The following is a 288,358-nucleotide window of genomic DNA, read 5'->3' as shown; positions in this document are numbered from 1 at the left end:
TGAAGACAGCTGCCCCAATGCCTGCCAGAGGAAGAAGGGCTCTCAGCTTCAGCTGCTGCCTTTTTTTGGGTCTATGAGACTAACAGCAGAGAAAAGGGGCAGATGCTTTTTTTTCTAAAAGCAGTTGTGCTTCACATGTAAAGAACTATAAGGTTTGACATTGCAACCATTTATATTGCAATAATTTTCATATTAACAGGCAAGATTAAATGATTGGACAGAGATGGACTATGCAGTTAAATAAAGGTCTCAGTTCTATACCTGTAATGGCATTCCAGCTTGCAGGAAATGTATGTTGGCTTATCAAGTTCAATCTTTCAGTGATGAAATAAATGAAACTTCTAGGTCATTTCTACTTAAAATATTTTAAAAATTATTAAATATTTTGTTTGTAAATATTAATAATTAACTAGCTTAAAAAAGAACTCAGGATCTGAATTACTTGTGTTAAATTTGTAAAATGGAAAATAGTTCATAAAAATACAAACATCTGTAAAAATAACTATCAATTGAGTGAGTTCTTAATAATAAAGTCTGAGATACCTGGGTAGCTTCAAAATCCCTTTTTGAAGTTGCTAGGAAGACATAGGAAATTAATTATTTAAGAGTCACATTTATTAAAATAATATTAATAAAGTTCTTTAGAAAACTATCTCTTCTATGTTCAAATTCATTAATATATATTTATATACATGTATATGTGCATACATCTGTAGCTAAGAAAGAATATGAATATAAGTTTTTAAAATTATTATTTCCAAATGCTCAAGTCATTGCTTGAAGCTAGAAGGGACATAACTAAACTGACATGTTTAAAAAATAACATGCTATTATATTGGCATGTTAAAGTTATCATGTATAGCTTTGCAAAAGGTCAGACAGAACAATTAAAAAATTACAGCTGAAGAGTAAGTTAATTATCAGATTATTCCACCGGGATGCTAACAGTTTAGACTGGAATCTGTTTGGCATATGATATCCAGTAACTAACTGAAAAGATCTGATATAATTTCTTTCAAGTCAGAAATAGGCAACAAATTTAAATCTGCCTTAAGATTATTCACATGTGCTATAAAAGTATAGATTAATTGCCTAAGACATTTCTGGTGACACAAACTTTAAATATTGTATAACTAATGAATTAATGAACTGGAAATGAAAAAAAATGAAGATGTTCTCCTAGTCTTTTCATGAGCAGCCAGAATTGTTTGGGGCAAGAAATAACCTTACTGGATCACAGTTTGTCTTCATACATTTATAAACAATGAGAACCAGCCTTTCTGATCTTGTGCTATTTAGGAAGTGTCAAAATCCAAAGCTTTTGGTAACTTTCAATTTCCAAAGGCAAATTTTTTTATTAGAAGAGATATTCAGGAAAACACATGCCAGCGTACTTGCTCTTCTATTCCTCTTTCCTAGCATAGAAATATGCCAAGAAAAGGCAAAGTGGAGAAAGAGCACATGGCCGTTGTAATCCTGTCTTGTAATGAATCCAAAGAAATTGTGCATCTTTAAACTGCCCTTTAAAGTCTTTGAAAGTCAGTGGTGTCTTCAAGAACAAGAAGGTTGGAACAGACCTGAGTTTGCTCCTTTGAATCTTTCCCATTAACGTTTGCATATATAAAAGAGAAACTGTGATTAATTTCCAAGTGTTTAAGGCCAAATGAGGTCAGTTTTTCTAGTCCTCTGAACTGTGAAATAGGAGTGCATTAAGATCTCCTAAAGGTTGTAGGTAGACAAAAAAATCTTGATCTTCAGGATATTAAACTGTAGCTATAGTGAGAAAAGAGCAAAATCTAAGTACTGCCAGTAACCTAAGCCCGCTGGAGTCTTAGGAAACTATTTTTTAAGATAAACTCAAGTGGTCTTATTTTGGCAATTCTTATCATAAGCTCCAAAATGAAGAAAAAATTCTGCAGTCCCTACTAGTGTAAAGAAGGAGAAAAATCTTTTGAACATCTTGTGAATATGTTGATCCTGCTATAAGAAAAGTATCTAAGAAAGATTAAAGATGATTTTGTATTTTCCATCCAAACTTGTTCTGCTCAATACAGTATTCTCTCTATCCACAAAAGTTTGAGGCAAGTCAGAGAGGAGAACAGAAAATAAAAAACATTCATTCACTTTTGTTCCACAGGTAAAAACAAAAAAAATAATTCTTTAAAACTTTAGGAAAGATGCCTAATGCTCACACACACTAAATTCCAGAGAAGCTAGTCTAGTACTTTCTCCATACTGAGAGTAATGTAAGCAATCGCCCCTTTTACCTGGCCATCTGAAAGAAAAGGGTTAAAGGAGTTTTCTCTGGGTGAGACCTAGAATTTGCAGCTTTAAAAGATCATCAGGGAACATACAGTCCTACCCCATTCCCTAACAGTAATAATAGTCATCCTTTTTGGTTTATTCTTCCCTGAATCTGGGAAATAGCATACATGTAAAGTATGCTATGTTGTCATGGTGAGATGGAGTGTGTACCACACCAGTTCATGTTTTTTAACTACTTTCATTGATATCTTATTTCTAGGTTGCACTAAACTGAATATAACAACCAAATACCGCACTTTACATTATCTTTGTAAAATTGCAAATTGTTGCCTTATTGGGTAGCTTTGTACATACAGTAAGTTATAGAAGTATAGCTTTTCAAACTATAATTTGATAAGCCAAATAACTTGAAATGTATAAGTGTTTATTTTTCTTCCTATTAATTTCTTTGTGCAATCCCTTAGACGTCTTTCCAGTATACACATATCTTTTGTGAAATGTGATCCTCAAGCCTGGAATAATATTTTCATAGCAATGCTCTCAATACTACCAGCAGAGGCAGGATAGCTTTTCTATTTCTAATGGGTATTTCTTATTTATCCAGACCTTTTTAATGCATGCAGAGATCATGTAGAGATGATTATTCAGCATGACCTCCTAACTCTTTTTCTGAATCACTGCTCTATCATCTGGTAGATGCTCCAGATGTCCTTATGTTTGACTCTAGTTATTTTGGAATAATAATCATTAAGATATGCTGAATATTTTGCATATTTTTAAATTATTGGAGAAAAAATCATATGTATGCTACAGGTTACTATATAAGACAATGCATTGTTAAATGTATCTGACATGCTAAATATTTAGACTGTATAAATTGCAGATATTTCCCTTTTTAACAAGTTAATGTAATTTTTTTTTTTAATATATTCTGCATCAGGTGACAACAATTCAGTGTAGTGGTATCAATAAATTCATTGTTTTCAAAGTCATTTGTGAATATTGGAGATAATTCCACTGATGTCAATACAGTTAAACAAATTAAACAAAACCAAATGAAAATAATATTATGTTATGTCTCACTTGTATGAACTTTCACTTGCACTTTGAACACCCTGATTTTCTGTTTTCTGTTAATGTTATCAGCTTTATGTACCAATATAGCTCAGATCCCTGTAGGCATAACTGGAATGTCAGTTTATATAGAAATATATTTATTTTTCAAATTAATAACAAGGTAGAAATGGTTCTAAGCCACAGCTTTTTGATCTGGATCTCGAACATAAATTTTGAGGTTGACAGATTTTTTTAATTTGGTCTGTCATTAAGGTTGGGCAGCTGGACATCAAATTCCACTCTGGATCTGGGAGATGGGCTACCTACCCAAGACTTAGGACTGTTCTTCAGTGGAAATTGGAAGTCAGAGTTGATATAGGTCTGCCTTTTCCTTTGTATAATCAGTGGGCAGCAAAGTAGCCCTGGAGGTCTTGAAAGGAATATGTCTATACATTACTCACTTTAAACCTGCTGAGTGCTTTCAGTAAATTCGAGGAAAAACAAAACTTAATGTTCTTTTCATCTTCCTTCATTTGACACTTCACTTCTTTGGAGTAAAACTGGAAATAAAGTATGTTAAATGCACCTCTGCTGTCCTTGAGTAATCTTTATCTTCATACCTGTTTTCATTCATGTTGGACTACAAAATAAAAGTCACACGGGGACTTTGGCATTTCTAATGCATGGAGAAACAGTTATACGTTTTTAGAATTGCATGAGTTTTAGACATGTTAATCCCATGTTCTAGATACTTTCGAATTTCATGGCCATGTTTATAATAGTGCATAAAATGAAAAATAAAACTGAAATAAAGTTAACCCTTCTGAAAATGTTGAAAATTTGCATTTCAGGTAATATTCAGGAAAAGTTAAACGACAGTCCATCTTCTCCTTCTGTGACTTGGGACACATTATCTTATCAGGAGCCAGAAATTAAATATTTTCTATATGATGAGGCAAATGTAAAGCAAAATAATGCTATTAAACCTGAAAACTAGAAATGTGTTTATGTTAGAACATAAAGGACGGAATACTAAGTGGGACAGAAGGGAATAAGTAGCCTTTTGAGTTTAGGGAATAATGACTGCTCTTAGTATGGAAAACAATTTGGAATTGCAAGTGCAGAAGTTTCCCCATCCTCTCAGTTTCTTATACATATCTAAAAACCCAATAAAGATTGCATCTTACATTAAAAAATATTGTTTCAGATGAGCTATGTTCTAGCCACCAGTTCGAAATATCCCTAATGTTGTAGCTGTCTTTGGTCTTTTCTGTTCTCCTCTATTTCTTATAGCCATTTTACAGCCTTCAGTTCTTCAGCAGCCTTCCTGTTATGTGTCTTCAGCCTGTCACAAGGCACGAAAGATTTTTCTGTGGCTTGTTGAGTAAGCAGCAATAAACATTCTTCATACTGTGGTGAAATAAACATGACTGCCTGTGATTACAGTGGCTGTGCTTGAGCAAGACAGTCCTTTCTAGACCTATGCTCACATGAAGCCCAGAAGAATTTCTGTTAAGTAGAAAAAAAAAAGGTTCAGGAATAGATCTCCAGAATTGTTCCTTTCAGTGCTCTGTTTGTCAAGATATAAGAAATGCGTTTAAGTATTGGTTCCTCTCCTTTTCATATACTATTCTTCACAATCAGTCTTCTATGCTGAAAAAATATTTTTCTGAAACCTTGTCCTTTGAATTTTTCTATCAGTGGTCCCATCCACTTCAGCCACAAAACAAACGAGGTGAAAATAACAAAAAATACAGAATTCCATCTTGTCAGGCTGCATTCTCGAATATCTGACCTAAGCATTTGACATTTTTGTATATATTGACAGATCATTTTCATGGTTAAGTTTGTTCATACTGGTTTCATGTCATTCAGTAAAAGAACATCCAAACACCCTTTGTATGGACACAGATTTTAAATAATATAGGAGGAAGAAAGAAACACAGAAATATTATGAAAATTCAGAACACTTGATTCTTTAATTTACATAGCAATACATCTGTGCACCTGTTATGCAAATTATAGGGGGGGGAGGGGTGAAGTAATGTCTCCACCTAATTTAAAAACACTTTCAAGTATTTGCTTCAGACTTTCCCAAAGATCCCAAAAGATTTCTTCTGTCCGCTGCAACTATTTATTTGAACTCTCTGATACTTCCTAGCTCATCAGCCATTTCAGTGGAAAACCTTATCATATGCTATTTTCCCATTTAGTTTTCAGTTGTCAGACAGTAAAGAAATACAGCAAGTGGTGCTATGAGATGAATTCTGTTTTGCTCTTTTTCCTTTCCCTTTATGTAGAGGTATGAGCAAATATGTCAACAAAACAAAACCAAAAAATAGGGAAAAATGTTGCTGTGGAAATTGAAAAATGTACCATGAATACTTTTAATATTTTATTTTTTCATTTCATTAACTTCAGTATAATGCTGGTATGTTTTTGCTAATCGAGGCAACTGAAATTATCACACTTCAGAGTATGTCCTTTGCTCTGAAAGATTTGCTGTTACAAAATATCACATAGATAACAGTAAATGTACTTTGTAAGAAAAAAAGTGTGCTTTTTGTTATGACCAGTAAACTATTTAGGACTATGCATTGTGATTTTACATGGACTTTATATCAGATGAAAAGTTCACTGCATTTTAAACTTCTTTTTCTATATTATCCCCTGCCTTTCTTTTTTCCCTTCTTCCTTGCAGTACAAGGCATCCATTAAAATAACAAATCTATCTTCACAGGGAGAAAGCTATGACTGAAATTTTGCTAAATCATTCAGTGAGAATTTTGTCTAAGTAACTCCTCTAGCACCTTGTTAAACCTTGCTGAAGACCTTGCTAAAAAATTTTGCAAGTTAGTAGTATGTGAAGGGATAGTCATGCTTAGAATTAGGTATATGCTTTCATACTTTGTTCAAGAGGTAAATTTTAATTGTTGTATTTTTATTTCTGCAGCCTCATCTTTTTTATGTTTCTAGTAGTCATTCTTTTGGACTCATCTTTTGAATTAAATCATGTGTCTTCACTCATACTGACTGGTAATTGTCTATCTACTGCTTATGATTTTAAGTATTTTAGCGGCTAAAAATAATTGTGTGCATTTCATAAATTTGTCACTGCTTTTCAGCAGCGCAAGTGCATTTCAATTTGCTTCCTATGGAAGTGCTGAATTGTGAATCCTTTTCAAATTAAAGGCAATGTTCTATCATTCAGCCCATTCTACGGTGATAATTTCATCAATTTGACTTAATACAAATGTATTTGCATATAAAATGCCACAGGGCCTAGAGGCCTAATACAAACAATTAGTTCAGTGTTTTTATCTTCTGGTAGCACAGTCCTTCTGCATAACAAGCTATTTTGGCAACCTTATAGTTCAGTATGTGTTTTACAAGGGAGAAGGCTGTATTTCCTCTGTGGTTAAGCACTGAAAAAAGGTTTTTTGGATTTTGTCCACACCCTCAGCACTGCTGCCGTTGTTAATACTGCACATCCTGGGATAACCAACAGCAGCATGTCATTGACACTGCGGATGGCTTCCATTTAAATCTCTTCATTTGGATTTTATGAGACTGGAATTGAAAATGGAGAGTGGTTTAGGTTTAGGAGCATTAGTGTCTGGATTTTTAGCCACAGAACTGATATTAACTCTAATGGGAATGGTAAATCCCTTGCATTTTGTTACAAATACTCTTTAGTGATTTCCAGTGACTGCTACTCACATTTGATATCCTTTCACTCTGTTTTCAGATTAGTGAGGTTTGGGGTCTGACGTTGATATATAGACAGTGAATGAACACACTCTACAAACACTGAACATGCTCTGCTTCATCAGAGCTTTGAGGTGAATGCCAGCCCTGCTCCCAGAGTGTGCTCAGTAGAGTCAGATTCACGTGTCTATTCAGCGCATCCTTTATCTGACGACATGTGAGGGAGAGACTTTGACAGGTTTTGGAAGAGCAGATCACTTGACTGGTGCCATAAAGAAGCCACGAGGTCATAGAGGGGAAGGGAAAGCTTGGGCTGAAAACATGAGTGAGGGATACTAAACACTTACCTAGTGCTACACCGGTAGGAGCAGTGTCTACAGAAATGATTCTGCTGATTATATTCAGCTGACATCTGGATTCTGTTTTTAGCACAAAGAAACGTTTCTCGTGTGACCTTGGAAAAGACATCTCAGATAAAATTGTTGCCATATTGAAGCTGACTGTAAAACATCCATTCATTTCAGTGTGTTATACTGTGACTAAGGAGTGCTACAGCCTGCCTCGGTTAGCTTATATGCAGGACACATATAATTCTGGTGGGCAAGATAATGTTAGTATGGCACTAATGTGATATTATAAATGTTGACAAATAAAATAACTTTAGCTGGTGAGCAGAAGCTCACAGTGATTATGACGTTTTTGTTCATTTCATAATAGCTAACATTTCTCCAATACTCATCCCGCAATAGCCCCTCTATGAAGCCATTGTTACTACATTAAAATAATTGTCCGTAATCAAGCCATTTTGGCATGTGGAATAATGCAATCTGTATGTAAAATGCAGACTAATTAAAAACCATTTTGTACCTGTAAGGTTTGCTGAGTGGCATTTCCATAGTGGAGTTCTCCATGTTGTTGTAATCACAAATCATTATCTCTACCACTCCAGAGAGAGAACTAGCTGGCTGAGAAAGCCCACAGAGCTTCACGGCAAAAACCCCCAACTTGCTAAACTGCACAAAATCCTTGATAGAGAGAGGAGAGGGTAACAACAAAAAATGGATAAAAGGTTTAAAGGGATGGATATTATTAAAATAAATGGGTGAGCTTGATGGTGTCAGTGAAAAAAATGGCTATGCCTTTAATATAACTATGAAAAAGAGGGATAGCTGCCTTACAGCATCCCTATGGAGGCCCCCAGTGGTGTGCCCCTGATTCCTCAATTCCTTGTACCTCATACCAGTTCAGGGACTCCACAAAAGAAGTTGTTCCTTGGTGTATTAGGGTAGGTAGATATAGATAAGGTACAATGTTGAATAGTGTCTTTTAGAACTATACAAACAAAATAATATTTTACTTACTTTTCTTTGGAAAGACGTCAAAGGAGTAAATACAGTACTCTGTATCAGATTTCCCTACTGAAAGCAGCCCGGTAGTCTGCTTGTCTGCTTTTCTACATACAGCTCACAACGTTCTTTCTCTTTCTCTCTGCTTTGAAAAATTCATTCATTTTGTGAAAACCCACTGGAGAAAGCAGATTTTCATACAGTCAGAGCTGTTCAGCCAGACTGTGATTTCCACTAGATACAACAGTGTTAGCTCAAGAATAAAAGAGCACGATTTCCCAATTTGAGCAAGATATTCATAGAAATATAAGCAGACACAGCCATCAATCAAAATTTTGAATCCCTGAAAAATAAACCATGAGATAATTTGTGTCTTGGCCTTAATCCGGAGTTGGGGATTTGATTCCATTTCTGGTTTTGAAACATCATTTCTGACATTTTGACAGTGGCAGTAAGTCTCGCTGCTTCTGCTTCTGTGAAGCCTACTGCCTTTTTTCAATAACTACCCCCTGAAAAAAAAATTTAAAAATCAAATGACATAACTGAACAATCCATCTTCTTCCTTAGACATGAAATTTGTTTTTTAGGATGATACATAGTGATAATTAATCAGCCTTTTGTTTTTTCATCTGTTCCCACAAATAACCATGTAACATGTTCTCATAAAAAAAAGTAGCATTTTAGAATTAAGTAAGCAGAAAATTTTAAACAAAAGAATGAGAATATTATCCTGCCCACTGGACAGAACATCTGTGCACAATTTCTTTGGAAGGTCAAATGCTGAGTTAAATACTGTGAAGGACTGCTTATATCATGTTAGCTAGTTACATCTGCATCTAAATAAGTAGGTATAGTCAAATCTCATACTTTAACAAGTAGGTTGCGTATTAGGGTTGGGAAATAATTTTATAGGGGATATATACAACCAATGTCATCTACCCAGACTTGTGCAAAACATTTGACACTGTCCTGCACAACATCCTTGACTCCAAATTGGAGAGACATGGATTTGACTTATGGATCACTATGGATAAGGAACTGGCCAGGTGGCTGCACTGAAAGAGTCACGGCAAACGGCTTGATGCCCGACTGGAGATCAGTGACAAACAATGTTCCTCAGGGGTTGGTATTGGGACCAGCGCTATTTGACATCTTTGTTGGCGACGTGGATAGTGGCATCGAGTGCACCCTCAGCATGTTTCCCGATGACACAAAGCTGTGCAGTGTGATTGACATGCATCCCTTCCCTCCAGTGTGTTGACCATACCACAGAGCTGTGACACCAGTCCTTTAACAAATTGTTAATTTACCAAATTTGGCTGGCCCTTTCAAACCCCTTCCTTTTGAACAGAACTGATGAAAAAACTGCCTGTGCTCCAGAGTCCCTTACTGCTGCTCACAGCGCTCTGTAATCCTTCTTGATGCTCCTCAGTCTGCTCCTGGCTGTATCAGTGGTGCCCACATGAAATAACAGCAGCAGATAATAGTCAGTGAACTGTATGAGGCTTGGTATTCTCTCAGTGATAGCCCTAATACGAGCCTCTGGTAAGCAGCACACCTCTCTAGAGAGTGCATCAGATCAGCGGATGGGTGCCTCTGTACCTCTCAGAAAACAGTTGCCTACTACTATTACCTGTCACCTTTTCTTAGTTATGCTGATTGTTATATGGGGAGCAGATCAGGCTGCCTTGCTCAGCTCCAGTCTCTCCTGATGTGGCTGGTCTTTCCTCTTCAGTCTTCAAAGTGGTGAAGCAGTTCTGCAAGGGCACCTCAGGCTTTGCGGTAAGTTCCTCCTGTTGGTCCTTGCCGTTGCAAACTTCCACTCTTTTGCATTATTGGTCTCCCCTCCGTGTGTGACAGTGGGGGAGTTTTTGGCTGTTTGGCCACGGGCTCTGGGTCCACTGCAGACTGTGCTTGGAACTAGCTTTCTAAATCCTTCTCAGCCTCTCTGATGCTACACAGCCTTCTCACTGCCTCCTGAAGATCAGGCACCTGCTGCAGGAGCTCCTTTGCCTGGGCACACCTATTGCAGGTAAGTCTGCTGCTTGTCACTCCTCTAGGAGAAAAGTCCAGGCACTTCAGAAGCTCCATCTGGGTGGAGGCATCAGCCACCATGGGGGTAGATGGTGCAGACCCTTCAGCCGGAGTTTGCAGCCTTTGCTCTTGGATGAATGCTCACCATTCTACCTTGAGGGTCAGGTAGGATGAGTGCCCTTGGCCTGTGCAGACAGTGCCCAGTTGCTGGGTTATAGGTACTTCAAGCCTCTCCACCGGTGGAATGCCCCTCCTTTGAAGATGTGCCCTTCCTGCACGAACTGCCGTGTGAACTGCCATGTCAAGCCCAGGCTGATACGCCACGATCTGTTTGCCCTCTCTGTTTGTCGTGATCTTGGTTGCTGGTGCTCTCTAAGCTACTTTTAATAGTCTTGGGGGGGGTGGGGGGGGTGGGGGGGTTTGCGGTTGCTCTGGCAATGCCCAGGCCTCGTCAGTGACATCTACAAGAGCTGACAGTTCCTGGTGGGTCTCTCCACTGCCTTGGCATCTCCTTGCCTCAGGAAAACCCACTGTGTGCTGAGATCTGCTGCTCTGTTGCGGGCCAGGCTGGCTTAGGAGCAGCTCCCCTCAGTGGCTTGGGGGTATTGGCGATGTGTGCTTGCAGCCCAGAAAGACAATTGCATCCTGGGCTGAATCAAGAGAAGTGTGGCCAGCAGGGAGGTGATTCTCCCCCTCTGCTCTGCTCTGATGAGACCCCACCAGCAGTACGGTGTTCAGCTCTGGGCCCCCCAGCACAAGAAAGACATGGACCTGCTCAAGAGGGTCCAGAGGAGGGTCATGAAGATGATCAGGAGGCTGGAGCACCTCTCCTATGAGGACAGGCTGAGAGAGCTGGGGTTGTTCAGCCTGGAGAAGAGAAGGCTCCAGGGAGACCCTATAGCGGCCTTCTAGTACTTAAAGGGGATCCACAGGAAAGAAGGGGGAGGGACTCTTTACCAGTGAGTATAGTGATAGGATGAGGGGTAATGGTTTCAAGCTGAAAGAAGGGAGATTTAGATTAGATATTAGGAAGAAATTTGTCACTGCGAGGGTGGTGAGGCATGGGAACAGGTTGCCCAGAGAAGCTGTGGCTGCCCCCTCCCTGGAAGTGTTGAAGGCCAGGTTGGATGGGGCTTTGAGCAACGTGGTCCAGTGGAAGGTGTCCCTGACTATGGCAGGAGGTTGGAACTAGATGACCTTTAAAGTTGCATCCAACCCAAACCATTCTGTGATTCTGTGATATTTTTATTTGCTATTGTAGTTTCCAAATGAAATCAACACAGGCAAACAATATGAAATTTGGTTTATTTCCTCAGTAAACGTGTTTTCAGCTTTACCAGTTGACAGTCAATAGCTTGGTCAGTCTTAATATACGTTTAAAATCACCAGCTACACATTATTACTTCTACATGAATCAAAATAAAATTGCTTACTTTAATTTAAATATTACATATTTTTTCCAGTCTCTCAGCTTGGACATCAAACTGAAGAGTGCAAGGAGTATATAGATATTAGCAATGAGGGTGTATTCTCTGCTGCACTTGCTGAATTTTACTAAGACGGTGAATTAAAGGCACTTGTGGAAGCACCGATACCTGCTGAACGACTGTGAGGTACCATCAGTTAGTGCCAAAATCAACCTACCAAGTGGCGGGTCTGGCAGCATCACAGGGTGGGAACCCAGTGCTCTGCAGGGACCACATGAACACTCGTGCAAGCTGGATGGAGCACACATGGGAGGGTATGCTGTTTGCTGCTTTTGTGTAAGGAAGAACCTACTGTCCATTGCAAGGAGATCCTCCTTTGCAGAACTGCAGCTATAAAATACAGCTGCCTCTACAGTTTCCAAGAGCAGGTTAAACTCTAACAAAATTTTCTGGGATTTTTTTTTGTTGGTGGTGGGATTTTTTGTGGTGTTTGAGGGGTTGTTTCATTTTTTAGTCCAAAGCAGCTTTTTCAGTCTCATCAGTAGTTGTGAATATTTACTAGGACTTTCTAGGGGAAAAGAATAAGGGATGCTTTTGGGTTTTTTTAAACCAACACTTACATCTTAAAAATAACCTAGTAAAAATGAAATAAAGGTGTGAAACTGGGAGAAAACTGTTTTTCTACTTATTCTCAGTCATGAATATTTCCAACCCATCTTGAGCTTTTGTTATCATAGAGCAGTTGAAAACTTGGTTTACTCTATCACTGAAAAGAAAAGAGGTTTAAATGCACGAAATGCTTCCTGATTATTATGGTCATTCTCACTGCATTTAAGAGACACTTATGCTAGACACCTGTTCTATATTCAGTAAGCAAAGATAGCTCTGGAAGGCTATCCATCTATATCCTCAAATAATTTAATCAAGGAATACGAAATATGAGATGTGTACATCTCTGTGCCTGAAGAGGAAAAAAAGGCCAATGAGAAATTTTAAGGCTTTTGTGAAAACACAACTATCAGGCATCTTTCTGCAGTTACTGCTGTAGAAAGTCTACAAATGTAAATACTGGAAAAATGATCAGAACCAAACAGATGTTCTCTATTCAGCTGGCTATCAGTTTCTTGTTTGCAGCCTATCAGTGTGAGATCCCTGAAAGAAGATGACGTTATAAAACTGAAAATGACAACTTCATCTTTAAGAAATTGAGGACGAAGTATAATATGCTAGGATTGTCCTGGTATGAGCTAGAACAGAACTAATTCTGTACAGTGATTTTACTTTTCAGTTAAATCTCTTGTAAGTAGCTGCACTTTCTGAAATCAACAGCATGTTTGTCCAGACAGTATCTGCTTCTAGTAGTGACAATGTTTGATGTTTATAGTTAATACCAAGGAATGGTGTGCAGAAAGGCTCTTGCTTATACCTGCTCCTACAGCATCCAAGGTCACCGCTAAATCTTGTACTCCATGTTGAGGTGTCACAAGAAAAAGAGCTCGTAATGAAGTAAAACGTCACACCTGTGGAGGACCGAACGGGACAGGTGATGAAAAACTGACCAACTAAGTATTCCATTCCATATATGTCACACTCAGTATAAAGCTGAGGGATCACAAGGGTTAAGCTGTCTTCTTTGGTGGCTGACATCTGAGGAATACTCTGTTTTTCTGTCTGTGATCCTAATCCATGCATTCCTGAATCCAGTTCCCAAATCCAGCTCCTGAGTCTGGTTCCCATCTGCTGCCAAGTCCAGCCTGGGACTTCCCCAATGTCTGCCTTGCAGCGTGACTGGTGAAGTATTGTCATCAGGGTGGTGCGTTCAGTACTGGTTGTGTGTATAGCTGTATATATTGTATTATCTTCTTATTAGTATTATTATCTTTTCTTTCTATTGTTATGATTTCAGTAAAGCTGTTTTGGTTTTCCTTCCATAAGTCTCTCTCCCTTATTCTCTCTCTCTTCTGCTTCTGGAGAGGGAAAGAGGTTAATAGAATGCGTCTATCATTCATTAGTGGCCAGCCCAGGCTTAACCAGTAACATAGGATACGAGACTTTCACTGCTCTGAGACACGTGTACAGTTTAATTAATGAAATACTATTCATATATTACTATTTAAGATACATTATAAGCACATTATTTATACTGGTTTTTAATATATAATTTATGAAAGTGTGTATCAAGTTGTAACGGGTCTGCGTGGCAAGGTTTTGGTAGCAGGGGGGTTTACAGGGGTGGCTTCTGTATGAAGTTGCTAGAAGTTTCCCCTATGTCCGATACAGCCAATGATGGCTGGCTTTAAGACGGACCCACCGCTGGCCAAGGCCGAGCTCATCAGTGATGGTGGTAGCACCTCTGGGATAATGTACTTAAGGAAGGGAAAAAAGTTACTGTGCAGGAGCAATTGCAGCTGGAGAGAGGAGTGAGAGTATGTGAGAGAAATATCCTGCAGACACCAAGGTCAGTGCAGAAGGAGGGGGAGGAGATGCTCCAGGTGCCGGAGAAGCGATTCCCCTGCGGCCTGTGGTGAAGACCATGGTGAGGCAGGCTGACCCCCTGCAACCCGTGGGCGGGGGAGCAGATGACTGCCTACACCCCGTGGAGGGCCCCCATGCCGGAGTGGGTCGATACCTGAAGGAAGCTGCGACCCCGTGGGAAGCCTGCACCGGAGCAGGCTCCTGGCAGGACCTGTGGCCCCTGGAGAGAGACCATGCTGGAGCAGGTTTGCTGCCAGAGACCCCATGAGAGGGGCTCACGCTGGAGCAATCGGTTCCTGAAGGACTGCACCCCATGGAGGAGACCCACGTTGGAGCAGTTCATGAAGGACTGAACCCGTGGGAAGACTCACGCTGGAGAAGTCATGAAGGACTTTCTCCCGTGAGGGGGACCCCACATTGGAGCAGGGGAAACGTGTGAGGAATCCTCCCCCTGAGCAGGAAGGAGCGGCAGAAAACAACAGTGTGATGAACTGACCCCAACCCCCATCCCCTGTTTCTCCCCCTGTGCCGCTGTGGGAGAAAAGGAGGGAGGGGTGGGGGGAAGGTGTTTTAAGATTTGGTTTTATTTCTCATTACTCCTCTCTGAGTTAATTGGTAATAAATTACTCTTTTCTCAAGATGCCATATAATATGCAGGATGATGATCTGACAGTTAAGAAGTATGCCGAGATAAGTAGCAGTCCTACTGAAAGTTTTTGTATGATTTATTTTATAGGGTAAAAACTACCCTAATTACATATCCGAAAGCCATAGAAAATGCTTTGTTAGTGTTAGATATAGAGTTTGGGGTTTGGGAGATTTGAACTTTATTTTTTCCTCAAAGGAATAAATATCTATTTGAGTTTTTCCATGTTTGTTTTTTTTTTTCCCCAGTTGTTTATTTATTTATTTATTTATTTAGCCTCTGTAAATTATAGTTGAATTTTGCTCCATGGAATATAGGAGATAATAGTGCATACATAGCTTTTAAAAAGTTATTAATTTATATGATCATTAAAGCATAAAATTAAAGTTATAAAGAATAGCTTATCAAGGGCCACACTGCTCAGCTTAAGTACAGCACTCTCAAATCTTTCAAAAACTCTCCTTTAAACGTTTGCATTTAATTTCAGCTTTTCCTAGGCTGCTACTTGAATTGATTTTCTACACAGACCAGCTTCTTCAAAATATCCCTCACTTCTAAATCAAACACCAGATATTTTGCCTTAAGAGCTGCAGAATTGTAATATTTCATAATTGGATCAGAATCTCTCTTAATCCACTAAACAGATTTTAAAGACCAGTAGGCAGCCTGTGTCCCGTTATTGTTGTTTAAAGACTAATTCAAATGGAGGTGATTACTGCCATTTTTTGACATCATCAATGAAATATCAACTATCAAAATTTCAGAATGATAATTCATTGTGAAATTTAATTTCTATTTTCCAGTTACAAAAATTTTTCAGAACCTTAACTAATATTACTTTCCTTTCTAACTCCCTGATTGCTGTGTTATCCTGACTGCTTATTGTGATTTTTGTCTGTAGTTCACATATAGTTGTTAATTCCCTTTACAGTTCATTATAATTAAAAACGTATTTTTCCTTATGCAAATTATGACTACTAAGCAAGGAAAGGTTCTTTTGAAAATCTCATTCAAAATGGAGTAAATAAACCAACAAAATATCACTGTAAATCTGATTTTCAATATGTATATTCAGCTGTAGGAAGTAAGGTTTTTTAAGAAAATATATTTCAAGTTTTCTTACCACCTTTAAGGGTTAGTACAATTCAAAGAATAACAAGTACAAATTAAAAAGGATGTCCTCTTTGACAGTAATCTCTAGAGGTTACTTTCCTTTTCAGGTTAACACAGAGTAAAAAACTAATTTGTTTTAGCAATTGGGTAATTAATTTCAATTATTTGGCATATCAATAAATTGCTAAAATACTAGTGATTTTCAAAATACATACCAGACAGTGCAGAATCATATCTTCAAACAGAGAACTTTTTGCTATCATCCTGTGAAACATCTTCCAGTACTGCAGGACGCCATCTATTTGCAATTTTTCTTTTTCAGTTTAAATTTGTTAACTTTTCTGTGAATCTTTTGGATTTAAACCAATACACGTAAGAGTTAAAATGACTAGTCCTTCTCCACCCAACAATGCACATCTTATTTCTAAGATGACAAAAGACATTCTGGGAAGTAAAGTGTGTAAATACAACATTACATCTGTCAGTAACGTCCAATAAAATTACAGGCTGTTTCTTATGGAGACTCATGATGGAGAGACAGGAATAAAGAGGAATTTATATATAATAAGACAAATAAACATTTGGCATAGGACTGAATTAAAAATTTTCATGGAGGAAGATAGTGATTAAGCTTTACTATTTGCAAAAATGGGATTGCAAATCAGTTTGCAATCTATTGGTTCAGCGCTGCTGCCTTGAACCTTTGGAGCTTTAGGGCAAGGCAGATCACTGTCAGGATAGGGATATAAAAGGTAGGCAATGTGATGTGTTGGAAAATCCAAATTATTTCTATGATGTTGAGCTATCCAATCCAGAAACTGATCTATGGGTTGAGCGATGAGCTCCTAGGCTGATTGCAGATAAATTGCTGAGTTTACAATGTCAATGCTTTTTCTTTTCTCATAGTTTCATTTAAGTAATTCTCTATCTATTCAAGTATTTAAAATGGGAAGTCACTAAGTTTGAAGCTGTACCATTTCCTTCAAATCTAGCTCTTCTACTTTTGGTTCCTGATCCCACTTTTAATTCTAAAGGCTCAGCTCCAAGACTGCCTGTCTGTACTCTGCAAGGCATGAGCACCAGTGCAGAAATGAGTGTATCCCATATAGCTCTGTGGTCCGTTGAGCTGAGCCACAACAGGGAGGTAGCATACATTAGTTGTCACATAACAAAGCTGAACCAAAAAATGGAGAGACGAACCAAAACAGAAGACTTACTTAGGTCAGTAATACCTCCTACAGTCCTGCCACTCCCAGTTTTAGGAAACATTATTATAATTTGGTAATAACAACAATGTAGGGTACAATTAAAGCAATACATCTGCAACCTCATTATTTTAATTGTTATGCCATTAACTGTAAAATGTTGTATAGCATGCACAGGTGTGAAGGTGAATGAGGAGTAATTTTTGCTGAAGACTGTCACCGAGCAGCAAGTATGTTCATATACTGAAATGGAACAACAAAAATAGTCAGTGCAACAACTGCAGCTTTATTCTGTACCGTGTAATTGCACTACACAAAGCATTGTGGTGCACAGACTTGGTTTCACTGTATTTAGCATGCATTACTGTGCTGTGTTTTCAGACATATGCATACATTATACATACAGTGTGTGTGTTTGCCTTTGTACATATCAGCAAATAAGTCTAGATTTAGATTAACATATGTTTCTTTCTTTCTTTTTTAAAAGCCCTGGAAATACAATTTGGGTCTGGAGAATAAAATTATTTATTTATTTCTTGCACAGCTTTCACAGGTTTTACAGTTCTGTTTTGGCCTTAAGTAAAAGTAGCATCAGATCCTAAATCTAAATCCAAAATTTAGATTAGAATTAGAAAATAGTAAATAAATATTTTATAAAATGAAAGGAAACGAAAACGCTCAGTTTTGCTTCATTTTGTTAAACCAAAAAAACCCCAAACCCATAAAAATCTGCTTCTTTTGATTACTGAAGTCATTGAAGTGGATTCTGAATACTTAAGGTTACCAGACTTCTTTGTCATTTTGAGTAAGATTATAATATTTCTTTGGACAATTTTTTTTCAGTGTGTAAATACTTCTATAGAAAACAGCCATTTTATGTGTTTTATTTCTGTATTTTCTCAAGTGTTCTTTTTGGAGTTCACATTTTTCTGGCTTGGATTTTCTTTTCTAATTCTTTTTTTTTTTAAATCTATTTCCAATTTATGAGCATGAGAAGAATGAACAGTCAATGTAAATTTTTCCTTTTCTCGCAATCTTGAAAATGTCACACCTGGTACAAGCTACTGCAGAAAATTATAGTTTCCTACTTAAAAAACTTCCAAAAAATTGTTTTTATTCAATAAATTGAAAATCCTTAACAATGTGATTTTATCTTTGTTCAGGAATTTAGGAAATTCTTTTTTGTTTGTTTATTTTGTTTTGCTTTTGAACATGCAACACATACTGCTAAAGAAACTTGTACGGATACCTTACTCTTCATCTGTGTATTTAAAAGCTACTTGGCTTCATACAAGTGCTCTGCTGAAAACATTTGGTACATGCTTTCAATCAGACTGTTGAGAGATACAATGCCTCAAACTATTTTGAATAACTAGACTCGAAAAAAGACCCTAAGCCCCCTAAAAGTAGTTTACTAAGCAAGGACTCCCAAGCAAATTAATCCAGAATACTTACTGAGATGAGAATTTTATGGTTTCTGTCCACTGTAGAAGACATTCAAAAGACTGCTCTGAATTTGAGCATCTTCAGAGTAATACAAGCAGTTTTGAACAGCTTTGATGGTGCTAAGTGAATGGAAATGGCTCCAAAGGAAAGTTTTGCCAAGTCAAAATCAGGATTGGCACTTAGGTATAGTTGCCTTTAAGTTACCAGCACAAATATACTAAGACTTTCTACTTACTCATTGAGGCCCACAAGGTCTAACACAGTTCTGAGGAAACTAAAGATGAGCCTTCAATGAACAGGAAGAAAAATGTCTGCTTTATGAACATATTACATTGTTATGTGTTCAGATAAAAATGAAAATCCAGAATAATTCATGAACTTTTTTTTGGTATACTGTCATCACTCTTTCATTTATTAACTTCCACCCTTCAAAAAAAAAGAAAAAAAAAAAAAGACCTTAGTCATCACAAAGGGACCCTACAGAAATTGGAATAGTTTTCTATCATGTCATATAAGATCTGTCTTCCTTCTTTAATTTTGGTGCTAACATAGCAGCTGGATTAAACACATCAAGTAAATAAAGTAATTAATGTACTGGTGGATAAAGATCAGACTTTATCAGTGGAACAAATTGAGCTGATATTCAGAGGTGGGTGTTATGGGTATTAGCTGTGATCTTCAGTCAGATAAGTTTGACACCTTAATATATTTCTCTGTTTGGATGCTGAGAAAGCATGAAGTATACATAATGATAAGGATAAAACCAGCTTTTGGATATGTTCACTAAGTAAGTATGGTTCTATAGATATATGTTAGAGTATAATATAATATAATATAATATAAAAATAAATATATATTTACTGTTAAAAAATGGATCGCCTAGAAATAGTTACTTAGTGGTATAGTTATTTTTCAAGGAAAGATATGGTTTATTTAGATTTACATACTTAGCCACACCAATCTCAGATTTAGTACTGAAGATAAAATAATCCAATATGTAGATAGCAGTAGTGCACTATGAGAAAGACTGATAACAACATTGCCACTGGCTATTTCCTAATATTGTTTAGATTGAGGACTACACTGAAGAACGAGGGAAGGATACTGTGTTGTTAGAAGACAAAATCTCCTAATGCCCTAACAGAGGATCATCAGGAGGTTGCTGAACTTCACCTTTCCATTCAAATACAAAGCAAAAACCACCATGAGTTTGCAAGTTGAAAGTTCTTGAACTAAAATCAGAATCTTAGCCATGGCCCTAGATAGAATCTCTGTAGAAAATCTCAAATATTATGTTTATGCCACAAGCAAGAGTCCTGACTTCTGTTCCACAGACGGTAAGGATAATATGATGGTTTGAGATAGAGATTGGTAGGGGAGAATGGGGGAGAGTAGTGTTCACTCTTTTGGCGAGTTTCCAAGTCCCAGTAGCATTTACAGGTAAATTCAGCAAATAGTCCCTAGACGCCTACAAGTTTTCTATTGGGATCAGCGGCAAATTATCTTTGTCTGAGCAGTGTCTTGAATAAAAAAACCTTAAAGCCATTGCTTGTCATCATTCAAAGTTCAGATCACCTAGCAGAAACACTGGTGTGTTTTGTATCTGCCAGTACCAGCTGACATGAATGTATTACGTGTATATATCCAAAAATAGCTGTTAGGGTTTTATATTTACACTGAGTTTCCTCAAATTCCTGGCTGGAATTTTGAAAGCCAGCTTTATCCTGCAGGAGACTGATAGCTTTGCAAGGCAAAGCTGGTCTTTCAGTATATGTTGGTCTATGTATTGTGTATGTTGTAAGACATTAAACAGTCACAGTGTTTTTCCCTCCATTTTTGTGGAAAATTAAAGATTATGTAAGCCTGGTCCAACAGTGTCACATATCTGGCTAGAAAGTTTGTATTCCTTCCTATTTTTGTATTAATTCAATTAATCTCTGCATATTGGTGCCAAATAACTGCTAAGATTACACTAACAATGCCCTTATTTTTATTTACAATGCAGCAGGGCAGACGATGCAAAGGCTGATGGAGCCTGTCACTGTTGGGTGACATGGGTAAAGTTTTCAAGCAGTGGAAAAGGAGTATTTTTGGAATGGGATGCATCTGGTATGAAATAGAGTCATATCAGCCCCATGGACTCCAGTCTCAGAAAAAAAACAGAGATGGACAGTGATTCCTTTAGATGCAGTGAAATGAATTAATGAAGGTATCATAGAACCATAGAATCATGAAATCACCGAACAGCTTGTTTTGGAAGGGACTTTTAAAAGTCAACTAGCCCAACCACCCTGCACTGAGCAGGGACACCTGTAGCTAAATGAGGTTGCTTAAAGCCCTGTCCAGCCTGACCTTGAACATTTCAAGGGATGGAGTTTCTACCACCACTATGGGCAGCCTGTTCCTGTGTCTCACCACCTCCATTGTAAAAAATGTCTTCCTTATATCTAGTTTAAATTTACTTTCTTTTAGATGGAAACTGTTATTCCTTGTCCTATTGCAACAGGTCCTACTGAAAAGATCACTGCCGTCTTTCTAATAGGCCCCTGTTAAGCACCGGAAGGCCACTAGAAGGTCTCCCTGGAGCCTTGTCTTCTCCAGGCTGAACAACCCCAACTCTCTCAGCCTGTCCTCATAGGGGAGGTGCTCCAGCTCCCTGATCATCTTCGTGACTCTACTGTGGACTCACTCGAGCAACTCCATGTCTTTCTTGTACTGAGGACTGCAGAGCTGAACACAGTGCTCCAGGAGGGGTCTCAGAAGAGCAGAGTAGAAGGGGAGAATCACCTCCCTCAACGTGCTGGCCAAGCTTCTTTTGATGCAGCCCAGGATACAGTTGACCTTCTGGGCTATAAGCGCACAGTGCTGGCTCATGTCAAGCTTTTCATCCACCAGTACTCCCAACTCCTTCTGCTCTCAATCTCTTCATCCCCCAGCCTGTATTGATACTGGGGATTGCCCTGATCCAAGTGCAGGTCCTTGCATTCACCCTTCCTGAGGTTCACACAGGCCCACTTAAGGTTGTCTAGGTCCCTCTGGATGTCATCCTGTCCCTCAGGCATGTCAATGGAACTACTCAGCTTGTTGTCATCTGCAAACTTGCTGAGGGCACACTCGGTCCCACTGTTTATGTCATTGATTAAGATATTAAAAAGCAGTGGTCCCCGTACGGACCCCTTGTCACCGACTTCCATCTGGACATAGGGTCATTAGCCACTACCCTGTGGATGCAACCATCCAGCCAACTCCTTACCCACCGAACAGTCCATCCATCAAATCAATATCTCTCCAATTTAGAGAGAAGGATGTTGTGGGGAACCATATCAAAGGCCTTACAGAAGTCCAGATAGATGAGATCTGTAGCTCTTCCTTTCTTCACTGATGTAGTCACTCCATCATAGAAGGCCTCTAGGTTGGTCAGGCAGGACTTGCCCTTGGTGAAACCATGCTAGCTGTCCCGAATCACCACCCTGTCCTTCATGTGTCCTAGCAGAGCTTCTAGGAGGATCTGTTCCATGATCTTCCCAGGCACAGAGGTGATGTTGACAGGTCGGTAGTTCCAGGGAGTCCTCCTTTCTACCCTTTTTAAAAATCGGTGCAATGTTTCCCTTTTGTCAGTCACCAAGATCTTCACCTGACTGCCATGACTTTTCAAATATCATGGAGAGTGGCTTGGCAACTACATTAGCCATTTCCCTTAGAACTCTGGGATGCATCTCATCAGGTCCCATAGACTGTTGTATGTCCATGTTCCCCAAGTGGTCATGAACCTGATCTTCCCTTACATTTGCTCCCCCAGTCCCTGTTTTGTGACCCATCCCCTTGAGAGGTGTGGGAAGAGAGGCTACCAGTGAAGACCGAAGCAAAAAAGTTGGTGAGTACCTCAGCCTTCTCTTTGTCCATTGTTACCATCTTACCACTCTTCCTCATCAGGGGGGATCATCTTTCTTCAACCTTCCTTTTCTAGTTGACATACCTGTAGAAGGCCTTCTTATTATCCTTTGCATCCCTTTCCATGTTAGCTCCAGCCATGCCTTGGCCTTCCTGACCCCATCCCTATGCAACAAAATTAACATGGGAGCTGGATGCACAAAGGCCATGGCTTGGAAAACCATGCTCAGTAAAACACCAGAGGAATAATGCCATCCTTAGGTTATGTGGAAAAAGTTAGAGATATATCTGTGAAGCATTTACTACCTTATGAGCATGGCATCAGAAAAGCGTGGATTTCATGACCGTAAGAAGAGTGTCCTTACACAGGGAAAAGTGAAATTATGCAGAATTTTTAAGATCAAAGCAGCATTAAATTAGAAAGGATGAGCAATTACTGAACTGAGAAATTTTGATGATTTTTCGATGGGTGACTGCAGTCATCTGGACTGGAAAAATGAAAATGCGTACAAAAAAATTAGTATAGGTGATGTAAGGACACATGAATACTAGATACCTCCAAACGTGTAACGTCTGTCAACATGAGGAGGTGTCTCATCATACTTGCTTCCACAGAAAGAAATTTGCTTTAAGTTCTGTGTTACTTGCTGTTACATCTGCTAGAGGACCTGCTTTGCACTTTCCTTGTGCCTCTCTGAAGTCTTTAAAATAATCGCTTTAAAGTAATACAGTATGCCATCAAACTGCTCTTGATTATGACAACTTTTTCTCTTTTCTTTAGGTAGCATTCATTTTAATGTTTAGTTTTGGTTTATATCACTTGGTATTTTCTGCTGTTAAGTTCGGACATTTGCCTTTCACTGTTGTTTAGTTTTGATGTGGCTCTACTTAAGCACATCTGAGTGATCATTTACAGTTTTTAGTAAAACCCAAACCTTTGAATGCATGCTCCAAAATGGGAAAATAACTTTAATAAGTCCCTTATGACCAGAACTTCAGAAAATAACATTTGAATTACAAAAACTCATTTCAAGCCTTGCAGTTTTGCAGTATTTTACCCAAAGTAATGTGTTTTAACTCGTACAAAGCTGAAAAATGTCCCAAACAGACTTTTGAGAATTAATGGTGAAAGTGCAATCAGAACAGCTTTGAACAACTTAGCAATTATTGTATGAGTAAAAGTAACCATAGGACAGAGGCTTTCTTATCTTGCATTTACTTTATTGATAAATCCAGCTGCCAAAGAGCAACTGGAAAGAACAGGGAATAGTGTATCAGAATTATATCACTATAACTTAATGTTTCATTTTTTTGGAGAATCGCATTTACACACACACAACTTGAGTGGATTGTTGTCAGTAGCTATGCTACTAAACTGGACTATACCAAAAGAAATCTTTATTACTCGTGCTTCTTATTCTTTCTGTCCTTTACAGATTCTAAAGTGAAAGATAGATTGCTCTGCTCTTTTAAAATGTATTTATAGTGACTTTATTTTACATTTTTCTACATGTTATCTCAGTGCTATATCATCTAAATTGCACATATTTGTGAACGTGTGAAAATTATTATTAAAGCATAGAACATTTAAGACACAGGTTCTCTCGTTTCTTTCTAAAACTTTAATTTTGAGCTATCTTGTATCTCATATCTGTTTAATACTACCTGTATGCTTATCATTTGCCCAAAGCATTTATTTATCAGATAAATTTTTTCTAACATCCAGTATCTGAAATCCTAAGAGCCATCTTACAGCAAACTGAGCCTTATGCAGGATGCAAAAATATTTTTCTGCAAGAATAATATGTACTTACATAAGTTACGTGATTTGAGCATCCAGATGAATTTAATCACTTTATATGAAAAATGTGTTCATGCATAATACCCCTTAAGGCAAGCATTACCTAGTTCTTAGAATTAAAAAAAAAAAAAAAAAAAAAGGAAAACAGCAAGAAAGAAGATGAGTTAAAACTTTTGTAACAGCATATTAGAGCACAAGTTTGTGTGCATTCTTTACCAAACCAATACAATATTGTAAGGAACCAAATAACCGTGTGCAGTATGTGCATTCCAGTGACTATAAGAGAGTCTTATCTTAACAGTACACAGTAACTGGTGAGCATGCCTTTATCTCTCCCCCACCCCACCCCATGATCCTTGAATGAAGGTATCTTAAAGAAGCCATTGGAAAGACTCTTGCAAAGAGCTATTTTCCATCTTATAACTTCTGCTGCCTGATGCTGGCATCTAAGCATGGGCAGACGGGACAGCCTTTAGAAAAATTCAGTTAATGCAGGGGGAATAGAGTCATAGGATTGTACAAGGTACTTTAGTCAGCAGGATCAGGACAAGTAAGTGCAAATGTTGGAAAATATTTTGCAGTGAGAACATCTAAAGCAGATAGTCAAGAACCTTTCCAGGAAAGCTGAAGGGCTCCCTGGATCCTCTCATCCAATCCTCTTTGTGCACATACTGGGAATTGGGGCTATACTAAACACTGAGGTGAAGAGACTTAAAAAAATGAGTGGCTAAACTTAATACTGGGTCAGGTTCACTTTATTTATTGTGCTTTACTTTTAAGAACATTCAAGCATGCCTCTTTTCCATTCAACATCCCTGTCTGCCTTTGTATCTCCCTCTGTGAGAATTTCCATGAAGTAAGTTGAGAGGTACAGAAGGCTCCCCTTCTGACAGGAAAGCAGGGAATTGCAAAGCACCACACTGCAAACTGCTCAGAGCAAAGACCAGAAGGACAGACATCACTAATGCTACAGGTAAGGCTACTGCAGGCAAGTTAAATCCTTTTCATAATATCAGCTTGGCTGTAAAATGCGGACACGTTGAGTAGGGATACCTGTGAAGCAAAAGTCGAATTTCAGGAAAAGAACTCGCTTTCCTATGATTTAGGTTACAAGGCTACAGAGACAGAAGGCAGCACTGTGCTCACTGAATGAATCTGTTGCCTAATGTTGGCCAAAAATTGCTTTTAAATACATTTGTGTTTGAGCAAGAAGGTGTGTTCTAGAAAAATCATCAAGTCTTAATTTCCAAGATGCTTGTGATGGAAAATCTACCACATCTCAACAGTCTGCATTGAAATCAAGTTTGAATCTTTTGAGTTTTTCCAAGAAAAACAGTAATTGATAAGGAGCCAGTCTAAAAATCAAATAGTTTGGCAGGCAAAGCTCTTTTACCTGTACTGTGGAAATGATGAGTTCAAAGTCATTCTGTAAGCTGGGAAGAAACATGCAAAGTCTTTGTGCTTACATTGTTTGTCAGAATTGAAAGGGATATATAATTCTTTTCTGTAAATTACTTCTTTGAAAATGAGTGATTGTCTTGCTTAATTCCCTAAATGTTGCAGGAATCCAGAAATTTCCATGGACACAAGGATGAATGCCAAATATTAGATATGTATGGTAAAAAAATTAATCTGTTAAAAATTAATATGTTCTAACAATTAGCCATTCACAAATCTTTATTGCTGAGGGAGAAATTTTTTCCTTCCCTGATTAATGGGTTATATAAATATTTAAATATATCCTTTTTTTAGCAAGAATTGTACCTAATCTACTAAGATAATGCATCTTGTATGAATAAATATGTAGTTCCTCTTTTGAAATATTTTATAGTATTTCTGAATTGTGTGGTTATTCTGGATTTCGCTACATAAAATACTCTATATTGCACAGCTGCAATATTTCGTAGGTCTTAGACAGCTTCTTAAAATACATTGTATTCTTTCAAAAGGCTGGTATTTGATGATTGCTTTCCTGCTGCATCTTACCAACACAGTGCAATTCAGTCACTCTGATGTCAGGACTCTTCCAGTTTTCAAATGACATCTTTATTTTTCTTGAACAGCAAACATCACCATTACAGCCAGAACAGCCTTCTGACCAAAATGTTAGTCATATGTTTAGCATTTCAGACCTGGGGCCTGAGAGGTATTGATCCCAGTGATGGAGGGTCACCCAGCACTGTGCACCTCACTTGGCAGCTAGTTTTCAGAGCCTCTTGGGAAAACCAGAAGTAACCTGTTTTACTAGGCTACTGGAAGGTAATTTTACAGGAAGAGAGTTTTGATGCTTGGAGAATTCAATCATGCTGAGCCTTATGTCATGATTTTTGATCCCACAGTGCCAGTGGCAGGCGGAGGTCATCAGCAACAAAGCTCGCCATGGGAATAGAGGATCTGCATCTGCGTTCACCAACTCTAGTAACTCCATTAAAGTTGATACCATAAAATAACAAATCATCTGGCTGAATTTTTCTATTCATGAATGTTTTCTAGATTGCCTCAAGCTCTTTTCCTAATTCATTAGAGGGTATCATTATTTGATATCATCTCCGTGTAGTGAGGCACACCCTGAAAGGAGTGCAAGCCTGCCCTGCCTGTGCAGAGTTTTTTCTTCCACGTCAGGTTGGAAGGCACAGAGTTGAGGAAGATACTTAGAAAAATACTTATTTTGTGTACGTAAAGGGCTTTCTACATGTTAGTCAAGCTTCCTTTCCTTGAATAATAACTTTTTAAACAAAAAATAAAACACCTTCTACTTAAAAAAAATCCACTATAAAAATGGACTGAAAACTATATGGAAATTTGAAATGAACTACAATTTTATTGTCAAATCATGGACTTTCTGAAGTATGGCTGAGTAAGTCAATTAGCTCACTCTAAATCATTTGTTGTTCACAATATAGTATATATTTTTGTTTAAAGTATGTGGAACAGCTTATAGTTATATTGATATTTCTATAAATAAAGCCAAAAGGATTTTTTTTTTTTTTTTTTTTTTTGCAAAGCAAAGGCTGTTTTTGACATTAGATTGTTCCTCTTAGCAGTATATTGTAGCTGAAATGAGATAATTTGGCACTGTCAAAGAATGCCTTTGACTCCAAATACAGGACAAGGCATTTCGAAAGGACTTTTCTCTCTCTAATACAGTTAGGAAAAAATAAACATTGTTTGAACCTCCATTTTTAGCTGCTAAAAAGACTACTAACCCTTATAGAACTCAGTCAGTTTAAAACTATACTTGCTGGTAACAAACTACTGAATTTCATATAGTGTATGAAGGACATCTAGGGTACATTCGGAAGACTTTTTTCTTTTGATAACATGGCTTCCTGTGTTCCATACGAACCCATAAGCTTCGTGTTTCTTTTTACAAGCCCTGCTAAAGTCACAATTCCTGATACAGCTGTGCACATTCTAGCATCATCATAAGAATGTGAAGAATAAGTAGCCCTTGGTGAGACAGAAGGCCGGATCTCCTCTGCCATGGGATTAATGCAGAAGTGAAGTGGTCCAGGTTTCTATCCGATCAATGCAAAAAATCATCTGGAGGGAGTGACCTAGGTTACAGTGTAAAATGTGCCCAAAACAGTATTCTATTACCATCTTCAGGAGCTGTTGAGACCAGGCGGAGCAGTGCTCCCTGCCTCCCCCCTCTGGACTATCTTCTGTTAATGGGCACAACAATGCCTTATCGCCTGACCCATCGATAACTCGCTCCTGGACTATCTCCTGTTAATGGCCCATCAAGGAACTGCCTCACGACTCCCCATCCCATTGTGAGATGCTCCGCCCGGGGAGGGGGGGAAGGAGCCAAGCAGTCCATGCCAAATAAAAACGGAGATTTTGAACACCCTAGCAGCCTTCTTCCACTGGATTCCCAAAGGAGCTTTTCCCCCCACTGGAGTTCCAGAGGACAAGAGCTACCTACCTACCACTGGACCTTCGGAGGAAGACCAGACTCTTTTACCTGATTGCTGCTTCCACAGAACTACATCCATCACTTCAGGAGGACTGCAGCCAGCATCTTATCGGACTGCTACTGCCACCCTAACAGGGTGGCAGGTTGTATTCCTGACTCTGTCAGTGTAAACCAGTGGGTTGTTTGTTTTTCCCTGCCTTGTGTTATATATATATATATTAGTAAAGAACTGTTATTCCTATTCCCCATATCTTTGCCTGAAGGCCCGTTAATTTCAAAATTATAATAATTTGGAGGGAAGGGGGTTGCACTTTCCATTTCAAGGGAGGCTCCTGCCTTCCTCCACAGACACCTGTCTTTTCAAACCAAGACAGATTTTGGCGCCCAACGTGGGGCTCGAGGGCATCGAGAGATAAAAGGAATAACGGTTCTTGTGCGTTGGATATAGATTCCTTGTTAGGTGGCATCATGTGGGCTAGCTTATCCTGGTTTGTGTGGCATGTGGTGGTGGCTGTATTTCTCCCATTTGCAGGCCCTTATCTAAACATGGGTCCTATAACTAAGGCTACCGTGACTGTTATCCAGTTTGTTTTATGGATTAATAAGGTGAGGAATTCATGGCTTATTAACTTCCTCTGGAAGGCGGGCACATGGATTCGGAGCTATCACACACTAACTGTATGCTTTTGGAGTTACTTTAATAATGGCACCTACTGTGAGGAAATGACACCGGGAGAAACTTTCTCCCAACCCCTAACCCAGCTCTTTGGGTCTACTCCACCAGTTTTCGAAGGATTCATATCTTTCCTAAGTGCTAATGATATCATACAGTGGCTGGTGTTGCTGATAGTCCTGTTTTATTCAGTATTCAGAGATCAGGGGAGATTGGCTTGGATAACCACCCTGACTAGGAATGCTGCTCCAGAACCTGACCCTGCCTCACAGCTCACATCAGAAATGAACCACCCGGATTGGGTGAAGGAGATATGTGAGATGGACCAGATGCTGAAGGAGTGCATTCTCTCAGCTGCTGGGAATCCCTCCTCCTGCCTTGAAGAGGGAGAGTCTAATGGTGCAGCAGTAGAACCCACAGACGTTACAACCGTCCAGGTTCCAGCTGAAACGCAAGGGCAGTCAGAGCCAGCAGCAGTCGCCCCTGTGGAAACGAGGAAATCTAAGATGAAATCAGAGCGCTCGGTTAAGAAAGGAGGGCACTCAGAACCTGCAGGCGAGCCAGTGGTTGAGATAATCACCGAGTCCCTGACGTACGACAGTCTCCGTAATCTGCACAAAGACATCGTACGGCGGGGGCATGAGGCTTTTACAACCTGGTTACTTCGGGTCTGGGATCTTATGGGTACGGGTGTGCAACTGGATGGCAGTGAGGCAAGGAATTTGGGACCCTTGACTCAGGACTCAGGTGTCAATCTGGTATTTGTAAGGGAGCCAGGGACCCTTTCCCTCTGGGAGCGGCTTTTAATGAGTGTGAGAGAGAGGTTTGTCCACAGAGAGAGAATGCAGGAGCACCATCACAGAATGTGCTGGAAGACCCTTGAGGAAGGGATCCAGCAGCTGAGAGAAGTGGCAGTATTGGAGGTACCCTTTGGGAGGGATGGACAGCATGGTAATGACCCTGACAAAGTCAGGTGCACAGGTCAAATGTTGTGGAATCTGGCAAATCTAGGGCCATCTGAATATTCCACCTTCATTGCAATGATTAATGCAGATAACGACCGAGAGACAGTGGGTTCTGTCACGAGCAAGCTTAGAAATTTTGAAAGCATGATCAACGGCCCAGTGCAGGCTAACGTTTCTGCTGTGATTAAGAGCCTACAAGAGGAGATGAGGGAAATAAAGGAGGAGGTGAGGAGAAGCAGTTCCCATTTGGCACCAGTACAAGTCACAGGCCCCAAAGTTGGAGCCCAACGTCCCCCAGCTAGAGGGAGAGGGTACACCCCATGAGCTGAGCTATGGTACTTCCTGCGCGACCATGGGGAAGACATGGGAAGGTGGGATGGGAAACCCACTTCTGTCCTGGCAGCACGGGCGCGTCAACTCAAGGAGGGAAACACTGACCGGGGGAGTAACACGAAAGTGAAGGTAGCCTCAACCTCCCAGGACCGAGCTGCCAGATATTACAGAAGGGAGGATGATCTGACAGATCCCCTTGAAGGAACCTCTAGTATGTATGTCCAGGAAGGAAATGGTAACCAGTGCTAGAGGGGCCCTGCCTCTAGCCAGGGAGAGGCACAGGAAAACCGGATATTTTGGACGGTGTGGATCCGATGGCCTGGCACGTCAGAGCCACAAAAATACAACGCGTTAGTTGATACTGGTGCGCAGTGTACCCTAATGCCATCGGGACATGTGGGGGCAGAACCTGTTTCCATTGCCGGGGTAATGGGGGGATCGCAGCAATTGACTCTGTTGGAAGCAGAGGTGAGCCTTACTGGGAAGGAGTGGCAGAAACATCCGATTGTGACTGGCCCAGAGGCCCCGTATATTCTGGGCATAGACTTCCTCCGGAACGGCTATTACAAGGACCCAAAAGGTCTCAGGTGGGCATTTGGGATAGCTGCTGTGGAGGCAGAGAGCATTAGGCAATTGAACACCTTGCCCGGACTATCAGAAAACCCATCTGCAGTAGGACTCTTGAAGGTGGAAGAGCAACAAGTGCCAATTGCCACCTCGACAGTGCACCGCCGACAGTATCGGACGAATCGAGATGCCATGATCCCCATCTACAAAATGATCTGCGAGCTGGAGAGTCAAGGGGTGGTCAGCAAGACCCACTCACCCTTCAACAGCCCCATTTGGCCTGTGCGCAAGTCTGACGGAGAATGGAGATTGACTGTGGACTATCGTGGCTTGAATGAAGTGACTCCACCATTGAGTGCTGCCGTGCCGGACATGCTGGAACTCCAGTACGAGCTGGAGTCCAAGGCAGCAAAGTGGTATGCCACTATTGACATTGCCAATGCTTTTTTCTCCATTCCTCTGGCAGCAGAATGCAGGCCTCAGTTTGCCTTCACCTGGAGGGGTGTACAGTACACCTGGAACCGACTGCCCCAGGGGTGGAAGCACAGTCCCACCATCTGCCATGGACTGATCCAGGCTGCACTGGAAAAGGGTAAAGCTCCGGAACATCTGCAGTACATCGATGACATCATTGTGTGGGGGAACACGGCAAAGGAAGTATTTGAGAAAGGAGAGAAGATCATCCAGATTCTCCTGGAAGCTGGTTTTGCCATCAAGAAGAGCAAAGTCAAGGGACCTGCCCGAGAGATCCAGTTCCTGGGGGTAAAGTGGCAAGACAGACGGCGTCAGATCCCCACCGAGGTCATCAATAAGATCACTGCGATGTTTCCACCAACCAGCAAGAAGGAAACACTGGCTTTCCTAGGCGCCATAGGTTTTTGGAGAATGCACATTCCTGAGTACAGCCAGATTGTGAGCCCTCTGTACCTGGTTACCCGCAAGAAGAACGATTTCCACTGGGGCCCTGAACAGCAACAAGCTTTTGCCCAAATCAAGCGGGAGATCGCTCATGCGCTAGCCCTTGGCCCAGTCAGGACGGGACCAGAGGTGAGGAACGTACTCTACTCTGTGGCCGGGAACAATGGTTTGTCCTGAAGCCTTTGGCAGAAGGTGCCTGGAGAGACTCGTGGCCGACCACTGGGATTCTGGAGTCGAAGTTATAGAGGGTCTGAGGCCAACTACACTCCCACAGAGAAGGAAATCCTAGCAGCCTATGAAGGAGTCCAAGCCGCCTCGGAAGTGATTGGCACCGAAGCACAACTCCTCCTGGCACCCCTAATACCGGTGCTGGGGTGGATGTTTAAAGGAAAGGTTCCCTCCACCCACCATGCCACCGACGCCACATGGAGCAAATGGATTGCCCTCATCACACAGCGCGCCCGTATTGGAAACCCAAATCGCCCTGGGATTTTGGAGATAATTACGAACTGGCCGGAAGGTGAAGATTTTGGCCTCGCTGACGAAGAGGAGCAGGAACAAGTGACGCGGGCTGAAGAAGCTCCACCGTACAACCAACTACCAGCAGAGGAAACACGATATGCTCTTTTCACTGACGGTTCCTGTCGCATCGTAGGGATGAACCGGAAGTGGAAAGCAGCCGTATGGAGCCCCACATGACAGGTCGCACAAGCTACTGAAGGAGAAGGTGGATCAAGTCAACTTGCTGAACTCAAAGCTGTTCAACTGGCCCTGGACATTGCTGAAAGAGAGAAGTGGCCAAAGCTCTACCTTTATACTGATTCGTGGATGGTAGCCAACGCTCTGTGGGGCTGGCTGGAAAGGTGGAAAAAGGCCAACTGGCAGCGTAGGGGAAAACTAATCTGGGCTGCTGATGAGTGGAAAGATATTGCCACTCGGGTAAAGAAGCTACCTGTGAGGGTCCGTCATGTAGATGCTCATGTCCCCAGGAGTCGGGCTAGTGAAGAACATCGTAACAATGAACAGGTAGATCAGGCTGCAAAAATAGAGGTGTCCCAGATAGACTTAGATTGGCAACATAAAGGAGAGTTGTTCTTAGCTCGATGGGCCCGTGATGCCTCAGGCCATCAAGGCAGAGAGGCCACTTATAAATGGGCACGGGACCGAGAGGTGGATCTAACCATGAACAGTATCTCCCAGGTTATCCAAGACTGTGAGACCTGCGCTGCAATCAAGCAGGCCAAGCGGGTGAAGCCTCTGTGGTACGATGGTCGAAGTACAGGTATGGGGAAGCCTGACAAATTGACTACATCACTCTTCCCCAAACCCGTCAAGGCAAGCGCTACGTGCTGACCACGGTGGAAGCAACCACTGGGTGGCTGGAGACCTACCCTGTGCCTCATGCTACTGCCCGGAACACCATCTTGGGCCTGGAAAAGCAAGTTCTTTGGAGACATGGCACCCCTGAGAGAATCGAGTCAGACAACGGGACACATTTCAAGAACAGCCTCATAAGTACTTGGGCCAGAGAACACGGAATCGAATGGATATATCATATCCCTTATCATGCACCAGCTGCCGGGGAAGTTGAACGGTGCAACGGGCTACTTAAGACTACCCTAAAAGCACTTGGAGGGGGGGACTTTCAAAAATTGGGAACTGAACTTAGCAAAGGCCACCTGGATGGTCAATACCCGAGGGTCCATCAATCGAGCTGATCCTGCCCAGTCCGGACCCTTGCACACAGTGGACGGAGATAAAGTCCCTGTGGTACATACGAGAGGTATGTTAGGAAAGACTGTTTGGATTAATCCCACATCAGGCAAAGGCACACCCCTCCGTGGGGTTGTTTTTGCTCAAGGACCTGGTTACACTTGGTGGGTAATGCAGAAAAAAGGGGAAACCCGTTGTGTACCACAAGGAGACCTAATTTTAAGTGAGAACTCTGTGTAAGGTTTCATTGTGTATATATGTATCTGTAAGGGGGCATTGGGTTGGGTATGGTGTAGATGGTAATAGAATAAGGGGTGGATTATGTCCTGGGTTACAGTGTAAAATGTGCCAAAAGAAAAAAAAAAAATTCTATTACCATCTTCAGGAGCTGTTGAGACCAGGTGGGGCGGTGCTCCCTGCCTCCCCCCTCTGGACTATCTCCTGTTAATGGGCACAACAATGCCTTATCGCCTGACCCATCGGTAACTCGCTCCTGGGCTATCTCCTGTTAATGGCCCATCAAGGAACTGCCTCACGACTCCCCGTCCCATTGTGAGATGCTCCGCCCGGGGCGGGGGGGGAAGGAGCCAAGCAGTCCATGCCAAATAAAAACGGAGATTTTGAACACCCTAGCAGCCTTTCTTCCACTGGATTCCCAAAGGAGCTTTTCCCCCCACTGGAGTTCCAGAGGACAAGAGCTACCTACCTACCACTGGACCTTCGGAGGAAGACCAGACTCTTTTACCTGATTGCTGCTTCCACAGAACTACATCCATCACTTCAGGAGGACTGCAGCCAGCATCTTATCGGACTGCTACTGCCACCCTAACAGGGTGTCAGGTTGTATTCCTGACTCTGTCAGTGTAAACCAGTGGGTTGTTTGTTTTTCCCTGCCTTGTGTTATATATATATATATTAGTAAAGAACTGTTATTCCTATTCCCCATATCTTTGCCTGAAGGCCCGTTAATTTCAAAATTATAATAATTTGGAGGGAAGGGGGTTGCACTTTCCATTTCAAGGGAGGCTCCTGCCTTCCTCCACAGACACCTGTCTTTTCAAACCAAGACACAGAGTCAATATTTTGCAGGCACTGAACGGACCTTTCTGAATTGTTGCCTCTGGTGGCTCATCTACCTTTAGGAAACGGACCTCCATGCCTTAGGAAAAAGAGACACAGCGCTTCATAGTATAATAAATTCTGATGAATGTTACAACAGAAGATTCTGATGCTTTGTGCACTTGAAATTGTTTAATCTCTGGGGACTGCAAATTACAACCTTTGATCATTTCACATGGTTTCTCTTAAAAATGTTGATGTATCTTGCCTGCCTTGGCTCCAATGAATGCTGAGCTGGCTCACAGGGATTGTAAAGAGGGCCTCAACCTGCTTCTCCACAGAGCTGTACACATGTCCCAGCAAAGCAGCCCAGTAGTGACCCTACTTTAAATTCTCTCCTTGCAGAAGATATCTAGGAAGGACTGAATGTGGTGCTTCAGCCAAAGGCCCTGAAGAACACCTGTGCACCAGCAGGCAGTCGTATGTTCTCATCTAAGCTCTTGAAAGCAGAACGGTGACACGAAGCTAAATTTGTCCATTGGCACCACATGGTCTTTACTTTCAGTATTATCCTTCCTACAACTGAGAGTTGAGTCAAAGTGCTCTATTCTGGTCTGCAAAACTATTTTATCACTGTTTAAGTACCAGATTTCTGGAGCAACAAAATGTGTATGAAGCAAACACTTCAGCACAACCAACAAAAATAACTGACTTATTACTCACATGTAAATATTTGCACAATATTCAAATATATCATGCAAGTGTACCGTTCCAAAAGTCTGGTCCTAAAACTGTCCATAATTAAGGAAACTTGTCCCAAATGTTCTAATGTAATTTCCAGGCAACATAAATGCTAACTATATTGGGCAGCTTTCCCAGCCATGAAGAAGAAAGAAGAGTTTCTTCAGTGAGCCTTCATGATTCCTTAAGATTGATACCTTTCTCTCCTGGAGTCCAGAGTTCCCCTCTCTGCTCATCCCAGCTCGTGATCTTACTGTTGTTCACCTCAGCTGTGGAAGGGGAAACAGTTCCAAGAGCAGATATGTATTTCAGAAGTGACAGTGTTTACTTTTAACATACAGACTGGATTAGATATATCTGTTTTTCCCTGACTTCAGAAGCTCCTGCATCCTTAAAGATGTAAACATATGATCTGTACTGCTTTGTCCTTTCTTAGAATGGCTATGAGAAAAGACTTCAAATGAGAAGGGAAGATGGGAAGGAGAAGGGAAAGATGCATAGGAGTGAAGGATTTGGACCACAAATCCATGGTTGAGTGCATATGGTTCAGATGTTAGTTGCAGTTATGCAAGTTTTCTTTGACAATGATAGTGAGTGGATTGAGAGTAGCCCTGTGGAAAAGAACTTGGGGGAATCAGTGGGTGAAAAACCAAACACGAGTCAGCAGTGTGCGCTCGCAGCCCAGAAAGCCAATCACATCCTGGGCTGCATCAAAAGAAGTGTGGCCAGCAGGTCGAGGGAGGTGATTTTCCCTGTCTACTCTGCTCTGGTGAGACCCCACCTGCAGTACTGCATCCAGCTCTGGGACTCCCAGCATGAGAAAGACGTGGACCTGCTTGAGAGGGTCCAGAGGAGGGCCATGAAGATGGTCAGGGGGCTGGAGCACCTCCCTTATGAGGGCAGGCTGAGAGAGTTAGGGTTGTTCAGCCTGCAGAAAGGAGGGCTCTGGGGAGACTTTCTAGCAGCCTTCTAAACCTAAAGGGGCCCTACAGGAAAGATGGAGAGGGACTCTTTTTCAGGGAGTGTAGTGATAGGACGAGGGGTAACGGTTTCACACTGAAAGAGGAGAGATTTAGATTAGATACCAGGAAGAAGTTCTTCACTGTGAGGGTGGTGAGACACTGGAACAGGTTGCCCAGAGAAGCTGTGACTGCCCCCTCCCTGGCAGTGTTGAAGGCCAGGTTGGATGGGGCTCTGAGCAACCTGGTCTAGTGCCCCTCCCCATGGCAGGGGGGTTGGAACTAGATGATCTTTAAGGTCCCTTCCAACCCAAACCATTCTGTGATTCTATGATTTTTTGGAACAGAAAGACCTCTTTGGATTTACTAGAATAGAGTGATTTGACAGAATTAGTGGACATTAGTATGACATCATGAGCATTTTTGTTGTCTTTTCTTGTGTCCTATCTGCTGCTGAGTTCAACAGAGATATTTGGTTTAGAACAGTAAAGTCTACTTGACAGTATAACCATGATCTACTGCTATTGTTACTGTTTGAACTCAAGAAGTGCCTAATGGCTGTTGCATTTTTAGTGTCCTTGTTGTATTCTTTGCTGCACAAACATCCTGAAAGTCTTTATATTCTATGTAAGGATAACAGATGGCTATATAGGAATAAAAGATGAAATAAGCACAGAAAGAAAAGCAAACACAAGGTTGCAAATGTTATCAAATATACATTCTGACAGTAACATGAGGTTGTCCTTTTTGTCACTGTTTCTTCCATTGTCATACAGGAGTAAAAAAAAAATTGTTCTGTATTGGTAACAGGACTTTCTTCATTAATGCAGAATTCACGGTTATACAGTGATGGGTAGCAGCTGGTGGAAGAAAGAAAACTACAAACCACTGTAGAGTCAAAAGAAATGAGGAAGGGAACTAAGGCTTCATTAAGAGTCTTGTAGAGGAAGCCAAGTTGTTACATTAAAAGTTTAATTAATGTAAGAGCTCACGTATGCCTTATCTCATCAGCAAAGCAGAAATAACAGTTTTAAGAGACGAAATTGCTTATTTGTTTTTTTATCTTTAATTTTTTTTTGCCACTGTTTTTTTCTTCTTGTCCTAGCTGTATATGAGAATCACCAAATATGCTAGAAAACTTTAAGCAACAGGGAGTATCAGAATTGCTGCTTACTGCCTAAAATTCCAAACATAGCTTTACCTTTCTCTATATTCATGCCCCAGAATGGTCTAAACAGACCTAGTAATTACTTAAGAATATTAATCAAAGCATGTTTTTCTAAGCTTCGCTTTTTGCATTCTCAGTCTTCTCTAAAATTTTTCAGAACATTTTCTTGATGTGGGAAACCATCATTATTCTTCTTGTGCAATAGCATCACTAACACTGAAAAGAAGAGTGTGTGGAGTTTTTGGAGTTTTTAAAATAGCTTGACATGCCTATTTTTATTCAGGCTTTAGGATGGTTTCCAAGATTACCTTGTTAATACAGCAGGCTGGACTCCCCCTGAGTTGGCATAACTCTGTGCTTGGTTCTCTAAAGCCTTTCCTGACTTCAAATATCTTACTCTCTGCTAAAGACATTGTGTGTTTCCACATCGGTATTTGAAGCAGCATTGTTTTCTAAAAGCCTAAGATAATATTATCTAAAGATAATAGGATGTTTACGGTCTGCTTTTACGGATCCTCTCTATCATTCAGAATCAAGTTTGCATTTTTCAAACCTGAGATGTCCAAAGATAACAGATTGACCTGCAGACTGTACCCTGTGGTGTTTTGGGCTGGGTCATTTTTCAAAGTGTGCTTTTTCTGCGTGACGTACTATCCGAACAGATGTTCCACTGAAATTTGAATGACAGTCAGCTAGCTCAAAAAGAGCTAGGGAGCAGAGGTGAAGGGAATCAGGGGACAGAACGCAGGAATATGGATAGAAGTAAACGAAGAACAGAAAGGAAAAGGTTACACTAAAGTAGATATGGGTGAATAAGCATAGATATAAGCAAAGCATAAGAAGAAACAAGGTACAAAATACTGCAAAGAAGATAAGAAAGTCACAGAAAGTGAGGAAATTAGCAAAAAATAAACTAAAAAAAAAAGAGAAGGGAATGAAACATAAAAAGGCAGGGAAAAGACCCAACCATGTAAAACTGAGAATAGGACATTTAGCTTATAAATGTAACAAAAGCATAACTTATATCAGCTGTTTATTATTGTACCTCATGAAGAGATATTGAGTCTGAATTATATCTACTAGTTACATGGATATATATTGTAACTGAGATTTTACTAAACTTAATCCATATAAACCCAATTAAAACCAATACAAGATTCAGATGTATATTTCACTTAACTAATTCAAGATAAAATCACACTTTCTGTGTAAACAATTACGTCTGTCTGTCTACTCAGCAGAAAGACTGTATATTGAAATAACTGAGAAGATAGACAAAGCTATGGAGGGAACTGGAGCAAAAGACTGAACTTGGATAAAATAATAGCAAGCATGAACAAGAAATGAAGAACTATTTAAAGTAAAACATATTGCAGTGGTATTTCCCCAAGTAGCTTGAGACACTTAAATTTAAATTGGCAGAATTGTTGTGAAATAAATGCATACTCTCTACATGTAAATTCAATAAACTGAAAGTAAGTAAATATAGAGCCTTTAAGTAATTTACAGAAAAATGTACAAAGACTGAAGTTGTTAATCAATATTAATTCTAGAGAAAGGACTAATTAAGCTAACTCAATTTATTTTAAGACATAAGGCTTTGTCTAAATTATAGTTAGTTTCAAATTAGTCTTGAAACATTTATGAACCTTACTGTAAAACACAGGGTGCATATACCTATGGGGTTGGATATTATTTTTAGTAGAACAATACAGTTCTGATTGGAAGGAAATACATTTCCTCTTCTAAAACTTATTTATACCTTTTCTGGTCCAAAATATAAAATAATATTGAAATAGCTTCCACCAAATGAAGAAAACACAGGAAAGTATATTTCTCTGCCAGGAATTCACAGTGTCTGGATCTCACCTCTCATGTAACAAGAGAATACTTACCTTAGGGAAGCTAATTTTCCCTTGTTAAACTGAGCTATAATTGTGAAAGCCAAAAAAGTAAAATAAGTGAGACAGTTCCCACCAACTGAGGGAATTATAGAAAACCACATTGCCAGGATCACAGACACATGGAGGTTACAGGATTTTTCCCCCTGTTTCTTTTTTACAGCCAGTAACTTAACTAAAATAGTACCATTACTCAGTGATCCTAAGTAACTTTTTTTTTCAAATGGATTCTGGTAATCTAGAATGAACATCTTGATAACATGTCTTAAACTCTGTGTTGCAGGTGCATAGGAGACACACCAGGTGACCTGCCTTAAATATACTATTGATAGAAGACTGGATTATCTTTCTGTCTCTTTTAGCAAAGGGCTGTTTCTATTACTGTTAAATAGCCTTCCATAGGTTTCTCCAGCTCACAGTGTATCTTGTAGATTCTTGAGTTCTCCATTACAAGGCCATTAGACAGATTCAATAGATAGGTTGGTGATTTATGATAACACTCATTAAAAAAAAAAAAGCTAGAGTGAAGTGGGTAGGGTTTTATTGAAAGACTTTTTAGAATGACATAGAATATTACATTATTATTATATGTTGGGATTCCTATATATTAATCAAACTCATAATTGTATGCTCTAATTAGGGTGACCATAAGAATAAACCTGGCTTGATTTTTGGTTTTAAACCTAACTTGTTGCATTGGCCCAGGTTATTTCATCCTTCACTAAATATCTTATGAAAGACAGTGATGTATAGAATGATTAAAATGTGATACTAAAAGTTCTTAAGTGACTGAACCTGGACAGAACATTAGTGAATATATATAAACATCTAGTTCAATGAGAGATTTGTAAAGTATATCTTCTTTTAAATAGCAACTGGACTGTATGATCATAGTGATTTTACCAGCTATGACTTTCAGCTCTCTAAATGTTAATTATTTGAGAAAGACAGAATCATAAAATGTATTGGGCTGGAAGGGACCTCTAAAGGTCATCTATTCCAACGTCTCCAATAAGCAGAGGCATCTCTAACAAGATCAGGTTGCTCAGAGCCCCATCAAGCCTGATCATGAATGTCTCCAGGGACGGGGCTTCTACTGCCTCTCTGGGCAACCTGTTCCAGTGATCCACCACCCTCATATTAAAGAACTTTTTCCTAATGTCCAACCTAAATCTACCTTTTTCTAGCTTAAAACCGTTACCCCTCATCCAATCGCTACCAACCCCTGTGAACAGTTCTTCCCTTGCCTTCTTATAGGCCCCTTTCAGGTATTGGAAGGATGCTATAAGGTCTCCCCAGAGCCTTCTCCAGGCTGAACAACCCCAACTCTCTCAGCCTGTCCTCATAGGAGAAGTGACCCAGCCCTCTGATAATTTTTGTGGCCCTTCTCTGGACACAGTCCAACAGGTCCACGTCCTTCTTGTATTAAGGATTCCAGAGCTGGACACAGTACTCCAGGTGGGGTCCCATCAGAGCCAAGTAGAGGGGGAGAATCACCTCTTTTGATCTGCTGACCACATTTCTGCTGATACAGCCCAGGATACGATTTGCCTTCTGGGCTGTAATTGCGCATTGGTGGCTCATGTTCAGTGGAATGCAGGAATCAAGCAGTAAATTCGGGTACCTGTCTCAAAAGAAATCATGTGACTTAAAAATGATGTTACTAATAAATAAAGATTCTCTCTGGTTTTGAAAAGATGTAAAAATCTAGCAGTCCTACCATATTCCAAGCTAGTATTTACATACACATCACATATCCTCCTTCTGTGACAGCCATAATTTAAAACAAATTACAGAATTCTTCTTGTAAGGTGTTACCTTATGTTAGTAAAGCAGAAATCTTATTAATTAAATCTCAATTTAGGAGAAAGTAGCTAAAATCTGTAAAAGTATAAACTCCATGGCTGGTATTTACACAGATGCCAGAATTAAAAATAACTCTCTTCCAATTTAATTACTTTGGCTATTACTTTTTTAGACTTTCTGCATATTTCTAAACTGTCAACATCACAGCTAGACAACATAGATTGTAAGCCATGACCGTCAGATTTGGCAGTCAGTTCATCCATTCTGCTTTCCCTTGACTTTAACCTAATCCTGAGACTATCTCAGAGAACTACAAACTAATATTTCTAGTGAATTTGTTAATGAATCTGGTATCTTTTTTTATTAATTTGAAGAAATATGAGGAAAAAATATTATAATATTACATGCTTTGTTTGAATAATAACTTATTATTAGCAATCAACAATTACATTTAATAATTAATGTTCTTGAATTACAATGTTCTGTGTAATCAAACACATTCTGTTAAAAGTGTTCTAGCTACTTTTTCAGCTATTTATCGTGGCTTTTGGTTTAAAGACAGGAAATATTCAAACATGGGAGCTTGGGGGTTGTTTTTCAACTTTTTTTCTTATTAAACAGTATCTTAAAATTAAGTTTGGTCACTAGTGAGGCTTCTTCATTATATTTTTTTTCAGACTTGCTGAAGATCAAAGTATTAGGTACTACTAGATTTTCTAGCAATAAAATCTACTCTGCTATGCACATGCCTTTTAGCAATTCAGTTCAAAACATTGAATCAAAAGCCACAAATTGGTGTCAAAACTTTACATCTTATCATTCGCTTGTTAATAAACCCATCCAGACAGCAGGTGATAGTTTAAAAATTAATAATCCACTTTTTTTTTTCACTTAATAATTCATTTCATCCTCACTGTAGATCTCAGACAGTACTTAGGTTTTCTTGAAATGTAAAGAGGTGAAATAAAGAAAGGTTTTAAACTAACATGCCTAAGGCAAATACAGAGACTAAAGCATTGTTCTAGACCATAAGTTTCATAGAAACATAGAATCATGGAATAGTTTTTGTTAGAAGGGACATCAAAGATCACCTAGTTCCAACACCCCCTGCCATGGCAGGGACACCTCTCACTAGACCAGGTTGCTCAAGGTCCCATCCAACCTGGTCGTGAACACTTCCAGGGATGGAACATCTCACAACTTCCTTAGGCAACCCGTTCCCGGAAAGTGTTTCTGAAAACTCTCTTTTTCTAGTCTGATGTCAGGATGAGAGGAAGAGATAAAAGGAATATTATTTGCAACCTTTTAAATTTCTTTCTGGTGGGAGTTGGAACTACAGAAGTAGCTTACCTACCTGACTTTTACATGATTAAATGATGGTCAAGCAACATTCCTGATCAGGCGTTGTCTTGAACACTTCTTATGATTTCATGGCTTTTTATGGAGTTTCAGCAAAATATTCTGGACAGTGATGCTCTCAGAAACTAGTGCTTAACTGGACTTTAATTTTAAATTTGCTAGAGGCCTCCAGGCACAAAGCTAACTGTTGTAATGATCTTTTTGAAAATCAAGAGCAAGTCAAACTTGCCATTCAGACAAAGTCCAAGTAGTGACCAGAATTAACTTTATGGGACGAAAAAGAGAATTATAAATTAATTTGTTACGCTTACAGTTTCTCTTGACAAGTATCTTTCACAAATAGTAGCACTAAGCAAAGGGCTTATAAAAAAAGGAACTGATCCAAAGAAGGACACATTTTTGCTACTAATGAGAACTGAAGGCACCAGTTAATTCTACGAAACCATCACATGTTAAAAATTATCTTTTTAAGCACGAACAAAAAAGTGTTTCATAACAGTCTATTTAATATCACAATTTTCCTGTCCTCCTGATAGGATTTTCATTAAAGTTTAGGCTTACGTTCTCCTACATTTGTGCAGGGTAGAAGTGTTTTACACTGACCTTGTCAGTTTTCTGGAATTTGACTAGTTGGTTCTGTTACCTTTTTCTTCCACCACCCTGACAAAATTTAAAAAGGAGTAAAATTGCCAGCCTACTAAAATACAGAAGATCTAAAGGTTAATGCAGTACAGCAAGGGCATAATATATTGTACATGAAAAGTTTAATGTCTTATTCGCAGAACAAGAATTGTAACAAGGACAGAGAATGACAGAAAATTAATCAGTCTTTATGATAATGCTCATAATAAGAACAGAAACTGTTAATGAAAACATAATACTTTTGAAATGCACAGCTAAAATTGCAATCCAGAGCTCCTCCTTGAATTGTGAAAGAGTAGATAATGGGCATTCGAAATGGAAACCGGCAGGTGCAAAAGAAACCAAAACCAAGGACAAATTCAGTGCTTTGATAAATATTCATTATAAGTTACAAAACATTCTAAGAACCTGCCTTATATGGTAAACTGTGTTTTTTAAAGGAACTTATCCATTAGGTAGGTTTTGTTAATCATTAACGGAATCTCTGTGTCTTAAGCTGAAGAACCAAATAATAACCATTTTCAAGCAGAAAAATAGAACAAATGATAGAATTCTCTGTCATTGTTTCTAAATTTGCAGAAGCTAGTGTGAAGCCTATATGTAAAAAATGGTAAAAACATGACATTTTATGATATGAACAGAATGTTCGAATTGCTTCAAAAGGATCTTTTATGCTTGGTCAAAGTATTTAGTAGTAATCCCATCTCAAAATAATGATTGCTCTCTCTAACCTGAAGGCAGAATTCCAAAACTTATCTCATTCTTTCTTCTTCAGCCTTAGATCCTAAGTTGCCAGGTCTAAAACTGGACACTACTAACAACAGTGAGAGAAGGTTGTATCTTTTTCAACTCACTAATTGAACTGAACTTTCTGTAAAAGGAAGGAACTTATCTGTGCCTGAATTTGGTGGAAAACCACAGCTCCTATGAAAAAATTAGTCACTGGATTGGTTCAGCCAGTAAAAAACTTTGTTAAATACTTCCATGGTAACTGCATATGGCACTCTACTCCCAATGGAGTGGTAAAGCAATACTCCATTCAAGAGTGAACATTAATTTCAGATTGTGTTTTCTGAACATCACTATGCCACAGTCGTTTTAACTGTGGGCTCTCAGGCTCTTGCATTAAGTGACTGACAGTGTGAACAGTCTAATTGCTACCTGGCTGTAAAAGAAAAGAAAAAGTAAAAGGTTTATGTTACTGGATTATTTGTCTACATCTGCTTTCATGAACAGTCCAGTTGGTGATGAGGTTCTGACTTAGATTACTTATTTCACCCTGCCCCCACCCCCACCTCCCTAGCTTCAGGTGAATCTTAGTCATGTCCCATGGACTGAATGTCCATTGGCAACAGGGGTGCATCAGCTAGGCACTACAAACACATCTTCTAGTTTAATTTCATCAAAAAAGAGTCCAATTCATGCATTCCAAGGCCACTTTAATATGTTAATATTGTCCCAGTTCTATCTTCAGAATGGAACCCACAGTAGAACTAACTGGAATGGTCTTGTTACTCAACTTGTTCCCACTAATGGTAGTTGTTTAAAATTCAGTTTCTGTCTATCAGTTAATCTGATAATGGATGCAGCTGCTCTATGTCTATTTTAAAACGCTGACAATTTTGACAACTCAAGTGTTAAAAAGAAAGTAATGATTTTGATTTTTGCACAGTAGCATCTTAACAAATAGGACTAAGACAATTTTGAAATTAAGCTAGTTCAATCAAAAATAGCAAAAATCAGATAGTTTAATATATAAAATATTACATATTTCAATGGTAATTGAAGAGACATCTTTCTGATGAAGATTATGTGATGTGAGCATGTAAATACATCATAATTTTAATATAAAAAGAATTATCTAATTTTAAAGCTTTTTTTTTTTTTAAATAGTGCAATATGAACTAACAAGAATTTATCTAGCTTATGCAGAAAAAGTATTATCAGTTTTATCTACCTCTTTCCTGCACATAGTGAGAAAGGATCAAGATAAATATTAAGTGACCAGAGTTCTGATTCAAGTTTCTTTCAACCTGCTAGTCAGAGGGTTAAAGAATGTCCTTAAATAAGTAATGAAGAAGAACGATTGCTTTTTCACAGCTCTGTCCTTGAGTGGGAAAAGGATAGAATTATCAAAGTGGAAATAAGAAATCGGAACAAATGTAATTTCCTTGTCTTGCCTCTCAACTGCTTTGTAAAACTGCTTTAGTTGCCTTGAGAAAAGCAAGAAGATCCAAGCAATTAACTGTCCCTGAAAAACAAAGGAAGACAGAAGCTCTTGTTGTTGTGTAAAACTGAAGAAGCAAGTTCCTCTAAATTTACAGTTTCAAGCAACTATAGTTTAAATCTGTAAACAAGGCTGAATATCTCCCTTATCATATATGATTTTTAGTATTTAGCAGACAAATCTGATTTCTGGATTTAAGAGTATTAGGCTCTGCTGAAGACAACCAAATCATAAATTGTCTATTCAAAATAGCATGTACATAAACATTACTGTGTCTTTGTAAATGAGATTATGAAAGTTTATGTAACTTTATTTAATTGCCTATGTATCTTCTTTATACAGTTTTGTCAAAAAGTCTAGAGAGTTCCTAGAGTAACTTTGACTCTTTGTGGAAAGTCAACTTAAAAATTTCTTGTAGATTACCATGTCATTTTAGACAGAAAAGGGCCTGACATGCTAGGGTTGCCACTGCGTCACGGAGGAGAGAGAGCTTTCACTTAAATAATTTAAATTACTTGTCATGGAATCCTTATTTAGGATCCCGCTTGCTGTGGATTGAGTGGAATGCACCTCGCTCAGAAGAGGAAAGCAGCAATTTTTTTTTTGACGTAGAACAGTAATTTGACAAAGTTTAATGAATTTGATGAAATTTAGAGAACTTTAACAGAGATTTATCAAGGTTCATTTTTGAAAGATATTTTAAAAACTGATTTTAGTATGGATTTGTATAAAGCGCAACTTAAAGTCTGATGATAAGGTTCACTCTTATTACTTACTATATGAGAGAAATATAAAATGGTAAATTGCCTTGGGGTTGGGATAGAATGATTGTGAGAGAAATATATAGAGGAAAATAGACTTGGGGTTGGGCTGGAATGATTTTACACAGAGATTGGGAATGAAAGGCGTAAAGAAGGCCCTCCCATTGAGTCATGTGGTTCAGAGTGGACCTTTTTGTTCTCTAAATTTCTCAGAGAGTAGTCTAGGTGCATCTAGATCCACTCCTAGTCCCAGACTTGGTCAATGATTTATGACTGAGGGTTCGGGTACAGGGATTTCAGTGTAGTGATTTTAACAAAATATTGTAGGTCCTATATAACTTTAAGACAGCAGCAGAAACCGTAAGGCTAGGATGCGTCGTTATATAGCAGTGCTTAATTAGTCACTAATCAATAATTGGTTGTACTCAGTGCAGTGATTTAGATATGGATTTAACAAAGTTTCTAAACAAATCGCACATACACACACAGAGAGATATATAAATATGTAGTTATAGAAGCTAGCCTATGATTAAGATGTTTCCTTTCTGCAGATTATAATTATAGTGAATTACTCACATTTTCCCTTTGCCAGCTTTTACAAGTGGACTGCTTTTGCAGATGAGTGGTTTACCCTTCATCTGCCTTTACAAGCAAACTGTCTTCCCTTTCATCAGCCTTAATAGTGGATGGTCAAATCCTGGCCAGAGAGGCATCTCATCTCAGGGGGAGATGCCAAGACACAGCCCATTGCAATCCCGGAGAGCTCCAAAGGGCCTCACTTAAGATTGATATTTATAGGGTTGCAAGATGATTGACCTTCGCCAATATTTTTTTTCATTGTGGTCAACATTCTTGCCACAATCTTGGCACTCTTCAAAGTGGGCTATGATCCAGGCAGGTGGAGTTGTGGGTACATTTTTCCCAGGCTACAGGAATTTCAGGTGTGGTTAGGGAGTGCCTGATTGTTCCAACTCATTGTACTTGCACCTAGGACAGGAAGGTGCCTATTGCTTCAGCTCACTGCCTCATTAGGTGAGACCAGACTACCAGGTAGTCCCAGATCACTGCATTTTGTAATTAAACATGAATACAATGACTGGCGGCGACATCATGCTGCCCAGGGTGGGGTCTGCACCACCACACACTGGTATTTATTGACTCATGATATGGAAGATTGGCCATACAATGTAAACAACTCCTATAGTGGGAATAAACCACTGGTGTGATCCACGAACAAATAAGGATCACTTTTTAAGACTCTGTGGGTCTTCAATATGTTGGTCAAAAGCAAAAAACTGGTGAAGTATGTCTTCAAAGTTCTTGCAAGTTATATATCCAAAACTCAGCATTTGAGAAGGGAAAAGAGCTATAGTCCCTATATTGGATGAATAAGTTGAGGTATAAACACAGGAAGGGTTAAATTTGTATAAAATTTTATTTGAAGCACTGCTTCAGTGGTATTTTGCAGTCACTGCAGCTACCCACATACATTTTGACTAGTTTGGAAAATGAACCGTACAAAATTAAGATAAAGCCGATATTGAATGCTATCTGAAGGATATGACTTGGTTGTACACATGTGTTTCTTGACTTATTCTTTGAGTACCTGCATAGTGTTCACTTAAAAAAACTGAGAGTAGACAAGAGGGATCTTTAAAATGTTCTATGCCTGTTTTTTACATTTTAATAATACTGTCCACAGGTCCTGCATGTCTCTGGTTTCTGTTCACAGAGCTATTGGAAGAACTTCTGAAAGATGAATGACTCAAAACAGTCTGAAAGAGAGACTGGAGTTAGGCTCTGGATTGAACAGAAACCCTTTCCTCGAGTCCTCTGTTGCTTAAGTGACTGACTAGGCAGCAGGCTGGCTTTTGTGAATTCACAGACATCCCGTTCTGCCTGTGAAGGTTTTGTCACTCTCTTAGGACACCAGGATGCAAGATGTATAAAAGTTGCCCATTTGTGGACATAGTGTTTATATGTGCGAATAAGGAAACCTTCCTATAAAGATTTATAGGAAAAAAATATTTAAGAACCTCAGAGATCCACCATGAGGGCTTCAAATAGAAGCACGTTAGAGAAACCCATGATTACTTAGACCAATTAGTGCTGCTGAAGGCAAACAAACAAACAAACAAAACCTGGCAGAAGGCATATGTGCATACGTAAGTGTTTGTCAGTCAGGACTTCAATTACTCAGGGCAGAGTACATTACAACGAATAGTAGTGTAACTGCAAGATAAATGTAAATACAGACCAGTCTACAACCCCCTGTCTACTCCCCCACCCCTGAAACCCCTTCTTTCAGTTTCTTCAAACATTTATATTTTCCTCTGTTATTTTATGTTATTATTTCATTTGGACATTAATTCAGTGGACTATGCTCTATTTTCAAGCTGAAGTACTGTTTAGAACATAAAGTAGGAACAAAGCAAAACATTTTGCGCTTTACAGATCATTGAGGTTCACTGGACATTCATTTTGAATCTCCAATAGCCAGTCACAAAGCTGGCAAAAATTTAAAAGGAAATACAGCTTAATGAGATAGATATGAAAATAGATATAATTGATGTTAATGAGATTTGAGGATAACAGTTGATTTCTATCTTTTAAATGCACATTTTTAATGAAAATCGGTATAACTTTAAAATCAATTAGAAAAATGATTCACATAAAAATAAATGTTCTGTCTTTAAGAAGTAGAATGTATTGAAATTATTTGATCTTAAATTTTTAAGGTTTTTATTTTCAATTTCTCTTGTACCTTATGTAAAACTGTAACTGAAACTTTGTTAGCACAGTGAAGTTATATATGCATTATATGCCTTAATGTGACCAGAGAAGCAGAGTTTTGAGTTTCTGTAACAAGTGGAGTTCAAGTAGCAAAACATAAACTCCAGCAACAAATGGGTGACATATGCTTACCATTGTCAAGTTCTCTTTTCTTTGAGCTCTAAACAAAAATGTGAATTACTGGAATTTGTAATTGTATCTTGGATTTAATTAATCTCAATGACTTCTTTAGAATGTGTATGAAGTCAATTGGAGGCACTGAAAAAAAAAAGAAACCCCGTTGCTACTCTGAAGCTTCCCGCAGTTTCACCAAATGACACCCTTCTTTCCTTTCAAACAAACACGTCATGCCTTCTTAACTCCAGGCAGGATATTTCATTTTAACACTGTGGTCTAACAATGGAGCTTCTGCTGATCTTTCAGTGAAAAGACAATGTATAATGGAGACTTCCCAGGCTTCCAACACTTACATCATCAGCATGCTTACAGAATTAGAGTTCTTAATATATATTTTTTTTAAATTGGAATAATTTATTGATCTTGTGATCAATTAAAAGGAGTATTTTCTTATTTCCTTTCTATTATTTGTGATTTTTGAAACTCGATTTTGTGTGGCAAAATGAAACAGATTATACTGAGTTACAGTATATGTATCTGTAATGCAAAATTTTGCATTATGACAAAATTGAACAAGTACTGGAATGGAGAATGCCACAGTTCAATAGTAATTCATGCACTGAGTCAGTCTTTTACAGCGTATAGATTAATGACATAGTCTTGGAGAAAGTACTTTTCATTCTGAACTAAAGAGAAGTAATGGCAAAATGTAGTATCTTATTTGAAAGGAACTTTCACAAGAAAATGAAGGCTTCAGAGGCAATTAGAGGACACATAAATTCCAAAAATTCTGAGGGATAAAGAAAAAAAGGATCAGACAGAAGGGCAAGGATAATGAGGTCATCTAGTGTAACATCTTACTTGTTGAGGACTAATTGCAAAGTTTGATCAGGGTGTTCAGAGCCTTTGCCCATTTGGTACTGAGTATCTCCAAGGAGGGGCATGGAACAAACGCTCTGGGAACTTGGTCCAGGGCTTGACTTATGGTGCAGCTGCTCTGACAGGGACAGACTCTTTTCAGATGCAGAACTTGAAAATAAGAGGTGACAGTCACAAGTTGCAACAGGAAGAAGTCTGACTAGACATGAAAAAAAAAAAAGAATATGTATATTTCCCAGGTCAATCCTGTAGCTCATGGATACGATTTGGATGATGATCAGAAGCAAAATTTACTAGTGATGCTTGGGAGACTTAGACTTCTTCACAAATTTAAATTCATTACCTGGGCACAGTTGGAAATTAGTCTTCAATTAATCTCAGTGTCTATGGTTCTGTTATAGGACCAAAGACAGGAATATGCTGAGCTCTGGCTCAACAAACTCTGGCTTACAAGATATCTCTTCAACTCACTGCTGCACTTGATCCAAGGGATCAGCTCTTGACTGATTTAACACTATACAACAAATGGTGCATTATGTAATATTCCTCAGTGCATCTCAGCACTTTCACTGCATCGTGGAAATTCAAGCATTCCATTTCAGTTTGAACGTAATAAAAAAATTCTGAAAGAACAGAGAGACATTATCACCTGTCCCATCAAGAAATAAGAAAAAAATAGTAATTTTATTTTATAATATTATTGTATTTATTATAGTATTATGTATAGCAATTTAATCATTGTTATTTTAGAAATATTTCAACAAAATGTGTTAAATTCTGTACAGTCCTGACTTTATGCAAAACAAAAAGGAAATACTAAAGATCAATTTAATGGAATTACATGTTTTCTTTTGTGTGTGACATAAATGGCATGGAACAATCAAAAACTCATAATCTCTATTTCGTATTTAAGTGTCTATTCTAGATGTGAGGTAACTAGCTTCTTTAAAAGAACATAGGTAATAGTACTAAAACACTTTTGCTTCACACTAGAATGAAATGCTGTTAAACCTACATGCCTCTGCCAAACATAAGCAGGCTTTTTTTTGGTTTGTTTTTTGATTTTTTTCCTCCCCAATTATTCTGGCTATATTCTCCATCCTGCATGTTTTTTTCTGCTGCTGCTTTCATCTCCCACTTGTCTCTATCTTTTTGCACTATTCTTCATTCTGCCTGTTAAAATGATCACCATTTTAATAATCACTGTTGATACTGAAATATTATCTTTGGTATTTCCAGGCCATATAACACTGAGATTAATGGGATAAAGGTGAGCTGTTTGTTTAAAACTGTCTGTTATACATCATTCGTATTTGCAAGGGCCACAGGAATGATACTGCTAAAAAGTAAGATGTTTGGGGCAAACTGAACAGTCAACATAAATATATTTTTGGAATATATTTTTGTCACTTGCCTTAGGATTCATCCACCTGATGGCTCACTGAATCATAAACTGATAAACAACATCTGCAAAACAACAAAAATCTCAATCATTGACTGATTCTTTCTTAGAAACATTATTATCTCTATGTGTTTGAACCACCAACCAACCATCACAACCTGATAATGTATTACACATATTTTAGATTCTTTTCCATGCTCTTATTTTTTCACTGTTTTTGTCCAGAAATCAATTTAGGACTAAAATTTTCACATAAATAATCCATTGGACTAGTTATGAGAAGACTCTTTTCAGTATGTTGCTGAGCAGCCAGACGGTTTTCTACTTACAGTTCCTAGAATCTGCTAGAGTCCGGGCCCTAAAGATTAAATGTTACTTCAGACATTTACTTTCTGAAGTATTCTTTCTTATATTCCGCTCACCCAGTCAGTCTATACTCTTGTATCTATAAGGACTATGCATCTATAATTCCTTTCAAAAAGCTACGGTATTAATGCAATTTTTTTTCTGAATTTTGCAAAATTGTGGGCTGTGTTGTTTACGACCAGAAATGTTAAGTGCTGGTTTCTAGTAAAATTGGCCCTGGTGTGACAAGCTCCTTTTTCACAAATTACATTTTCCCAAGGTAACTGGTAATCTTTCATCTAAATTCTAGGGTAGACTTTGGGGGAACAAAGTAGCACAGGCATGTTTGTCATCGAAAAAACTTTTTGCTGTATATACATTTAAGTTCATAGTCATTTAACATTCTCAGAGAGAACTGACTCAATCTTAGCCACATTTCTCCTATTGACACTAATGGGAGCTGTGCAACTACTAAAGTTTACAACCCGTTAAATACCCAGAGGAAAATATAAAACACTTCTGCTTCCTACTGCTGTACCCCAATTCAATAAAATTTGCTGAACTTTTGCTGTGCTGATTTCAGTGGGAGTTTTGCCACTGATGTCAAAGTGGGATGAATTTTACTCAGCATATCAGTTACCTTTATAGCAACAGTTACTATGTTTTTTGGTAAGCTCTTCAGTTCCTCAGAAAGAAATGAACTGGACACACAGACTTTTGGGCCAGGTGGACCATGAGCTAACCCAGCTCTATGGAGACAAACTCAGCCTTGCTTCTTTGGCCAGAAAAGTTTGAGCATCAGCATGTGCTTACCTGTTTGATGGTGCAGTGAGTCCACTGCAGACATGGGTAAAAACAGAAGTGTCCATGGTCATACTGGACTGAAACACCCATTGCTTCCAGTGTGCTACTTTGTGGCTTCCAGTTACAGTCCCTGACAGGGAGTTGCTGTGCATTCCCTCTTAGAGGAAATGCCTCCTTTTATTGTCCTTCCTTTGTGGAGTGGTTACACCCCACAAATTGGCACAGTCTTGTTTTCATCCTAAATGTTCAGCAATGCTTGCGGATCAAAAGAAGATGCTCTTCTATATTTTCAAAGGGTTTTATTTTCATTTGCTTTTTCAGTATGTCTGTCACACTCTTTCCTGTGGCCCATTCAAAAGTATTTGTGTTCAGTTGGATGATAAGGGCAGCATGTTCTCATGCATGCCTGAGATTTTGTCTGTCAGTATTAGCAATAAGATCCTAACAAGTTGAAAGAATGGAACAATTATTTTTCCATCTTGACTTTACATGAAGGCAGCCAAGTAGAAAGGAGTTGAAGGAGGAGAGTTACTGTTATGGTTTATTCACCAGAAGGACATAAGCTGTTTTTGTTGGCATAGGTATATTGTAATTGAAGACCAGAAAAGAATTTCTTTTTAAATAATTATGAAGTCAAATTAAAGCCTCAGAAGAAGATACATTTTAGAGTAAGGAAGTAAACATTTGTAAAATAAAGATGACTGTTATATAAGATACAGTTTTAAATGCATATATTAACATAGTTTTGAACACAAAAACGTGTCTTTTATCATCTTTTCTCCTTTCAAAAGACAAGGCTTGTTAATCCATCAATACATAATGAAGTAAACGGAAAGAGTCAATTAAATTTTAGATTTCTTACATGACAGATAGCCTGCTCAAACATTGGCATAAAAGATTTCTGTCTTTTCCTTGACCAATTATAACAATAGCTCCTAAATCATTCTCTTGATTTCTCTTTATATACACTTGACTAATAAGTAACCAGTGAAATGCAGAGGTTAGAGATTAGATGAATCCTGAATGAAATGACAAAATCTACTGAAAAAATTTGTGGATTTCACACAGTACTATTTGATTATCCCGGAATACATGTAATGTTGATTGATTTTGGAGTAGGTGGAAACAGAAAGCAAGAGCTGCAAGTGCTAGAATAGCTCAGCAACTTTCCAATTTATATATTGATGTCACAGATAATTTACTAACCAAACTAGGCAGTGGTTTTTTGATGAATTATTGGGATCTTTTGACTCTTTTTCTCTAAGTGTTTCTTTTTAGATAGTATTAATTCCTATTTTTCTTCTGTGCTTTTTTCCTCGTAGCTCAAATATAAAATTTAGGTGAAACAGGCAGGAGAAGAGAACTTCGGAAATTGTTAGAAATATAATCCAGACACGTTTTAATTGCAGATTAGAAATAAGCATTAACATATTTTCTTCAATAACATCCATGATATTTGGTGCTCATGGTGACGAACATTTTTTGCAATCTGAAGCCACATTTCGAAAGATTTTTCCTAGAGGAAATCTGAGATTGCACTGGTTGTCTGCTAGGTCACAGTACTGGGAGCACACTCTGCCTTTCATAGCAGTGCCAGGGAAATGCAGGGAGAAAATCTGACAAGAAATCTTCCTGTTGCAGGCAAGTTTGTCAATTTTGTTTTTAAATAGGCCTGGTGATCCATGGAAAATATACGTATTATAACATTCACACTCTCCATCTGAGCTACAGTGAAATGTCAGCTGAAGAAAACTTTACAATATACCACATCCTCCAAACAAACACCAGACACTTCTTTTTTAATTTTTACTTTCAGCATTTTCTCCAAAGTAGAGAATCAGAGTGCCTCTGTGCCATTGGCCACTGCGGAGTTTAGGCGGGTTAAAGCTTAGTACTGGGCAGTGGTAGCTCCACAGTTTGCACGGCTCTCTGCCAGTTCAAGGCCATGAGCACAGAGAGACCAGGTCCAGGTCGGGTACAATTTCTCCCTCTGTCCCACACTAAAAGATGAGGAAAGTGTTGGGATGCCTAACACTTACAATCACATTACTGAAATCAGACATGGGGCCTGTAGGAAGGCAGCCCAAAGAGTACAATTTATTCTTCTTTTGGTTAAGGACAGCCCTGGGACTGTCCCTTTGAAAAAACTGAAGGTAAAGCAGAGCTTATGTATGCTTCAGTTATGGACTGCCCTTGTTATAGGCCTGTATGCATATTCTCTGACATAGAAATGCAACACGCTCCACTGTTGTTACAAAATGTAAAGTTAAACAAGACAGGTTTTTAAAATACTAGTCTCTTCTTTACAAAAGACATACTACGAGATCCCACAGTGCAGAGAAGTATAAATGTTCAAATGTATATAAGCCTTTGTACAAATGTAGGTATTTTTTCTCTGTGTAGCACCTTTAATCATCATGCAGTTACCGGCCAAGGCTGAAGGTAGTATTAATTGTTGCCTTTTGTTAGGTTCTTACTATTTCGGGCAGAAAGCAGGTTGATATTGTAATGTAGAGAACATATTTCAAACCTGTTCCTCTTCCATGACAGGCGGACAATAACAGACCAAATGTGATTTTCATTCACCCCAAGTGAATTCAGTGTAGTTAGCTAAAATTCAGTATCTAAATCACAATACACGAATAGTTTTATTTTAGTCTATTCTGCAATATGGAGTAATTTTGAATTATTCAAACATACTTGAATAAAGTAAAACCATCTTCAAATATGTGCTCTTTCTCAATCTAAAGATGCACTCATATACCTGTGTATCCTATATTTTCCTGTACTTTCCTATAAAAAATTGGTATGCGCAATTATATAGCATGGATTATGCGCAATTATGGGTACAGTTGGAATATATATACACGCACAAATACTACCTATATATATATATTTCCATAATCCCTATTTTTATTTTGTGCATGTATATGAGCGTGTATGACCACACCTATACACGTTCAGAAAGAATTTATCAATCTGTAAAACTATATGCACGCAAACGTTGTCTAATTGTAAAAAGACCTTTGTAATAATATGAAAACTGTCTAATTGCATTTCTTGAGCACTTTGGACCGTATTGCACTTTGCCATGGAGTACTGAAGTGGCAGGCTGGGATTGCCATTTAGATTTTGGGGCTAAGAATAAGTGTGGACTTAGCTTGTCGCTTACTATATTATCCTGAATCTCTTAAAACAGACAAATTCTGTAGTTTAGTCTTATATTTTAACACAATTTATGCAAGTGCATTCATATTGTTTTAAAACATGAAATAACAAAAAAAAATATATCTTTGTCTATTAATTTTTCACCTCTTGGAGACATATCCTGACACATCGCCCAACATCTTATATTTGTTTATACTTTTCTTTGTGTTGTTCCAGTTGGCATCATGGTTGAGAGTTTGCACGTGTGCAGAATGAAAATAAGAGAGCTCAGTTGAGGAAATAAGGCCCTCTCTGCAAATAATGAGAGATATAATCACTCCTTCCACATGTAGGAGCTAATTCAGAAATTTTGACTAAAACTCAGTGACAATTCTCTCCCTTCCATGGTGCCAAGGTCATGCAGCATTTCACAGAGGAATCACAGCTGAAGAAGCAGCTCCCTTGTCACTAAGTTGGTTTGGCTATCAGGAACAACATTAGAAACTGAACTCTCTCCTGAAAGTGCCTGTGCTTAGCCACTATCTCTGTTAGAGTCTGTATGGTCTGAATTTTTCACATACCTTTCATATTTTCCCTTTTAATATGTTCTACAGCTCAGAGATGTCTCATCCCCTCAGCCCACAGCTACAAGCTACTAGTCTGGAACCAGGATTAAATCTAAAAAATGTCAAATATAATGAAAAAGAGCAGAGGAGGAGACTGTGTGGCTTAGTGGAATGGAAATGGTTTATGAAGTCTTTTACCTCCAACTCAATGCTCTACATCTTCTGCAGTCAGTAGTCACTGCAATTTTTGAGCATTTGATAGTTGTTCAGTGACCTATGCTAAATAAGTTGTTAGTCTCAGCTGAGCTCCTTGTGACTAGTGTCCACATCACAGAAAAACATAGCATCTGACACTGAGAGAATTATACATCATCGTTGGTGATATTAGTAAAGAACTGAAAGGTCAGAGAATGATGGGAACTTATCCAAACGTAATTTATACATCCATTTCACTAGGATGTTATTAGCAATTGCTGAATATTATTGATGCTATTTTGACACCTTTTTCTGCTATTAACAAAGTACCTTAAAAAGACCCAGCAGCCATTTTACATTTAATAAAATCTGAGAACTATAAAAGATGGTGACAACTACTTATTTGTTTTCCTCTGACTGCCTATGTAGTCACAAAAAATACACAAAGATAGAGGTTGCCATCGTCCAGAATTTCTGCAGTCTAAAGTTCGATCTGTGTAAAATGATTTATACCATGAACATTAAAATATTTACCATCACTTACATTAAAATTATTTACACCTTTTACTTCAGATAATGATTAAACATTCTGAAATGTTTACTGACTCTACCTATTCCAACTTCATCCTTTAGAATCTAATAAAAATCAATGTTGTGAATAAGGAATAGATTCTTTAGCTTAAAAAGTTACACAGTCAAAGATTGCCTAAACAGGAGTTTAAAAGTTTTTCAGTTTTAAAAAGATCTGAAAAGACGTATTTCAGCAAAAAAGAAAATGTTTTCATCCCAGCTTTTACCAGGAAGTACTGGAAACGTCCCTTATTCTATAGAAATTCCGAGTTCATTTAGTTACTTTAAGGGATAGGATAGAAGACTGATATAAGTATAACAATTTTTTTACTGCTTTCGGAAACTTTCCAAATACCCAAAACATGCAAACATTACACATTTGTTTCTTTTTTTTTTTTCTGTATTAGTGCCAATACTTCTGTTTCTGCTCTTCTTCTCAGTCTTCTCCTTCCTTTTTTAGTAGCTCTCTTAAAATGTCAAAATTAATCACTTTCTAAGCTTTACAAACCAGTTAAGATTTACAAAGAAGTTCTTCTAATTCTCTGCCGCATGCCCAGGTAAATCTCTTTATTTACTCTGTAATTTTTAGAGGAAGTGTTTAACAAGTCTGTCGCACACAAACAGGAAACATTTTATCAGGCAGACAGGAGGGTACTTTCGTCAAAAGGATAATGGAAATAAATTTTTCACTCATATTTTAACAAAGAATGAATATACTGTGTGCATTCATCCACTTTAAAGTCTGTTTATTCAGTAATTGAAATAGATGTCTGGATGTTATGATAAGTCCAGAGGCCCTCTTAAGGAAATTAACCTTTAAATTGCAGTTCTATCATGTTTTGCTATCGTATCTAATGTGTCAAAGCAAGCAGGAAAATTAATCCAATTTTCTTATTTGTTGCCAGTTTCATTTTCATTCAGATTCTTTGTGAGAGATTCAGTTTTTGGTAGATGTGAAGTGCCTGAAAGTCAGGAAGCCAAAAGTACTGCAAACAACTGCAAAAGGATTTAATGTATGAATCATATAAAATTAAATATACCTTTTAAAGATGTATATTTATATATATATATTTACTGGGATATGTTATAATGTAAAAGGTGATAATATCAGCAAAAAAGTAAAGCATTGAGCTATATTAATATATCTCTAATATGTCTCCAGAGGAAAGGCTTTCATACTTTCCCAGGGTAAATAACTTCACAAACGCAGGCTATCAATTACACCTATAGAGACTATACTTTTAAAAAAATCTTCATGTCCCAAATAAAAAAAATAAATTCACAAACACTGATGAAATGCATCACATTTTTATCACACAAGATAGCTCAGGTAGTTGTCACTTCACAGTTTGCTAAAGCAACACTGATATGTGAGTTATGCATAATCCTGAGGTGGTCTATAAAAGTGATGCAGGTGGGTAGCAACATTTTTCAGAGGTGACATGCCACTTCAGAACTTAAAATCCAATCTTTTTTTTTATCCCACTTTTCTCTTTCCCTTTTTATTTTTCCTTTTTATATTTTCCTCCCTTCCCTCTTCCCTTCTGGTTTTCCTTCCTGTTACTCCCTTCTGCTTCCCTTGTCTTCACACATTCGACTCCTCGTTACACCAGAAGCTGTCAAAGGAGAATACCCCCCTCTGTCTTGCAACTCTTTCCTAAGATTAACAACCTCTACTGGTTTCTGGTGAATCTTTCAGCTACATTAAGTATTAACTCTTTGTGGGATTTCTTTGTTTTTATTTCTTTCCTTTCCTTTCTCTCCTTTTCCTCTTCTTTTTTTTTTTTTTCCTTGTCTGTAGAAGACCTGCAGAGTTGTATCTGCACCACTACAAATTTAATTATTTCTCTCATGTTTCATGATATTTTCTGCTCTATCGTTAAAAACAAAAAAGGTTTGACCCTAGAAGAAGTAGAAAAATAGAAAACATCTATCAAAGGATTAGCTCTGGTGGACCTAGCACCCTGAAGAATATTATACAGGTGAGTCCCAAGACTTGAAACAGCAAAGGAAACTCCTCTTGAAGAATGGTGTTATTGATGTGCTTTTTCTTTTCTTGATGATCTGCAGCTTTGTCTTGCTTGCAGATTGTGTTCTATTTTCTATTATAGAAAATATATATACTCTAGAATATATGTACACTAACGAGGTCCTTAAAAATATGAATCACTTGATCTGAAAAATCTGTGATTTACAGAGGACTCTGTTTACAAAGTGGAATAAGCAGGCTGAAGCACCACCAATCATAAATCCAGTTCATTCCCATACCAAAATAGAGGCAGGGCAAACTAGTGACTATACAAACTGAGTTAAAAGATCAGTTGTATCAGACTGTAATGCCAAAGCTGGCCTAGAACACAGAGTGGAATATGGAAACTAATGGCAGTTATTTACATCTATATTAATATCTTACCTACTTGTTGCTCTGCATTCTCTGAAAACTAAAGGAATCAAGGATAAGGGAAATAATTTTCCCAGAAGCCCATATGTTCACATTCATATGTGTGATATTTTTCAATCTAGTGAATGATCTTTTTAAAATGTATTATGCCATTGTCTTATGTGTTTCTTCACTCAAACTTATCATTTGTAGAAGAAATTTGGCTAACCTTCATGAAGCAGTGTTCAAGAATAAATTAATATGACAGCTTTAGAAATAATTCATGAAATGAAACAAAAACTTCCTTTTTGAAAGAAAAAGATGATCCACACTATAACAGTCTACTCACATTATTTTCTATTCCTTGTGCTTTTCACTGCCACATCCTTCCTTCTGTTCCCTTTATGCCATTGAAAAGTTCAGAGATTATCTCTGTATTGTGATCTGGAACATTCAAAGATAGTACATGATGCTTTACACGCAGGAAATGGAATATTACTGACAGGTCAGCAGAGCTAGCATTCAGCATCCAACTATCAGCAAAATAAACCAGAAAACCAGAGAATTCACGTTAAAGCAGTTTAACGTTGTAGCATCTACTCATCATGTAGAAACAGACTGTTGCATGTTTAGGTTGTTGTACATGCATCTAGTGCTCAAACTTCAAATGGTGTGTTTCAAGCTGGTGTATCAGAGCCACCAGTATTACAGTGCCTAAGAGAAGAAAAAAATTGAAATTCTAATTCAGTACTGGATAAACACTTCCGTGTGGCCTGACTCCAATATCAGCACTTCATTGTAATGGTAATGGCAGTTCTGGTGTTCATTCTAAAATCCTTAAATGTACTTAACAACCTGTTTATGCTTGGAGTGTAGTGAGTTTATGGGGACAGCCAAATGAAACAGATAAGTATATTATGTAAAACCGTATTCTGAAATGTTTATTCTAGCAGTTAGTATGCATCTGGAGTAAATTTGTAGACCATTATCCTCAGGTTGCATGCATTTTAAATAAAGAATATTTATTTTAATTTAGAAACAGACAATTATGTGGGAAATAGAAAGGTTTTGACAGCGCAACTGTAAAATGAGCATTGTCTGAAAAGGTATAGTCATCTTAAATTTATCGTTAATATTTCATGCATCTGAATTTCTCTCGCATGTAGGTTGTGTGTTGTTTCAGCCGTGGATCAGCAACTGCAGCTATTAAAGCTCTATATTCATTCGTATATTAAAACTTTGTTTAGCACAATGGTACCATTTCCCCCTTTATCCAACAAACCACTTTCTGTAATAAAATCAAGGAATCGGAGTCTGGCTTGTCCTGCACATGCATGTGTGTAGCAAGGCATCTATTTATCTTTTTGTAACCATGGGCACTTCCAAAATGTCTACCACCATTCCAATTGCAAATACTGCTTTTAAATGGCTATTCACTATTCAAGACACTGTCAGTCTGATTTTTCTAGCTGTGAAATAATTTTTACACAATTTATATTAATCTTTTGTAACCTCGTAAGGTAAATTACTTTTCTCTGCAAATGCTTTCTCTATACAACACATTTACTACATGTGGATTTCTGTGGCAGATATGAAAACTAGACTTTTCTTAATACCAGTTAAAATAATAAAAAATAGCTACACTTTTGCCAAAAGAATTTTGTAAAGAGATGCAAGGACAGGGACTGGTAATATTTGTAATACTCTTTTCCTAGATGAATCATTTTATTTGAGGAAAAGAAATTAAGTGTAATTACATTAGTTTCTTGAGACTTTTATATTCAAGCAGGAGATTTTATTAGTAAGTCAGAGACAAGACAGAGCTGTACCTTTCGACATGAGCAGCAGATTTGTTAAAAAACAACAGAAACATTCATAAGTACAAAGAAGCGAGTCTCCTTTTTCTCCCTGTCATCACATTCTGTCCACATCTTACTACTCCTGAAATTTATATATAGGACCGGATAGAATAAGTAAAAATTAACAATGTTTTAAAGCTAAGTTAGAATATTATGCTCTTTGAACACCGTTATAAAACAAAACCACTAACCTTTTGTCAATGTATCCTGTCCTGAAGAAAGTAGAAGGAAATTTATTGACTAGATTTTTTTTTCTAAAGGAAACAGATTTATGACCTTCAATAATGGCCCTGAGAAATCTGAAGGAATTATGGATGCAGGTATGTTACCTAGGGCATATATATTTCCATGGTAAATGCCATCAGGAAAACAACCATATGAACTAAACAAGCAGTAAGCAGAGAAAACCGTGAGAACACAACTTTCGCTTCACAACTTTGTTTCCCTGTCACAAGAAAACTGTTTCAGGGCAGAACTAAAACTGTTTCCAACACTCTCTCTCTGAAGAATGCAGCTTGATTTAATGGTACAGAAGCTGTGATTTTTACCCCTAAGGCACAAAACAGCTTTGATACACAAGAGAAAATATGAATGCTTAAGGGGCAGAACAGTAAGTTCCCTTTCATTAAGAAACTGTCATGCATATAATGTAAATCTCCTGTGGGTTTGCACACATCTTGTTCTCAATGGAGAAAAAGTGTGTAAGATTCTTTGAATGAGGAAAATAATCAGAAAATAGCATCTGAGGGCAATGGGTAGCAGATATGCCTCATCAGCAGCCATAAGTGACTAGACAGATCCAGAAATTTGTATCAGCCTGACTTTCCCTTCCAACTGCCAATATAAAACTGATATTACTAAGCACTCAATTCTACAATACTGGGGGGGAAAAAAAAAAAAAAAAACCCACAAAAAAAGACTTACACTCCTATGTATCTAACTATAGCTTGTATTTGGAAATAAACCTCAGATTTTGGTAAAGGTTGCTGTTGTTAAGATAGGATAGCACCTTGTGGGATTGAAAGTAACAGACTCACCCAAAGCTAAAAACAAAAAGTAAGCCCCCTCAAAACAAAAATGCTTTATGCACTTGACCCTGAAGCAGATTTTTTTTCAGTTTCAGGTGTACAAAATAGTTTCAATGGACAAATTTAGAAATTACACTAAAAATCAGTGTCTAACCTTAAGGAAAATCATAGGGTGGAATTTATGAGACTAAATCAACAAATTTTCACATATTTTTTTTTTTAAAGCCAGGAATTGTTATTTTGATAGTCTGATCTGATTAAATCATTTAAACTCAGGTCTTCTTTTTCAGCAACAACAAAAATATCTTAAAACCCTATGGTTTAGTGGGGGAGGGAGTCAGCTAAGCGTAAAAGTTTCAAAAAGGTCTGGGAGCAAAAACTCTTTAATGTTCAATGTTTTCCAAATGCCACAGATTTTAGAAAATATTTTATGAGCTTACAACATATGTTCAAATTTAGTGAATCCTTTTCTCCATGAATAATTCCCTTGTTGTTTTCCAGGGACCTTGAATTACAAAACATGCTGGTCTACCCAGGGAAGTACATGTTATGCAAACAATGAAGAATAGCAAGAAAGAAAACTTTGTATGCTGTTGTTGTTCTTTCCAGAAACACAAATAATCCCAGACTATTCACCAGTTACCTTAGAGATGAACTAGCGACTAAACCGTCAGGAAAATTAATCATTCTCTTGTAGGAAGAAAGTGCTGGGGGAAAATGTACTACAGTATCTGCAGTGGTGAGACAAGTCCCCTACCTGCTGCATTTAAAGAATATGAAACTCTTTTCTAGGTATTACTATGTTAGTGTAGGATGGGATGTTATCTTCGTAGAATAAGGCCAGGGAACAACTTCTGGCTTTACAGAGGAGACATTTACTGTGACTTATTCATACCAACCATCTATAGTGGGGCAACACCTAGCACTTAATCATGATTTCTTATGCAAACAAAAAAATACAGTCCCAAAGAACAAGGGAACATCGTGTTGGTCCAGAATATATTTGCCTGCCCTGATATAAAGGGAAGCTAGTTTGATTATGTGAGTCTCAGAAGAAAAAAAATGAATTGGCAATTTACCAGTGACAAAGAAAGCAAAACACCAGCAATGGATAAACTAAGCCTGGTGGAAATGACTGACATGAATCAACTGTTGCTCAGCAAGTACTTTTGTGACTTTAATCAAACACTAGGAAATGTAAAATCGAACTGGTCAAAAGTTATTTCTCTAGCTTTAATTTTCATGGAACTAACTTTGCATTCTTGAACGCAGGACACATCTGAGGCACAGAAGGCCTTAAGTCAAAATTGCAGATAAGTGTATTTGTGCTGTGATACAATATCAAAAAGAGTTATCTTTATGTCTTGGTTTGAAAAAGACAGGTGTCTGTGGAGGAAGGCAGGAGCCTCCCTTGAAATGGAAAGTGCAACCCCCTTCCCTCCAAATTATTATAATTTTGAAATTAACGGGCCTTCAGGCAAAGATATGGGGAATAGGAATAACAGTTCTTTACTAATATATATATATATATATAACACAAGGCAGGGAAAAACAAACAACCCACTGGTTTACACTGACAGAGTCAGGAATACAACCTGCCACCCTGTTAGGGTGGCAGTAGCAGTCCGATAAGATGCTGGCTGCAGTCCTCCTGAAGCGATGGATGTAGTTCTGTTGAAGCAGCGATCAGGTAAAAGAGTCTGGTCTTCCTCCGAAGGTCCAGTGGTAGGTAGGTAGCTCTTGTCCTCTGGAACTCCAGTGGGGGGAAAAGCTCCTCTGGGAATCCAGTGGAAGAAAGGCTGCTAGGGTGTTCAAAATCTCCGTTTTTATTTGGCATGGACTGCTTGGCTCCTTCCCCCCCCTCCCCGGGCGGAGCATCTCACAATGGGACGGGGAGTCGTGAGGCAGTTCCTTGATGGGCCATTAACAGGAGATAGCCCAGGAGCGAGTTATCGATGGGTCAGGCGATAAGGCATTGTTGTGCCCAGTAACAGGAGATAGTCCAGAGGGGGGAGGCAGGGAGCACCGCCCCACCTGGTCTCAACAGCTCCTGAAGATGGTAATAGAATATTTTTTTTTCCTTTTGGCACATTTTACACTGTAACCCAGGACACTTTATCTAGATTTTAGTGTCATTGGAATGAATTATGATTAAACTATAATTAAAAAATCAGCTTTCTATGATTTTTACTGCTGTTCCTACAGAATGCTACAGTTCCTAAGAATTTTTCCTGCAATGCTTATTCTCTATTTTGAATTACTGAGGGAAAACCCAATGATTTAAAATGAAAAAAACAGGCAGCCACTAGACTTACATTTTTCCTCCACTATAAAATGAATACACCCTTAAAAAGCCTCAAGTTGTTCACTGAGATAGGAGAACCACTTTAAAGAGTGTGATTGCTTGAGCCCTTGACTGCGTTTGTAATTTCTTGTGTGAGCTCTTCAACCTTCCTAAATTTTGAGGAACAGAGCTGCAACTTCAGCACCTGGCAATGGTGCTGCCCTTAGACTTAGCAAAAATAGGTGTTTGCTTGGCACAGTAGACAATGGGGAAGGCATCATGCACCTCCACCCCCTTATTTTTGTGATGCAGGAAGATCTAGAGTAGGTAATTTGAAAACCGACAGACATAGGTAGTAAGGAGATGGAAGGGATGTGTGGCCAAAGGGTTTCTTTAGGGCCTTGCATTTCCTTAGCGGCAGCTGTCTTCCTATCTTTCCCAATCGAAACAGAGTCACAGTCTGATTCCACACCTGATATCCAGCTTGGCACTTAGCCCAACTTGGCTTTTCTGTCTGTAAGGTGGAAATCTGGGTTCAGGGATAAGAGAAAGCAGGGTCATCTTCTGCGCAGTGTTGGGAAGGCATGTGGATTCAGGAAAGGGGCCTTGCAATGAGAGATCAGACCAGCTTAGCAAGAGGCATGTAAGGAGGTTATTGTACCTTCATTCTCTCAAAATACAGCCTGTGTCTCAGTGTTCAAAACCCCACTGCTTCTTTCCCCCCTCATCAAGCTTCAGGGTGTCATTGACTTCTCCTAGTCCCTCTCCCGATATCCTCAAACTATCTGACTCCTCTGAGTCTGCCTAGAGGTACTCTCCCATCTCAGATCACTTACTTTCAGAAAATTAATTTTTGCCATTCCATGGACACATCATTTTGTCTTGACTTCTAGGATAATGGAATTCAAATTTGGTTACTGCTGAGAAGCTTGAGGCCCTCTCTAGGTAGAAAATACCAAATGACACACAGCATTTGGCAGTGAAATGGAAAACTTATCAAAATACAACTAGCTCAAAAGGGGTAGGAATGCCACATGAGTGGAACTGGAAGTCATTACACAGGGAAGATGGGCCCTCTTCCTTGTCAGTATCAGAGCAGTTGAACATATGAGGAAAGAGTTTGTGAAAGTGAGCTGGAAGGCTGTGAGATGTGGTATCTTTGCCCAAGGAAGTCAATTTTGTGTAAGCTGATATTAGATCTTACTGACCATGGATCAGACCATAAACGTGGTAGCTGCATCTAAATATGTCTATCTGCACCTCTTTGGAGACCTGTTTCAATGCTCCATAAAAAAAAAAAATCAAAGGCATGCTGGACTTGAACTCTTGATAGCCTACTATTGTTACTATTATGAATGACTCTGATACCACTAAGTTGTATTGGTTGTCATCCACAAACTTTTCTTATCACACCTACCTAAGCTTTGTAAACCAGTCAGTGTCCCCATATTATGTCAGAGGAAACTGAGGCACAAAAGCTGGATCTCAGCTGGAGAGTTCACTTTATGGAAATGGTCTGTCAAGGTCAGAGTTTTAAGTTCAAAACATTGTACTGTTAAGCAAGCAGCATGTCTACACACATTCGTGTTCAAGTAGCTGAATCAAGATACAGCGAATAGGAACCAAAAGTCTGACTGAACATTAGCTATTGTCAACCCTACCCAGCTAAGTTTCTATGAAGTTCTGTAGGTAAACTCTCTTGTATTTTCTTATTTGCATATGTTATTGAATACATGTTGTGAATGTTTGTTCTGAATACATGTACTATATGTTCTGGAAACTAATCTCTCTTTCGTCTTAGACCACTATGAAACGTCAAGGACATGGTCTTGAAGCTAAGTGAGGATTCTGCCTATTCAATATGAACATGAAATAGGCCAATTTCTTTGTTGTTCTAGATTTTAAGAAAAAATGTACTAAAATAAGAATATAGTGTTCCAAATAAAACACTGTAAAACAAACTAATCTCTGAGTCTTTGGAAAACATTGTTTACAGTTCAGAACACAGAGAACATCCTGAAGTGACCATCCATCATTGCTCTGAATTGCTGGAGGAAGTAAAAATAAAATGAGAAAACAATCTAAGATTTTACATTAATTGCAACTTCAAGATGGTCTTACCACAATCAAAATAAGGCCAGTCTGATGGAATTTATAGATAGGTAGTATTGAAAACATATTTCAAGCCTCATTTTATGTCAAGGTACAAAAATCATATTTCAGATCAATGGTGTAATAAAATAGTACAAAGTAGCTGATGAAAGCTAATTTGGTTCCAACACAAGAATTCATCACGATAAACATATCTCTCATTTCCATGTATGTCATCCATTTTTAAAATGAATAAATCATTTAAATACAGATTTAACTGTTCCTACAAGTCATTACAGCGTTATGCACAGCACTGAAGAACTTAAACAATAATGCATTTTTCTGAATTCAGAATTATAAAAAATGGATTAGAAGGTTAAGTTATGCTCACATAGTAACTGTGCTCAAATGCAATTGACAACAAAACAACTGGTCTTTTCTGCGTGGCATTTCTATCTTCCACAGTCTTGTAGCAAACTAATAGATCCTGTGTTTTTATAGGAATGGATGAACGATTCAGATTAAAACCTACCCAGGTAAAAAAAAAATGCTGGAAACTGAGGGCAGAACATAGATATCTGTGAGCTGGATTGAACTGTAACTTGAACACTGAAGGCAAGGCTGAGACTTGTTGCATCCTAAGCACAGTTTGAGCCCTGCAAGGCATGGCAGGAATGTCGACTGCATGGCCCTTAATGAGAACCAACAAACACCCAGTGGAATGGGCTTAAAGATCTCGCCAAATCCCCCATGTGAAAACACGCCACGACTGTTGGACTGATCTCTTGATTTTTTAATTCCCCTTGTGATAAAGGGCTTGGAGGAGGGAGAAAGGTTTCTGGAGGAAAGGAGAGAGAGGGGGGCGGCGGGTGATGTTAAAAGGCTCCCATCATTTTCATTCTTGAGGGAAACCTAGGCAAAGTCAGAAGGATTGCAAGTCCCAGCAAACATAATCAAATTCTGATTTCAATACTAAGCTTTGAACAGCCTTGATAAGAGAGATGACTGGAGAGCCAGTGGTAAACTCACTTTATGGATTTTTATTTCAGAATTTTAATTCATTTACTCTAACAAACGTTGACCTTTTGTTTTATTCCATGTATTTTTAAGAGAAGCTCCTCAGAAAAGTCTCCAAATCCTCATTCAGAATTATACTAACTTTTAGTAATATTGTGACAGTGAATATAAAAGTGGAAACACTTTTCAGTGCGTTAACATAAATATTGAATAATTTGGCAACACACTAACTTTATTGAATTTATTTTTAATTTTGCAATGACTGCATTTTTAACTGTTTAACATGCTATTCTTATATTGGAATCATGAAGTCAGTTTAAGCATTATAAACAACACTGTAGACAGCATTCATCACTGCAAGAGCTAGTGGAAAAAATCCTACAATCTCTTTAGTTGTTATAATAGTGATGTTGATTTCCTGTTCACTATAAGGGTAATTAATGAAGAATTTGGCTGAACTGCACATACCAGGCAGCTAAGGTAATACTTTATGTACACATTTCACTACAGCATAACACACAATACAGGGCTTGTTTTCTTATTTTGTACTTTGAAAATCAATCAGGTCACCAGGCAACAAAAATATTGAGCTGTAACTATTAGTACTTTGCTGAAGCTGTGTGTAATTTCATTAATTCTTCTGCTAGTGCTGTCCGCCTGAGATACTGAAAATTTCATTACTGTCTCTGGATATATTTTATGCATAGCAAATGAACAATCAATTAAACATGATTTTTTTCTCATTCTTTTTGTCCCATTTGTCCCTAAACTTTATTAATGTTCTACATGACGCTCCCTCTTTGCTTCAGATTTTAAGTAATCATTGGTCTTTTAATAAAATTCACCTTTTCCTAGACTAAAAATACGCTGACAAATTAAAAAAGAGTGAATACTGTCGGCTATTCACATGGTATTCTGCATGACTTCAAGCTTTGTGATATGCTTAGAGATTTAGGAATGAAAGAATCTGGAATTCGTTTTGTTTCTCGTATCTGGTTGTACACTTATCAAAAGCATTTATTTAAAATGCTAAGACTGACTGACAATAGTAGAAACAAACCTTCAAAAGGGAGACTAGCAAAACCTTTGACTGACTCTAGTTAAGAGCTAATATGAATGACTTTGGGTCTTTCCTTCCACATAAGCTCAAATCTGAATTTCATCTCATGTAATGCATTTCCATTTCCGTTGTGGAGCAGCAGGGCTCCTCCTTACTCACACCCACCTCTTGTCACAGCAAGTGGCTCCAGCTGTAAAGGAGGGCTCCAGGAAGTATATTCTCTCCTTGCACATCTGCAGATTTCTTGATATGGTTAACAAGTACTTCACACTTCACCCTTCTACAATGAAATGCCAGAGATAGTAAAATACTGAGATTGGCTAATCTGGAAACCAGGACCCTCCACTTCAACAGCCTAATAGTCACTGTAATGTCATTCATATATTTATAAGTAGACTGAAAAAAGTGGATAGGAATACAGAGACAGGAAAACCCCATTCAGTATTCTGAACAGCTTTGTTTTTTTTTTTCCTTAAAAGTACACCATTAATAAGCAAAGCTGCCAATTAATTTCAGTATCTGTCACCAGCATGGATTTATGACAAACTAACCAGTCTCCAAAAGCATTCACCCACAGGATCTAATCAACCATCTTCTCAGAGATAGCAAAGAAAGCAAGGATGTACTAGGAAGCAAGGTCCACTCACGATGGACTTATAAACTACTAATAATTAGTTAGAAACACTTACCAATTATTTCAAAATACATCTGCTGGTGGCCAGAAGAAATCAAATATGTGCAATGCAGATGAGCCTGAATGGACTGTCTACCAGCAAAATTCACTCAAAGGATTGAAATAATAACTAAGGCTGTGACAATGTTTGAGTTCAATCATGCATATATATTTGCAGTACAATAAATATAAAATATGTACACCTAGAAGAGAAAGAAAGACATAAGTAAATCTTCTCACCATTAAACTCTTTCCATTTAACTTTGGACCTTGTCTGATGCATATTCTGGTCCAAGTTCCCTGGGCTGTGAAACCCTTGTCTTTGTGAGCTACTTTCCGTTATTGCCCCAGTTCTCATACTGTTTGGGATGGGTCAAATACAAAACATGCCTTGAATGAAAAAAAATTATAAAGTCAGAGCAGTTTTTCATTTTAGACCCCCTTAAATAGACAGGAAAAACACTGTATCAAGGTTCTTCAATATCATAAAGCAAAGTTGCTTTTAAGGAGTTCTTGCTGATAATATGGCTTTGCAAATACATATATACTGTCATTGTGCCAAAACTGGCAGCTCATTTAATTTTCAACTCTTCTCAAATGTAAATGCACACATTTACAAGCACATCTAAGTGGTCTGTGAACTATCTGTCCCACATCAAGCCACCCCACTTCACATAAAATTATCCCCTTTACTTGTAATAGAGTTATGTGTCTTGCCCAGCCATAGTGGAACTCCCTCTTTTCTTATCCCCCTTTCCATAATCTCACCTTTCCCTTGTCTGGGAAGAAAGTTTTGCCCAGGGCCAATGGAGCAGCTACTGCACTGCAAAGTAGGAAGGTTGAGACAATGTTTGGCGGAAGCACCCTGCTTCTCACTGCTACCCAATGAAGGCAGCAGAGGTACCTCTGCTAGGCAGCAAGCATTTTTGAAGAAGAAAGACTTTTTTCTTGGTGGAGGTATGAGGGACACAGTGTTGCAAGAGGCATTCAAAGCTCTGAATTGATGGTAGAGGAGGTACTTCTGGAACTATTTCAGTCTGCTACTTGCTCAGATTAATTTGTTTTTCCATGAAATAGTAGGTGCAGAAAATCTTTTAATACGTGTATGTTGTATCATGGTACCAGCTATTCTATCTATAAAATCTACAAAGAAGAAGTAATTTTCAGCCTTCAAACCAAATGTGTCATGAGGACTATTGTATCCCATGACTGTGATTGTCAAAAGAGATGTACATAATCCAGCAATTGTTTCACTTCCTAGTGCTTTTTTTAAATAAAGGTAACCTAATTTTGGGTCATGATTTTCTTTCAGAAATTAACTAGAGTTCTTCATGAGTTGCTGCTAAGTGCAATTTCCACCACCACTGTTGCTGCCACTACTTTCTGAAAAGCTCTTTGAATCACTGTTTAAAAAAGGAAAGGCAACATGTTTTCATCCTGTTCTGGTCTAATTTAAGGTAACATGAAACACTTTCTTGCAGTAGTAATTTGCTATTTAAGGAAAAGAGGAGGGGATAGTTTGTTTACTATATTTTACTTCTCTCCTGAAGCAAGGATATGCAGAAAATGTTACCTACATGAACACATTTCACATTTGAAGGAGAAGAGATGAAAAGTGAATTATGTTGGACAAGTAAAATGGTAGAAGTGGCATACTGCAACAGGAGAAGCCTGACAGCCAACAGCCCTACACTGCTCTGTTTGTTCCATATTGGTTAAAATATACAGCTGGTTGATGGGGTCAGAGAAAAGGAAGATTGTTCGTGTAGGTGATAAAAAGGGTAACAATTCCCCATCACAAGAAAATTAAGAGAACTAAGGAAATTTTGTTGTTCAGATCTGTGGATAGTGGAAAGGCAGATTTGGAACATTTAATCAGAAAGCTTAATGAAGTTAAAGATGTAAACTATTCCTCACATGTTCAAAATTCACACTAACTTCAATGGTAACTTCATATAAGCAAGGGATGCAAGCTAAGACATGAATTTACCAGTTAGGGTTGTAGCCAATTCACTACGTTATCTACAAACCTTTTTCCAAAAGATTATCATAAATTTGTTTAAATACAGAAAATTAGTGTGGATGTGTTAAGTGGAATCATTTTTTATTAGTAATAATCTGTTCATTTATTAAATTTTCTTAAAGATAATCAAAGCCTCTCCCCATTGTTCAAAAGCAATTCTGTGCAGAGGAAGATTGAAATTTTAAATGTAAGGAGGACATCTGAATAACAGAGGCACTGGGTGATATTATGTGCATATCTAAGATAAAAACAAACTGTACTTTGTGAACAAGGTAAAGGTCTAATAATAAAGGTGTAAACAAACTTTTTTTTGAAACATTCTGGTTGTAGACCAGTTGGCTGGGGCTTAGTACAATGCTGCTCCAGTGCAGAGCAACTTAAAATGCAAATATTTTGCATGAGCTTCTTCAGGATTCCCACAAGTAATGCGAGAGGCAGTCAAAATTGCAGCAGCTACAGCTGGGCCAGCAACATGTCACCTGCGAAAGCTAAAGCCTCTGTGGAGCTGACTGCTTCAGCCAGAGACTTTATGCTACTTGGTTAATGCTGAATGAACTGGTGAAGTCCAAAAACGGGCCCATAGCTGTGCTTGTTAATGTTTCCTGACACTTTTCATTATAAAATGCTGATTTTAGTTCTTTCCACTTTGCCATTTGGGCTCAAATGTTCCTTCGTGTCAGCTCAAAGGTGGTTGAAACATGTTAGAATGTCTTTTTTGCCAAAACAATCCAGTCATTTCTGAGAATGAGGCAAGAAGTATATGTTGTTTCACTCATGATATTAAAATCAAAAAGGAGGAGGGAGGAAGGAAGATGATAACGGAAGAAGTTATTTAAATAGTTAATATAATTTGAAACTGCAGACTGATATCTGGCAGCTGGGGATAACAATGTGGGATGAATATTGAAATTTGGCTTTTGTTGCCACTGCAAATTGTAAGATTTTGGAGAAAAAATCAGGCTTAGCAGAGAGTTCTTATGTGTTAAGCAGAGAATATTAGACAGGGAAGGAACGAAGGGGTTCCATTTATGGCTATGTAACATTTTTCTTGTATATGTAGCTCTGTGATATTTTAAAGCCAGAGGCACAAGAAGAGAAAGTAGGCAGAGTCTGTTGATCCCAGTATTATGAACACCTGTTCTAGCCATATAGGGGCAAAGGATGGAGCTGTGGGGAGTGGGTGCAGTGAGAAAGAGTATCAAAAGGATCAGGCACTGGGAGACGGGGACCTTACAATGTAAAAAGAGGAGAAATGTGGGATTTGTATTGGGGAACATGTCAGAGGAATTTAAGGATTAAAGATTGTAATTGATATGATGGAGAAAATGGGATTTAGATGAGAATCCAAGGCTTTGGAAAACAATAAGATCAGCAAGTAAAGTCTTTGAGGAATTGGCAGGATCTGTGACAACAAAAAAAAGTCTCCTTGAAGTTGGAAAGGATCCCAGCACTCTTGAACTGCTCCATTACTATGTTAGCTCAAGTTATCAGTAGTCTGTATAATGATTCAGTATTTCAATTGATAGATCTCAGTATTATTAATAAATGTATGGGACACTTTTCTGGTGATACATTGCAATTAGTCATGTTATAAATCCAAATTTAGTAATACTTGAGTAAAAATTGCTTGAACAGCTTTAACTGTGGAATCCCTGTGGGAATACACTAAGAAAAAAAATAATTGTGGAACAGTGTGCTGTTTTTCCTTTGGGAGGCATAAGTCATTCAGTACCTGAGAGGGGACGCTTCTGGAACTGAAACAAGGTTGTGAAATACAGATGATTGCTGTGGCCTGGATCCCCCATTTGCAGCAGAAATTGGAATATGTACAGTGATTGAGGCAAAGACTGTAGCAGGGAGGGGAAAAGAGTGTTTTAATGATTAATTCAGTCAATGCCACCTTGGAGAACAGAGTAAACCTCTGCTAGCTTTTCAGAGGTAACCACAAGCTATGTGCTTCCCGGTTTCCCATTGTCTGACTTGAAACTGTGGGCTGTTTTGCAGAAGTACTTTTGAACTCCCTCAGTGGCAGCTGAAGGTAATAGGAGAAGATATTTGAATTTAGCAGGAGCTGTACAATGCCGATTTTTGTAAAAAATGTGCCTTTTTTTTCTTAAACAAGGACAACTGAAACCTTGGTCTCTAAAGGAAACTCTCAGCTCATCAGTCCTTTTCCCGTTTGTGCTAGGTCTAGATGGGTTATTGGAGTCACATAATTTGTAACTGTGAAGAACTCAGAAGCTAATTTTATAGTCTGTAGGTTTTCTATAGTATGATTATCACAAAGAACAGTTTTCACACTCCATCTTCTTCCTACAAGGTGAAATACCTGAGGTGCTTTATTTTTAATTTTTAAACATGTCTGAATGTTCATGTATGTGGTTATTTGCTTTAAAGACAAGACCAAAGAGCGGAAAGTGGGGAGCTAGAGGTGATATTGCAGTCTTCGGGGTGTATACAGTCTTACACTGAGCTTAGGACACATCTGTCCCATCCAAAGAATTTTTTGTTCTCTACAGAGAATGTGCTCGATTTGAAGAAGTGATATTTCATGCCTTGTCCATACCCTCACCTAGAACTTCCTGAGGTACTTTACAGGTGCAGCATGTATGGTGGTGTGCATGAAGTCCAATCTCCCTTCTCTTTCTCTTCTGGCTAGACTGACATAGTTCTACAGCCATATGCTGTGTTTCTTTCCCATGTTAATTTGAGCACTGCAGAGGGAAGGAGATTTAGCTTGATACTGAAAAGAAACTAGACTTAGCTTAGCAGTCTACTCTCCTAAAGAGATGCACTGCAAAAGTCTATAAATTTGTCCCAAACACTACAGACTTTGAGGCCACACACAGAGCATTACTACAATTAAGCTACAACAGATAGAAGATGATTATTGCAGAACAGGGAAAAAACTAAACTGCTTGATCATGAGTTATATTTTACAGGACTCTTAAATTAAAAAAAAAAAAAAAGAAGAAATTGAGACAAAGTAACAAAGATCAATGGATGACTCTGGAAGCTGGTGCTAGAAGGAAACATTAGACAAGATTGTCATTCGGAAAATATTCCCTTGTTGGATTGATTTTTCTGTTGGTATATATTTTCTTCAGTTATGGCCAACATAAGTGATAACAGGATCATGAGATGAAAAAGCATTGAGAATGTTAGAGTAACTCATTTTAACATCCATAATTTGTTTTGATAGAGTTTTAATAGAGCTAAAAGGAAAAAAAAATGAATAAGGCAAATGAGAACGCAAATAACGGATAAAGGAACACTGGAGAGTAAATTAAAACGAGAAAAATATTATTCACCTCTAAAAAAACCCCAACAAAACAGTTACCGATTAATTAGTGATCACTAGAAATGAAAGCAGTTGTCAAATCGCTAAAAGTTAAAATTAAGTCTTTGCAACTAAACTATTTGATATCTCTATAAACAAGTGAAAAGCTTAAATTCCAGCATAACCAACACAGACAACATGAGGAATCTTACAGTATTGATGTATAGTGTCAGGCTGGATAGCAAAAGCATAATGAAAATACAGAGAAGAAGGAAACACAAGAGCCACATAAGCTCTTAAGAGCAGGCATGTTTTTTCACACAAATAAAGAGTAGGGCTGTGAAAGTAATGCTGCACCTTTAGAATGTGGTAACTTTAAAGATGTAAGCAGGAATAGCACAGATGAATTGTCACATTGATCTTTTAAAAAGATGGAAAAATTATTATATGTATTGGAGGGGAATGCGGAAAACAGTGAATGGGGTCCACTATAGAATTGCAAACTCATATTTGCATACAGAAATACATCTGGAAATACTATCGGAAACTCTGTCACTAGGAGTGCCTTTAACTTCCCAGATAAGTACTGCAGAACAAATGCTAAAAAGAAATGAAGGTTTATATGGTCTTGGGATCATTAACCAACAAACTAATATGCCAGATAGAATCATACTTTGTTATTGCAGACTATGTTTATTTGGCTTTGCTAAGTAACAAGCATGTGGCACAAAAACTAGCTGTAGAAAATAACCTTGGAAAGAATTATCATGAGATAATTCCCTTTAAATTAAATAGAAGGAAAACCACAAACTAGCCTTTAAAGCTTCTTATTCAAAGTGAAGACTTCAAAAAAACTTTTTTATTTAGTCAAGTTAAACAAGTTAGATTCTCATTTGCAGTTCACTATAGAAAGAACTTGAATATTAAAAAGAACCACAACCACAAAGGTGCAGAAACCATGTAGAACTAAAGCAAAATAAAGATGAGTGAATGTATAAATAACTAACTAATGACTGACAATAACCAAAAAAGGATGAAGAGCCTAGAGGAAATGAAAATGAAGCTGATTAGAAAATTATGGTTTAAAGTTTAGTACTTTTAGGATAAGGAAGACTTTTTCAAAGTCAAAATGAGCTAGATTAAAAAAATAAATAAAATTAAAAAAATTAATATACTTTTACTTCTATAAATAAAAGAGAACTGGGATGAAGTGAAACAGTGTATAGTGAAGATGGGATATGGATTAAGAAAGGTCCATGCATGGCCTTATGCTGACGTTCAATTTTCAGTGAGGTTACAGGGAAGATATGGCATACATATTACCATTTGATACGGAGAAAACACATTAAGTTCTTCTTCACGTATAAAAACTGAGAGGGATTGTCACTATCCCAGAATCGTGAGAGAACTGGCACAGTATTACAGGTAGAGGTATGAAATCCATCAAGTTTCAGGAAATGTCACACAACAAAAAAAAATATTAAATGTTACACATATTTAAGAAAGTAAAAGAGGATGATCCTTACAACTATGACTGTCAGGCTGGTTTGAGCTATATTTTACAACAGGAAAGAACCAAAGCACAGAGGTACAGAGAAAATGTGATAAAATGCAACCTGGGTTTGACAAGACAGATTGTGCCAGACTAACCTGATATCCTTCACTGAGGAGATAATTGCTTTTCTAGACAAGGGAAATAGGTCTAATCTAGATCTAATCTACTTGGAAGCTAGGAAAGCATTTGATGCTTAATGGGAAATTATTAGTTAAACTAGAGAAGATGATGATTAGGATAAGAACTTAGAAGTGGATAAATAAGAAGCTGAAGGATTAGTGGCAACAGTATGGCACAGTGGAGTTACAGTGAAATGTATGATCAGTTCTGAGGTTGATACTAGTATTTCCAGCTGTGATCTTGGCTTAAAAATGAGAAAATGATGATGAAATTTGCTAATGGGATGAGTCTGAGAAGCTTCATGAGTCCTCAAAGAAGAAATGATCTCAAGTACAAGAAGGTTAGAAATAGCATGTTGTATTTCCAGAGGAATTTCAGAGAGATCCAGAGTTCTAAAATGTCTGCACTGAACCTGTGAGGACTTGATGTTGGATTGACATGAATGTGTACATTTTATGTCTGTCACCCCCACCAACATTGATAAAATTGCACATATAGGTGACTAACTACACAGTAGCAGAAGTGTATGTTCGATGGCAGATAATGTCATAAAATAGCTCAGTAAAGACATTAGCAATTGCACTTCAGTCCAATTCAGTTTAAGTGTTTTCTGCTTTTTGTACTGTTGTTTTTACTGTATAACATTTCCTGCCTTGTTTTGTGCTTTTTGTACTGTAAGCAATAGTTTCCCTTTACTTTTTTAATATAGTTGAATTTGTAATTAAATAATTACACCCTTTCTTCAACCAAGAGGGCAAACCAGCAACTGCCTCAAAATCAGAAAATGGTAAGTGACCTGTAAGAAACATAACATTGTTCTAGCAAGAAAATGCAATGGCTACTCTTCCTCTTGAAATCTGATTTTATCACCATTTGTTTGGCAGTACGCAAAGCCTCTTGCTAGGAGGGAACCAGGATGCTGCTGTTCGTTTGAAACAGGAATATAATTCCACTCGAAGACACTTCACAATTCCAGGAGCCAGATGACTAGTTTCAACTGACCAGCTATTTATGCATCCTCTTTATTTTTATCCCAAATATAATTTTTATATGGTTTGTATTTCACTTTAATTTGTACATGAGATCAGTTTAAATAATTCATCTGCTTGCATCTGACCACTTTGTGTGTTTTCTTCTTGGTAGAAATAGTATTCTGTATACACTTCTGTTGACTGAGTGCTGATTTTGTATCAACAATACTGTCATTATAAAATCATAATCCATAATAAGTCATCTTGGGAAATAATGTTATGATTCATGACTAATTTAAATAAAATCAAGTTCACGATTGAACTGCCTATCATGTGTACATAAATATTTTATCTAAACAGGTGTTGCATTTATTTTGATACATCTTATAATTCAGAACCCCTAGAAATGGCATTGTCCTTTTGTTCCCAAAATGTTTTAAAAATTCGTATGTCTAGCTTCTAAAGATTTTGAATATTTCTGATCTCTTAATACTTACAGTTAACAGTGAAGAATTTAGCTATAAGTGTATGAATGAAACGACCGGTGAGTTTAAAATTAAAGGTGAGTTTGGATATATTACTACTGAACCATACGCTACTCTGACAAGTAGCATGTAGAAATCAATAGAGTTCATGAATTTAATTTGGTGTTGCGTAATGTGTATAAGCAACTGTAGTTCAAGTAACTTACCTTATATATATATTGTTTTAATATAGTGCAGCATTTTCAAATGAAGGACTACTTGCTGAATACTTTCAGGATGTCTAAACAGTATATAGATAGGTGTAGATAAAGATGTAGATGTACATATGGATATGGGTGACATGCATATAACCAAGGATATCACAGACTTTTTGCTGCAGATGATAGAAAAATTATAACATATCAGGTAATTTATGGATTGAATTATTTGTTCAGCACAGTGATTTAGTTCTCATTACAAATAAATTCCAAATATTTAAGGATATTTCTTTTTTAAAAAAATAAAAAACATTAAGCTGATTAGTTCTATGTTTGGTTTTTTTTTTTATGTACATCTCTCTTTTTAAATTACATAATACATTTCCTCAGCAAAATGGCCATTATAAATACAATCTAAAGTACATTTCTTTGACATAGAAGATAAGACACATGCTTTTAGATTCCTTGGAGCTTTAATGTAACTAACTGAGCCTTATAAACAGGTCACTCGTTTATATAAACTGTAGTAGTGAGTTCCAAAGCACCCTAGTAAAGCTAGATGCCCAGTTAATTTTAATGAGTATTAGACTTCCAGCTCCCTTAGGCAGCTTTCAAAATGTCAGCCTATAATTACAAAGAGCTTGGACCAAAGCCCATTGAATTTAATGGAAAGTCTCCCATTGATTTCAGTGAGCTTTTGGATCATTGACTTTACTCTTTGCACAAATATTTCTAAAGCATTTGGATAGTAAACACCACATACTTTAGAAACACTACATTGCAAAGAATATCTTCACTTTTTGGTATATTTGACTGTTTACAGAAAAAAAAAAAAGACCCTGGGAAGCTGTATAATTGCAGAAATATTATAAACTTTGGTGTGAAATAGAACACTAAAAAATAAATTAAAGCAAAAGAATTCCACTACCAGTCAGGACTGTTCCAGGGCTGATCAGGACTGTTTTACAGAATTATTTTAGCTGCAAAAAAACCCAAATGAACCAAACCAGAACCTTTTGCAAGGAATGGCTGATTTTGAGGAAAGTAACTGTTGGTAAGGAAGGTTTTTTAATGTTTTGAAATTGTAACAATAGTGTCTGTCAACATTTTCTAAGTAATAAATACTGGCTTTGGTTTATTCTACTTAGAACTTTAATCTAATTATAGAAGCACAGGTAATTCAAAGAATTCTTTTAAATTCTTGAAAGAAAACATTTTTTCTGACCCGAGAGAAAGACTTTTCTGGTCTTTCAGTCAACCAGAATGTGTAAAGTTTCAGCTTTGCACAGCAGAGGAAAAGTTTCCCTGCATACCATTCTTCAAAAGTTTAGCTGTATCTATTACTAAGCTATATTTTAAGAGCTTACAAGTCTACCTTTCATCCCTAGATATTCAGGTATCATTTTGCTACAGACACACTAAAAGCCTTAGGCACAAGTTGTTGGCAAAGTCACAGACAATACAAACAAAGGTGATTATACTGTGGAGCTCCTTGTGAGACAGCAATCCAAGCAGGTGGCTCAGCCCCAGGAACACAAAATGTGAGCATGACACCTGGTTTATCACCATGCTATAATAAAATGCTGGTAGCCAAATGCAGAGTCCCAAACAGGGAGTTCAAATGCAGGAGCAGAGAGGGTTTCACATAATTTTGGAAAAGAGGAAGGAGGAAAAAAGGAGGAGATGGAGTGAAAACACCACAAGCAATAGTTAAATACAGTTAATATAGAAGTGAACTGTAGAAGATGAGTCATAAATCTCACACAGTTGCTGAAAAGCACTCAGCTGGAAATTAGCTGATATTAGGAAACATAGTACTGTGCAGTGGAAGGGAGCTAAGGAGAGGCAATCTTCTGGTTCTTTCCCCTTGAAACTGGTCATTCTGAGATAGGTGATATATATAAAAAAAATGTAGCTCAGCCTTCTGATTGTCTGTGCCTTATATTTAGCTTATGCGGACATGTGCGCACACACACATACACACAGAGATAAAACTGCATCAAAATGAAATTATTGTGATGAGGCAAGTTAAGCTGTCAAACCTGGGAGATTTTACCAGGGACTCTCATTTAATACAGCCATAAGAGCCCCTGAAGCTATACTTCTACCCTATGCAAAATGAAATGTAGATCTGCTAAGAAACTGAAACTCTGGGCCGGAATCATATTGGGAAGAGAGAATAGAAGTCAGATATTAAAAAAAAAGAGATGAAAAAATGGAGAGGTGCATTAAATAGGATTTTAAGTGTTCTTAAGGTGCCACTGAATCGCAATGTGATCTTGACTGCTCAGAATGATTGGGACTAACCGAAGAATAAATATCAGTGTACTTATAATTCAAAGGACAAGGAGACACTACAGTCTTGCCATAGCAGTTTTTTCGTAAATGATGGAACTGTTTGAAAAAGATTGGATGAGGTATTTCCTTCAACCTGTGCCTAGCACGGTCCCTTTTTTATTTGTTTTATATGTAAAGCACCTTTACTGCAATACCCAATGAATGTTCCAAATTCTGTGAAATCTGAGATCAAAAGCTAGTGAAGATATGCTCCAAGATTTTGACAGTCCTCCACAGGTTTTGACTTGTTGCCATTAAGAAACAGAACCAAAAATAAGGAAATGATATTTTTTAGCTTTTTTATTGTTGAAAGTAATTTGAATTTGATTCACAGGACAAAAAAATGTTCCTTCAAGAAACTGAGAGAATCACCGTTTTGAAAGACCATCTCTCAAACCAAGCCAAACAAAAAGAAAACAAAATGGAAAACCCACATACTTCCCTCATATAAGGAAAGCATGAAGCAAACCAAACAAGAAGGGCTGCAACCCACATCACTGATAATTTTTAACAGTTCAGAGCAGTGATTGTCTTTCTGCTAGGCAGTCAGAAAATGATAAAGATGTTTTTTGTGTTTAGGACTTCTTGAAATTATCTCGGTACAAACAATGCATAGTAACAAGGAATTCAAAGGTAATGTTGAGTTAAAGGATGATTTGACGGAGGATAGCAGTTGGAAGATTTCACGGTCACTCAGTAATATACAATCTCATTGCAATCTTGGCGCTCCCTTGAGGAACAGCATTAGCATTTTAATCTGGATCAGGCTTGTGCTTTTGAAGTGAAGCTCTTTAATTCTTCCCACATTAGGCACTTTGCTGTGTGTTGTGGAGCAGTCTATGAGTGCAGGAACAGATAAAATTGAACCAAAAGCTTCTCCTCAGGTGCATGTACAATGAGTTCAAGCTGCAAGTGGGTGTTCAGTCATTGTGACCAGGAGACAGTCAGCTCAAACCCCACCAAAACACAGTCAACTCTATGACTGGTTCTTTGCACCAGATATTTCAGTCTTCAGACTAGCTCCTATTGTATCACTCCACTTGCTAGTGTGGGTACGGCCCTAGAAGTCCATTGGTACAACCGTTACCCTGATCAGCATAGAATACATATGTGTTATTGCATCGTTCTGTGTAAACTTCTGTGAAATACCCTTTTCTGTCATACAGAGGTGCTGGAGCTGGTTTTCATTTTAACGTTTTCACAATGTGTTCATAGTGGCTTCGCAGCAACAATAAAATAGCAAGAAATAGTAACCTGATCTTACATTGTTGCATTTTACTATTCATTTGAAACAAATCAACAGCAGATTAACACTGAACATTTAGTCAAGTCAAATACAAGTTCGTTGAATTTTCAGTATTTCTTTTATTTGATCATCTAAGTATGGGTCCTGTTGTTTGTATTTGCCAGCTGTAAAGCAAGAAAGTTGCTTTGTCTACACTTCATGTAAGTGTGTGTGTGTGTGTGTGAGTAAGAGTGAGATGAGTTTTCCAAATGATTATTTTAAATGTTTAGGCAAAGACAGGGAAACATCAAACTTGATCTTGGATTTCTTTTGTAGTGTCTTCGCTTCTGCTATTCAGTGAAGATTATTTTCCCCAAATACAGGAGATTTCTACCTAGTAAAATTATTAAGGAAAACAAGTATAAAACTACCATGATAGGTTCCAAAAGTTTCCATCTATTCACAATAAATCATAAGCAGACAAACGATGACAGTTTATTAGAGACTTTTCCCAGATAGAAAGCTGTGTATTCTCATAATTAAATCTACATCTACAGTAGTAGGCTGTTGATTTTGACATATTTTTGTTAAGAAAATCAAAACAGTATAAAATCAGATGTTCCAAACATCATAAACCGGTACTGTTCTATTTTTATTGAAAGGCTGTTTCAAAATTTATTGCAGATATTAATAATATAAATAAAATATGCAAATCAGTGATAAAATTTTCATTTACATAAAAATGTAACATCTAGTTACTTAAAAGATTTTTTTTTGCTCCAAATAATTCATTAGTTGGAATTGTTTTATTTTTATGCCAGGTCAGAATGAAATTATATATATGATGGAATGCTCTACAATGCAGAAATACCAGTTTCCTTCAGGCATGTATTTTAATTACTATCCATTTAAGAATGCATTGTTTTGAAATACTTACATGAGAAATTTCTTCTGTGCCACACTATTATTTAAGATTTATGTTTTGGCATATTAGTTCTAGATGCAAACTGGCAACTGACCATCATGGCTTCTGATAAATACATTTGTTCTAAATTTTTTTGTTCGTTTTGGTCATGGCCCAGAGAGTTAACTAGTGTATGTATCTTTTTGCACTGATTTTCATGGCACTATATTCCTTTCTACTCACTGAGGACCTACTCTGCCTAGATTAATGATTAATATTTAACGTTTCCATGAAATGGAAGTGGTTACACTGATATCTTATCCTGCAAGAAACAGACATAGGCTATGGACTAACAGTTTTCACTTTTGCAGTCATTGAAAAATCACAAGGTAATCAACAGATTCAACATCACATCTTTCTTTGCTCTTGACACAGATGTATAAAATCTAGTGGAATCACAATGTCCCACATATTAATTTTAATCTACCAATCTTATGAAGTGTTAGTTGCATTGATATTGTCATTGAAATCAAGTTATTCAGTTTATCCAGCTTTTTCTTTCCCCTCTCATTTATAGAGAGCCATGTATTCGTTTGGTCATGATCTTGCTCCTTATTTTATATGTCCTTCTCATATGTGATTCTGTTTTGGCTGTTCTTTGCTGACTTTTTCTGATTTTTTTTATACCTAACCTAGCCTTCATTTGTGTAAAGACACTCAGGATGGCTTTAAAATTGCACCACACATAACTTTAAGTAGCCTTATCTCTTCTCAGTTCCCTTTCCTAAGTTTAAGTACTGGTTCCACTTTGTGTCATTCAACTGTCCCTCACTGTGCAGGCTCCATTTACTCCAAAAGTTTCTCTCTAATACAAAAAGCTTAAATCGTTACTCCCTTACAATGATTTTCTTTCCCTTTGATATTAGGAACATGAAGAAAACACCATGGCAGTTCAACTTTCTTATCTCCTATCAAAAGGTTTATTATGTTGCTCTTCTGACCTGGTCTTTCTTCTGCTATTAGTAACTGTGTGTATATAATCACTATTTTCTTCCCAAGTACTCCCCAGAGGTTACCTAGGTGCCATAACTTGCTTCTAACAGGTGTATCGCTATATGCATAAGCCTCTATGCAGTCCTCACTGACATCTCAAGCTCAGCAATTCACATCTTTGTAGTCAGCCTTCTGGGCTGCCCTTTTCTGCCATCACAGACATTAAGATCTTGACATCTCTATCAGATAATATCACTTGTGATACTTGTTGTATATTATATATCACAAATACAACACTCTGTACGTATTGCAAAATGTATGCAGGGGGTTCATAAAAGCTAGCTGTGAACTTGTTGAGCAACATCATATTTAATAAGTGCAGTTGGAGATTTTGGTATGCATTTCAATACTCTGCTAGAGTGGACTTTGCTTTTTGTTTTTTTTTTTTGTTTGTTTGTTTTTTTTGCTTTTGATCTATCTCCATTATGAAATAATTTCCTTACTCAAATGTCAGTGGTTGTCATTTTTCAGAATTTAGATTATTTTGGTCTTCTCCAATCAGGCTGATTTTTTCTGGAAAATCTATTCCTGTTGTAACATAAAATGTTAAAACCATGCCTGAATATTTCAAATAAGAGGTGAATCTCCTTTTTCATTGTATTTACAGGTAACATAGTTCAATTGATTAATTATTACAATGCCTGCCCCCACACTTTCTAGGTAACATGCTGCCTTTAAACTCTAGGATGTAATTTTATCTTTTTAGACTTTAAAGCATGGATTTTTATCCTTCTGAAGAAAATTCTACATGCAAAAATTAGTGTTCTTATGTGGATTATGAGACATCACTATCCCTTATTCCTAAAATTCGTAATCTATTCCCAAGATAAGTAGACCGTATGTATTATTTCACCTTACTAATGTCAAACTAGCTAGAGTTCACTGTTTTTTCTTTCTTATAGGCCCCCTCAATTTACTAGGCCTTTGCCACAGTAATTTAATGTCTTTATTTAGCTGTCTATCAGTGCATATGAAAGGTTTTATTCTTTAACGATTCATGGTTTAGTAGTGGGCTTGGTAGTGTTAGGATAATGATTGGACTTGATGATCTTAAAAAGTTTTTTCCAACTGAAATGTTTCTATTATTCTATAAATGCGGATACAGTCATGTGCAACTTTGCGGGGGAAAGGACCACAATGTATGTAGATGTTTACTCTTAGTGTTCAGGGTCACAAAGGAAAAATATTCTTGATATGTCAGATTAAATATTGGTAACAAGTGAAAGAAAAATCTTTCTCCTCATTGCCATTTCACTAGTAGAAACTTTATGTCTACTCATGAAGTTACAATGGGGAATTTAGCCAGACCAACAGAATATAAAACAAAACCAGTACTGTAGTACAACAGAATACATCACCAAAACACCACCATGTTATGACTGAACAAATTACTGAACTATTCTTCAAATGCAATGTTTTATTTAGAACTGTTTTTTACTCTAGTTTTGTATATCAAATACACCTTACATCCTTTATTTGTTGATAACTATATCCTTAGTGTTATTATTTTTGAAAATACCACCTTCTATAAATATTTTCAGTACCAAATAGCACTAATTTTCCTGCTTCAGTAAGTTCCCTGTCCAAAATAATTGAAAAGCAATGACAATCAAGCTCCAAGGCATGACATCTGTTAACAACCTAGATTCTGCACCACTGATCTTCAAAGAGAGATGAAGGAGAGAAGTCATTCTAATAACACTATATGGTGACCATGATGGTAACAGATATAAGCCACATTTCGATGCTCTGTGCAAACCTAGTTTAATAGTCTTACTAAATCAGCTGTTCCATATAGTGAGAATAATGAAATTTCACCATGTAGTTTACAATTTTTCACATAGCATGTGATCTAAATGCTAATGAGGATCTACAGTTCCCCTTTCGCAAAAGAAAATCTGGGAAAACCAACCATTTTGTCCATCCCACATTTGGAACAAAAAGATGGTAACTTGGGAATGTGAGAAGACACCATGGACATCATTGCACTCCCACCTTCCAGTCATGCAACACTGGTGTGACATATTTCTTAAGGGAGTAACCTACGTTAATCTCACAATTCATAGATTTACTTTCAGTAAATCCAAATGACCTGGGATATATATGACTCTGGAGCAGTGAAGAGAAGTTAGGCATGACATTTATTTTTTCATCAGAGAAATCTGCTATATTGCTTGTTAAAATGGAGTTCTGCTTCAAAGCCTGCATAAATGCATCTGCTGAGCATATACCATTTAATAAAGCCAACTAATCTGGTAGTGGCAAATTAAGAAGTTCTACTTCTAGTAAGGCAGTCAGTCCTTCGGACAAAGTTTATTGCCTTGAGAACAGAGCAGAGGAACTGAATGTGCTCCTGTGCTCAGCTGCTTTGGAGACACTTCTCATATCTCATCTCAAAGGGGCAAGGAAGGCAGGTTTGTAATTAAGACACCAGCTTTTGCATTGAAGTTGTTCTGAGATTGTGTTGAGATGTGTGAGACATATGTTCCAGTTTGGTAATCCTTTTGAGCCTGACTGGTGTTTGGCAGTGGCAAAACTTGACATGGCAGCTGCCTGACCTTTGGGTCAGCTTAAGATTCACTGTGTCTGTATACAAAACCTTTAGGTTCAGCAATGCAACAATTACGTGTCCTATACTTGACTGGAACCAAAAGATTAAGTACCTCTGTACAATACCTCTGTACAAGGTACTGAGGAATGAAGAGAGCTATATTCAGTTCAGCAGAGAGGAAGAGAAGAGACAGTTTTCACTCCATAGGCTGCTGGAAGCCCCAGCATGTGTGAGAGCCAGACTCCTCATCCTGCTTAAGGCAGACACAGAGGATTAGACCACGAGACCCTCAAGACAATTAGCTAAACAACACAGTACTATCTGAGACCACTTGTGCACATGACCTAAAAGAGAAATGTAAATGCACTGGAAATTTTAAGGATGCTACCCTAACTGCCAGTATTGTGCATCACATTTTGAAAACTTACGTTGTGAGGGCAGAAGCTTTTACAAAACTCGTTTTAACCTATATCATTGAGTGGTGTCACTGATCAAAACTCAAAACTATAAAGCACCACTTTTAGTTGATAGGCTCTATTAACATTAGTGCTAAATTTCTCAGCATTCTCAGCTCAATCTCAATTGCACTTCCCTTGTCATTTTAAAGTCTGCAGTGTGTTGGGACCCAGATTTTCATCCACAATTTAATTTTACCTGTATTCACACTCCTAGGATGAAGTATGCTGTAGAAATTCACCTGGAAAATTGCTTCTAGATCACATTATTTCAGTCAGATGTCCCTCTCTGTAACACACTAAGACAATTCCTTGAAAAAAGCACTCTTCCCTAACTTAAATGAAGAGAGGGAGAGAATAATACTATAGAAATACGTCAGGAAGATTGAAGTGTGGTAAACAGCTTAAGATGGATTGAGAATCTGACTACATTCAACTTCTCTATTTGGAGGTATTAGGAGAAGGATTTCCACAACAGTGTAAGTTAACATTTCAAATTAATGGAGAGCTGTGGCTCATTGCAGTTCTTTTGAAAATCTCAACTACCTAAATTGAGCATTATTGAAACCTGAGATACATTCATATACTGTGTTTATTGCATTTTCTTCATATTATCAAATAGACTTTGTGGATAAAAATTATAAAAATCTTTAAAAAGGGCCCAACTTTAAAAATTGACTGTACTTTCTCAGTTTAAGAAATCAACTACTCAAAATGTCAATCTGAAGTACAAAACAGTTTGAAAGTGAACAGAAACACTCTGACAGCTCTTGATCATCTGTCAAAGATGCAGTTGGGTTGTGGAAGGATCATGCACATGCTTTGGATGCAGAAAAGATGGAATGAACTGTGGATAACACAAGTGTAGAGCTAGTCAGACTTTCGTAAGTCATGCATTGCTCTACATAGACATACTTAAAAATATTTTTAATGTCAGCTGAATCCAGAAGCTGACATTTTTCCAAAGCCTTATCTCCTGATAACTCCAGGTTCCTGGAATTTCTCTTCAGTTTCTCTACACCTGGACTTTAGGTGTACAGTATTTGCATTAGTTCTAGAGTGGAATTAGGTCTTACATGGAAGATTCTCATGAGGTGTCCTGATTCCAAGCTCTTTCTTTGAAAAGTCACCTGGAAATTTCTGACAGTGCCCTTCTCACATCTAGTAGTAACCTTATTGTCTGATTCATCTCAATTTCCCATTATCTTCAATAGGTATCAACATTTTTGCATGCATATTTTCCCTAGAGAAGTACGTAAATTTGAATTTAAATTAAAATGTCTTATATAAAAATTAAAAATTCAGAATACTAATTTTAACATCCTTTTACATGATCGCATTTCTTTTACAACATCTGGAAGGTAATGCTAGGTATTAGATGGGGGCCATCATGTCTTTTTAAACCCCTTAGAAAGAGAATCTTTAACCGGGAATCAAAAATAATGAAATAGCATACTATTTTCTGAATGGGGCTGGGGTAGAATGCAAATAGTCTAATATGCACTTTGTGCTTAAAAAGGCCAAGTGATAAATTCTTGAGAGAGTGAATTAAGGGTTAACAACGAAACTGCTTCTCATACTGTTGCTGAAAATATATCTGCTATCATCTGTAAATCAAATTCCTGTAGATAAACAGACTAATCTACTGATTTCAAAGAAAGTAGGATAAGCCCCAGGAATCTGAACAATCCAAATATGTATAACAGAAAGTTAATAAATAATGTAAGCTTTAGTATCTCCACTGTTGATTGCAGCTATGTGTCAGGTCCAGTGTTAAACAGAGGAAAAAACTCTCGGAGTACCCTGTAACCTGGAGCTTCCAGCCAATGATTTTTCCCAATAGGCTGGAAGTCCTGGGTCAGCCTATACGCATTACAGTATGGTAAATCCTGAGCATGTTGATTTAAAAGAGCTCTCTTATTTGGCACTCTCTTAGAGGTAATTTAAGATAAAAGGCCAGCTCTGCTTTCAATTATGTAACTGTAAATCAAAGGAGTCTCACAGCCCTGAGGTAGTCTTACAACATGAGCCAACTAATGTCAAAATCTTTGGATTTACTTTTTTATGTATCTGAGGAGCTTTTTTAAGGGCTAGAATAAATCAGTTTTCACAATAATGTAACAGATATTCTGTGGAATGCAGTTAACTGCCATTTCCCTCATTAAGAAATTTGTTGTTTAAGGAATGCCTGTTGACATAACAAGATTCCAGTTCAGTACAAAAAACATGACTTCAGTTTTATTTTCAGTTTGACTTTGATGGGAACAATCCCATGAATGAAGCATATGCTTAAGTGTCTTCCTGGGCTTCAGTTTTGGACAAAACTCATTAAAAGCAATTGGAACTTTTTTACTGAGGTGAAACAGATGAACCAAGATCCACTTATGACAACAAGCATTGTATCCATCAAGCAAAAGGTAGAGTTAGCATTTACTAAAACCACTCAAAAGTCAAATCTTCAAGTCAGCTGGCCACCTGCATTTTGAACTGGATATTAGGAAAAAGTTCTTCACTGAGAGGGTGGTCAAGCACCAGAACAAACTTCCCAGAGAAGTGGTTGTGACTCCAAGCCTCTCAGTGGTCAAGAAGGATTTGGACAACATTTTTAGATATTCAGTTTAACTTTTAGGTTGCCCTGTGTGGAGTCAGGAGTTAGACTCAAGGTTCTTCATAGATCCCTTCCAGCTCAGAATATTATATAATTCTATGAACTGATTTCCAAATGGTTAAAGAAATAGTAAGTTTTGCAAAGTTTAAGTCAGCTTCTTTGCTGATCACATATATATATGTTTGTTTTTTTTGTTTGTTTTTTTTTTTTAAAGATTAAACTCTTATTTCTGGTATTGTTTGTTGGTTGACACATCATATATCCAAAATTTTTGCCACGTTAATGCTCAGGTTTTTTGAATGTTGGTATTCCATAGCAAAGTGTCTGGTGTTTCAGAGTACAGGAAGACAGGTAGAAAATTAGAGTAGCCTTGGAGCATGGAGTCAGCGCGCTCTGATAGAAACTAGTATTTCTGTTGCTAAGATTAATGCAGAGGTTCTTTTATACTTTGGTTTGGATACTGATAAAGTGCCTGAGGCCTGGAAGATCTGACAATGAACGGAAAGAAAATACAGAATAAATACTTAACCAGATGGAATAGCATTTTATCATTTCGTCCTCACAGGAAAAGTCAGAGGCAGAATAAAACCCTGTCACTGGACAAACTGAGCACTGTATTTGTGTGTTCACAGTATAGTACTTACTGCTATAAACAGCAGCACAGGGACCACTTTTTTCATCTTGTTTCTTTCCATTTCAGTCAGACGGAAACTGGACCAGTTTTTGAGATAAATTCACTGAACAGAGAAAAATTTCAGACATACCAATCTTTGAAGTTCTTAGTCCTGGAATGTAGTTGCAGTGTTTATTTTGTGAATGTTATCTAAGGTCCAATAGCCTGTTATCTACCGGATCAAATATTGTTGGTATTTATTGTAGACTTCTTCCTCCCCAACTTACTGGACATGACTTTGTTCTTCTCACAAACGTGCTATTGTGTGATACCTGCTGAGTTGCTGCAGAGACTAGAGGTACTGCCCTGTTTCCATCTGCTTTCGCACAAACACTGATTTTTGCAAAATGGACTGCAGACTCCAGAATATGTAGTGCACAGGGAATTTTCAGATGTCTGTAGATGTACTCTATTCATTTTGTCAGAACCAGTAAAGCAATTAAAATCACCCTGAAATAAAAATCATACGAGAACAGATGGGCACCATTCATATTGTTTTCCTACTTATGAAGAAGTGTGGGAAAGCACTTAGCAAGCAATGAAAACTACGTTAAAAGGGATTTGAATAATGGTTATAAAATAAGTTTTCATATTTGCATGAGCTGAAATTCACACACTTGACAATTTACATTCAAAATACAAGCCATTTCCAGGATGTATGTGGCTCATGGAGAATAAACACAAATACACAGTAATCTGCAACTGGTATGATTTACAGTGGCAGCTTCTCATAGAAAATATCATCAGTCCACTGGGACTTTTGCCATTTTATTGCTCAGACTACTCTCATATCATATGACTTCTGTAAAAAGAAATAAGATTTTCTCCTGGGGACAAATATGCTAAGATGTTCACTTATTTAGTTTTATTGGCAGCGTATGTGTACATTTTGTCAATAGGAAAATGTTAGGTCTTTTTTTTTTTTTTTTTTTTAAGATAATGTTAAACTAGGCAGCATGTGTCATCTGCTGACAAGTTCTGCTTTTTCCTTCAGACTGATTTTTTACACCTAAGCCGATTCTTACCTGAATGAACATTTTTCCTAGAAACTTTTGTGTCCTGTTTTTTGCTAGCATAATTGTAGAAATATTCATGTTGCCTATACATAGCAACAAAAATAATGGAAATAGCATTTATTATTTGAAAGAGTGGTGACTTTCAATATCCAGGCTGCACTTAATGGAAAATTATTGAATTTACAAGATCTGTGGAGTTCCTTTAGTGTATAATTGGGCAAAGATGACTTGATACTACAGGCACTTGTGATTCTCAATCCCTAACCATAGAATGCTACCAGCCAGAAAATATTGATGTAATCCATCTGCTTGAATATACTGAAATAATTACAAGACATACATTTCTTATTTACTTTCTTTTTGGCTGTTACCTCTTTAATGGAATAAAGTACCTAACAGTTCTTTTTTATCCTTGGACAGCTGCAATTCTGGATTGTGTTACAAATATTTTTAATATCTGTGAATCTTAAAACCCTGCCTTCCTTTCATCTCCATTCACTTCTGTTTCATCCATGGCTTTATAGTGTAATGTTGCAATAATAAGTCTGCAGATTAACACTCATGCTTGTGAAGGGCATTATTGATCTCAGTGGTTCTACTTGCATAGGAACTTACCTACTGGGACATCATTATGAAACTAGTGCCTGAATAAATGTCACTAGTTATTAACTAGTCAATAGTGCACTAATGATATTTGTAGTTGTGATTAACTAGTTCTATTAACAGCTTCAAGAATTCCATGAGTCACATTTTACTATGAATTTCTGGTGAAATAATGATAACCTATGGGCCCTACAAATTATAACTATTTTATAGGTGTCCATTAAGAAATTATGGCATTAATCAAAGTGGCGGTCATTATCAGAGTCATAAAAATGACCCAAGATCATCACTGGTAAAGAACGCCACTCCTTGCCTGGTAACGTTGTACCTATACCTAACAAAATTCACTAGTGAATAGAAAGATATAAAACCAGTAGTGTTGTTAGAAATATTAATAAGCAGAATGCAGGTCAATAACATAGAATGCAGTGTTTCAGAGCCTGGGCAAACATTAGCTAATAAAGGCATGGGGTAAAATTAATTTGCAAATCTGGACCAAAGTTTGTTCTCAGTAATAGTAAACTCCAGAACAAAACCGAAAACCATTCTCCCTACTCTTAAAAAATTTGGTAAAATTCACAGTACTTAGTGAGAAGAGATACTAAAGGATTAGGGGTGCTTGTGATTTCTGTTCTTTTCTTGTTACATTGATGAACTGGCACCTTTTTATAGTTTATTTTTATATATGATTCACTTCTGGGTGTAAGAGGCAAGAGACACTTGGTAATGAAATGGGAAGTGTTTAAAAAAGCAAATCCCTGCTAGGCAGAAACTGCAGTGCAGTTTGAATGACAAAAAGTGTAACCAGAAATCAAAACATTCCTTAATTGTTTATTTATTATAGAAATGTTAATTGACTTGTGCCTTACATGGACTGTACAATAGGATAGGTTAATTGGACTGAGAAATGGCTAACTCTGAAGGTGCAAGCTCAGAATAACTAAAACTCCTGCGTCGTGTTAACAGAACTCTCCCATCGTTTGAGCTTGGAGGATATTGCTTTGCATTTTCTTTTCATTCTCTTTCTGTTAAATAATATGTGATTTCTACCATAAATGAAGAAGTCCAAGGACAGAGCTTTGGCTGACTACCGATATCATGTGAGACAGATTTTCATGTGGATTTGAATGCATTGTGGGAAATGAAAGGACTACATCAGTCTGAATGACTTACAGTGATCCTTTCAAAGTCTTATTTGCATCTGCCAGTACTAAACCAGACAGCAGGAGCCCTTAGTACTGCCAGGAAATAAAGTGGCCTCTAATTGCTTATATGTTGATTGCAAGCTTTTCAGAAACAAATCCATCACATAAAATATCTCCTAGGTCACTAAGCAGTGCAATGGTCACATGCCTACTTTTAAGAAGGGCAGCCAAAGAGAAAGATGAGGGCTTACAGGGGTGGCAAGGTAGGAAAAAAATAGTTTAAAATGTGGAATCTAATTCTCACTGATCCTTATTCACACCAAGGTGGCTTTACAGCACACCAGCAGCATAAAAAAGGATGAAGTAGGTGTAAATTACAGTTAAAACTACAGTATGGCAATACAGTAGTGTCAAAGCGCATAAAAGACCTTTATTGCAGGGAAGGATTTGATGACTGCTGTTCTTGTAGTTGTACCTGAGCAACCCTGAAACTATCTGCAGCAAAACAGAGCTCATGGTGTCTAACACCAGCCACTTACCAGGCAGCACTTTGCTAGCACTATTCGTAATAACTCACCTCCTCCTTGCTCTAGCAAGTTTGTTCAAAGCTAATACAAGTTGTACTGCACAAGGTCTAATCAAACTTTTCTCCCAAAGTAGGATTGTCCTCACTGTGCATGAAGACTAGGTCCATTAAGTGACAAAAAAAAGTTTGAGCTGGAGAGATCTGAAGAAGCAAACTTTCCACAAGACAGAATTCTATTCTAGTTGAACATAAATCATAAAATATCTTTGTTCTGGAAAGGACAGAGAGAAAAGTCAGATTTATATGTGGCTAAGAAAACTACATTTTCTCTTGGCACATTAAGACTACAACAAACCTATTGTGTTCATATATTTTTATTCCTTCTGCTACTGAAGGACACAGTTACATAGCATTTTCTGCATGAAACATCTGCTTCATTCTGTTAAATAACTCACTGTATTCCAGATTTCTTCTCAAAAGGCAAAACATTATGAGGAACCACTGTGTCCAGGGTGCACTTTTGTACCTAGTCATATTCCATCCACAAAACTATGAGCTCTACATCTGCTGATTTGATGTCCTGATTGTATTGAGAATAATCAGTTTCTCAGTTTTATTTTCATGTGTGTTACTGGGCTCAGACATGGAGATAGTGTTCATGTATTTTCATTTGCAACCTTTTGATCAAACCAGGTTTCTGGTAGGTGTACAGAGGTCTTTGTAGACCATGTTCTTCTCAGTGTAAATCATCTGATGATCATCCAAAGCTTATTATTATTTTATGCAAATAATGTCAAGAATACAAGCAAGAGAAAGTAATGCCCAGACTGCCTCTGAGCTCCTAACTCAGTAATAGCTGCTGATGTTACAGCTGTTTCTACAATTTTGTGAAAAATGGAGGATAAGTTACACTTCATTGTTTTCTACAGGCTAGCATTTCTCTTCTGCACTCATGTACAATCTTGCTTGATTGCCTTCTTCAGGTATGTTTATGGTATATTCATTTACTGAGTCAGTTTTTGACTTCCCATCCCTTCATTAACCAGATTACAAATTAGGTCTTTGTCATTAATTTGCTTTGGTAGAGAGGAGTGCTCTTCCTATGAAAATCAAAACATCGGAGAAAGGATGCTGTTTGACTACTGTTTTTCCAACACAGCATTGCAATCAGGCCATAATGTCTTCAATTTCAGAAACACAAATACTCTCTAGAGTCGGACCCTAAAAATAGACTCAGGTAATACTGGCAAACATAAGTATGTAGTATCAATAGCGAAGTTCAAGGACTTGTAGGTGGCTCCTCTTCTACTCAAGTTTCAAAGTTAGATAGAAGTAAACTATTTTTTCCCTGTGCATACTTGTGGTCACTGGGAGGCTTCAGTAGAAAGGCAGGTATTCTAAGTACATTTTCAGTGTAGCATCCAATTCCTTTCTGTTTGTACTAGTCAGTAAGACAAAGACTCCATTTACTATTCAGCATTGTAACAGCTACACATTTTTGTCTCTGCGGCTAGGAGGTGTGAGCTATTTATTTTCTCCAGAAGCCCCAGACATTCCATTAAAGAAGTAGTATAGATGTTGACTTCAAATCATAATGAACACACAGATACTGCACAAAGACATTTTTCTGTGTACATAGGTTTAATTCCAGGGGAAACTAATTGCTTCTATGTGAAAAGGTTAGCCAAAGGACTTATCTACGCTTGTGAAGGAGATACCATCCTGATAAAAAAAACCTACCGTGACAGGTTTTTTTTACATTATTACTATTTTTAGGGTTTTAATCATTCTGCAGTCAGATAGAAAACCTCTTTGATTCTTGGTTACATTTTTTTCCGTGTACCTGGATGTCTGTGAGGTACAACTTAGGAGTTCTGCTTAGACACTTCCAACCCATATTTCCTAGCATAGAGACATAACCTAGTGCAGGGAATGTCTCTCTTTCCTCATAGATATAAGAAAGGAGAAGAAAGAGGTACTTTCAAGGGAAAATTCTCAAGCACAGAATTTAAATTAAGGAAAAGCATTTTGTCAGTTTGCAAATGATGGTGGGGGCTTTTCCTGTTTATTTCATACCAGTACCTATTTCTGATTTAAACTGTGAAACGGTTTAGAAATAGTGGATTATATAAACCCAAGGTTAGTTACTACGTGTCTTTGAAATGCTGAAATTAGAAATGTTGAAGTAGAAATGTAACAGGTAGATATAAATCCTGGCTTTTAAAGCAGTAACTAGACACTACTCTTTTTGTGTGCTGTTGCAGAAACAAGATAATACTGCAGAGCTTAGAGAAGGCAAGAATTTGATGGCAAGAAGGTAACACTCCTTAAGCAGATATGCTCTTTTACTAGAGAACTCCACACTGTGCTTTGGCTTTCTGAAGTAGTTGCTTAAAGGTACCTGTGTGAGATTTCACTGGATTTACTATTTGTTTTAATGCAGTCAGCTATGGAATTGAATTATACATTTGCAACAAGAAACTTACTATTTGATACTTTGTTCCAGCGAACCTATGTGAATAATCTGCATGGAAAGACCCCAATTTCTGCTGTCACATCACTGTTCTGTTATTTTTCACATTGTGAAGCAGAAAGAAAAAGAGCAGAAGTAAATTCTGTGGTTTCTCCACACTGGTTACATTAATTAACACTTCACTGTTTGAACTATAGTGCACCCACACACATGCTCCCATGTCTCATTATTTTCATTATCTAGCATTCACTTAAGCTTCACAACATAGCCTACAAAGATTACAATGTTAATTTTTAAAAGAAACCCAAAGGCAAGTTTAATTTTAAACAGCATTAATTTTCATGGTGAAAGACTTCAGTGGCTTGACCTATGCAAGGATGTTGATATTAAATTTGCTATTTAATAAAGACTGATGAACAAATGGAGGGAAGTTTGTCAAAGAGGGTTTGTCAATTTTGTTTCCTTTCCTTGAAAGTTAATGACATTTGCTTCATAGACCATCCCTAATGATGCAAAGGAGATCTAGCATTGCACAAGTTGCTGCTGCTGTCTTAGTTCAGCAGTATTAGGCAATCATACAAGTGTGGCACCTTAGAAAGAGATGAGCAAGATTTACTGAACTAAAATACAAAGTTGGCAATTTGTTAAATAAAATGAAAGGATATCTATGTGAGATTTTTTTTTCTTTTTGGGGATGAGTCACACTTCAGGAAATGTTCCACATTCCGGTGGACCTCAACAGGAACAACATAGAAGGAAAGCACTCCATATCAGCTGAATGTGAAAGACCATAAAGGGTGTCAATGCCTCTCCTGTTCCAATCACAACAGCCCTAAAATACGTATTTTAGATTAAAATCACAATAATGAAAAAAACTTTGGCTTAATTCATTTTAGGCCTTTGACAAGATCAATGATACAAAGACTATGCTGAGGTAAGTTTGCTTTAGCTATGAAAAAAAAAAATCGACCATATTTAGATCATGTATCCAAAAACAAAAAAGAAGATTCTTTACTTGTTTGCTCTTACTCTGTATACCCCCAAATCAACCATTAGTGTGGAAAAAAAGGATAACTCTTCCAATGTGAACTTAATCCTAGACAGCTGAGAACTCGTAGGAAATTATTACGTTGAGTATATCCAGTTTTGGCCATAACTCCATAAAGAACACTTGCGAGTCTCTGATGCTCTCATATACAGACTAGAACCGTGTCTCTAGTGTCTCTTGGGACAGACTGAAAACTTATTTTGGAGCTCATTTGATTGATCTTCAATGAAACTACAATTCTGTCTGTTTGTACTATACATACCTACTTTTAGGTATATAAGATAAATATCATAGCAAGCCTTTGAATTGAGACTGTATCACAAAGTAAATGTTTCAGAAATAATCATATTAGTCCAGCTATTCTTTCAGGAGAGCCTGCTAAACACCATGTCTAGTCCTAGACTCATAAAAATAGATGTCAAGGTATTGCAAACACTCTAAGTGGCATTACAAGGTCATATTTCACCTCTTAAAAAATCATTTTCCCACAGACACATGACTGCAGTTTCACCAATGACAGTGGGAATTATTCACTGGTATCAGTGCCTGGAATGTGGCTCATTGCTAGCATAATATTTGCTTTCACATTGATTCCAAAAATGGAGGGAATATTGAAGTTTTTCCTATAAGGCTTTAGTCTATGAGGGTTGTCTATTTTTATTTAAATGAACATGGTTACTCTAATCATATAAACTGCTCCTGTAATGTCTATTTTTTATAATGTCTTTGAAGAGACAGTCACCTTAATTTTTCCCTAGTAAACTCAGAGGCCTCGTAAATAAGCTGCAAGATGACAGTTTCCTTTTTTAAGAACCTGTTTATAACTAGATCATCAAATCAGAATAATCTGAAATGACAGAAAAGTTGACCTTTTTTTTCCCACCCTTAATTATATTACTCAGTCCAGCCACTATATGATAACTAACTGTTCTCAGACCCTTCAAGAATGAAGATGTTCAAGTAATTAAAAAGAAAATAGACTAATTTCCCTCTGTTTAGACTGTTCTCATCCTACTGGAACCCCATACATTTTGTGAATGTGAGATAGCTATTGCACGTGAGCCTCAGATAGTGGCTATATGCTGGAAGTGTGGAAAGAGAGCAACAATTTAAGCTCTTGGGTGGCAGAGATAATAACCAGGCAGGTCATATACAATGTGCTACTATGGAGATAAAATGTCACAGGACTGTTGCACAGCTTCTGAATAATAGGACATTAAGGTATGCAGACACTTCACATAAAGAAAAATAAAAAGGAAGACAGATAGATGAAAGGAAGTTTAAAAATGGGAAATCAGACTTTTTTTCCTTCCTATATGAAAGGAAAGCTCCCTGATGCTGAGGTTATTCATTACATCAGGACAGAAGCAATTTGTTCAACTGTAGCTCAGGTAGTGTCAGCAGTTTTATTATAAATCCATTTCTAAGAGGTCTAAAGCCTGACTGTAATATTTTTTTCAGGCCTGAAACATTTCCTTGAAGGTACCTCCCTGAGCATCAAAAAATATCATAGACTTATGTGTAACTATTTCTCTCATTTTCAGGTTAAAAAAATAGTATTGGCTTTAATGATGGCACTTTGCAACATCTAGAGGGTTTCCTTCACTTATTCTTTTAAATTTGTTCCAGCTGAATGAACTGAAGTTTTTCCTTACTGGGTTGCCCAATGGCTTTATTTTTTCAAACATATTTAGAAGCCGTAAGGGGCAGCTGAGATATTCACTATCCAATCCTCCTGCTTTCCCCTCTCCCTCCTCTCCCCCACAATCTTAGGCTCTTGTAAGCAGGTGGGTTACAATGACTTTTTAACTCTCTGATGTGTGAGGCCACTCAGCTTCTGCTTGAAAAAAGCAGCAGAGTTTATTCCGGTAATAGCCTGTGGTTTCCTGAGGTTAATATTCAAAGTTGTGCTTGTAAAACTTTCAATGTATTTTGCCCTTTCTGACATGCCACTGAATCTAAAAGATAGCAGAGGCCGGTAGTAATAAGGTGAAATTTTATCTCCCCACATGTTAACATTTAGAGCCCTTAACAATTAATTATTTTTTTCTTTGACCATCTTTTTTGTCCCAGAAAAATGTATAATCCTGCACACCTAGAAAAGTTGACAGATATAATTCTTAACTTTGTATATTCCCCCTTTTTTTATTCTACAGCTTTTATCTAAATTTTCCCCAGACAAGTTTGTCATTTGAGTTTGTCTCACAAGCTTAAAGGAACAGACACAGTTTTAACATCCTATCAGGTAACTCTGTAGTCCATGGGTATCAGCAGGTAACTTGCTGTTTTTCAACTGAGGGAGATTTATTCATATATTCTATTTTCCATTGCTTTTCCTGAAAAGCAGTCGTAATATAGTACGCAATTTCACAGAACACTACCAAAATAATGCATCAGTGTAAGGACTAGGTCTTAAAAAGTTCTGTCAGCACAGCGGCCCAGTGGACTATGCTTTATCTTGTTATAGTTCCTGTGACAAGTGAGTCCTGCATTACAGTACCGCCAATCAAATTTTCCTACAGTACATTTTCTATTTCTTGTGATTTTTTTCCCTCTCTCTCATACTTTTGTCAGCTAACAGAAACTGAAATTACGTGCATTAATAGGACACATGATTTGGTGATGTTAAAAGTGTAGGTATTGCTTTCTGGAACTTTAAATTAAAAATTTTCCACTGCAATTGCTTTCAACAGATTATTACTGTAACTTATGTAACCGTTAAACAGATTTAAAATTAATTAGTTTCCAAGCAGCTCAGAAATTAATGTGGGATTTTTCAGTCAATGAAGTAAAATGGTACAAAAATATCATCTATTTAAGCAGATTCTAGCTAAAGTTATTTAAATTATAGAACCACTCAGTATCATTTGATGATATACTACAGCAGAACACTGTGCACACTTTCATAGAAATGTTAACATTAAAATAAGTTTCATCTCTACAAATAGCCCATGCAGAAATAATTGGTCATGAGCATCATTTCATACCATTGGACAGTACAGAATGGTAGAGGAAAAATTCAGATTATTTACCACAGGTCTTATATTTCAAATTAATAAGATGCATGTAATTTGTTCTCCTCTCTAAGAGCCACAAAACAGCAGCAAGCTGTACTATAACACCAAACGTACTAAGAGATAGTGAGTGTACTACAGTTATTGTCTGAATATGCTGACCCCAAACTACTTTTTCAATGAATTAGACTTCGCTTCTCTTTGTTTCAAACTCCCCGAGGCCCACACATCTTTCAAAAATTAATTTGTTTCCTTGCTTTGCAAACTGATTTTCTTCCAAAGGGTCATTAAAAAATGATGTTTTGCCTCCTTCTGCAGTTCATAAAAATCTTATTCTGTGCCTCAGAAGCATAGCAAAACTTGTGACTAATTAGGTCCCTCCTCCCTGTTTTTAATTGATGGCATTTTAAAACTAAACTCCGGAGGCACGAACTGTGTCAGTTGATGATGCATTGAAGGGTTTGGCTAGTGTGTGGATTACCTCCACTGCAACAAACTCCCTTAGCACTGCCAAGTACAGCATTAGAAAATTCCAGCGTGGGATCAGATTGGGATTCCTGATTTGTCCTTTCTGGGAGCTGAAGGCCAGGTGCCTTTTTTTGTTTGCTTGTTTTCATAAAAGACAGCTCTTATGAGTCGTTACAAAACCATGGCTGACATCCTTTTGTGATTTTCCAGATACTTTTAAAAAGCTATCCAGTTAATGGTAGAAAAGTGATGTAGTTACTTGGCAAAGTGAGTACACGTGCTCGTATGCATTTCAGAGAGGTAAAAATTATGCAGATTTCACTGAGTTTCACTTCCCTGATGAATGGTAAACCTGCTCCGTAGTCTCCATCCATGGAGGCACTTTCCCTTGGGGTTAGCTGTTTTTAGTACCAATCCTGGCATGAAACGCAGCTGAAGTGACTGTCTCTCACCTGCTTTGTTTATTGAATATTTGAAAAGCTGTGAATGTCAGGTGGTTTTGAAACATTATCTCAGGCTCAGGTTAAATGAACATGGTCTGGAATTCAAACTTAGCAGAGAGCACAAAGGAGTCTGATTGCTTCTACTCTGCATACAAATATTGCTCAGTGTGCAGAGGTTGGACTAGATTCACTGTGTCAGTTATTTCTGTCAGCAAGTCCCAGTGACAACTGTGTGCCTTGTTCCTTTAGGTCACCTCATATTTCCCCTTGGAAAAACTTCAACTCTTTTAGCTCCTTGCTCCAATTTCTGCTCAGAGACAGTTTTACTTGCTTTGACACATTCTCATGAAGCAAATAGCAAATATTGTTTTCCTTATTGGTGTGTTGGCTTGTTTTTTACAACAATGAGGCAGAAGGGGGACTAGTGATTGCTGATCATTATGCTTAGAGGAAGGGAAGCTGTGAGTGCTGCCAAATTGTTATCATGTTAGAATATTTTATCGCACTGGAACATTTTATGCTCTTATCCATGGCAAACTTTCCACTGTCATCCAAGTGCAATCCCAGTCTACTGAATACAGAGGAGCAACAATAATTTGCTGAAATACCTTTCAGATTACTCTCTTTCTCTTTTCTGTGACAGTCACTTCATTGTCTGATTTAATTATAGGAAAGGACATTTGTGTCTCTGTGCAATAGTGGCATTCATCTTTACAGTTGAATTACTTATTTTACTGTCTGATTTTTATTTTAATATTTTGTCAAAAATTCAACATGTGCCCAAGCTAGAGAAGAAGAAAAAATAATCCATGTCATCACCTGTTATCGTAAGTCAGAGGGACTACTGCAATTTATATTCCAACATACTCTGACTAATAGTAATCCAGACAACGGAAACACTCAATGGAAAGTCACTATCTCCATTTGTAGGAAGTCAGATACAAAATGCAAAAAATGGAAAAAAGGAAAAAAAAAGTAAAAGTACAGTTAAAGGAAATAATAATAATAAAAAAAAATAGCAGAACAAATAAACAGCTACCAAGCTGCAATATGCATAGACTCTTCTATGTCAAGTATGTTGTAAGTATTTCTGAAAGTATTAAATGCCATCTAAAAACCAACCAACCAACCAAACAAAATAAGAAAAAGAAAAGGAACAGCCAGTATCTTTGCTAGCTGCTCAGCATGTGAGAACAAGTGTTTGCTTTCTCCTGCCTCATGGCTCAGAAACCCTCAGGAGATCAGAGGGGTTCCTCTCAGTGACTCAGTACTTCCTGCCTGTGACAAAATCATTCCCTTCTTTCTCACTGTGTCCTGTCTGAATCTCACCCTTCTCCTAGGAATGGTAATATGACACGATGTATTTTCTCTGTATGCCCCAGCAGAACCATGCTTTCAGCTTTAAGCCAGGGTTCCTGTTTCTTGGTACTGTTGACGTGCTAAAGCACGTAAGAAACACTGGCTTCCTTACAGTTTAATACTTATTAGTCATATGGAAGTATCAGTAAAATAGTTGAAACTAGTTCACTCTCAATAAGCAATGAAACCTAAGTATAATCCATCAAACCTAAACGAAATGAACTGACTCTGATAAATGAGAAATATGGCTTACCTGAACTGGATGACATTTTCCTCACATTAGTTTTAAGGAAAAACTCTCTGAAATACAGAGAGGTTGCCATACGTATGCACAGTCATCTGTGTACACATATTTTACTGAACATTGTTCTATGCTGTTATTTAGCCTGTCTTGTTATTTTCTATTCTGCAATAAATCATGATAGTCCTGCTATCCTAGTGTTGAGAACCACCAACCACTGAAAATAATGAATTGGTTCCTCATAAATCATTAGTTTAGTTTACAGTACACAGGAATTATTTAAGAACACATTATTATCTCTATTTGCTTGTTGATTTTGAGGGGGTTTGCCCTTGTTCATGGGACTAGTTTTCAAATTTTTTTTTCCTACAAGAAAAGTTTAAACAGTCTTTTTAATGAAGGCCAAGATTTATGCATAATCACGTCTGTAGAAGCAAGGACTTTAAAAGGAATATCCTGAAACACATAACAATCACAATAGTTGGAACATTTCTATCCCTTATTTTCTGATAAAAATATTACAACACTGTAGAGAATACCTCTAAACAAGATCCTCTGCTTGCTTGGGCTGGTATTTTTTCCACATATTTAAGCCACATGAATCTGACTGTCACCAGTACTTAAGGCCCTTTTTAGACCTCTTGAGAAGTGTGTACAAGGGCCTAGATGTGAATAGAGATTTATTTTACGTCCAGTTTAATGTTTCTTTTCTCTGTCAAGATGAGATAAAGGGTTTAAAAGGGGAACTTCAGTTCCCAAAGAAGGAAATAAACTATTCTTAGCACTAACATTATCCTTTAGTTGCTTTAGTGGCTTGGGTAAAAGTGGAAAGGAATTTGTGGGACCTCCCTGCTGATTTTCCCATCCAGAGATGGTTGCCCTGAGTGGCTTTCTGTGATCATTGTTTTGTTGTTTGAGGGTTTTTTCTGTCTCCCAAAAGAAAAAAAATTGTCCAGATCTATCCAAATATAGCTGAGATTACTTTCCTTTTTCCTAGGAATCGCCACAGCTTCTTTGAATAGTTATTTATTTTATCAAATATGGATTAATTCTTGCTGTTTCTCAATAGTTTCTTATCTGTCATACCATTTTATAAATCATGTATCATAAGGTGCATATATTTTACGGATATCTTAAATGCCATATGTTCTTTCTTGTTTTTCACTTTTCTATTGGGACTAAAAAAACATGCATGTCACATTATAAGTGACAGACCTGACATTCAGGATGCTTCTTCTAAGTGTACATGCTTTCATTTTATTTACTTTTTTTGGTTTGATTCTATTTCTGGTTTTACCACAGAATAAGTAATTTATCTGGATTAAATACTTAATAGCTGTTAGTTTAAATTTACTGATAGTATCTAAAATATTTTAAGATATTAAGATGAAAGGATTTATAATTAATACATATTTTCTTTTAGTTTCAGTTTAGATTGACAGAAGTTACTACATCCAGTGGTGGAAAATTAGAATTAATTACAATTTTATCTTTTTTAATGTTAATATTTTCAGTTTCACAGGCTTACCTAAGTGTTTCAAACTGTATTTTCCATTCCATTTATAAATTTCTAAGTGCGGCAAAACAATGAAACACATCCCTTTTCTGGCTTTTGCAAGAGAGTTCAGAGCCCATGAAACTATGATGACTCCAGAGCTTCTTTCTCAAAGAGAGATGACAAATTGTGTTAATTATAACAAATGCCAGTTGTTGAAATGATTTATTGCAAGAACAATGATTGGTTGGTTATGCACTGTAGAGTGGAGGCCATGCAAGGCTGTTTCATCTGAACAGAAGCACTCTACTCACAGTCCCAGAAACAAAGTTAGCTATAATAGCTTTGTAGACTAATTGATACAGTAGTACAGGTAACTAATTAACATACTGCTCTTGTAAGCATCATATCTGTTTAGGTAAATTAAATGGGAATCAGAGTGACATGTGACTGTGACCATAAATTTTAAAGTTTTCAAGTTTTAAAAACATCTGCTTACTGTGCTTCATTCCAGAGCAAGTAAATGACATTTAATAAGTTACGCCCATTTTAACATACATATATTTATATATAATATATAAAAATGTACCCGAAAAAAATCAACAAACACCTATTTGATTTCTTTATTTTTTTTTATTAAGCTGAGGAATTTTTGCGAAGTGAAAAGAACTCCCTTGACAGGCTTTTAGATAGTATTAATTAGGTATTAATTTCCTTTTACTTGGAAAAGAGGAAAAGTTATTTGAAGTGTGTTTGAAGCTATTGTCTTTACTGTTGTTTGAGGTTAGTCTCATTTCCTTGAAGACAAAACATGATAAATTTACATAGAGAACAGCAAAAGAAAGAACTAGAATAACATAAAATGTTCTCTGTGCTGTTTTTTGGTTGTTTTTTTTTTTTTTTTTTTACTGACTTACTACACAGCCTTGCTGCTGAAGAAAAACAGAATCAAAGCGTTGTCAAAGCATGTCAACTGCTTGGAGGCCCAACACATTTGTACCAACATCAGACTTCCTAAATAATTGTTTTTAGCTGCCTTTTCAAACAGAATCAGAGAATGTTAGGGGTTGGAAGGGACCTCTGAAGATCATCTAGTCCAACAACCCCACCCCCACCCCGCCGCCCCGAAAGCAGATTCACCTACAGCAGGTTGCAAAGGATCACGTCCAGCCAGGTTTGGAATGTGTCCAGGGAAGGAGACTCCATAGCCTCCCTGGGCAGCCTATTCCAGTGCTCTGTCACCCTCAGAGTAAAGAAGTTTTTCTCCTCATGTTCAGGAGGAACTTCCTGTGCTCCAATTTGTGTCCATTGCCCCTTGTCCTGTCCCTGGGCACCACTGAAAATGCAAAAAAAAGTAAAAGGAAAGATGAGGAGTAAGGATGTAAGTAGACACAAATGTGTATTCATGCCAGAAGTTTTTTCTCAGAGAAGACGAGGAATCTTTCATTCGGTCTATTCAGAACACCTTGCAGAAGGTGGATGACAAATGCATTACAGCCAGGTAGATATTAGTGCCCCATGTGATTAAGGGCATGACAATTATAAGAAGGAACTCATTGCTTCAATTCACTTGTACTTCCAGTACCAATACCACATTATGAACTTCAAGCTGTAAGATGTTACCTGTCACTCAGATGTAAATTACAGCACCAGGTAATTCAGGTACACCTGAACATCAGGATCCAGGACATATGTGATGTCACAACGTATCCAGGTACTCCTCAAGAAAGGCATGGATTTTCTGCAGTTCCCGTATCAAATCACGCAATGTGGAAGTTTCAGGTAGATCTAAAATGTCATTAGATTCCTCTGTTTTGATACCTGAATGTCTCCCATAATTTCCATTCCTTCACGGGCATAAGTATCATATAGTCTTTCAGTTGGATTAATGGTAGTTTTACTTCAGCAGAGTCAGGTTTTCTCTCTCCATCTTTTTGCTGATTTCTATGAACAGCATTTTACAAGGTCAGTTGACTTTTCATTAAGAGTGTAAGCCTGTATATGACCTTCACTTGCAGGGTGTACTACTTTTAGCTACCAGTTTCATCCCTGGAACTGGCAACACAGGATCAAGATTTTTGTGAACTATTCTAAGAACTCAAAAAGAGAGAAACATGATGAATAAGCTAAGGATTTTGTTCACGGACTTCAATAAACTGAAGCTGATTAATCTCTCTACTGACAGAAATGAAAAGGTATAATTTGGCTGGTTTGGGCTGACATTAAACATGACTTCTACCCTTTTCTTAATCTTACAGAAATCTCTTCAAACACTGTTTTGGGAGAGGAAGTTAAGAGAGAAGAGCAGAATAAAGAGAAATCTATCTCATCTACGGCCTGAAAGGTAGAAAATTTGTTTTATTCTTATCAGTTGGGCCTTCTTTTCTTTGAGGATGTGGGAGTGGACAAAGAGGGGAGGGCAGACCCTTTTGGGTTACTAGATAATTTTTTACAGGTAATATTCATATGCTGTTGAAAATAGCTTAAGCAAAACAAGTTTTGACCTTAAAATTTCTTTTCCTAAATATATAATGAATATTGATGAGAATGAAAATGATCCTCATTTTTATAGGGCTCAAGATAATCTAGGGATATGATTTAGTTTTTCTTTTTTCCACAGTGCCAGGAAAAGTTGGAATAAAGAAGTAGCAAAAAAAATTCACTCCAACACTTGAATTCCCAGTTGCCCAGTTGCTTTAGATAGCCATTAGCATTTTGCAAAACTCACCTTCTGTGCTGAGATAATTTATTTCTTGTTAGGATGGTAACTCATACTAATTAAGATAAACTGTTTCTAATTAATTGAAACCTGACATTTGTAGATCGAATTCTAAATGTCTGCAAAGAGCATAGGAATCAGTCAGATAAATGTTATTGATTTTTCAAGTGTCTGATTTAAATTCCTGGATATGCATTAGTCATATGCATATTTATGTAGAAAGGTCTCAAAAATCCAGCAGTAAGAGAAAAAAACACTCACTAACCTTTAGTGTGGTTGAAAACTAGGGATTAGTGATACTACACCCACTAAAAAGGACTATAAGTTATGTAAACATGCTTGAGTAAGGCTCATTTTGAGTTGATGTTGGCTATTTATTTGACTGTATGAAAGAGTGAACAGCTACTGCCACATACAGAAAAGAGTCATAATGGATGGAGCTGATGTTGAAATACCTTCTTACCATCTCCCCTTTGACAATTTGAAGTTTTATGTGATATTTCCAGCTGAAGAACATATTTTGCGGTCTGCCAGAAAGGTCTATTTTAACACCATTTGATCCAAGTAATATCTCATTAGAGCTCTCTGTCACAGAATTAAGATTCCTAATCCTAATCCTTAAACCCTAATCCTTAAAATGAACACTGTTCAGGATGGGGATTGGTGATTAAATTTTCTGTTCAGAAAAAAAATGGCTAAACATTATTTACCTTGCACGTATCATTGTGACAACAAAAGGATGTTCATTCTTTCAAATCATACAGTTTTTTTCTTTCTTTCAAATCCTAATGTTTTTTCAAACGACGAGACAGCATAGTAGGGAAGGAGGGTGTCTTGCTCAGGGCTACTATTTTTCTCACAAGGTGAAGTAGAGACATGAGTTAATCAGTAGCATGCTTGTTAACTTACTCACTTTCAAAAGCAGGAAAATAAACAAGAAATGCTTAGCAACCAAAGTTGTACACAGTGAGACTGACTCACGAAAATCTATACCACAAACATAGTCCTCATTGTTTTTCTCCCACTATTAGTATTAGTATCCCATTGCAAGTTTTTTTCAGGAATGTCTGCAGCATTCCAATCCTGCTATCATAGATGAGTCTAGAAATACGCTTTATATGATCATACCTAGATGACAATTTGTAGGTTTAGTGATGGTCTGTTAACATAAAACACCTTACAGTGTCACTTAGCACCTCTTTAGCTGTATTTCTTGATACCTTTACTCCTAGCTGACCTGGTGAGTTAAAATCATCAAACTGTGTCAGCCTCTCCATAATTCATATTGAGAGGGCTAAGCAAACAAAAAGGCAGCCTCGATTTCCTTTTCTAAAGCGAAGAGTTAAGGAAAAGCATTTGCCTGCCTGTGACACAGTTCCCTCTTTGGGTGTGTCCTGAGGCACATACAAGCAGTTAAATCCACAGACGATATTTAAGGTTCTCTTTGAACTTGGACTCAAGTCTGTAAATGCCATTTCTCTGCTGCAGTGCTTTCTTTTATATCCTGTCAGCAGTCTACACCATCCCTAGAGAGTACTGAGGCTGCCAGACTGATCCTGCACACAACGACCTCACAAGTATGTTGTACGTTTGAGAATATCCACAGGCTTGCATGCCTCAAGCACAGGCAGATGCCCAGTGGCACTTCCCAGGGCCACAGGTCCTCCTTTGCCTTCCTCACTGTTACCCCTGTGTTTAGGTAGATGTGGAGGCAGACAATATGAAATTAAATTCCAAGAAGGGCCCTAGTTCCCACAGCACAAGGGAACATCACTATCACATAGTACTATGACTGAAAAATAATATACACCTTGGGGGTGGCTTCTGAGTGGGTTTCAAGTTGAGCGTAGGTGGGGAAGGCTTACTCATGAGTACAGTGATGATCTCAAGATCAGCCCTGGAATGAAACATTTTAGCTCGGTCTATTTCCTAAGAAATAATGGATTTGTTGATACAGTTCATGAATTAGTAGGAGCCTGTTCTTTTTGAAGAATAGACTTTGTGGGCTTGATGGAACCGCTGAGCCCTGATGTAACAAGAGGCACTTTCTCTCAGTCGCCTTTGTTACAGAGATTTCAGGAAAATATATAACCGTGATCTACTTTGTCCACTTCAAGTGAAGCTGAGCTTATGCTAGCACTTTGCTGAACTCAGTACATAACATATGGGTTTCTTCATTTTACTGTGCTCTAAACTGCTTCTTTTTCCAAGAATGTGCTGTAGGGTCACTCATTTGGCCTAAGTCAATTCAGCTCTTTCACTCCACAGAATAGTTTGTTTTCTTAAAGAGCCACAAAGAACTAGTTCTTTTAAAAGTTAGATAAGCATGAATGAAGAAGAGAAACTAAAGAAATCCTTGTTTGAGCACAGAATTACATATAGTGTTTTAAGCTGTTGCTACAAATAGATATGAGCTCAGTCATCCTGGTCCATTTATGATGGCTTTCAGAATTATACTCCTTTATGGCAGTAATCTAGTAACCCTTATGTGAACAAAGTCCCCCACAAATATTAATGGAAGATTGCCTGAATAGTGACTCCAGTATCTAAACACTTCTTTTGAACAGCAAAATCAAGTAAAATGCCAGAAAGACACACAATATATAGCGTTTCTCTAAATGCATGCCAGATAAATTAATAATCCAAAGTATATCTGAAGGCTTCTTACACTCAACTAGGAATCACAATTCAACCATGTGTACCTTAAGATATTCAGATACCAATTTACAAAGGAGATAAATAGGGACAGAACAAAAACTTTTATTATGCCAACATACAATTAATCATGAAATGAAGTCTTTCATAAAACAAGTACAAAACCAGTGCCCCAAGTCAAGTTCTACTGGAGAAATAAAAGAATGTCGGTAACATCTCATTCTGAATATATTCATAGAACAGAAGAGTTAATCTTTCTGGTAGTACTTAGGCACATTAAAAAAAAGAAACAAAAAAACCCCCTCAAAAATCAACTTTAGGCACATTAAAAAAAGAAACCAAAAACCCCCTCAAAAATCAATTTCCACACTTCTTTTTTCTGAACAAATAAAGTATTTCTTATGTGGTTAGTTTGTTTGTTCTTGGGTTTTTTTTAACTCAAGAGTGGAAATGATGGACTCAAAATGAAATGAAAGCCCATTAAAGCAGACTAATCCATTCAGGGATCAGTACAGGCATTCTGGAGTTTATTGTCATCATGGCAAAATGTGCACCCTGCTGAAGGTAAGACATTTATGTGAGAAACTGGAAAAATGAGAATCTAGAGCATATTTTTTGGAATCAGCTGTACATAAGATTCAGTCAGGCAGTCAGGAATGATCAGATGACTTCATGCAGGGGTGTAAGAGGTTGCATGCTTTCCATTACATCCTTGGGGCTCTTTTCAATGATGAGTAACTCCCGTTTTTGCAGATGGCAAAATAGTTGCTCTTCCTTTGGTGTTCAGGGTTTGACTAAAAAAAATACTACAAAAATACCAAATCAAAAGAGCAATTTGCAGAACTACAGCTAGACATTTTAAATTCTTAAGCACTCAGAGTATGCCTTTAGCTTAATAGTTCAAGAAACTGGAATGCATGTAGTCAGACCCAAGTACAGTTGCAATTTCTGCACTTAGAGGATGCAGCCTGAAAGCTCCCTTGGTGTTATTTGCTTCTAGAATGTCAAAAAGAGCAGTGACAGCAGAGGAAATTTGTGTTCCTCCTTTAGCCCTCGTGCCCTAGTCAGCCAAATATCTGTCTGCAGGTTAAAGAGGTAACTCGGATCTGTGGAGATGACAGAAGAGCAACAGTCCTGAGAGGACCTAAAGGGTTTTGTGACAAGTGTGGGAGACCCCAGTTTAGTTTGTTGTCACCAGTATAGATCAGTATCAGCCAAATCCTCAGTCTTCAGAATTTTTCTGTAATTTTGTTGTAATCCTAAAGTCCTCTTATTAATAGGTTTGTAAATGTAACACATGGTAAATGGCACATACAGCAGAAGTTGGAGCATTTAGTAAGCTAAATGTAGCAAAATCAATGTGCCAGTGATTGAAATATAGTAATGTAATTGTTTTTTAAAAAAAGATAATATAAGTCTATGGATTCAAAATTACTGTCGTATATTTCACCTTTAGCAGACTTTCAAATACAGGAACTCAATAATGATAAATCCATGTTTTAAGCCATTGTGTTAAACTTTTATTTGAAACAAGCATATATTTTTAAGTGATACTTTAAATCTACATAGCAAATATGAACCATACGAAAGACATAAATTCCTACTATTTTCTCTGGCTCAAAAGAATGTTTTCCTGCAGATGCACTAGCAGTGAAATAAGTAGTTGCTTAAAACAGGAACACGGAAGGACCATAGAATCCTGGTTAGTCTGAGAAATAATTGCTGTGAAAAAGTACTCCCTTTATTAGATAAGATCTAAATTATTTCTGCCAACTATGTTTTAACCTCCTCAAGATAAGGTGTAAATCGGTAAAAAGCAGATTTAAAATTATAACCCAAGCCTAAAGGGAACAAAGCAAATATTGAAGAACTTGATTTCTTGTTTCCTGGGGTATCATAATTAATTTTAATTTTACAAATTTCAACACTTCTTCTAAATATCAATTTTATTTCCAGTCTTTTTTGTTATCCAAATATTATGCAAATGTGGGTTTTACACAACATTTTACTACAGAGTAAAACACACATAATTGATAGCTCAGTTCTAAAATACTGAAATAAGTAGGTACCCCAAGTTTGTAGAGTGTATGATTTAAAACTCCATAAGCACCCATTTTATAAATGCTTTTCTACCTCAGAAGAGTACAAACTGCATTTGAGAGTTTGCAGTGCAACTACCACTCTTCCTCAGAAGATTACATTGATTTCTGACATATTCATAAGAATGTGCTAATAAAAACATGTACTATAGATATATTAATCCGGATGATATCTAATTATGAGGACTCTCAATAAAATTCTGTGTCATTATCAGGGCTTATTCCTCTTTAACAGATCTGTGGGAGATAAAACATTGTGGTGTTCACAGACTTGAAAATGACACAGGGTTCTTGAATTAGCTACGGTCACTTGGCATATCTTTAGAGGTGACTTGCTATTTTCAGTACTCAGGTGCCTGGCAGCAAACGGTGAACAAAAGCAAGCAGTGCCTAAAACATTTATCATTATAAAACAGTCCTGTGACAGCTTTTCCAAAGGTATACTTTTATAATGGAGAATCAAGGCAATAAATAAGAATCAAGGCAATAAAGAAAAATCAGAAGTAAAATCAGCAGACATTGAAGAAGAAGCAGAAACTTGCAGATACATGTTTATTATTTATTTAAAATTTAATTTTTAAGGTCGCTCTGTGAAAAATAGAATAAAAAGCACTTCAAGAAGGTATCCATTCAGTAGTACTTGTTTTCTCTAATAATCAGAGATGAAGTCTCTTTCAAAAAATGACTGTTTGGCCTGGTTTTCATAAATAAAGGTGATGGCTTAGTTCCAAGGAACACTTTCAGGCTTGTCTAGCAAAGAAGATTATCCTTCTAAACTTCTAGAGTTATGGGGATTTGGGGTATTCTTGTGAAGGGTTCTTATGTAAGTAGTCATGCTTTTGTCTTGCTAGAATTGCAATCTCCAGAAAGCTCTGTCAGGCACATTTCAGGGGGCAAAATGCGTGTAACCTTGATGTTATCAATTTCCATCGTAAAAGTAACAAGCATCAGTAGTAGGGAAGAATTAATTCGTCTGCTCCACTTCCATTCCTAGTGTAGGATTACTCACAACAAATCTGCCAGAAAAATCTCTTGCTCTGTGGGATGGTGCCTTAGAGAATAACAAGTAATAGTTTTATCTTTTACATCCTTTAGCTATACTGCAGCAGAAGCTAGACCTAAAAAATAAAAGGTATATGTATGGTGTACATATATATATATACGGGAAAGTAAGGGAACCTTTGGCAGGCTTCTGGGCAAAAATTTCAAGTGTTATCTCTAGGTCTTCAACTGTTTTGAATCATCAGTAACCTCTTATGCTATAGAACATTTTTCTATTTTGATCCAACTAAAATTTAATGTCCCAGCTGTACATACAAAGAAATTATATGCATGTGTGTATACTAAAACCACTGGTAGACTGTAAAATATACATTAATCCTTGTTTTTTCTGTAATTGGGTAAGTACTGTATTTTTTTTTCAGAGAGGAAAGTAATTCCTTTGAATACATGTTAAATGACAACGTCAACATTCTTTCCTCAAAGAAGACTGTTGTATATTTTTAAAACAACGTTTTTGCCTGAACTGGCCTCTTCCCGCACACAGTTTTAATTGGAAACAAAGAATGTAAAATCTAAATTATGTAGTTTACCTTTAAATCATTTATTATAAACCTGTTTTTCAACTGAGAAGACAATAATATCTTCATGATTGCTCTTATATAATTGTTTTTCTTTATTTTTAATATAATACACATAGCATGATAGCAGAAAGAAAAAACTGTGAGAGCCTATTAGTAGTTCTTATCACTCTTTTAGGGTAGATGAAGTCACATGTGTCTTTTGCCTAGTCATAATAAATCCAAAATGTGAAGTAATTCACCAGAACAGACCTGACTTTTATCTCCTTTTACTTAGTTCATCAGATTTTTATTGCACAAACAACAAAACCCAAACACAATTATCTTACATATTGTGTCCTGAAATTAAGCAATTATTTTCTAGAGTACTAATAATAACAGCCACCTCTACAGATCTTTTTCTCAATCATGTAGTGTTAAAGCTAGAAAGATCGACACAGACCACCTTGTACATGGCAAATATTGCAAATAAGATAGGGTGCTTAAATTTCCTTTCATCAAATTTAGCCTTTGGCAACAAGAAAAGAAAATTATAAAACTTTCTTAGACTAGAATTGCCAGTTTTCTAACAAATAGAACATTTTGTAACTGAAGATATTTGCAAACATGTACTATATAATATGGTAAACTCCTGGGACATTTATTCTGTTTGTGAGTAAATAAAGTAAGCAAATAATTATAATCAATAGCTTTATATTGGTTTCAGGACTATTCAGTTCTGTCAGAAATTTAAAATTGCAAGGCAAACTGGTACATTTTTCAGCCATACTCATTTGAAAGTGAGTTAAAGCCAAAACAGTTGATGTTTAACCATCAAATTGCCCTTGCTCTTTTCACCAATGTTACCTTCCAAAAAAAGATAAAGTGCTTACATATCCTGCTGAATACTCCATGAGTTTGCCTTAGAGTTTCTAATTGCTGAAATAACTGTTTAATCTAATAGAAATCCAATATAACATTAATCATTACAATGAATTCTACTGACAGATTAATTCAAATTGTAAAAGAAAAGTCACTGAACATCCTAGGTTTTCTTATGATGTCTGAGGTACTCTACTATACAGAAATAAAGGGTGAAAATGGTTCCAGGAGAAACAGCTAAAAGGATTTGTTAATCAGCACTAGTACCAGAAAAATTCTTCAGATGCCACCTTTACCAAAACAACCCAAACAGAGTTTACAAGCATCAAAGGTTTCTGTCTGCCAGACCTGAGAAATGTGTGTTTGAAGATATGTTATGATGTGTCCAGAGTGATGCTTTGTTAGCACACATGTCGATCACTAAAGAGGGTGTCCAGCGCTGTGTTGCACATGCTGAAAGAGGAACACTCTTCACAGAGAACAAAGATATTACGATACATACTGGATTGAAAGAGAAGGGCAACGAAGATGGTGAAGGGTCTGGATAACAAGTCTTATGAGGAGTGTCTGAGGGAACTGGAATTTTTTAGTCTGGAGTGAAGAGGCTGAGGGCAGACCTTATTGATCCCCTAGTTGTAAGTACCTGAAAGGAGGTTGTAGTGAGGTAGGTGTTGGTCTCTTCTCCCAAATAACTAGCGATAACATGAGAGAAAATTGCCTCAAGTTGTGCCAGGGGAGGTTTAGATTGGATATTAAGAAAAATGTCTTTACTGAAAGGGCAGTCAAGCATTAGAACAGGCTGCCCAGGGGAATGATGGAGTCGTCATCCCTGGAGGTGTTCTAAAACGTGCAGATGTGGCTTTTCAGGTTCAGTAGGCATGGTGCTGTTGAGTTGACAGCTGGACTTGATGATCTTAGAGGTCTTTTCCAACCTTAATGATTCTGTGACTCTATGAAATAACCATGATTTAAAGAATAATTCTGAAAATGTTTTAAGTATTCAAAGTCTGTGGATCAGTTATATTGATTTACTTTTTGTTCAAACTAAGACTAAAATTACCTAAATATGAGCTTCAGTTTGCTAGTTGTTTGCTAGTTTGGAAGTTTTCATTAAAACCTTAGGAATACTTTGACCAAGTTAACAAAACCCATATATATGTTACCTGTGAGCATGGTCGGTGTAAATGAGATGGTGTCAGAAACCAGGGTCTAGCTGGACACTCAGTACATTTTACAAAACACCGCTGACATTTCATTGGGAAACGTAATTATTTTTGTGCCTATATCACAAATGATTTTTCTAGCTTCTATTAGTTCATGAAACACCTGGCAAGCTCGTGATTTGATAATGATACTTCAATAAATTCTGTTCCTCAAGTGTCATTTTTTTTAGGGAGATGGTTGCAGGAGTTGGAAACAGCCAGCCTGAGTCTGGAGTGTGCTCAGAGCTTGCTGTCAATATGATTTAAAACTGAAGTAATCCTGCAAACTGACTTCAACTATGTATCCACAAAGTGTTAACAGTACTCTATTCATTGTAAATTAAACAGGTTTAACTTTATACTGAAACTACTTTAAATATAGACTGTTAGCAAAAGGCCTAAAAAGTATCAATGACACATTCACTTTCTTTGCGCGAATCTTATGTATCCATTTTCTGGGGAAAGGATTCTTTAAATTTATTTGCCTCAGCACTTCACTGGTACTTACCTGGTCTGTGCAATCTGGATTGTGGAACCACCCTGAGCAGGAATGGTGCCTGCCGGCAGTGCCTGTGCACGCCCCTCAAGAGAAACGAAATACTGTTCTGGCACAAAATTCCTGTGAATACACACATATTTATTTTCCTGAAACTCACCACCAGCTGAAGATCCTTTCTTTGCTCTTTGCTAAACTAAATGGAAAGCCTTCTCCCTTAAACTTAGAAGCTAGAAATTTTCACTTAAATTTCAATACTATCGTAGCACAATTTGAAATCAAACATTGAACTTATGTTTGAATATTTCTGTTCATTGAGTATTTTTGCATTTCTGTTTATGAAGATGACAGAAGGACAATATTTTGTCCAATTATTTCAGATATTACATGGATCTTTAGTTGTTATTACTTTTCACCTCTAGACCATTATAATTCTCTCTTGTGTGCCTGTGTGTAAATGAGCTCTTGCTCTCTCTATGGAATATGCATGTAAATAATATACGCATTATCTTCATTTTGCTGCAAATGTTTTGTGTCTATGACATTCTCACAAGACTGCAAGAGTTAACATACAACATCTTGTTGAACTTGTGGCAAGCATTACGAATGTTCATAACACAAGCCCATAATTAATGTACTGTTAATGTTTACGAAAAAATATCATCCCAATTGTCAGGTATAAAAAATAAATTTGAAAGTAGTGTTCAAACAAATAATGATACACAATCAAGGCTGGCAAAATGTGATCATAAAGTCAAAATTGGTTAAAGAAAAACATAAAATTTGTGTATGGATGTTAATAAATTCCCCTCCCCCCTTGTTATTTGTATGGCAAGAAACACTGATAAATATTATGGCACATTCATGGAAAAGTTCACACAAATAAGAGAGTTTAATAAAGAAATTCTTATTGCCTTTGACATACAGCTCTTCTAGTCAGGACTTGTATCTGCTATTGTTACTATTTGTGTGGCATGAGTTGTGCACTCAGCTCTAAACAGAACAGATATTTAGGTAGTTTACATATTGATAAATAATTAGGGCACTAAATTACGCCAACTACGTGTTTCCAAATAAATTCTATTAATTTCTTAGTTTGAATATTATTTTACTCAGAGTGAAAACCTTGACTTTTTTTTTCCAAAAAATACAGAACAATATTTTTTGGAGAAAATAGGATCTAACATGGCCAAGACCAAGAGTTCATTCCAGTTCCACACAAAAATTTTGTACCTAAGTGGATAATGCTTCTTGGAACTAAGAAGTAAATTTGTTTTTAAAAATGTTTTAATCTTTGCGAAGGTGACTGCAGAATCTGAAATTGTCTTGGGGTGCAAGTTACTTAGAATCACAGAAAAATTGGACTGTTAGTCACAGCTTAGATAGAGAGGTTATTAATATTCACCTAACGTGTGGCTGTTTCATTCTGATGGTCTTAAAATGTTATCTGTTCTACTACAATCAGTACACCTTTATCTGGAAGAAAACACAAGTTCATTCCTAAATTATGGGTCATCATTTAGGGTATATGGCCACTGCAAAAAAAGTTACAAAATTTCGTGTTAGATTAAAATTGGAACTTATTATATAGGGATTTCCTTTTTTGTATTATATTTATAAAGATAAATTCCAGTGAGCTTATTTACTCTGATACAACTTTCATTGCTGTAATGCATCCGATACAGCCTCCTGAAAGTTGTCAGTTTGACTGGATGCACAATTTCTTGAGATTACATAGAAACATCTGTAACAATTTCAGTAATGACTTGACAAAACCCCACATGATATTTTTGAGGCTGCAAATATGTGAGGTAAGAAAATCAAACATGAAATTTGAAATAAATGGAAATATATTATGAAGAATGGAATAATTCAGGTAATAGAATAGGTGCTGAAACTGTGTCATCTTCAAAAATTTCAGTATGTGTTCAAATATAATGCTAATTCACTTAATTTCTGTAGTCTGAGATTATGGTAACAGAAATTATTTCTGTCAAGTATTTGTTCACCAGCAGCCCAAATGAAACAAAATATTGATTTTCTTGCATTTCACAAATTTACGTCTGTGGACTCCACATATATCTGTTATAAAGTCAAGAACTGAAATGAATCTGAAGTTACGTTAACAAGAAGAAGGCACAGTTCAGTAATGTAGCTTTACTAAGTTTTGACACTGTGTACTTAGGGCTATAGAGTAGTTCTGCCTGTACCACAAACTGTTGAAGTTTCCTAAAGTAAAAAAGCTCCTGTTACTATGGATTTCTACAGTCAAAGTTCAACATCAGTCAGAAAAGAAACACAGAATGGGATTGCTTATGTGCTATGTAACGGCCTATATAAGCTGTTTCTTATTTGCTGTACTGGCAAGTCCATTGCTTTTTACAGCCAGAAACTGAGACATCCTCCCAGCAAAGTCTTCCTTGAAACCCTATATATCTATAGGAAAAGTCTTGGTTTTGGAGAACTGTTGTTCATTCACATGCTTCTCATTCCTTCTTTCAAAAAATTAATACAAATACAATACTGAAAATAATGGTAGAAAAAAAATTCTGGCTGTAATTCTGGTATACTAGCTCTAGATGAAAATGATTTTATTAGCATGACAAGCAAATAAACCTGATTTTAGGTAGTAGTATTGGCATAGTGTGCTCTGGCTCATCTATTTTAACATGAAAAGTAAACCTAACACGTAAGTAAAGAAAAGTAAACCTAACGGGTCAACCTCATATCTCATAATATATTTCCATTTCAACCTTTTTTTAAAAAGGTTTTCTGAAGTCTTGAGGACAGGAGTCTGTAGTTGCCAAAACGCACTCCCAATAGTATACACAAATGCAGATATAGTGATACATACATTAAATGCATCATCTTCTATTTGTAAGATATTCTATTATTTTGAGAAGTTAGGAAGAATTTTTACTGTGATGAAGATTCTATAGGAACCCTAACTCACTCACTAGCTCAAGCATATCGAACATTGTTTATTACTTCCCAGGTTTTCTGTCCTGGGACATTTTGGTGACAGCCAAGTCCTGCTGACTGCTACTGACTCTCCGAGTTGTTGGAGATGTAACTGTTCAATCACTGATTGTAACTAACTGCTGGAAAATCTTTCTTTCACACCTTTTCAGACACCATAGTTATTTAATTTTACTCAGCTATATAACTTAACTTGACACTGAATTTATCACACACTTTTCCTTACTCAGGGTGGCTGTAGAGAGCAACTGTGACATGCATTGGTGATTCAACAGCAAACAGGTCTAAAGGTTCAGTAGACAGGTCTAAAGGTTCAGTAGTTTGAACGAAAAAATGGGTTTATCAAGGTTTCAATAAGGTATCTAACACCCACAAGAAGTTATTAATTAAATCGGAGGAAATACCGATTTATTCAAATGGAAGGACATAAGACGCCTAAACAGCTAACAGGACAATTCAGTAACAGTTTTGGAGTGACAATTATCAGCTCATAGAGAGGTTTCTAGAGAAGTTCCTCCAAACTGATCTTAGGATCAGTTTTACATAGTATCTATGATCTTTCAACAGACAGAAAAAAATTTGTAGTGATGTTTCATAAGGATATAAGGTGTTGAAGGATCAAAAAATGTAAAAAAACCCCACTAGGTGATCTAAGGACTAGGATAAAAATATATTATTAAGTATTAAATACTTAACAAGAAATTTGGCTGTGAACAAATATTTTAAACAGCAAGATTAAAATGATCCTGTCATCGTAGGCAATTATAATATTACTGTCTTCCAAAAATATAATGAAACTGTAAGGAAAAAAATTAAAATTAGATACAGTAAAAAAATATTTGCAAATAATATCTCATGCTTAAATTAGGGAGAATTAGGGAAATGGTTTCTAGGCAATTAAGAAATTAAGCTCCAGAATAGCTTTCAAATTTCAGGCAGAAAGCTGTATTTGCAGATTAGCCAGGTTTGAAAAGGTTACCAATGTTATACTAAAAGTAGCAACCTCCAGTATTGGGAGCCTGGATTTAATTACTTAGGAGTTTCATTCTAGTTCCAGGTTCCCATGTATAGTGCCTGTAACAACTGTCCATGTGATTGGTATCAGTGAATCTCATGTGGTATTTACATATACACACGTATTCCACACACCCCCCACCCCGCCCCCATCAGCACCCCTTATTTTAATTATACTCCTGCTAAAAGTTTTTAAAGGGTATTTTTCTTACAGCCTGCACAGTTTTAAACATCTGTCAATTTAAAAGGAAGAAAACATCTGTTGAAGAGCATCCTATCTTTTGATCTTCAGCCCATTCAATGACAACATTGCCCTTTTCCCTTCATAGATCACGGATAGCTTTATTTCTACAGTCATACACATTCTTTGACCTGTGATAAAATTTGGTTTGGCAAATTACCCTGAGAGTGACAGTTCCTCAAACTACACTTTATATATCTGTGCGGGAAGCAGAGAATACACTGTCCAATTCTATATCCATGAACATTCTTGCTTCATTCATTATTTCTTTTATTTTTCTATATACTGTTGCACAAACGGAGTGCATTTTTCCATGTGAATTATCTTTCTGAGAAGAGTTTTCATTACTTTTATTTGAAGTCTTTTCTTATTTGTCTGAGGAATTACTTTCATTTTTCTGCGACAGTCTGTTTTCTTTTGCTTATTGTTAATATAATGTTCTTTTTTAACCTAAATATGACTAATTTGACCCATCTCTTGGCATTTGTCTTGTTTCACATTTTTGTAACAGCATGCTACTTTAGAAAATAAAACATTCAGTGCTCTATTTGTTTTCAAAAATAGGAAACATATTATTTTTCCAACTACGGAATTAGTAGCATGAAGTCTAGTTGGAGGCTAGTAACTAGCCATGTAGCCCAGGGGTCAATTCTGAATGCAATCCTGTTCAATGTCTTCATTAATGAGCTGGATGATGGGGTAGATCGTACCCTCAGCAAGTTTGCTAATGACGAAAAACTGGGAGGAGTGGCTGATGCATGAGAGGGTCATGCTGCCATCCAGAAGGATCTCATCAGGCTGGAGAAATGGACTGACAGGAACCTCATGAAGTTCGACAAATACAAAGTCCTGCATGCGGGGAGGAACAACCTCCTGCACCAGTTTATGCTAGGAGTCACTCAGTTGGAAAGTAGCTTAGCAGAAAAGGACCTGTGAAACCTGGCTCCCAGCGGTCCATATTGAACATGAGCCAGCTAAGTGCACTTGTGGTAAAAGTGGCTTATAATATCCTGTGCTGCGTATAGGAGTATTGTGTCCAGCTTAAGATTCCCCAGTAGAAGAAATATGGGCATACTGGAGAGTGTCCAACAAAGAGTCATGAAGGTGATTATGAGACTGGAGCATCTTTCCTACAAGGAAAAGCTGAGTGCTAGGGCCATTTAGCCTATACAAGAGAAGACTCAGGGGGGATCTCATCAATGTGTACAAATATGTGGGAAGATGTAAAGAAGGCAGAGCCAGCTCTTTTCAGTGGTACACAGAGACAGGACCAGAGGCAATGGGCACAAATGGAAACACAGGAGGTTCTGTCTAAAAATCAGGACTTTTTCACTGTGAGGATGACTGAGCACTGGCACAGGTTCCCAGAGAGGTTGTGGAGTGTCCATCCTTGGAGATATTGAAAAGTCACATGGACAAGATCCTGGGCAGCCTGCTCTACGTGGCCCTGCTCAAGCAGAGGGATTGGACCGTATGACTTCCACACGGCTCTTCCAATCTCAACCATTCTGTGACTCTGCGAATTAAAAGATGGCAAAATGGTGGTCATTACCTATGTATTTTCTAACAAAATTAACTTCTTAATGCTGCTCAGAGCAAAAATGGGGACTAGAAAATAATCGTCATCATCAATACCTTGGACAATGGGACCTAATTAACCTTCAACAAATTTATAGACAATACCTAACTGTGGGGAGCAATCAGCTGACTACAGGATAGAGCTGCCATTCAGAAGGACCTCAAAAACCTAGGGCGATGAACCGTGTGAAACCTTGTAAAATTCATATAAGAAAAATGCGAAGTATTGCATCAGGGATGGAACAACCCCATAAAGCAGACTGAGTTGGGAACTGACTGACTGTGGAGCACCTTTGCAGAAAAGGGTCTTGAGGTGTTGGAGGTAAACAAGCTGACCAAAGGTCAGCAGTGCGCTCTTATATTATAGCGGTAAAGTTGTATGTATTGTATCTATTAGCATGATAGCAAAATACTTGATTTCTTCCCATTTTGTTATGAATTAAAACATTGTTAACATGTCAGTGTTAGCACTGTCACACTGAAATCCAGGAAACTGTGCCAGTTCACATCATGCCCCAAGCCTGTCTGTGTTGAAGAGGCTTTTGGACAATGCTCTTAATAACATGTTTATGCTTTTGGTCAGCCCTGAAGTGGTCAGGAAGTTGGATTCAATGATCATTGCAGGTCCCTTCCAACTGAAATATTCTATATTCTATTCTATTCTATTCTACTCTACTCTACTCTATTCTATTCCATTCTATTTATTCTATTCCATTCCTTAGTCACTACTTTTTTTTTTTTTTTTTTGACTCACATGCTTCACAGGGTCTCCTGCTGCCACAATGAGTAGACCTTGACACATACTTACTTTTGCTGCAGTGACCTACAAGAATAAGTTTTCTTCCATTTCCAGAATTTCCTTTTGAAACTTCACTCCCTTGCTAGCCCAGCATTTTTCTTTTGTGCACATTTTGCACCAGCCCCTACAAAGTCACAAAACCACCTACCAGCTTTCTATTAGCAGTATACTAGATGGTGTCACTCCAGGAGAACGGAGCTCTGTGGTATGATTCCACTGACTATAAAGCCTAATTTTAATCCTTGATATCTCACATATCCAGGAAAAGGTAATTGGGGCAATGCGGGTAATATCTAATGACTCCTCAGGCTCTTATAAAACATCAGGACTATTCTAAGGCTGTTTGCATGCTAATTCCAATTCCTTGGTTTACAATTCAAAAGCTATTTTTTTCCTAATTTGTCGTTTGTTTTGCCTTATTGTTAGTTTAATTTCCACCTGCCACTCAGTACTTGGAAAAGGGGTGATATCTTTCTGAGGGGTCACATCAACACTCCAGTAATATTAAATAGGTCAATCTCATGCTCAGTTTAAATTGATGTAGCTTAGCAAAACAAAACAAAATTCTAATTGCCTAGAAGCAGGAGAAAAAACAGAGAATAAATCAGCCTTTACAGATTTAACTGTCCTAGCTCTACTAAACAGAAGTAATTTTTGAAGGTTAACACAGCTGACAAAAGTGATTAAGAAAACTACCTGACCTTATTGAAAAGGAAGCACAGGGCCCTTTATGTGTGCTGTAGTCATTACTTTATCTTTCAGTGTGTCAAAACCCTAAAAAACTACAGTACGTGTTATGATACGTCACTACTAATTAAGGGAAAGATAGTCTTACCTCCAGAGTGTTTTGAAAGAAGCAGAGCCATCATGGTTTCATGTAAGATGTTATGCTCATCAGACATAGGAAGGAGTGCAAAACATCTGCAGCAAATCATTTAAAAAATAATTGGGTTTAAAAAATTATCTCCTGGCTGCAGTTCCTGGGAAGAAATCACATGGTGTTTCACAAACAGAGGATTTGAATTTCTGATCAGGACGGGGCATAATTTTTTTGTACATGTATATCCAGTCAAAGTAAATTGATTTCTTCATTCTGGAAGAAAGAAATTATCTTTTCTGGAGAATTCAAATGGAATAGACAAGAAAATTAATTTTTATATTAGTGGTAATATATTGATCATTGTGATTTTTTACCTTTTTTAACCTGTTAATAACCGCTGTTGTCTTGTAATTTAGGTGTAGTAATTGTCTCTGATCTGAGGCCTAGAAGACCTGATTGTACAATCAGAATAATTACTTACAGTTTCACCTAAAATATTTTGATTACTTTACATTATTATTATAATCAATAGCTCACTTAAGAAAGAGTCTCTGTACCTACCGAGTGCAGTCTTCCCCAGTTCTCAGGGCTGGCTGTGTGCTTTATATTGGTATAAAGAGGAGAGAAATGGACATGGTGGTAGCACTTCTACAAGGATACATTTGTGACCATAAAATTATTAAATGATTCAGTGCCTCTAATTAACCAGTTGACCTGGAGAAGCTGTAAGATATCCATTGCCTGTACTCAAACAGAATAAACAACACGCAGTTATATTGACTGTCCTTGGAAATGTATATAATCGTAAAAATCTTCTCATTTCCATTTCGATTGGTTTAATTTAGCAAGACAGTTTTCACTGTTTGAGTTAAGTACGCTCTAGTACTTCTAGTAGAGAGACTATAATTGGCTGCAGAAAGTGATTAGGGTCATGTTTGTTGTTTATATAGTGTGGTCAAGTGATACTAATGTAAGCCATCTTTTATTTCTGCATTCCATGGTCTGATTCTTCATTATGGTACAGTGTTTTTTACTTTTATTTTATTGTTACAAATAGTTTTAAAAGAGAAATTTGGTTTTCTTCCTCAACATCCAAATTGTAGGGTCTAGACCCTTAAGTATATTTGGACATAACCTGCAATTATGGACACATTCAAATACAACTCTGTTATTGCAAGGGTTTTATTTCCCTCTGATTCCAGAATTTCTCCCTTACTTTCAGCATAATTTGAAATTCAGATCTAACAGGTAGGATGTCAGTGGAGGAACAGCACATTTTTAATGACCTTAGTATTCATTAGGAAATAAGACTTCAGTAATAAGAGTAAAATATCAAACATTTTGTTTATAAACATAAACTAATATGCCTCGACTTGAACCTGGAAGTTTTTGGACACTGTATTTCTATATCCATGTGATTTGTGATAACACTGCCAGGAAAAGTGCTGCTTAAAGGTAACTCAGGCATTTGTGTCTGAGATGTGATATCTTCGACCTTTGTAATATCTTAAGATATACATAGTAATTATATGACAACTATTCTTTTCAAATCATTTTGTTCAGACAGATTTTGCCGTTCTGAAGAACACTCAGTAAACAGAATATTCACAACTGAAGAATGCAAAAACATTTATTGACCAACACAGACACTAATTCACGAAGACCAGCAAACTGCTAAGCTAAGCATTAGTATGTTCACCATCCTTGATGAGTGTCTGCAGGCCAGGCAGCCAGAGTCGGGTGAGAAAGTTAGGGTCTCTGAACTCCTGTCTCTTGATTCCCCAACTTTTGCCTTGAGATTTTCGTTAAGTTTCACATCAGTATTTTTGTAAAATTGAGTCAAGGTCACAGAATCATGTGGCACCAAACTAGGGCATAAATTACAGACATCAGAGCCCTAGGGAGGAAAGATACCTAAAAATGGGACACCTCTGAACCAGTTTTCTGAAAGGAAGCTATTGCCAACTCTGGGATGACTGCAAATTATGGACGATTATGGAGAATATATTCTCCAATTAAAAAAATAGAAGACATAGTGGCAGAATTCTGTAAAAAATTCAAAAATATTTTTATGATGTTCTTAGTAGGATACTGTAGTGTAGTTTACAGGAAAAGTTTGAATGTATATTTAACATAGCTTCAGAAAATGGCAAACACAAGGATCCCAATTTAAAACTCTAGAAAACTAAAAATATTCATTTAAATGCTCACCTGTCTCCCAAACTAAATACATAAACATCATCGCAGGGAAAACACCAAAAATTATAGTGTTTCTTTGGGTTTCATTAAGATCTATCAATTCAGCTAATGGTGCATGAAGTCACAGAGATGGACACAAACCTCTAAATGAAAGTAAATGGGAAACTTGATTGTTGAAGGGCTGAGAAAAGACAACTGGTCAGCAGTTCTGGGACATGCTGGCTGATGATACCTTTTGCTTATTGGCTCTTAATGACTGATCTAAATTCCTTAAAACCTATTGAGGAATTTTGTTTAAAGAAAAATGAGGCTCTACAGCAACTATCCGGTTCTTTGACCAACTTAATTCCTTATTTTGGAATAGAAAAATAAATATTCTTACTTGTGTTCTGGACACTACTTTCCTTCGTCTTCAGTAACTGTTGGTAATTACTAGTCTGGACAGTTTCCTTTGCTTACTTGTCACTTCAATTCCAAACAAGCTGTTTTCCAGAATTATGAAGTACAAAATGAAGAAATGTTCTGGCCGTTACCCAGCTTACATATCAATGAAGTGAAAAACATGGAAGTTCTAAGGGCTTTTTGTACAAACTCTTCTGAGAACACTTTTTTTTTTTTCCCAATACTGAATTCCAACCTTGTAAAATTTACCCTTAAAATATTAAGTTTGTGTCCTTTGGATCAGACTTTATCTGTGTTCCTTATTCCTTAGAGCTGCCATACTTACAGGGAGAGGTAAGACATTTTTTAGACCAATAAGTATACAACTTCTTCTTACAATTTTTTCGTATTTATAGCCTAAAAATTAGTGAAAGTTCAGCACAGATCAACAAAGTGTTAGGACAGATTTTTGGAAAAAGATCTTCACGTGGCTTCATTTCTGAATACAGAGAGATATTCTGACACATTTCCTACTCTTTTGCAGTATCTTTTCCTCTAAAAAATGTATTTAAATAAGAATGTTACACTTGTACACTTCTGTTGAGTTGAAACAGAAATATAAAAGGGAACAATGGAACTTATTTTCCACATGGACACTAACACAGATTGTATGTTGAGATCTCTGTTCCTCCAGGACATGCCTTTCTGTCTTTCTCAATTCTACTGAAAGCATGGGATTCAGACTACCTAGTTAAATATGTCTAATATACAGAATCTCACCTGAGAACTAGGGTCCAGTTGTAGTCAAGCTCATGTTATAGGCAGTTCATCTGATATTTCTTAAACATTTCTTTTAAGATGGGATGACTTTCATCTAAGGTTTACCTAATTGTTTCCATTGCCTATCCAGAGAAACTGAAATGTCTAAGATATAAATACAAAAACTAAAGTAATATATATTTATATAAACTAAGATGTTTTTATATAAATCAATATAATGATATACCTTTTATATTCCTTTGATATGTTTCATTTCTCATCATATGTCCCTTATTTCACCTTTATTACAGAAATATTAGTCTGATATCTACAAAAACCTACTAGATACACAATATAGGGTATAATTTCCTCTCTCTTATTTCTAGTTTACAGAACTTTTTTGAAAAACTTTATACTCAGTAAGTTCCCAGTTCAGCAATGCTTTCTAAACTTATTACTTAGCACATGCTTAAGGGTAATGAACTCAATGCAGTTAACAATAATCATAGAATCATAGAATGATTTGGGTTGGAAGAACATCTAGTTCCAACCGCCCTGCCATGGCAGGGACACCTCCTACTAGACCAGGTTGCTCAAGGCTCCATCGAACCATTTCTTGAACACTTCCAGGGATTGATTATCCACAACTTACTTAGGTAACCTGTTCCAATAATAAATGGAATTATTCCAATAATAATCTTGAATAAGAATATTTAGTACACGACTATGTTTCCTGTTGACATGTGAGACTATATCATCACAATCACCTATTGATGGGAAATCATATAGGGATTTTAAGAGTTTCTGTTTCAGTAGTATGTTTTCTGGCTTGATTTTAAACTACTTAACACATTTTATCTATGCTTGTGCATAAAACACGTAGTAACAACAAAGAAAAAACCTGTCACCCAAGCATAAAATGTCATGACTACAACAAAAAAGCTAAACATTTTTCGTTACATATCTGTTTTTCCCAGAGTATGCAGAATCACATCTTAAGTTGATGCCATTACATTTCAGGAAATGAGCATATTATGAAGAAAAAGAACATAATTAAAAAGTGATTGGGTCTTGTAGAGAATTAAAATCCAACTTCCAGTTCAGATAGCACTAGAAGTTAGAAATAAAATTCATTTTCTCATGCTTCTGCAAAGTGTACTTTTATTACAGCTCAAGAGGTTGAGATAATAACGTCAGGGAAAATCTGGTAACTACAGGGTGTATTGAGTGATCTCTGCTTCAGTTTTAAATTTACTCCTGGTCATTTATGTTTACTGCTGCTTTCTGCCTGTGGACACATTGTACTTTTGTGGGTCTGTGCAACTCCAAAGTGGCTGGAATCAGATTAATGTATTAAGAAGTCCACTGCCATATAAGAAATTAATGTAAGTGACATGATGATAAATTGAGTTTCATTGTCTAAACTAATTGTTCTGAAAGGCTCTGCTATGATGAACTACTATCAGAAGTGTCTGGCTCATGAAACTGCAAGTTCTTGAAAAAAAGCATCATTCAAAATCATAATTACCATCTAAGATACATTGGAGTTTTATTAGTTGAATTAGATGATATATTAACTAAAAGTTTGCTTGTTATAAAAAGCATTTGCAAGACTATGAAAACCTTAGTTTTCCTTCTTGATCTATCTCTAGATTTCTTTCCTATCAACAAGTGATTTTATACACCATAGAATTTGCATGTTCACAATTTATAAGCAAGCAGATTAGCCCCTGATGAAGTGGGAATTGATGGTGCTGCACTCTGGCAATTACCATGACAGTGTTACTGAATATCTTTCACAGTGGCAAAGGAAAAAGGTTATTTGATTTGATCTGAGGAGCTGGCACCGTGCTTATTCACACAGTGTCACATTACAATTAAGTGGCACCTAGAATACTGGCTGATCACTGCTTTGATGTACTTTCTCTCCTTTATTCCTTTTCCTTTTGTCCTTGTCCTTCTTTTCTGTATTATTCCTATTGCCAATACAGAGCCACAAAAAAATCCTCCCCATCATATAGACTGTAAATGCATGTTTAGTAGCTCAGCTCTGTCTTTAAAATGGTGGAAGCACAGTGTTTCATCGTGGTTTTCTCCTCCCAAGAGATTCAGTAGAAGATTTGCCAAACTGGTAGATGTTTTAATTCTAATTCTATAGGAAACATATAATGTAATGAACTCTTGTTCAGAACAAGGATACGTTAAATTCCATAGCCTTCTCTGTTGTCCCTGTTGTTTCCAGGTTTTGAGCAAAGTTCAGGTATCTGTGAGCACACTGTAGTGCAGAGCACAGACTTTTGGCGTCGACATAGTAAGTGCATTAACTGTTTGCTACTCTGCAGTCTTTCTTTCTCTGCCTGCAGATATTACTATAAATACATGAGAAATATTTTCCAAACAAAATATATTTTTCTTACAAAAATTAATTTAAAAAAAATTTCAACATTAAACTGTGATTTGTTTTTGCAAGGTTATATGTTCTTCTGTGAACAACCATAGGGCTGTACGAGTATCAGTTTTTGTTTCATTACCACTAAGCTACTTACCGTACATATCATGAGGAGTTGCACATATCAAAGCAGATATTTTAAGAAACCAAATCATACATGTATATGCACACATGCATGTACATATACACACAGACAACAAATACACTTTTTCAGAAGATATCCCAAAATTGTGATGCTATCTTCTTCTCACAGGTGAAAATCAGATAAGTCACATTTTGTATGAACATGCTGTTTGATGTTCATTTTTGTATTTTAAGCATTAACAGTAAGGTTTTGTACGTGATGTTGGTCATTGAGTGAGTTTGAAAGCCTGTTCTCTAACGCTGTGCCTGAGTGAGCACAAATTAACTAGTGCCTGTTTCTAAGCAATTAATTCTCGTAAATAAATATAAATACTTGAACAGCCTCCTGAATACAAGTGCTATAACTACCTAAATACAAGTATGTACACATGCACTCCATCTGAACACCGAGGTACTTAGCTCTTGCTTAAGCTCCATCACAATTCATAAATCAACTGGAAAAGGACACCTAAATTCACGGTGGTAACAATCCAGTAGTCATGCTCAGACCATGAATAAGCTTTGAGTTTTCTTTGAGTCACAGCAGTTGCATTTGTTTTATTCAAAAACTTCTTGTGGAAAAATGAATCTGAGACCCAGATTCATTACTCTTCTTAGTACTAGAGGATTCAAAAACAAAAAAGAATGTAATATAAGCCAAAGACTAATCTGGGATGGGGATATGCTTCACTCAGCTGGGAAATAATCAAAGTTCTCTAAGGTGGCATATCAAACCATATGGCTTTTGCCATGGAAAATTTCTTTCTCTGGGTGACGCTGTACAGAAAGAAGGTTGCTGTGTTCTTAGGTAAAGTAGGCAAAAAGGTTCTTACACTTCAAAATCTTCTAAAGAACAAAAGGGAATACATTTTGTACACAGAGATAAGAATTTGTTGTTAGTCCGATTAATACTTTAACAGCTTAATAGTCCAGAATTTTCAATGCAGAAAAGCCTCATTAACAATACAACTAAAATTGTTATTCCCAAAACCACTTAGACACCCCCAGTATCTATCCCTCTTCTCTGATGTGGTGCTCACATCTAAGAAACGTCCCTTGGGATCTGAAAGTCGACACTTAGTCCTTCCTTGAGAAGAAAAGGGAGGAAAGAATGTTGTGATGAGCTGACAGTGCTCTGAACTTTCTGCTGAGAGGCATGAGTATTAGGTCAATGGTGGAGACTTCCTCGTCTTACTAGGAGAAATGTGATGCTGATGTAATGCTTTCTTTCTCTTTAATCTTGCGATCTGCTTGTGGTTATTTTTCTGTGTTCTTGACACACTTTACTTTCTTTAGTGGTTCCAGGTTGAAGTTTGAAAGTTTCCCCCAGCCTCCCCTAGTCCTGTTACCCCAAGGACTGTTGTTTGCTACACACTGGTTCCCTGGGGCTGTTGGGCCTTTACCACACAGGGTATTTCCAAGGCTCAGGCTAAAACAAGTCAGTCAGCAGACACTGACCACTACATGGTTGTTAAATCAAGCTACAAACAGCTCAAGCTGACATAACTGCAGACGAATCCTAAGACCCTGCACTGCCAGGTCAGTACAAAGCCTGGCTCCTTCTGGTAATGGCAAAAATCATGTGTATGGGGCTTAAGGATGAGGAAAAAGTGTTCAGTCATACACCTAGTGATATGCATCCATTCCCATACATGAGCATCTAAATGCTTTACAAAAAACAGTGACTTTGCTCCTACCATCTGGGAGATGGGCAGGAGATGTCAAAGTGTTCACTGACTCTGTTATATTATTCATTTTGGGATACTTGAAAATGAAAATCTAACTCTAACAGAGACAGGGAGGGTCAAGGTTTCTTAATTTATACCGGAGTGGATGCTAGCAACTTGAGGATAGGCCTCATTCTTTATTCAGGTTGTAGGTTAGTTCAGAATAGATTTGCAACACTAATTTCTGGAAAAGTAATTTTGAAAATATATGTTGAAAATATGTGTCAAAATAATGTAAAATATCTATTTAACACTCAGCAGATTCTTGAAAACCTTGAATTCAAGATGTTGAACAGAAAAAAATATTATTATGGGCAAAATATCTACATTCAGGATAACATGTTTTTGTCTGTATTTAGATAGTGCATGAATACAACTCCATTACATTGCCTTTTTGGTAGTCCGGAATAACTCACAACATGTTTGTTTTTACACTGAATATTCTGTTTTTCATTACATTCTTTTTTTCATTTCTAGGAAGTCTGGGAGATGGTGACACTTGCAATGTTCAGGAAGAAGCACTTCCATTCACAGAGTGATAATTCTCTTTTACCCATCTGGGTGCTACCATAATTTTATGAAGTTTCTAATTTAGTTTCATTCGCTTTCTTTTAAGATAACAAATTAAAGCTTTATTTCTGCTTTTAATTCTACCAAAGTAAAAGCAATAGAAGATAACTCCAGATCTCACAAAAATAAGAGCCTTTTTATAAACCAGATAATCTTCTCCGCTTGTCCCCCCCCCCCCCCCCCCGCCCCCCCGCCCCCTTGCCCCCCCGCTATTTTTATAGCTGCCAGTTATTTAAATCTGGAGTCCTTCCAAAACTGAGAGTCATAGGTGCATTATGCTAAATTCAGTTGCAGCACACATTTCATCTTACTTTTACCTATATCCTAAGCTCTGATTTGAGGAAGAACAAGAAGTTTAATTAAATATGTATAGAGACTCTCCTCTACAATGTCAGCCCAGGATGATGATAAATGTGAGTGGCTTGCCAGCAATATGGCTACTCCTTTAATCTCTCTCTATTTTTCATTTGCCAAGAGAAAAGTCCCTCAATCTAATGTTTATAGACATTGTGCTCGGTGTATATAGACATTTTATGTTTGAAAGGATTGAAATGGTAAGATAGATGATGAAGAAAATGTACCGAAACAATATCAACACAGAATAATACAAGATAAATTATGTTATTCTGCCCTACAAATGTAAAATTATACATATATGTGATGCAGATATAATGGATCTGTTCCCGCAATTGTATATTCTATTTTCTTGAGGAAAAGTGCCCACCAAAAGTAATGTTGAAATAAACAGGAAAGTCATCTTAAACCAAGTTTCAGAAGACAGTGCTTTCTCTATATTTATGAACTTGGAAGTATGGTTTTGGTTTGAAGTTTTTGTGTGCACACTGTTCATTTTATATTTTGTAGGGTCCTCAACAATCTCAGGGTTGGAGGCTCTTCACTCACTCTTCCTATTTTTGAAAATTTTAAAATTTCATAGTGTTTCAACTAAACGGTTCCCACATCTCAAATCAGAAGTAGGATTTCACTGGTTAAGCTATTCTACATATGACTCTGTGTGTCCATTGGAGACACACAGATGACTTGCTTGACTATAAAAACAAGACATAGGATGTGATGACCTAGATGGTCTTTTCCAACACCGTGTGTGCCACTGTAGGAATATTGAGTCTTTACCTTGAACAGTTTATAGTTAAATATATCAGTCAAACACAATCAACTTAACCATGTGGGTAGACCAGCTGAATCACTGACACACACACATGACAAATTTCCTCATTAGGATTAATTTGGCTGCTACTGTGCCATTCACAGGTGTATATTTACAGCATGTGTAATACCTGCCAGGGAAATGCCTAATATAAACCAAAATGCAGTAAGTGCAAGTGACAAACTACGGGGAAAAGAGACATTTTGAACAAAGCAGTAACAACTGTGTATTGTGTGACCTAGGCATGGCATCTGTTCATAGATATAAAGCTATTTCAGTTATTACATTCGGGTCTGTTTCTCTGATACAGTTTAATACAGTTGTAATCATAAAAACTTTGTGGATTAGGTGCTGTTACAGATGATGAAATAAAGGTAAGATTGTCCATGTACCCAGTCCTTGAAGGTTTGCATGTTCCAAAGCACAGAAACATATGATAGCAAAAGAAATAGTTTTGCATAACCAAATACCCAGATACAAAGATATCCTAATTTGAAGATACAGGCCAAAGGGAATGATTCAACCACTTTATGTGTTCAGGTTTTTTTAGTTAATTAATTTTATATTAATTTAAAATACAAAAATCATTGAACCTCTGCAGACTCACAAGCTTATTTACAGGTATAATAAGTACTTGTGCAGAACTGTGTCTGGGAAGTCCAGGAGGAAAGCATGATCTCCCTCAGGTTCATATAATCAGTATCTGCTGATAATAAACTAAAAGCCTACCTGACACTAATCTTTGGAAACTTAGCCTATGTATCTACCTAGTCATGGAGCAAAGCAAATAGCAAAAACATCTGCTTTTTATGCACAAAATCTCTGTTAGAAAATGTCTGCATGTAATTGAATATACCAGCATTAGAAGAGGTCAGCAACCAACTACGATTAAACCAGCTTGCAACTTTGTGTGTACCTTTAAAGTTACATATATATAATTATATGCATAACTATTGATTTATATGTGTATGTATGTACTCAAACATAAATCTGTATATATCTATACATAAATATGTATAAGCCTTAGGGAGATTTGTTCACTTGAAAATAAAAGGACCTCCTTGTAACAGCCTTGAACATAGAGAAATGTCCTTCCTGTAACAGAGAAACTGACAACAAACTAGTTTCAGTAAAGGAAAACTCAATTTAAGGTTCAGACACTGAGCCAAGAGGGTTGCATGTATAAAATGAACAGAGAATTTCAGAAATATTTTCCATACTGTACTTTCACCTCTCTACCTTTATGTCATAAGTCTCACCCTGAAAGATTAAGAGAAAGGGAACTTCAGATTGGTGGATGGCCTTTTCCACACCTCTGTCTCCCCCTTCCCACTTAGTCTTTCTTCTCCTTCTCTCAAAGAAGGGATGAACCAGCCTTCAGAACAGATGGACTACTCACTTCCTGCTCTTATGACTGAAAGGAACCTAAATAGCCAGTATAAACTAAATGTCTATTTCTAGATTGTATGATCAAGAACTAACTGAAGATCTGTCTGCTCATGTAAACAGACATTAGGTCATTCCATTTCATCACTGCTAGCAAAACTTGGATCTTTTTGTTACTCTCCATTTAGATATTAAACAAGGTGCAGGAGTGTTTTCATACTAAAATCTTTATTATTCTGTAAAGTTATATTATTAATGCTACATGTATTATTTAGCATCACTTTTAAACAAAAAAATTACACATGAAATGTTCATTTTCTTCACTAGGTAAGTATACACATTCTCAAAATACCAAAGAAAGCGATTATTTAAATGATTATACTATGCATTCCTTTGTTTAAAAATCTTACATATTGCATAGTGAATCTGCACAACAGTGTTATAAAAAATAATGTTCCAATCAGTGTTGTGGTATATTATAGATGTACAGTGGCAGAGTTGTAAGAATGCACTGCTGATATAAAACCATGGAAGTCTTAAAATTATATACACATACATCTTTCTCAGGCCACCATAACTTTTCCATTACAATTTATACACAAGGAATGTATGTCTCAACATTTCTATTCCTTTTCAGGAGACTGAAGTTGGAATTCAGGCTTATAAAGGAAAAGCATGAATTAAAAATATTACAGATACCTGAAAAAAGTGGAAAGGTATTAGTTGATTACACTGTAATCAATAGTATCATAGGTTATCTGTGAGATGTGGGAAAAATTTGTTACTCTAGTTTCCATCAGGGCTCAGCCGCCAATATTTATATTTAAGCCTTCACTGAAATACAGGCAAGCTGAGTTCAAAAGTAGTTGTGATTCAACAGCACAAACTGAAAGAACCTAGGACACAACGAAAGGAAGCTTCTGTCAAAATGCATGAAAAATAAGTTATTACATAAACTTTGCAAAAACTGCCATTCAGTAAAAAATTATCATTTCAGCCTCACCAGCATGTAACTGTGCAATCACAGAATCACAGAATAGCTGAGGCTGGAAGGGACCTCTAGAGGTCACCTCGTCCAATCCCTCTGCTCAAACAGGGCTGCCCAGAGCAGGCTGCCAGGGACATTGTGCAGATAGCCTTTGAATATCTCCAAGGAGATATTCATGTTCAACTCATGTCCCATTTGAACCGCTGGCAGCCAGGATTCACAGGTTCTTTTCTGCTAAGCTATTTTCCAGCTGGGCAGCCCCAGTATGTATTGGGGGTTGCAGGGGGTTGTTTCTCCCCATGTGCAGGACTTTGCATTTCTCCTTGTTGATTCGTGAAGTTCCTGCCAGCTCATTTCTCCAGCCTGTTGAGATCCTTCTGGATGGCATCATGACCCTCTGATGCACCAGCCACTCCTCCCAGTTTTGCATCATTAGCAAACTTGCTGAGGGTATGCTCTGCGCCATCATTTAGCTCATTAATGAAGATGTCAAACTGGTCTGCACTCAGTGTTGACCGCTGGGCTACACTGTTAGTTATTCACCTCCAGCTAGGCTTCTTACCACTGATCACAACCCTCTGGGCACAACCATTCAGCCAGTTTTCAGTTCACCTCATTGTCTGCTCATCCAGTCCATACTTCATAAGCTTCTCTATGAGGATGTTATGAGAAACAGTGTCAAAAGCCTTGCTGAAGTCTAGGTAGACAATATCCACTTCTCTCCTCTCACCTACCTAGCCAGTCATTTCATTGCAGCCGGTTGTCAGGTTGGTCAAGCATGACTTTGTCTTGATGAATCCATGCTGACTTCTCACAATGAATTTCTTGTCCTTCATGTGCCTGGAAATGGTTTCCAGGATTAATTGCTCCCTCACCTTCCTAGGAATTGAGGTTAGGCTGGCTGGTTTGTAGTTTTCTGAGTCCTCTTCGTTGACCTTTTTTGAAGATAAGAGTGACATTTTCTTTCCTGCAGTCCTCAGTCACCCCTTCCAATTGCCATGAGTATTCAGAGATAATAGAATGGCCTTGCACTGACATCTGATAGCTCACTCAGCCTTCATGAATGCACCCCATCAGGCCCCATGGACTTAAATATGTCCAGTTTGCTTAAGTGTTCTCTGACCTGATCCTCTCTCACCAAATGCAAGTCTTTCTCTCTCTAGACTTCCACCTTGGTCGCCAGGGCCTTGGATTTCTGACAGTTGGTCTTACCAGTGAAGACTAAGGTGAAGGAGGCATTCAGTACCTTAGCCTTTTCCTCTGTGTCACAAGAGCCCCTCCCGCATTCATCAGTAGGCCCACATTTTCCCTAGTCTTTCTTGCTACTCATGTACTTATGGAAGACCTTCTTGTTGCCCTTTACATCTGTTGCCAGACCCAGCTCCAGGTGGGTTTTGGCTTTCTTAACCGTACCACTGCACATTTGAACAGTGTTTCTATATTCCTTTCAGGATACCTACTCCTGCTTCTGCCTTCTGTACACTCTCTTTTTATGTTTGAATTTCACCAGGAACTTCTTGTTCATCTGTGCAGGCCTCGTGGCTTTTTTGCATGACTTCCTGATTGTTGGGATGGATGGTTCTTGAGCTTGGAGGAGGTGATCTTTGAATACCAATCAGCTTTCTTGGACTCCTCTCTAGGGCCTTATCCAATCAAACTCTTTCAAGCAGATTCCTGAATAGGCCCATCTGCTCTCCCGAATTCCAGCCTTGTGATCTTGTTTTTTGCATAGTGCTCTTGTCTCAGGATCCTGAACTCCACCATCTCATGGTCACTGCAGACAAGCCTACCTTCAAACTTCACGTTCCAAATAAGTCCTCCTTTGCTTGCACATGTGAGGTCCAGCAGATCACCTCTCCTTGTCGGTTGCTCTGTCACTTGTGTCAGGAATTTATTACCAGTGCCCTCCAGGAACCTCCTAGATTACTTGTTCCCTGCTGTATTGTTCCTCCAGCAGATATCAGGGTGGTTAAAATCACCCACGAGGACCAGGGCTTGAAAATATGAGACTACTTCTAACTGCCTGTAGAAGGTCTCATAAACTTTCTCCTCCTGGTCAGGTGGCCTGTAGCAGATACCCACTACAACGTCACACATTTTGGTCTGGTCTTTCGTCTCTATGCAAGAGCTCCAGGCATTTCAGCTGCTCTCTCACATAAATGGCAACTCCATCTCTTTTTCTTCCCAGATTGTCCTTCCTAAAGACCCTGTATCCCTCAGCTGCAGCACTCCAGTCATGCAAGCTGTTCTACCATGTCTTCATGATCCCAAGATCATAGTCATACGACTGCACACAGATCTCTAGTGCCTCCTGTTTACTCCCCATGCTGCATGTGTTAGTGTACAGGCACTTTAGAGAGGCACCCTGGCATGCCGATTTCCTAGAAAGGGTCTGGGGGTTTGAGGCGACCCCACTTGAGACTTGTTTTGTTGATTTTGTGTTACTTTTCGTTCACACAACCACAGTCCCTTTTCTTGTCCACCCTGTCCATCACTCCCTCATAGCACTGCTGGTAACTCCCTCTCACACCATTCCTTCTTACCTGGTCAGTCATCCTACTGAGAAAGATGCTTTCACCCCACCAAGTGAGGTAGATCCCATATCTCCCCATAAAGACATAGACCCTCAAACAGTGACCTGTGGTCACAGAAACTAAAACCAGATGTGCCAACAATTGTTGACATGCAGTCTCAGTCCACTCCTCCTCACAGGTTTTTCCCTCAATGGCAGGATCGAGGTTAACACCACCAGGGCCCCCATGCCCCAGAGCTCTGTAGTTAAGATTGATACTTTGCAGGTTGCCTTTGACAGTATCATTGGTGTTCACATGGAAGAATATCAGTGGGTAATAATCAGAGAGTTAGTCAAACTTTGTTAATCACTCCACGACAACCTGGATCTGAGCCTCCAGGAAGCAGCAAACTTCTCTACATGACAGGTCAGGTCAGATGTCTCTGTCCCCTGCAGCAGTGAGCCATCCACTACTGTCAGTTGTCACTCTCTCCTGGTGTTCCTTTATGGCTCAGCATCTGTTGGCACAGATGTTCTGCTTGAAAGTACATCCAGCTCCTCCTCAGCTTTGAAAGCAGTGAACTTGTTCAGTAGATGCAAACATTCAGCTGTAGCAGAGGCCTTCCTCTTGGTGCCAGGAGGCACCTGCTTCCAGCCTTCACCTTCCCCAGAGTTTCCACTTGCCATTCTCCTAGGGACAGGTTCAGAAGCTGAGTTCCACAGAAGGAACACTGTGAGATACCAGCTACAAACTTTGTAGTCATAGGTCTCCTCAGATATTTTACATACCAATGGCAATGCTGCCTGCCTTTACTGGCTAAGGAGAGTCACTGTGCATAGCTAACTTACAATAAGTAATAGGGCAATAGACCATATTGTTCTTATTATATTCTCTGTTTTGTCATTTAAATGTATGCTAAATTCCATTGAATGAAAAACCAAAAACAGGCCTATTTTTTAAACTCACCTGTTTTATAGATAGTTCCATTTGGACACAGGTAGAACCAAAATAATACCTAAAGCTTCGGATCACAAAATATAGTAAGTAAACCGCTCATGAAAGCAAAAAGTCTTTTAATGTTTCCAAATCAGTAATGTCCCTACTTGTAAGACTAAGTATTAAGTATCCTAACTAGCATATTTATTTTCAGACTTCTTTTAACGAATGTACACTGAATGACTTACTGGCAAGTATTTCCTGTACTTACGTGTTTGAACTGAACCAAGTGCAAAACTAACAGCTCCAATTTATCCCTGGAGCTGAACTGGAGCATTGTCTCCCCACTATGCTAAATACTTTCCAAACAGAAAAGTTTAGTTCCCTACTTTCCACAGCTAAAAAGTCACTATATTATTACCAAGCAGAATATGAATGAAGAAACAAAGTAATAATTCCAGCATCAATGTATTTATTATTCCAGCTCCCTTGACATCTTCTTTGCTGATCTTCCAGACCACAGTGTCTCTTTCCATTCTAAATATGCAGGCAAATCCTCATGGGCACACTTGCATTCAAGTTTCAAAAAGAATAAGGATCACACATATCAATGCTCTCTATATGGAAATATTTCTTGTCACACAAAATGGATCTTTTCACTGTCTGACTGTCAACCCCTTCCTGATCAAACCAGACAACACCAGCTTCTGCTGCTTTTCCAGACTCTTGGCAGGCTCTCCTCACATCTGCACATCTTGCATTTACAAGTACATAGATTCCAAAGCTGTCAGTGGATGGAAATAATTTTGAAATCCAGAGCGAATACAAATGGATTCCCTGTAAAAGGCTTTTATTTCTGTGTCAAGTGGTAGAGTTGCTAGTACAGAAGCTTCCATTTTACACTTCCCCGTTTCCAACATCACAGAAGACTGGAAATGTCCCAACAGTAAATGGATGTAGGATTTTTTTAAACCGTTTTGTGTATCAAATAAGCAAGCGGAAAAAAAAATCATTATTTTTTCCTTAGGATATTTTGCTGTATACAAATAAATGTAAGAAGGATGAAAAGATCCCGTGTACTGCTATTTCTTTCCTCTTTTTCAAAGGAAAATTTCAAACAAAAAACCTGTTTCTGGATTATTTATAATACAGTGTCATATGGGAGTGACTTCAGTAGCTACAGATTACATTATACAGTATTGGCAATGTAATACAATCCATCCATCCTTATTATATCTCACCCTTACAAAAAAATTTAAAGTTCAGCATTAGTTTGATTTGGAAGCCATTACCCTGGACTAGTTGTTTATTTTGGAAGCTACAAAACTGTGATCTCACATTTGTGATGTGAGATTGACATCTTGAGAACTGAGCAGAATTTCATAACATTTCCACCACAATTGAGCTTTTTAAATAAAACCAGGTTGCCTTTAGAATAAATTTATTTGGGGCAAAATTTAACAGTTTCCAAATTTTTCTTCAGAATAATAAGCAAAATTGCCAGACTTCTAACTGCTACCTAAAAAAAAAATTACAAGAACAACAAAAAAATAAACCCAAATAGCTGAAAGAGACAAATGTTTCCCAGTTACACTAGGAAACACAAAATATTCTGCAAAATTTTTTTCAGCAGTTGGACAAAGAGCGTTCTCAGAGAAGAAAAAGAGACTGCTGCCGGATCCTTTGGAGTGTAGCCCTACTAACAGCTGAATGTATGAGTGAAGGTCTCCTAAAGCTGTGCCTGTCCAAAAGCAGATATCCAGGCAGTCAGATGTAATGGATCTTTAAATGATCAGCAAGCAGACTGGTAGTACATTGAACCTGACCTCAGTGACAAAATTTGAGAAATTTGTTTAGCTGTGAGGCAGCCTGGAATGAAACGCCAAACTGTTATGTACCTTGACTATGCAAATCCCTTGGAACATTATCATAGAGATAGACATGTCAGCAACACAGTTTGGATGAAGAGAGCTTTTCTAGATGGTGTATTTTGCTGCAGGAAGAACAAGTGCATTCATTAATGAGAAGGCATTACAGGACTGTGAGAAAAACAGTGTCAACGAAACTCAACTGGCTTTTGCTTAAAGCCTTTAGAGAGGCAAATGTCAGCCAAACCCTCACCCCGGGCTGAACTACTGAATGTTGCCTGCATGAAAAATGGGCTGCTTGACCTACTTTTATCTTCTGGATGAAAAATAGAGGTTTCTGTCTGAGGATGGCTGTTGCACTTCCAAAATAGCAGGAATCAAGTAACTTTTATTTCTTCTAAAAATAGATGTACCAAATCTGTCCTGGATGATGAAAGCTGCATTACAACATAACCTGAGGGAATTATGAGGTTTCCATTGACTATTTATTAGGAAAAAACACAAGTTGCTTAGCCACCATGTAGCATAAGGTAAGCCCAAACAATAAGAACAACAAATATATTCACCAGGACACTTATATCTATGGACATAAGAACATATTTGTGAAATTTTATAAGTGTATATTGAGTGTTTGATGACATTTTTTCTTTTCAGTTAGGATGCAGTGTGGTGAGTGGCAGTGAGTGCTGGGAGCATTCTGTGAATATGGCAGGTAGCCTCAAAAAATAGTTCAGTTGTAAAATACTTTGTTTATGACTTTAGCCTCTGAAGCTATTCTTAATTGTCTTAATCGCCTTTCAAATTCTCTGAAAGTTTGGGAGCTGGGGGGTAGGGTTTGCATAATAAATGTTTTTCTTAACAAGAAAAAGGTCATGGTACCGTAGTGATGGCACAACAAAACAGACAGACTATATCCTTAAAAGCACAATATCATTAAGATATATCTTCCTGCAAGTTTCAAGACTATTTAACCATCTCTGACATGTCACAATGCTCACTGATGGAGATGATGGTACTGCTCAAAGCTCAGGGTTTCACTGAGATGCTCAATGGGTGGGATAAGCTGACATAATTTGACTGTTAGACTGCAGATGAATTCCTGCAAGCATTGAAAGAAAAACTGCAAAATCATATTTCATTTCAACTTCCAGTTCAAAACAGAAAAAGTTAAGCTGGAAATCATATTGTCATTTACATTTTTTAATATACTGTATTGTTCAATAATTTCTGCAATAGTATGCCTTGGAGACTCTAACAATGAGCTGGTAAAGTTTTACAGAAAATGATAGTTGCTTCCCCTGAATACCTTACTATCTTCAGAACAAGATGAGTCATAGTGTGAAACAAAATTAAAACACAGAAGAGAATATAAGCTGGAAAAAAAGAAAGAAGGACATGGTCAAAATAATAACACCATTACTTTATCAAAGACATATTAGCTTTGGACAAAAAATAAATTCCACTGGGAAAAAAAAATAAAAAAAGGAAAACAAACCCAAGAAGACTAACAGAAATAAAACTATAGAATACCATAGTTATGGCAATGAGTTTTAACCTAGTTTTTCTGACTTGCATCACTGTATCTGAAGCCTTGGCACAGCAGGAGAGGTGCAGACTTATTAGATTCACCATTTATTGAGGTTAAACACCAAATATTTTAGATGGCTAAGTAAAAAAAAAAAATCTATAAAGCAAAGGTAAATTATTTCCTTTAGTGGTCAGTATGTATCATGCTCCATTACCTTTATTAACACGTCAAAGTGGGCACATGACATAGAATTGGTTTGAGGAAAATTGCACTGTTACACAACTGCAGACCTCTATCCACTGATAGAGATCCAAGAATAGTTTTGTTGAAGTTAATCATCATTACAAGATAAAAAACTGAGTATGTAATTAATTCACTGCAATCCCTGGATTTGAGTCTGTTCCTTTACATCATTCATAGAGAGAGGCTATGATTACTCGAGGAAGCCAAAAGTTTTTCTAGCTCTTAGTCACAGCATTTCTGTATGGTATCCCCTAACTTTAAAACTACAGCATGGAAAATCAGAAAAGGATATCTGAGCTATCTGCAGCAATTAGGAAAGATACTGCAAGGCCTGTCTCTCTATTCCTACAGCTCTTTTTGTATGAGAATGATTTCTGATTCATAATTAAAAAAACTTTCCCTTCAATGTACACCGCAGGGCATTACTGTATATAAAAAAAAAACTAACTGTAGACTATCCTAATTCAGAAGACAGACGTTCAAATGGAAAAGTTGAACTCAGATCCTTCAGTCTTATATTGCTGGACCAAATAGGTTACCGGTTTTTACACTGAGGCATAGACTTTCTTTCCTCATAGACTTTGCTTCTCAAAAAGCTGCATTATAAAACTATAATATGGTTCCTCCTTGCCAAGGGATTTGGCACATTATATCACAATTAAAAAAAACACAATAAACCCATGAAGCAATAAAAATGCTGTGGAAGCTTCTATAAACTAAGCTAACAAGCAATAAAACAAATAGAGTTTAAGCATAAGAAAGGGATTTTGCTGCCAACAGAGGAAGAATTTTATTGAAAAGTATATATAGTCATCTGCACGTTCATACTGCTGAAATAGTGAATGTTCTTTAAAGGGCAGTACTGCTGTTTAATTTGGTGTTTGAGATCAGCACATATATTGAAAGAATTTTTGAACTGTAGGTAACTAATACAGCTGCCCTTAGGCAGCAAAAATATTCCCAGATAAGTGTAACGATTTGGTTAGAAGCCGAACTGATTCTTTTCCTTAACATATCAGGAAACCACTATAACAGAGCATAGAGCTAGGATTACATAAACAAATATCTTAGAATCTTCAAAAAGAAAGCAAGCACACAAAAAAAGCACACTTCAATGATCCTTTAAGCCTTAAAAAAATCCTCCCATTTGGAGCATTTGTACCAATGCTAATGCTTCTGCTTCTCTTTCTCCTTTCTCTTTGACTTACGAAATAGAGACATGTGGGCTCCCTTTCGTGATGCTCGCATTTCATGGTAGAGTTAAACTGAAGCCAATGTCAGGATTTAGAAATGCTTGTCACCAGCTTGAGGGTGGCATGGGGCCGGGCTGGCTGGCGGAGCCTCTGAGCTCGAAACTGCTCCCTGATGTGCTTTCGGTTCTTCAACCACAAGCAGACTGCTGGCACCACCACCAGCTGACCCTATGTGCTATAAATTGGCACATTTGGTTGAGAATAGGCTACTGTGCACAAAGGCACGAAGGCAAGGGACATCAAAGTTGTTTTTTGTTATTGGTTGGTACTGCCCTTTCAGCCTACATGAAGATTTATGTAACTGCATAGCTCATTGCTTTTCTATAGAGTAGAAAGAGTATGAAATTTCCTCCTCGTCTCTTTCTTTCAGACTTACTTCTATATTAAAGGATAATGGTTGCTTAAAAATGCACAAGTAATACCCAAGATTCAAAATAGGTTTCACTATTAACAGTCTATCAATTATTTTTCTTAAAGGGAATATCTAAAAAATACTGTCATCAATGATATTGAATAAGACATGAAACTGTGTAACATTAGATGAAAAATGGGGAAACAGACACTTGCATTAGAGAATATCTATGTGTGTGAGAGTTGAGGTTTTTTTCACGTTTGTTTGAAAAAATGTCAAATTAAGCTTCGATCTCAGTAAGCTGTAGTGCACTTTTATTTAAAAGTCAAAACAGTACATCTGTTTATGTGGCCAGTCTTCTGAGTGTGATTCAGATTATTAGTGATTTTAACATCTTAATATATATAGTTATGTAATTTATGTTCTTTTACGCCTTTTGAGCAGAAAGGACTTTGAAATAACTTTGTTTACCCCGTCTTAATTGGGTGGATGCCCAGTTCTTCAACATAGACAGTGAGTACTGTTTCTGCTGTCAGTTCTTGACTTCTGGAGCACCACTGCACATCTCACTTCACCTTCAGAGGCATAAACCATCCTTGTAAGGTAGGAACTGTCAACACCAGAGTATGAAATGCTGTTACTTTTAGGAGCCAAAAAGTTCTTCAAGTAAACTTGACTAACCGCAACCTTATAGCAGACATAATTGATTCTGCTTTTACTTTCCTACCTCTTTTGACAGTGAAAATGTGCTGAAAGTACATACTTTCCAGAAATTCCATAAATACCTCTATTTGGGCAAGGATCTGGGCAAGGACTACAGGTAGCCAGCTCTCCTCACTGTCAGTGAGTGCCAAAACTAACACTTTGAGAAAGCTTTGAGAAAACAATCTCGGCACCAGCAGATAGCTCTGAGATGCTTTGAATTTTATTCCAACTTATGCAGGAGAGTAGGTCTTCTATGCATCCATTACCATCCTGTCGAGAAAAACCAGCCTAGCTCCGAACAGCTTGGCACTCTGCTGTTGTTTCTTTCCATGACTGTTCATGTGTTTCCCAATGTATTCACAGGCATATCGACGTATATAATGTTACGTTACCACTGATTCATATTCATATAAGAAGACTCATGAACATCTATAGCTACCAGCTCAAGATGAGCTTATCTAACTATGCTAGTAGATGCCAGTATGTAAAGAATTATATGATCGTGATGGCAATCCTGTATCTTCAATCACAGTGTTACTGTAGCATCCTCCGTTGTCTGTAGCAGCTGACTGCATATCTCAAGTAGACTTACAAAGGTGCTGAAGGAAAGAGCAAGGTGTTGAATCTAAGTGGTCTTGATGAAAAGGAGTAATTACCTTTTCCATTTTTCTAAATGCTGATTCTTCAGCAGTTTGGTATGTAACACTGAAGTACAAAACTGGGAGGAGTACTGAAAGATAGCCTCAATTCAGTGTCTTCAGTAACTCAAGTGCATTTTTCTGATGTGATTAAGGTAGACTAATAAGTTACCCTCAGGTACAGTAGTGTGAATATTAACTTATGTCAGCTGCTGTTATTTCTGTGTACGTGTTCCTACCTGATGGTAAATGAGAAATGCTCCCAGGTAACTTAAGTCCAGGTAATAGAAGAGAACTAAGAATCTTCACATTTATCATACAAGTTAAGTGAAAGAAGCTCATGCTGAATCTTATCTTTCAGAAGCTTGTTAATTTGCTTATGACCCTTTAATGTTTTTAAAGAGTTACTGTTATTTTAAGATCTGTGCATGCCTTCAGTCTAGTAACTAAGTTTGTGAAAGAAAAAATTCAGATGCCTAAAGGCCATGTGAGTTTGAAATCTGACTGACAAATGAGGGCCCTGGATCTGTTTTCAGTAGATATTAATTGTGGCTGATTTTATTTAATTTTTCAAAAATTACATTAACTGCACTCACAACATCTGAAGACCACAAAATAATTTCAGCAACACCGTTTGGCAATTCACTAGGTGTATTCACAGCTACTTAATGGACGTTGCTAAGTTTACAAAGATTATTAATAGTTGCTAAATTACAAGTCTGAATACTACTACCTAAAGAACATTTCAAAATTCAACCAAATATCTAATGTTTTAGTCAGAAATTCAGGAAGCATTCATAACTTCCTGTTTGGGGTGATAGGAGTTTCTGGACTGTAAATTGTTTTATTACTAGGTTTTGTTCTGCCTATAGCGTGTGTGTTTTAATATAGACTCACCATTTGGAAGATGCTTGCCGAAATTGTAAACAAATGTGCCCTGAAAGGCTTTGAGAAAGAACTTTGCAAAATACCATTTCCACCAAACAATAATGGGAATAAAGCAATTTTTCATATTCAGGGACTTACATCTCAAACCACTTGGCAGATTTAAGATTAACAGTTAATGCATCAGATTTTCCATTTTCCCTTTTCTTGATTCCCTTCTGAGGACTCTTCACTTATTTTAAATAGAAATAGCATTCCAATTGGGTTTTGAGAAGATAATGTAATAGTACTAATATATGGGTGCAAATTTGTTAGAGTAATTTTAACGCGACACACTTTTGTGTTTACATTGCTGGGTGGCAAAACCCGCTGAAAAGCAAGACACTATTGTCTTCTCAAAACATTCCTTTCCCCCCCCCGCAAAAAAAAAAACAACAAAACCCCCACTATTTAATTTTGGACAACCTTTCGTCAGTGTTGCAGCCTTTCTGCAAAAGGATACAGCTTTTGGTTTATAGAGACTCACCCCATTTCAAGTCTTTGCGGTTAAAGTTGTTGAATTTGGGACAGCATCATGGGAATTAATACTATATATTTGAACTGTCCTCTGTTCAGCACTAATTTAAGTGAATCTTTATCATCATCTAGTACAGCTTTTCTTATATTCTTGAAAATGACAGACAGACTAAGCGATAGGTGATGGACAAAAAAAAAAAAAAAGAAAAAAGTGTTCAGAAGAATAAAAGCTAAAGCAATTGCCATGAAGGGACTGAGGAGAAAGGAAAGTGACAAGGGAAATGCATTAGTGAGTCAGATATTGAGGGAAAAAATCATAAGCATGAATAGATGAATTCATTGTACTCTTGAAGGAAGAATAGGTAAAGATACAGAGTTAAATTTAATAGTAGGAATATTGGGAAGAAGAGGCCTCTGATGGGAAGATGAAAAGATTGCAGGAAATTGAGGAAAGGAAAAATAAGTCAGGGAAGCTTGGTCAGCAAAAGAAAGGGAGATCAAGAGAATGTGCAGTGCGTGAAACTGCTCACATCAAAGGACTTCATCATCTTTTGATCTGAGAGCAGTCTTAGGAGACCAGTAAAGAATTATGCTGGAATGAAGGGATTAATAACTGGGACTTGAAATTGTATTCTTGCTCTACTCTGATATTTTGAGTATTCTTTTATGCCAAAAAATTTATAGACTTCTTCACTTTTGACAAGAAGCCATTGTGATTTGCCGAATCATACTCTTAGGATAAAAAATGAAATTGTAATATATGACTAATAAAATCTTGTTGATTTCGCAACTTTTTTTTTTTTTTTTTTTTTTAACCCAGTAGTATTAATAAAGCACAGTGTCTGTTTCTTCCAAGAAGTATTATTACAAAGGGAAGGGGAATAAATTTCCTTTTGCCCAGTATCTAAATTTCAGGAACTACCAAAATTAAGTAATGAGAGCCCAAAGCATGGGTTAATAGGAGCTCTGTTCAAGAGTTCTGGTACTATTCATCTGGCAATTTTTCCTGATACTGAAACTCTCTTAAACTGCATGTTGGTGGGAGGCAAGTCTTCCTGGGTTTTGTGTCCAGGTGGATTTAATTGTGATAACATTTTCTTTGGCATTTATACAGGCTGTGTGTAGTAATATCTGCTGTCTTTAATTGATCATGAGAAGTCAGAGTTTATCTGAGTTTATTTTCACTTTCTTTATTTTCATTTTTTTCCACAGGCTTTGATGCTTCCACATTTCTATAAATTGCAGAGTCCACTTCTGGATTTTTCAAAAAGTGTCTGCAAATAATATCAAATCTGCATTTTTTTTCTGGACTTTAGTATCTTTGGCTAAAATGCAAGAATTTTTTAATCCTTGTGGGTCATCCATATTTTCTTATCTATTTAGACACTTTTTTGAAATAGATATTTAATTATTGCTCCACGTAAAGGTGATCTACTATTTTGCTTCTAGTTTACTTTAAATCCACTCAAGCTGTTTTAGTGAACATGCCTCCAAGGGACTTTCAAAATCTCATTATCTGCATACACAAAATCAGTATCAAAAGTCAATAAAAATATCTCATAATCCTTTAAAATAATCTCTCAAGTGCAAGTAGCTGATTAAAATGCAAGTATATCACCAGTCTTAGCTGCCTAACCAGATATGTGAAGTATAAAACCGTCAGCTTATATTTTAGTTATGAAGGAGCTTACAATATCAGTCCTGCTCTGAAGACGTTATATATCCTAGTTTCTCTAATTGCTTATGTTGCTGTGTATGCTATGATTTACTGCCATGTAGAACTACAGAAGCTGCAAGAGTCACTCAATATTCCTACTGTTGCATCTTTGATATCTTAATTTCAGCAAGGCACCTTGGTCTCCTGAATGATGCTTTAGCTTGTCACAAAATTCCCTTGACTGCTGTCTGACATCTTTCCACACTTTGTGTTAATTACAGTGAAAGACCTGCTGGGCCTTTTGAGGCATTCCCGTATAGAGCACAGGCAATGTGTTTGAAAAACTTGAATATTTCTGATCTGCCTGTATAACATAAATTGTTTGGTTAATTGTTCCAAAATCCTTTTTATCATTCTATAACCTTGCACACTGCACCAGATACTACACTTAAACTTATTTACCAGATATGTTATTTATTAGGAAAATCTAGGGAAAAAAAAAAAAAATTAGGTCTCTCTTTATTTTCTAAAGCTCTGAGAGTAGAAAAATCAAATGAATTCTCACAAGAAATTAAAACAACTGGGATGACATCTTGACAGAACAGAAAACTGCATGGAGACAGGGTAAAATTATTATGCTTCTTCCTTATCCCACTGGTTTAGAAAGAATAACACAGAATAGTAGAACTGGAGTGAACACTCAGTATTTTGATGGACGCTCACACCTTTTCTCTGTTTTGATACAAGGCAGGCACATATTTTCTGTCATTTTATCTCTGGAAGCCAATCTGTATTTGCATTGCTGTTCAGGCTCACGAATGCACTTGGAGTGAATGTACCAGTCATATATACTTATTGTTCTTTGGCTCATGTTGTGGTGCAGCCTTGAAACATTCAGGCCGTATTTCTTATGGATGAAGTAAAACTAGAAGATGGAGTTCACACATTACATGCTCTACCTGGTTATTTAGGGCATGGAACCAAATTGAGGTTAATCTGAAGTAAGTTCCCCTCAAAACACAGATAACATGGACATCAGGACATCAAGCACAAACTGTTTCACCCTGTAAATTCACCCTAGTAGCTGCACATGACTTCTTGAACTAGACACAACCTCAGAGTCTTGAGTGGTCATGTGGGAAGAAAAAGATGCTTTGTCCCTGCTCAGAACTAAAAGATGAGACAAACATCTTCTCGTTCCTCACTTAGTTTCTTTCTGCACACATTGACTAAACAAAAATATGATGTCTTAATCAAAAAAGTTCATAGACGAAAAAAGGAAATTTAGAAAGCTTAACAGAAACATAAGAAATAGCGGCATTGTTTCTGAATACATATCTATGATGAATGTCATTCATTTCTAACAAATCTCGGATTTCCTCCACAGGCTGAGAACATTTAGGGTTGGAATGTCACTTAAAAGTTAAAAAGAACAAGTCAATGTTCAAATATTAAATCAGCCTGCTGTATGAGTAGGACCATGATCATCTCGCACACGGAACTTCAGAACCTTTGGTAGATATAACTGATTCTTCTTTATGTGATGATTCTCCTTTGCTTGCTGGAACTTATTTTAAAACTCTCATTTTAAGACTTTAATCTTAGGTCTTTTGCAGTTTTGTCTCCTAATATGACTGTTTTTTGACCGTTACCAATTGCATACTCCCAGGGACTCAGATGTTCAAATGTCTTACCATATCTTAGAAAGAACTTTGAAACAAAGAGATCCTTTGCCATTTCTGAAAACACCAGCCAGCCCAAATCCTCTCCTGATTTTTACAATGGTATCTTCAGTCCCTGAGGAATAATCATTCCCTTCAGAATGGATGTATGTCTGTATAATATTCAGTACCAGAAATCTGGAAAATAAAAAAGGAAACTTATGCAAAAATAAGGTGAAAAAAAATAAAAGAAATAAGCAAGAACCTTGAAGCAGAACCACTTTTTTCTCATAAGACTAAAATATATCTTTTAGTATGTCTGCAATAAAGCTTTCAAAAATTCAGTATCATCAGTTGCACAAATTAGTCCTTGAGAAAGAATATCTTGCAGCTAAATATCACGCACAAGATATTTGCAGACACTGAAAATACAATTGCATTTGGAAGTCTGACTACAATCATCTAAGAAAATATTATATCAAATCAGCACAGTACTGTAGTAATGTAGCATCTCCTTTTCTATGAAAGTTAAAAACCCAGCATCAGTCACAGACAATTTACAATAGACCTTTCTTCCTGGAACAGACAGAAAGATAGTCAGTTAAGCCATCCAGAATGTAGCCTCCCTGGTTTCTTGGAATAATTAACATTTAAAAGAAAAAAAATTAATTGAAATAAGCATGCTCAAGAGCTGATTGTTACTGTTCCCTGAAAGGTGAATGAACTAAAAAAAAATCCCAAACATATACCAATGTTCAGAATGGTATTGAATGTCACATGTCTATAGATGTGCAAGGTATCTCAGAAAAGGAGATTGTAGAGGCAAAAAGTGATTGCAGATCCATACTTCACCATCAGTCAAAGTATATATTCAGCACATAATTTTAGGACATTTATTTCATAGGAACAAATAAATATAAAATATAGGACCATATTTCAGGCCTTCATTTTCCACCTTAAAGTCACCTTATCTACCTAAAAGCTTTAAAAATTTTGCAGAAGCCCATATTAAGGAAGTCAGACCTGGGTAGTTTAGGGAAGTTTGTACTTATTTTACCAGGTATATGCTCCTATATGGGAAATGCGCCTAACAGAAACAGGCTTTGAGCATCCAAGCAGTTCATACTAATACTCCTGAGCAATGTGAACTATCTCTTTCATATAAATGTGACATTTAACTCCAAGAACAAGCTGCCCAATATCTTGCTAACATCACCCCACCAGCAGATTCCACAAGATGGAAGAGGCTGGTTAAGTATTACCAGTTTGAAAGCTCTATATGGATTGTCCTCTGTGTACTCAGGATGCTTTCCAGATTCCAAAAACCTGAAGTGAAAACAGCAAACATTATGTGTAAATCACATTTTTTTGTATATAAAAGAATTAGACAAATTTTTTATTTCCTATATTAGAAGTTAACCTTTACTTATCAGCCATTAAGGAGCCCTGCTAAAAAGTCTGACAGCAAGAAATAAATGCAGGTAAGACTGTGTTCTCTGCTAACCCACCATTAAAGCTAAATCCTGATCATACACTTCTGGTAGGGATGAAACAGCTGAAGTTGAAAGGTGTAAGGTACCCTTTCTGGACAGTATTGTATGACAATGTGTTTAAGAGCTCCTCACCTTCACACATTCATAAAATATATCTATGTTGTTGTCCTGGTTTGGGCTAAATCAGAACTAATTCTGTTTTAGTGCTTTTAACTTTTCAGTTAAGTCTCCTGTAACTAACAGCATTTTCTGAAACAGCAGCTTCTTTTTCCAGACAGTGACTGCTCCCAGCAGTGATAAGGCCTGGTGTTTATAGTTCGTACCAAGGAATGGGATGCAGAGAGGCCCTTGCTTATACTTGTTCTTATGGCGACCAAGGTCACTGCTAGGTCTTGTACTCCATGTTGGGGTGCCAGGAGTGAAACGGGTCGCACCTACAGGGAGGAGCGAACTGGACAGGTGACCCAAACCTGACCAACAGAGTATTCCATCCCATATATGTCATATTCAGTATAAAGCTGAGAGATCACGAGGGTCTCGCTCTCTTCTTCTTCGTCTCTTCCTCTCTTCTTCGATGGCCGACATCTGAGGAGGACTGATCCGTGCATCCCTGAATCCAGTGCCTGAGTCCAGCTCCTGTATCCCATCCCTGTCTGCTGCCGAGTCCAGCCTGGGACTGCACCAGTGCCAGCCCTGCGGTGTGGTGGTGACGTTTGTCATCAGGGTCGGGGGGAGTTGGGTTCGGTATTGGTTTTGTATATATTTGTACATATTGTATATATTTCATTTTTTCCTTATTCTTATTATTTATCTTTTCTTTTATTGTTATTGTTCCATTAAAGCTGTTTTAGTTTTCTTTTCCAAACCATAAACTCTCTCTCCCTTGTTCTCTCTCCTTTTCCCTTTTGGGAGGGGAGAGGGGTTAGTAGAGAGCGTCTGTCATTCGTTAGTGGCTGACCCAACCTCAAACCGTGACAGTTGTTCAAGCAGCTCATGTCTTACTAAACGATACCTGAAAGAAGGAACATACACAGAAATTAACTTTCAGCACTAGGATGACAGAAATGCCTTTCTCACACATACTGCTTAGTAAGATATCAGGCACTCACCAAACTATTGTGAGCCTCCTAGGTCTGACATATTAATCAATTCTTAAGGCTAGATTAATTCAAATGGTTATGATACAATATAGTCCGTCTGGCCTGTGCAGATACTCCCCCATAAATGAGAGGGTTCTGTTGGTTTCACAGGAAGATGCTGCAAAGATTATTTTCATAACGTATTACTTCAATAATTTTATTAGTGCGTGAACATCTCTCTGCTGGCTCCCACTCATTTATTGTGTTGAACTTAAAACTGCTCAGTTTCAACCTCAATGATTTGCATAGCTGTCTTAACTATTTCCTCTAATTCAACTTAGAAAGGCTGACTTGTTTCTAAGTCAAGACTTCAACTACTTTCAAACTTTTGTAGATTTCCAAATAAATTTTGTGCTTTCGTGTGCTGATCCCTGCACAGAGATGTGGTATATAAATAAAAGCAAGCTTTTATCTCCCTCTCTTCTCCCAAATCCCTTCTTAAAAGTATGGCATATTTAACAAATTTGACAGCTGTGCATCTTCTATTAATCATGTAAACAATATTCTTAATCATTTCCCTCATTCTTGACACTCTATCCTTATAAAGTCCTTTGTTCAAACCTTACACTCTTTCAGGAAGGAACTGTCATACGTCTCTGTGTTTGCACATTTGGGGTTGTCCTGAACTAGCACAAAGATTATTAAAATAATGAAGAATTAACAAACTGTACCATTATTCTTACAGGGTCAAGCTGTAAGAGGGAATGGTTTGAGTTTTAACACAAGGAAAATTCCTTAGCATTATTGTCTCTCTAAGGAAGTTATAAATATCCTGGCATTTTAGGGGCAAACTCTATCAGCAGCACTGACATTAAAAAGTCCCAAATAGATATTAAAATATAAAAAGTCTGTTGTAGCAGCTAAAATTCAAACTCAGTAGAAATAACCACTCCTGGGAACTTAATGTCGATGCCATTTGAGTCAGGTCTTCCATTGCTGAAATTGTCGATTGTACTTAGAAAGAAAGGAAGAATTCAGAATAATCAAGCAATCATTCAGTAATTATGGAGGTTTACACCCAATACCAGATCCTGTCAGACTATAAATACTTGATTGAAAAGGAAGAACAGGACTGGAGATCTTTAGTCATGAAGAGTTGTGAATTGCTAAGATTACTGAAATTATATTTTAATTAATATTTTTTTAATTTTATTTTTAAGTGCATGTATATAGATGTATGTTAGTTTAGATTATAGAATATTTGAAGACTTGATGGTGTTAACACACATTATATAAATACAAGAGTTTGAAATAATCTAAGTTACATCTTTTCAGACAACTGAGGAAGTGTCTTACCTAGCCCATTTTTCTTCTCCCCTTCTTTCCACCTGACTCTACATCCTTGCAGACTTTGCATCCTTGCTTGTCCGTAGTGCACCTAGCTGCAAAGTATTGATTTATCTTATTACAGTTGTGTAGTTAGATTGCTCAGAAGTTGAGTAGTTGTGTCACTATGCTTAAGTTTATGTTATTTATTTTTGCCTCCTTTTTTTTTGTCTCTGATTGAAAAGTAAAAATAAAACCAAACAAATATAGAATGAAGAGATGATTTTTTTTTTTTTACAGAATGATATATTTTGCAGAAGTAATGCCCCTGTTTTTGCAAGGGTAAGCAATGACAGTTGCTCAGAGATTCCTTTCAATATTAAGTTACTAGTCTGGTTTTTTGACAAAGTACAGGAGTAACCATAGATTTGTTTGATTTGACAAAGCATGGAGTTTTTGATTCAACAACTAATTAAGGATTTAGAAGCAAGTTAGAAAGTGAATGGCTGAAGTCTCTAAGGTCTTTACAGTGCTAGCAGTAAATCTCTCCCAGTTAGGTACAACACTTTTCAATTTAAGCATATACTTAATGTACTCACATTTAAGACTGTGTTTAAGTGCTTAATACTTACAGATGTTCTTCAGCGCTCCTTAAACGCTTTTCTGAAGCTGGGTCCAAATGAAGCCTGTGCTGTGGAAAACCCCTTCAGGAGCAGAGAATTCAGACCTGCAAGCTCATCTGCTGAAAAATATTACCTTATTACAGCAAACTTCTTGTCTGAGTTATTTTCCTGGAGACAGAATTAAGTCAGTTTCATGTGAGATTTCTTGAAGATTTATTTCAAGGAGAGTTGTCTGATAGTTTACCATTCTCCACACACTGACATTCCAATATAAAAAGGAGAGAAAATAAAGTTGCTAGGTGACAGCAGCATATTTACTAGAACTCTGTAAAAACTGGAAACACTCTGCACAAAATTTTCTATTTCCTCTTTTACCTGTAACTGGTGTTTGCAGAAACACAAAAGCTGAAAATGTAGAAAGTTCCATGGGATGCACATTTTTTAATGAAGTTTTGTTTCAGGGGAATAGAATAGAAAATTGTATACATTTCTAGAAAGGGAGACAGGGATGCCAAAAAGGTGGTAGATGTGTTACCACCAGTAACATAGAGTCAGTGAAATGGTAATCTGGTGTAAGGGGCAAGTGATTGGCCTAGATGTCTGTTTGCTAATAAAACAAGACAGCTCAAGAACCTGTTATACGGAGAGTAAGACGGCTACTTTGGAGTTATGTCACTGAGAAACTTGTGATGCCAGAGAACTGAATGGTTTCTCTTTAAATAAGTTGTCCCAGAATTTAAAAGGACTCCTTTGGAAAACTAACTATACTTACCACATTGCCTGCAGAAAACAAGCATTTATACTGAGTGGTTCAAATCATAAAGAACATTTTCAAATGTTTTCCTTGAAAAAGAATAAATATGGTTAGTTTTGGGTCAGTCTATCTTTTGTTGTTAAAAGACAGAAAAACTATTAACAATGGAATTGGATCATAACTTAGACGTTAATTTACAAGATAGGTTAGGATACCACCTAAAGAAAAGATCAGTACCCCTAGTATTAAGTGATTGCTGTGACTAATTAAAGAAAAAACACACTACTCATCAAAGTCAGAGGAAGGTTCATTTTAGCTTTTTCTGGGGTCTGAGAGAAAGCCTAATGTTTCCCTGAAGAAAAAAGGATAAAGTATGAAATGAAAGGAAAACCTCTGAAGCGTGCTTTGTGTAGCATTAGTCCTGTGCCTTTATGGAAATTTCTATGACTTTATTTGCCTGCAAATGTAACAATTACCAAACTGAAAAGGAGCAGAATAGAAGTAGTTACATATTCCTTTTAAGCAACTATACAGAGTGCTAGACAGGAGCAATTTACAGAAAAGAACACTGTTTGCCTTTTTTATTGCTTGCAAAATGCCAGGAGAGTTTCAAAGTAATAGCATTTACTAAAAAAAAAAAAAAAAAAAAAAAAAAAAAAAAAGAGAACAGGAAATAAATGTATTGCCTCAGAAAAGGCTCAATTTAAAAAGTCTTCACCTTTTCATTCTGATACATGAGCCTTCCATATGCTTTAGAACTACAAAAATTGTATTTATATATTTATTTCTTTATTTACAAGAGCTAGGATGTTTTTGAGCTTTTAAAATTTGTATGGCAAGGTTTTTAGTCTTCTTTTCTTTTTTAAAATTGCTTTGAGTTTCTACATCCAGCGAAGGCACATTTTGTCATGTGCACATTTGAGGTTATTTTTCATAGAAATTTCTTCAATGCTTAAATATTTTTATTCCATGGTTCAGTGTTCTCTTTGTTACTTCTTTGACCAAAAGTTCAGTTCTCTTTCACATTCTCACTATTGTTTATAAAGTGCTGTAAATGGGGTTTATACATTTGGACAGCCTGAAGAGGAAAATATAGAGCAAAAAAATTCCATTCAAGCCATCTTTGTTTGCTAGAAAAAAACTTTAATTCCACCTTTTAAAATTTCCAATACTTTCATTATTGTGTTTTGCAAGCTGTGGGTTTTGGAGGAATTGAATTGTCAATAGTTTTGAAAATCCATTTCTTAAGATGTTGCCAGCAAATACTGAACTTTCTTACCTGAAGAAGACACAGTTTTCTGAGGTTTACCTTACTTTTAACATAAGAGTAGCTTATGTTTATGGAAAACAGAAGTTAAATAAAGTAATGAGATAGATGCTGGCAAGAAAACAGCAAGAGCAATATACTTGTGTTTCACTTGGGACCATAAAATATCATTCAAGTAGCAAGCAGGTCTTTGGCTCACATTTCTAAACCTCTTTTGAGCATCTCCCATTTCTAGTATCTATATTGGCTGAATGTCCAAATCCAGAGAGCTTTGTGCCACCTTGCAGTGTACTTCCCACCCCACTGCACAAGGAGATGTAGGGCTGAGAAAATCCTGAGCTTTTCATCTGACAGATGGCATCCATGTCCTTAATCCATAACCCATGTCCTCACACTGCCTTTTCCTATTCCCAGACCTGGTGTGTACTGGTGGATCCTGAGCACAGAGGCATTGGAGACTCTTTCCCTGAAACCAAACGCACCTATGATCTGCACAGACCGGTTTGCCTCGTGGCAGCAAGCAGCTGCAGCAGGCAAGGCTCAGAGCCAGGAGCTGCCGCCACACCTCGCATCCTTTGATCTCTCAGGCTGTCTCCTTTACCAGACGCAGCTTGTTGGTAGGGATCACAATCTGCCTGCCAGCTGCACCTGGCCCAACAAGGCGGTGTGCGGAGGAGCGGCTGCTGTGCTGCACTGCAGATGGGAAAGGGGGTCTGCCAGCCAGGGCCTCCCCATTGAGGAGCCTGGATGAGCCCGTTTCGTGGGCTGCTGCTTTGAACTCCCATTGCATTGCTGCCTCCCACATCTGGAGCCTGAGGTGAAGGAAGATGAAAGCGGGCTGGGGAGTGCAGAGGCTTGTGAGGCACGCTGGGAATGCTCACAGTCTGCGAGGAGGGATCACGACTTGGCTGTTCCCCAAGCTGAGTTGTTATAGCTCATGGTTAGAGAAGCTGTTCCTTGAGCCTATTCATTGCACACTACCAGGAGTGCATTTGATGTATGTGGGAGTGTTTGTACATAAACCAAAGGTTGTTAATAGGTGCTTACATTAATTATTACAAACAGTGGCTCTGATAATATACAAGGATCATGCCAGCATTGATCTGAATAATTTTCAGAGATACTGATGATGTCCAAACACTGTAAGAGTCAAAGGCATTTAACATTTCCAAAACTTGTTCAATAACTTACGCACTGTATGTTTCCATTGACTTCAACAAGCTTTGAATCAAGCCTTTAAAACATCAAAAGGAAGAAAAAAGGAGAAAAATTTCCAATAAATACTGCTTTCTAATTCTGCTAGGCTTTGTAGGAAATCTATTAAAAGAAAGGGCAAGTCAATGTGAAATACACTACCTGGCCTGTTATGCCGAAGACTTGACTGCTGTCTCCAGCTCAGGCAAGTCTATAAGCATGAGCATTAGCCTCATTTTGTTCAGTAAAACTTAAGCACTTGCTGGACTGGCTTTTCTAAATAAGGGTGATTTTCTGAATGGAAATCTTCGGGTGCACATTGTCTATTAGTATTAAAGTATAAGTTATGAAGTCTATTTTTTTGTGACCTGTAAATTTTATTGCCTTTATGGTTTGTGACATCGTAATGTTCCCTGAATGTTAGTGTTAGAGGAGGCAGAGAAAACAGCTTTTGCAAATATATTATTGTGTAAATCTTACTCTCCCTGGTCTTTTTAGAATAACAAACAACTATACATAATTAATTGAAATTTTGCTAGAAGAAGTGACATTATCACCATACTCGTAAATACCCACAAGGCAGGGAGTGTCTCAGAGGCAGATAACTTTCTTTCAATGATGTGATAAAATGTTCTCATCACGGACAGTATTTATTGCCCATGTCTCTTGAGAGATGATTAAAACAGGAGAAGAGCAAATAACCAGACACAAAGCATCCCCACTATGCTTGTTTCATAGGCTTGCTTCCATCAGTTTAAAACACAATGTGTTAATATGGGATCTGAGAATGATTATTTTTCTACTTTGTTACTGTTTTGTTGTGGTTGTTTTGGTGCAAAATGAATAAAGAAATAACAAAACCTTAATCTTTTAAAAAAACTCCTTCTACAGTAAGCTGCAATACCTGTCACAATAAACAGCGTACAACCTCATCAATTACCACTTAATTTCCTTTAGCCAGCTTTCATGCCCCTTTCTTTGTGAACACACACTGAAAGGCAGTTCACTACATTCACTTTTCTTATTAGCTAATCCATCAGAAATTAAAATAAAATCATTACAGTGAAATTTTTGATATGTTATTTACTTAACTTGTTAAATGAAGAATAAAAACTGTGGTACAGTCATTTTTTTAGATGAATAAGAAGTCTTTTTTGATTGTTAGTCTTTCAGGACAGGTGACATTTCCTGCAACACAGACTTCAGTTCATAATCCCCTTTGGCAAGTCAAGAACTAAAGTTTGAACAATTTTCAGTTAGGCACTCTGCTAGGCTGAAACACTGTGGATAGGTTCACTTCAGCCAAATTGGTGAAAACCTCTCATTGCCAATTTTTTCCATTGTTTTTTGAAGTCGGCCTCTCAGCACAGATTTGACTCATACCACCTAAATATAAATCTGTTTTCTGCAAAGCAGAAACCCTATCTGTGTCGTCATGGTATCAGTATTTCCATTTTTATGTTCAGCGATAACTTCAGATCATAAAATGAGCTTCAGTTTCTTGATTCTTTATTAAAAGGCCTTGGGGTTTTGCCTTTTTTTTTAAAAATGCAGGCATCTTTTTGCATTCATGATGTAAGCAATTGTTTGATATCTTTTTTTATGACATTGTTTAAAACTTCTGTGAGTAGCATCAGCTACTTGCTTCAGAAAATATGATGCAAAGTTGTATGGAAGTGTCAACATGCCACTGGCCATGAAAATCTGACAGTCTGTCAAGATTCACTAAGGTTCAGTTCAAGCATGGTATAATGGGCCCCCAAAACCACATTAATGGTAAGCTGTACTACTATGACCATGCTTTAGAAACTGTAGTACTTAGTCATATAATGCTGAAATTTGAAATTTTAGCTTTAATTTACTGAAGCTGGAACTTCATTCTTATTTTTCTGTACCATTTAGTATCTTTTATATTGAGTTTAAGGCTAATATATTAGCTAATTCCTGGCTAAGGGGGAATCATCAGGAAACAATTTTAATATCAATGAACTATACGAACCAGAACATGAAATAAAAAAAGAAAAAAAAATCTTTCCCAGTAAATTTCTGTATTGGAGGAAAAAAATTTTGAGTATCAAAAATATTCAGGTTCACTTCAGATGAATTCTCCAGGCTTCAGGCGAATGTCTTAGTAGGTCTAGATATCTGGTTTGGGCTGCAAATATGATATCAGAATCCTTTCACCTTCACAAGTATCAGCCAGTGATGAGGACATGAAAAAACATTTAGATAAAAGAAGACACCAAATGTGTACTTCAGAACTGCAAGATACATTTTTGTTTGGTTTACAATTTTACTTACATTGAAGGTCTTAACTTTTATACTTCCTTTAGCACCATAAATAATTTTGTCACAGAGACAATGTGTTGATCATTTTGTATTCCCTAGTTTTTCTCGTCATTTCAAAAGAGTAAAAAAGTACCTTCTCCATAAAACTCAACTCAATGGAATTTATTTTTAATACTAAATTCCTTAATTCCTTCAGTCTTTAAAATTCCTGGCAAAAAAATCATTTTCCCCCTGATTTCACACAAGACAACTACAGCTTGCTGTTTCTCCAGACCATAAATAAGTTGCAGTACACATTATATAAAAGCGATTAGATGCGTTATGAGTCATGATACCCTTGAATTCAAACATTAAATTGAAACCTTTTTTTTAAATTTAAAATTTTGAGGAACCCCACCAACAAACAAGACAGTTGTGGTGCAAGTAATGCTGCCACTTAAAAAAGAATTTAATTTCCTGTGTGTAATTTGTGGAATATGAGTACTTAATGGTAGCTTAACTTCAGAATGAGCTAACATCTGCTTGGTTTTAGGTGAAAGAAAGTAGTGTAGATGATTTATGTTCTTTTTTGTTGGTGGTACTTTTCTTTTTTCTTCTCTAAATGACGGGAATCATTCATAATAAAGTCTTACTTTTCCCTTAACTGCAGCACTTTCACTACTCACCCCTCTAATTATGTGATAGGAAAAATACTATAAATTTGTGCCACAGATTCTAATTTTTTCATTAGTGTTTGATTTCAAGCTATGATTGACGTTAACTTATGATATCAGTACAATTTAATTATGAAATGACTCATCCAGGTGTCTTGAGATTAAAATTAATTAATCTATCACAATTTATTATAAAAAAGAAATTTTCTTTGTTATTAGACAAAAAATTAACTTCTCTTCAAGCTTCAGAAGTCCCTTATTCAAAATAAGTGTTTTTAATATGCTTGTGGTTGGGTTTTTTTAGGGTCCCTAAACGTGAAAGATGTGTGCCACAAAGTTCAATTAGGAAAAATCCTGTCTCATAATGTCTGTTGATTAGTATAGATCACCACAATATCATCATGAAATGGCTTAATCATCAATGACTGGGAGACAGCAAATCTATAAACATAACTGAACTCCAATTAATTTAGGAAAATGATGAAGATTTTTTGGCTTATGAAGATACAGAATGGGCATAAAATGAAAAAGCCATGAAAAAGGAAACCATAATCCTTATGATTAGAATGATCAGAAATGTACCTAGATTGTGAACTTTAATTCTTATTTAAGTTTGGGTTTAAGCTACAATTTCTACCCTAATACACAAGCTTCAAGGATCCTAGATTCTAGGTTTTGATTCAGTCTTTTAATTTTGAATTACTTACTGGATGAAGTTTTCCATGTTTCCTTACAATATAAAGTAAACCACAATGAATTGTATCATATTATATTTTGAAGCTGCTAGTTAGATGTGATTATACCCCAAATATTGTAAATGTTAGTAAATATTTCCTTTTCTACTTCATTTTACTATTGTATACAAGCAATTGACCTGGACTCTGTATCTCTGATCAGCTAGGTAACAGTGACACAAACCAATGTCACCCGCACGGGCAGGTGGCATATTCTATTTGCTATTCTTGAATTGCTCCTGGCTGTTTCCTGGAAAACATTGACAGGACTTGGGTTTCATTTGTGAGGAACGAGACAGTATCTGAAATCACAGAACTTCCTACAAGCTCAGGAGAACATTGGCTGTCCGATGATATCCTAAATAGCCTTTCATCAACCGAAATTCAAGAGTTAGAGCACCATGCCAGACCTCCTGGTTCTTCACTCAAATTTCAATCAAAACAGATTCCTAAAGGGACAATATAAGAATTATGAAAGAAAGAATATATATTTTGAAACAAGTTTTTGAGAAAGAGAGAGGTAATGTAGGCCTATGGGAGAATAAGACTAAATAACTGTAAGTTTTTAGGTGAGATTAATTGCATTTTGCATTAAACATTTTTTTTCTAATAATTTTTTCCAAAATACTCTTTTATGTTTTTTTTTTTTTTAAAATAAGGCTATCTGATTTTTATACATTTTGGGGACCAGCCTTTCAGGTGGCAAAGCTACAGATGTCCAAACACAACAGGACTTGCTATGTGATAGGGGTTCACATGTAGGCTGGCCACTGCAACCCAGACCTGATGGGGACCAAGACCTAATTGGGAGCTTACAAAAGGATGCTCAACATAAAACAGACACAAGAGTCATCATTGAAAGGATATAGCTACAGCTATGGGAAAGTGGAAGTTGTTCCAGCTTGTACTGTGACCATGTCATACAAGGCAGGACGGTACCATTTAAATAAGGAATAAGTAGCTCTTTGAATAAATTTTGAAGGAACCTCTTCAAAGAGAGTTGCTTTTTTCTGTTTTCCCTTCTTTTAATTTTCAATCCTCTCTCTCGGATTCACACTCCCAACAGCTGCTTTGCTCTAGAGTTAATGTTAGATACTGTTCTTTTTGAGGACATTAATACAACACAAGAGCAAAAACTTTTGTTTCTTAAACTATCACAAACTTGCTGCACAAATGGAAAGTTTAGAGCTTTTATATCTCCCATTCCGTAAACACAGTTTTTAGGTTTTAAATATTTTTCAGGTTTTGAGGTGGGGTTTTTTCACTTTAAGGTGGTCTTCAGTTAAGTTTATAAAAAAGTAGTCTTGGAATCCTTTTAGTACATTGCAAGTTTGCTTTGAAGTATATTTCCTATATAAGTATATTAAAAATACAATACTTTATTGTGAGAACTTTCATGCCAAGTTCCAGTTCAGAGTGAATTTTACAGCTAAGTTATAAAGCTCAGAAAATACAAGTTTATAATGGAAATGCTGACAGACTTCTAACTCTGCCCACTGAACTGCTGCTGGAATGATTTTCTATGCTGTGTAAAGACCCCTTTAAAATTTTTTATTTTCTTCCTGTAAAGACAACAGGACCCGTTTAAGAAGGTGGAAATTTTGAATAAAAATAGAATTGTTCTTATAGTATTCTACCATGAAATTAAGTTCAGTTTATTCAGCTATTAATTTCCTCCTCATAATCATGTTACCCTTCTTTCTGAGTATTACATTTTGCCTGTTGAAACTGGCGATAGGCATAGCAAAGGCTTTAGCTAATGGGACAGAATACCATGGACAATCAGGAGTATCAATGCCAATGCACTTCCTAAGACATAAACTTACTACGTGATCTCAAAGACAAATCAGTGTTCCTTTTACAACTAGTCCGATAAAACCATCTTGCAACATTGTAACGGGTCTGCATGGCAAGGTTTTGGTAGTGGGGGGGTTACAGGGGTGGCTTCTGTACGAAGCTGTTAGAAGTTTCCCCTATGTCAGATACAGCCAATGCCAGCTGGCTTTAAGACGGACCCGCCACTGGCCAAGGCCGAGCCAATCAGCGACAGCGTTTTTCGCCTCTGTGATAACGTATTGAAGAGAGTGAAAAAGTTCTTGGGCGGCAGTAATTGCAGCGAGTGAGAGGGGTGAGAATATGTGAGAGAAACATCCCGCAGACGCCAAGGTCAGTGAAGAAGGAGGGGGAGGAGATGCTGGAGGACCGATTCCCCTGCGGCCTGTGGTGAAGACCATGGTGAGGCAGGCTGTCCCCCTGCAGCCCACAGGCGGTGGAGCAGCTGGCTGCCTACACTCCGTGGAGGGCCCCCATGCTGGAGTAGGTGGATACCTGAAGGAAGCTGTGACCCCGTGGGAAGCCTGCACCGGAGCAGGCTCCTGGCAGGACCTGTGGCCCGTGGAGAGAGAGAAGCCCACGCTGGAGCAGGTTTGCTGCCAGAGACCCCATGAGAGGGGCTCACGCTGGAGCAGTCGGTTCCTGAAGGACTGCACCCCATGGAGGAGACCCATGCTGGAGCAGTTCATGAAGAACTGAACCCGTGGGAAGACTCATGCTGGAGAAGTCATGAAGGACTTTCTCCCGTGAGGGGGACCCCACATTGGAGCAGGGGAAACGTGTGAGGTGTCCTCCCCCTGAGGAGGAAGAAGCGGCAGAAAACAACAGTGTGATGAACTGACCCCAACCCCCATTCCCTGTTTTCCACCTGTGCTGCTGGGGGAGAGGAGGGAGGAAAATCAGGAACAAAGTTAAGCCCAGGAAAGGAGGGAGGGGTGGGGGGAAGATGTTTTAAGATTTGGTTTTATTTCTCATTACTCCTCTCTGAGTTAATTGGTAATAAATCACATTTCCTTTCAGTTGAGTCTGTTTTGCCCGTGACGGTAAATGCTGAGTGATTTCCCTGTCCTTATCTCAACCCCACAAGCCTGTTGTTATTTTTTTTTCTCTCCTCTCTCCTGTCCAGTTAAGGAGGGGGAGTGATAGAGTGGCTTTGTTGGGCACCTGGCATTTTGGACTGGGTCACCCCACTATAAAAATTTTTCATTCTTTTATTTGATTGAGCATAGGGACAAGTAGTTTTGTATTAGAGTTCATGATGTTTTTTGCCCTTTACCTTAGAGAAAGGATCATACAAAAAAATTTGAGGAATCTAAGATAGTAAAAGCACTAACACTTCACTAATAATAAGTTTAACTAATTTCAAGAACATTCATCAAATTCCTGTTGGTTTGTTTTTTTTAAAAAATTTTCTTCAGCACATAAAGTATTTATGAAGGGCACGCAGAGGTTTAACGCACAAGGCCTGTAAATTTTCAGTTTCATAGCATTTCTGTTAATCTAAGAATCTATTTAATGTCTAAACTCCATAGCTGGTTCCTGACTACAGCTTTTACAAGTTTTAACCTTCTGGAGCATTGTATGTGCTACATAAACCAGCATTAGAGATAATAAATCAAAATAGAATACCTTGGAATGTAATTTTCCAAACCACATATTCAAATCTGCTTTATAAAATCTATAGCAGATACAATTTCTGTAGAATCAGATTGAAACTGTAATGAGTAATTCTAGCCTTTCTTGTTTATCCACAGGTCAATCTTTATGTTTTTACACATGATGGCTACAAATATTTCAGATTTTATAGGGCAGATGCCCATTACATCATTCCTTTTGATCAGCATGAGAGCAAGGAAAGATTTTCATCATCAGTCATACAACTACAAGTATAATCATCTTAAATGCATATACCTTGTTTATAAATATAGAATAGCACAAACTATTAGATTATTAATTTACTATTTGTTAAAAATATTTCAATTTAGATGACAAAAAGGTTTCTGTACACATCTTTTATCACCCAACGTATTTAGTAGCTTGCATATCAGACTTGTAAGATTCATTCATGCTGAATGAATAGATTGTAATACATCACCAAATGTGCAAGCAGTGATGAAAATGTGTGACATTTTCAGAAGAGCTCACCGTTGGTCTGCTGTTCCGGTTGAAATCAGTATGTGTTTTATCAACGAGATTAATAATATTTTTTAACACTAATTTGATAGAAGCATAGATAGATAGGATGGTGCTACAGAATACCCTACATTTCTTGGGTTGCTAACAGCTGTAAAAGTCATTTCGGTGTGGCAGATACATCCTATTATATGATGATGATGTAAATAATAGCATGGGATAGTGAGATGCACTATGCTAATCACCTGGAAGTTTGGTAAATTATATAGCCTGGTCTTTTATGCTATTTCTCTGATGTAAAATTTGGCTTGTTTTCCAAGTACACCTTTTCTTAATTTTCATAGGTTTAAATGTTGCAATTTGACTTCAGAATCAGGCCTCTAGCTTTTGCACATTCTGAACTTCAATTTCTCTTTGACCATATTGAAAACTAAAATGTCCTGGAGCATTAATTTAATGTGTATTTTTAAGGGAAAGTTTTGACTAACCAGTGTACACTAAACAAGGAAAAAGAATAACTTATCTGATTGTTCAACTACAAGCACCTCATGATCTAGTTTCCTTCCAGTTGTCTTTGCTACATGTTTCAATTCTATACAAATCGGTAGGGGGATGATCAATCTCTTTTTTTTTTTTACTTCAAGGATTAGTACTATTGTTTTATATCCTTGTTTGGAACCTGAGTTAGAAAACAACACAGTCTCTTATTGTGAGCCAGCCTCCTACCTGAAGCTTTAAAGATCTGAACTGCTGTTGGGGGAGGACATCTTTGAGGAAGACCAGTCCTCTGTGAATGGGGTTTTGGGACCTATCCTGGCTTGTGCTCTACAGAAAGAAAGCCAGGGCACATCTGCTTTCATCTTGCTTCAGAAAATTCTTTCAGGTCACAGAAGGTGGGCTGGTCTTGTTCCTTTGTCTGAAACACAATTGACATAAAAGCAGTTTCAACAGTCCAATTTGCTAGGTAACATGTTGATTACTTCGGCAGCTAATTTATTTTTATTGTTACTTTTTACTTCTGAAAACCTTGTAAAGTAAATCATATCACAGAATGATTTGGGTTGGAAGGGACCTTAAAGAACATCTAGTTCCAACCCCCCCTACCATTGCCAGAGACACCTTCCACTAGACCAGGTTGCTCAAAGCCCCATCCAGCCTGGCCTTGAACACTGCCAGGGAGGGGGCAGCCACAACTTCTCTGGGCAACCTGTGCCAGTGTCTCACCACCCTCTACACAGTAAAGAATTTCTTCCTAATATCTAATCTAAATCTCCCCTCTTTCAATTTGAACCCGTTACCCCTTGTCCTATCACTACATTCCCTGATCAAGAGTCCTTCCCCATCTTTCCTGTAAGCCCCCTTTAAGTACTGGAAGGCCACTAGAAGATCTCCCTGGAGACTTCTCTTTTCCAGGCTGAACAACCCCAGCTCTCAGCTTGTCCTCACAGGGGACGTGCTCCAGCCTCGTGATCATCTTTGTGGCCCTCCTCTGGACACACTCAAGCAGCTCCCTGTCTTTCTTACGCTGCAGGCCCCAGAGGTGGTGTCTTACAATAGTGGAGTAGAGGGGGAGAATCACCTCCCTCGACCTGCTGGCCACACTTCTCTTGATGCAGCCCAGGATGCCATTGCCTTTCTGGGCTGCGAGTGCATATTGCTGGTTCCTATTCAGTTTTTCACCCACCAACAGTCCTTCTCTGCAGGGCTGCTCTTGATCCACTCATCGCCCAGCCTGAATTTGTGCTTAAGTCCCCTTTGTATTCTTCATCTGACATGCAAGCTTTAGTATTGATTTGACCAGCATTCACTGTGCAGAAATCAACCATCTGTGAGCATTTTTGTTGAACTCACCCCTACAATCAAGTCTGAGACATCTCAGAAGAATACACAGAATTCCCTTAAAATCCTCATTTGTACTGCCATTATCACAGTACTGAGCTGTGAAAGTCTTCCATAATGCATAAGTGTTCGAACAGCTTGAGGGCTCTTCTAAATTGCTCCGGCTTATGGTAACAATAAAGTTCTGGAAATCTAGCCTTGCTGCCATTAACTACTTCAGGATACTTCTTTTTTAAAAACTGTACCTGTTATTTGAGCTATTTTAGCCTTCTGTTTGGATTTTGCTACTCAAAGATTTGATCATCTGTCACAAAGGATATAGGATGAGGGGCATGTGGCCTCAGAACATTTGAAACTCAACTACTAGCTTTTCATGTGTAAACACCAATGGTTTCAGTACCAGGCTTTTAGTTTCCATCCTTTATTTTAAATCTTCCCTCAAGTACAACATTTGTCACACTTAGCTAAACTTCCTATTCACTGAATCTACTATAATAATATCAGCCAAACAACTAAAATATCAATGTAACTTTTATATTAATGTGTTCCCAGGATGATGTCATGCAAGTGAAACCTTTCAGGAAACACTACTGAGTGACATTGACTTTAGTGCATAGCTTACCCCTTTCATTAGTACTACAGAGCTATTAAAACTTTCCCTTTCCAAGGGTTTGAGGGTTGGATTTGTTTGGTTCACTATTGAAGAAACGGTGCTCTACATCTGAAAATGTTTGTACTTTTGTTGTGATAGACTGAGAAAAATGGCTGAAAAATGATCAGAGATTCTTCATGAAATAATTACTATTTCTCTTACACCTTTAAATTATGATTGCATGCACAACTTTCTTATGCTCAACGAACAAATGTTACCAGGAGATATCTATTTAACTTTCTAAGTCTGTGCGATCAATGGAAAGAAATAAAACGGTAAAAAAGCTACACTTTTATCATGAGTGTTCCCTAATGCTTTCACAGTACATGTGGAATTCCTCAAAGGTAAGCATGGGCTGTCACTAATCAGAAGGTACTGGTTGGTGAAAAGAAAACTAGTCTGCTTCTTGCTGAAAATCTCAAGAGAAAGTATTTCTAATGAGCTTTTAGGAATTTCACTTTTAATTCAGAGATGAGGTCACTATACTGCCCAACATCTTGTTTCTCTGATGTTCCCAGTTACTTCTCACAGTGATGCACCCTGAGTAGTGATATGGTCTGGATATGCTTCTCTCCTTGACAAATGTTTCCTTAGGTATAACAATGGAAATGAACAACTTCTGCTTTCACTGAGCACTCAGTTTTGGGCAAGACTATGGGCAAGAAACACTTGAATCTGTGGCCAGATTAAATGGGCCTCCAAACCAGCTGCCTGTGCCCTTTATGAGAGGCATTCTTGTGCTCCCCTAGTCATTTATCTCCAGATACTTCCATTTTCCTTCCCAGCATCGATGATATGCATACCAAGAAATTGGGCACAATGCTATTTAATTGCATATATCGGAGACAAACCTTGTATTCTGGTTCACATACCACTTTTTCTGACTAGGATCTTGTAAATTCTGTAATATAAGGTATTCTAAGTTTTCTATAAACATTTCCTATGTCTTGGAGAGAGTTGAAGTTATTTGCCTTAATTTTAAGGAGATATTCTGCATAGAGAGGTTGATAAATGTGTGGTTTGTTTCCACAAGTTTTTTGGGAAACTACTCCAGCATATGACAATGACCGTGTGTGCACGTTAGTAGTGATCTTTGGAGTTCAATTAAAGAAGACATGAAGGCTATTATTTAAGGAATAGCAGAAATTTAAAAAGTTTCTTCTGATATATGACTCTGATGAGGACAAGCAACAAGAGATTAGGTTGCAGCAACTAATTATCAGGATGCTTGAGGATGCATCCACATAGCTTCCCCCACCCCGTAAGTATATGAGATCTGTCTAGTTATTTAAAGGTCCCATAATTCGAATCTACATTATCTTAATTATTTTTAATAAGTGATGGCAATTTAAAATCTCTTCTACTGGTTCGCTATTGCTAATAAAGTTTTGGTTTTCATCTGAATGAACAAGTTGTCATATGTCTCATTCTTGGCATGTGCCAGTGTAAGTAGCTCTTAGCCTTCCTTCATAACATTTTTCTACCAGTGACACTTAAGATTACTATTCTTTTATCCAAATTGTCACTGAAGACTCATGTAAATCATAAAAACATTAAAAAAATCATCAAACAATTGTTAAAAGTGTAATTAGTGCTGATCTGTTCGTTTTTCTCTCTTCCACTCCTCTTTTTCCTTGTCCAGAGCATTACTACCTCCCCCACCATGGCTAATGCATCACATTAGTTTCAGTCATTTCTTTACATGCCATGCTAAACAGTGCCTCTTCATCTTTGATAGTGTTGTATTTTATAACCGTATTTTAAATCTTTACTGCTTTTCCATTACAGACTTCAGTCATGCTGTACATGATCTGTTAATTTAGTTTTGCCTGATTTTTCAGCCCTACGAAGTGTCTTCACAGCTTTTTAGGTATAGCCTAAAGTTTCTCTGTTGGCCAGAAATGAGCAAAGCTTTTCCTAACAAGGAATTTTCACATCTAAATTAGATATGATGGTTGCATGACATAGACTGCAAAAATTCAGGACTCTTCTTAAAGCTGGCCAGATACTATCAAAATTATGCTTCTGAAATGCATTTTGTTTCTGAGCAGCTGTCAGTTTGGCCATATGCATGCCTCTCCTTATTGCTTAAGATCTTCTGTATAAATATAATTTATTAGCATTTTATTGTTCATGAGAATCAAAAGAATATTTGCTCCTCAGAGGTGTATCTCTGCATGCACGCGCATTACACAGGGACATTTGTTACCTTTGGAACAGTCTTTATGCTTCTGTGTATTAAGTTACATTCATTTGATAGATATAGATGTGACAGTATTGCAAAGCCTATGAGAAAGTTGTAAAAATGAGCAATTCTATATTGCCAGCATTACTACCACACCTTCTGATGTAAGTACATGCGAAACATTGAAGATTCTTAAGCAGGAAAGAGTTGCATTCACTATTTATTTATAATGTCATATAATCCAGCATCATTATAATCCTGATTGATGAGCTAAATAAACAGAGAAGACAAAGTATATTGAAGAAGTTTAAAGAAAAGGGGAGGCATACAGCTATGTCTCTATTCACAGCTACAGCAGAGGAAGAAGTAAAACAGTATTTCCTTTTTCTTCACAAAAATCAACCAATAGTTTGGAACCAACACATATATAACCTCAAATTTCCACAGAGGGAAAAAATCCTGGACAAACAAGAACAAGAACTGTGCAGATGTAGGTTGTGTAGCAAAGATCAACTTTAAGGAAAAGGAAAAAACCCATAAAATTTGTGACATAAATTTTTCACACTTTCGACTGCCATGAAGTCAGGCTAGCAGCAATACACACTAGAAATTCTAAAATCTCTAATGCAGTAATGGTAGAAAGCAACTACTTTGGGATTCATAATCCACCCCATTACTTTTATAAGTTCCATCCATGAAATAAGACGTTGGAAATTTTTTTCTTGGTTTAAAATTACTGAGCTGAAGAGCATGCTCCATAATTCTCAATTTTGTAGTCACCAAGAGAAAATATTATAGTGGTTTAACATGACAGGTAGACAAATGGTACAGAGACTTTCATTAAATGTTCCTTAATTCATTGACAAAAGAGTACATTAGAAGTCATTGTTCTTGCTCTCAAATTTTCCATACATAAATGCCTGAGCACTAAACTCCGCTAAGAGAAACAGGGACAGAGTATTTGATTTTAAGCTTAACTTCTCACCCCACTAGACAAGCATGGTTGGAAGAGCAAAGAATGTGAGAAATTCACATTCAATACAGAACTTAATGCTGTTCTGAGATTTGATCCAGATATTAGAGGAAATACAAACTGTGTTTATGTAACCTGTTGACATGTATATATTGTTTACACTCTACACTTAATTAAAATTATGATTCACAAGAACACAAAAGTAGCTAACATCATTTTCTCAGCCTTTAATCAGACACTGGAATAAAAGGGGATATTATCAGACTACGACATAAGTAATTTACATTTTCTAATTGCCTGTTCTTTAAATTTTAACATTCTGAAATTAGCCACATGTGCAAAGCAAACCAGAGAAATCTGTTAAAGAGTGTTCACATATTATGTTCAGCACACTAGCCAGTAAGGCTTTCCACCAGTTCTTTCCACCATTCATTACTTACTTTGTTTAAATGAAAACTAGCCTCTCTCTTAAAAAGAACAAACTACCAACAAACAAACAAACAAACAAACAAACACCCCCACCCCCCCCCAAAAAAAAAAAAAAACCAACAACAACAGAAATCACTGATAAATAGTTGCAGTTCTGTGGAACCAGAGTCACAGTTCAGTTTGTAGTGGCAGGACAGGAGCGTTGAAAGTAATCATAGTAAATCTTTTGGGCCTTTTAGTTTGGAGACTAAAAAGTAAGCATCGGTTTAGTGTTAACACTATGATCAAGTAAAGCACTTAAATACATGGCTTTAAACACAAGAGTGTTTAGTTATGAGTTAAACACTTTATAACCAATAAAAGTATTTGTTTTCCTAAATTGATATACATATTTGTTGGCTTTGCTGATTAGAGTCAGAAAAGTGTGACTAATATGTATAAAATAGCTTCTGGGTTTCTCTGTCAATGGTGTTGAAAAAAATTATTCTTTTTGTATTTACTGCACATTCATTTTCATAACAGAAATAATATCTATTTACCAGTAAACTGCTGGGCATTCCAGCTTCCTGCATAGCAATCACCATAGTTGAAGGCTGACCCATCCTATCAAATGAACATGCACGTACACCATTCGCTGTGAATCTAAACATTTCATTGCGATTGTAGATTAGGTTTCATCACTCTGATATGAACTACTAGTGTATTAACAGTCTCAGAATGCTCATAGGTGTATATATTTAGTTAAAATACATTACTTTATTTTGTTGCCGATATTTCAGCCATTAAGAGAGAGTAAGCCACAGTGTTACCGAGGTGATAATTATAGATGAGGTATTGAGGTATCAGATACAAGTAAATTACTTATTTTGTGAAAAAAGTTTATTGATACCCAGTAGAGATTCACAAATACTGGCTACAGACAAACAAGATAAGATAAGAAGCCCGAACAATTTACCCACACACATGGACTTCTTACAGAACTAATTGTATGCCTGTAAACAGTAACACATATGATTTTCGTTTTGTTTCATAGAACATATAATTTTGGTTTCATTTTTATTCAACTATTTGTGAGGGAAACTTGGCCATTCTATGATTCTGCAAAGGAAAATGGTCATTTTTGCATTGTGTGGCAAAATTGGCAAGCTAGCTTGAGGTGGTTTGGGCTGATATTTGCTTGAGTGATTCTGTTTGAACGTGAAAAATATGCAGACTAGTAAAACAAAAAAGCAAGATAAATAGAAGAAATCGCATATATTTTCAAAGACCAAAATGACCCAATGTTGCAGACAAATGTTACGAGATTGCTGTTTTCTGAGAGTAAATATGAATTTTATAGAAATATACAAGAGTACATATGCTGCTTGTTATTTATGAACACTAGGCAAAACATTTAAAAAACATTTTCAAAAATAATTAAAAATCATTAAATTTTCTATTTTTTAAAAAGTGAAAATCACAAACATTATTCAGCCTCTCATAGCTGTGTTTTCTTTATACTATACAGAAAACCAGAGAAATAAGTGCAAAAAATACTTATGAGAAATTATGAGCCGAATGGAAGGTGACATTAATATTCTCTTAAGGTTTCCATTGTTTTTCTAAACATTTCTGAACACACATAAGAACAATACATTCATCCCAAGACACACAAAGAAAGCATTTTTTAACATTTTGTTTTGACAGGAAGAACATTGCAATCTGTTTGCCATGGACTGATAATCTGCACTGAGACATGTGCTGGCTTATTGAACGCAATAAATGTACCCACAGCAATGTTTTAAAGTGTTTAATACTCTCAAGAAAGTCAATACAGAAACACTTTTGCTGCTTCCACAATTATTGTCTCTTCTAAACTACCTTCTATGATGTCCTGACAAAGGGTCCTAGGGTGGTTCTCTTAGAAGAACTGTTATTTCTGATTATCTTTCTTGCAGGGGGGTAGAAAGTGAGAAAATGTGAGAAAAATATTTAAAATAGGCAGAATGCAGAAACAGCAGCTTCAGATTGGTTGGTTGTTTTGCAGCTGCTTGCTGTATATCTCATTTGTTGAGAACCATTTATTTTTATTAGTCTATTTATTAGTCTATTTATTACTACTATTGTTCTGATAATATGTCTCTGTGGCTTTATATTTATTCATCACTTGTGATGGACAGAAATCCTTATATCTTATGAAACTCTGAGATGTGGGAGTACTTCCAAAATTCCAGGTCAATGTTCATACCTTGACAGCATGTCCATAGTCTATGTCTCTTTTACCGCCTTCTGAACTAACACGTGTGTGCATGAGTGCAGACACACACAGACACACAGACACACACATTGTTGTCTGTGCCTTTGTTCTTTGTTACTTTTAATGTGTATAAGCTTGAGGACATAAGTTGTTTTCTGGATATTCCTATCATGCCCATACAGATAGTTGTTACTGTACCCTAAACTTGATATACATAAAATAAGAGGAATTAATAAAATGCCTTGATATAATTTTTAATCTGTACATTTTTACATTGCACAATAATCTTCCTGATTAAAAAACCCAAGCCTCAACTTTCTATATTTATATTTTTATATATTATAATTATATTCCTGATGGAAAATTTGATTTACACATTACATCTCACATACCTATACATTTGGATGACATGTCAGGCTATGTTAACATAGCACGCATCTGCAACAAAAATAGCATGCTAGTTACAAAAAGAAAAGAAAGACAGTACCAACTAAATCCCTAATACGTATCATGAGATATTAAAAATCATTAACAAATAATTACTGTATCATGTCTCATATTAATATAAGACATAATATTTAAGCTTAGCATTTAAAAGCAGAAATAGGAAATAATATTTTGGAATTTTTCCATTTGTTTTATATTTGACCATACACATGCTTGCATTTCATTGAAGTATAAATCACTCAATGAATACAAAAACATGTCTTGAGCTTTTTTCAGAACTTTCATCTTTCCTGCAGCATACAACAGTAGCACGTAGTAGATATTTTAAAATCCATTTAACACAGTAATTGATCTTTTGTTTTGAGAAAAAAAAAAAAAAGAAAAAAAAAGTAATTGGAAATCTTACTTTTCAGCTATTCCTGAGAGAGATACAGTACAAACAGGCAGATTTAACCAGACACTTGTGATAAACACTTGAATGCAGGACACTCATTAACTCATATTAGTCTAAGCAGTGACAAAGACCGTGGAAATGAGAAAACCTCTGTGAATTTGAGAAAATTAAAAAAAAATCCACTCATATCATGAGCAGAATTTCTCAGCTGCGTGACTGCAGTAATGCTACATAACTCTCTTTGCAGTGGTAATTGAAAACAAAGTTTCAGGCTGAAACTTCCCAGAAAATTTGTTTCTTGGTATTACTATGTGACCTTGGAAAGCCATTAAGGGCTAGATTAAAAAAAGGGATTAAATCATCTGTTTCCTAGCACTGAATTAAAAACCTGAGTTAAGTGCCTAGAATTGCAATGTGCTAGATATTTCGGAAAGGGACTCCACACAACCAGACAGATCCTTCGACGGACATTAACTCGATCATCCAGTAAAGAAATGTCAAAGATGGCAAAATTTCTTAACCTCTATCTCAAGAATGTAAACACCTTATTAAGAAAATGTTTTCATACATTATCAAGAATTGTAGACCATGAGCTTATGATAAAATTAGATGTCTCCATCTACTTTAAGAAAAATTTAACTATGTAGTTTCCACATTTTTCTGCACGTAATTTTAAGAAAAAAAAAATGTCTTAAAAGAAAAATATCTTAACCCTTTCTTTAAAAACGACAGTGCTCTTACAATTATGCAAGTCATTTAGTACAGGCCTCTGCTCAGGATGTGAAGGCTTAGGTTTAACGTTTTCCTCTGCTTCAGGACAGCACAATCTACTGTTGTCTTTTGCTCGGGTACTGCTGTAATTGCTTTTATCTATTTTGAGGTGTACTGGTCTCCAGCTCCTCCTTTTGAAGTTGTCCCACCATTCAAAAACGAAGCAAGCAAGCAAAAAACCAACCAACCAAACAAGCAACAGCTTCTTCCAAGAAGGCCAGAAAGAAGGAGCATGACATCAAAGCGCAGTGACTAGGATTCTCACCTGGATGGCAGGGGTGACGATCTGTTTATGTATTTTCTCCATGTGAGGGACTAGACTGAATGTTCCCCCTCTCCATTATTTCCAAAGCAAACCATGCTTTGGATTACAGCTGGGTACCAGTCTGCTTTTCCTTGATGTCCAGTCTGAGACTTCTGTAGCCTGCTCAGAAGTAGCTTTAATATTCAAAACAGAAGTACACATGGAGCTTATGTATCTCATGAGCTAAGTGCCTAGTGCCGTTTTAAAACCTGGAGTTTCAATCACATGAGCCTCAATCCTCCTTAAATCCTGCCAAAGCACCTGATTCATTTTAGAGGAGCTAGATCTTCTACTGCATGCCTGAGTCTTCCATCCCCCTTCAGTACAGTTCTGTGCTTGGAAGCCATGTTAAGGACGGTAACATCAAAATCTACATTTGGCAGACAACTTTTTAGAATACAGCTATCTTGTTCAGAAGTCCTCTATGGGATCTATATTTTTACCTCCTCTACATGTGTCTAATGGCATAGGACAAATCACATTTGAACAGCATCTGGGCTACTTTGACGGAAAAATGTCTTTTTGACCCATAAAGAACGTAGTGGACTTGTCATGTAAATCATTGAGGCCTTAAAAACCTTGTGGTCCTCACATTGGTTCTTGTTTTTGTCTTAAACAAAATGTTAAAGTCAAGTGTCCTTACCTGAAGAGCCACTTTTTGGTTTAGCATTTAATAACGATTTAAAATGTGCATATGCTGAACATTATTTGATAGCAAAAATGACATTCCTAAAGACAGTGCAATGAAGTATAAAGGATAAGGCTCAGTAGGGGTTTGTGTCTGCCTTGTAAGCAGCAGATAAAATACCCTTCTCTTGCAAATGTTCTCATCTTTTCCACACTCCAAGCCCTTCAGCTATAAAAGCCTGATTTAATAGCTTTTCTTGAAACTGAAAGTAAGTGTTTTAAGTCTTTAATTTGTGTCTCAGAACTGCTATTTTGTTTCTGTGATTCAGTCATGTTGAGTTCTTCACATCTTGACAGCAAGACCAAACAGGCAATCACTTGCCAACTTTCGCAAGAAGAGAAAGAATACAATTCTATTCTTTGCATTAAAAAAAAAAAGGAGGGAAAAACCCTCAAATCCATCACTGTAGAGAACTGCAAAAGATGAAAAAATGAGCATGGTAGATACTGCACTGATTGCAAGCTGATAAAGAAAGGATTATTTATGAGCTCCTCTGGTGTAAAATAACTAAGCAACAATTCTGGAAAGAACTGGCAAAGAATATTTTTTTTTCCTTTTTTCCAGGAACAGCTTTGTTCTTTATTAACACTATTTTCCTGCATAGTATCTTACTTAAGGTGCAGAGTAAAATGTTCACCCTTTCTGATGAAGAAGCAGGAGAACACTTCCCATTAGAATAAATGCCAATAGCTGAAACTGCTACCAGGGCCTGAGTATTCTGCAAAGTATCTCCTTGGTCCATTTATAAAATGTGTCCATTTATAAAATGTGCGGATCATACCTGAATCCTGGTCTCACCTGAACTAGTTGTCACACATGTACAAAGCTGAGTTCTAATATTTTTCTTTCTTTGTATTACATTTATAATATAAATTTCACAAGCTATATACTGCATATGAAACATTCATAACACAGAACATAAATATCTGCAGTGCTTGATGCTAACTCTTTTTTTGAAAGTCAATATTTTTTTGAACCTTTCTGTCTTAGTCTTTCTTACCTTCTCTTTTGGATAAAACGTTTTAGAGATAAATGGGGCTGTGGAATTGCTATTAAGAAATGTACTAAATAACAGTTACTATTTCCATGGAATGCTTCATTAGCAGTTCAGTGACACTCTAGAACCTCACCTCCTCAAACTAGTTGCTATAACAGCTAAATGTACAGTGTATTTACGTAACTATATGATACACATTTTTTAAAAAACAATCATAAAAGTAGAAAAAATAAATTACAGAAGTACATGCCTGTGCATTTATAGCTAATTATTTTCCCCAAGAACAATCAATATGATTTCAGTTACTGAGTTTCAATGATGTCTAGATTTATAAGATAAGGAAAAAAATATTGCTTCCTCTTTGACTTACTAATGAAGTAAATTGGTGGTAGCATTATCAGTTTGATACACTTCCTTGTAGCACACTTTTCAGCCTACACTATGGTAATGTAAAATACTTTTTCAACTTCTTGGATATTTTTCTTTGTGAATGATGATTGTATGGAAATTATATAGCCAGGACATTCAAATATCTTAGAACATTGTAAAAAGTTGTAACATTAAATGAAGCAATTAAAAACAAAATTGAAAAGAGAAAATATTCAGAACAATGCATTTTTCAAAGGATGATTTTTAGAATGAAATTGGAATTTATAATTTTGTACCTCACTCCAATTACTCTCTTAATGACATCTATTGCATTTCTTATGACACTAGTATGCAGAAAAATCATGTATATTCATATATAGTTTGAAAATATACATCACAGAACCAGATTCAACCAGCTGCAAGGGCTAAGGTCATAAATTCTGTCAGGAATATATATTCTAATAATTGAATTTTCTTTCTTACACTGCTTTCTAATTTGTCTATATAAATTGTTGAAGGGGTTATCTTGGCATGGAATTCTTATGAAGTGACAATGGGACTCAGTCTTGTCTGCAGCCAATATTCTTTAATCATGATTTTTTTTGCATTTTGGCCCTTACATTGAAGAAAAACCTAATGTCTGGAATCATACTACTATATTAGAAACCTAATTTTTCTCCTCCATGACAGCAAAATTCTAAACTTAAATTTCTGGAGGAACTTGATCCTATGAATTTTAAGGAAAGAAAAGCAGAAAGGAAAATAAAAGTATTGTATTATATTTATTACAATTTATCTTTATAATTTAGTTTTTCATTTTAATTTTTCAACTAATACTACATTGATGTAATTAATTTTTTTTGAGCTGATTCATGCAAATTTATTCACCGCAGCTGTATGAGATTATTATTATCATAATTCTAGATACAGATAAATTTGTATACTCGTTTTATCTGTCATTAGGAAAAGCTAAACAGGCAGATGGTATAGAATACATTGATGTATAGGAGTAATGATAATGATAAAGAGATACTTTACTTTGGGATCAAAAGACTCTGGAGTCTAACAGAATCCTTCTATAGATTACGAAGAAATAGTCCTCTAGTCACTTTTTCTCCATTCCTTCTTCTCCACTAATCTGAAAATGAAATCTCAAGGATACAACTTCTAAGCACTCGAAAAATAGAAACGCTGATAGAAGTTGCTTGTTGAAGCACTATGAGAATCTTATTTATCGACAGCATATGAAAATGTCTTCTTGTGTTTGAGGTGAAATATCATCAATTTTTGAAACAGAATACAGGCAGAAAATGTGGTCCACTAAATTAAATATTGCTCTGAGGATGTGAAGACTGCCATTCCTCTCTCTTTTTTTTTTTTTTTTTTTTTTTTTTTGGCTTTATTGCTAACGGCTATGTGATAGTAGGAAAGTTATTTCATCTTCTTTTACACCATATTCTTCAACCCTGAGACACTAAATTGTTTAGAACTGAAGTTACCTTGTACTAAGTTCTTGCTGGTAGTTGACTTTTTCAGCTGGGGGGCTTTTGACTTTTCATAGGGGCTTTAGAATTGTACTGCACTAACAATTAATTACAGCTTGTCTCACATAGATATAACCAAGACTAAGGTGGTAAGCTACTTATGAAGAAGATGATACTGCTTGTGTGTTAATTTCTTGATTTATTTCAACTGCTTAATTTTTTCCATGAGACGAGGCGGAAAATATGGTGTGAAATAAATTCCATTTAAGTTACAATGGCAATTGGCTGTCATAGTTGGATCAGTCCTTGTATTCATAAAATCATAGAAAAGAAGTGACTACTCTTATAATCTAGCTTGAACCCACAGCTAACAAATGTCAGAAGACTATTCTGAAACAAAACCAGTCAGAACTAAAACATAACTTTCAGAAAAAAGCACTCTGTCTTGAGATAGAGATGTGAAGAAGCATTGAAACCCCTTTCTAAACTTTCTTCAGAGATAAAGTATTCTCCTTTTTCTAAAAGAAAAAGAAAGAAAAAGAAAGAAAAAGAAAGAAAAAGAAAGAAAAAGAAAGAAAAAGAAAGAAAAAGAAAAAAGCCTTATTTAAAATCAGACTATTTTTGAGCCTGTCAACCTTGTTATAATTTGTTACGTGGACAAAGACCCTTGTTCCTGTTCTCTATTCCAGTATTCCCAATCTGTGACAAAATTATCCAACCCCCTTTTTAGCTCAGAGAAGCATGCATTGTTCACTAAAGGCATATTTAATTAAGGATAATTTGCAAGCCTTCGATCACTTTCATGGCTCTTCTTTGAATTCCAAAATTATTTCTATACCTTTCTTAACTGCAGAAATCTGAACTGAACATCAAGATCCAGCAATAAAAAACACTGCCAAACACATTCCATCTGCTATATGATATTATGATGTGAATTCATCCAGCAATTATCAGCATATCAAAGTAAAAAATCATGAACACAGCTTAGTCACTAAGTTATTTCAAAAGTCATTGCTTTCCAAAACACAGTATCAGCCCGTGCACAAGGCTTCACATCTGCCTTTAAGAAGCTGCAGGCCTGTCTTCTTGTATCCCAAAAAAATCTGCTAAATATTTATTAGCAGCTATCTGCTTCCTTATTTTCCACTTTCTTTTTTTTTTGTCGTCTGCAGACACAATCAGTAACGATTTTGTGGTTTTTTTATCCTTTGTTTCTTCAGATTGTTTTTTGATGGAAATGTTGAGTAATGCACAATGATCTGATCTCAGAGACATACTAGAAGCACACAGATTGCTTTTGATGAAAATGTTCCATTTATTTTCTCAGATCTAATTTACATTTTTCATCTATTTAATATGCATTTAATTAAAATATCATGTGACACAAAGCTGTAAAAAAACCAAGTGCATTAAAACACTATTATCTTTATCATACAAACCTGTAATTTCAGGTTGATTTCCTTTTTCATGCCAATTGGCTTTGATTCTGTGGCCTCAAGCCTATTCTCACCAATCTGTTGCATTGCTTAGAACGGATATCAGACAAGCAGATATATAATCTATGACAAATGCTCACTTCCCAGAATTCCTCCAGAAACCATATCTTTCTCAGTAGAACATGTCGAGGATCTGAGAGGTGGGAATTTTCTACATATTACCTTCTTCCACTTTTACATTTACAAAACAAATGTAAAAAGAACAAGCTCAAAAATTTATTCCAGTAAGCCAAATAAAGTAAAATATTCCAAACTGCATACTTTGCTCAATGAGAAGATGAAGGAATGAACAATACATGACAGATCCTTGTAACTTTACTTAATTAGAAGTGTAATGAGCGCAGCTGAGCATCTACAGAGACTGTGATTGACAGAATCAGACATTTTTTCATACTGTCAAATATTAACTTTACTCCCGTTCTATAGTCTTCCAAGATTAATAGAAAATTGACATTCTTGATCTATATAAATCCTTGCTTAGCTAAGATCAAGTTATCTGCTTGAACTTGTCAGTTAAAATGATCCCTCCTTATATTTTTTCAGATTAAATTCCTTTACCCATCTAATGCAATTCCAACCTTTCACCATAAAAAAAAATAAAAATAAATATGCATTTCTGATGGAGACATTTTTGAAACTACATTCTTCTGAGGGGTTTTTTGTGTTCATTTACCCATTCTAGAAGTTTCTATGATAGAGAAAATGAACACAAGGACACAATGACTCTACACAATTTGTGCCTTAACAAATTATTTCCCTGATGGCTCAATGTACAGCTGTGCACAGTAAAAGCATGAACTGTAGTACCAAAATTTAACTATAATTATTACACTGACTTTTGTATATGAAACCACAGATGTTCAAAGGCAGATATGTTTATTTCCCAAAGAGCTGTTTTTGCAAATAAAATACAACACAACATGAAGAAGAAAGTGCCACTCACAGAAGGGAGGTTACACAAACAGAAGATTCTGGGGTTGCTGGATGCCATAAAACATATTACATTGTCCTTTAAAAAGTTAAGGACTTGCTTTTGACAAACATATTTCCTCATTTGGGGGAAAAATTGAGAAAGTGACAATCGCAGAGATGCCTGGTCAAACTAAGATTATTTTTTTGTCCAGTCATTTGATTTCAAATCTCTGCCTATTACTTCCTCTTCTTCACCCAAGGTCCAGATTGATGAGGGTAAAGACAGACTTTTGCTCTCAAAAAATGCAGCATCAGACAGCTATTCTGAATTGGTTCAGAATATATCTTTTTTGTTGTTATTGTTTTGGTCGGGTTTTTTCATTTTGGATTTCTTTTTTTTTTTTTTTTTTGGTGGATAACAACACAAAAGTTTTATGCCTTACCCTGGTTATGCAGTCAGACTAGCACTTAGTGTAATCCACAATTTCCATCATGCAGTGATTTGGATGCCCTGTCACTGTCCATCCCAGGCCTTTTAGGTTAACGTGGAGTGTAACTGCCAGTGAGTGCAAAATTATGGCAAAGTTATTGCATGGAAGTGGTAGAAAGGGAGAGGAGGTAACAGTTTGTCTTGGTTTGAAAAGACAGGTGTCTGTGGAGGAAGGCAGGAGCCTCCCTTGAAATGGAAAGTGCAACCCCCTTCCCTCCAAACTATTATAATTTTGAAATTAACGGGCCTTCAGGCAAAGATATGGGGAATAGGAATAACAGTTCTTTACTTATATATATATATATATATATAACACAAGGCAGGGAAAAACAAACAACCCACTGGTTTACACTGACAGAGTCAGGAATACAACCTGACACCCTGTTAGGGTGGCAGTAGCAGTCCGATAAGATGCTGGCTGCAGTCCTCCTGAAGTGATGGGTGTAGTTCTGTGGAAGCAGCAATCAGGTAAAAGAGTCTGGTCTTCCTCCGAAGGTCCAGTGGTCGGCAGGTAGCTCTTGTCCTCTGGAACTCCAGTGGGGGGAAAAGCTCCTCTGGGAATCCAGTGGAAGAAGGCTGCTAGGGTGTTCAAAATCTCCGTTTTTATTTGGCATGGACTGCTTGGCTCCTTCCCCCCCCTCCCCGGGCGGAGCATCTCACAATGGGATGGGGAGTCGTGAGGCAGTTCCTTGATGGGCCATTAACAGGAGATAGCCCAGGAGCGAGTTACCGATGGGTCAGGCGATAAGGCATTGTTGTGCCCAGTAACAGGAGATAGTCCAGAGGGGGGAGGCAGGGAGCACCGCCCCACCTGGTCTCAACAGCTCCTGAAGATGGTAATAGAATATATTTTTTTTTTTCTTTTGGCACATTTTACACTGTAACCCAGGACACAGTTTCACAGCATGAAATACAAAGTTAAGCTGTCTCACTCTGCTGGTGGGTAGAACCACTACTCTTGTGTTAAGAATCTATCTAATTGGTCACTGGTTTTATCTTATAGACTTAAAGGTCTTTGTATACAGAGCTATTACTGAGGAACTGCCTCTGTTTGGGCTAAGCAACTAAGGTCAGCAGCAGTGGAAGACTTAGCTTTCACTTCAATAGCTCAGGAATTGAAGGAGCAGGCACGCCTTTCTGGCTTTTGAGATGACAGCTTTGTGACACGGTAGTTTTATTAAAATCCTTTCATCTTTTTTCCTGTTTGATTATATCATAACAAAAGATACTCACACCTATAATCATGTAAAGCATATGCACTCCCTTGGGAGTAATGCAATCATTTGTTTCAACGTACCAACCTAACATGCACACAAATCACCATAATGATTAATTGCTAATTCTGCAGCTGCTGTGGTTAAAAGCAAGGGGAGAAAAGGGCAATATTTCTGACTGAAACATTGATAGTACCCCATAAATATTAGAACATCATTTAGCCTCATATTGCTGCATCATCAGGGACCAAGGTAATACCAAACTCTCTTCCTACTGTACAATTTCTCAAGCAGCCAGAATGTGGGCATGAATGGATGTAAATACAGTACTAACTAAGACACAACCATAGAATTTTTCTTCTCTGACTGTGCATGAAAGTAAGCAAATCTGTGTATCCCCATCTTGAACCTGTTATCTGTATGTTTTTAGGGCAGCATCAAGAAAATAATTTCGACACTTGCCTCTATGTTTCCTGTCAGTGAGGAAGAGCTACTGTCTCAGACATGGTTTTCTTACCTCGCTTACAAAACCAGTTCAAACAAGAGCTGGTTTAACTTTCAGCTAATGAATAGAAACCATGTCAAAATTAACCTGTCAGTCTGTGAGCTGTCAATTGCTTGAACCAGGAAATGGAAATAAGAAAACTAATTAGAAGGTACAAAGTACAGCAGCCATTGTCTGCAGCATGAAAGTAAAGCATTGTCAGATTTCAATAAATAGAATTTATTACCACATTTTACCTCAAGTGTGAATTGGTAAAGCAGGAATGTTTGTATCCAAATGAGCACGTTCATATGAGCAAGACCAATTAAAAGTTAATAACAGCTTAAAGAAAACAGAATTGAAATAAAGTTTGATTTTAGACTATATCTGTACAGCCCTCGCACATTACAAATCTACCCAGACTTTCATTAAACATGTTAGCTTAGGTTCCAAAACCATCATGTGTGTGTCATACTAAAACTCCTAAAGACTAATTTAGTTCTCTTCAGCTTTTCTGTAAGACAAAGTAGACCATGCTGAGTTCCATATTGCTAGGTTTCTTCCACTGCTCAAGCTTACATATGTAGCAGTACATTTACCCAACACTGTGAACTGCAAAGTAGTAATTCTGTCAGTCACTGAAAAGGTGGCCAAAATGATACCTTCATATTCAAAAAGGTAGAAAGCTTCCATAAATAAAATCAAAATATTGCTTTTTCCTGCTTTTACTATTGCAGAGGCAATACTTGCACACAGTAAGCCAGAATCTTTCATAGCTTATTCATTGTCTGAGCATTAAGCTCGGTTGCCAGAATACATATGCTCGGTTCTTGTTTCAGAAAACTAGCAGTTTGCCTTAAAGTTTAAATTCCAGATTTCATCTGTAGTGGTTTATGGTTACAAAAAAAAAAAAAAAAAAAAAAAAAAAAAAAAAGTGTGTATATATATATATATATATGTTTCACTTGAAAGTTAACAAATTTAAGTTAATTTTAAAGACATTATATTGTACTGTCCTGAGTGCTCAACTTTTCCATAACAGTACTTAAATATGCTTGAAAAAATTTTCTTTCATTCATTTGTATTTGTTCTTGAATAGTCAAATACTTGTACAGTAAATTGTTTCATCACTCAGCATTATTTAGCATAACAATTTGTAGTTGGTTTTGTTTTAACTCCCCTCCACACACAGGTTTTGGTATTTTTATATAATCTTTGAATGATTTGTTCAACAAGGAAAACAAAAAAGTAATCTACATATTCAAGTCCAATCCAGAGTTCAACAAAGGCACAAAACGATTCACAAAGTTTCCACTGTATACCTTTATTTTCCCTAGAGAAATGTTCATTAAGAAAGTAGCAGTAGTCTTGACTTTATTTAGTCATACTATTCAAGTTATGTTTGATATTACTTCCTCATGTTGTTGTTGTTTATTCTTTTATTTTAGACTTTAATAAAGGAAACAAATCCCTCAAGGTCACATGAGCTTCAGGCATGCGAGTGAGGTTTCTGAATATGTGTCATACAGAGGATACTCTTCTGCAGTGCCTGCAGATACAGCCTAGGAGTTTCCAGGTTCCCAGATCACAGGCTGCAGGGACTATAAACACAGTGGAATAGAATTCATCTCACAGGAAATCTATTTAGGACTTTAGTAAGTTTTGTAGCCTATATTATGTTCAGTGCTGACATGATTTTGCTGGTGGTAGAAAACTACCCTGGGGAGTTTTAAATAGTTCAGATAAATCTACATGAACTAAAGATTCCTCAGTGGCTGTAGTGTAGTTTCTTCTCTCAAGAAAAAAAAGGGTAGTGGTGCCTTTCTAAATTCTTTCATTATTTTATGTGAATACATCATGAAACACCTTCAGTTACGTACGTTTTATATTCAAGGGATCAAAAGGAACATTTTGCTATTTGCACAGACACAGAAATCAGAGAAAGAATAAACTTACGGGAGGAGGACTTTTTTCAAAATTGTAAAAGAAAACATTAACTCATAAAGTGAGACTGTATGGGTCCAGTGTAGAGTTGGAATGAAATGATGAGGCTGATGATTTACAAACCACTGAAATAGGGGTTCATAATAGAAGTGCTAACGCTGTAGTAGCAAGTGTGAACCAAAAGTTACTGCCATGAGGAAAAACTCCTGGAAGTGCCAGATGAAGTTTTAGAATAATAGCAACAACGTATCACTTAATGTATCTAAACCCCTTCATATCTAAGCCCACGCCCTCTATATATCCCTGCTATATATAGTGGAAAAACATTGGTTATGATATTTTTACATTTCTTAGGAGGGCGTCTTCAGTTGCTCAATTAATCCCACACTCATTTGAAAAGTCCATCAACTATTTTTGTTTTCTAGCATTGCAGATGCACTAAAGGAGTAACAGATCAGCATGACCAGGCCCAGTAAATGCATATAATATATTAGACATTTAATTTTAAGACAGATCTGTTGGATGAAACCGGTATGGACTCTTCTTGATTCTCCCGGATGATTACTCTTTGAGAACTCATACTGTGCTTCACCCTGTCATGTTATTTGAGCACTATGGTCTGAAATAAAAGAAATGGAAATTGTCTATCTGTTTTAAAGGTCAGCACTCCACAAAGTTTCGTGCCTGAAAAAAAATCATATATATTACAAAAATGACAGATTTGTTTCAAAGTATGTATCATCTTGCAAGGTTTCTTCATAATCAGGTCATTTTTACTCTTTGGTTTCTATCTTTTGCATTTTATCTCCTTTCTGTATCTCCCTTTATAATTAGATTATAAGATCCTTTAAGGAAGACATGTATCCTTTGTTATATACTTGTACCTAACAACAGGCCTTTGGGAGCTCAGTACTGGTGTGATATGATTCAGGACATGGGAGATCAAACACCGCTATCAAATGCTGGTTTTTAATTGTGGCAAGGATAATGAAGTGAGCTGTATCTGGCAGACCCATTGGAACCCATTAACGTGCTGTACAGCAGCTCATGCTTCCATCACTGAGTGGCGAAAACTCAGATACTGATGAAGAAGACCTCTTCCAGGCTCTGAAGATGTCCTGGTTGTCTATTGGGATGCTTAATACCAGCTTATTTCCATGATAACATCTAAGATAACAGTGAGACTCTCTATAATCAAGGTATTTGGAACAGCAGAAAGAAGGAAGTGCAGCACCTAAAATAGGTTGCTCAACACAAGAATATTTCCACTGTCTCAGGTGAAAAGCTGCTCAAGACAGCCTAGCTAAATGAACAAGCTTTTGTATGTGTTACCATTAAAAAAGGGAACGAAGAATTCAGTTTTATTGCTTTGGTTGAACTCTCTCTGAAAGAAGTGAAATCCAATCTTCATTTTACAGGCCAAGATATAGGTGTGAGTTCTCATTAACGGAACAAAAGTGTCATTATACACTATACTTAACTCTCATGAATACTGAGGAAAAAATATATTTACTCCATGTATGTGATTTCAAAAAATAATAATTAAAGTAATGCGTTTTGGGGAATACGAATGGCTTGCTTACAATCATTGGAAAAGGCTAAAAAAGGATGTGATACTCCAATGCAGAGCCTAAACTCTACTTCATTTTCCTCCCTCCTTGGTAATGTAATACAAAAGCAAGAAAGTAAAAATCTACTGCTTGGAGGTATTGAGACATGGTAAAAACAAAAATGTCCTAGATTGAGACTTGTAATGAACAATCGATAGTTTTGTAATCCATAATAAAAATCCAAGGTTTTGTTTATGATGCTGTATATTTCAGTATCTGTCAATAGAAAATGAAATGAACACTGACAATAGCACTTCCCTACTTATCTTTATGTTATACGTCACATTAATATGAAACTACTTTAATGACACAGCTAGACAATCTTCCCTTTGAAATTACATGAAAGTGAGATATATTCAGAGTGAATTATTAGTTCATTCATGGTTCAGGTTGGATCAAATCAACAATCAAAACTATAAAGCATTAATCATGGAAATCATAAAATAAGTTATAATTTTATTTTAGATGGTATTTTTTTTCAAATAAGAAACTAACAGATTATAAGAAAATTTTTTATATTAAAAATCTGAGAAAAAGATAAATAGAACTTCATATTACAGATTTTATGATTTTAAGAGTGTCCTAAAATTATTTTGCAATTATTTTGAGCTGTTAAAACTGAAGTATTCCAGTTTGGTATCTTCAGAAATTATAATTTCAGAAATGAATGTTGATGCATTTTAAAATGTTTAAAATCCAGTGTTTGATTTTGTTTTCTAACTTTGTAATATGACCCTCACTCTAATCTGCTTAACTTCTATCATTTTCCTTTAAAAACAGCTACAGTACAATATCTGTCCACATTAAACACTCTAATGTACATAGTTATATTTGATTTTTCCCTCATGAATGAAAGAGACAATATGCATTAAATAACCTCACTCCTGCTGACTTAAATCTAAAAACTATTTCATGAAGTATCTTAGGTCAGACTTTTAGAGGATCTCTTTAATATATAATTATGTATTTGTATACATAAAAGTCAGTCCTTGCTTACGGGTATGAATATCAAAATACGAAAATCTGTTCACAACTCCTGAACCTGCCCTTACAGATTTGGATTTTAGCCCAAAGGAATTAATATACTCACAAAGATTTCCAGACACAGTGAAGAGTATTCTGTGAAAAAAATATTTTGAAGACAGCACTTTCTATCTGAGTGCAAGATTTGCACAGTATAAGTAAAACCAAGCAAAACTAAGAGATCTAAAATATTTGCATTCGTAATGCGGTATTGCACTTCTGAAAAAAAAAAAAGATATATGCATTCACATGCTGTGCAAAGTTTTTACAAAATATTCAAGGTAATAGTATAATTTTAAAAAATGAGAAGAATCATCCAGTTATTAATAATCGAGATGCTTCCCAGCAGATTAAATGTATTTGCCACCTGAAAAGTCTCTTAATTAAAAATTATATGTTTTCATATGCATTAACTGCTTCTAGCAATAACGCTTCTCTGACCCTCCTATTTTATTATTATTAAATAAAGGTCCTTTATGTTTTTCTATGTCTCATTTTTTTCTCCTATTTTTACTCAGCTTTTGTGCCAGACAATTGAAACATCAGTGTGCATCCTTCATAACCAGAGACAATTACAGAACCATTAAGAGAAAGTGATGGGCCTAAATTCTTAGAAAACTTTCCCTCAAATATACTTTTTTAATTTTTTTTTTTTTCCTGGTGCAATGCTATGTCTTCACTAGTACACGATTCTTTCAATGGGACAGATTTCAAGCAGATGCAGCAAAAAGAAACTCTTTTTCATTGCAGGAATGCCTTTTGAAGAAAAAATGAAAAACCTCTAAACTTACTCAGTAAAATTCCTTACAGGCAAGTGAGGGCCTAATTTTCAAAATTATTTAACCTCTTACCAGTGCTGGGCATGGTTTTAAAGAGTGCAGAAAGACATTAACAACCCTATTCACTTTAAAATATATTGATTTAAATAGATCTATTGACTTAAATAAACATATATATTTTAAAACAAATGCATCCTGTAGGTTGTGAAACATATTCTCTTCTATCTACTATAAGTCTTGTGTAAAGGGAACTGACAGTATTGGCTGAGTCCTAGTTAAGAAACAGCTATATAATAACCACTGAAATCACAGCTGATAATAATTTCGGCAGTCTCTGTGGGGAAGCCAAAGACACATTTATCGTGACAAGATGAACCATTTTTGCAGAGTCTAATGCCCTTAGAAGAAGACCACACAAGACAGCTTGAAGGATTTTGCAATGATTCATTTATATGAGCTAAACTGTAAATTTGTGGTCTGCCTGTCGTGAGGAGTGGCACATAGCTGTGCCACCTGAAGAGCAGAGGATGACTCAGAGCATCACTGTTCTTTCCTCCCCTGTGGGAGGTATAAATTACTCTGAACTTTCTCTTGTGTAACAGCTAACTTGTCTGACATGTCTGTCCAGATGCTCTAGCAACCCTCAGAGGGTAAAAAAGTCTGCCTGCTTCCAGCTCAGTTCCTAATTGCTTACTTTGAGGTGTCAGTACAGACCTATGTGAATGAAGACTGGCAGCCCTTGAAGACAGGGTTATTAATGTCACTCCTTTCACAAACACTAAAGGATGGAGTCTGAAATGCTTCCACTCGTTGAGTAGCTCTTCATTTCAGTAGTAATTCTGGATTCATTCTAAACATGAAAATTTGTATCTGCCAATGTTGTAATTTCTCCCTCTGTGCTGTGAGTTTGTGTATCTTGTCCATTTATAACCATTCTTACGAACTGTTAAGATTTTTTTGTATTATATGAATGTCCTTATGTATGAATAATTTTAATTAACTGTAATGATTAAATTCACTCTGAGGATCAAGTAATGTGTAAGTATCATTTCAAATTCTTTATAGGGTTAGTAAAGATGTTTTATAAAACACTGTAACTACTGAATAGCAACAGCTTCTTTGAATCTGACACAATGTTCTTTGTTGAATTGGTCAGCTGTGTTAAATTGTTATCCTTAGACCAAAAAAAACCCCAAATTTTTCCTTCTGGCCAAAAATATATCTGAGCTAAAGAGATTATTAATGAATAGGTATGAAGAATTGTAGTAAAAACCTCTAGGAGCACCTATGCTTGGAACTGAATGTAATCAAGAATGGTTCTCATGTTTTTTGGCAATAAATATAGAAAAAGAAATTCCATGTCCCGAATGGAAGGCATCATGTTTTCTGAACAAAAGAGAAAGGAAAGGAGATTAACTGGATGTTGAAATGATCCCCTGAAAACTATGTATATTGCAGCCCAACTGTTAAAGCAACTTCTAAAAAGACAATGGCACCGGCAGCTTTAATACCACATGTCAGCATGGCACCTGCTCTCACAATGCAATCACAGAACAAGTCACAGGCCTTACTTGTCCCATTTATGCTATATGGTGTGTAGGGAAGAAATCCTAAGTTTTCTTTTGGTCCTGTTTGCTGATAGCATTATACAAGTCCTTGCATAAGGATATTGATAATGACTTTGGGCTCATGGAGGAAACTTAATTTTAAAGGACCTTAATACATAACCTCGGTTAGATACTCAGATCATATTCTTTAGGGACATATTTTCATGTCTAATTCTTACAATAATACCTGACTTGTTGAAGCTTGAGAATCTTAAACAGAAAAAAACTAGTGGGCCTTTATCAAATTGAAAATTCTGGACATACACATGATGGACCAGCATTTAGAAAATCTGTTTGAGATAATGAAACTCTCTGTATATTGCCAGCTATACGTTCACGTTGACAGAACTGGGAACAGTAGAGAGTGGGATTCTGCAGGGCTGAGCCGTCAAGGAGAAAAGCAAAGCTATCTATTTTCTAAAACCTTAAAGATTCATTTAAACAGATGGGAGAGAAGAAAAAAAAAAGTATCTAATAGTGAAATTAAAAAGGAGAGTCCTATGTCTCGATCTGCCAACAAACTCACCTGGTGATCTCAATCTAGAAAAATTTTATGAATATAAATGTCTCAGAAGGCATCCCAAACAGTGCTTACAAATGTGTGACTGTAAAGGTAAGAAATATTCATTAATATTTTTAAATGTTTTAAGACATACTTAAATATATGACAGTATATTAGCCAAAGTTTTGAGACTGTTAAACTTTATTCAAAATTAAATTAACTGAATTGAAAAAAAAAAAAAAAGACCTTCCATAACTTTTCATTTTGTTTAAGACAAAAGGGGTTTCTCCTTTTCTACAGTTGATTTGTTCCAAGATTTTTTCATTTTCTTCTTTTCTATCAGAAGGTTTTTACTTTTTTCTTTTTTAATCAGCTCATGTGATCATTCTCCACAGTCTTGAGCACACCCAGTTAAGTTGTATGATTATGTCTGTGATTAGATCTATATTGAATTACATCCATCATTATGTATTTCCCAAATAAGAGAAAGTGTAAGAAAATGACAGTCTTATAACACAGTATCATAGTTTGCAAACTGGAAAGGACACCTACAACAGACGGCATATCTCAGTCAAGGAGTGAGGTCAGCCCAAGAAATGAATCATGGTGCGAAAAAATTGTATGGAACTGAGGTGTTAATAACAGGTATCATGTATACCGTAAAGCCCAGAATGGATCAATGATTTAGTAGTTATTGACATGCAAACCAGACATGTACTTTGTAAGATCAGTCCTGCTGTTCTGCCATTATTTTCTTTCCTTGCTTATTATGCCTTTCTAAATATCTTCCTGATTATTGCCATCAGCTAGTTTTTCTCATGTCCTGTTTTATCACACAGCCTATAGCTGCAGGATATCCCTCAGAAGAAAGTGTGTTCGGAGCCTGATTTATATCCTGCCTTATTGGTGCTGGTACTACAGACCCATGGACAAGGAGTAACAGTGGGGTTTGCCAAGGCCGCAGCTTCACTGACAGAACCAAGGAGGCATAATATTTTGCAGCAAGTGAATTTTCCAATATCCTCTTAGGTATGTGTCACGGCCCTGAACTCTCCTTTCCCACCCAACACCCAGGGTTTTGGGGCTTCTCTTTTCTTAAAAAAAACCCCAAACTGTCACTTTATATTTTGACCTTAATTAGCTCCCAGTTTTTAATCATTCAAAGCACAACATCTTTTCAAAAGTTACAGTAATAAATTCAAGTTAGGAGTTTAAAAGCACACCTTTTTAGGAAGAACACAAAGTTTTCCATTTTTGCATCACAACAAAGAAGAATAAATGCTCTTTACAAGTACACAAAGCATCTTGAATTCCATCCTCTAATTCAGGTATAGTCTTTTTAATAATTCTAGTCTTCAGCCAATTTTTAAGAGAGCTGAATATGTGTACAGTTTCAAGCAGGGCACAGAAGCCTCAGGATAGACAGGAAATTGTCCACATAACTCTTTAGACGTGTTTCAGAGAAACATGACTTTTCGTTACATTATTTACATTCACAGCATCTAGACTTTTGTGAAAGAATACAAAAAAAAAGCCTAATACATGAAAAAAGGAACATAAATCATGTTTTTATGCTAAATAGCAGCCTGACCTCCAATATTGTGGGTAAATTGCTTGAGTTCAGAGTAAAACAGATTTTGTTTAAGTCCTTGGTTTCTTTTCCTATCTACAATTCTACAATTCTTTTCTATTCAAAATTTTATGGGATTATATAGGGATTCTAAAGATTTCAGGGAATATATTTTTTCTTCCATAGTTCTCATTTCTATGTTCCTCTTTAAGCCCATTGTTCTCCAATACTATAGCATTATTAGGCCAATTGTTTTTTTATGGAAATACTGGAACAACTTAACTGAAGGGGGAAAGGAGAACAATTCATTTTATATCATTTGTATTAAAGCATAATTCTCTTTCATAAGACTGCTTCTAGGACGAATAATAATAACTCCTATGACTAAACATTTAACCTCGTGTTTATTTTCCCTTATTCTAAAGTTCTTCATATTTTTCATGTGTTATTAATGTCTAATATTACAGTTCTACTTACCATTGAAAATACTAAATGTGCTTACATAAATTAAATAGTTAAATATATTATATTGGTGTTTGTTGATTGTTACTTTTAGTACATTGAACATCTTCATACTGAATAAATGAATCAACACAAAGACAGGGGGATTTTGAGCTCCAGGCCCAATAGAAACTTTAACTCATGATCAGATTTCATAAACAAGTTGTAAAATTGGTAACTGGGAGTGCAGGGTCACACCAATTCAAAGCAGCACACATGGTGCAACAGCTAATGGAGGTCCATACAGAAGCATCAGAATTAAAGTCCAACTTGCTACCTTCTGTGACTCCATTTGCATGCTTGTCTTTCTCTAACATACATTAAAGAATAGATCCTAGTCAAGGACAAGGCTAAAAGTCACAGTATGTGAACAGGGAGCATATCCAGGATTGTAAACTCACTTGTGAGCACTCCTATGCACCAAGCAAAGGAAAATATCCTTCCTAGCTGACTGAGAACTATTTGCAGAGAATTCCCTGAGCACATTGCTGAGCAGTACCCAATCTTACTTCAAAGCAGTAACAGTCTAGAAAGTATCCCAAACCCAGGCTAAAGTCCAGTTTGCTTTAGTAAGGTGGTAACATATCCATTCCAAGACCTGCCTGGGCATTGAGATTGTAATTTGAAAAATAACAACTGAAGTTTCTGCTTTTGATCTGTACAGAAATAGAGGTTCTTTATATTTACTCCCCCTCCTTCCAAGAATAATAAGAATTGAATTAATTTTCTTTGTTAATCTGGACAATGAAGCTCATGTATGAAGCATTTTATCCAGAAAATGCTTAGTGATATGTAAAAGATGAAGCAATGCCACAGGAAGACGGTGAAAAGTTCTTACCCAGAATGTCATAGTACAGGGGTTAAGGTATCATTTTACTAGATGAAGTAAGGACATTTGATTCCCTTCAAGCAGGGTTTGAATTGGAAATAAATGTAAATATGTTTTGTGACAGCCTTAATTTTTAAGCAACGGGAAGTAAGACTGTGGATCCTGTTTATTTTGCAAGTACCCCAAAATACTGGACAGAGCTTTTTCATTAAGCATATACCTTATTTCTTTTCAGTGAAAAGCTGATTTTGGGGGTTTTTTTTGGTTGTCGTTTTTTTTTTTTAAATTATATGTCTGTGTGAATCTTACTTGCTTGGTATGATGGAAGGAAAGGAAGACAGCACTTTTTTTTTTTGTTGGGGAGTTGAAAAACAAACAATTATTTGAAACCTCTGACTTCTATTACAGGAGTAACCACAAACTTGTTAAGTAACCCTACGTATGTAATTTGACACACCAGTTTCCATTTTTGCTACTGTAAAATAGGAATAAAATACCTGGATCCCAGAAGTGTTATGAAGAACTTTAGGATTTTCTTGTGAAGGAGGCTGTGTAAAAGCCGACTCATTTTCTGTGATTATTCTCATGGAAGAAAATCTATTTCTGGAATGTTGGCAGAAAGCAGTCATAAAAGAAACACAGACATGGAGAACATTTTATTTTAAAACTAAGCAAATAGTTGCAGGTACACTGTTTGATATTCACTTCACTACAACAAATTTCTAGTTTTACAACATATTCTATACAAAATTATTAATATCAGTTGAATGTGTTTGTAAAGATCTATTTTCCCTGGATTACAACATTTTTCCATAGTGGTCAGAATTTGATTAACTCGAAATACTTTTTTGCTGATGCTAAAGGATTTTTTTCCTATTCTTCATAATGTTTTGTTTAGTTCTAGTTTCTGATACTGTTTATCATCTTAACTTACAGGAAATACTATGTTTTCATGTGTGTGTACTATATCCATTAAAACTGTTTCTGATCATTAAAAACTGAGCTTATAAAACACTGACAATGTCTTTGCAGCAAGTAATTATATTCTGTTCCTTATCTTCCATGACACAAGCCTGCCTGGTTCTTTCTTTTTTAAAAAAAAAAATCAAAGATACTAATACAGTTGTAGCAATCAGTTCAGCACATATCTAGGAGTGACTTAAGTATTGACTGAGTCCGTGATCTTGTTGAAGATTTGTACACTAATTTGGACAGAAGGAAAATATACCATCAGGGGTAAATATTTATAAAAATATATATTTAATGAAGAAGAATTGGTAGTGCTTAAATTGCTTTTCCTATCATTTTAAAAACCTTTAAGCATATATAAAACCAGGCTATGTCTCTTTAAATCATGTGCTAGTCACCTGACTCTATCCTATTTTGGAAGCTTTTCTGCTAAGGAAGATACATTCTAAATAAGAAATGAGTGACTATTTTGTCTTTAAATGAACACTTCATTTCCCATGAATAAATTTGCAGATTTTGATATTGACAAAGAATTTTATTTTATTTTTCAAAACAGAAATGAATGTAACGCTTGTTTTTGTAGTCTGCTATTTGAGATGATTACTAGAGTTCAGTGTGCTTGGAAAATTTTACCTTCTCAGATGCTAAAATCCTGAAATTGAGTTATTCCTTATATGAGAAAGCTTACTTCTTCTAAACAGAATACAATTTGTTTGCCTTAAATGTAATCTAACTTCTAACGTGATGAATAGGCTTTCAGTATGCAAACTGATTACTCAATTTAGCAGAAAACTACAAGTTTAATGAGACATTTAACAACAATGCTCAACAAAAACTTCTGATTTTCTTCTACTGTATGACAAATGTTCTCCAAACACCACATAAGCAGCAAGTTCTCCTTCAGATCTGCAGTGCTGATCAATTTTGCTGTACTATGAATGCATTTAGCAATTTTGTATTTCCTGGTCATATGGAACCATATCACCTGTGCTAATTTAGTTCTAAGTAAGTACTATGTAAAAAGAATCACAAAAAAGGATGAAGAACTTACTGATTTTATTATTCATTAGGATTTAAAAGAGTTAAAAAAATACTCTCATTATAAAGAAGTAATTTTGTCCAGATTTTATCTGAGGCTAACTTCCTTCTTCTGGGCATGTGGCAAGAGACCCTGTTTCAAATCTAGCTGGAGTGGTTGAAAATGTTACTATCCACAGAAACCAGACACTTCTAGAGGCTCTGCTCCACAGAGCTCAGGTGGTGCAGCAGAAAATGCATTTTTCTAGATCAGCTTCTGTGTAAAGTCAGTCATATTAGTGCAGACTGTGTGTTTAAAGTAATTGTCCCACCTCTGCACCAAAACAAATCAGAAAAAAAATCACCTGTTCTGCTCTGTGAGGAATAGCCTTACCAAACAGGGGAAACAGCAAGAAAGAGAAGTGTGACTTTTTTTTTCCCACTAAGCACAGATCAGAAAAGGAGACTAGACTGAAGAACTATCCATTCTTCTAATTGGGTATAAAGAGTAGCTGGTGATAAACACAACTTTGTTTCTGGCGAAGATGTTGTTTATTCCCTGATCCTTGTCATTCTGCATTTTTCAAAGGTTGAATCTTGTGACTGCTGGGAAAATGTTTCCTACTTGTGTTGCACAGGAATTTTCTTAAGAGGAATTCTGACCTTTTCTATATGCACCACCCAGTAAAAAAAATCAAAATAACAAATACACATAAATAAAAAAGAGAACAGTTCATAAAACAGAGGGAAAGGGCCAAATTCTTATGTAATATTTTTTGCGACTACTAATTAACTCCTTTTCCCCTTTTCTCCACCTGATATGCTCCTGCAACCATGTGTGACTCTGCAGCTATCAGTGTGATTAAACATAGGCAGAACTCCTCAAGAGGAGTTCTGACCTTCATTCTTTGTACTTCATAGCCTGCCAGCAACAGTGGTGCCGAACAGAAACCTAGGATTAATTGCCTACCTCATGTGCTGAGAATGTCTCTCAACTTTTCCTCCCCAGCAATAAATACTTTTTTCTTTGTTCTGTTTTGTGCTTTGTTGGGTTTTTGCCTGGCAATGACCTCTTCACAAGTCACTGACTGTTTAAGTTGCTCCTCATTCTTATCTGAAAACATTTTCTGTGACAATACTATTTTAACATCTCACTTAGAGCACCATTTATTATTCTACTGGTTTTTTATAACTTTCTGAAATAAAATTCTCAGCTTTCATCTGCTTAGCACAGGCAAGGTGTCAGCCTTGCCAGCCTCATCAGAATTACGTGATTATCCTCTCAGTGAGCTCAAGGTTAGGTATCTTGACCTCAGAGCTCAGAGTTCTGAATTGCACCATATCTCATTCACCTCTAAGTCAAAGATAAGAGTGTGAAGCCCCTTGTGGAATATGAAGATGGAAGATCATTGTTTAAACTCGGAAAGATCTGTATTCTCTTATCGTACTCAGATCAATTTGATCTCTAGCTGCTAAGGTTTCTATTGGCTTTTGTAACAGCTTGTCTCTTCTTTCTGTTCAGCTCTTACCCAGAAAAGTTTCTGACTCAAGTGGTGTGAAAAGGAAATAAATTTCACCACATAGACAAGAAGAAAACAGTGATAACAAATACAAGATGCAAAATATGTGATGTATTTGACTTTCAATTTAAAAGAATTTTTATGAAAGGCGTTTTATAAGATTCAAGCAGCTCTAAATTCATTTCATTACCAAAAAAAAAAAAAAAAGAAAAACAACCAACACTTTGAAAATGTCTTCACTCTAAAAGGTAATGGGAAGAGGAAGGATATTATGGATAACTTTTAAATAATTTATAAAACTTTCCAATTTGTGGGAAATACATCTTTAACCTTGCCTATCACTCTTTACTATAAACACTTTTGGTGCAATCATGCATGCAAATATCTAATATCTAATCTAAATCTACTCTTTTTCAGCTTGAAACCATTACCACTCGTTCTATCACTACCCTTCCTGATAAAAAGCCCCTCTCCACCTTTCCTGTAGACTCCCTTTAAGTACCGGAAGGCTGCTAAAAGGTCTCCCTGGAGCCTTTTCTTCTCCAGGCTGAACAACCTCAACTCTCTCAGCCTGTCCTCACAGGGGACACGCTGCAGCCCCCTGATGATCTTTGTGGCCTTCCTCTGGACACACTTGAGTAGTTCTATGTCTTTCTTATGCTGGGGCCCCCAGAACAGGACACAGCACTCCAGGTGGGGTCCCATGAGAGCAGAGTGGAGGGGGAGAATCACCTCCCTCAACCTGCTGGTCACACTTCTTTTGATGTAGTCCAGGGTGCTTTTGGCTTTCTGGGCTGTGAGCCCACATTGCTGGCTCATGTCCAGCTTTTCATCCATCAGTATCTCCAAGTCCTTCTCCTCACAGCTGCTCTTAATCCACTCGTCATCTGGCCTGCGTTTGTGCTTGGGATTGCCCCGACCCAGGTGCAGGACCTTGCACTTGGCCTTGTTGAACTTCATGAGGTTTGCAGGGGCCCACCTCTCCAGCCTGTCAAGGTCCCCTTGGATGCCCTCCCTTCCTTCCAGCGGGTCAACTGCACCTCACAGCTTGGTGTTGTCGACAAACTTGCTGAGGGTGCACTCAATCCCACTGTTCATGTCACTGACAAAGATGTTAAACAGACACTGAGGAAAGCCACTTATCACTAGTCTCCACTCAGACATCGAGCTGTTGACCGTGAGTCTTTGAGTGCGACTGTCCAGCCAATTCCTGATCCACTGAGCGGTCCACCCATCAAAACCATGTCTCTCCAATTTAGAGACAAGAATGTCATGCGGGACAGTGTCAAATGCTTTGCGCAAGTCCAGATGTATGACTTCAGTTGCTCTTCCCTTATCCACCAATGCTGTAAACCCACCGTAGAAAGCCACCAAATTTGTCAGGCACAATATGTACTTAGTGAAGCCATGCTGGCTCTCACCAATCACCTCCTTATTTTCCATGTGCCTTAACATCATTTCCAAGAGGATCCGCTCCATAATCTTTCTAGGCACAGAGGTGAGACTGACTGTCCTGGAGTTCCCCAGGTGTTCCTTTTTTCACTTTTTAAAAATAGGGGTTATGTTTCCCCTTTTCCTTTCAGGAGGAACCTCTCCAGACTGCCATGATTTCTCAAATATCATCAATAGTGGCTCTGCCATTTCATCCACCAATCACACAGACTTGTGCAGCTTCAGGTTCCTTAGGTGGTCTTGAACCTGATCCTCTCCTACAGTGGGTGGTTATTCATTCTCCCAGTCCCTGCCTTTGCCTTCTGCAAGTTGGGTGGTGTGGCTGGAGCACTCACTGGTGAAGACTGAGTTAAAAATATTGTTGAATACCTCAGCCTATTCCATATCCCAGGTAACCAGGTCTCCTGTTTCCTTCTGGAGAAAGACCACATTTTCCCTAGTCCTCTGTACAGTCACCACTGTACCTATAGAAACTTTTCTTGTTGCCCTCGATGTCCCAGGCCAGATTTAATTCTGTCAGGGCTTTGCCTTTCCTAACCTGTTCCCTGGCTACTTGGACAATTTCTCTGTATTCCTTCCAGACTACCTGTCCTCGTTTTCATCCTCTGTAGGCTTCCTTTTTGTTTGCTTTTGTGGTTGAGTTTGTCCAGGAGCAACTTGTTCATCCACAAAGGCCTCTTAGTGTTTTTGCCTGACTTCCTCTTCACTGGGATGCATTGCTCCTGAGCTTGGAGGAGGTGATCCTTGAATTTTAACCAGCTTTCTTGTGCCCCTCTTCCCACCAGGGCCATATCACATGGTAGTCTACCAAGCAGTTCTATGAAGGAGCCAAAATCTGCTCTCCTGTAATCTGGGCTAGTGAGCTTGCTGTGTGCCCTTCTCACTGCCCTAAAGATCTTGAACTCCACCAGCTCATGGTCACTGCAGCCAAGGCTGCCTTTGAGCTTCATATTCCCCACAAGCCCCTCCTTGTTGGTGAAAACAAGGTCCAGAACAGCTCCTCTCCTTTGTTGGCTGCTCTAACAGTTGAAGAAGGAAGTTATCATCAATGCATTGCAGGAACCTCCTGGATTACTTGTGACCTGCTGTGCTGTTCTTCCAACAGATTCCAGGGTGGTTGAAGTCCCCCATGAGGACCAGAGCTTGTGAAAGTGAGGCTGCTCCTATCTTTAGAGGGCCTCATCCTCTTGGTCAGATTGGGTGGCCTATAGCAGACCCCCACTATAATGTCACCTATCCCTGCCCTGCCTTTTGTACTAACCCATAAGTTATTTGTTGGTTCCCCATCCATCCACAGGCAGAGCTCCATGCACTCCAGCTGGTCATTGACATAAAGGGCAACACCCTCTCCTCGTCTGTCCTTCCTAAAGAGCCCGCATCCTTCCATTCCTACACTCCAGTCCTAGAGGCCATCCCACCATGTCTCCATGATGCCAATGAGATCATAGCCCTGCAGGTGTGCGCACGTCTCTAACGCCTCTTGTTTATTCCCCATGCTATGTATGTTTGCATGTATGGTTCAGTCTGATTTCACAGCATAAGTCTATAAATAATCAATGTTCGTCTCAAAAACCAGATGTTAGTGTCTGAGGAATTCTGTTCAGGTATGTAATTGTTGCAAGGCAAAGTATCAGGATGAAAGTGCAATTTGTCCATGTTCTTGCTCTGGGTGCCATTATCTCCATAAAGACGAAAGCAAACCTCCGTAGAGAAGCATTCTATAAAACCTGTGTTCCTTTAAAATTCCATTAATTTTTTTTAGGCTTATCATTTTATAAATAATGGGGTTTCCCTTATTATTTTCTCCAATGTACTTTCAAAAACTCTGATATAAATTTTGAAATTACATCATTTCCCAAAGTAACTGATAGTTCAGAGGATAAAATGTGAATTTCAGAAATAAAAATAATAGTCTTTCCAGATTTCCTTTCACTGTGTAGAATTTATATGTTGTATTTCTCTTCATTAGAGATGGGTGAATATCACAAAACATCTGCCATTACTGTTTTTTGGAACATGTGTGTGACTTTCTATTTGTTATTTTTTCCATATAAATTTAATTTTGAGGAATATTCAGGTGATAAAAAAGTTCTAAAATTAGTCCTCACTAAAGATTAATTGCAATATGTGACATGTTTGGACCACCATAGGAGGCACATTCAAAATAGCCTTTTTGAATATTTGCAACATCAACTTTTAAAAGTGCATTTAGCCAAAAAGGGAACTGAAACATTATCATATGGCTTATGTTTCCAAGAGAGCCTATAGGAACAAGAGAAAAATATGGTCTCTTTCTCTTCAGCGTCATCATTTTTCTTTAATATCTTTATTTTCTTAAAATATCATCATCATTAAAACTTCTCTTCTTAGTTATTCTTAAAAGCATTAAATCCAGACATTTGAAAATATAAAGATTTGTGCTTTGAACTCTGTCCTTCAATTTTTAGTCCATCTCTTTTTCTATTCTTTTTGTTTTAATTTGGCATCTTTTCAAGGGGTGGTGTTTTATTTTAATAGTAATGCATGTTGCTACGTTGCAGTGGACAGTACCTTGAATGATATGAAGTCTTTAAGTCAAGCACTATGGCAATACTTGCACTGCAATACTGCCCTAGAGAAAGCAGCAACACTTTCAACAAAGAACTGACAGTCTTAGGACTTGATCATGAGAAAACAAACATCAGTTCATACTAGATGTCTTTCAAGTTTCTCTCCCTAAAGTCTCTTACTGGTCCTTAATATTAAGTGTTTTATGTTATGTACTCTATGTACCAATCTTTCAAAAACAGATTTTACAGAAGAAAAATATTCACCAATAAACTGCTGTATTAAGCTGTGTAGATAAACGTGTTTTCCTTTAAAAGATCAGAACTGATTTTCAAAGAAAGGTCTACATTTGCTTTTCATCATTATTCAGCTCATACTGGAAAGAGTACAATGTAGCCAAGTCTTTGGATTCTTCTCAGCTGTTTCCAAAGTGAGCCAACAACTGATGTCAAACGCTCATTTAGCCACCACATGATGTCTGTCTTCTTGGGAACCTTACAAACAGTTTCTCTGAGCTATTTCAGAGCAGTGATTATCACCTGTCCTGGTGAGTTTGTGAAGGTACAAATGTCAAAGTTTAAGATGGAAAAAATATCTGCACAAAAACATAGGATAACATGCTATACCCTTTAACAACAGAAAACTGCAGATGTTTCACTTAGATTTTGTTTATATTAGGAAAGGCACAAAAATATATGCTTAAATACAGGTAGATACTGTCACCGATAGATCATTCAAGTAGGTTCTTGTGACAACATGATAGAATACACATTGCATATGTGTACATATATTACTATATTACTAATAGAATACGTTAGTTATTCTGCATCTATATTATTAAAAGTATACTTATGAATATTTATAAATACATATGTGTCCTATATGTATTAATATTCACAAAGTATAAATATAATATAATTTATGAATGAAAAAATATGAACCAGACTGATTGACATCACCTCTTCTCTTCTTACCAGGTCTCGCAACTGTCCTCTGAAAGTTCGCAAAGTCACTTTCCCAGACCAGTTTTCAGCAGTCCAAGGGTTACTTTTCGGACAGTAAAATGAAAATATGGATTTTAGATGAGAAAGGCTAGTTCCAAGTGGTTATTGGTCCCAATACAACGATCATTACAGAAAGAGAGGTCATGAATTTAACCATTTGTTTTGAGATATAACATAATCCTCATTGTCCTAACATCTTATTTTTCTCTTCTAATTTCTCCACATCTTGGTTACGTCTACTTTGTTTCCAAAAGTTATAAATAAAACCCATGGAAAATATTCTTATATGTGTGGCAAGCCAAAAATAGGCAAGGAATAAAATTACTGCAGATAATTAAACTAGAAAACATGCATGTAAATTACCACAGATTTCCTGCAATGTCACGAAAGTAAATAGAACAGCTTCCTATTTTAGGCCTCAAAATTTTTGAGAACTAGCAATTTAAATTTTCCATTGAATTTGCTGTTAATAGTTTGGGACTTTTTGCTTGTTACATACATTATTTTTCCTTCTTTTGTTCAGAATAAGAAAATGAGCTGAATAAAGAGATACAGTACTCTGGAGTTTTGGAAACCATCTATGTTTTCACTAATGAAACTTGTAAGTTCATTGCTCCAGGCCCTAGGCAAAGGACTCTGATCCAATGGTCTCTTTTTCTCCATGTTGAGTTTAAGAGGTCTGAAGAGCTATGTCTCCAGTGGATATAAGCTTTGTTTAACTTTCTTGGGCATATGTGAAACTATCAACGTGGAATGTTTATAAGCCCCAGGCCTGTAAGGATTAGATAAAGGTGTTTTTTTTTGCTTTCTCATCTGCTTCAAAAGCAATTATGGGTTATGTATACCAGTTTCACAAAGCACCTCATTCAGACCTAGGTTTAGGTGCTTAAGTGTAAGAGAGAGAGAAAATTTCCTAAGTATCTCTCTTCAGAGTTTTCTGCTCCTTGTTTTGCCTGAGGTGTTGTAAACCTCATACCAAGGTCTGTAGATGGAGTGTACCTTTCTCCTAGAGACGTCTAGCTTATGAATTATAGCTCTGGAAATAGGCACTATGCTGTAATTCTCAAATTTCTAGCTTGAGGATTTCAGTCATGATCCCCACTAAAACTAAGTGCAATATTGCTGTTGCAGTAGAAGCAGGCATCAGAAAGAGGACAAAGTTACTGTTTTGCTTAACTTAGATCTGTGTGTCATTCTACATGGACCATTTTCCAGAACCCAGATTCCGCAGAATCCAGTTTTGAAACAGAACCTCATCTGGAACCAATTTGCATTGCTGTTGATGTTAACTTCAAATGAATTTTGTGAAAATGATACAATTTAAAATCTGATGACACTTGACCCAATTCTCAATATATTCTATAAAACATGAAAAATATTCAGAGTGTCTCAAATAACCAGCAAAAAAAGTTATGAGTTAATTTATTTCGACTCTTATAATTCACCAGTTGTTCAGCCTTTTCAATGATCTTACTAAAATATTTTCATTACTAAATGGAAAAAACAATATGCAAAACACCCACTGATGTGTTTTCTGGAGGCGAGTAAAATGAAGCCAAAATTCATACACTGTTGACATAGTTGCTTCTAGCCAGACACTGTGAGATGACAATTTGCAAATGCATTTTTTGAAAATGTTTGTTAACTTTGATACACAAAACTGGTTTTACTTGTGTAGATTTAAAGTCATCACCATAAAGCCAAGCATAAATCAGATCATAGATTTCTGAAAAACATTTTCTCAGCAAAAATATTTCTATGGTTCCATCCATTCTGATCTTCTAAAACTTAAATGTAATGCCCAGAATATCCACATTGCATTTTTAACTCAGAACCATGCAAAAACCATTTTTAGATTATTAATTCACTTTAATTGTTTGCAGTTTTTCCAAAAAGTCACCTGACAGTTAATCAACAAAATAATTGTTTCTTTCAAAGAAAACTGGGTTTTAATTATTTAAAGAATTCCAAATCAACAACAAATTAGTTATGGAGCACTTGATGTGTTCTACTAACACCAGGAATTAGAAATTCATCTAGCTTTTAAATAATGTTATTTGGTAAACTGACAATGTCTTCTCACATTTAAATGTAACAGTTTTCTAGCTCAGATGAAAAGCTTCTGTAAAATTTGCCCTGCAGTAATTTTGATTTCAACTTAACTTTTCTTTTGTTTGTTTGCGATGTTCACATTCTTACTAAGAAGGAAAGCAAGGTGTAGAAAAGCAAGTCTGCCATCAAACTTTGATACAGGATTGGTTTTTTAGACTGCTGATTGCTCCTGGCCTCCTGTATGCAAATAGGACAATTATAAAATTATAATCTAAATGTAAATATGAACAATATGAGAACCTCTTTGACAACAATCAAAGGTGTCCTCTTCAATGTTAGAAGACAACGAACCAACAAAAACACTCTTTCAATCTTTCACCTTCACAAATGAACTGAGGTGGTTTTTTCTGCAAAAAGAGGCACATGTAAAATGAAATCAGTGGAAATGCTTGAGAGCTCTTTCCTGAGGATTTTGGATTAAAACACTTAGACTCACAGAGAGCTTTTCAAAACACTGCACACTCTCATGAAGGAGGTCTCTGTGAGTAATATATTTCTCGGCCAAGTCTGTGTTCTTTTCTTTCTTGCCACATTCTCCTGAGATGAGAATATTACTTGAAAAAATCCCTGAATGCCAAGACACAGGGGGATTTGATATTATTTAAACAACTGGAGGAGCTAGAGAAGATTGGTAATGAGACTCAAATCTCAAGGAAGAAAACGAGAGAAGAAGAATGACCCTGGGAATTTAACTTGTTATCAGAGATAATAGCTGATATTCATCAAATAAAACTGTCTTGGAAGAAAAGGGCACTTGCAATGTAAATTTGTGATACTGGAAGACCACAAATTTACCAAATGGCTAAACAGACTCCCTGAGAACTTCAGCTCTTTTTCTCAAGTGTCCTATTACCTTTTCCAGTAAGTAAACTGAATGTGGAAAGACACAGAAGAAACTTGTCTGTATTGCATCTACATCTGTTGCTTCATCCAGTCTTACCAGCTTTGTGTCTGTAGGTTTGGTACTTAGATTAGGACACTTGATCAAAGTTATTTCAGCTGTGTATTTGCTGTTTCTTATGAAACCCACCTCAGCAGCCCCTACAGCTTTTGATATTAATAGAGTTAAAGACCCGCTTTAAAATATATCCAGTTAATTACTGACTTTACTCTTTGCAGCTGCTTCTACCTGATATATCCTGTGCCACTAGAAGTAATCAAAAGTGTTGTAATCATAATAATAGCTTTTGAATTGCCATACAGCATTCAAACAGAATCCAAAATCATTAAGCTAATAGAGCAACAATACGATATTTATGCTATCCTGACATTTCTTTAGTTGCCCAGCTCTGGATCATTGATTAAATTTTTGTTTCACTAGACTAAAGATAATAATGTAGAGATTTGACTTAGGAAACAAGAAGAAAAACACAAGACTTATTATAGTTTAGGTCTGAAGGTTCTGTATTGGCCAAGCACTTTTCATACTGCCATTTTCAATGGATTGCTCTGATAGAAAAGTTCAGAAAGTTTTATGATGGAAAATAAAGAATAAAATAGAAAAGGAGAAATATAATTGTTTTGGCTGAAAAGTTCAACAAGGTCTAGACACATTGGACAGTTGGACACCGATTTTATTTTACTACAGGGTCATACGTTGCAGTGACAACAAAGTCAATTTAGTACTGCAGCTGATTCAATTTCCTGTGCCTTGCATGGGGAGCAAAATATCTTTCTAAAAAGGCAGTATATTTTCAATAATCTTTCAAATAATTTGTTTGTAACAACTGCTTAGAAGGCTGACATTGAAATCCATTTGCTTATCAAAATGTTTTCTTCTCCACAGTGTGTAAAGCTTCATGCTGGTTATTGTAAACTTGCCATTGATTTTCCAAACAGTTGCAAAGAGCTGAGGTAAAAGGAAGGTCATATTTTGAAGAAAAATGGGTAGCTGAAAGATCTAATAAGCAAAATAGATGACAGATAGTATTTTTGTAGATGGCAAGCTTTTCATTTTCAAGGCATGTTGAACAGTGTTCATTTCACTTCATCACAGTCCACAATGATACTAAAAAAAAAGTCTTTAATTCAAAGTAAAGGAGAAATACAAGATTTGTCAGTCTTGGAAAGCTGGCCATTCATTTCACCAGCAGACATTTTTTTTTCCCTTGAACGTAAGTGCTTTCACTGCTATTTTGGAAAAATAAAAAAAAATTAAACTATGGTGATGCTTATTTCAGAGTACTAAGGAGAATTCTTTTGCCTTATACATGTGTATTTTTGTTCCAAATAGGTGAAAGAAATACCCACCTATGGAAATTCACCACAAGTTGACTTTGGAGTTGAGAGCTAGGTAACTATGCTCTCCAAATGTCTTCAGCACACTAAAAGATTTAGTATTGTTGAAATAATCATACAATATAAGCCTTCAGAGTTGAATCAAAGAGGTAAAGCTTCAGTTCTAGAATAAATTACTTATTCTAGAGGAGCTAAGTTGCCTGCAGCTTTAAGTGAAATTGTCAGTTGTCTTAATACATTTTATCTGTGACCAGTGTAACATTCCCATTGACGCTTTATGTCTTTGGTGTCTGAATTTCATTTTAGCATGTTTTCCTTTCTTTGATTAATTTACATAGAAGAATGCTTGCTATTCCTGTATTTTGGAGCTGCTAATGCATGCAGTTAACAACAGTTAATTCATCAAAGACCCTTTGCCCCTATTTCCATGGGACTCAGTTATGCCTGATACTATTGAAAAAAAATAATTCATAATGTAAAAGGGCAACATTACCTATTCTTAGATCAATTGAAATTTTTTTCTAATTGATAGGAAGAAAGGATGCAAAGTGGTCATATAGACTTAGGACAACTTTCTGGTTTTCATTGAGAATGTGTCCTGAAAGAAAGGAAATGGATAAAGAAAGGAAATAAGTAATGAAAGGAAAAATCAAGCCTTTCAAACTTCAAAGAAAATACTTGAAAAGTCATCTCAGGTTCTTTTGTCAACAATATATAGATGTGACCAGGGAATACATATAGATCTCGCCAGGGAATACATTTTGTACCAGGGCTGGAAAAACAGAACAAATACTGGTATTCTTGGGATGGCATGACCACACAGCTTTCCTGACTGCACATCTCATTGGGCTCCGCAATCTATGGTGCTGATGTCCCTTCCAAGTACTGAAAAAACGTATCCCTCCCCACCAAACATTTCTACTGAGGGTCTGGGAAAACAATGCAGACTAGTCAGCTTCAAAACACTTTCCCCATTACTGTAGCCCCTTTCCTAGTATTTGTGCAGTACTTGTGCAGTACTGCGTGTATTTGCCTCCTTTAGCAGAACAGGTCCAAGACCAGAAGCAGATACGAAATGGGACTGGATTATAGCAGCAGAGCCATGGTTTTCCTCCTGACAGAAAGGAGTTTGCCTGGCCTCATCAACCTAAGACTAGTGTCTGGAAAAGCTGTTCTGCAACTTAAGTAAACCAGCACACGCTGTGCACGGAGCAGGGGCTGTTGCCGTGAAACCTAGAGGATTCTTCTTTTCCACTTACATTAAGCCATGATTTCACCACTCTCATCAATGTGACACTTCAGGGAACTATTTTGCTAATGCCTGAAGGCAGCTTTGCTATTTGGACACAAATGTGTAAGGAGTATCTAACACTGCAAATGCAGGAATAACCACACTGTTCTTACCTTTAAATTCTAGCAGTTGTAACAGATGATTGAAGTGGCGCATTTCTATTAAAAATACAATAAATATACAGGAGTGTGGAGAAAGATTGATAACACAGTGGCTTAGTGAGCTGGATTAACCTGGGGGCTCAAATCCAGGTGCCAATCACTTTGATTAACAGTGCAGGGAACACAACTCAGCATGAAGTTATTCAATGGCAGCCCATTTTCTGGTGCTTTTGCCATAAAGTAAGAATATTACTTAACTTACAGTCTGGAGATTGGAAACTGGCTGGTTATAATGCTGGGAGCTGCTTAGGCTAAAAAAATGAAGTCATGTTCACAAGGTGGTTTGAATCCCTGACTAAGAAAGTCCCTTCCGATCATCTGGTACAAGTATTTGCTCATGTTCTTCTCTTCAGGGATTCCCATTTCTCTCATTACCCAAGAGAATTCATGCCTCTTCCCATTTCTATTTCTGTACCTTGTACTCAGAATGGTATAATTCTACCAGTTATTAATTTCCTCAAAATAATAGGACTGTCTTGACAATACCACGTAGCCGTAAAGTGCTGTGAGTGCTTGTCACTGTCACATTTTCTCTATACCTGCACAGAGCAAATTAATTGGTGAAGAAAAATAGCTAAAGACCGCAGTGAAGTTCTTTTTGTAAAACTACCGGTTTGGTCATGAAACAAGATACTAGATAATTCTGCAAACTCAATTACATTGAGAATATGAGCTTCTCCATACTCAGTAACAGCTGTACTCTATTCAAACAGACTACATAAATCATGAAACCCTGCAAAAACTAATACACGAATCCGAAAATCGAAAATCCTGTATGAGCTTCATCATGCAACTGAACTGAAAATTTTTGAAAAGATGGGGGGTTTTCCCCTCTTTGTTTATCTGTGTGGTGTTTTCAACTGTCGTCAACAACTAGTGTAAACTTCTGTTTGCATTTTTTTTATTATTTCAAAAGGAATTCAAATGCAAGTAAAATGCATTAAAATATTAATGTTGTTAAACACATCAATATATATTATTTTGCCTATAGCATATTTTAAATATAAATATTATGAGAATTATAAAATCATAGAATTATTTATGTTGGAAAAGACCTTGAAGATCAAGTCCAACCATTAACCTAGCAAGTTAACCTGCCAAGTCCTTCACTAAACCATGTCCTTAAGCACCACATCTACAGGTCTTTTAAATACCTTCAGGGATGGTGACTCCACCACTTCCCTGGGCAGCCTGTTGCAATGCTCGGCAACCCTTTCAGTGAAGAAATTCTTCCTAATGTCCAATCTAAGCCTCCCCTGGCACAACTTGAAGCCATTTCCTCTCATCCAACATGTTGTTACTTGGGAGAAGAGACCGATACCCACCTCGCTACAACCTCCTTTTGGGTAGTTACAGAGAGCGATAAGGTGTCCCCTCAGCCTCCTTTTCTCCAGGCTAAACAAACTGAGTTCCCTCAGCCACTCCTCGTAACACTTGTGCTCTAGACCCCTCACCAGCATTATTGCCCTTCTTTGAACACTCTCCAGCACCTCGATGTCTATCTTGTAGTGAGACCACCAAAACAGTATTCAAGATATGGTCTTACCAGTGCCAAGTACAAGGGGGCAATCACTTCTCTACTGCTGCTGACCACACTATTTCTGATACAAGCCAGCATGCTGTTAGCCTTCTTGGCCACCTGGGCACACTGCTGGCTCATATCTGGCTTCTCCTGTTTCTTGCCCAGACTGCACACATCGGTGTAGATGCATTTCAGCTGGGCTATTGATCCTGCCACCTTTTTGAAGCAAGAAGCCCTAATTCCTACGTGACTGTTCTCAGGCACTTCCATGGTTTCTAACACATCAATAACCCTTGTGTCTTTGATGCTGCATGGATCTCCACCCGCTACCTCCACTGAGATGGCAGACCAAAGGACCTCACTAGGACACCATCCCTCAAACATTGGTGTGCTACCCACAGGCTTATCTCTAGCTAGCCTGGTTTTATCCCTTTCCCCCTTCAAATCTAGTTTAAAGATCTTTTGATGAGCCCTGCTAACTCTTGTGCAAAGGTCCTTTCCCTGCTTTGAGACAGGTGTCTGTTGCCAGCATGCCTGGTGTCATGTGAACCAACCCATGATCAAAAACCCCAAAATTCTGCCAGTGACACAAGGCTTGGAGCCTGGTATTGATCTGCTGGCTCCTCCTGTTTCTTCCCTTATCATTCCCCCTCACATTACTTGTGCTCCTGATCCCTTAACCAGTCATTCCAAGGCCCTGAAGTCTCTCTTAATTGCCCTTGGACTTGTGACATCATTGCTGCCTACCTGAAAAATCAGTAATGGATAGCAATGTGAGGGCTATACTAGGGTAGGAAGTATTCTTTTCACATTTTTAATCCAGGCCCCAGGCAGACAGCAGACTTCCCTAAGGAGAAGGTCCAGTCTGCATAAGCCAACTTGACCTCGACAACACCTCCAAGCTAGATGAACCATTTTCCTCATTATTGTTCAGTTCCACTTGCAAAGCCTCATACCTATTATGCAAGGGCACATGGGAAAGTGAGGTGGTCACAGAGGCGTGCCTACTGCACCAGGCAGGAACTTGTCGCCATTGCACTCTCTTGAGTCACTGTTTTCAGCCAGTCGGAGGGAGGACAGGGAATGCCCTGTATTGTGTGTCCTGTCTGCCGGGTGGTCCTGTCCCAGGGAAGGTAGGGTGCGACCCCAGCAGTGTGTCTCTCTCACTCCCTGACACTCCTCAGCCTACTCTCCCTGGGCACACCTCCCGCAGGGGTGCTCAGTGCTGCAGTCCCGTACTGCCGTGAGAGCAGGGCATAGCCTGCAGCCGGACATCGGGCTGGCAGCGTGTCCCCACCGGAGCTCCGTCTGGGCAGCTGCCTCAATCGTGGCAGGTGCAGAGCTTAGAGAGGCCGTGGCCTTCTGCTGGGTGGGCACCACTGCTGCCTGGGCGAGCTGGCAGAACTGCAGTGCCCTACTGCTCAAACTGCCATGCCACATCTGTGCTGCAACAGCTCCTGGGCCTGTCCAGGTCCCCTCTGCTGCTGTTGCGTGAGCTACAGCCTCCTGGCCACTCTCAGCTCCCCCTGAGGTTCCCCCAGTTTGGGAAACCACACAAAGTTATTAAGTGTATACACACACACAGAACTTCTAAGCTCTTGTTGTAACAGAAAAATAAATCAGGGTATCCAGTACTAAAATTTCCAGAACATCCTTGTATCACGTTAAACTTTTTTTTTAATGCTGTGATCAAGAGTTTTCAGAATGCAGTGTAATCTGACAGATTTTATATGTGTTGCTACAGTACCTTTAACAGCCAAAGTATTTCATTTCAAGGCATAGCAAAAAAATCCTTGCCAGAGTTGTCTTAAATTAGTGTTGATTTAGGAGAGTTATTCCCTTCCTCCCGTTCAATCTTGCTTTTTCAAGATAAGAGCCCCGCATGTAGAAATGGAAAGATGGAACAGATAGAAATAACTCTGTTCAATCAACTTTAAAAATCTGATTTATATTGACAATAGGAAGGAAATATCTTTTTTTGTGTGTGTGTTTCTATACAATCTTATCTAGAGGTCTAGGTGGCTTGCTGGATTAATACACCACTTTCCTCTTTCTCATTTGCTTTGTACCATATCTCTGAAGATTGGAGACCAAAGTTTTTCAAATTAAAAATAGTTTCAAAGAAAATCAGCTTGATATTATCATCTAAGTTACACCTGAATATTTTCTGTTATTTCTAGTCACCCACACCTACTACATAGTTTTACAAAACTATGATTATAAAGAAATATATATAGTCTTTATATATATATATACATATATACACAGACATATACATATAGATAGATATATACAGTCCATATACATATATGTTTGATTAGAAATTTTAGTTATACGCGAGGGTTAAAATAAACTATTAAAATGTACGTTTTCAATTCAGCAGTAAACACTGGTGAAATAAATGCCAGAGCCATTCTACATCTGGACCTAATACATGTGGTATCTTCTTCATTAATATATTTCCCTTTCTGTTTTCATCTACAGTATTCTGATTATTTTATAGTCTTTATATGCTTCCTACTTGAAAACTTCGTGACTAGTACCATGAATTATTTTATTTCTAATTTCCTAATTTAATCTAAATGAAAGCATATAATTCATACACATTTATATATGAAAGTTCTGAAACTGTAAAATAAAATTTTAATGTAAGTTAAACAAAGCAAACATAATATATGTTCACAGAATGCTTTCAATTTTCAAACTGGTATACATATGGAACACAGATCTGAAAAGGCAACTGAAGTTAATGAGAATCTGTATGTTGACTCAAAGACTTTGGCTCATAATGAACATGACTGAGTCTATTGCTTATTTCCAGCTGCTTAAATGTAGTGGCCAACAGCTAATTTTATCTAGATACTTTGAATACATTTCTGTTATTATTTTTCCACGTAAGCAATCTTAACCTTTGCTACGGGGATGTGAGGCAGTCATAAAGTAAGGGACAGATGATCACTACAATGAAAAATAGGAGAATTAATAGTCTGTGCAAAGAAGGAAGTGGTTTATCAAACAGCTTTGTGATCTGAATGAAGAATTAGTTGTAAGATCTATTTGGTACACTGAAATATGTCATAAAGTAAGCAAACAAGTTGATTATGACGAAATGATATAGAACCGTATTTGTGGTTTGCTGCTTTAAAAACTGATTAATTTTGCTTGGTGAAACTGAGTAGTCATTTTGAAGACTGTTTATAAGGTTTGTAATTTTTGCAAGGCTCTGAAGCACAAATACATAACAATTCATTAGATAATCTAGTGTATCTATCCATGTATATGCTCTAAACCCGAGCAAAATGGTGTTTAACTTAATGTAGTTAAACCTCCTTTCACACTGTTATTACCTCACATTTACTGTCTGGCACTTCACTCATGCTTCCTACATGGTACACATGTGTGTACAGAAAGAGCACGTATCCTTGTGAACATCAATTATTACTAAACTTTTCTTCTTCCATTTGTTTTTATAAAGAGATGTATCTGATGTTTGCAGTGGCTGAGAAGCTCATCATTTTTTCAAGAAGTGAGAGCACATCTATATGGCGAAGGCAAAGAATAACTACTGCAGGATAGCTAGGGTGGGGATTTTGAACATAGAAATTCTTCTATGTTGTATTAAGTGTTACAGTATTGGTGCTGTCATAGTTGAGGAAATTAATGGAGCTTGAATTGCCAAGAAATGTGGTATCTGTTATAAGACCAGTGTTTGTTAAAAAAATGACTGCTTAAAGAACACCCTAAAAGGGACTTGTGTGAGGGGATGGGGGCCAAAGGTTGCTCTTCCTGCATGTTTTTTTTTTTTTCTAATTGTACCACTTATTCTGACCAATTATTATGTCTCCCTAACATTCTTGCGCTTCTGAATTTGTGTTGACCACACATGGACATCCTTATTCCCCAATGGTGATATCTCTGTGCATGTCAGGTTGTTCAAAGCAGATTAACCTAACTGCAAAACACTCTATACAGGTGGCACGGGAGACAAAACAAGGCCAGTCATTGTATAAAAGCAACTGTTATAGACAAGGTGTTCAACAATATCAATATTGCTAATTTTCTGTTAAGTCATAACATCTACCTATTCTGGTCTCAGAGGAATGACTGAAAGCATAGGCTCAACCTAACCAATGGATTCATAATTCAGAACTTCATTTCTTGGTTTATAAGCCACCTTGTTATTTTGCAGAATAAGCTATTGAAATGTTACATTGCTGGTCACCAAATAGTCTTAATTTCAATAGAGAAGACTGGAATAATTAATTTTTAGATAGAAACCTATAAACCGGTATTTATAAATACAGCTTTTACTCTATGTGGTGATTGTTGTGTTACAAACAGAACTCCTTGCATTTAGTACTGAATCAAGAAAAATATGTTCTCTTAAATACCAGCATAAACATTCTCTCTCATACTATTCATTTAAAGATTCTATCAAAACTTTCTCTTCTGACAAGCTTTCTACTACAAAATTAAAGAAAGTAAAGCATGTTCATCTTCACAGTTAGGGAAAACTCTGCCAAGGGACACAGGTGTAACTGAAAAGTCTTTGCTTCCAAGATAGAAAAACTGCAGTTATTTTAAAAATCCTACAGCTGGAATGCTGCTCAAAAGAGACTCATTTATTAGCTATTTGATCACAACTCTTTAAGCATGGTCTCAAGATGGTGCAGCTTCTCTCTTAGCTTTCCTCTTGGACAAAATAACTTCACCTTTTGAGCCAAACTGAACTTTATCACTTCTGGAACTGTATTATATACAGAAAGGAAAGATAGGGAGATATTTTTCTTTAAAATCCAATCAATGTGATCTGGACCACAGGCACTTGCTTTTCTTCTAACTAGAATATTGTTATTGCATGTCACAGGGGTGAAATAATACAACTGTTTGGGTGCTCCAATGTTGAATTTCCACGATTTAAGACACACGAGATCATTGTAAGCGTAATAGCAGCTCCGAGTGTTGTAAGACTGTACATAAATGAGAAAAGTAACTGCTGTTATTAGTATTCCTACCTTAAACTTTCTTTTGTTGTAGATTTTTGTCTGCAAAATTGTTTTTAAACCAAGAATATTTATTTTCTTCATTGCTTACCTGATAGCGAATTGTTAATTTTTGTTACTCAGAGATTTTATGTCAGACTGGACTCAGTAGATGATCCACTCAATAGGGATGTTTTAATAGTTACAGTGTATAAGTAAGGACAAAAACATGGACAATGGCATTTATCAAAGACATTTTCATGCATATTAGTTACTTGACATTTATGTCACTTGATACAAGCGGGGCTCAGAGAAGGAAAATTTACTTGGTTGTTTTGGGGGTGTTCTCCCCCCTTCCAAAGAATGGAATAACTATTAATATTGTTCAGTAAAGAATTTCCATTAAAAGAAAATATCTTCTATTCCAAAGCAGACATATGAATATATGGTAATTTTACATCCATACGGAGTTTAAACTTCATATCTTGGCAGCTACCTGCATGGAATTTCTACTGATGATTTGCTTCTGTTGGAAATACTTCTTTCTTTTAAAATTTGTTTTACTCCTTTTGGAAAGAATTAAATTACTGAAAAAATAAATTATTTGGAAGTAATGAAGCAATGAAAAAAAAAAGAGAGGAGTTAGAAATATACAAATGGTGAGAATGAGAAACTTTTAAAAAGAAAATTAAAAGCAAATTGTAACAGTAAAACTAAAACCAATTAAGAATTTATATTGATTACAAATTTTGAAGAGAAAGAATGGTTCCTCAGTTCAACTTTGTTGGTCTTGACGGTCTGAAAGGTCTTTTGGGAAAGAGAAAAACTCTTGCTAATTTTTTTTTAATTATAGTTGCAAGGGGCTAAATATAATTTTTTGTAGGTCTATTTGAAATGTTTTAATAAATACTGCAAATACAAGTTTAATTTATTGGTATTCATGCAATCTACTATTTTGCATCGAAAAGGATTGGCAAATGCTTATTTTTGTTTACTGAAGCCATAGCTAAACACCTTCTGTAAGAAAGAACCTCAAACTGGAAGACATTTAGTTCTTGTTTAGTGTTAGCCTCTGAGACAGACAGTGCAATACTGAATGAGTTATTTTTCACAGTTCCATCTCTGCAAAGTGGAAAACCAAACCATGTTCTTCTCCCCCACACACCACCTTTTTTTTTTTTTTCTTTAAGGTGAGTATGTGTCTGTGTCTGTGTTTGTTTTCCTCTGTAATTCACAGTGCTTTTCAAGAATGGCCACTTCTGTCGTACATTTATAGTACACTGCCAAGAATACTGAAGCTATACTGAAAAAGCTGACAGATCCCTTTTCTTTGTATTTGCCCCAAGTCACCTCTTAATTGCAATAATGTGAGGAAGGTCAGGCTGGTAGCCCTTCCAGATAGTATTTCCATTGAAGAACACTGGAATGCAGAGAAGAAAGCAGCACTGCCTACTTCAAAATTTCCCCTTTTATAGCCTTTGAGGACTGAGACCTCAGAGTACTCTGCATGGCACTGTCACACAAAAGTTTAAACACAGCTGTCTGAGTTTCTCCTGCTGCTGTTGCTAACAGTCATATTGAAGCAGAAAATGTGACGGTACATAGAGGTTTCAGCTGTTGTGTTTTAAATACACTGGGCTTTTCACTGGTAAGACTGTCGAAAGTGTGCATTGGACGCAGGTCAAATTTGCTTCGGCTTTTTCTTTTTAATGTTATGCTAATCCTAAGATGAAAGTTGTTGAGTTATGTTTCTTTTTTCTCTTCCTTTAGCAATTTCAAGAAGGATCTTTAATACCTGCTGCTGGATAGACAATGCAGCGGGCTGCAAGCAATCCCATGGCTTTCTGGAATGCAGTGGGAACAGTTTTTCGGAATAGATACTGGACAGAACAACTAGGAGAGGTACTCTGTTGCTACATATAAATAAGGAAGACCCAATCAAGGATGTGAGAGTCATTGACAACCCTGACTGGACTAACCATGAAGCACTGCTGTTTAAGATCCTGAGAGGAGTGAGGAAAACCAATAGCACAATGAAGTCCCTAAGCTCCAGAAGAATGCATTTTGGCTTGCTCAGGGAAACGGTAGGAAGTGAGAAAGAAGTGAGGCAAAGGCTGAGGAACTTTATGCCTCCTATCCCTTGGTCTGGCAAGGTCTGCTCTCAGGCATCCCAGCTCTTCATCTAGTGTCAGGTTCTGGGGAAGTGCTACCCACAGCAGAGAAGAGCTGAGTTAGATTTTCCTTAAGTAAAGTGGACATAAGCCAATGTGAGCAGCTGGAAAATCTCCAAGGATCCTGAAGGAGCTGAGTGATGTTGAGAGTCTGCTTACTTATATCTTTAAAGTGTTATGCAACCAGTGAATAGAAAAAGGCAAATATTAGCTACATCCATCTTAAAAAAAAAAAAAAAAAAAAAAAAAAGAGAAAAGAGGAGGGATCTATGTACCTATAAACTGGTCAGTACCCAAGAAAACTGCAAAACAATTTCTCCTGAAAGTCATTTCTGGATACATATAAAAGAGAAAGGTGATTTGGAACAGCCATCTTGGTCTTACTAAGGGCAAATGGTACTTGACCTCCCTCATTGCCTTCTATGATGAAATTAATAACTCGGAGACAAGAGAAGAGCACTGGATGTTTTTCATCTTGACCTTAGTAAGCCTTTTAGAACGATCTCCCATAACAACCTTAGCTTTCTATAGCTAATGTCTTAACTGGAGACCAGCTGTAAGTTATGCTCCTCAGCATTCATAATGGGGCTGATGCTGTTGAACATTTTCATCAATGGCCTGGATGTGAGATGGTCTACTCCCACCATACCTGGGACACCTCAGAGGGACCTGCTGAAGCAATTGCTCACAAGGAACTTTAGAAAGTTCAACAAAGTCAAATGCAAAATCTTGCACCCGGGATCAAACAACCCAATGCGATAGTGCAAGCTGGGAACTGGCTAGGTGGCAAGCAGCTCTGCTGAAAGAAGTGAGATTGGCTAGATGGCTTCAAGAAGTCCCTTCCAACCTGACTTATTCTATGTGTCTATGACTGGTTAGCATGGGATGGCAGCCAACATCCTCTTGTGTGACTTCAGAGAACTAGAATTTGTAGAGGGAAAAGCGTGACTAAGATGTAACACTTTTTCTTTTCTTTTTCTTTTTTTTTGGTGAAAATCACAATGATGATATGATCTCTGCACAGTTCTTTTCAATTACTCTTTTTGCCTACAGAAAGATAAAGTTAAAAGGACTATTTCAAACAGATATACAAAAAACCAAAGCTTTCATTTCCTTTCTGTTGAAAGAAACAGGTCCCTAGGAAGGTTTAAAAAGTGGTTCAGCTAGGAATATTTTTTTTTTTCTGGAAGCTGGGATAGAAAAAAAATTCAAATTAGCTTTCTGATCCCTCCTCCTCCCGGTGAATTTGCATTTTTCAGTCAGCTTCAATAATAATTAAATTAAAAAATGGGGAATTAAACCCTAAAAATAGTAAAAAAAACCTCCCAAAAAAATAACTAAAGAAAGAATTGGGCAAAAGGCTTGGGCAAAATGTCAGTAGTTTAATCAACAGAGAAGGTTTACATTAGTGACTGCTTTTTGAGCATAATACACCTGAAAACATAAGGCTTAAGCTTAGTTTAAAGGATGAAACTCCATGCTATAGGCAGTATCAAGACAAGTCAGCTTAAATTCTTAGTGGTAAGAATGAACTTAATTTACTGCTGGTTTTGTACATTTCTATTGCATGAATAGAAATTGACTGAAAGTCATCTATTGATGACACCAAGCTGAGTGTTGCAGTTGACATGCCAGAGGGACCTGGATAAGCTTGAGAAGTAGGCCCATGTGAGTCTCATGAGGTTCAACAAGGCAAGTGCAAGGTCCTGAACGTGGGTTGGGGCAATCCCCGATATCAACACAGGCTGGGGGATGAAGGGAATGAGAGCAGCCCTGCCAAGAAGGACTTGGGGGAACTTGATAGGCAAAAAGCTGAATGTGAGCCAACAGTGTGCACTCACAGCCCAGAAGGCCAACTGTATCCTGGGCTGCATCAAGAGAAGTGTGGCCAGCAGGTTGAGGGAGATGATTCTCCCCCTCTACTCTGCTCTGGTGAGACACCACCTGGAGTACTGTGTCCAGCTCTGGGGTGCTCAGCACAAGAAAGTCATGGGCATGTTGAAGTGAGTCCAGAGGAGGGCTACAAAGATGATCAAGGGGTTGGAGCACCTGTCCTATGAAGAAAGGCTGAGAGAGTTGGGATCATCCAGCCTGGAGAAAAGAAGGCTTGGAGGACGCCTTACAGCAGCCTTCCAGAACTTAAAAGGGGCCTACAGGAAAGATGGGGACAATCTTTTTAGTAGGAACTGTTGCAACAGGACAAGTAGTAACAGTTTTAAACTAAAAGAGGGAGATTTAGACTAGATATAAGGAAGAAGTTCTTTACTGTGAGGGTGTTGAAACACTGGAACAGATTGCACACAGAGGTGGTAGAAGAGCCATCCCTGGAAACATTCAAGTTGAGGTTGGATGGGGCTTTGAACAACCTGATCTAGATAAAGATGTCCCTGATCACTGCAGGGCGGTTGGACTATATGAACTTTAAAGGTCCCTTCCAACCCAACATCTTCGATGATTCTATGATTCATTTTGTGGATGCTGGGAAGTCTGGAAGAAAGCTAGGGATAGTATTATTGATAAATATCTACTAATGAAAAATTACACTGATAGAGACTTTTTTTAAAAAACCCAAATCCAGTTTTAAAGAGGTTCATAACATCAGGCACTGAAATGGTGAGAAAACATCCCCTGTAATTTGCATTATCTCACACAAGAGAGGCTGGTTTACTAATTATTTTGTCTTTAAAACAGAAAAAAAAAATTAAAAACGTGAATAGATGCTCTTCAGTCAAACACAATCCCATCAGAACAGAAGACATTGGTTTTTTATTCACGTGTAACAACTAACTGATAAAATAGTATCTAGTCATATAACAAAAAAATATTTTTGTACAATGAACTGTTACATATTTTCCCAAGACAAGGTCTGAAAACCTCTTAGCTTTGTCTTTATAAATCAGACTGTATGAAAGATTAGAAAACACATCGTAAAGAAAGCTGTGCACTGGGTGTAAGTTGGATTGAATGGACAGATAGAACTCGTCTCTTGCTCCAGCTCAGAGGTTTTACATCCTGCAACTTTGGGAATGCACCGGCATAGTGCCCCTACTACCAAGCTCCTGAACATGCAGAGACCATATGTGATCTTGACAGAAGCAGCATGACATCAGTGCAATTTCCTTTTATTTTTCTAAAGCTTGGAGTATTCATATATACAGAATAATGTTTACCTATCCAACTTAAAGTTAGTTCTTTTAATATACAGGAAGAAGGTAAAATTATTTGTGGCATGTAAGTCTGTGAAAGTATGGCTCAATGTGAACTTTGTACGTTGAAGAAATTATAAAGAATTACTTAAAATGTTACAGTCATGGGTAACTGATTGCTTTGGCTGACTTTATAGTTACAAATTAGGAAACAAGGAAACATTTTCAACAAGAGTGTGGGAGAATTTCTTTTTTAATACACATTTTGGAAATAAACACCTCAGTTTTAAAACAAGACTAATAGTGTGCATTTTATGGTTTGTATTTTTAGAACACTTTGAAGGTTTGACACACATTATGAATGATCATGTGGGCCTGTAACTGATGTAATTTTATCAGTTACCCTCTTCATCAGAAGGTTTTTCACTTAAAAAATACTCCTACAATGAAGGAACAGATAGACTGTGATGTAGAAAGCAAATATCTTATTATTTTCCTTGCTATTTTTTAAAAACAAATTTTGCCAGTCCTTCTGACAAAATAAGGCCATCTTTTCAATGTAATTGAGCTTTTCTGTCTTCTCACAGTATGGTCTTTCAACTGTTTTATTGCATATTATGTCTCTAGTTTAAAAATTTTAAGTTAAATAAAAGAACCTAACCCTTACCGTACACAATGTTGGTCATGATTTCTTTCATTCTTTTTAATTGACAGCCCTAACGTAAAACAATTTAGACTTCAGGACAAAGGAAGTCATATTTTTTAAACATACTTTTACTCCTTATAATAGAGGCAATTTCTCAGTGACCAGTATAAGAAAATGGAATGAACTCCCATAGGAAGTAAGAATCATCACAGATACCTGGGTCCAAGACCAAGGTACAACTTCTGTAATTTTCTCTAATATAAATATTTACCAGATTATTTCCAAATATGAGTAAGTAATTAAATATTATCAAATAAATGACAAATTTCGCCCTTTTGTGGTGCAGAAAAACAATCAAATACACTTGATGTATGCTGTCATATGCTTACTGGACTTTTGGAAATTGTTCAGCGATTTTAACAGTAAGGTCAGTATATGGTTCTAGGTATTGTTGGCCTTTACTGATGGACTTCTTCAAAGATAATACGAATTGTCTTTGCAAATTATGCTGTTTTAACACTTATACTTGAAATCTTCTACCCAGTGACTTTAATTGAATTTTATATAATTTATGCTCCTATACTGTTTGAAAAAAGTCCAGCTTTGAACTTTAATCATAAGCCAGACACCGTATATTATTTCAACCAGAAGAGCTCTTTTTTTTTCTTTTGATGGAATAGTTAACTACAAGATTTTCTTCCCAATGAATTCCAAAAAAAAAAAACATTTAAAGGCTGACATAAAGTATATTTTAAAAAGAGATTCCTAGCTTCCAGGTGTGTAAACACAGAATGATAGTTTTATATGATCTCTAGTGACACAAAACTCATAATATATTTGCATGGAGCTTTGTAGATTTTAAGATATTGTTATATTTTATTGTTCTTTTCTGTGATGATAATGGAGGACTTGTTAACTGGAGCTGAATGTAACCTTTACATTTGCAACCATAATAAAAATTCATTTTTCCTGCAGCATACAAGATTAGTACTGTCTATCTGATACCCCTCACACCATCAGACGATCTTCAATATCACGTTAAAACTATTTGATAAAAACATTTCCCACACAGAATTTTTAAGTCATAACTAGAGATTCTTTTTACTTCTGAAAAACAATTTCAGGTACAGGTGAAGACAACTGCTGAAAAGAACATGGAGGTAATATACTTTATGCACAGATAATTGCTCTAAAAACATTCAGATAATGTTAAGTAGATTTTATAGTTTTAAATTACAAATTCAGCAAGTTCCTAAATGTTATATTATGGGACTGTAAACCCATATTACAAAACTAAAAGCATAAAACCACAAAAAAGTTAGTTTAATAAATCTCATTTTACTAATTTTGTTCGCTTAAATATAAACACAAAACATGCCAGTACATTTATGTACAAAATTTCCATTTTTGTTGAATAACTTTTAAGTGAAAAATGATATTTTATTTTCTTAGAAGCTTTAACCAATTAGTTTTTACAAGGCGTAACTCTAGACAGTTTTCCATATGTGTTGAAATATTCTGGGGTTTCTTAGAAGTGCATAAACGGTGACAAAAGGACCAGAAAACAAGGTAAACTTTTCATGTATGCATACATTTTAGATTATGCATCTGTTAGTTAATTCAGTGACAGTCATCAGTATGAGAGAGGGAGAGAAAAAAAAAAAAGAAGACTTTTTGGTGGACTGGATAAAATAATCAATCATTACCTCTTTTAGGACAAAAAATTAGGAGGCTAGTTGAAATTCACTGTGTACTTTGATAATAAGTATTTTTTCCATTAAAGGACATAAGCATTAATATTTTCACCCATAGACAACATAAATAAAAGCATTTGGGTATGTGACAGCTGTGCCTGCTAGATAAGAGAAGCATTGTGAAACAGTGGAGAAGTAATTTCCCTGTGACTTATTTATATTCATCACTGCTATAAAAATGGAGGAGGGAGGAGGAAAATCAATCCCAGCATTTTGGGAAAAAAGCTCAATAATCATTTTGTGAACATTGTGAATCAGTACAGTGATACCTTTATTCTGGTTCATTTCCCACACTTTTAAGATACTAATCAACACAGTGAAGAACTTTCAAGTGGATCAGAAATGTATTTCTTTCTTAGATTTCAAATGTTGTAGCTGTACAGTTGTTAGAAGCTGTTCTCTGTCTGCTGTCTGATGACATACAGAGGCCAAAAAGTTTTTATGGCATGTAAGTTGATTCAACTTCATAAAGATCTAAGAATCCCCTGGACTGTCAAGAGGGGATCATTAGTTCCCTTTAAGAAACAAAAGAGGCTTATTTCTAGGGATATAGCATGATACACTGTCACCCACTTCTGAAGCTTCCTGTGGATAGCTCTGCTAAAAAATACTGCATATTTCAGGTATGAAAATATCAAATTGTGGATTCACTGGAAGTTAAGGTTTTCACAAAATCTCTTCCCCTTCCCAAAGCCTATGGAGAATAGTTACAAGAGAGAAAGAAGGGTCTTCATTTCAGTTGCAATACAGTGAAGATATCTAAAATAAAAAGATTGGAAAAAACACAGGATTAATCTCTCAGGAATACCTTTTGCTCAATTCCTTATGTCTGAGAACACAACATACAACTTGCTTTTAACTGTACAAAGTGACTATTCTCAGAATTAAACTTTGCAAATAGGTTGGCTGTAAGTTATCATTTTCTCCATGGATATGCTCCAGTGATCTTTACAAGAGTGTTTTATATCCTGATAAATCCATGGACAAATTCTGAGTTAGGAAAAATGATTGTGTTTTCCAAAACCAGCAGGTGATCAAAAATTCAAAATAGAGAAAAATAAGTTCAAGTGCTATCAGTGGAAATGAGCTTTACTAACCAATCAATTAATGTGATCTAAAGACTTCTTTTTACCTGTGCAAAACCCAGCTTAAAAGTTAATTTAAAGTCCAAGGCCAGGGTCAAGGAACAGGATGAGCATGACTCAAATTGCAGTTTACTTTCCTGAGGGAGCCAAACATCTTTGATTTTCCTGAAAAACCAAGCCGTCATACAACATTGGTTTCTGACTCCCAGGGAAGCAGTTCATTGCTCTTTCAAATGAGTGGAAAGGGCTATCTGAGGCTCTAAAAATAAAAGCAGGAAATTAAAAAAAAAAAGAAAAAGATTAAGAGAAAGCAAAAAAAAGAAGTAGATGAGGGAGAAAGTGTTTTTCACGGGACTTTAAATAACACTGTATAAAAATACTACTCAAATATATTATCCTCTGCATTCCCAAATAGATCTGATCATTTCAGAATAATTTTCTCAAGGGCAAAAGCTCTCTTTAAATCACTATATGCCCTGTCATAATTACTTGCAAAGACTTATATACAATATAATTAACAGATATGGATAACCACATACTTTAAATCACATGCCAAGTGTGTTTTGTGATTGCCACATAGTCTGTATCATAATCCAGATATTTCTTTCCCTGCACTTTCTTCTTCCCTTTTTTATACTTCTTTCCCATCAGCTGGTATTCAGGAGATCTTCCTGATGCCTGGTGCATTCTGTCATGAAGTCCCTGTGCTCATAATCCTATACCTAGCACTCTTGAGTTAATAATACCCAAATAAACACCTTTTATCAGACTACCATTCTCAGAGTGACAATCTAGTCTCTCAACAGTGCTTATGACGCAGCAAGTCTTATGGTTCATCTAATCTGATATTTGTATGCTAGCCTGTGGTCTGGGAGGGCAGGTTTTGCAGAGCTCTGCTCCCCACTCTCTCAAATACATGTGCTTCTATCTGGGTCTGTGTACACAGACACGCGCATGCACATACACACACATGCGCACAAACAGAAGTCCTGTTATTAGCACTTTCTTCTGAGATAAACAATTCTCCAAAACAACAAATACTGAATTCTTTCCACCCCACACAGGCTTCCACTACTGATAAACCTAAGAGTAGTTTTGAAAAAACAAGCAAGGGTTGTGTACATAATTTCCTGCTATTGATGGCAGTCTTTGAATGCGGCATAAGTTGACAGATGTGTGCACAGAACAAAACAAGGTGTGCCACATAGTTTTGGTCTACCAAAGTTCAGTGGTTTTTCTTCTTTTTTCTCTGTCATTGAGAAAGGCTATTTTGAGATGCGAAAGAGGGAGCATATGTTTATAGGTGTTTTGTTTAGAAAATTTGACATGCCATAAGAATATGTTTGTCAATTCTGTCATGGTTTTCTCCCACATGCTGGCAATTGGTGGCTGTAGCTGAAGCAAATTGCCAATCATGGTTTCTAAAATTGATACTCTGAGGACATACAGAGACAGTGGAAAAGTCAATATGTCAATTTTGGTGAGCATTTCTCTAACGGTAGGTTTATTAAAATTTTCACCAGTTTATTTAAAGTCTGAGTTTATTCTCTACCCCCAAACTTCTCCTAGTGAGGGTCAGTTACTCTTAAATGAGTAGACAAACAGCCTGCAGCAAGAGAAGTAACTAAACATAGTCTCAGATGTTTTCATCATATAACACTGAGAGTAGAATAATCTTAGAGAGAATTGTTTAGATGAGATTGGAGTCATTCCACATTTCCATGAACCTGAAATCATTTCACAGGCTAGCCCTGCATGGTAATCCTGTGATAAGACCAACAAGAACAAGGCAGCAAATTGACAGGTCAGTAGATGGATTCTGAAACTTTTACTGCTATCTGGATGCTTCCTAGTTTCTCCAGAAGGCAGAGCTTTCAGACATGACAGAAAAGTACTGACTAATCAGTGTTTCCATATGGTGTAGAATTTTAAAAGAGAAAATAACATAGACAGGAAAAGTAAGTTGAAATGTGAATATATTTTTTATATGTATGAGTACATATAAGTAGATATGCAATGGAAAAAGAGAAGTATGGGAATTCTGGAAAAGGTCTACATGCAACTTGTTATCAGATAGAAGTTTGCCACATGAATTAGCAGCAAAATGAATGTCATCATGAAATGGACTAAAGCAATACTTTCTCTGAGTGTCTATTTCAGCTGCATCTGGAACATCTTATTCAGGTTACAATGCATGGAGAACAAGAAGAATAGTCAAATAGCTTGGAATTCTGGAATAGTAAGAATGAAAATTAGTAAATAAAAAAATAGCTGAACCTTTTACGTGACAGCCCTGGAGTGACATGCAGTATTAAACTGTGCTTTTAACCCTTTGTGTGAAGGTGAATTCTCCTTGAGAAAAGTTCTATGAACAAAAATGCTCAATTTTACTTTCCTAATGATCATCTTGTAATAATAGAAATTTTTCATTGCCTGTGTCAAGCTGAGGAATATTAATTCATAATTATTTGAGAAATAACTAGCAGAAGAAATCAAAATGAATAATAAATCCTTCCTCAAATACAATAAGAGCAAGAAGTCTTCCTGACAGTCTTTAGACAAACATGATTATAGCTCCTTTGAAAAACCTATCTGCAAACAAGCAGAAAAGAAAAAAAAAAAATCTATTCAAATTTCCTTTGGAGAAGAGAAATCCATTGTGGATTACTAAGTACATAGAAATCACATATGGTTCAGGCCATGCCTCATCTGAAAGGTCTGGGGGCTGTGAGGCAGACAATGTGGGGAGAAGAGTGTGGAGTGAGATGTGTGCTTTTCCATTTTTTTGACTTTTACCTTAATGATTCCTTTAGAGACATGAAAGGGTGTTTAACTCAAATTAAAACAGAGTGATCCCTGTACAAAATTTTTAACATGCTTTTAGGTTCACATCCTATCATAACCTAATGGCATTATTTCAGTTTTCTTCATTATTACAGCTTCAGGAAGGACACTGAGAACATTTCACCAGTAAATAACTGCCAGATAAAACCAAGAACACATCACCTTATGTTTAATGTTAACACTAGACTAAAGATCCATTAAGGCACACAACAAGAAAAATCTGTTCAGAACAACTGTCTTTGCATTATTCTTGCTCCCATTAAATGAAAATAAAAAAATCTACTTCAATACAAATATTTGGTTAAAGATTTAACAATATAAAAAAGTACTAGAAAATTACTAGGCAGTCATCAAAGCCTTTTTTTTTCTTCAAATTAAAAGGCTAAACATGAGACAATGTATTGGTAAAAACTACTGATAGGTAAAAATTCTAAATTCTAGTTAACTTGTTTGAGCATCAAGCTAATTCAAATTAAGCTAGCAGTTAATGACAGCTAAGTTTCCAGAAATTAGTCTCCTCATGCTGTTGCCACTAATTAAAAGTTGACAAGATAAAACTACACGAAGATATAGCAGGGACTGTTTAAGTGTAATGAACTGGGATTGTTGCATTACATAAACAGCTTTTAAAATAAGTACAATGACTACCTTGTGTGCTCATCAGAGTTTAATTAAATCATATGATATTATGAAGAAACTGGAGAACTAATTGGCTGACATTTAATGTATTATATACTGGACAGAACAGATTGAGAGGCAAAACCTGGTAAAAATTATAGTGGATGCCAGTCATCATACATATTATGGGAGACTATATCACAGTTTAGAGAATACTTTGTTAAATGAGGAGTATCAGTATATCTATACATTCATTATAGCTGAAACAAGCATGCAGGCATGCCATTGTCTTAAGTCATTCTTACCCAAAACACCATCAAAAGCAAATTTTGACTGTCTTATCTAACAGTTGAGTAATTCAGCCATGACAGTTATAAAAGGCAAGGCTGTCATAGCTACAGATACAGCTAGTGAGAGCTGTACGCCTAATTACAAACTGCTAGCCAGAAAAAAAAGAAATTATTCTAGCAGGGTATAGGGCTAAAATATGGTAGGGCAATCCTTTATAAGTCTGGTGTTTATGTGTATTTATGTACGTTTACTAATCATATTTATGCACGTTACTTCAATTCACTTCTGCTTACCATGCTACTGTTCTCAAACACAAGTCTCATGACAACCTACATATCAAAACAAAAAAGAAGGGGACCATATGTGACTTTCTTTTTGCACATAGTGCAAAAGGATGGACAGTAATCCGTATTTATTTTCCCTGAGATTACACTGAAAAAAAAAAAAAAAAAAAAAAAGAAAGAAACAATAGGAGGAACTTTCTTCTGTGCTTGCCAGTGTGAAGATTTGTATGCCTGAATGCCAATGGCCATGTGTGTAAAACTGACTGGTGGTAAGTAAAACATAACATTTGATCTTCAGCTCCTACAGTTCACTGTGATTTGTGTTTGACTTTTATTAGGAGAGCAGATGAGCTTTGTGGAGAAATAAGTCTTCGTATCTTACTGGCAAAAAATTTGCAAAACTCTACTGGTAATGCATGAATTTAGAGAAAAGTGAGATCTGTAACTTTTGGTTCACGTTAAGAACTCTCTCTAAGCTGTAGCTGAATTCAGATTGCTCATTATCTTGCCACATTAAAAATCTAAGTAATAATATGTTCTTTTGTGTAGCCATCTGATGAGCTTACTTTGATGACTTTTTCCAATAAACCAGCATAATCTCCATGAAGAAAGAGAAAGTCACATGTAAATCCTATTGTACTCTTAAAAAAGGCATTCACGTCCCTACCTCCACCCCCTGTGTAACTGGTAAGATTCAGCTCTCACTGAAGTGCAGAATTATCTTTCTGTTGTCTTCTGTGGATCTCCTTATGTGCAAGAGGCACATAAAACCTCTGGCCTGGCTTATAATTGTATTTCAACTGTTATGCTGATTTTCGTTCTTCCTTTGAAATATTTTTCCTATCTTGGCAGAGACTCGTCTAACTTCTTGTCTGCTACTCAAGCTTGATTTTGGAATGATATTAAAAGTATAACCTTTGAAAAATGGATTGAGATTAACTAGTGCTGCAAGTATTTCACGAATGTTCTTTCAGTGCCATAAAGCACTGGTTTTTTTCAAGTTGTCAGCCAGAGAGATAGTTATTACTGTGACAATAGATAGTAATTTGAGATAATTTATATTAAAAAAAAAATCCCGTATCTGTAAGACATTGTTCTTGCAGAGAAGAACATAAAAGACAAATTAACTTGATAGCATTCTGGACCTGACAATTAGAGCTGTTTGAAGAATATTTGTTAAATGATTTACTCAATACATTCTGTGATTTTTTTCCCTGGTGAAATGCTGGAAAAAACTAGTGTTTTTATCTCTGGCTAACTTCTCAAAACACTAAATTTTCCCCAGTGTTAAAAGACCCCTAGGTGTATTTAAATGTGTGGAGCAACGAACAGAATTTTTTTATTATTTTTATTTTACAGAGCTCAGAGGGTTGTGATCAGGGTGCTGAATCCAGCTAGAGGCCTATGACTAGTGGTGTTCCCCAAGGGTCAGTATTAGGGCCTGTCTTATTCAATATGAATGTGACCTAGTGACCTAGATGAAGGGACAGAGTGTATCCTCAGCAAATTTGCTGACAATACAAAGCTGGGAGGAGTGGCTGACACACCAGAAGGCTGTGCTGCCATTCAGAGAGATCTGGACAGGTTGGAGAGCTGCGTGGAGAGGAACCAAATGAGGTTTAACAGGGACAAGTGTAGGGTCCTGCACCTGGGGAGGAATAACCCCATATACCAGTATAGGTTGGGGGTTGACCTGCTTGAGAGTCGCTCTGCAAAGAGGGACCTGGGAGTTTTGGTGGATAACGGGATGACCATGAGCCAGCAATGTGCCCTTGCGGCCAAGAAAGCGAATGGCATCCTGGGGTGCATTAAGAAGAGTGTGGCCAGCAGGTCAAGGGAGGTTCTCCTCCCCCTCTGCCCTGGTAAAGCGACACCTGGTTTACTGTATCCAGTTCTGGGCCCCCCACTTCAAGAGGGACAGGAAACTACTGGAGAGAGTCCGGCAGAGGGCTACTAAGATGATGAGGGGATTGGAGCATCTCTCCTATGAGGAGAGGCTGAGAGACCTGGGGCTCTTTAGCCTGGAGAAGAGAAGACTGAGAAGGGCCCTTATCACTTAAAAATATCTAAAGGGTGAATGTTAAGAGGATGGGGCCAGGCTGTTTCCAGTGGTGCCCAGTGACAAGACAAAGGGCAACAGGCACAAGCTGGACCACAGGAAGTTCCATTTGAACGTAAGGAGGAACTTCTTCACTCTGAGGGTGTCAGAGCACTGGGACAGGCTGCCCAGGGAGGCTGTGGAGTCTCCTTCTCTGGAGATACTCAAAACCCATCTGGACATGTTCCTGTGTGACCTGCTCTAGGCAAACCTGCTTTGGTGGGGGAGTTGGATGATCTTCAGAGGTCCCTTCCATCTCCTATCATTCTGTGATTCTGTGATAAATATGTTATTTATGCTATAGAGCAAGATTACTGGTACTCAAATAGGTAAATAAAATCTCAAGGTTTAGTTAAAAAACAATTCATTTAACAAAAAGAGAGACCACAATAAGTAATGAGGTGAAAATAAGAAGTTTTGGGTTACATCCACACTGTGTGAGTTAGATCGCTACTTAAAAAGAAGGGACTACAACCTCAACATTTTTTACTTTAGTGAGGCTATTACCATTTTTCCCATCTGAGGTCTCAACCTTCAAATTTCTTTTGGTTATATGGTTATTTTGACATGGAAGTCAATATTACTTTTAAAATGAAAGATTTGATAGAGAATCTGAAGAACCTTTTATTAAAGAAACACTTTTGTTTAAGCAATCTGTTTCCTAAGAAAAATCTTCCCAGACAAAGGGAATAACAAGAAATAGTAGAAGAGCCTTTTGCAGAAAACGTATGCAAGATCTTTGTAAACAATCTAGATGAGGAATGCAAAATTTTGTAAACTTATTATACCACTTATGACAAGCTACAGGTTGTTACCGAAGCATTTAGTGGCTGAAGAGATACAAAGTAAAGAAAACAAAATTCATCTCCTTTGTGGCTCCAAATATACAGATGTGGCAAATAAAAGTAGTTGTTGAAGAGATGGAATGTAACCTGGAATGGAAAAAACAGGATAACATCGAGAACACATCAAAACCAGAAAATAGTGCAGGAAAGTGAAGGCTGCTGACAGCATGAAGTGTTTCACAGGAGTTAATTTCGCTTAATATACTCAGAACTGGGTATATCCATGCAACCAATTTTTGATACCTCAGCATGGCAAGTTTCAACAAATTGTCAGTCATTCGTAACAATGGCCAAGTAAGGCTCCTTTCTAAAATTTTTTGACATATTCTTAAGTGAAAATTAGTTTATCTGACTTCAGGCTTTTTGTAGTAAGTAGAAACAAGCTACACATGATATAAAGTCAAAGAACTGCAGAAGTCTTTATGGAACTGAGATCTACCTAGGTATATGAAAAGTAGCTCGAAAGACTACATAACAATCTCCAGAAGACTGTCCCAGACATCTCATCAACTGTCTTCTGAAAATAACACTGAGCAGTAAGGAAGAAGATTTTATCAACAAGCCAAAAAACAAAGTAATGAAATAAGATGTGATAAGTTGTGGATATCTAAATTATAATTTTGAAATTGGTAGCATGTGTAGACTTACTAGCAAAAAAATTTTATATGTATATATATATATATATACACATCACAGAATCATAGACTCATAGAATGGTTTTGGTTCGAAGGGATGTTAAAGATCATCTACTTCCAACCCCCTTGCCATGGCAGGGACATATCCCACTAGACCAGGTTGCTCAAAGCCCCATCCAACCTGAATTTGAACACTGCCAGGGAGGGGGCAGCCACAGCTGCTCTGGGCAACCTGTGCCAGTGTCTCACCACCTTCACAGTAAAGAACTTATTCCTTATATCTAATTTAAATCCACTCTCTTTCAGTTTGAAACCATTACCCCTCGTTCTATCACTACCCTCCCTGATAAAAAGCCCCTCCCCAACTTTCCTGTAGGCCCCCTTTAAGTACCAGAAGGCGGTGATAAGGTCTCCCAACTGTTTCAGCCTGTCCTCATAGGTGACATGCTCCAGCCCCCTGATCATCTTCCTGGACCAACTCTGGACTGACTTGAGCAGTTCCATGTCTTTCTTATGCTGGGGCCCCCAGAGCTGGACACAGAACTCGAGGTGGGGTCCCATGAGAGCAGAGTGGAGAGGGAGAATCACCTCCCTTGACCTGCTGGTCACACTTCTTTTGATGTAGTCCAGGGCGCTTTTGGCTTTCTGGGCTGTGAGCCCACATTGCTGGCTCATGTCCAGCTTTTCATCCATCAGTATCTCCAAGTCCTTCTCCTCACAGCTGCTCTTAATCCACTCGTCATCCGGCCTGCGTTTGTGCTTGGGATTGCCCCGACCCAGGTGCAGGACCTTGCACTTGGCCTTGTTGAACTTCATGAGGTTTGCAGGGGCCCACCTCTCCAGCCTGTCAAGGTCCCTCTGGATGCCCTCCCTTCCCTCCAGCATGTCAACTGCACCACACAGCTTGGTGTTGTCAGCAAACTTGCTGAGGGTACACTCAATACCACTGGTTATGTCACTGACAAAAATGTTAAACAGTGCCATTCCCAATTCCGACCCATGAGGAACACCGCTCGTCACTGATCTCCACTCGGATATCGAGCCATTGACTGTGGCTCTTTCAGTGCAATCATCCAGCCAGTTCCTGATCCACTGAATCATCTATCCATCAAATCCATGTCTCTCCAATTTAGAGACAGGGATGTCATACGGGACAGTGTCAAATGCTTTGCACAAGTCCAGGTAGATGACGTCAGTTGCTCCTCCCTTATCCACCAGCGCTGTGACCCCATCATAGAAGGCCACTAAATTTGTCGAGCACAACATGTACTTAGTAAAGCCGTGTTGGCTCTCACCAATCAGATTTTTTATGTGCCTTAGCATAGTTTCCAGGAGGATCTGCTCCATAATCTTTCTAGGAACAGAGGTGAAACTGACTGGCTTTTTTCACTTTTTAAAAATGGGGTTTATGTTTCCCCTTTTCCTGTCAGTGGGAACTTCACTTCTCAATTATGATGGATAGTGGTTTAGCCACTTCATCCACCAGTTCTTTCAGGACCTGTGGATGCAACTCCTCAGGACTTGTGCAACTTCATGTTCCTTAGATGGTCTAGAACCTGATCCTCTCCTACAGCGGGTGGTTCTTCGTTCTCACAGGGTCTGCCTTTGCCTTCTGTGACTTGGGCAGTGTGTCTGGAGCACTTGTGTGGTGGTTTGGCCCTGGCCAGATGCCAGGTACTCACCAAAGCCACTCTATCACTCGCACCTCCTCAGCTGGACAGGGGAGAGAAAATATAACAACAGTCACGTGGGTCAGATAAAGACAGTTTAATGAAGCAAAAGCCACGTGCGGAAGCAAAAGCAAAACAAAAGATCTTATTCTCTACTTCCCATCAGCAGGCGATGTCCAGCCACTTCCTGGGAAGTAGGGCTCCGGTATGCGTAGCGGTTGCTCTGGATGACAAACGCGAAACGAATGTCCCCCCCTTCTTCCTGTTTTCCCCAGCTGATATTGCTGAGCAGATGTCATGTGGTATGGAATATCCCTTTGCACAGTCTGGGTCAGCTGTCCTGGCTATATCCCCTCCCAAGTTTTTACCCACTCCCAGCCTACTGGGGAAATGTTGGGGAAGCAGCCTTGGTGCTGTGTGAGCCCTACTCAGTAGTAGTCAAAACACTGGTGTGTTATCTAGCTACCACTGCACAGCATGGTGAGGACTGCATCTCAGGCAGACCCATTACAACTTGCCAGAGAAGACTGAAGTAAAAAAGCTGTTGAGTACCTCAGCCTGTTCCACATCCCAGGTAACCAGGTCTCCATTTCCTTCTGGAGGAGGCCCATAGTTTCCCTAGTCTTCTTTCTATCACTGACATACCTCCAGAAGTTTTTCTTGATGTCCCTGGCCAGATTTGTCTATGAGTGTTTTGGCTTTCCTGACTGTTAGGAAAATTTCTCTGTATTCTTCCCAGATTACCTGTCCTTGCTTCCACCTTCTGTAGGCTTCCTTTTTGTTTGCCTTTGTGTTTGAGTTTGTCCAGGACCTCCTTCTTCATCCATGCAGATGCCCTGGAATTTTCGTATTTATATGTAAGTATATGTATACATGCATGCATTCTCCTGAGTTTCTTTTATTTAGGTTCTGTCTGAAGATTCAAAATAAATACAATTAATTGAATCAAATGTTTTTCCCTCTAGGTAACATCAACAAAACAATTTCAATATAATTATATGTATGACTAATTTCTACATCTAAATGGAAAAATTACAATAAAATGCTATTCTAGAAAATAGGTCTGTTGTGATTGTACATTTGATGTCTCATGAAAGGTGAAAAATGCAGTAAGTATATATATTTTAACGCAGTGATTTAGTATCTTGGGGGCAACTTTGTCTTTCGGTATACTGCATCCCTTTTCTCAAAGGATCCTGTCCAGAACTCAAGGATTATCAAATAATAAAGGCTATTTGGTTGCTAAGAATCCATTTACCGACACACAAAAGTAATTACTAAAAGCATTGCATAACATGCTCTTATATTTCAGAATTTCATATTAGGTCAGAACAGCAAGTTTAGATGGATTTTTTTTTTTTTTTTCAATAAGTGCAATGGATAGTTTGTACTCACATCAGCAGGCAGAAGCAAGAGATCTCTCAGGATACTAAAGTGAGATTTTAAAAGAAAATTATTTGAATTAGCTGTTTTTCTGGTTTTTTACTAAGTAGTGTTATTTCTAGCATTTCTAGTAGCAAAGACTTTGGGTTTTGGTTGCACATCCTTTTCATCTTTTTATAAAGTTAATACAGCTAATAAATTTTTGAATAGTTAAAATAATAGTCATCCCATCTCAAATACGTTTTTACATTTTGCAAGCTTATTTGCATTCCATTGTTGAAAACCAAACTTGTGTTTTTGCTGAAGCACAAGTTCCATTAACAAACAATTAAAGGGAACCCCTCGGTTCAAAGGCCTTCATAATCTCTTAATTTAAATGTGATTTCCCATCTTCCTCATTGTGTATCAGAATCTTATCTCTCATTATAAATGGCACTGTAGTTTTGCAGCTGTTAGTCATGGTGCTTGATTAAGACTCTGATTAAAGAAATACTGTAAAAAAACATGCATGAAGGAAAATGAGATGAAATCTGCAACAAAGCTTTAATACTATCAATAGACTCTCCTATCTCCAGTACACAGACTTGTTAAAACTACACAGAACGAATTACTCTCAGGACAGAAAATTAAGATGGAAAAATAGTAAGGTTGTGGCATGAAATGAAAAAAAGCTAAGAATTTCAAACTTGCATTTAGCACTTCATCATTCAGTTCTTACACACAGGATAGAATGTGCCATCTTTACTTAAATGGCAGTTGTATCTATGCCTTTTGACTTCTCTATTGATAAACTGTCCCAAAATGATAGTACCTGCAGCCAATCAAAATTCTTCAACAGAGCTGTAGTAACCTGTATTTATGTTTGGCGTAACTGCTTGCTACAGAAAGTTACTTTTTAAACATATTATTTACCAGAGAAATAAGAATTGTTGTTGCAAAACCACTCACAACTCCTTCATAATCACGCAAGGAAAACTGAAGAGAACATTAGGGATGTAATCAAGTCAAAGCTGGCAACAAAGCAGATCTTATAAATACTGTAAGATTGTTTAGATAAATCTGTATTCAAGCGTACAAGGGGTTCTTTTGGAAAAATATATCTGTAAATAAAAATACTGGTTACACTAGCAAAGATCCCATCCAAAACCAGGTGTTCAGTCACTCCTAAAAAGAACATTGGAGGAGTGCGCTTAGTGCAAGCAGGAGGAATTGTAAACTTTTAGTTTAGATTCCTGGCATATTTTCTCCTTTGAATCTGAAGAGTTGAGGAGAAAAAAAAAGGAAAAAGGAGACTTGTATTGATCCTCATATCTGTATTCCAGCAGTGTAAAAAATTAGGATTCCAAGCTGCAGCGTGTTTTTCCATCAATGGAAACAACACATACCTCACTGAAACGTCAGGATGGTGTCTAGAACCAGAAGACTTAGACAGACTTTATACCTCATACTTGAGATTTAACCGAAACAAACCTCATCCTTCAGGGTATGCCTGAACTACTTAGGAAATTCCCTCATTGACCACTGAACTCTGCTGTGCTGGCAATACAGTAAGCTGCCCAAACACAGTATTTGTGCATGTACAGAATAGTCTCAACCAAGTGCAAGAGAGATTAGAAAAACAGGCACATAAGTCCCCCATGATGGCGACGCTTGCTCCGAAGACTTTTACGCATACTGACAAATTCAGAAATGCAGAAAAATTAATTCAAAGTTACTTTCTGGATACAGAACCCAGGATGCCTCACTCCCTACTGAGAATGTGCGACTGGATGGATACAGGTAATTGCTTGTTCAATGAATATATGTTAGCAGGATAACTGATTTTTTAACCACGTTTGTGCAATATTGTTTACATATTATTAAATGAGAAGGACCTTCTTCCTTTCTATATAGTAGTTTAGTTGTCAAAATAGTGATTCCCAGCTTTTGTAACTGATGAGATTATTAGGGAAAAAATTCCCAAGATAATTTTCTATTGACACAGCAGCTTTCATTTTGTGACCAAAGTAGGATGAAATATTAAGTGGCCATTTACTACTTACCCCAGTTTTGTTTGCTTGCTTGTTTTGGAACACATATATTTTTATTTCTCTTTTCAAGACTTTATTTGTGCTTTTACAACGGTTTTGCATTCCAGTCCCCCATATGTTGTAGCACACTAATTGTCTTTTAACAGAAGTTGCAAAAAACCCATGGTTTAGGATACTAGAGTAAAGAATAAGAAATCTGCATTCCTTGTCTTCTTTTTGAATAGATTCAAGCTCATTTCCTAAAGAACACCGTTAACAGCTCAGCATCATTTGGGATGGACAACTCCAAAAACTGGTTACATATTTTATTCTGAAGAATAATTTCTTAAAATAAGTCTAAGATCACGATTCAAGACTCCTCATTCCCTGCTAAGCAGCTTAAGCTTATCTGTTCAATACAGTCTTGTCAGACGGCTGTGAACCTGCCCTTCCCTGCATAGCATGCTGACATACTGCTCTTCTCAACCTAACAAGACAAATGTTTTTCAAAGAATGAGATTTTGCTTCATTTGTTTGTTTGTTTCAGAGCATACTTCTAGTCACAGTCCTAAGAAGAATCCATGCAGATGGACATACCTATTTTCAATTCGGCACCAGGTTGACTAGGTTATCATTGAAACATCAGTGTTTCCTGTGTCCTATTATTTTCCCTGATGTGATGTGTTGACCCTGGCCAAAATGCCAGGTGCCCACCAAAGCCGCTCTATCACTCCCCCTCCTTAATTGGACAGGAGAGAGAAGAGAAAAAAAATAACAACAGGCTTGTGGGGTTGAGATAAGGACAGGGAAATCACTCAGCATTTACCATCATGGGCAAAACAGACTCAACTGAAAGGAAGTGTGATTTATTACCAATTAACTCAGAGAGGAGTAATGAGAAATAAAACCAAATCTTAAAACACCTTCCCCCCACCCCTCCCTCCTTTCCCGGGCATAACTTTGATCCTGATTTTCCTCCCTCCTCTCCCCTAGCGGCACAGGGGGAAAACAGGGAATGGGGGTTGGGGTCAGTTCATCACACTGTTGTTTTCTGCCGCCTCTTCCTCCTCAGGGGGAGGACACCTCACACATTTCCCCTGCTCCAATGTGGGGTCCCCCTCACGGGAGAAAGTCCTCCATGACTTCTCCAGCGTGAGTCTTCCCACGGGTTCAGTCCTTCATGAACTGCTCCAACGTGGGTCTCCTCCATGGGGTGCAGTCCTTCAGGAACCGACTGCTCCAACATGAGCCCCCCTCATGGGGTCTCTGGCAGCAAACCTGCTCCAGCGTGGGCTTCTCTCTCTCCACGGGCCACAGGCCCTGCCAGGAGCCTGCTTCGGTGCAGGCTTCCCACGGGGTCACAGCTTCCTTCAGGTATCGACCCACTCCGGCATGGGGGCCCTCCACGGGGTGTAGGCAGTCATCTGCTCCACTGCCCACGGGCTGCAGGGGGACAGCCTGCCTCACCGTGGTCTTCACCACAGGCCGCAGGGGAATCTCTGCTCTAGTGCCTGTAACATCTCCTCCCCCTCCTTCTTCACTGACCTTGGCGTCTGCGGGATGTTTCTCTCACATATTCTCACCCCTCTCACTCGCTGCAATTACTGCCGCCCAAGAACTTTTTCACTCTCTTAAACACTTTATCACAGAGGCGAAAAACGCTGTCGCTGATTCGCTCGGCCTTGGCCAGCGGCGGGTCTGTCTTAAAGTCAGCTGGCATTGGCTGTATCTGACATAGGGGAAACTTCTAACAGCTTCGTACAGAAGCCACCCCTGTAACCCTCCCACTACCAAAACCTTGCCATGCAGACCCATTACACCTGCACAATTTTTTTCTCATATATTTTTTCTTTTATTTATCTGTCTAGGACATTTTTCCATTTTTCTCTTAATATGCATGGATTGCATGGTATACAATCCTACATCTCATTTCCTGTTTTGAAGTGTAACATTCATTTCTACAATTCTTTTCAGATTCAGCCCGTGAACTAAACAGCATACAGCAGGATAACAGAATCTATGGTAAAAAAAAAAAAAAAAAGAAGGTGGCAGGAAATGTGAAAGTTAATTTCAGCACAGCTGATAAGGTAGTTATTCTTTTAGTGATAGGCTATCTGACTACTAATGTGAAGAAATTAATTGAGTAAACTAATTGATTAAGACTTTTCAACCATTTTTGAATTTTTTATAAAATGCTAAAGATTATACCTCAAATAATGTAACTGACATCAAACCACATACTCAGATGAGCTGTTAAATGAGATTATTAAGATTCCGTAGGAAAGACTTCTCCTTGTTCAAATTAATGTTGTTTTTCATTTTGAAGGGGGATGGAAAAAGAGGCATGAATTAAGACAAATTTGTATTATTTCAGCAGGTTGAACCTTAGGGGAAAATGTCTGTTTAACATCATTGCTCCCCACTATTCAACCAACGGGTTATCATGGATTGTCATCAGCAAGTGGATGAAATTTCAGAATAGATAAAAAATAAACATATCATTTTTTCAGTACTTATCTGAGAAATGCACCTATATCCTGGTGCAAGAAGTTACCAGACAACTCTGTTTCCCATAGTGTACCAGGCTGTACAAAAACTTCAGAACTGGACAGGCCCCAAATTTATTACCCTCCTAAAGAGACTGCAAGAATTTCTGAGGTTCTGCAGGACCTGGCAGTAAACATCAGGGGAGGTTAACACTGCCAGGACTATCATACAAAACCAGCCAGCCAGACTCTGATCTCAATTTCTTTGGAAGAAATCCAGTAGAAGACAATGGATTTATGTTCGATATGTAGTACTATAACTAAGATCTGAATGTATCCTACAGAATTTAAGGGTGTCTGTTTAAATTAAGTTTGGGACAATTCAATAGGACTGACTATACAGCTGACATCACAAAATGATATTTACTAGTCCAAGTGTTTATATTCACTTCAGAATCTGACAGATACTTGAAACTTTGGCATACAACTGCATTAATTTGACTGTAGTTATGGACATGTATAAACTGTACCTGACCATCTGATGTAACCATGGTCATTAAAGAAAAAGTTGTTGGAACATTCTTAAATGTTAGTAAGCCAGAATAAATTTCTGTCCTGGAAATTTTTCTATAAATAAATTAAAGGGTAAAAAGAATTAAAATTAATATTTTGTAAAATCAAATAATTAAATGTGCACAGAAATGGAAAATTGGAATCTGATATTCATATTAATTTTTCAACCATGCTCATTTTTTCTTTGATAATATCCAGTAGGACTAAATCTATTTATGTACTTTCTGTTCTACAAAACATCTGCTCCTTTTAAGCAAAGTCATACATGGGTTAGAGGCAGATCTAGTTGTCATATAAAACAGAAAATATCTGTACTCTTTGCTAAAATGTGTCATTATACAGAGTTAGTGGAAGATGATAGTGAATAGCATAAGGTTCACGTACTTCTGTCTTTTAAAAGTAGGTCGAAAATTAAGTCAGCATGGTTTGACAATATTATCTATGCATTTGATATTAAATAGATAACGGTGATCAAATTCTAGCCGTTTAAATCAGTGGAATATACAAATGGGTAAAATAAGCTTATTAATTCAATGTATTATGGCAAACCTGTTGTTTTGATTCTGCTCTAGATGAAATTACAAGTTGCAATTAGCAGTCATGACAGCAGTTTTTGTACCTCAAGACCACAAAATCCTCAGCAATTTGAGATCAAAATAGCACTTCGGCACTGCAATAGTTGCAGTTAGGATCATGTAGTTCACCATATAAGAAGGGAGCAAAATTGTCTTTGGAAAACATTTGGCATAATTTGGCTGGTACTTCTGAATAGTGACAAAAGCTACAATAAAATTTAATTTGAACTGAATTGTGAGACGAAACATGAAAGATAATAATGTAGAATGTGCTTGGATTTATGCTTGTGGGTTCTTTTAAAACTATGCCAGCTTTCATGGATACCCAAGTTTAAGAAAAGCCTATTGCAAATATGCTCTAAAAGCAAAGGCTGTAGGGTCTCAAGAGTGAATAATGTGGCCCATCCAGTCATGTGAATGCCTAATGTTTCTGTTTCTAATTTGTTTATATTTTTGTTCTCAACAAAAGTTGTTTGAAGTTTTTCTCTGCATAAATGTTTGTATGGATTCCTGTTTCTATGCTGTGGTTGTGGTATGCAACTGAATTATATTTCTGAATTTCTTCTTCACATTCATGTATTCTTTGATATAAAGATCCCTTTCTATGCCCATCATTCTTCTGTGAAGTGGAAAGGAAAGCTTTAACTTATATTCTGGTGTCAGGATATGAGAGTATAACTAATGTTTCTGATGTTGAAATAAAAGAAATATTTCTCATTTAGATTATTTCCTTCCTTTCCCCCCTCATTGGTTTAGTCTAGTTTTTTAGCTTTAAAACTTATTCTGTGTGAAATGAATACAAATTCAAAATTTTCAGCAAGTCCACTTTCAAAACTTAGCTGCAGTTCTAGATATCATATTTTAAGATGTAGTCAATGTAGTCCCAGCTATCAGAAGTAACGCCATCCCAATTTTCACTTTCTAGTTGAAGCCCTGGAGTGAGTCAGAGAACTGAAACATCTGTTTCTAAAAGAGGTGCTACCAGCTTTTTGCTGAATGATAACAAGGTAAAGTTCAGCCTGTCCATTCTGGACACTTTCTCCCTTCTGTAAGAAGTTGTCAGACAGACCACAGTTCCTAATTAGGAGTAAGAAACTTCAATAGCAAGAGTAAGTTTAAAACAGAGTATTATTACTGGTGATGGGAAAAGGTAGGCAAGACTATTTTCTTCTAAAATCCTACAAGGCTCCAACGTTTATTGATTTTTCTTGCCTGGAGACTAGAATCACAAAGGAAATAAATCTTAACTATTAATGCAGTTAAACTGTCCTTAAGCTCTGCTGCAAACCATCTGCAAAATAAATCTCCCTCAATTACTTATATATCTAAAAAAAAGTCTGAAAACCTTAAAAGGTTCACTACCCAAGTGTATATACATTGAACAAACAGATGGAGAACATTGCTAGGCCACAAAATACATCATACACTCTGAAGAGATTATCCCCTGAGAGCCTGCCAACCTGACTAATTTCCTATATACACTTCCCTGTCCCTTACTTCCCATCCAACAGTTCAGGGGAAACGCTAGACTTTTCTGCATTTGTACCCTTCGATCGGGAAAACTATTACAAACGCTGTCGAAACCTTGGCCTTGCTATGCACTAATGAAGCAGAATATTAGCCTGACAGTAACTTAGTCAAAAATTGCAGTAATTGCACCCATTTTTAATCATTCTGTAAGAAACACTTTTAAAATTATTCAAAATGAATAATTGTCAGGGCTTTTATAGCCTTTTCCTTGACATACTTGTTCCCTTTTTTCCTTTCATGTAACACAGTTAAGGAACAGGAAACCTACACTAGCATTCATTTAATCTGCAAAATTTATTTCATACCCCTAGACTCTCCAGTAATAAATTAAATTAAGATATTTTACTCTGCCCTTCTCAGAAAGACATTCGCCTCTTCAGATTTCACTTAGACCTTCCATTTCCCATATATTGTCCTAGTTGGTCCCAACTCTCTAAACTCTGCTAATCTTAAATGCCTTTTGGTCAACAGAAACAGGGTTTTTATTTTGGTCTGTATTCAATTTCTCAATAATCATATAGTGTTTAATAATAATATTTCCATATCAATCATGTAACTGAATTTTAAGTGAGATAAAAATATTTTTCAAACATTTAAGAAGCAATTAGTATATTTTTGTTGTTGCTCTATATAGAAATTATTATCTTTTAATAATTCTTCCCAGAATACTCTATCTCAACCTCAATTCCCAATTCAGAAATTTATAATACTACCAACATACTTTTGCTGCTGTTTATTGATTCAGGTTTGATCTTTGTGAGCCCAACTGATTTTTTTATTTGGCTTTAATTGATTAACACAGAAATTACATTCCAGCTGAGCATTTGGTCAATAAGAAGCTACGTTGAACTGTCTGAATTATTAACTTCACATTCACCAAAGTCAGACAATGAAGTCAGTTGTGGATACTAAGTTAAAACCAAGAATATTTCTGGTGACTACCTACTTCATAGGTTTCTACCGCTTCCTGTAGCACAAAAAAACCTTGGAATACTTGTGAAACAAAAGTGAACTATGAAATGCTATTGCCAGTCTGTGGTTGCTGCAAAGTAAATTCCATTACCTTGGGAAAAATCAAATATTCACAGATATAAATGTGAAATTATCCAAACTTTCATACTCATGTACCTGCTCTATGGAGAGGTTAAATAAGCGGTCTCTTAAACCTTTCATTTCTATTGTTTCCTGCTCTGACCAGTAAAAGCTCTAGAAGATAATTTAGTGTTTCCTAAAAAGACCAATACTAATTTCCTTCCTGTCCTGTTGATATGTTACCACAACTTTGTGTATATTGCCACACCAGGGCTTTAAATGAGTGATATGCACTCATATTAGCCATTTACTATTTTATTAAACTTTATGTTTTCCTATCCTTTAGCTAAATAAAACTTAGGAATACACTAAAATAAAGTAAAACTTTCCATCTGTTTGACTTTTTCACACTGCACCAGAGCTTCTTGGGCAACAGTTATCCTGAAAACTACAGAAGTCAGGCAGACATCCGATGGAGAATAAGTTGTATTCTAATTACCACAGAAATGTTTGCAATTAGAATATAAGAAATGGCTTATTATAGTAAGCATGTCAAATATAGTGGTGTCCAAAAAAAAAATCCATATTCGGAGTCAGTTTGTCTGGTACAAATACGATTTTAACTTTCTAACAGTGATGGCTTCCATATGATGCTGGAGATGATCAAAATAAGAAGGATGGAAAATAATTGGCTGGAACAGACCTTTTCCTTTATTCTTGATAGGAAATGTTTTACCAGATGCCTATTCAGAAGGAACTCTTCCAGCACTCTGGAAAGGAAGCACATGAAGCTCACTACTTTAACTGCCAGTGATAAACACCATAAGAGAAAAAGGTTTTATTTTGACTAGTATTAAGGGACATGTCTTTAAATGCTCATTGGAAGTCACTGGCCTTAAAGTTAAAAGTATATCTAGAGGAATAAGTTATAATATTTTAGCTATTATTTGACAGCCCTAAAGTGAAACTTTACACTGTAGAAATTTGTTTTGTTCCCTGTTCTTGGGCTGAATAATTGGGGGTGTGGGGGGAACTCAGAAACCCTCCTTTGTGAAACGGAAAGTGTAGCTCTTCAAGGGAACATGGGAATTGTACTGAACCAGTTTCCTTGGCATGATGCCACAGATATTACCATTGAGCCAGGAGAAGACTGCAGCCAGTGGAAAATGGAAAAGAGATTTTTCTCTCAAGTTGTACAGGAGTCTTGACAATATAAAAGCAAAATAATAGTGAATTTGGCTTCTAAGTATCTAGAAATTGGATGCTCTTCCACTTATTAAATGTACTTGTGTAAGGAGTAATGTACAGCTATAACAATAATTTGTAGGAAAGTTTATGGTTTAGCATCTCTAGAGTAAGTAATTTAACTCACTCTTGTGTCAAAGATGGAAAAGTGTCCTGGGGACAGTTCAAGATGACTTTTTTTTTAAGATCTTATTACTTCCTGCCATATCACAGCTGAAATAAGTGATTTATGTTGCCAGATTGTATCTTAGAGTAGAACTGGAAAAAGAAATGGTCAGTGTTTCAGCTAGGGGTTGATTTAGAATGAGCTGCTTTGATTAAAAGTAAGAATTCTTAACAGTGGGTTTTGCCTTCCAACAGAATAAATGCTTTGAATAAAATTACTACTTCATGAGGATTCTCTATTAAATGAATGATGTCAGGTAAGCAATGTATATTGAATAATGCTTAAAAGAGGTGTCTTTCAAAACAAATGATGTTACCTTGTTGAAGACAAGTACCCATAAAGAATAAAGATTAAAGGCGGCTGACATCTCTCGCTTGGCAAAAGATCCAGTGCTTCCTAGGATCTTCAGCAGACCTCTCCCATTGAAGGCAAACCCAGATTGCTTCATACATAGCACTTCAGGTTCAATGAAACTGGCATTTTTAAATGAAACTCTACTTTGTAAGAAAAAAATTTAATCGCTGACACTATTTGAAACATAGTACTTAAAGCAAACTGTACTGCCCCATCGTTTTTTCCTGACAGTGACAGATCAACACTTAAATCATATAAAACACTCTGACTAGTTTTTCAACATGCTGAACTTATTGCAGTCATCATTATAAAGTAAAATGCACAACTGGGAGCAAGTATGAAAGTTTAAACGTAATCCCTTAGGGAGCTGTGATAAAGGAACTGAGCTCAGACCAGTGAATTCAGTTCAAATAATCACAGACTTAATAGTAAAACTGATGGTGTCAGAGGTTGCAAGATGAGCAGCAGCCAGAGCATGCTGTAGGTCTGGCTCCACCAATTCATATTTCTTTCTAAGGCAGCCTGAACTCTCTCTTTTCAGAGAAAGTCATAAGCAACTTTCATTTCTGACAGTCACATGCAATTGTCAAAAAATTATCCAGCCTGGACACATAACTTTTCTATGTACTCCTTGAACATCAGTCCATGCCTGAGATTTTCAACTTCAGTATATTTAGTAGGTCACCCCAGAGAAAGATGATGATGAAACAAGTGAATGGTGTGTAAAGGCAGCGCATCCAGACTTGAGCATGACCCTTAGGCTACTTCTGTTTTACAGTGTAATGTCAGAGAATGTCCATCTGAACATCTTAGTTGCTTCTTGGTGCCTTGAACTAACACTTTGGGACAATTAAGAGGTCTTTGACTGAAAGATTAACAAGACCAGAACCCAAAAAGGACTTTATAAAAAAAATAACTTATGTACTATATTGTTTTGCTTATTCATAACGCTGGTAGGTTTTCTCCAGCCAAAAGGAGGGATGACTTTTTCTTGAGTAAAATAATGGGATGAACTGTGCAGACAATCTAAATCCAAGGCTGGGTGAGTATGTATCATTCCTAGAAGGTGAGAAGAATGAAGGATTGTTAAAGAAATTATTGTTAGTATAATTGAATAACAGATTGACAGTTACTTACACTTATGATAAGGTAAACCTGGACTACGAAAGGTACGTATTCCTCTTAAACATCCTTTAACCTCTACTCTAGGAAATGTAGAATTGTAAGTGGGATGGTGAGCCTATGAAAGCGACATACACACAGACAGAAACAAACTTCAGTTTTCACAGAAAAGTTCTGGGATTCTGATTGCGTTAGCAATCTTAGATATTCAACATCTTAGATGTTCAGCTGCTAAGCAACAGCAATGACAATATTTACTCTGATGTAAAGGAACGGAGTAGATGCATTAAATATTAAAATCAGTAATATACTTAGATTATGAACTTGGGACAGGTGCAGATGCTAGTGGTGTTCTCTACCAAATCAGGTTTTTTGACACCCTGCTCCAAGTTCTATTTCTGCTGCCTAAAGGAATAATCAGTTCTAACTACAGGATTCCTTGTGTGTGATTATTGAAATCATTCTATATGCTAAGGATTTTTTTCTCTTTGGGAACAGTTTGAAAGCTTTTGTCTCTACTTGTGTATCATTTTCCTTAGAATATCAACCATCTCCTGTGAATGATATCTTTTCTAATAAAACAAACAGTTGACTTTCCACGTGTAAACTGTGACTGAACAGGCACATAATTAAATTGTCATTTTTGTGATATTGGCTGTGATAACATGAATCAAAACCTCTTCCCATAAAACTTCATTCTTCCTGTACATACAAGGAAAGACAGCTAAATCATCTAATACATAACGTTCAGAAATGTCAATATAAACATGGAGTAGCATGTATAACTGTAGCAGTAATATTCAATGTAGAACAGCTCATTTTTTTGCACAGCAGATTACATACCTCTGGATGCTTGACACTCTCCTTGATTCACTTTGAAAACTGAACAGTATTAAGAAAACTGAATGGGCTTTTGATATATTTTTGTTGATGATACACCTAAAATTAGTATAAATCAAAAACGGGGAAACAAGTCCAGGGATGGAGAAATGACTGGAAAAACAAGAACACAAGAAAGTAATCAATGAATATCTCTAAATACAGAGATCTCACAGGAAGTCCTTCACCTGCTAGTCCCAGGAGGCTGAAAAATATTCAGAAGTGTCACTTGCTTTTTCTTTTCCCTCTAGCCTGACCTGATACAGCTTTTCGTAGAATGACTTTTGATCCTATCATCTCCACACTAGTAAGGTGATGTGTGAATGTGGCACAGTGTGCCTGTGAGCTGAAAAGTACCTTCCCTTAAGGAACAAGTTTAAATAAAAATTATTCCAAGCTATGCTCTACTACATGTTAAAGGATTAGAAACATGTTCTGTTCAGCTGAACACAAATGTGTGTATAATATATAGTAAGCTCGACAGATTTTTAAAGATTGAATATGTGACTAATGACATATTCCCAACATACTATATAGCTACATAACTAATAACTCTTTAGCTTTGTTTTATTACTACCTCATATATAGCAAGGATTTCGTGTTAAAGATGCTGAAGTGCTAATCTCCACCAGCTGCAGTTTGATCCAATGCCATGAGAACTCTTACATTTAACTCCATCACAGACTTATTGTTATTACTGTGCTCTTTGGCCATGATTGAATATTTACCAAGATGAAAAAAATGTATGTTTTTATGTATGGGGTTTGTTATCTAGACAAATGGGAACAAAAGCATAACATTTATTTCATCTTGGTAATAAACACATATCACTAAAAGAAAAAAGAAAAAAAAAAGAAAAAAAACCACACAAACCCCACAAAAAACCCAAAACCAAAACAAAAGCCCAACTCACTAATAATTATGTTCTGTTTAAGAACTCTATAGATTGTAAAAAATTAGTATATGCTTCATAGTTAGGAAGATATTCAGACTTCAGCTTCAGAGCTTATAGTCATGTAAAATCATCCTAAAAAAGAAAATAATGTGCAAAGCCACATCAGTTCAGTTATTTCTTCATTATAGCATGATATAACTAAAACAAAAATATCAATGAGAAAGTAACTGTTTTAAAACATCTCTCAACAGAAGACTGAACTATATTTCAAAATAAGATGAAGATAAAGCCACTAGTTATACACAGGAAAGATGTTTGAGGGTTTTTTAAAAATGGTTTCTTCATCAGCACATCAAATGCAGTAAATTACTGTATTTGAATCAATAGAAAACCCCAAAATCAGATGATGAAAGAAAGAGAACTAAATTACAATAGCTGAATTACTAGAAGAGGTGAAGTGACACTTCAGAAACTAAATTACAATCTTAACTCATGCAATGTTGATGACTGGCACATGGTTTTGGGCCATGGAATATAGCTTTATATCTTCTAACCAGTTTTCCCTGGCACTTGAACTCCATCAAAATTCTGTGGGTTCACATAAAATAAAAATAAAAAAAAACCAACAACAAACACAGACATATAAAAAAATAACCACAGCTTCCAAAGGTGGGTTATTTGCAGCAAACCCAAAAGTCAGTAGTATCATATCTGAAGAAAGTTCTAATCATGGGATAGCAAAACTTCTCCATCCTGTAGGCTGCTAATAAGCATCTTTTCAGGGAAAAAGGCCATTGAAGGTATATCAGAGAAAGCTGATGTTGAGGCAGAACTCTCAAACTGTTTCACTGACGGTAATGTCAACTGCAGTTTATCAGTTTAGTAGCAAACAGAGCTGAGTTCGCCATGCAACTGAGAACAGCTACAAGAGTTTTGAACACAGACAGCCATTCCTACTGTATTGACTATGTCATTCTTGAGTGGTGTGTGGTGCTTACGAACTTCAACTGAAGATCCCACAGCAGAATTACCTGGTGTGAGCAACAGACACTTGCTTGTTTCATTCCACAGTTTGAGATTTAGACTAACTAGCAACGTGCAAATTGGAGCAGTCTTAATACTTGTTCTAAGTGGTGTTCTTTTTGGTCAGCTTGGGAGGGCAATGACCAATTCCTGTTCGTATTTTCATTTTACATTCTTTTTATCTTCTAAACTTTAACCTTACATTTTAACTTCTTCTGAACTTGGCAGTAAGGATAATTAAATGTGTTAAAGAAAAATTATACAAAATCCCTGTGATTTTTGTCGGAATTTTAAATGTTTACATTTCATGAAAATTCAAAAGTTTGAAAGTATTTCATTGCTTAAAATAGGTGGATGCCTACAGACACTAGTTGACAACATCCTATATATTTGTACTGCAAAAAAAAATTATGGATGATGAAAAATAATGCTGAAATATTTTTGCTTGAATTTTCAGAAAAAAAAATCCAAATATGTGCCGACAATTAAATTAAGTACAAGGAACTGGCACACAGTGCCAGTGCCATGTAATCTAGAGAAAGGAAAAAAGTAATTTAGAAGATCTGAAAATCAAGTAAATAGGCTTTGTTTAATTTTACTACAGAATTTAAGAAACTGGTCAAAGCAACTTCAAAAGCACTAGTGATTATTTTTGAGAACTCAATGAGAGATGAAGTACTAATAGACCAGTGAAAGAGCAAATGCTCTACCGATTTAAAAAAAAAAAAAAAGGAATCTGGGGAATTACAAACTAGTCCACATGACTTTAAAACTAAAATATTCATTAAAAAAGAAAAAGGAACACCTGATTAAATAGGAGATGAGGTGATAAATAAGTCACATGAATTCACCAAAAACCATGGAATCTATCTCATTTCCAGCTTTTAGAGAATTAAAGAAATAATAAGGAATAAAGGAAAGGAAAAAAGACATCAATAATTTATCTTCATGTTTGTCAGATATTAGATGATGCCTCATAAGGTGTTTCTAAAAAAAAAAATACACCCCCCCCCTAAACCTCAGCAAATGAGGCCTGAAGAAGCTACTTTCTATGAAATAACATATGTCTATTTCTTTTATTAATCATTTCCACTCTCTTTCTCCTTATACAGTCTCCTGTTTACATTATGGAAACACACTTACTGGCAGGAGCAGTACAGCTGTGGAATTTGCTTTATACAACTGTTGTCTTGTTTTCTTCAGAGAAAATCCAGTAGAAATGATCACATTATCTAGTGGCAGCATGTAGGAGCTAGCTAAAACTGCAAGAGTACTGAAAGATCACAGACTAATGCATGTTGCTAAGAAATGTCATCAATCTTTTTGGAAGAGTTCAGTAACAAAGGGCAGAATCCACTTTAAGCATGAAGAACATACAAACAATACTAAAATTATTTCCCTGATTTTTTTATACATCTTTTGCTTATTCTAACTATAGCAGAGATTCAGTAAAATGGCTATTACACTTCTTTTAATTCCAAAGAAGTGCAGCCTAGTGTAACTAAAGCATGAAAACTAGTAAACACAACAGATTTCAAAATAGTTCGAATATTAACAAGTCACACAGTTCTTCTCAGGAGAGACAAAATTCAAATAGCAAGCAGGAAGTATAAATACACTTTATTTTCATCAACCTATAACATTACAGAGAAGGGACAAGTAAAACTTGAAGGAATGTCTCCATGAATTTCATAAGAAAGGGAAGAAAAACCTTATGGAGAGGAAGACCTTAAGAGTTATGTCAGAAATCCCATGGCAGTTAAAGGAAAACTGTCAAATTGAAGCTTATTTTATGAGACTTTTTGGTCTATCCTGACTGTAAACAACTCAAATTCTTCTGTCATTCCCCATCAGCTTTACAGGTAGAGTGGAAAAGAAAGAAGACATTTTTTCCAAGCTGCTACTTATAAACTTAGTTACAAATTCATATTTAAGACAACTTTGCTTGAAATGTGGGAAAATTTGGAGGTATTTGTCATGGAATCCTTACAGTTGAGGATGGTAGTACCATAATAGAGGTAAGTTAAACTTTGTGGACACACCATTAGCTGTACAGGTACATAACATGTACAAAGCAACTCACAGTGCTACTCTGATCACGAATCATTTTGTTGTTGCTGTTGCAGATTTTGAATGACAGCTTGTACTCAAAAAGGCCTTTGTCTACCTTTATCTTGGTCCTTCAGAGAGACCTATTTATGAATAAGACTTAAGGTGGAAGTGACTAGTACATTGTGTTGAGGTAAATACTCTTCTCTAGCACATTTGAAATGCAGATGTATGAAAACATGCCTTTTTCACAATTCATTTCCTTGCCTAGGATTTGAGGTATCATATATTATCTTCTGATGTGAAAACCACAGAATGGTTAGGACATTTTCATTTTACCAAATGGTGAGATGAAAGGTGGTAAAAGGTGTATGTATCCCCTGTCAACCCACCCTGCGCTGTGGGTAATTGATCTGTGAGATGTGGTGCAGAAAGGTAATATTTCCTTCGAAAGAAAAATGTGAAAATGTGCAGTTTTCTAAGTATTTTCAAATTTTCATAAATAAATAGCTGCTGAGAAGTCATGCTTTTTGCTCAATGTAAAGTTTGTCTGAAAAGGAACCAATTTATAAACACGCAAATGTATGCTGCCCATATGCCTTTGATCTTTCTGTATCACTATTCTGCACTAATAAATCACTATTTATTCAGATATCCCATGTAAAACATTATGATTTCATAAAAGTCAAATATAATGTTCCTCAATGAACCATCCCAAAGTAATCAAGAATGTGATAAATTATCTTTTGGACAAGCAAACGGAACTTAAACAACGGAATCTAAATGTGTTCAGAATAATTTCATAATGTAAGATTTTTTCCTCGATGACTTTAATACTGAATAGATGCAGAGTCACAGGAGGATTGTGCAAGGCAATAGTCTCAATTTTTATTTCTTTTGAACACGTTTTTCCATTACAATAGTAAGTATATGCTTCAAAGGTACATTTTTTATGGTCTGAATAGGCCATCTAATATCTCTGTGACTGTATCTGCTCATCAACTGACCATACTGTTAATCTTGAATGCTGGTTATTAGAGTCCTAGAAAGCTTCTTGTTACAGTCTTAAGGCATTAGGACCGAAAAAACCCAACACTTTAAATCCCTGCAAGACTATTTTTACTATTGTTCTCAGAAGCTTATAATCTTATTCTGAGCTACAGAAACCCACTATTGACAAGGTGAGAGACAATGTCACTAACATAGCCTTGATATAACTAATTATTCTGCTATCTTTTCATAGAATATTGACACAGAAACACATCATGACTACTATTCTGTGCAGAATAATATAAGACAAATAAAATCAGTGTTATCTAGCCAGTAAAGATAAGAAATGTCATAAACATAGACCTTCACAAAAGATAATATATTCAGCTCAGGAGATTCACAGTAAGCTGTAAAACCTGAAACAATGTTATAATTTTGAAAATATTAAAACAGAGGCCATTCATTACTGGAATGAGGAAAACCAGTGACTGCAAGGAAGTAGTGTAAAGGCACATACTACTCTCCCTACAGGGCAAATTGAAAAGCATGTTTACAATTCAGTCTAATTAATAAACAACTTAAAATTGCAGAGCAGCAGTAGAATTTATAAAAAAACAAAATAAACACAAAATAAAGTAGGACATTTACTCTATAAGTTGGGGATGGTCTGTAGTATGAACAACCATAGTAGGCAAATTTTAAACAGAAACTGAGCATTGCAAAGTCCAACTTTCAGGTAACCTGTCACGTTAACAAGCCTATGTAGTCTCCAGATAAAACACATGGGAACTGTCTGTATAAGCTAGAGAGTAGGAAATGCTAGGAAAGAAGCTTAGGCTGGACTGGTGAGAGTCAACCATCTCCAACTGAGAAACTTAGAAAATATCCAATAAATATAAAAATGTGCCTGACCCTGAATTCAAGTGATTAAAACTCTAAGACACTGGTGCTGAACAGCTTGACTTGAAGTAAATAAATAAACTTCTAGAGAGGAATGAAACTTAGATCAGTTGTTCTAATTTACATCAATTAATTAATTAATAATTGGGCCAGAAACTGTTATTTTACATACTAGTTGTGTGGCACTGCTTTAGGAAAAGAGACCTTGAATGACTCTATTGTAACTCAAATTTCATCTAAGTTCTTGAATACCTGAGCAAATCTAGACCATAATGATAATTTAAGAGGATGTGCATTAGAGATGAAAGGTTATGAATGATGGCAGTAGCCTGTGACCTGCCAGGTCATTTTTCAGAAGCAAGTTTTGTTACAGAGGAGTTTTCACCCTGTTTCCCTCTCCCTCCTTGCTGGCAGGATCAGTAACAGAAGAAATTCAAACTTTAAATGAAGTGGTCTTGCTGCCACAGGTCTGCTTGTTCCTGAAGCATCAATCTTTCTTACAATATGAGCAGTTGCAAATAAGAGAATAATATGTCATTTTTTTTCTGACATTTGACTTGTATGCAAGTTTTATGCAGTCTGAGCCCCTAGCCATGTATGTTTTAAGAAAAAGGCAAAACACTACAAATACCACAATTTTATATGACTCCTAACTCTGTACTCACCATATTAACAGTATAACTGTGAATCATAGGTATATGAGTGAAATGTCCAGACAATAACAGAAGGATGGATGTCAGAGCCTTCAGATTGAACACGTTGTAATAGCTACTACCAATTAGGTTCTATGTCTCCTACAACTCCAATATAATTAATTTTTAAGTAGAAATAAGTTCCTGTATAGAGTGGTGATTCAGTGGGAGCTGGGTCTCTTTAGCTTGGAGACAAGAGACTGAGGGGCGACCTCATTAATGTTTATAAATATGTAAAGGGCAAGTGTCAGGAGGATGGAGCCGGGCTGTTCTCGGTGATGCCCAATGACAGGACAAGGGACAACGGGTGCAAGCTGGAGCATAGAAGGTTCCACATTAACATAAGGAAAAACTTTTTCACTGTGAGGGTGACAGAGCACTGGCACAGGCTGCCCAGAGAGATTCTGGAGTCTCCTTCTCTGGAGACATCCAAAACCCGCCTGGACGCGCACCTGTGTGACCTGGTCTAGGTGGTCCTGCTCTGGCAGTGGGGTTGGATTAGATGATCTTTTGAGGTCCCTTCCAGCCCCTAACATTCTGTGATTCTGTGAAATTCTGTGAATGTTTATGGTCCAACAGTGCTTGATGAGAAGAGATAATACCAATAAAAATAAATATTAATTTGTATTTTAAATGACTGAAGATAATCTTGAGAGATAACACCCTGGTGAGTGAAGGGGTGTGATGGGTACCTTCTAGGAGGATAACCACATGCAGTAAAATGGTAAATACAGGTACTGTGGCAGTAAATATGCCTGCACCTTAACCCTTGTTGCTGCCTCCGGACTGCTCAGAAAGAGGGACTTTGGATGTGTGGAAGGGCAGAAAGGAGATGAAAATGTCAGTACAGGAGGGAAATGCATAGGGGGAAAGGATTCCTATGTAATCAATGGCATATCACAGAATCGCAGAATCACAGAATCACAGAATCACAGAATCACAGAATGTTAGGGGTTGGAAGGGACCTCAAAAGATCATCTAGTCCAACCCCCCTGCCAGAGCAGGACCACCTATCTAATATTATGAGTAGTTTTTCTCCAATGGAGTAAACTGAAGCTTTGTCATAGACCTCAATGCCAACAACGGTCTTCAAAATCCAGTAAATTCATTCAGTGGTGTCACTGAGAAAGGTCAGGAACATACTCATGTAGTAGGAAAGCCTGGATTATTTGCTTCTGTGCTTGAAGAGTTGTAAATAGGAACAGCTACAGCAAAGATATTCTATAATTGGTTTTCATGCTGGTTTTGAAAGTTGCTTGTTATAAATCTTTTAATAGTAGATAAAGCCACAGTTTGAAACTGTTCATTTGGATTTTCTGCTGCTTTAATGAAAAGATTGCTATTTTTCAAGTTCTGGGTTTTTTTTCATGTCGTTGTTTTTGTGCCAGACAACTGGAATGCCACTTTTGACAAAATTTTTGTGATGCTGAGACTGTTCTTAAAGATTTTTGTTTATAACATAAATACCTTTATACTTTTTGATTTCAGAATTTCTATCCAAACTGTGGAGCAATTCTAATAGTTAGGAATCTGTCCCTGTCACATTTTAACAGGTGTTAAGGAACTTCAGACTAACAAAGGCAAGTGGATAACTGAAAATGCTGGATTTTTCCCTCAAACTAACTTGGACTGGTGGTTTAGTAAACTAGTGAACTAGCAATTTAGCAAACTATTCAAGCCAGGTATCAAAAAGACCAACTAAAGATTTTTGCTTACTTAAAACCATTGAGACTATGGAGTTACTGGCTGAAACATTAAGCCGTATCTTCAGGCCTAAGCAAAAAGAACATTTATAGGTTACCAGTTGTCTCTGACTCCCAAGACATAGGATGCTGGTTTGCAGCCTGTGTCTCTGCTGACCAGCAAGAATCTCGAGCCTGAGAGGAATACACATAGTATGCAAGAGAAGCACATTTGAGATTTCCAGGCAAATAATGTCGCCTGCTTTTTGTTTCTGTGGTTTTCAAGGACTTTAAGAACAATTCTAAAATGCAAAATTATTATATCGTATCTCATTCTGGAAGGACTGAGGTGTTGGAACAGGAGAGATGCAGAGTTCTGAAATACACTCTGTTCAGTCAAAAGTAGAAAAGGTTCCAATAGAGACTGCAACAACATAGAAATTGTGCTAGATTGCACTGAGGCTTACCAAATTAACTTAACTAATTTTCTCATATCTGTGTAACATTGTGGGAAGATCAAATATAATCCAAACAGAAGATGAGGCAAAAGGCAAAATGAATTCTAGATTAGGTACATCTTCACTCACAAAGACATAAAATGTTCAAAAATTTTGTTCCTGTCCTCTCTTTCCTGCTTACTTGGAGGGAGTACATGCAGTGAAACTACATTCCTCAACCTCTTCCCTTTCCACCCCTCACTCACACACACCTTCCACAGCCTCATCCAAGGGAAGAACTTGTCATAGGCAGGAACAAAGGACAAAGGAGAAATGTCATCAGGTAAAATTGGACGCAGATATTATCAGTCCGATTCCTACAGTTTCTGCCAGTCGGTGGTTGGTTCCAGCACTACCCTCCACCTGCTTTTCCTAATTTCATAAAATAATGTAGTAAATATAATTTAAAAACCATGTTTGTGGTGTGGTTTTGGATTTTTTATCATAACTGATGCCGTTCCCTGACTACTTGTTCCTCCAGTGCAGCCTTGCTTCCCTTCCTTCTCACAACTTTTCCATTCATTTCAGGTATTTCCTGTAACATGCACAGATACTTTGTAATTTAAACCATGTAAAAATATGTATGTTGTTTAGCCGTAAGATAATTCGATTACTTATATAATTTTGCTTCCCATACTTAATTTGCCTCATATTTTATTTGAAAATGTTTTGGGTCAATGTCTACTGAGTGGAATTCACACACTGTTCAGGTACTGTCACCCTATTCCTTTCACAAGCAGAGGAAGTTATTTAAGTGTATACTTTCTTAGAATGTTGAAGAGCTGAGAGCAGGTTTTTTTCATCTGAAAAACTTTGTTAATAAAGTACCTCTTTGGTTCTCTGTAGGACACAGATTCTTGGTAGCTGTCAGAAACAAGACAGTATAGCTTGGAGATAAGGACTCTTACACTTCCAATCATTATGACAATAAGAACCATATGTCTTCTGCCTTACAAAGTGTAAGGCTGACAAATATTGATGTTTCAAGCTTAATGCCTGGTATTGTTCAAAGCCAAATCTCTACCAACACTCTGAGGGGACCAGATCCACAGCTTGCAGTATGTAGGTAATGCTTAAAACTTTTTTGAAAGTCCTTTTGCTAACATATATAATTTACTATGTTAGAGACATAGATCTGACTGACTCACGGACACCCTTCTAGTTGCATTATATATTTCTTGTCCCTGTCATATTGAAATCCATTTTGAAGTGAAAGCTGTTTATTCATCTTAAATGTTGCTGAGGCTGTCATAAGCATGGATAAGATGACAAGTGCTATATTTTAGCCCAAAGTTAGCAGAAGCCCATGACTCAGAAGCAGCCTAGGTTGCAGGTTTAATCCAGCTTTCCCTTTTTTAGTTCTGTTTGATTATATGTTTGTTACTGTATTAGATGCACCAGCACCGAAGTACACAAGTAATTCTCTGCACTGATACACTGCTAGCTGTCTATTTAATTACATTAGGGATTCATTTAGGATGACAGCCCAGGTTCAGGTAAAACAAATTTGTTTTCACTGATCAAGTGATTGAGCTAGCTACTCTTTTTTACCCCTGTGACTTTCAAAAGGCCATCTAATTCTAAAAAATTTAATTCAACTTTGCACATACCTGGGAAACATCCCGGGTTGAAGTCAGGGTCTCTATGGACCACAGTTGCTAGTTTTAGAACTTATAGACCCTTTGTTCATTAACACAGCTTATGGAAGAAGTGACCACTGAAGGACTCATGAGTCAGTTCCTGGACTCCTGCAGTTTATATTCCAGGGTTAAGGTAAAAAGGATATTGATTTCACTTCATGCTAATATACTGGAGTACAAGCAAAAGAAGTTCAGTAGTTACTATACATCAAGTCAGTCTTCGCTGCTAAGAGAGCAGCAACCTCCAGCACAGAAACAGAAAAACAGGTAACTTCTCTGTAATGTGCAAAGCATAGTATATGTAACCCTCCAGAAACAATGTCATGCCAGAGAGTTTATCAGTTTCTTATATGTAACTGTATATGTTTTAATCAGTAAAGCAGACAGATGTTGCTGACTTCAGCCCAGGCAGTACTATTGTGCCACCTAAATTGCTGAGCTATAACTAATTCTCTTCTAGCTGGTGTCTTAATGTGAATTTCAAGGGCTTGCATAGGCATATGGGGAAAATGGAAAACCAGGAATATAAATTAAAAAATAAATGTATTTTGGAATCCATGGGAAATATTTCGTGTTAGTACTTGAAATACCTCTAATGGCCATATTTTTATTGCAAAGTCAAAATGCTGAAGCATATGATGTCTTTGAACATACTTTAATGAGTTGTACATGAAAATCAGTGTACACAAGATCTCCAAGAGAAGCTCATCTGTTAATGTTAAGATGTCATTCAAGACAGTATGAGAAATAAAACTTCAGTGTCTGTGGAACTTCATTCTGTAAAATCCACCAAATGTGAATCTTTGCTTAGACCTCTAGCCAATACTTGTTTTAAAACACGTACTATGTTGTAGTCTTTGATATAATTTAAAAAAAAAAAAAAAAAAAGTGTTACGTTTGTCATCAGAAATGCACACCTTTGGTTCTAAAGTGCTCTTCAATAAATTTCACTTCTTAAGAATATTCTTGTTATTTGAGTAATATATCCCAGACTCATAAAAGAGGAGAATTTAAATTAACACTTGCCTTTATGGAAAAATAGGATACAGTTTTGTGATTCTATTTTAGTCTTTTTTTAGGAGCAAGCATAAGTAAGCATTCAGCATGAATCAAACTCTATGATACAGATAATGTCTTTCTTCTTTTTTTGATAGTATTTCGTTTTTTTAATGTGCCTAATGCTCGGTAACCACTAAGCCATTCTCTTTCCTTCCTGCATTTTTTGTGTACACAGAGTTTATGTGTCTGTCTGTGCTTACACACACTTGAATGTGCATATAGGTGTCTAAGTATATCCATTGTATAAAACATAGAACAATTTGTTTCTTCACCACTGCAGAGCCAGTATAGATATTCTCACTCAGAGGTAATAGCCTACCTGTATGGATCTGGAAGAAAATTGTGTTACTTATTAAAATAAATCTTCAGCAAAATAGTCATTATGAACAACCCCCTTTACAATCTCCAGGTCACTCTGCATTAGTGCAATACAAGAGGCCGCCTTTGGGTTACCATTGTGTATACACCATTGAAATTAGAAGTATGATAGGTTTATCCTCTGATCTGCTAAGGTTTATTTCACACTGAAGTAGATGAATCCTCAGATGAAAAATTGTACCTTGAAGCAGATCTTGAAAGATACTTTTCTAGCAGTTTGTCATATCATGCAGAAGCTCATACTATAAAGTGCTACTCACTGAGAATCCAAAACAGACTGCTTGGTTCAAGCTGATTAATCAGACTTGTAATCCAGAATAGAATTATCAAAAAATACATTGTGTAATAAGATTAAAAAATAATAATCCACAGGTGGCATACAGGCACATTCATGATGCGCCCAGAGGCACTTCTTGAGACTGCATGGGGCTGCCAGATCCAGTGGGTTGACAGTAGTGATGCAGAACAGGACACAGTCTTGTTGTGGGCCAAGGGAAACACACCATAGCTATGTATCTAAGAATTTCTTGTTATTGCAATTTATGTTTTGACAACTTAGAAGTCCAAATTATCTAATACTGACATTCATAGTCCAAATTAACATAGAAAGCCTTTGTTAATAATACAGGTAATTTTGTTACAAAAGCACTGTTCTACTAAAAATTGTATATTGTCCCTCTTGATGACCTCCTAGGTCCTAAGGATGAAAACTTAATTTTGCAAGAAAGCAGAATGTGGGGTAGGGGAGTCATTGGCATCCTGAGATCTTTGGAGGGAGGAGTACGATGGCTTTGAAGACACAGTTTCTTCCTCCTCTTTCCCAGGAGGAACATGAGGTCAATGATGTATTTTTCCTCAAACTTGGGTGCAGTTGTGATTATTTTCTTACATTTTCTTGAAACATATGGCTTTCTTTTCATTGCTTCCCAACTGAAGTTTGAAAGATGCCCCTTAGCAAGCCCCAGCCCTTGTTACTCCAAGGGGCCTGTTATTTATTGCACACTGGTTTCCCGGGGCTGTCAGGCCTTTACCACATACACTTTCCCATCGCTCAAGCTGAAACAGGTCAGGCAGCAGTCACAAACCACTGCACGACTGTTAGACCAAGCTACAACGAGCTCAGGCCAAGTGCTGACCGGTGCTATCACTCTGCACTGCCAGGTCAATGCCCAGTGTCTTTTCCCAGTAATGGCACAAAACTCATGTACCATCCAGTCAACAGACCATTCTCTTTTGCTGCTCATTCATTTCAGCACCAATACTACTGCCCAGGGAGGTCTTGAGCAGATCAAGGGTGATTACAGGGCTCTGGAGTTTAGGACAGAGGGCACAGTGGGTCAGGACAGAGGACACAGTGTGTCAGACTGTGCTCTCCCCAACTCTGCCAGTGAAAAGGCATATGTGGCAGTGGGCACATCCTGCACATTAACACCTAGCTACCTAGCTCCTGTTGCAGGCAGAGCTTTGCCTTTTAGGGCTACATGACCCTCCAAAAACAAAGGCAGTGGAAAAAGACTTGGACAACCAGTGTTCTCTTTGTGTTCATCTTGACTAGCAAGTTCTACCCTCGCACCTCTCAGACCTCTAGTGATAAGGTGTGGGGGAATAAAGTACTGCCAGCAGCAGAGGAAGATCAAAGGTATTGACCACTTAAGCCAATTTGACATACGGAAGTCAATGACACTGGATGGGATGCACCTGTGATTGTTAAGGGAGGTGGCCAGCGTCAATGAGAGGCCGCTTCGTTTACATTTCACAATGACCGGGGAGGATCCGGATTGCTAGGGAATAAAAAACAAATGTCAGGTCCATCATGAAGGACACAAGAGGGAGTATCCAAGGAACTAAAAGCCAATCAGATCTTAGACATCAGAAAAAGTACGTTTTCTTGGGTACATGCAGGATGACAGAAGAACCCTCATGGCTTTACCAAGAGAAAAAAAGAATCCTTCACCTTTGTGACGATAAAAAATAATTAAACATAAGAAAGGAGAGTATGTTCCATAATTGGGGAGGGTCTACAATGGGAGAGGCTTTTGGTGAGACCAGTGACCAACACAATGAGTCTGTGGAGTCTGAAACAAAGAAATGTTCAATATACTTTTCTTGATGCACTTAGAAAAACAGAGCCACAGCTGAGTACATTCAGCCTCTCTTTTAAAAGGCAGTAAATTTGTGTGATGTGTAGCACACCTCGTTTTTGACAGTAATGCTGTTGTCAGGTGGTTGTTACTGGTGAGAACATAGGCAATATTTCTAAATTCCAAATAAGCCCAGTCTTTGAGTTGTCAGTCTTGCTTAAGGAAGTCTCAGATGGGCAGCACCATGTCAGGCTTAGATATCCCAGGACACAGCCAAGTTGCAATGACTCAAATCCTTCCCACATCCCAGTGTTGGTGTCACAGTATGTAGAACAAAACAGGAATCCTAAAGATATTCAACATCCTAGTTCATTCAACAGCAGATTATGATTTCCAATTTGATTTGTCTCAGTAGGAAAGAAAGGGGAGAGAAAATAAAACTGACATTAGCCACATTGATCAAGCTTTTCAGTTCTTGTTTTTTCACAGAAGTAACTCCGTGGATCTTGGTGAACAGAAGCTCAGAGGAGGATTGGCTGCAGTTTACGAGGGATATGGTTGTCTGAAGGCCAAATATCTAATTGTGTGTCCCCACCTTCCTGCTGGTGGTGTTGCCTGCCTTTTTCTATGTATGTTTAAACTTAAATGTTGCAGAAAGGCTCCTGTCATCATGTCATTAGCAAAGCCAGAGCAAATCTGTGTTCTTATGACTCCCAGTCCTGTGCTTTAAACAAACTTAGATCTATAGTATCAGTTTATAACTTAATTTATAAACATTTTTATGGCTCTGAAAATGCCTAGCTGTAAGAATAATTTTTAAAAAGGCAAATTATATAATGATAGGATAGGCATATATATTTTGTCCCTTGTTTAAATTACAAAAAACACATACATTAAAACAAGTTCTAGCAGGCACGCTAAGGCCTTGAAGTATCTGAATTTTTTCAGTGTGGTTCTTTTTATATGGAACACTTATTTCCCCTGATAACAGGAGAACATGCTATAGAAAAGAAATGCGAAGTATTTTACTTGGTAAGTTTAAAATAGCCCAAATCAGTGAGCTATTTGTTACTACAAATATTTTCTAGAAGGAAAAAGAATAAGGTTAAAACTTACAGCTGCAGCTACCAGAATTTAAAATAAATTACAGTGTGAAGGGACCCAAGTACGATTCAAACTTTTGAAAGCGTCTGAGCTGTTTTTCCTCTGTTCTTTCTCTAAGGCTGGATTTTAATCAAACTAAGAATGTTGTTGTCTTTACATAATGTATCTACAGATACATACAAATGCCTCTTAGCAGATCATTCTGTACATGGATTTAATTTTCCATTTTAACCACTTTGCAAATAGTCTTTCAGGCTATAAGATCCTGGGGACAGTGTGGACTTTGCATTTGGAGAAAACTACAGAACATCTACCTATTAGCATATTGCAGTGTTTTCCTCTGTATCATCCCTGTTCCTTATGTAGGATTTCAATGGCAAACAATCTTTGTACAGAATGAGGTTGGTGTTGTTGTTATTATTTAAGAATTAACCATGGGCATAGCCAAAAAGGTTAATCTCATGCATAATTTTGAATATTTATAGGATAGAAAAAAAAGTATATGAAGTATTCAGACAGAAAATTTATTTTTTCTATTTTTACTCAACGATAATTATAAAGAAGAGTATATAGCAAGTTCTTTTTTAAAATAATTTTCTGAAAGTAGCTAATCCACACCTACATCAGCTATTGCTTTTGCATACATTTTTGTTATGAGTGCAACTGAACTATAGATGGGATATTATATATCATGTGCAAAATTAAATTTTTCAGCTAACTTCCTGTGGTCATATCACGCAGTGGAGGTGGCCAGGAATTATCTGCTGTAGACAGAAAATGCAAGTTTGAAGCCATAAAGGAGAAAAAAACTAAAGGATTGCAAGCTTCTACCACCAGCTTCGAATAGTGTTATAGCAAACATGACATGAGATGGCAAATAGCTGAGTCATGAATTGAGACTTCTGACTTTAGTTCTTCATTCTCTCCAAAGAGAAACTAATATCTCAGTAGAGTCCTGTGCGACACAGAGGCAGGAATAAACTTACAATTGGATTGCTTTTACAAATTTGTCGTATAATGTCCATGTTAGAAGCTTAAATGGCAAACATTTTGGGGTGTACAGGGAGTTCAACATGAAAGAAGTAGTTTCTCTCATATTTTTCTCAAATTTGCAGCTGAGAAATTGCTGAAAAATGTTTTGTTATGGATATTATATTAAAAATACTGGAAAAATCCTAATTCAAAAGCAAAAAAAAATTCAGAAAAATCATAGCATTTCTTCCCTATGAACATTGAAAGACTTCATTTCAAGCAGCTTCACAGCTCTTGGAAATCAAAATATCTTTCTTCCCATTTTACCAAGCAGTTAAGAGATTTTGCGTGTAGAATTTAATGGACTATAATATTAATGCATGACACACCTACCTTAGGTGAGCTATTCTATCATAATATTAATTTATAGATAAGTACTATAAAATAAAAGTACATACTCATTGAAATTTCGTATATTTACACAAGTAAATATTCTTGTAGCAGATTTATTTTTTCTACAATTAAGATTCTGGTTTTAAATTTGAAAGGTAATTTCCATAATTAAATTCCAGTAATATTTTCAACAATTTCTAAAGACTTTGAAAATTATGAATTTTCTGTGAAAGAACACTAATACTCTGAGGTTACCACTTATGCTTTCATCAGGAAAAAAAGATATACTGACTCCCAGAAAGCACAAAGAAGCAAGTCAACCATTTCTTTGCACTACTTTCTTCCAGAAACTGGGCAATGAGTAAAAAGAGCAAGATGCTCAGCTTCATTTTTTCATAGTGTGTGGAACTTTTATTTTCCTGCATGATGCCTTTTTATTTTGCTGTATTTATTCATGGTTTAGAGCTTATTTATTTTTCTTTATCATGCAGCAGGCGATTGTTGGGCTGTAGTATATTTCTTGAATTAATATTGGCTTTGCTCACTGGATTTGCCTCCTCCTCCTGCAACAATCAAACCCCTAGCTGGACAATAAAACAGTGAAATGTCCCATGCCTTATGAATTCAGAACTCTCTGTCCAGACTTCCAAATTGAGGACTTGGTACTAGGACTACCTTGGCAACAGCTTCATCTCATTTAAATATGGCATCTTAACTTCGTCAGTATATGTTTTGTGAACCACATCATATCACACACACAAGAAATCTGTAAGGTAACGAGGAGCCAAATTATGACTAGAGTGCATATTTTCTGTTCAGAAGCATTTTACACTGTTCTTACTGCTCATGTACAGGATATTGGCTATCACCTATCAAAAAAGACCAACATTTCCATGAGGCTGATGACAGAATTGGCATTGCCCATATCTGTCCTAAGCACATGTGAAACAGACAACTTTAGAAAATCCTCAGAGCTTTGTGAGAACACACCTGACTGGGTTGTCATGCAGCTGATTCACTGCCTATGCAGGAACAGAGAATAAAATCTGTAACTATCATACTTTTCACCTAGTCTAAAATAAGTCCATTAGATTTTATACTGAAGTATCTTCTCCTTTCATTTGATTATAAGGAAGTTTGAAATGACTAGTTCAGACTTTGTAGATATATATGACTATGTAAGGTGAATCTCCTAATTAGATTTTATTATTTAAATAACAAAGTCTCAATTAGCTTGGAAAACCTGCCACTAAGTCTCTATGCACTCCTAGTTCACCCAGGAATACTCTGTCAAGTTGACCTCTCCTGCTGTGTAGTCCCAGCCAGCTCTCTGTATTCAGCCCAGAACAGACAAGGCAAGTGGGAGTGACAGGCCCTTAATTTCTGCCCTTCTTCCAGCTAGGACAGCCCTTCTTCTTGGTTCAGTTCAGACCTACGCTCTCTGATCATCAGGATTAGATGCTGTAAATCCCAACCTCGACAAGTCATAGGACAAGAGGCAATGGCCTCAAGTTGCACCAGGGGAGGTTTAGATTGGACATCAGGAAAAATTTCTTTACTGAAAGAATGGTCAAACATTGCAACAGGCAGCCCAGGGAGATGGTGGAGTCATCGTCCCTGGAGGTGTTCAAAAAACATGTTGATGTGGTGCTTCGGGACACAGTTTAGTGGGCATGGTGGTGTTAGGCCAACAGTTGGACTTGAGGATCTCAAAAGTCTATTCCAACCTAATGATTCTATGATTCTATGATGTATTCCAAATAATATACAAAGCAGTGCACATGTCTAGCCTTTTGGAAGGCTTAAATGCTAATGTAAAGGAGCTGAATTCATGCATTAACATGGCTCGTGATATGGAGATCTCTGTCTGTCACACGTTTACAAAGAGTGACTGCATAAGGAATGTGAGAAATCAGCCACATACATTGTGTTTGCTTGTAGCTGTGCAGACAGAGAAGGGAGGTTTTTGAAGTGTTTCTACTGCATTAAATTCCTTAAGGAATGCACACACTGTTATGTCTTTTACAGCATTTGAAATCTTACTTACATTCAGCCTAGGGACATGCTTACTAGCTCAGTTAAACTTCAGGTCTGTCCAAACATGCAGGGAATGGACCACCCTGCAGGTAGCCCTCGTGTATTTGTTCTGAAACCATCTGTGAAAATCTTTGGATGCTGAACATACATTTATCCTGACAGCTGTCCTAGGGTGTTCAAGTGTGTAGATATTCTCTAATTTCTGTTTATTACAATGCATTATGTAGCAAGTAGTAGTCAGCAAGTCAGCAAGTCCTTCTCCTCCTTAGTCCAGATCTTGGTTGTTGTAATTCACTAACAGTTTAAACTGTTACATATTCTGATTGTAATATACACCAGATGTAGCTTCCAGGTGAATCTATTTTATTTGACATTAACAAAATACATAAAAGTCTCATGTCATAACATTCACTCAGCCTCAGGAAAGGAAACATCCAGAACATAAGCGTCTGGAACTTTATTTTTTTTGATGCAAAAAGGGGGAGGCCTTCTTAGAGATACATATTTATTGGGGCTTTTTGAGCATCTCAAAAATTCTATTAGGACAATCAGTTTTTAACACTGTTTGCAATTTTTCACTGGTAGGAAAAAAATCTCACTCTCCACTCTGCAAATCTCTGCTTCCAAGATGATACTTTTGTTTACTCAGCAATCATGCTCTATGGGAAACTCCTGACTGGAATTAATACAATCCAAAACTGTGAAATATCTGTTAGCCACTTGCTCCCATGCCTTCTTTCTGTGAACAGTAAGCAGAATAAACCTACTAAACCTCTCATTTGGAGAGAAGACAAAATTTAAGGAAACAGACAGGGGGACTAAAGAGCAAGGAAGATAGCATAAGGGCAAGCTGAAGAGCTAGAAAATGGCAAAACCTGACTGTTTTTCAGTGTTTCAAGGGAAAAGGCAAGCCTGCTGGACCACTTGTATGTGTAAACTCAATGATTTTGGAAAGCATTAAATGCTTTCGCATTCTGTGACAAAAGGACATATATTGACTGTGCTCCAAGGAAGTGCACTTCTAATGCAGAACATTAACGTTCTTGGTTGCTGTACGTTTTCCTTATTAATTTAGCAGAGAGAGAAAAGAAAATCAACCACTCAAGTGCACTGCACCAAGTACTTTGAGATATTTGGAAGCTGCCTATAGTGTAGCTGCTCTTGTATTTACAGCTGTAACTTGCTCTATTTATATTAACAAGAAGTAGACTGCTCAACATTTCTTTTAATCAAACTTACGTACTGAATCGCTAGTGAATGCCACCAAGCTTTTCTATGCATTACTAATAATGCTTTATACAAAATAGCGATGGGAAGTTAAATTTAGAGAAATGTTCCCCAGGTCCCTTTCTCTAAAGCTGTTTAAAATACTGTTAGTCAACTAATAGTTAGGGGCTGTTAGTGGCTTGGATTTGTTCAATACAAATTTAATGAGTGTTGTTTGATTTAGCATATATGTCTGGGAAAAATGATGTGTCTTAGTGTTTGAGGCCTTTATCCTGATGACAACAAAAATTCCCAAGAATAGGACAAATTCTTTATTAAAAAACTGCTGGCAAAGAACAGATTAGCGTCACAAGAAAACAAGCTAAAGGCAATATTACAAGCTGAGAAATGATCAAAAAGGTGTAGTTTTGAGATTTAAATTTTCCTGTGAGAATTTTCTTTTTGTCTTTTTCAACAGAACTGAAGAAATTGCATGACCAGAAAAGATAATTAGATTTATTTAAGTAGAGCAGGAATCATATGACGATTGTAAAAGGGAAGAAAGCAGTAGACTAGAGTTAAAATGTTAAATTTTATTTTGTTGTGAGCATTCATACAGTTATCTTCTAGAATTTTATAGTGAGTTTTGTCATAGCGCTCTAGAAAGGTCTATTTAGGATCTTGGGTAAACTTTTACTACACTCTATGGTATGCCTAATGAACATGGTAATCTTAGTGAGTAACCATAATCTGACATTAAAGAAGTAAAGGCCGAATGGGACAGAACCGCTGAAGTAACAGGTGCAGATGCAGGGGGTTATTTCTTCACTGTTAAGGTGAAACTCAGGGAAAAAAAACCATGGACTTCCTTTCATTTTCATCCTCTCTATCCTGCTCCTTCCTTGGGAAATGAGTGATGTGATACGGACTTTTAAAAGTTTTCTAAATATGTGTACCAAATAAATTTGTTGCCACTGGTTCAGATAATATCCACTTTTCTTATATTGGCTCCCGAAGGCATTCAGATGTTTGGGTACACTTATGTAAACATGAGATCAGCAAAATTAAGAAACATTTTTGAGAAATTATTAGGAAAACCGCACTTTTGTAAAGACAGCAAGCGAAAGTCAGTGTCTAATTTGCATTAGATGTATTTCTCTACATATTTCACGGGCGCATAACACAAACATAATTTCACACTTTCCATTTTAATTAAAGACCTTCAGAAAATTGAGCTGAAATCCAGTTTTGGAATATAAGGTCTTTAAATACTGCTTCTAATATGGCTAGTTCAGGTGAGGAAGTTACTGGCTTGATCTGAAGTTGGCATCTGTCCAAATCCAACATACCATCAAGAAGTAACCCAAAAAGAAGTAGATTATTGCCTGTCTCCAAGGAATAAAAAAGAGTTCATTACTTCATGAGAAAAGTAAAAGAGGGGGGTGTATTAAATATATCAAAACCATATCAGGTAGGAAATGATATTTGACATTTCCACTTCTGTTATTATGTTATCCATTTGATATTGGCTGTAGTGGTTACACATCATGTCTCACAACAGCTCAGAAGAAAAAGCTTTCAGACACAAAGTCTAATATTTATCCTAAAAAAAATAAACTTTCATATTAACTTAGTTTATTTACCCATCAGAATAAACCCTAGTTGCCAGTAAGATGTGTGTCTTGATGTCTCTTATGGGTCTCCCTGAAAAGATTCTCAAGAGGAAAAATCAGAATTTCTGTGGAGAGAAGGAAAAAAATGCCTGAATGGAATTAAAGGTTTCAAAACTACACAGAAAGAAAGGAAAAGGAAACTCTGCATATTACTAACGTGATAGAAAACACATTTCAAATTGTAACCATTTTCCTTCAGCCTTTAAAGAAGTTGATTAACTTTGAAGAATGAGGTATTTTTGTGTTCAGCTCAGTGATTCACAAGACAGTTGGAGGAAATACTTAGCCTAGGAGCAGTTTTTTATTCAATACGTTCATCCGACTCTCTTATCTTCCTCCGTGGTAAAGTAAAATATAGTCTTTTTGTTCTCTGTTGTTTTGCAAGCAATATATCACCTCTAGTCAGAGGTTTAAATCTACCCTGCCAGTATTATGCTGAAAAGCATTCAGTTCATTCTTTAATTCTTTAATTCCCCCTTTAATCAACATCATAGAAGAGTTCCTTGAACAGAAAGAAAGAAAGAAAATCATTTATTGTCTAAAAAAGGAAACATTTTTTAGAAACCTTACTGCCAGAGTAGAAATAAAATGTGGCTAATTTATAGAGGACAGGGAAAGACTTGTGTTTTCATATTTCATTATTTAAGATTGTGGGAAGACCCAAAAAAAGATGTTAAAAACTTGTTCTGTGAGTCACATTCAGAAGCATAAGTAATACGTCTAGGTTCTTTGTAGCACTAACATGAAGTTACTTTTCTGAGAAATGGATTTGTAATACCTTTCATGATATGATACCTAAAACAATCGGGGGGGGGGGGAAGAAAAAAGGGGAAAAAATGATTTTTGAAATCTTGTATGTTTCTTCTACTAAAAATTACCTAACTGTGTCCTTGAGTTAGATACGACTTTGAGTCTGGGATTCAGAGACAGAAGCTTCATCCTAGACTGATGTCCCGAAATCATCTGTTTGGAAAGACAGCAATATCTCGTTATCATTTCGAGATGCACCTTGAAACTGTAGTGAGGCTTGCAAGGTACCCATGAAGTCATACATTACTATGGGTGAGAGGTATTATGAAAAACACCACCCTGAAGTCATGAGGCTGAAGTACACCCCATGTCCCGAGGAATCCCTAGTCCATCATCAAAATACAAGGATCTGGCACTGTGCTTTTGAATGCAAGTGATTGTGCTGCTCTCCCTTGGAGATAACTCACGTGCTCTCACTGTGTATTTGACATAATTTGAGTACACCTACTAGAGCTGAACCCCAAAAGGATGTAGGTGTAAGGTTGCTTAACCTGTGAATCCTAAACTGTTTGAGAGCAAGATTCTTCAGTTCAGACAAAAAGAAAGGAATTCTGATCATACAAAAAAGAAACTAATAGAGCTCACTGCTTTGGTAAATACACAGCTGCCTGTTGAATTTTTGTTGCCTGGATGATGACGCAGGACATCCGTGAATCACTGTCTTGAGACTGAATACGCTACCAAGATAAAAAGTCTTCAGCTGAAATAACTCTCTGCATAACTGCCATTTTAACTGTTCACGTATGTGCTTTTAGCCCGTGGCATGTGCTTAGTTACGCAAAATTATCTAACCTCCTTTCTTTACGGGTTAAGCTGAATTGTATTTCTTTGCCCTTAGAGATAACTGACAGTTTTCCCCTAGAAAGTTATCATGACTCAGATGATATATGGCAATTTGCTAGGCTAACTTCATTTTTACTCCTATACTTATGGAATTAGGCACCAAATTGCTGCCTCAGTTCCACAGAAGGTGAATAGATATTATTTTAGTTGGCCATTTGCCACAGTTTCCCATTTCATAAAAGAAGATTAGTGTTTCTCTTTCCCACACAATTCTGTAAGAATAAAATCTGGTAATCGTTAAGAGAAAGGATTCAGTCATTGACTGATGAAGACCTTAGGAATATTATGTTAAATTTAATACGCTTCTGTCAAGTTTTATGGCCATTTCTGACTACTCTAGTTATGCGCATATATATATATATGTAGATATCTGTACAGGCATATTCATATGTATAAATACAATTATGGGCTATTTCTCTTTATATCACCATGTTTATCGTAAGAGAAAGTATCATTACTAAACAGACATTTGTCATGACAATATGCAAGTCACACATCAGAAGATGGCCTGATAGGAAATTGAAACACCCGTTTTGTAAGAAATCCATTTCTTGCTTTTAAACGGTCTAATATAAACAAAACAATTACATTTCTCTATTTTGCATGGAAAAGTGGAAGATTAAAAGTAAGTTTTTCAAAGTACTATCTTATTTACAGTTCTCCTAGGGATTCTCTCGCTGCTCAGAACCCAGAATGATGGGACCTGGTGACATGCTGGGTGACCTGACTGCTTAGCGAGACAGGGACAAATCATCTCAAAGGATGGTAAGAAAAATGGACCCTGGAAACTTGGTAAAATACAGGCAGCCTTAATACAGGCAACTAGAAATCTCACGGCCTGTCTTGGGAGGATTGTCCAGGTTGTGTGCACAATGTGTGAAGGGGAGGAGGAGAGCAGAGTGTAAGATTACCAGATCACAAAATATGGTTACATGGCTGCATAATCACTCTCTCCACCACTTCTGTGGTATATCCACCTTGAATGTGTGCAATGAATCAGCTTGGAGATCCTCAACATCCCACCTGCCAAGCAGGCAAAAGGCTAAAAGACAGGGTTAGTGGACTAGCCAATACTAAACAGGAAATAGTTTTCTGGCAGAATTTTAGCAATATGAACAGGTTCTTGGAAAAGAAATAGAGCAGACAGTACTTTCTGTCTGAAAGAACCATTCCATTGAACAGTTTCTGACCAGTTTCACTGACTTATCCCAGAGACAGAGTATGAATGCCTCAACATTTAATATATTATATTTATAATTAAAATCTAACACTGTGTGAAACGGATATTCTATAAATTCAAACATAACATTCAGCTATTTCACCATATGAGTTAATTCTATTTTATAATCCATTATCAGAAATAATTTCTAACTAAATGCACCTCAATTGTGTTTCATTTACAAAGACAAAAGTTTTTTACTACTGCAAAATACATTTCATGTTACTTGCCTGTTAATGTGATTTGGGTACTGTCAGATAAGAAAAAAAGGTACAGAATGTGGAAATAGCAATACTGAAATTTTAAAATAATAACCACATCTGAAACTGGTAACACTTTTATTTTGCCTTGACTCTCTTACGGCTTGCCGATAAAAATATGGGAATATATATATAAAGCTACAAATACAGGATTTTTTTTTATTTCTTCCAAATCTTTTTCAGTGACAAGATGAAAGAACATGGATCACTATATCAGAGGAATTCAAATTACACAGGAGTAGACTGTCACTTTCATTCTAGCCTTAAATAAGGGGTAGCATATACCTCTATTCCCTCAGGAGCAGTCTAAGCAACTGAAGTGATCTGTTATTGCCTAGTACCAGAAGATTACTCCACTTAAGTGCGCACTTATATCAATGCAGAGATGTACAATACTCTGTATTTTTCAACCCTTCTCAATTTGCTTCTTGCACACCTATATGGGAAAAGCAGTAATTCACTGGGGTTTGCTCCATTTTTCAACAAAGAATATTAACAGGGAGGTGTCTTACATTTCATCTGTACTCTGAATGGTTTATGTTGAGAACTAGGAAGGGGATAAAAATCCTGACTAGTTTATTTGTGGACACTCATCCATATCTGAAGTAGAAAATGAGCCTGAGTCAAAGAACTTAAACTCCATATATTTTACTTCTATTTTCACTGATGATACATTTTGCAGACTCTTGCTTTCTGTCTGGTGTGGATTTCAGCCTCATAAATTGCTTTGAACTACATGGTAAGGTCCCACTATTAGGTACAGTGTATGGAATAGAACATATCCTCTGCTTCTGACACGGAACCGAATTATACTCAATTTCATGTTTCATTTTAATTAATTCTTCATTAATTCTTGGTTATTTCATTTTCAGTACAGTATAATATTTTCTCTTGAATTTCATTACTTCTTTTGAATAATTTATTCATATATGTGTAAGTAGATATAGTTCTATTGAGGCTTACTGAAGTCATAAAGAATACTGGCCCATTTTCATCATGTCCTTTTTTTTTCTTCTCACTTTTTAATTCCTGCTTTGCAGCCGTAGGGCAATATTTTATAATATGGAATTTCTTCTTTCATTTAATTTCTTCTTCATTGTGTCTTATTCTCACACATGCTATAATTTCTTGCTTTTAAGAAAAAAACAATTTCATTGTAGGAGTTATTTTCTCCATCACGAAAGACAGGCATATAGTACAGCAACGGTCTTGGACTACACGTATAAAGACTTTCCTTAAAGTCTTATTTAATTATCCCAGAAGAAATAAAATACCAATTTAAAGCTATCAAGTTCTGTAAAAAAAAATAAAAATGCCATCAACTATTTCATTTTCTAGTTCTGTAAAAATAATTTTTTATAATTTGATCTTCCAGTTATTAAGACTGAAAGACTTTTCCATGCCATTTGTGTTAAAAACAAGTTCAGCCTTGGGTAATTCTTAATTGATACAAGAATGACACAATATGCCCTTTTACCTGTCCTGAAGCATATTAAATAACCACCCTAGCCCAAAAAATCTGCCTGGTTACCAGGACTATCCAAAAGTGTAATAGCAGTAGGTAGGACATTATTATCAATATTAATTTATTTCCATAAATTGTCATAAATATATGACAAAAAGATTTCTTCACATAGACAATGGGAATACAATAATAAAGCATAAATATTTTTCCCAGAAAAACATGATGAAAGAAAAGTCAAACACCACTCTCTCTGACCAATAGCATAGGACATAGATTTGCCCAGTCAAGTGAGAGTGCATCTCTCACAAACATGTGGCAGAAATTATGACAGAAAAGGAGAGAGAATATCTCTGATTCTTTTTAATCACTGTGTTTATGTTGTGAAAGTCACAAACATGTTAACTTTCTGCATTTCTTAAGGAATTAATGACCAGTTGATATTAACAGGCCTCATATTCACCTCGAATTATTAATTCTTTCCATCATTCCTTATTCTTCAGGAAAAGCACTGAATTGTGATCATTACTGCTGAATTTATATAATATCTGACAATATTAAGAGCTCTTTTACATACAGCTCTAAACCCACACAGAACCCTTGAAATCTTTTCTCTCTTCTGTGATTTACTCAATAATCAGAGTCCTGCCAGACAGTATAATAAGGCAGTTGCTTTGCCGAACTCTTGGAACAGCTTAGCACCAGGTTTCAGGAATAGTGCTGGTGTGAAATGTACTGTGTTTTAGTTGTTAGGATAATTATATTGTCTATTTTTAGCTGTATTCAGCCTTTTTGTGAATGTGATACAACATGTGACAAGGTTGTTATCCACACTGTGGCTGCAAATATCAAATCATTCAGCAGTTTGATTCAAAAAAGTTAAAATGTGAATGTGAAAAATTCCATTTAGTAATAAAAATTCCTGTGTTATTTTGTAAAACACCAAAAAAATTAGATATCCATGTGTCTTTCTGAACAATAGTGGCAATTAAATAGACTAAGAAAGGTTACATATTACTGTGCAGCTTAACTAGAAAAAGACTAAAACAAAAATAAATAAATAAATAAATAAAATAAAATAGAAAATTACAGAAATACTGTATGATAGAAATGCTAGTAGTGCTAGAAAAAGTTGTTGGAGAGGTTTAAATTTATCTGTTTTCCGAAGTCATTTTAGACAGCCATCATGAAAATAACTTGTAAAAGAAACTACCAATCTATAGAAATAGAATGTGATCCTATAAAAAACAACCAAAAAATTACGGCATTTACTAAAAGAATTATTTCTTTTCTCTTACTGATTTATTTGTCCCATAGAATTCTACAACCAGCATATAGTTCCTGTTAAAATCTAGAGGCTGGTTCAAAGGGTATTTAGTTCAGCAGGAATCTTCCCTAAATATAGGACTAAATCTTTTTCTGCAAAAGTAAGTTTTTGTGGCCACAACATTCACTTTCAGGTTCTAAGTGCAATCGGAAAACACTTGCATTGTATTATGTACTTCAATAGCAGCAAAATCAAGTCTCAAATCTGGAAGTTAATTGATAGCTGCTCTGTAACTGATGTAGAGGTGTTCACCTTCTTTTCAGGGGAAAAAATAATTCCTCAGAAATATCTTTGCCATCTTCCCAGAGACTTTATAAGAACTGCATTATAAAATGTCTTAAAATTAATGAAGCAGAAAATTCGAAAGAAGGGATGAAGCTTGATTGCTGAGGATTTTAAGCAGTTTTTACTTTGGGCATAGCATAAGAAATTTTACTTAAGAAACAGTCCCACACCATCACAGTACGAGCAACTGGATCATTTCAATAGATCCCTCATCTGTATCACTGAGTTGTTTGATTCCAGCATGTTCTTCCCTTTCTCTGGAGGTGTCAGCAGAGCTGGCAGTCCTGCAGCACTGCCTGCAGCCAGAGCCAGCTGGAAGATGAATCCTGGGTCCACAATCCATGTTGTCTCCCCTGTACAGTTCACTCCTCCCAGCTTTTTTCTGCCTGGCTGCATTCTGATGGAAGAAGTTTGGCATGGCCAATTAGGACACCACCCAAAAAGATCTCGTTTGGCCTGCCTTTGCTCCCGGAGAGGAAGGGGGTAGTGGTAAGGGACCTTTTCCAGTTTTCACTTCCTTTTGTTCTGAGAACCAGAGGTTTTTCTTTGATTCCTCAGCAGAAGAATACGGCACTTCCCTTAACATAGCTTTGTGGCATAAGTCTTCATTCTAGTGTAGAGGATGATCTCAGAGGATAGTGCTAAACTGTAATTTCATACTAGCTAAGGATCATTGCTCCACACTGTACCTCAACAAGTGTCATTGCAGTCTTAATTCTGTGCTTTCTGGAGAAAGTCCATAGCACTCACTGTAAAATATTACGTTGTATTGTTCCAAAGCATTGGGCAGTTAAGTATAAATGGATATTCTATTGAATGCTTTAGGTAAGCATATATGTATAAACCACCTTTTGGCTTCTCACTAAGTTCCTGAAGAATTAGAAAGCTTGCCAGTTCCATGTTCATACTGTCCTGGCATTCTTATGAATTTGCATCTTTTCGCTCTGCATACTTTAATCTCTAGAGTTACCAAATTTCATGGCACTTCTGAGATGACATTTACCACTGGAACAGAAAACTAAAATAATGAAGCATTTGTAAAAAAAGCAGTGACAAAATGAATTATGGCTCCTTGCAAATGTATATGTTTTTCTCCTTGTTACAGTGTTCCCTTGCAATGGGTTTGTGTGGTAAGGTTTCAGTAGCAGGGGGGTACAGGGGTGGCTTCTGTGAGAAGCTGCTAGACGTTTCCCCTATGTCCAATACAGCCAATGCCAGCTAGCTTTAAGACGGACCCACTGCTGGTCAAGGCTGAGCCAACCAGCAACAATGATAGGGCCTCTGGGATAACATATTTAAGACAGGAAAAAAGTTGTTGCGCAACAGTAATTGCAGTGAGAGAGACGAACAAGAAGATGTGAAACATTCTGCAGACACCAAAGTCAGTGAAGAAGGAGGGGGAGGAGATGTTACAGGCACTAGAGCAGAGATTCCCCTGCGGCCTGTGGTGAAGACCATGGTGAGGCAGGCTGTCCCCCTGCAGCCCATGGGTGGTGGAGCAGATGACTGCCTACATTCCGTGGAGGACCCCACACCGGAGTAGGTGGATACCTGAAGGAATCTGTGAACCCGTGGGAAGCCTGCACCGAAGCAGGCTCCTGGCAGGACCTGTGGCCCGTGGAGAGAGAGAAGCCCACGCTGGAGCAGGTTTGCTGCTAGTGACCCCATGGGGGGGCCCATGCTGGAGCAGTCGGTTCCTGAAGGACTGCACACCATGGAGGAGATCCATGCTGGAGCAGTTCATGAAGAACTGTAGCCCGTGGGAGGACTCATGTTGAGGAAGTCATGGAGAACTTTCTCCCGTGGGAAGGGACCCTGCACTGGAGCAGGGGAAACGTGTGAGGAGTCCTCTCCCTGAGGAGGGAAGAGCAGCAGAAAACAACAGAGTGATGAACTGACCCCAAACCCCCATTTCCTGTCCCCAAACCCCCATTTCCTGTCCCCCTGCGCTGCTCAGGAGAGAAACCGGGAACAAAGTTAAGCCAGGGAAAGAACGGAGGTGTGGGGGGAAAGTGTTTTAAGATTTGGTTTTATTTGTCTTTACTCCTCTCTTAGTTAATTGGTAATAAATTATGTTTTTCCCAAGTCGAGTCCGTTTTGCCCGTGACGGTAAAACGCTGAGTGATCTCCCTGTCCTTATCTCAACCCCACAAGCCTGTTACATTTTTTCTCTTCCCTGTCCAGTTGAGGAAGGGGAGGGTGATAGAGTGGCTTTGGTGGGCACCTGGCATCCAGACAGGATCAAACCACCACATCCCTTTTCTCCAATTTCCTCATATTCTTCTACCTTTTCCTGCTTAATCACCTTAAATTTACTGTGGTCTCTGCAATTTCCTTTTTCACATGCGGAACTCCTAGAGAACTGCTGAGCAATTTAATTCAGAATAGCTTCATTTCACTAGAAGTGAAATATCACTACTGATGTTTAATAAAGCTAGAAGTATACATGGCAGTAACAGCCTCTCACAAGAGTATGAGATGCTTAACTACACTTCTTAATGTTATAAAACTTAAGACAATAGTGTAACGATGGGCAAATTCATTGAACATTTTCCTGTGATACCTCGAATTATATTTCAAATCGATCACAGAAACTACAGTTTCAAGAATATAAAACCTACAGAAATCGTCAAATTTTAACAACAGTTCTTGAGATGATATTAATATTTATTTTAAAAAGCAATGAAACTAAAACCTGAGCTACATCAAGGGTTCCCAAATTTTGTTATGGAACCTACTTCGAAGTAGTACAAAAAATCTGCAAATCATTTGAGTGAGTGAATCTTTCTAAGGTTGTATTCAGATGAGGGCCTGCTGCCACTAACTGAATTCTAGCATAGGGGATCTCCTGATTTAGACTATGTGTATGATTGTGAGCAAGCACCTAATGTAAAGAACAGACATATAGTTTGGAACAAAAATTAACCAAATTGTCAAATTAGATTTTAAAAAATATATCACATATAAGAGTAACCTGCTGATCAATTAAAAATGGCTTTAAAAGTCTAACAAAAATATGCCAGGTTATTAGCATAGTTCAGACTAATAGCAGATTAATCAACTGTTACAATTTTATTGTAATATTTCATCTTTCATTTTAGCTGTTGGGCCACATATTCTCATCATCTGCCTTTACACTGTGAGGATATAGTATCTAAAGTGTATTATGTACAGACCTCCCTGAGCAATTCTTAAGTAGTCACGTCAAATGATAATTTAAATGCTAAAGTAGAACCTCCATGGCTGTTGGTTGTTATATTGTCTTATCTCTTGGATGATTCTCTCTGGTGAATAGCCAAAACTTACTGTGCATAGATATAGTGAAATGTCACTAGGCAAGGTATTTTGATTGACTATTTTAAAGTCCGTTAAACTCTGGATATTGTACTTTCATGCTTCTCTAATTTTAACAACATTCTTTCGATGGGTCTTCCTATTCTTTCAGTGTCACAGCATTCACATGACTCTCAAAATCAAGCTTTGTTTAATTCTCTGTTCAGAAAGCATTTCCATAAGCAGTATTGAAAATTACTTTTTTTTCTTAGACAAAAACAAGTTTGAGATTTGAATTACTGTAACAGCCTATTCTTTTTTCATCATCTCTTTCATGCTTTTCGTTTGTTTGTTTGGGTTTTTTTATACATATGAGAACTGAGAAAATCCAAATTGAAGATCTCTTGCTGGGGAAAAAGAACCTTTTTTTTTTTTTCCAAAAGATTTATCAAAGCCTGAAGCATTTCTAGTTTCCCAACCTGATAAACTACAGAATTCTGTACATTCATTTGCCATACAGATTTAATGTACATAAGCTTATCAATCAAAATCTGAACAAGAACCTTAGTATCCCTTCTTTGACTGATCTAGGCTCCTCCAACTTGTCTTGTCCACCCTCCTCTGAGCATAATTTTGGAATGCAAACAGGAACAGATGAAGTATTGCAGCTTCTTCCCCTCTTCCAGTTCTTCTTCAACCTCTGATCACTTCAAATTGAATTTTAAGACCTGACCCTTTGTCTGGTTGATACATTCTTTCCACCTCACAAAAGTCCCCATGATGGCCCTGTATCTTAATTTTAGTTTTCCTCAGCCTTTTCTAAAACAAACAAACAAACCAACCAACCTGCAAAAGATCAAGCTAATTAAAATGCTGAGTTCCAAGGAAAAGCTTGCGCTTTTACAAATTTCTAAGGTCAACATTTAAAAAACAGCTCTTAAAAGTAATGTAAGTTTGTTGGGGTTTTTTGTAGTTATTTGCACCTGCAACTTTCCAAGCACAATTACTCCTGGATACAAATAATAAAACCTAACAACTAGGCTTGAAATTCAGGAGACTTGCTGGGACCTGTTTGAAATGCTGGCATGTAATACCTTCTCCTTTCATAACGGTTGCTTTGCTACAAGTAGTTAACTCACTACTTTGTAAAGCACTTCAAGGTGCTTAGAATATGAGAGATGCCCTACAAAAATAAATTACAATGTATTCTGTTCTGATCTTTTATCTTTCTTTTCTATTCTGTTTTAGCCTATCCATTTGATAATGATCTGTCTGAGATCTTCATAATTTCAAAGCATTTCGGGTTTTGCACCACATTCTACAAAAATGTGGTATGTCTGTGGAAGCTGTAGTGTCACAACTCCATAAGAAGTCATTGTGGAAGTGTATTAGATCTTTATATTAATTTTTTTTCTTTGGCTGATGCTTTATTTTCTATCACGAGATGTTTTAAAAATGCTCTCTGGGTGGGGATCAAATTAATTCTTTGTACTCCAAATGTATACAGCTCTGTGATACTGATACAAGGCAAGATGAACTGATGCTTCTGCCAAAACAAATATTTGACTCATAAATGCTTCAGGTTATGCTCTGTTGCTTTTCCTTAAAAGGAAGACATGAATTTTATCAAATATAAATTTTCCTCTATTATCTTTCTATTCTACTTCAAGAAAAGCTATTTTTTCCCTTCTATGTACAATTCATTTTCAAAAGCTCTAATGCATACTTTTATCAAGTGTGTATATGGTGATGGAAAGCAAAACAGACTGCAAAAAGAATAGATTTGTGTGTTAAAGTTCCACAATATGAAAATGAGAATTGCCTTTATTTAAAGGCAAATAGTTTATGTTCTGCCTCCCAGTCTTGCAACTTATCCATGCCTTTCAAACATAAATGATACACTCCTATTCAGCAACAAGCTATCCAGCATTCTCCAGAAGAAAAGAGTCTCTGTAAAATTCTGTTCTTTCCTGAAATATAGCAGGCCAAGCTAAAGGACTGTGACTTCTTTCTAGCTTTAAACATCTGGTGTGTTTGTGTGTGTATGTGTATCTCCATATATATTTGTTTATATAGATACATCATACATACGTATCACATATACACATATTTCATATATTTCTTCCCCTAAGAAGCTAAGCATTTTGGCAGATAAACTCTACTTCTTTATGTATCTATATTGCCCTGAAACAAGCAGGAAAAAGTAAAGTAAATTCAAGAGGAGGATGTAGCAAAACAGTTTCTTCTTCCCACTGTCTCTGGACCCACTCCACCTCTTGTAAACTGCTCATTGTTCCAACAGTTGGAATTTGAGAATATGTATACTCATTGTTAGGAATAAATGTCCAAGCATGCAGTTGAGCTTATGTTTTAATTCCTTACTGGCTGATATTACAGTTGTGTTGTTTAGTGACAAGAGTAAAACCTAGAGAATTTGGCTCAACAGTAATGCTAGTTTTAAGTAGGTATTCATGGAAGGTGGTTTTGTTTAACACACACAATCTTTTCAGAAGTAAAGAAAGTATACAAGGCTCCTTCTCCTCTTTTATCTTGGCTTTTCCAAATAAAGTTTTAAGCTCCATTAGTAGGAGAATCAGCTTTTCTGTGGTTCAGGTCACACTCACACCTGCATTTCTGTAAATGTGAAAGACACCATATGTTTACCCTTTAATCTAGTGTAATCTGTATTCACACACACTTCTACGGCAATTTCAGAAGTTTATATTAAAGAAAAAAAGAGAGATGCATAAAAGATATATTTCTTTTTAAAAATAACTTTTACATTAATTTATGTGGCAATCACCCAGAACACTTTGCTTACAGCATGTCTACCAAAAAGAAATGGAAAAATTCAACAATACTTACTCTGTGACTTCTTTTGCATATTAATTGTGTGGAAAAGTGTGGAAATTAGTCATCTTCCATTATCTAAGACTTAAATTAATAATATATTTAATAGTTTCATTGAATAATAAATGAATTGTACCTACAAATATACTGTTCAGAATCTAATGTTCTTCACACTCTGGACACATTATTGCAGCTGTAGCAGAGAAACAGATCAATAGAATTAAATATTTTCTAACTATTTTGGATAGTATTAAAGGAAACAAATAACTTTTTTTTTTCCTTGAACTATAACAATGGTTTTAGTATTTTTAGAAAATTACCTTTGTTTCTGTCTTTTTTAATATTGACCAATAAATACTTAATGTAAGTATGATGAGACAGAGGGAAAAAAAATCAAAAATTCTTCACGCTAATGAATTCTTATTTCTTTCAATTCTCACATCTCATTGTCTACATTTTGCCAGAGAATACACAAAAATATTGAGCATGTTGCAAAAATCCAACAAGAAGCATTCTGAAAAATGAAAATGTAAAAACTTTCCCTCTGTCAACCCAAGATGGCATTAGCTAATAGAAGTATGCAACCATTTTAGCTGGTCACGAAAGATCTTTGTTTTTATTATGAAGAATACAAGTGCTTATGAACTTCATTTTGAAAACTGAAAAGGCACATGTGACATAGCAATAATTGGAAGAACTTGAAGAGAATATTTTATATTGCTGTTATATTGTACAGGTTGAAAGTAATGAAGACATCAATCCTGCAAATGTGACTACGTTTCTCAAGGCCACTGTCACCAGCATTAGCCTAAACTTACCACAGCACTTGCTAGTATGTCAGTTACTCCTTTTTTCAGCCTGAGGTTTTCCATTTTAAGGGAAAGAAGATGATTTGCAACAATCATGTCAAGCATCCTTTTACACAATCAGAGCCACAGGATTATTCCACACTGTCTTATGGTGAACAGCTCTTTTTAATAAGTCAATTATTTTATATGGACATGAATACTGCAAGTGCAACCAACACAAGGAACTCAAACATTCTGTTTCAGTGAATTTATTAGAAGGTGGGAAGGTATCAAGTATACTTTTAGCTAGGAGTTTTCCCTTGCCTATTAATTTTCCAAGGTAATAGTGGAGAAACACAGACATGCTCTAGAGCCTCACTCCAAATCAAATCACTCTAAATCAAAGCATCTTTATTTTCTTTGCCTCAAAAGACCATAGCCTAAGAATAATGAATTCTTCGGCAGATGCTTCTGTCTCTACTTTGAGCTTTCAAAGAATTGAAAAATAAGTCATGTACGAGGAGTTCAGCAATCACAATCAGATCAAGAATCCAATTGCAATAGGAGCTATACAAGACAACTTTGCTAAAAAAATTTAATCATAATTCAATAATACTGCAGTAAAAATACTGAAAAAAGGACTATAAAAAAGGAAAGGAAGTCAAGTTAACAGCAATAAGATCAAGAAATTGCTTAGACTTTCAGTTTTGAAAATTTAGGATTTGTCAGGTGAGGCTGAATATGGGACCTTGAACACCACATCATGGGCTGCTACCATATGACCCGAAGGAGTGATATTTTCAGTTGTTATACCTTGGATACTACTATTCTTTCTCTGTAGCCAGTAAAAGTGATTACGATCTACTGATTACAAATAACCTAGTTAAAACTATGCCTGAAGGAAGAAAAGAATAGTTGCTTGATTGTCAAAAAGATAAAATAATTAGTAAAATATCCGAAGGAACAAAAGAGAATAGAGTAACAAGTCGGAAGCAATGTATTTGTCTCCTGATCTCTGTACATGGATTCCTTCCATCTAGTCTTCTAATTGTTTCATACAAGCCTTGAGAAAAGAGGTCAAACTTCTGTATATAATACTAATATTGTCCACCTAGCATTTTATCATATTGATATGCTTTTAGACATCTTTCTCAATAGACTGAGTTATTATTTAGAAGCTACATACTAGAGGTTCAGTTAATCACTTTTATGTCTTGCACATGCAGTAGGTGTTTTTTCCTTGCATGCAGAGAAAGTGGACAGAATTCCCTTTAGGCATTAAAATCAAAGAGAAAATCCATTCTGCTCCTCAGGTAATTAGCCTGAAGAAAATCTCCAGAGTCTGGTTAACCGGTCACTTTTTAGGTTAGGCTCTCTTTTTACGTTAAACATACTGCTGTCATGCAAAAGGTTTGCTCCTTTACCAAAAAATAAAGCAGGCTTTGGAGGAAGGGAGCCAATTGAGAGAACTGATGATATTTCCTGTTGTCATGTATCTAAACCACAACATAGGGAAGTTAATTATTACGTTTGAAAAGTGAAGAAGTTTCAGCAGACAATACATACTATGAAAAAGCACCCTAAAAAAAAAATAATTTCAATGTCTATGGTCAACAAGTCTAATCTATAAAACACTGGATAGAACAGAATACTAGCAATGAAGTATATAGTTATTAATCTTTACATTACGACAGTTCTCAAAAAACAGCTGCAGACACACCTGAAATATGCTGCTGAGTCTTGATTTTCTTTTCCAACTAGCTGTGGTTTGACAAACTGACTTAGACCAGTGGTTCATTTGAAAATGCTTTGTTTTCAAAAGCATCCCAGCCTGAAGAGGTGAACCATGTCTCAGGATTTTATTGTTGTGTTCTCCTTCCCCATCACGTTTGTCACTGGTGTTACCTCTCTTGAATCATCTAGATAGGTAGTGTTAGAGATATTAATGTTATTCCAAATGGAAAAGGGAGCTGATGGTGGGTTACAATCATCCTTTTCATTTACAGAAAATGTAAAAGTCTTGTTTCTTTGGATATAAGATTATCAAAACATGAGGGATAGTCCTTTTGCTTACAGAGTGTTATTAGTGTCCTTGTCAGGGCCACGCTCCCAGTGCTTTTTCAGGCTGCAGCTTGTGATTGTTTGCCACCTTGTCTCAGTTTCTCTGCTCTTTCTTGTTTCGTTCACAGAGACAAATCTTTACACAAAAATAATTAACAGCAGTCATTGTCCAGCTGGATTTTGTGTTTTGGAGGGAAAATTATGATTGGCAATGAGTAAGAGAACACTGTAATTTCTGGAAAGAGTAACCATTTCCTATAAATTCTATAAAGGAACTGTGGTGATTATACCTTCTAGGTTAAATGGCTTTTAACCTAAATCAGCAAACTAAGTGTTATTACTGTTATTTTCATTTCCACTTGGGTTTCACTGCTTTAATTTTTTGAAAGAAGCAAAAGGCTAAGCTACAACCTGTATATAGTCTTTCTTATTAAAAAAAACACAAGAAAGTTTTGTACTGTATTTGTTATACAAGCCTATCATGAATAAAGGAGCATCTCATTGTTCATACTAAAGAAAAAATAAGTATTTTTCCTAATTTTAATGTAGATCATGAACTTCAGCTTTCTTTAATATATTTGATCATATTTTCACCAAACATCTTGTTTTTACCAATAACCAGCTTGTATGATCATATATGCAAATTAAGTGAAAATCTTTCTATATTAACCAATCTATACTAAAATTGCATATGAACCTTCTCATAAGGTTTTATATATAAAAAACTCAGTTCAGTCTCTAATTCTTATCAAAACACGTCAGTTTTCACTGGATTGTAAAAAAACTAATCTGCAAGTGGGTGATAACGAGATCCATTAATGATGCATTTGGATGGATCTAGTTGACATGAAGAAGTCCTTCTCTTCAAGGGACTGTGCTAGGATCACTAAATACTTTCCTTTTCACATTTTTCTCTGTGAAAACCAAGACAATCTCCTCTACTGTCTGGCCCAAAACATGGCCCATGGAGTCTGCCTTTGCTGAAGAAACTTTACAATCCTGAATTATATCACATCTGCTAACTATAAAAAAGTAGAATCATAAAATGGTTTTGGTTTTAAGGGACCTTAAAGACCGTCTAGTTCCAACCCCCTGCCATGGGAAGGGACACCCTCCACTAGACCAGGTAGCTCAAAGCCCCATCCAGCCTGGCCTTGAACACTGCCACGGAGGGGGCAGCCATAAGTTCTCTCGGCAACCTGTTACAATGTCTCACCACCCTGGAACTTTTTGTTTGCATCAATGCCATCATTTTGACAAGAGTATTCCTTTTTTTTTTTTTTTTTAAAAAAAATTATTTGATTTGAAATGGCTATAAGCCTCTGTTAAAACTGAGCCAGATTAAACCCAACTTCTTCCTGACTATGCCTCAGCATTCATAAAACTCAAGGAAAGCTATTCTTGCTATAAGATTTTACTGAGGGAATAAAAATTTAAAATAAAGTCAATGCTGAGCATGATTACAAGTAGAATAGATCAATATAAGTCTTACCATTTTTATCTAATTTATAATTGAGTATACTGTAAAAGCTTTGTTCTGTCATGAATTATTTTTACAGTGGAGTTTCACTGGGGCTTTTGATAGTTTATGACCTTCTAAACACTGTGAAAGCATCATAAACAATGTGTCATATACACACATTGAAAATAACGGAGAAGGATCACCTACTTTATCATTCAGCCCCTGAGGCAGATGGAAATTGTACAGACTGAAGAAAAAATCTGAGAGTATGGAAACAAAAGAATCTCAATCTATCTACAGGAATGTCATTTTTCATAACCTTCATTACAAATCACTTCTGCATGGAATTCTGAAGGAAGGGCTCAACACTGCCAAATATTTGTGTGGGGTTTTGTGACTAAGGAAAACAAATTATTAATCTTAATGAAACACCTGATAACTTTTTGAATGAGAACCAAAAGAAAAGCACCTGTCATTTTAAGAACACATATGAAAAGCTACATGATTCAGACAAAGATTTTGCTCTTATTTGTCTGCTTAAGCTCCACACCAGAAGTTTCAAGGCCACACACAGTTGGGTAAAGTGCCAAAGATTTTTGGATTAGTCAAGCTATAGCATGTGTCTAGAGAGTAAGGAGGAAATTCTGACATACGTGCCAGTTGTTTGGATGGGAGCAGAACTGGGAGATGAAGTTGCACAAGAAGTCCAGCCTTTACATTTGGGTAAGCATTCAGGTGCTACAATAGACAGGACACTGTTCCATATGTTAGATGAAGCAAGAGATAATTTGCTTTTTGCAAGTCTGTTCTCCGTCTGAACCACAGACTACAGTTAAATGAGCACTTAATATCTTTGTGCTGCACCTAAACAGATTTATAATAAACACTTTGTTTGAGTGCTTTGTTTTGAACTCATTTGCTTGTCAGTTTGTGGGACAAATACTAGGTAAGTTGAGTGCAGGCAGAAGAATCTAGTTCAGAAAATTTTGGGGAACTGTAATGTGGTAACGTCAATGTAATTTTTCATGAGATTATAAGTTCATATCTGCCAGTCTTCATTGTGTTTCGCTTGATAAAATTGCTGGTTTCTGATTTGATTCTTCCCTGTGAACAACTGTACTTATTAAAAACTACCACTCCTCAAATTAATAACTTCAAAAACTTTTAGAGGATTTGGAATTTCATTGATTAGAAGGGCACTAGCACTCCTCCTTTAACTTTGCTACTGCCATTTTGTTTTATTCATGGTAAAGGTTTCTGACAACTGTTTTTGTTTTCAGCCAACCACCGAAAAATATTTTAGAAAGGGATTTTTTACAATGTTAATATATACCATTATCAGGCTGCAGAAATGGTCTGACATTCTCATGAAGTTCAATATTCAATGATATCCATGGAATTCTGCAAAAGGAAATACAAAGTCCTGCACCTGGTGAGGAATAACCACAGACACCAACACAGGATGACTAACAGACTGCAAAGCAGCTCTGCAAAGAAGGGCCTGGGGGTCCTGGTGGACAAAAAGTTGAACATGAGCCAGCAACATGCCCTAATGGCAAAGAATGCTAATGGGATCCTGGGCTGCATTAGGAAGAACACCGTCAGCTCAAGGTCAAGGGAGCTGATTCTTCACCTCTACTCAACACTAGTGAGACACGTCTGGAGTTCTGGGTGTCGTTTTGGGCTCCCTGATACAGGAAGGACATAGACTTACTGGAATGAGTCCAACAAAGAGCTATGAAGATGGTTAAGGGGTCTGTCAAACAAGCAGAGGCTGAGAGACCTGGGACTGTTCAGCCTGGAGGAGAGAAAGCGCAGAGGGTCTTATCCTTGTTCATCTGATGGGCAGCAATATAGAGGACAGAGACAGACTTGTCTCAGGGGTAGCCAGTGAAAGGACAAGAGGCAATGGGCATAAAGTTGACTATATAGGAGATTCCATCTAAACATAAAAAAGAAATATGACATTTTTTTCCCATGGGGACACTTGAACAGGTTACCCAGAGAAGTTGTAGAGTCTCTGTCCTTGGAGGTATTAAAAATACAATGGGACAAAATAGTGAGCAACCTGTTGTAGCTGACCATCCTTTGAGCAGGGTATTTAACCAGGTGGTCTCGAGAGATACCTTCCAACCGTGACCATGATTCTGTGATCATACAAGCAGAGTGACTTTTGGCAGTATAATATATTATTGCTTTCTGATGTCTTAAGTAGTTAAAGCTTATGTGAATATTTGATTCCATACCAAGGAATGGGCTTTATTAATTAATATTATTAATTAAATCAATAAACACCAGAACTATGCTGGGCGTGACATAATCATTTATGCATGTCATGTAGCTCTGTTTAACACCCAATAATTACAATTGGTTGAATATTTTGCTAAGATTTTTTATTTCACTGAAGCCAGCCGTTCCTCAGAAACACAATTTTTGAAAAGGCATTTGTTGAGGAATCTTCATTTGGGAGGGCTAGAAAACAAGAAAGCAGAGAGGAAAAAGCAAGAGGGATGATTAGGCTTGCAAACATTTTGACAGGAAAAAAAAATCAAATACAGAAACAGTAAGATAACATAGTTAGTGGTCTGTGGAGATGACCAACAGGAACAGTCTGGTTTGGTGCGATTTTTGGATGAAAAAATGTTCTCACACAAGCAGAAACTTTTGTCTCAACATGCAAGCTCCTTACCCTACAAACTAAAACAAATATTTGTGTCTTTCCTTTGTTATATATGAGTTTTTATAAAATTCCAGAAAACATATTTGAATTCCAGTACAGAATTAAAGAAATTTCAGGACTGCAACATTCATAATCTTACCAGCTTAATAACTTTGATTTGCCAATAATTCATATTTTAAAGAAAGTAAAAATAAGTTTTGAAAAGAATAATAAGACTTCTATGTGTTCTTTATTTATAAACTTGCATGTAAAGAGGCTTTGGACCAACACCTCTAAGCTGTGAATACGAGCAAGTAAAGGCATGATTCCTAGGTCAGAACAGTAAGCAAAAAGCAGTTTGAGGGCATATATGCCAATTTACATAATTAGATATGAGTTAGACTGAGATAACCATTCTGTAATTATACATACAGAAGAAATGTTTGCTGCAGAAAAGCAAAAACTTATGTTGTGTATCCAATACAGAAGTTGTTATGATAATAAGTGAATGGAATAATAGCTATAATGTCAGCCTCTTACATATCACCTTTTGTCACTGGATTTCAAAAAGTGACTTACAAGAAGGCTGAGCTATTTTCCCTTTTCATTCAATAATCTACTGCTGATGCTAAGAAAAAAATACAAAGGGATCTCTGAACCTGTATTGCATGCAGGTAAAACTGGACAACGGACTGGTGTTAAGACTTGGTTTTGAATGTCAGCTAGTACAGCTGCATGAGGTTTACTGGGCTACATGGACCTACTGGGTCCCCACCACCTCCTACTCCCATGCACAAGGCAGGATCTGCTGCACAGCTGGTAAGTGGATGCTCCAAGTGCAGTCCTCCACACACTACCACATTACATAACTGATGCTGTCCTCTTGCTCTTATGCAGCAATAAAAGAAACTTAATTCTTTCATAATGAGCTGAAAATATGGGAGAAAACTGAAAAAGATGGTGTGCCCACTAAACAAAGCACTACTTGCAGAGACTTTTGCAGCTGATGTTATGAAACAACCCAGTTTAGGATTTGAATCTCTCCAGCTTTTCAGAGTTGGTGAAACAGAGTTAATTATAACATGTTTCATTACTGCACAAGTTACTTAACTGGAGAACAGATTCATTCTCCAATAGGAAATCACTTCATTTGTGATTCTACAAGTCTATTTAAATTTGCAGGCCCAGATTTAAAGTAAATAACTCTGGATCTTAATGGTATATTTTTTCAGATTTTTACTGAATAATTATTGCCACAGTATCTTTTTGTGTGTCAAAGTATAAATGGGTTTAAAAGGATAGGTTGATTGTTAACTACTAAATGCAATGATCTGGAAGCAACCCTTTAGCTCAGGAAGCCTCTTCCCCACTTATCGCCAGAAAAGAAGAAAGTAAACAAGCAGTGTATTTTAGAGTTACCTTGTCTCTTACAGTCAGTTCCTATCACTGACCACTGTCTAAAGCAGAATTACTGATCTGATCCAGCAGATGTTCTTATGTTATGTTATGTTGAAAGAAAATTAGATTACCTGTCCTCTTTTTTTTTTCCAACTTCTTGCAGTCAGAGTTCTAACTGAAGTAGTTTACCACAGGGCTGGCAGCCAATGTTCTGGATGTAGCAGGCCACAACATCTACTCTGTTTATGCAATCCAAACTTGTTTAGCCTACAGTTCGCAAAGTGAATTCTAAATTTTAACGAAGTTAAGAAGACAGTATATGCTATCTAATTAGGAGAGAGGGGTTTTTTTATTATTCATTCCTGCCAACTCTGTTTTGTTCCTTCAAGTACAAAATTCCTCCCTCATGGAGAACTGGAATTCCCCTCAGTTAGAAAGGTACTTTCAAGAATACCAAAAGCAAAAGATTTTACTTGCTTTTGAGGTGTGCAATAGCAAATGCCAGATGTAAATCTATGCATTTTGTCTGGCGCATGACTGATTAATGAAATATGTTCTCATATTTTATTAAAGTAATCAAGCAGAAAACCTGAAACTGAATCTGCATTTCAAAAGATCAAAACAAACAGCCTTTGAACTCGGGAGAAACAAGTAACACTAGTGGTGTTGTATCCATACCTATGATGCTCTGGTATATAAGCAAGGCAACTTTTGGAGAGAAAGGTATCTTTGAAAAGATGAACTACTATAGTTGAAGAAAAATAGAAGCAGCTTTCTTTTCCACAAATATTCCATTAGCCATTATTTGGAATTTATTACCAAAGGTTTAATGGCATGGAAAGACAGGACTTTTAGAATTTCAGTATTTTCCTAAACA

Source organism: Leptosomus discolor, chromosome 4 (genome assembly GCF_034619465.1).
Source record: "Leptosomus discolor isolate bLepDis1 chromosome 4, bLepDis1.hap2, whole genome shotgun sequence".
NCBI lineage: Eukaryota > Metazoa > Chordata > Aves > Leptosomiformes > Leptosomidae > Leptosomus > Leptosomus discolor.
Note: the sequence above shows the minus strand (reverse complement) of the source record.